General features: G+C 46.8%; 4 protein-coding genes and 1 non-coding gene across 7 annotated transcripts; 1 reads left to right on the top strand and 4 right to left on the bottom strand.

Moving 5' to 3' along the window:
• Positions 1-2,001: 2,001 nt before the first annotated feature.
• On the bottom strand, positions 2,002-23,603 carry LOC119442283 (protein bunched, class 2/F/G isoform-like). 2 transcript variants are annotated; one of them, XM_037707100.2, is made up of 4 exons: positions 20,951-23,603; positions 16,209-16,292; positions 7,157-7,208; positions 2,002-3,932 (listed from the first exon to the last, which is right to left on the bottom strand). In XM_037707100.2, the coding sequence occupies exons 1-4, from the start codon at positions 22,039-22,041 to the stop codon at positions 3,417-3,419; spliced, it is 1,743 nt and encodes a 580-aa protein (XP_037563028.1). In that variant the 5' UTR covers positions 22,042-23,603; the 3' UTR covers positions 2,002-3,416. The 2 variants fall into 2 exon arrangements, with proteins under 2 accessions (XP_037563028.1, XP_037563029.1); XM_037707101.2 differs by lacking the exon at positions 16,209-16,292 and having other exon boundaries at positions 20,951-23,602.
• A 2,830-nt stretch (positions 23,604-26,433) lies between these two features.
• On the top strand, positions 26,434-53,045 carry LOC125943243 (uncharacterized). The gene is made up of 3 exons (XM_049662021.1): positions 26,434-26,626; positions 46,205-46,434; positions 52,326-53,045. Exons 1-3 carry the CDS (start codon positions 26,543-26,545, stop codon positions 52,474-52,476), a joined length of 465 nt encoding a protein of 154 aa, XP_049517978.1. The 5' UTR covers positions 26,434-26,542; the 3' UTR covers positions 52,477-53,045.
• A 2,251-nt stretch (positions 53,046-55,296) lies between these two features.
• On the bottom strand, positions 55,297-70,244 carry LOC119442282 (ORM1-like protein 3). Of its 2 annotated transcripts, none has more exons than XM_049662020.1 (4): positions 69,819-70,244; positions 66,315-66,488; positions 61,720-61,871; positions 55,297-56,650 (listed from the first exon to the last, which is right to left on the bottom strand). In XM_049662020.1, exons 2-4 carry the CDS (start codon positions 66,480-66,482, stop codon positions 56,515-56,517), a joined length of 456 nt encoding a protein of 151 aa, XP_049517977.1. In that variant the 5' UTR covers positions 66,483-66,488; positions 69,819-70,244; the 3' UTR covers positions 55,297-56,514. The 2 variants fall into 2 exon arrangements, with proteins under 2 accessions (XP_049517977.1, XP_037563026.1); XM_037707098.2 differs by having other exon boundaries at positions 66,315-66,492; positions 69,819-70,243.
• Positions 70,245-75,090: 4,846 nt separating this feature from the next.
• On the bottom strand, positions 75,091-75,163 carry Trnas-cga (transfer RNA serine (anticodon CGA)). Its single transcript has one exon. It is a non-coding gene; the product is annotated as a tRNA-Ser (tRNA).
• Positions 75,164-88,498: 13,335 nt separating this feature from the next.
• Positions 88,499-171,450, bottom strand: LOC119442281 (growth/differentiation factor 8). Its single transcript, XM_037707097.2, has 4 exons — positions 169,895-171,450; positions 111,931-112,136; positions 109,925-110,110; positions 88,499-95,505 (listed from the first exon to the last, which is right to left on the bottom strand). Exons 1-4 carry the CDS (start codon positions 170,325-170,327, stop codon positions 95,122-95,124), a joined length of 1,209 nt encoding a protein of 402 aa, XP_037563025.1. The 5' UTR covers positions 170,328-171,450; the 3' UTR covers positions 88,499-95,121.
• Between the last annotated feature and the right edge of the window lie 72,343 nt (positions 171,451-243,793).

The raw sequence follows: 243,793 nt of genomic DNA, 5'->3' as shown, positions 1-243,793 counted from the left end.
CACCATTATTTCTTCATGCTAGAGCCATGCCTCAACCAGTTTCTGTCATGGTCTGACAGCTGGGCCAACACCTAACATACGATCCACACAATTTTACTTGTGACGTTAAGTGGGAAGGCTGAGAATTTGAAAACCATGCATTTTATGAGAGAACGGTGATTGCACGTTGCCCATACTTTTTGCGTGACAGCAGTGCTAAAATCAAGCAGACAAAGGAAGAAACACTGCATTTTTCTTTATTCCAGAGTTCCTTCTTTACCTGCTGTGCGGAGTACTCGGAACAAGCGAATAACATATAGATTCTGTCAAAAAAAGCATGGTGCCTGCAATATGCCATTATTTGCAAGGTTGCTTGAGTAGGATCTCTTTAACTGAACGGACCCCATTAGTAATAGTCAAAGCACTCATTATGAAAGAGAATGGCTCCTGGCATCGTAACAGCCTCACATTTACGTGGGCACCTTGAGGCTATGGTGAAGAACAAAGAATGCTGAGAAGGGTCAGGAAAACTGCAATAAGGGGTAGAAGAGAGTAGAGGATAAGCAAGGATAAGACTCCATTGCTATTTTTTTCACAGGCTTCAAATTGTTTTGTTGAACCTATCACAATTTGTCGACTGACTATACAAGGATGGTGAGCCATATTTCTGTCGCAGAACATGCAGAATTTTGTAGCAAACAAGAAAGAACTATTTATATACCACAGGTTAGTGCCCCTGCTCCAAATGCTTTTCAGAAGTGGGAGAAAGATAAAAGAAAACTCTTAGGGCTTCGTTGCATCTTGCTGCAAGAGGGAATTGCAGGCACCTGAATGAGCAACTCCGAAATCCTTTTTTTTTTTTTTTAATTTGCACCATTCACCACGTGCATGCCGGGAAGAAATCAGGAATGCCACCAGGCACAGTTGCACCTCCTTTCCCTAATTTAAAACTCCTTCGCTTTTGCTCGTTAATTCCTCTGCTGCTTTCATTTTTCCATCCCAAAAGCTACTATGCCACAGATCTCACAAATTCCACACATTTCGTTGATTGTCCTGTTGCAGTACTGCCAATTTTTAACAGCTCATGCAAACACATACACGTCCTCCGGTGCTTCCGCGTCTCGTGGCGAGTGTCACACGTCCATATTTTGAGTACATTATTTACAGCAACAGCTGTTAAGAGCTCACTCCCCTAGTTTTTATGTCAACCAGGGTTTGCCACAGGTATTCCAAAGTGCTTTGCAAGAACTTCACGAAGAAATAAAGTCGCAGTGCCTCATGAGGATTCCAATTTCAAGCTCGCAGATTGCCAGTTGATTCTAGCTCAGAACCACTTTGACAATGCTACAGCAAAGAAAAAAAAAAAAAATACTGCGTCCCAGGCCATTTGAGCACTCGCTAAAGTGATTGGCTGATGCCACACCCTGCAGAATGGAAAATAGAAGCCTTGGTGCACTTATTTTAAAGGGACACTAAGGAGAAAAATTATTTGAGCTGTGTTTGTAAATTACCTTTGTACAATACCAAAAAAGCCACTCTTATCGCAAAAAGACACTTGGCAAGCCAGAAAAGATGCAAGAATGAAAGATTGGACGCAATGACGCCTTGAAGTTCCCGTGCCAGCTCAAGGTGATGTAACGGATTTTGACATCATCTGCTCGAGCCTAGTTAAACTTTTATCGGTGAAAATGTAATACGTTGTGTTCTAAAAAGCCAAGACTTAACTTTGAAAGTTAGGAACCTTTAGTGAGCCACGACGACCAAAATGCGAAAAAATATTTTGAAACCTGCGACAAACTGACTCATCGGCCCTGGCGTTTTGGCACGAAATTTGAAATGTCGAACTTTGACCTTCATTTTCTCTTCTAATAACCAACCTATTACTGCAAAATCAACGAAAATATAATTCTTGAATACTTTACCAATCTGAGCCGATTTAGTGTTTCTCTTAAGTGTCCTTTTATGTACATCTAACAGAAGTTCTTGGTGTAGCAGCAGCACAAATGAGACTTGGACAGAGGGCATTATTCAAAGCACTTTAATTTTTTTTTGTTTTTTGTTGAAGAACTGCAGCAGCTAATTAAAACTAATAAATATGTAAAACAGCAGTACAAACAGATAACCCTATATGTTGATAGTAATCGGAGAGCCAAGTATACCAGCATAGCCAATTGTTTTTGTCTCATCCCTAACAAAAATATGCACTTTATTGACCCAGGCATAGAAAGTTGCCCAAATACAGCAGTAGAAATGCCATATAAATTATTCGCTTTTGCATCCTATATACAGGCATTACAAGAGCTACCATGTCAAAGACACATCAGTAGGAAAAAAAAAGTATCTAGGCTTTCCAAATGTAAAAAAAAAAAAAAAAAAAAAAGTGGGGAAGGGGATTTCAATGCTTCAACGAGTCTGCACATTAAACCAAAAACAGAGTAAAACTCACTAAAAGTGCATTCCCGTTAGTCTCTTACACTGAAGCGAAATTGCCGACTTGACTAAAGCTCGCAGAAAGCTCAACAAGGAATTCCATCTGTCAAAACTTGGTGGGAAAGGAATGGACACAACCCATGCTGAGTACACTATATGCAGTTGGGTCAGAAGATTCTAAAACGACAGGAGGATAGGAACTGCTCATTAACAGGATGCTTTTTTTTTTTCTTCGGTCCTTATATTACTGAGAAGCTACAACAAGCCTAACCTGCACGCACCTTTCCCAGAAAGGGTGCCGGTCTCAGTTTTTCCGTCACTCATCTAGAAACGTTAGTCCAATCAGTCGCACCACATGTAACTGACTGCTGTGAGCATTCCAAAACATGCTGACATCTCAATTGTCTCAAGCCAACTCGGCACACACACAAACATATATGTATGTATATATATATATACCACACACTTGGGACGCAAGCTGCATGTGACCAGACTTTGCTTTTCTTTACATAACAACAAAGGACAAAGTAAAAAAAAAAAAAAATGTAATAAAGCAATGACTCAGGGGTGCTGGCACCACCAAGATGAGCAAAAAGTACTTCGTGTCAAGAAAAACACGGAAAGGACAGTGACGACTATAGTTTTCCTTAACACATGAGAGACAGAGGCACGACAAAGCTGAGGGAAAAAAAAAATGCAGCGAGACAGGGGAAGGGAGCACAGAGAGGAACGCCACAGAACTTTTTTCATCACAGCGCCTCATACTTCTTCCCAGAGAGAAGGCAACAGAGACCGGCTAACCAGGTCGGTCGTCACTATTCCACCCCACCAGTTCACTTGTGGAAAAAAAAAAAAAAGAAAGAAACGGAAGAAAGCCACATTGTCTATGTACACCTAAGACACTTCATATACGAAGCACACTGGTCCTTCCTTGTCTTGCATCCCTTTTCGTCCCACCGAGCAGTGCTTTCCCGATTAAACTGTTCTATGTACAACTAACACGGAAGCTACGTGGGTGGTGGCTGTTGCAAAGGTTGTTTTTGTTGTTGCTGCTGCTGCGGTAATTGGGGCTGGTGCTGCAGCTGCACAGGTTGTGAAGGCTGTGGTTGTGGCTGCTGATGTGTCAGCTGCTGTGGCTGCTGGACAACAGTAACCAGCTGCGGAATTTGCGGCTGCACTGGTGCTGGCTGCATGGGTACAGGTTGCACTGAGGCAACAGGGGCCTGCTGCTGCTGCTGTGGTGGCACCACAACCGGCTGGGGAGGGATCACAACCGGCTGGGCCACCGCCGCCGCCACTGCTGCTATTGTCTGCTGCGGCTGAGGCAACTGTGGCTGGGACACGGGCACTGCTTGCTGTGCAGATTGAGCCAGCAGGCTCAAGGTCTCTGGCGAAGCACCGGCACGCAGGATACCATTTTCGTACTCCAGCTGCGCTATCCGGTCCAGCAGCTCCGTTATTTTTTCTTTGAGCACGTCCACTTCCTCACGCACAGCAAACATGAGGTGGCTCTTGACTAAGTCCTTCAAGAAAGGGACAATGCAAACAGCACGAGTCTCAGTAGTTACTCATGCATAAAATGGAAATGAAGCTCAAGTGCACAGTTTCAAAGTGTGATGCAATATGCCGTCTCCAGTGTGCAGCTAATAAGTTCTGTGGTACTTTACGGTAAGCAAGAAAAAACATGTGGTCATTCCAGTGAATCTACACCAGTATCATACATAGGTGCCCTCTATCCATGGAACAAGAACTGACTACAGACACGAAGGTATGCAGAGTTGTCAACATTTATGAGCCCAATGAACTTGTGAAGAACAACGCTATGGTCACATTGGTTATTGACATGCGGTCAGAAGCAGCTATGAGTAGTTTTCTGAAGCCACATAATACTATACTACAAAATTTGCTTCTTTTAAACACTTCACTGCTACTCACTTCACTCACTACTCACTGCTCACTACTACTCACTAACTACTCACTGCACTCCATTCGGTTCACTGCTAGGAGTAGCAGTGAACCGAATTTTTACTTAGAGCCCCATCAGTGGAAATAGCAAGCTTCTTCTTTCTGCCTATTAAGTATCTTCTAAGTATCTTCACAACCTGCTGATATATTCAAATCTTGCCAAAATGAATAAAGCGAATAAATTGATGAAGAAATTCTGATGTGGAGAATTCACATACACCAAAATTATAATTATTGACGAGGTTTATATCCCAACGCATCACATCAGAAATACAAAATGAAAATGAAATATGGGATTTTATGTCCCAAAGCTGTAATCAGGCTGCAATGCTATGTAGTGTAGAGATTCTGTAGTAGGGGCACCAAATTAATTTTGACATGGTAGAGTTCTTTAAAATGCATCCGAAGCTTAGTACACAAACATTTTTGCATTGCTTCTCATCGGAGTGTGGCCACCCCAACTGGGGGATCAAACCTGCAACCTTGTGCTCAGCAGCACTATACCGCAGCCAGAAAGTCACTGCAGCAGGTACAACAGAGATAATAAAGCTACGGTAACACTGTAAGCTAAGTAAAAGGAAATGAGGAAAATGAAAATGTGAAATTTCATTAAACAGCAATGGTACAGATATTAAGATTTAGAAAACACTCCCAGTTCCAGAAGGAAGGATGGGCTCATGACACAAACATCATGAGTTGTTCACTTTCTGGAGCCCATACTTGAAGGATATTTATGTATACAATGACTCTTTCATTACCGTGCCTATAGAAATCTATTAACTTGATCAAAAGTTTTTCTCGACGCTGCTAAACATTTCCGTTAGAATTCTTCTACTAGCAATGTCATCCTCCATCTGGAATGATGACTGAACTTTAAATATTTGTCAGAGTTGACCACTTTTGGCAGATTCGCGAGTATGGAAAAATAAAACTTCGACAGGAGGTATCGTTGAAGCTAGTGTCCAGTGCTACTAGCATTTCCTCAATAAGACAACGTAAAAATTCGCTTTGGTCGACTGGACAACATAATTTTTAAATGACAGCCGCAGTAAAGACAAAGAGCTTCTCTCATGTTATTTAATTTTCTGATCCGAAGTCCAGGCTGTTTTAATAATGTCTCAAACAACTCAGACGCTCATGAGTGCTTTTTTTTTATAGTTGTGTTCGACGAATATTAAGTGCAACTTTATTTTAGCCACTGCGGGTTGATCTCACCTATTAACTTTTAGACAGCACTTGTACATATCATTACGAACAATCCTTCCCGTTGTGTGGGCTATTCACTCACACAAGAGCATGCAGTCGATTTCAGAGTGACCTTCGACTAAAGCTTGACTAGCAGTCTAATCTATTACATTTTCAACACTGCTGGTGCAAGTACCCTTATTAATAACTGTACAGGCACTGAACAAAGCACGTGGAGGCTCGAGTGCCAGTTGAACGCGCACTAGACCACCTTACTTGCACGGAAAAGCTGATCGAACAAAATAATCACGTATAAGGAGGCTTCTGCATGCTCCCTGACCTGACAACCAATGCTTCGTGAGCCTAAAGAATGCAGTAAATAACAAACCAGGGGCCTGCTGCAATGAGTAAATACAAATACTCCCTGTACAATAGGAACTTGCCAATTTTCACATTTGCAAAGCTACTGCTTTCCCGCATAGCATGGGCATCACTATGGCTAGTACTGATGCCAACAAATCTTCAGGTTATTTTTATTTATTTTTTTCGTGATCTGACTAACAAAAGTTGGGAACTAGGAGTCAGGTGCACATTTTACATATTTCGTTTTTTTTTTTTCTCTCAGTACTTATACTAAAAATAACAAATAATCACTTTCATTAGTGTTCCTTGGGGTGCTGCTTTCATAAGAATTATGAAAGACTGTCTGAACAATTATTACTGCTATACAACCATTCAAACACCAGTGACCAGTGACCATGTATTGTGGTATATGTTGCGACTACACCTTGAAATAAAACGCTTAAATATAAAAGCACCAAAAATGAACATATTTCTAGCAGTAACGAAAGATTTAAAATTGTGTGCTGTACTTCTTGTGATGCCAATTAATTGATAAGTTTTACATCCTTAAGCCGCACCAGGGCTATGTCTGAGGAGACCAATGAGGATGATTCTGGACTAATTTTGACCACCCGAGGCAATGCCCCCACCCTTTTGCCTTTAAGTGTGCGAAATCAGTAACTGGGTATTGCTCCATTTTGCACTCAATGCAATACAACTGCCATGGCAAGAGCATGCTCAGCAGTGGAATGACACAGTAATCAGAGTCGATTTTTTAAGGATGATGCCATACATGATGTCTAAGATAGCCTAGCATCATCAGCAACTTTTATCATTTGTGGACGCCAGCTTAACTCATGACGATCACCATTCTCAGCATATCTGTACTGAAGCTATAATAATTGCAACACCTGTTTTGTGTAAAGACACTTCGAATGGTGGTTGACAGCAAAATGCTGTGCAACCGTAATATGAAGCGTCTTTTTTTTTTTCATGTGAAAAGCATTGCACGCCACAAAAGTGCTAAGAAATTACGATGCAAAGCAACATGTTTATAAAGTTCAAGGCATTCTACAGCGTGGGGATAATTACAAGCATTGCTTCTGAACTTGCTGTTCTCCCTCAAACCCAAGTGCAATGCAGTGAAGACAACTCTAAATAGAAAATCTTTGAAAGAAACAAAAGGGTATAAAATAAGTGGCACACAGATTGGCAATAGTTCTCCTGACACTTCTCTCCAGGCATTTCAGCTTACCATGGCCTGCTCAATTTTGTTGTCGATTGCCACCGTGCTCCCAGCCGACGTGCTGCGGGAAAAGACAAATGCATCAGCACAAAACTGCTTCTTTACCAAAGTGCAAAAAGTTTTTAAAATAAGTGAGAGCTAACATGCAAGCATGTGTCAACTTTCCCTGTGATTACGTTCCCATAAGCCGTATGAGCCATGCCCCCTGCTGAAATCCTTACTAATTGAGTGTCCCAATATAGCTAAGAAACGCCATACTTAAAATAGAACGAGCATCTTTCTGGTAAAGGTCCCACAAAATGAGACTGCATGACTGATGCTAAGAAATGCGGCGCAAAAGCAGTTCGGTATGACAAATTTTATCTGCACAAACATTGCGAAGCTTTACCTAAAGATACGACGGCGACTCACGCGTGACATACTAATTCGATTATCTTCAAACGTTGCAGAGCTCGAAACAAGGGTGGAGGTCTTGCTGAAATACTGAATTCAATGCACACATCACTGCTACAGATGAGGGCGTGGACAAACAGTGCGCGCTCCGTGAGTGGCACGCAGCTTGAATAAGAACAGCATGGGACAGTTGTAAAACGCCGCACGACACGGCCACATGTAATCGCAATAAGCTGAACGCCTAATTCGCCCTATTGACAACTCCCCAGCAGGCTTCGGGAGTACCGTAAGGCTGCGATCCTGGCCATTGCAGACGAACGAGGCGCAACTTCGAAACGAAACCGCTGCGCGGGTGTGCGGATACGAAAGAGTCGCTATCCACAGCTGCTCAGCCGCGGGCTGAGTGCAAAAACCGCACGCCCCGCAGCGAGAGGGGAAGGCGAGGAGGAGGAACCCGCGCGCGATAAGCAAGGTAAGAAACCTCGCCGGGCAGCAGCGCTTACCCAATGAATTGGCGAATGATGCTGTACACCGGATCAGCGGCCAGATACCCCGCTGCGAACGGGGCCGCCGCCGCCGAGACCACTTCGCCGTAGCTCATTCGAGGTTCGAGCGCCGTGTTCCTCCGAATGCAAGACCTGACCCACGTTAAACACGTTGGTGGCACGCGCAACCCCCAATCGACGACAAGCTATCAAAAGTTCGGGGTCACCGCTGTGTCAACCAGCAGACCGCCGTCCCAGCGGGTACGGGTATAAACGAAGAGAGCCGTCAGTAGTGCCACACGAGCGCCAGCAGGGACCATTGCCGCAGCGAACGGACTTGATGCACTGCTGCTTGCTGCCACCGGCGCTCCGGTTCGATCCGGTTCCCGGCCGGGGCGGAGGAGCCGCCGCCGAGAAGGAGAGACGAGCAGCTGCCGCCTGCCTCCTCCACCGCTACAGCAGTGGCGCGAAGGGCGAGAAAGAATCCAGGAGGGGAGGCGCACCCGCCCTCCCCCATCGGTAACCGTAAACAAACTGCTCGCTGCACGTGGAACGACAAAACAGCAGCGCACGAAGACAGCAGCACAAGACTTCACTCGACAAACATATGCAGCCCACTGTCACGTTTCACTGCGCACTTTTTCTTTTCTTTTTTATTTTTTATTTTTTTTTAACGCCGAGCACTCCTGACCGTCGCAGGAAGGCCTGACGCAAGGGAGACACGACCATCTACTGAAAAGTCAACGTGAAGGTGACCCAGCTACGGAGCATAAACTATGAATGCCACTACGGAGTGGTCTTAATTGGATGACAACAGGCTTTTGTGCGAGTGTTAGGTGAAGGTCAGCGCAGACTACGGCTTGAAAATCGCACTGACGGACCAACTTCGCTTGATGCATGTGAATGCCCCGAGGCACACTGACTGGTTCCGCCTTGTCGTTTGATACATCTGGCCAGGAAGCGACTACACAGTGCACATCTCAGCGAGATGATTGACTAAAGCCTACACACAAGGTTGTGAATATGACTACATCGTGCAATAACAATGGCCAAAAGAAAGTGAAAAACTTCTGTTTCATATTAAGGAGACAAAAGTATGAAAAGTATGATTAAAAGTCGAACTATAAGCAATGCAGACCTCAGTAACTAAAGGATGTGGCACTTGACGAAGTCTATTGAAAAATAACACTGACATTGAAAAACTAAGTTCCTTGGTCTATCATGCTTGCTCTTGTGCTTATTGGCTAATCTAGGGCAAAGACAAATTTAGTAAAACCTAGCAATTAATATTGCTTTAAGCAAGTTAAATGTGCTTTAAGCACATTTTGAGCACGGCTGGGCTTTTGTTAGCACCTTTTATGTAGGCAGACATTTCTAGAAAGAAAACTAAAAAATTCTTTTAAGCTAAAACAACATTTTGTTTCAGATTTAAGGTTCAAGTTCTGGAAAGAAAACATTAAAGCTTGCAATCATTTGACACAAGGAGTAGCAGCGTCAGCCCAGAAAGCAATGTCGCACATTCGCAAACATTATGGTCAATAAGGCAGCAAAATTAAATCAGTAAATAAACTTGAAGGTCACCTTGCCAACAATTTGTTTTCCTAGGCCTGGATTCTGTCTGAAAAGTGCTACAATTTGTGGAGTGCATCAGCTAATGCTTTATGCACACCAAAATACCAATTTCCTGCAACGACCCTGAAAAGCTTTCGTGTCTTGGAATTACACTGGAAAGTAAACATGCAGAGCTGAAGAGAGATGCTCATGTCCTTTTCAACTATTGTTCACCTTATTTTACGCTGTAATTAAACGCCATAAATTGGTTTCACCAATTTTTTTCTCTTTTCTACTGCTCGAGGAAGCATCAAAGAAACTTGTTACATTTCTTTATTAAGAGGTGATACTTATAAAACACCATCTCATGACGACCCAGAGCAGAGCTGATGGTGCTGTGTAATGCGTACCAATGCATTTTAAACTACCTTTCTTCTTTCAGGGGTTTTACGTGCCAAAACCAGTTCTTATTATGAGGCACGCCGTAATGGAGGGCTCCGGATTAATTGTGACCACCTGGGGTTCTTTAATGTGCACTACAACGCAAACACATGGGCGTTTTTGCATTTCACCTACACCGAAATGCGGCCGCCACAGCCGGGATTCGATCCCGCGACCTCATGCTCTGCCTTTGCATAAAATGCTGATAGCACCAATCAAATTGCAGAATGAGTTACTGCAAAACCATGGGTACCTCCTGCACAAGGTCTCACATCAAATTAGTCTGCCCGTGGGGATTAGAAAGGTAAGCACGGGAAATCAGCACTACAGAGCCAGAATCTAATCCGCAGCACCCAAATCTCAGACTGGAAATTAACTGAGTAAACTGCGAGCATGCGACAACCACAAGTGCTTGAACCAATACAGACATTACGCTGGTATCATCTGTTGGATTATAGTCACCTCTCCACTAGCCTGAAGTAACCAGATGAGGACAGCGGAGCTGCTTGATGTGGAACATGAAGCCAAAGTGAAAGGCACGATATGTGCGACGCCAACGTCATTAATATAAAAACTGAGGACAAACAAGGGTGAAAATGCTATCTAAAGGTGGAGATGACGTACATGAGTGCATGATCTATCAAGGAATCTATCATGTGGTAAGGTGGCCACAAGAAAGGAAAAGTTGTTGTTCAGTTTAATGACACATAAGCAGCAAAGGCTATCATGCGCCAAACACAAGGTACAATTTTTCCAAAAAGTTGGGTCACCTCAACGAGTCCTTGTCTGGGCAAGGGCCGCTCGGGTCCCAACAATTTAAACAAAGACAAACAAAGACCTCGGCCTTCTTCTCGGAGATGAGAAGGTGGGCGAGGTGTAGCACAATATGTAGCGAAGCACAGTGGGAATTCAGAGTTTTTCGAGAACACCTGCTTCCTTTAAAAAGCTAAAAACATACGACATATCCAGAAACGCATGTTCGTCTAAAAACAAAGCTGGGTGAAAAGGAATATGTTCCTTGTAAAATGGAGTAAAATATTTTTTTCTCAGTGTTTCAAGTTTTCTGCATGAAAATAAGACATGATTTACTGTTAGTTCATCTCCATATGTTTCACATTGGGGCTTGTCTTGCTTTGTTAGCATGAAGTTATGTGTGAGGTGTGTATGTCCTATGCAAAGGCGGCATAGAATCCCTTCTTAGAAACTTTCCTGGTGTGTGCAAGATTTCTATTTGCCTAACACAGGGTTTACCAAGTGTAGTTTGTTATTTACTTTATTGTTCCAAGCAGACTGCCATTTTCCCCTTAGTTTACAATGTATGAACTTCATGCAGTCTTTAGGAGGTATATTTATTTTCTTGAAATGTTTGCACCGAGCTTGTGCCGCGCATGCATCCTGCTCTCTCATTGCCGCTAATTCTGACGTGGCTCGGAACCCAGCATAATTTAATGTTCAGTCCTTGTGTGTTGGCTTTCAATACATTGTGTATAATGTCTCCCAATAGTGGTGTGACTGCATTTCTGGAGTGAAGAGCTTTGAGTAAATCTAGGGAGTCTGTGTACCTAATACTATTTGTGAAGTTCTCCTTTACTATTTTTCCTACAGCTATTGAAATGGCGTAACATTCAGTAGTGAAGATAGACGTACACTGCAGAAGTCTTACTGTTTCTTCGCAGTTCCCTTGGACTGCTGCACTTCCAACATGGCCAATCGTTTTCGAACCATCATTATAAAAGCTCGTGAAACTGCTGTATTTTTCCTCTAGTGCAAGGAATTCCTGAATAATGTGTTGGGGTGGAGTCTGTGCTTTACGGAATTGTGTTAGAGTGAGATCGCAAGCTGTGGGAAAATTGAACCACGGGGGTAGTGAATCATGTCTGTGGGCAATGCCAGGTAATGTGTCCACTAGGCCAACATTCTGACACATCTCTTCAAATCGCAAGAGCAGTGGTCTAGTAGTTTGTTATTGATTATTAGTCGGGAAGGACATTTTGTTACAAGTGGATAGCAAATGTGCTTTGGTAGAGATCGTACCTTCAGAATATATGCACAGGTCAGAGCGGCTCTTCTGCTTTCGAGCAAGGGTTGATTCTACATAAAGGCTGGCTATAGGAGATGTCCTGTATGTGCCGCATGAAAGACGCAAGCCTGAGTTATGTACTGGATCTAATTTCTTTAAGTATGATGGTCTTGCTGAACCATACACTATACAGCCATAAGAAAGGAAAAGATATTGGTGAGGAGGTTAATGGGTGAAAAGCATAAAAATGTGTACTGCAATGCAGTCAACAAATACTGTTAGTTTGCAAACTGTTTCTAAGCTTTGGTCGTTACACTATGTACAAGTTCTGTCGCATACACTTGTACATTTCACAATTTTTGCACCCCTAGCTGTCAATCAACATTCTTTTTTTATGTGCAGTAGACCCTTCATTAAATAGGCCGCCATTTCACTATGATTTCCACCCACATTTCTAAAACGAGAATTTATGAATATAAAAATTTTCACAGTGCCCTTCAGAAATCATTCTATTGCATCTGTTATATCATTATGATGCATTTTCTTGTAGCAGGGTTGTATTACAGTAACAACCCCTTTATACTTTGCCATTATGCATTTATAAGAAAAATTGCATAATGCTGATCTACATTACATTGTATAGGGCACTGACAGTTCAATCGCAAACTGACAAGAGGCCAGCATGTAGCCAAGAAAGAATTTGTTTGTCGACAAATGTACTAGCATTTGTGGAATACAGGGTTACTAAAGAGGTGTAAGGCAACAACACTGATAGTGACATCTGATGACACAGAGCTTACTCAGAGAGCACACAAAGCCAATACTGCCGCAACTCACATATTCTAGTCAACAGGTGGTGTAAAGTGTTGGTAGCGACATAATTGTTAAGGCGCAGTACATTTATGATTTTCCTTCGCCGATAATACTAACACACACATCCATTTTTCGGACACATTGCTGTTGGATACATCTTCACATGGTGTTGCTACCAGCTTTGCTACTGCCATCCATGGCTCCTGTAACCCGGCAATCCATAAATGGTATAAATTTTGCAAACAAGCTAGAACTCTCTAACAACAATACTTAAGCTAACTTTGTAAGAATATTAATTATTGTTACTAAACCAAATAAACAATGTGTCTTAACATGTATCAACATGAGTGTGCTTAGAGTAGGATGATGCTTAGTAAGTCTGTTCTAGTTTGCTCACAATTAAAAAAAAAAAAAAGTTTAGCATGAAAATTTTCACTAGTTCCAAACGAACAAATTTCATAGAGTGGTTGCTGATATCTCAAGGAAATACACATAACTATTAAAATATATGGTATAAAAATTCTGCTTAGTATGTACCCACTGAAGTGAAAAAAAATTAACCCTCTGCTGTCATCGAAATGACCTTACCATAAGTATTTGTGCAATGGGCCCACAAGTTATGTTTTTGCTCACCACATGTTTCCCTCTATTACTTTTGCTATGTTAACCCATTCCATGAATTAGTTGTCCTCGAAATTTTAGGAATGGTTATTTCAGATTACACTATATCCATATTGACTATGACTGCCTTTAGTAGTTCATAAGAATACAGCTTGCCCTATTAGTTTCATGCCGTGATCTAGGATGGCAGCCCCATACAGCATTGGCACAGTAATAGAGAACGTTTTTGGCAGGATAAGACTGGTTACCATTTTCACGTGCCAGTATGCATGTGGCAAATTAATCCTACACACAGATCCCAAGGTGGTAAAACAAAAGCTGTGGCCACGTTACACAGCAATTCTACAGATAACAATACGCACTTTTGCCTTAAAGTTAAAAAGTGCAATATTCTAGAAAGCAATGTAGTAACAGCACTGTTTACTGACAAAGCATAGCTTCTGTACATAAATAAATATATGCGCATAATGCCATAGGAGTGATAATTCTTTAGCAAATTTCATTTGTGTTGCTTTGTGGTGTTTTCAATTCATAGAAGTTTCAAAATGCAAATGAAACGAATTTTTTTTTTAAATAGAAGAAAGCCATTCTCTGCTAAACGGAAGTGATAAAAGCAAACAAAGTTTCAGATGTCAGCGCGTGAAGCCTCTGCAAAAGATATAAATCAATTTGCCAAGCATTCAATCTTTTCTGTTTTGTTCTGTCGTGTGCACTGTTCATGTTGATTAAAAGTAATCAGCCTACCTTCGAACCCCCTGGCATGTGCTTGAGAAACACGACCCCCACTTATGGATGATGTACAAGAGCCTAATGTGTATAAAAATATGTATGTCTAGGATAACTTCACAAGGGCTGACATGCAGACTTGTTTATATGGCATTTTAACGAGCAACAAGTCTGAGCGTCAACCCTTGTCAAGTTCATGTCTAGGATAAGGCCAGACTACTCTCTCTCCACAGCACCCCCCCCCCCCCTCAAAATGCCATGTCTCATTACAAAACCTTTATGCGTTACAATTCCCTATCACTTTATGCTTGTGAACCATACCAAATTCAGTCACAACATAGTGTGAAGCATTCACATGATAGGGTTGTCTACAAACGCTGGTGTTTTCTCATTCATTTTTTCCATGTTCTCTCTGACCAGCTTGGCAAAAAAAAAATTGCCTGGCTATCAAAAATACTGCAGCCTTTGGGGAAGGCAAAACAATGGTTCCCTAATTATAAGAAGCAAATTATAATTAAGACCAATAGAATGCACGAACTTAAACAAGTGTGAAATATCCCACACACTGTAACCACTTGAACAGATTCAGTGCTTTCAAACACCTTGGAGACCGGATCACTGTTTTCTTTGGCTCATCAAGGAATTATTTGAAATTTCTTTTATCTCATTAGCTTGGAAGGGCCAATTTTTCTAAGTGACTAATCTGAAAATACACTGACAGTTCCAGTTTTCTCTCCACAGTAGACACCCTGAAAAATTCCTAGTTGAAACAGCACATAACGTATTGTGCAATGAATTGAAACATTGGTGCTCACTGAAATTACATAAGGCATCTAAATTTGAAAAGCAGAATAAACACACTTTCAGGCCAAAGTAGTGGTTAGAATGAAAAACAAAATATGTTATGTTTGGATAAAAACAGAACAAAAAGGTTTCTCAAGTACGCAACAATGCCCAAGTGCACTAGGGGGACACTCAGTGCCCTGGATGTCCCCCGGACTACCCCCCCCCCCCCCCCCCTGTCCTCAATTCTTTCCTTTCTTCAATATATCACAATAGCCGGCCTATTTGCATTTGTTCTAGCGTTTGCCTCTTTGCAGACGGCTGCATCATTCACCATTCGATAGCTGACTCTATTAAAGGCCTAGGCATCACTATTTGTCACTATTTAAATTGGTATTCACAAGTATTAAATGTTACTGATAGTGCTAACTGCACCTTTAGATTTCTTAGGCATCAATTAATCTCATGCCCTCCGTCATTCAAGCTACTAGCCTACTCAACCCTTGTAAGACCGAAATTAGAATATGCATGCACAGTATGGGACTCATACCAATCTAGTCTGATGAACATCCTTGAATCTATGCAAAATTGTGCCGTCAATTTTACCTCCTCACAATACTCCCGACTAACAAGTGTCACGGATTTAAAAGCCAAACCTCGTCAACCTTGTCTTAAAACATGTAAAATATCTAGACTGCTTCTCTTTGAGAATTTTGATCATGCTCTGCCAGCTAACAGCAGTGTCATCAGGCCAACCTATTGGACGTCCGACCGCATCTCTCACCAGAAAGTATACCCGTGACATGCTCGCACAATGGCACATCTTCCTTCCTTTTTCACACGAACAGCCAAGGACTGGAACAATCTTCCTACACACATCATCCCCCCAGCACAGCAATTCCGCACACTTCAAGACCGACACTGAATCACTATTGTAAAAGCCTCATATTACCCACTCCTCATGTAAAACCCCATTCTATGGAGTCTTTGAGGCATTGTGAATAAATAACTAATTAACGCAGTTAGCTCCGTGCTGCTTGCTCTTCTGCAAAGTTGCATGAACGTAATGTTATTCAGCAAACTCCTCTCCATTCCAGCAACATTCATTTGTGGTGAAATCACCCATGCCTACTTTCACCTATGCCTTAAGATTCAAACGCGAAGTTGCTACCAATATCATGCATGCGCGCTAAACACCTTGGTAAGTCTAGTACCCGTGGATACTTACAGGAGCAAATCATGCACCTTTGCCTTGTGGCCACCTTTGCCAAAGGGCAACCGGGAGGGAACCCTCGCCACTCGGCCAGGAAACCTTGAGGAGCACACACAGACGCTCAGGTCGAAACGAAGGACTGTCACAGCAGCTCTTAAAAACTGCCCACACAAGAGCCGACAAATGGTGAAGCACGATGACACGAGAAAAAAAAAGAAAGGTTAGCTCGGCACGACAAGGCCTGCCCCTCATTGACATACCACCTCGCCAAGCTTGAGAGCCAGATGCAACCAATCGATCCCCAGGCAATGGAGTGGGGGACAGTTTGGTAGAGAATGAGGGAGTGAGGGGGGAACCTCCCTTGCACTGCACAACCCGCAACAGAGGAAGCCAGAAAGCCAAGCAAAAGCAGCACCAGAGCAGAGGTTGGACAAGAGCTGCTGAAAAGTGCAACCTCCAGGCAAGACAACAAGTCACTGTGCCCACTCTGCCGAAAACTACAGCCCAAGCAAGACAACGCCAAGCAGGCAGTAAATGAGTCCAGCCACAATTCCTCCATCCAAACAGTCATATCTGGACGACAAATGCAAGAAACAAGAAAACAGGCCCTGAGCAGTCTGGTCAACTAACAATGCTAATTAAATCTCTTGCAGCCATCAAACACTCACTTAGTTTTGTATGCCAAGTTAAAAATATTATATAAAAAATGACATGGTGCTAAAGGAAACAGGTTCCCACACATTATCTGATCAGCTAGAGAGAGCTTCAATGCCGCAAGTCGAACAGTTCCAATGTTAAAAGTCAAATGTGTGCTGTAGTAGCTAGAAATGCTGAGGAACAGTTTTTCCATACACAATACAACTGCCTATTTCACAGATGAGCCCATTTCATATTAAAAAGCTGGGTTTGAGGAGTACAAAGCTAAAGTTGAAGTGAAGGATTACAAGACATAAAAAATATGCATTTTTAATGGGTATGCAATTTCAATAGGAATGAAAGGTCGAACGAAAGCGTTTGCCACATCCTTGAAATATGTCTTGTTCTGCAGTGTTGTAAATGTAAATACATATGACTAAAGCATGCGTTTGAAATTGATTAAGATGGAGTGCATTGCTCAAGTGAAGTGGCATCCCCCTGTTGTCACTAGTGATAGATGGTCTATGACGTTTTCTGTGATGCCCACACATGGCAATAAGTGCAGATCTTGTTGGCAAAGATGTAGCCAGAATCAGTCACCGAAGACTACAGACTGCACACTCTAGTGTTAGATTGTAAGCTGTTCGTCACTGGAAATACTCCAAGTGTGGAGATTACACAGTGCTATCACCTATCATGGCCACACAAAGTGGTATTTCCTACTAGAGCTACTGCTTGCACTAAAGATTGACCACGAAGGTCGAAGTTTACTTCCCAACATGAAGGTTGAGCTGCAGAAAAGAATAAATTTTATGCAGCTTGCGATGGAATGGTGCTAAATTAATTTAGAGATATAGCCGACTTAAATACATCTACAGAAACTGAAGTATCATTAAAGTACCACTAAACTGGCACAAAAAAAAAAAGGGGGGGGGGGGGGGTTGCAGGTGCAGGCACATGCATTAGGGTAATGAACTTTTCCGGTCACCAACTTTGCACCAAATATTTTGTAGTCTGTTAAACATTACTGCAGGCACCTAGCTTAAATGCATGAAGTCGGGATGAAATGATGAACTTAAAATGAGTCCTCATCACTTTAGAATGAAGGTTTTTTCAGATGAAGTCAATAATGTGAGTCCCACGACATGCAAAATGTTTACTTTAATTGCAGCCAAAACTACTGAAGCTCACCTGCCTGATGTGTTCCCAAACTCATCAAGTACGCTCTAGTGGAAACAAACTAAAGAATACAAGAAAGCTGGCACGAGGAGTCTAAAGTCAATATGCAGTTTCCCATCCTAAACCAGACTGTTGCTTAACATGAAAAAGGAAGAAAGTTGAATAAGCCACCTAAGCCAAACATCATTAATGTTCCTTTGCATTCCGCTACGCAAAAAATAAAAAGGAATATGACAAAAAAGAAAAAAGGGTAGGTAATTTACAGCCTCTCATAACGAACACATATGACCATTTCTTGATGTAGTAAGACAATCCAAACATCTTGCAGTGTACAAAGTTTAACTATTTAATGAGGATTCAACATTACACAAACAGCACAGATGACCGTACGAAACAGAATGCAACACAGCTTGCTGTGTCATCCATCTCACTTTGTTCTGTTGCCTATGATGTTTGTATAACACCACGTCATATAGTTTGCACTAAGGCTTTAAGCTCTTTAGCCCTTTATGCATAACTTCAGATGTTAGGACAAACAGATGAATCACAGAAAATGTAAAGTACCATGCAGCATTCTTCCAAGCCCCCATGGCTAACCTAATGAGGTCTCTTGAGGCAACAAGGTGTACTAAAGAACTATCAGATGGCTATATTCAGTGCAACAGAGCATCAAAAGAGCATGCAGCACAGCATGCAAACCACAGAACCCATTGGCACCCTGTGTAAGGAACCCACAACGCCACCAGAGCTTAAATCACTGGTTGCAGAACCGCCACCAAAGTTCTCCGCCTCCGGATGGTGGACCAACCCCCAACCAAATAAGGCAATTCATGGCAGGACTATCAGTCTCTAAACTATTCTTAATTAGTGTAGTGGCTCTGCTAGAGGTCTTGCTTTGAAATATTGCCAGACAATGCAAAGGACCCATATGCATGCCCCCAACTCTGCATACTGGTTTGTACATCAGCTTTGTTGGGCATGGCTCCGTGCCAATCCTCGGACTGCTTCAGCTAATTGCTCAGAAAAAAAAAAAAAAATCTGTTACCCAAACCATTCTGCGATGGCACAGCAAGTTCCCTTTTGCTAGATTCTTAAGGAAAGGAGTAGTTATTACGATGAATGCAGAAGCCAATGTGGTGGTATGATCAAGGAAAACCCTTTATGAGATATTACAACCCTGGCGATAACAAAATTGCTTTTTTTTTCTAATATCCTTCCCTTTGTTCATGCTGGCTAAAAGGTCCATGATTAAATGGATCTTTGTTTTGTTTGAATTAGCTTTGAGAAGCTTTTGACACAAAAATGTTTTCTTCCCATCGCCATCATAAGTACAAACGTAGAAGGTACCCCCATTGAACCTTTACAATTTTTTTATATTTCTTGTGTATGCAGTAAAAGTTGTCTGTTATGCTTCACACTACAGTTAACGAGAAGCAGTGTGGTACACAGCCCACTGAATAAACATGTAAAATGAACATTGTTACCAGTAGGCCAACCGAGAGCACAAATGGCCACTATAAGCAGGATATCTGAATGTCATGAGTAAGCACAGAAACCTGTTGCAAAGCAGAACTCAATGCTGTCACATGCAAATATTTAGTGACTGCCACATTACAGCAAATGGCACCCCAAAATGACAGCTATGATATCTCGTAAATGAGGAGTACCAGCCAAGTGCAAAGCTTATGCAAATCTTTGTAAAGCTGCCTTTATGCTTTTGGTTAGCATATTTGTATCCATGTGAGAAGCAAGCACAAACAAATCATGCACAGTATACCAAGAAGCTTTGCAGCTATTCAACACATTAACTTCCTGCAATAAGACAAGCAAGACTTAAATTTTTATTATCTGCACTGGGAAAAAAAAAATGCTGCCTCTGGGAGTCAACATACCTAGGTGTACTACATAACAATCACCAGCATTACAGTATGCTATCCTTTAAAAACGCTTTTTCTACTGCCAGCTATTGTCCTTAGTATGCTGATGCTGGCACATTGCTAAAATCCATTCCCATTCTGAAAAGCTGTCTAGTGGGCTTATTTTGTTTACTCATTTCCTCTAGTGGTGGAAAATTTATAAGAAACCAATGTTAAGCCGAGATTAAGCTGCCATATCTCAATGCTGCTCTACTGCGGATGCTTCTCATAAGTAATCTAACAAGCAACACACACTGCCTCACATTTGAACTCCAAATGCAGACACCTAAGTGGCTTAACACACACATATGAATAGAAATGTCCAAATCCCTCAACTTTAGCCTCATTTCGATCCTTAATTTTTACTGCTCACATAATTGCAAACTTAATAATAGTGCACATCCCCCTGCTGTAGAAATTACCTCCACTCCCTCCCAACCCCTACACCAATTAGCATACTTTGGCCCCACGGTGGAGCTAATTCTGAATTTGAAACAATGGAAACCCCTAGCACTGTCATGACAAAATATTCCAAGCAGCCTTTGAAATTTCTTCAGGTCACCTGTTTGAATACATGCACTCTATTAAAAGAAAAGAAAGAAAAAGAAAGTGCAGTCACGCTAACACTGAGGACGGTTGTTTTCGAAACTCTAAACAATATGGAAATCGCCACCATGATGCACAACAGCACAAAATAATACAAGAGCACAAAAAAATGCAAGGACAGCTGATTATCACTGCGGTGTCTAGATCTACGCTTGATGAACTGATGTGGCGGCAAGGAATGATAGTATGGCTGGTATGTCTTGGTTGGGTGAACACGGCTCGGCGTACGTCCCTTCAGTAACTAGAGCCGCAGCAAGCCGTGCAGTTACCGAAACCGCGAGCACCCATGCGTTATCAGATGACCTCGCACACGTTAGCGCTACGCATCGCAGATGCGACGGCTGAAGATGGGATGAGTCACGCCGACGTGACCGGCGGCGCCTCGCGAGATTGTTGGGGGCAACAAACGTGTACACGAACCTCTCGGAGTCTTCCTCCGTGGCTGACTTGTTGGTGGCGTTCTCGGGAATGGGCTCGACGGCCTGGGCTGCAGCAGCGTCGGCTGCAACAGGCGGCGGCTGCTGTTGATGCTGCGGTTGTTGTTCAGGCACCGGTGCCACCACCGCCGCCGGCTGCGGCGGGCCAGCCGTTACGGGAGGCTGCTCGGCCACCGCTGCCGCCTGCGGCTGCTGTTGCTCGGCGATCGGCTGGAGCACACTTAAGGGAGAGGCCCCTTGACCGCCCGCAGACACTGGCAGAATGATGCCGTACAGAGGCCCGCTCTGTTGGCTGTTGGCCGGGTACGTCTGGCCGACGGGAATTTCGTACACGTGGGCCACTGCCTCGTTGGACACGGCCGGCGGCAGGTCCGCGGCGGCGGTGCCGCTGTCGCGCTCTTCGCCGGCCTTGGCATCGGCCTGCATCGCAGGCGGGTCGACAAAGTCCATGCATAGCCAGCGTCCTCGGCCGAACGGCTCAGAGCTGACGATCTTAACCACTTTGAAGCGCCGCTGCCAGTGGTCGGGATTGATGGGGCCCTCCGTCGTGCTGGGCGCCGCGGGCGTGCCGGTCACTATGGCTAACGTGCCCGCAGCGCCGGTAACCACCGCCGGAGACACAGTCACCGCGGCCAGGCCGCCCGACGGCACAGGATCGCTGGGCGCAGCACTGACCGCCGCCGTCACCGGCTCGGCAGCGGCCTCCGTGGGGGCGGGCGGCGCCGGCGCTATCGCCGGCGTGTTGTCTTCCGTTGGTGACAACTGCTCCGTGTCGGTCGTCTTGGAACAATCCAGGATGTCGGAGCTCAGGTCCTCTGTGTGGCTTTCGTCCAAGTCGTCGGCACTCTCGTCACCGCCGTCGTTGCTTAACCGGGACCCTTGCACGGTGACGCTGGTGATTTGAAACGACGTCGGCTTCTTTTTCGGACCCACGGCATCCACAGATTGCACCAACGTCCTCGGTTCGCCGGGGCTGCTGCCATACATTGTAGTTGGTGTTATTAAATCTACTTCGGCGTTATACAATCTTCCAGTACTGTTCCCAATGCCATCGCCACAGATTTTGTCGGCCATGATTACCTCCCGACAGAGGGAGTGTTTCTGTCTTTTTTTTTCACCACCGAGTGGATAGTTTACCAATCCTACCTCGGACCAAATACTCTAAACTTTACAGCCATTATAATTATTGACATTCACAAGAAACAAAGTGAAGTCGCCGTGCAAGGCGCTAAAAATTCGTGACAGCAACTAACACTCTGACTGTCCCGTCGTGTTACTTCGCCTAGCCCACTTCTTAACAAAAATGGCGACCATGTGTTGCAATGCATTCTGGGAATTTATATTTTATGTTGCCAGCATTAACAAAAAACTGGCGAAATAATGCGCGAGACGTCAAGTATACCAAAGTATAATTTTCAATCACTTCGTCAGTGCAAAAAAAACACATTTTTCATGCTTAACTTGAAGCTATTACGAGCTATTCTTTATACTAGTAGGCGTCTTATGCTAATAATTGTTTAAAACTTGTTTATAACGTTCAATAAAAAGTTTATTTAGAAAGCTAGTTAATAATCAATAATTACGTAAATATATGTTAAAATAAATACGTACACGTCATTTCTGTGAGCAATACACTTATTTTTGAAAGAGAACTTTTTTGTGGCGCCACCAGTATTTGCCACAGCGCCGCCATCTTTAAAAGGACTAGTCGGCACAAACGACGCCAGGTCAAGGCCAGGCTGCCGTGCGCGTGGAGTCAAGTTCAGCCGTTCACAAGCCCGTTGCCGAGTGCTGATACTAACTCACGTTTTCTAAGCAGCAGCTGCAGAAACGAAAACGCTAGAAAGGTTGATATTAGGCATTTTCCTGTGCATTCAAGTCATTCGTTAGGGAGCCTTAATTCATACACACGCCCCTTCATTGGTGCAAAGTATAGTGTAAATTAGACGTACGTTACACTCGTGACTCGTCCAATACAACGTCCTGCTTCATTCAACTGCGGCTGAGCAACACATTCTTTTTTTTTTTTTTCTCCCCAGCTTTGATAGTGGGCCAAGTATGACGTTTACTGGACCGCCATGCATGCATCCTTTAAGAGATTTCGGGGACGAATATTAACTAGACACGACTTAACTATACTCGCCTTATAATTCGTAATTTCAACATCTGCCCTAAAGAAAATATTCAAAATGGTAATTAGAGATTCTTTTTAATTAGCTACCTGGACATTGTGATTTCTCACGCAGTTTATTTCTACCTGCCTTCCCAAGAAGTATACATCTTTACTCGCCTAACAAATATACTTGCCTATAATTCATAATTTCTACATGTGCCCTAAAAAAAACACTCAAAATGGTAATTAGATATTATTTTTAATTAGCCACTTGGACATTGTCATTTCTCACGCAGTTTATTTCCACACGCCTTCTCCAGAAATATCTCACCCTACAACCATACTCGCCTTATAATTCGTAATTTCAACATGAGCCCCGGAGAAATTATTCATAATGGTAATTAGAGATTTTTTATAATTAGCTGCCTGTACATTGTGATTTCTCGCGCAGTTTATTTCCACCCGCCTCCTTCAGAAATATATACACCTGACAAAGCGGGATAACGCTGTAGTAACGGCAGGCGATTTTTTTTTTTTTCCTTCACTCAGGGTGATAGCGGGCCTCGCTCGAGACACTGTTTCACTAATAAACGTTTCTTTCTCTCTCTCTTGCACTCGTATGATATTTTGCGCGCTTAAGGCACTTGTGCGCGCACCTAATGACGACGTGAAGCAATATTAATCAGGTAGGTATTGATAATGTTGCTGGTCTAAAATGGTCAACATGATAATGTTGCTGGTCTAATAACATGGTCTTTTTTGTGTGTGTGTGGACATGAATCCTCATGCTTCTTCGGTGAGCACCGACTCTCATTTCTCACGGGAATGCAGATCTTCCTGGGTTTCGTGGGGTTAGGTTAAAAGTGCCAATAGCTCGGTACATATTGGTGCCCGCCGTGGTACCAAGATGAAAAGCACGAGTGAAACATAAAAGGCGTGATAAACATGAGAAGGACTTGAGGCTGCCGGTTGGCGTAGATGCGTTAAATTTTCAGATACGATATTTCCTGGTCTAATAACTGGATGGACGATGAAATGATGTATGAAGGACCACGTTGGATAATGGCAAATGCCTCGATAATTTCACGCGTGCGCAGGTCAGTATGCTTTTGGATGACGGTGACATGACTAAATTTGTGGGGGATGCATTCACACGACCTGCAATGCTGAGCAAGATTGCTGCTATATTTTTGTTTTATCGTGTTGGGTGTTCCCGCGGAGGCGATCACTGAGGCAGCGATCATTGAGGCAGCTATCCCGTTTGTCCTACGTAGGAGCGCCTGCAGCTCAAGGATGTATGTTATATAAACAGCTCCTATGATGCAGCTGCAGTTGAAGAGCGCCTGATGCTTCTTGTCACAACTTTCTTTCTTTCTTTCTTTTTTTTTTTTGGGGGGGGGGGGGAGGGGTCCAGCTCCTCCTCGGTCTATGAGGCGAAGTATTGTAAAGAAAATGAACAATAATGATGCAAAAGTTAACCAGTAAAGGAAATATAAAAACACACTCCCATGTTAGAAATGTCGTTCACCTTGCCCCATCCTCAACCGTGTGTGGGTTTTCTATTCCCCCTTTCCCTTCCCCCAGTGTAGGGTAGCCAACCAGACGCATTTCTGGTTTATATCTGCCTTCTCTCTTTCTTCCCGCCTCCCAACCGTGTGTGGGAAAATTTTCCGGGTGGATAGTTTCGACAACACCCGGAAACAGTTCAGTGGGGGGGGGGGGGGGGGGGGGGACAAGCGCGCCCGACCCACGTGTGCTCATCCACTTCCTCCCTCAGCTGCATCATTCAACCTCCAAACTTGCTCCCATTTCAGCAAGGGCCTCACATATGGTCCAGTGCAATGCACCTAACCTCAGTCTTTACTCAGTAATTGTACCACAGCTTCCAGGTGGCTCCTGAGTGCCCTCGTAGAATCCTCACTAGTACATTGCATTTTCTTTTCTTTTAACTTCGTTCTGTCGTCATCAACACCATTCAACGTACTTCTTTCTTTCCTTCCTCTCTTTTTGTAAAAATGTTTACTTTGGCTTCCGCACATATGAAGAAAATTTTCTTCATTAACTATACACCATGTATAATGATGCATGAATACGCTAGTTCTCGTTAATTTGCCGAAGCTATAAGCAGGATTCGGCTCAGTCATCCCAAGCTTGTGAGGGACGACACTACCTGTCCGCGATAACACAGCGACGGTGGCCCCACCTCCAGTGAACACCACAAATCTGCTCGTTCTCATGCCGCCTCTCAGAGATAGGGTGCGGCTTTCTGGCATAACGCCTCGTCGTGCTGTGAAGCCAGCTTTACAAACCTTCTTTCATGTATAATTTTGTAAAGTGTCAAAATCACACGAGCAGTGTGTTTTCCCAAAACCGAGTAAAGAGGTAAATGAAGAACTCCAAGAAAAGTGCGCGGGATAAAAAGCCACAAAGCCAGACGACGCAGGTAACAGATTTGCAGTGTATCGCTGTAGCGGGGTGGGCCAACGTTATGATTTATGCGCTTCCTTTGGCGTGCTATAGTTTTGCCTGGTAGATGAGTGATTTCAGAGGAGCTGGTCTTTCCAGTTGCCGCTACCATGAACAACGCGGACAACGTCACATTCCAAACCACTTTGTGGTGCTCGCATTCCCAAGGACAAGGCTTCCTCGACAAGGATAGGTCCAGCTCTCCCTCTAGATGAAGAATAAAATAAACGTATATCCTTCAGTTACCGAACGGCGCACCCTGCGGCTGTCCACCCTATAAAGAAGTTAGAATAACGGATAAAATACACAGAAGAAAGAGTCAGATGACGAGATGAAGGAGAAGGAACCCAGAGCAGCAGCGAAAACACTGACTTTGGCGATATCAGTATTCATCACCCAACAAGCTGGCAACCACTACAGAGGTCATGCTATCCCAGACGAAGCAACAATTAAACAGCGGGAAAACGCAGACACACCCTTTTTGTTTGTGAGCCGGCTGCTTCTTTCCAAAATTAGCTACATGTTCCTCCCCACGACGCGAGAAAACCGCGATGCTATAACGTACACACGTCGCGCAGGTATCCTGTATAGGACGTGCCTGGGTTGCCAGAATGTCATCACTGAGATCCATTTCTACTGCGTCTCGGTTCTAGCCTGCTTATATATTTTACTCAATCCGGGTGCACCGTTCAGCTTGGCTTTCAGGTCACGCCGCACGACCGGCGGCAACGGACGCGAGACGTGCCGATTCGCAAGGCGTTGCCATGGTGATGCACCAAACAGGAAGTGGAGCGAGTAGTCACGGTAGTGGACTGTAGCCTGTCCCGCCTCTGCTCAGAGCATTCCTGCGCCACTCTCCATTCCAGCACTGCCGGAGAGCGGTCGAAACCATCACCGCACGTCGTCACAAAACACTTTACGCGCGGCTCGAGTCGAGATCGCTTGATACGCCTCCTGATAACTCTCTGTGTTGTGCCGCCTGGTTCGGGCGTCGTCATGACCAGTCAGTTGCGCAGGATGAGCTATTGCAGGTCCTCCGAGGAGGTGATGAACTCGGCAAAGAGTTGGATGCAGAAAGAAGTAAGTGCAGCGGTGCGCTCTACAAAACGTCTTAGTTGCAATGTTCGGGTCGTTTTTTCCGCTGTATATGCAGCTCTTCGATGGGCGTTTTTTTTTTTTTTTTTTAATAGTTTGGGGCAACTTGGAAGAAGAAAAAATTGGAGGACGCTTAAGCTTCGCCTTTAAGAGTAGAACGCGATAGCGTTGCCGGGACCCGTTCGCATCGCACGCCGGTTGCCGACGCCGGATTTTCTGCGACACGGGACCCTAAACACTGTCGCGTTAAAAAGCATTTTTACACGAAGGTGAATTTTCCTACGTTGAAGAGAGAGAGAGAATAAAAAAAAAGAATTGAGTTTCGAGTAAATTACACCTTACCGCACAGTAAGTTGTCGAGGCAAAATGTGACATTTGCGAGGCATTTTTTGGCATTGACGCTCGACAAAAGTGTTCGGCAATTTACTGCCGCTGGCGCGTACTCACGGATAAAATGCTCCGAACGAGCGGCCACTGGAGTTGAGTGAGGCGCAAAACACCGAGCTGTACGTCCGACTATATATAGAACGAAAGTTCCTAAATTTGGCAATTTGTATCCATACTGATTGTAGCCTGTCGCAACAAAGGACATGCAATCTTCTTAAAAATACAGTCTTCGCAAACTTTCCCGTCAGCAAAAATTTTACTTTTTGAGGGAACCGTACGGGTGTTCATCAGAGCGCATACTGTCACAAGCAGATGAATTACAAAATTGTCTTTCTCGAAAGTACCTTCACGTAGCGGATTTCAGCAGAACTCGTTTAAATTAATTTGGTTACATATACAGTACGTATACAGACACTGGCGTTACGTTCACTTTTCAGTGCGCGCAGAAGGAGTTTGAGCATTTACAATTTTGCAGCATCACTATGACAAGTAGATCCTTATATATGAGTGGTCGCGGTATTGGGATTTGGAATGACCTTTGATAAATTCCTCCTTTGCCGAGGCGCGGCTAATCGCAATAAGCGGCCGTGATTTCACCACGAGCTTTAGGCACTGAGCCGTGCTCCCTAAAAGGTTGCAGAAAATAGCACCACTTCGTCTCCACCATGCATCACTCTCTCTCTCACCACCGGGCACTTTAATTTCTCGTGTCCTTATTAGTCGATAGATATATACGTAAGTTCCAAATCATGCCAGCGCGACTTGCAGTGAACAGTAACTTTAGGTTGCTAGCAGGTGAATATGGCACCAGAGATATCCCGATACCCGCCGCGGTGGCTCAGTTAGCAAGGCGTTTCGCTGCTGAGCACGAGGTCGTGGGATCGAATCCCGGCCGCGGCGGCCGCATTTCGACGAAGGCGAAATGAGAAAACGCCCGTGTGCTTGCGTTGTAGTGCACGTTAAAGAACCCCAGGTGGTCAAAATTAATCCGGAGCGCTCCACTACGGCGTTCCTCATCAGAACTGGTTTTGGCACGTAAAACCCCAGAAAGAAGAGATATCCCGATCAGTAAACCGTGGTACCATCGACATAGTCTACCTATATATTATGAAAAAAAAAAAAAAAAAAGCTGGGCAACAACACAGACATAAGCGCCCATGCTCACTTCTCACTGATCCTCTACATGACGTCATAGATCAGAGCGCGCATGCCCAGCTATAGGCTGGCTATAGAATGGATGTCAGCGTTGTCTAGATGGCGTGGGCGAAACCCATGGGTCAGAGACATATACGGCTATACCATACGACATATACCATATACGGCATATAGGACGAGGCGACTGCGGTGTCGTTTGAGAAATGCCAGCAGCTGTCATCACTTCTGCCACCCGACCGCAAAATATGCTAAACAGAGCAACGCCTCAATATTACAGCGCTGTTATCGATATTCCTTTTTTCGACGTGTTATCTAAATTGCACGCGTAATGCACTCTTTAAAAAGGGTCTGTCGATTGCCGTGATGCACTGCCAAAAACGAGTTAAACCTTATGAGGGATAATCGGAGAACAGCAAACGAAAATTTGCAAGGTAGAGCTTGACGTAGTGGTCGTGTATTAGATCTGGCGATTAGAGTCGATTAGAAATTCAACAATACTGATTGCGCCTTTATGTGAGGCCTCAAGAACGATCTTCATTTTCCTATTCGGGCTTGAATTGTCTATATAGCGCTTCATTTGAACACGACAGTATACATGCATCGCGGTGCGAAACGCTTGCTATAGGCATGGAGCTCACGCCGCTTACAACAGCGGCAAGCTAACGACTAAAGGGACATTTGTAGATGTAGATGTATAGCTCAGACTAACCTTTTTGCCTTCCTGTAAAGAAATTCCTCCCCCTCTCTTTTATATGTAAACAAATGCACTGCGCACCTTCCACTGCAAATGCGCGGGAAATTAGCATCAATGCAATTAAGGAAATCGTCGCTTACCTACGGGCAGAGCAGCCGGTATAACGTTGCCCGCCGAGTGTCGACTTCTCGTATAGAGCGGGGCAGCTTGAGTTAACGCACTAATTTTATTATACAACGCAGCGTGATGCCGGTTGGGTGGTCATAAAAGAAAGGTGCAACCCACTACGGATGATATGTAGGTCGTGAATTCGGCGGCATATGAGGGAGGGGACAAGGATGGAAAAAGAATTTAGAAGAGAAAAAAAAAGTGACCTATAATTAAGGTTATTCGTTTAAATGTTATAATTTGATGTTTAAGAGATAAATGAAAGATAAATGCTTATAGGCCATGGAACCAAAGGTGGTGGTTGTTGTTCCTCTGCTCAAATGGCACATACCCACCGTGGGGGATCGGCCAAGAACTGGGCCAAAGGTAGAGGTAGATAAAAATCTTCCTCTTCTTCCCAAGCAAGGCGGATATATACCCGGAGTTAAGGGGGAGCGCCGGGAACAGGAATTGTTGAGCGACATTCTTTTACAGCGAAGCTGTTAGCCTCTCGGTGGTCAGCATTTCCGTGTCCGCGCCCATTAGCAAAAATGTGGGCCGATCCCGGCGGCTGTGCAGGGCAGGAGCAGTGGCTATAGCATAGCCCCGTAAGGCAGAGGCTTCAAGCACTCAGCAAAGTGAAGCGAAAAGTGCATACATTCTTTGAAATCCCACATAGAACGTACAGAACAGCACTAGTTTCAATAAAGAACAAGCACAAAAGAAGAATCCGAGCCATATTACAATTGATGATAAGGAGCTCCTGATAACAACGCGAATCGCGTAGCGCTCCCCGTGTATACGTTTTCCGGTAAAGATTACTGTTGCGCCAGCCGCCGCGGCGACGGCAGCTTGCGACGTGGAGATCGAGTGACGTCTCGACCTTTCGTATATAAAAGAACCAGCCTAGTAACTGATTTCATTGTTGCTGTAGCACCACTATGGGTACACAATGCATACAGTCCGCGTGAATACAAGGAGCGGCAAAGGGAAAAAGAAACGGCAGTATATACGACCAGTGGCGGCGTGCTGCCAAAATTACCATTACTCTAAATTGTCATTACTACCATTACTCTAAAGCAATAAAGCATTGTATACCCGCTCCCTAAGCAATTGTAGTGGTGTTTTCAACAGATTCACTAGCCATCCACTTTCGGATGGCGAGTCAACTTTTTTAACCACGACAAAGAAAGAAAGAAAAAAAAAAGAAATAATTCCGCTCGTTAAACTATGATAAAGGGAGTAGCGCCGCTTCCTGTCATAGTAGGTTTCGCGCACAATATCTACAGACATCTACCTCAATTGGCACGGAAACTTACGCCCACTCTTTTGCCAACGTGTCAAGAATAAGTGAGTGGGAGCACATTGGAATATATTGCGCACTATATACGCACAATAACTGACGGTACTACACCGATAGCGCACGAATGGCCGAAGCTGAATGTTTCGTGACGGTCCACAAGAGCAAGCAAGTTACTAGCGATAATACGTCTTTGCTACAAGATATTACAATGTACAGAACAGCTACGTTTCAAGCCTTATTGTGCGCAGCTAGAACAAATCTAACGGAACTGAGCACACCTGCGAGCGGTTAGGCAGAAAATAATCAGGTAGTGACCGCACTGAGGAACTTTACTGAGTCAGAAACATGACAAGCCGCTGCTTCAGAATATTTGCCAAATAAAGAACGAAGAGCATAACACACTAATCCTGATGAGCGGAAAGTTTGGGTAGCTTGGAATACATATTTAACCTTGCTTTTAGAGCAAGCGCCATTATACGCTGCTCACGCCGTTTGGACGCAGCTTAATCAGCTCCGAAAGCGCTTTTGCGTCTTTTCTGAAGCTGTGGCCAAAGCTTCGTGTCGTGCACCCAGTCACCGTCTACGATATCGCCCGAAACATAGGTTTGCTAAGCCACATCGGCGTCATACACATCCATTTGTAAGCACGGAGGCAACGGAGACAGTTGCAGGCAAGCAATGGACGCGTCACCACGCGATCAAACATGGCAGCGCCCGCGGGATCGCCCCGAAAAGGGTCAATACGACTTCCCGAAACCGGGAATTCGTCGCTGAGAAGGCCGCGAAGACGTGGGTAGAGCTTGAACTCTAACATAACTTAAGCTGAGACTAAAGCACCTGCGATTCGCAACAAATGTTTCGTGCCTTTACCGCATTACCATGACGGCTCCTATATAAGCGCGTTCTATTCTCGCTGACCCCAATGCCACAGATTTAGGTCCTCAGCTGTGGCTACCGTCTTGTGATGGTGTCAGAATACAAAATAGTATGCTGTTAAATTATGGTACACGTTAAGGCTCTTAAATTACGATATACATGTTAAGGAGCGCCAGTTGGGTGATATTAATGAGGAGCCCGCCAGTAAAGCGCCCCTATTTGGACAGCAAAACCTCGATTACAAATTAACATATTTAAACAAGTTGGCAAAGACAAATTGATGAATCGCAGCGCCGATCATGCGCAAGGACAGAAATAAACGAGACGACAGACGAGCTCGTCTGACGTCTCGCTTCTTTTGTCCTTGTGTATGATCGGCGCTGCGATTCATCAATTTGTCTTCGCCAAACAGCCACATTACTGGCGAATACATGTCTATTCATATTTCGCTCACATTTATTGATATCGCCTGCTTTCGTTTCTTTTTTCTCCCTTACAGTATAATAGCAAAATGAGCGCATCGCGGAATACGAATACACAGAAAGAAAGACACATACGACTCTAGTACTTCCAACAAAGTCAGCACCACGTGTCTCTTTAATTATTCCTGTGTCCCCGCATCTTCCGCGCCGTGCTCGTTTTGGCATGAATTATCAAATTACACAAGCCCCAACTATTGCCAGATTTAAATTAACATTTGTTAGCCGAGATTCTGCTAGCCTTATACAGCTCAATTATATAGCGTTCAAGGTTCTGGCTTTTATTAGCCTTCGTTCATTATTTTCACGTTTAGTACTACTTGCATTGTAGGTTCTTAGTGCCACCCGACTCTTGGAATATATCCCTCTGTAGTCAGAACCATGCATGAGGCCCGACTGGCATATCGCTGAACTGATTTGTATTTGCAGGACCAAGCACGGCCATGCAAAGAGTCGCACTAATCATTTGGGACGGATATAAATAGTATCATATCACTCAGATTATTTGGTATATTTCCGTTGTAGACTTCAACCCCGAAGTTGCCTTTACTGAGAACTTGGTGAACAGCTCAGATTACTGGACAAGTGATATGAACGGGACAGATGTGTTGTGTCGGCGCATATTTGTGCTTTGCACGGTTGTAGAGTTTTGGTCTTGTTGATGAGACACGTTTGCTATAGTATTGAGCGCGAAAAAGTTCTTGAGACGGGTACTGTCCCTAAGAATTTAGCGCTATAGAATTTGTACTGTTCGTATCACGTGACACGTCGACCACTTCTTCGCTACGTTGAGCGTAAACCAGCTACAGCGCAGAGGCGCTATTCTGGACACAGTCCCATGCAAATCCACGCTCCAGCAGCGACTCTGTCTGGGCAACAGAAGCCGATCTTGAAAGCCGTGATATTGCTAATCACATGCGCCGGAAGCAATTATGGAGCCTGAAACTCGTCATACACACCAGGTTTTGGAGCCCACCAATTGTCAAATATTTGCCATCTCGTCAGCTATGATTAATTGGCCCACAGCGTTGCTATGGCCTTTCCGAATAGCGCAAAACGTCACCATTGCACAATTTGACAATATGGTGGAATTTGACTGTGTTCAGAAACGAATCCCAGTTTAGAACTCTCGTGCCTTTACTGAGGCCATTGTCCGATTACGCCTCAAGATATCTGACAATCAGGCCTGCTTCATTTCGTAAAAAAAAAAAAAAAAAAAAAGGTGGTTTAAGCCCTTGAGTGCCTGAGTGGAGGCGTGACGCAGACGAGCGATAAGACAACACCGTCCTATTGTTCCAGCTCCCATGTATAGCGGAACTGATATTTTTTTTTTATCACATTCTCAGCTGAAGGATAGACGGAACAGACTAAGTGATCGCGGAGTTGCAGTGTTTTGAAGAGATCGAGTGCAGCAACGAGCTCGCATTCGGTCCGCGACGCATGCCCAGTACGGTCTCTCTCTGTACCTCCTTTCCTTTACAGCGAAACTGATAATTTACAGTTCAGACAGTTTACCTTACAGTTATTTACCTTACAGTTACCTTACAGTTATTTACCTTGCAGTTCAGACGCTTTTCGCGTCTGAACTGTAAGGTAACAATAAGCCGGATCAGGACGGAAACTTGCGGGAATACTGGGCACGTAGAGCATATCAGATTATATTTCCTCTGCATATCATATGCAGAGCAAATTATAATTTTATGGGTTAATTTGAACGAAACCCTCAAACTGCACCTTTGAAAAACGATTGCTGTAAAATAAGTGAACGTCGCATAGGAATGAAACTTTCCTAGAGTAAAGTAGGTATTTTCTCAGCACATGATTAAGTTACACAAAGCTCGTTCCCAATCGCAATATTGTTGGGCACTTGGCCACCGAAAACAGCACAGCGTAAAGCATTACACTCACTCGAATATTTCTTCGAAGACACAGGTATCACTAACGAGCACTAGATGCCGCACTGAATAGTAACCACAATGTAACTACAACTTACCTCCATTATTTGTATTTATGTGCGCTTCTTTATTATTTATCATATACACTCTTTTGTATTATATGCTGAAGGTCGCTTTCGACTGCCATATCTCAGTGCGTATATATATATATATATATATATATATATATATATATATATATATATAATTAATGTTGCTACTGCTATATGCGCAAAGGAGTAGCCGTCGCCATCACAGGGTGACTACTTCTCTTTCCTTCATTTTCATTCTAACAACAAAAAAAGTCACAAGGATGTGGGATTATCAGGAGAGTTCCAAGAAGTTACCAATGTCGCGGTAAATTTGTAACGCGCTGCACGGCACACGGAAACACTAAAACTATGACCGTATATTAAAACTAAACGGGTCAGATAGCATGCAATGTAACCTTGCTGGTGCACGATGAACATTGTACAACGTACGTGTGCTTTTAAGATAGAGGCACAAGCAAATGACAAGGCAGAGCTCACTAAAATGCCATGCTATGGGGTGACATTAATAATTTTAAAAACTATCGCTATGGGCAGATTTACAAGCATTTTTTTTTAGCTGAAGCTCTTCACAGGTATAATTAAATTCCAGTGCAAGCCAATTTGAGCATTGAAATTTGCTTCGTGAATTCGAAAATATATGACTAAGTACGTTAATAAGTGAGGGGTGCACTAATTAAGCGGCGGCGGAGGAGGAGCAATCACGTGAGCAGCACGCGTCGCGGAATGTCCAGAGTGCTCGGTGCGTCTTTGCTACTTTCGATGGTGGCAAAAGCCCTTAGCATTCATTGTTTGTTACATTACAGGTTAAATTGCTAGGGTATTTAATAGCAACAAGTTCCATCAGTCGACATACTATATATATATATATATATATATATATATATATATATATATATAAACCCTTTCGGCAGAGACACATAAGACTGACCTCGGAACGTGATAAACGCGCTCATTTTATACACTCGTGAAGTGGCGCCACCTCCCCCCATTGCCTGCGCTGTCACGTGCCCAGTGACTCACGGACTAGGCCACGTCTTTAGTCAGCCAGGTGGCCTGCGACGTGACGTGTGCAATGACGCACGCACTAGGCACACCTTTAGTCAGCCAGAACCGCAGAACCACCGCGGCGCCGGGAAGTGTGCTCGTCGCGCACCCCGGAGGCCCGGGTTCGATTCCCACCCAGACCGAAATATACCAAATTTTCTTTTCAAAGCCATTAATTTACTTTGGTTATACAGGAACCACCCTGAGAATTGTGACATCAATCCGAGCACATTGACGTGTTTTTACTCTTTGCGTGGTACCATCTTTCGGTCACGCCGACGCCGACGGATTTTCGCGTAATGGGGCATATAGTATGCTTTCACATTAGCAACACTTGACCTGCAGAGCAAGAAAAACGCGGCTGTCAAGGTAAATACGGTTTAGTTTAGTTTACGCAACCACAGCATTCGAATATATATATCCGCGCACTAACTACTCTCTCTCTCTCTCTTTATATATATATATATATATATATATATATATATATATAGAGAGAGAGAGAGAGAGAGAGAGAGAGAGAGAGAGAGTAGTTAGTAAGTGGGTCGGCCACTGTTATGGGACACACCTCACTCATATTCACTATGATGCTACTTCAACGTTTCTTTTACTTTGTGAACAAGAAGGAAAACAAGTGGTCAATTTGGTACGTTTCGCAGATATATAGTAATGAAAGTTTAGTTTACAGGTCATCATGCCAGTTTTAAGCAGCTGCGAGTGCTTGAAAATACTAATGTTGTGTTCTTCTCTTGGACGATTCTTTACTCTTAGAAAGCCACGAAAAATGACATCACAGCTTACCTGAATGTTCTGGGTCGCCTTGAAGGAATCATTGTCGCTGCCCGCAGCTTATTCCACCCGAAAGTGAAGCTATCACAAGCACATGGAAAGCGAGACGACTGTCAAACCACCATCGGTCTATAGTCTACCATGCAAGCAATGTTTACCATCAATGGATAGTCGTCTGCTTCTGGCCTTTCTTAAACGAGCCGCCAGCAAAACCAGTCCGCGTACAGCTTTACTCGAGAGCTATATAGCGATCCCGTGATCTGCGACTGCGATCTAGGAAAAGCGCTGCTAGTCTCTCAACGGGACTCCCTGAATCGCCTTGCGAGCATCGGCTCTCATATGGCACTCAAGATAAAATAAGCAACCTCGTTTCCATAAAATACCGCAGGAAAGGAACTTCCTCGCCCAAATTTACGACGTTCCGCCACATTATCCCGACAAGTCTCTTAGTCATCGTTGTCCGATACTCGTGTCCGATTCGCTCACGAGGTATTGATTCACTCGTAGATTCACTGGAGTCTTGGTATTCATCAGCGGCATATCTGCGCAAATTCATGGTAGCCATGTCATGATATCTCCGGAATATCGTTACCATTGTCCCGGCCCATACAGCCAAAGCAAGTCCGGCCAAATTTATCAAACGGCACAAACCAAGAAGTCGTGTGACTCGTTTTCTGGCCTCGCGCCACGGTGATTACCATCATGCACTGCCCCCTCTCCCAACCCCGTTGATCGCAAGCAACCAGTACTCATCCCGATTGATTCTATACTTCAGCCACATTTTTTTCGCGCTGCCCGCTATGAGTCAGTACCACCAAGCCAATTTACTGTGCAGATTATCAAGTGATACACGTTTCCCGAATTATCTCCTCGTTGCAAGATAAATCGGCAATCGTCCCTAAGATGTGCAGGAAATACCACGGACGAAGAAAGAGAGCTTAATGGAAGATGAAGATGTCAACCCTATACTATATGCAGGGTTTGCTACTTCAGATGAGAGGTTTAAATTGGCCTGAAGTGGACACGAATATAAACAAAAGCAACTATAAAATCAAATAAACTAGGATATAAACAAATAAATTAAGTCCAGGTGACTGACAAAGGGGCAAATATTGTCTATAAGCCCTGACTGGCGTAAGTATAACAGCAGGCCCCTTGTAGCTCTGATTCCTAAGTTTGCAAGGTAACGAAGGTGACAAAGGCCACAATGTAGGGCAATTGCGACACTATAGCTCTGCGGCACGATAATGTTCCGGCTACAGTATAGCCGGCATCAAACGCCTTTCAAAGGTGTGACCAATATACAAGATTTACAACGAGCTTGCTCGAAGCAGCGGCGCTCCGGCAGTTTGAATGAACAAGCCACGCAAGTGACAGCCGACTCGGAGGGCTTGAACGCTTAGCATCACGACGATTTACGTATTTGCTGTCCGTGTGTTAGGGAGCCCCCAAACAAAAGCCGATACGTCGCACCATGCAGACACATCATTCGATTGCGCCACCAGCGCAGAGGCGACAACAGGAACAGCGAGAACCTCCTGCCACATCGACACAATAATACGAACAGCATTTTTCACTTTGCGGAACGCTCTTACTAGATTCCTTTGGCCGGTGAAAGCGCATAGAATAGAGGACAGTGTTCCCACCTGTTCCATAGCACTGCAAAAACCTGAAATTTCGTTCAAGAAGTCTAGTTTGTAGGTCAAAAACTGGTTGGACCATGTCAACTTTTGCTATAGTTTGCAAATTGTTAAGGTAAACCAGATACACAACTTTACACTAAGCAGTAAATTCAAGTTAGAAACACCGAGGAACATAGCAAGTTTGCACATATGAGCAAACTTACGAATTAGACACTTAAGTTATACTACGCGACATGGAGAAATTTCTGAGATACACAGGAAAAGAGCGCCAATCTTACACTCTTCCCTCGATTTTAAATTACTATGACCTTAACAATTTTGACTTAATTGCTCATACGAGGATATCCGCAAATTATATATATATATATATATATATATATATATATATATATATATGTGTGTGTGTGTGTGTGTGTGTGTGTGTGTGTGTGTGTGTGTGTGTGTGTGTGTGTGTGTGTGTGTGTGTGTGTGTGGAATTATGGCGTACAGCAGCCGCAAAATAACTCGAAAAAAATTAAATTAGGGGGTTTTACGTGCCAAAACCAGTTCTGATTATGAGGCACGCCGTAGTGGGGGACTCCGGAAATTTGGACCACCTGGGGTTCTTTAAAGGTGGATACACACGCGAGGGCAAAATCCCGCCTGCTCCGCGGACAAACAGTGACGTCAGCACTTGAATCCGGCGCAGCCGAGTCAGGTCGCATTCGCACAGCCGGACCGCCTTTTGCGGAATCCGCGTGCTTACTCTCGACTCCAACGTTTATTAGCAGCTGCGCGTTTGCATACTCGGCGTGCCCTATATGCCATAGCGCTATGAATCCCTCAACAAGAACCAAAAGAGTGACGGTTGCCTCGTCACTTAGCGTTTTTTTTTTTTTTTTTTTTGTGCACCTCACTCATGTTGAAGTCACGGAGGCTGCGCGGTTTGAGTAAAAAGAAGTGCGCGCGCAACCACGACTCGCCTTTCCCGCTGCATCACAACAAAAGACACGCGGTCACTGCTGCACAACGAAATCACACGTGGCTCCAAGCCGATAACACGCCATCGTAGCCACGCCAATGCGTCCGATGTTATCAGATTTGACGCTGACTACGCTAAATTGAGGTCAGACGACCGCCAAACGGACGGATGGAAATACCGGCGAGCATTTTCAATCCGGACAGCGAGCGGAGGAGCCCGGACTAGGCGAGGGCGGCACGTTTTGATGACGTGCGCGTCACGTGATACGCCATCCGCTGCAAAAATTCCTCCTCCGTCCAGTCGTGTGAATCCACCTTAACGTGCACCTAAATCTAAGTACACGGGTGTTTTCGCATTTCGCCCCCATCGAAATGCGGCCGCCGTGGCCGGGATTCGATCCCGCGGCCTCGTGCTCAGCAGCCCAACACCATAGCCACTGAGCAACCACGGCGGGTCGCAAAATAACTCGATTCCGTCGATATAATGCAGAAGGGCTTTTAATAGTACTGATACGGGCCGTCAAGACCCCGCTAACAGGCGAGAGTCCCCGTTTTCTCCTCTCGTGCTCGCCGACCCTTCTTCTCTTCTTGTTCCGCCGGCGCTTCCAGTGAAAACAGCATTCCCGGCCGCGCAGTGAAATTAATCACGTAGTTCAAACGGGTATAGCTTTTGGATAGGCCTTGTTATAATAAGACCTCCTTGTTGTTTCAACTTGCATGAACGGACATGACCGTCTGAACTTCTGATTACTTCAATCACCCTGGCGAGTTTCCATAGTTGACGGGGTGAAGTCTCAGAATGCACGATAACAACGTCGCCTTCCTTGAAGTCCGTAGCTGGTCGATCGGCCGCGAAATGGGCAGATCGTAGTTGCAGTAGATACTCTTTTCGCCATCGCTTCCAGAAGTTTTCGGTTAGAAGCTTTCTGTAGGCGTGTCGACGAACCGTATCGTAGGGTATAGCAGTTAGTCGTCGTCCAAACAACAGGTCGGCTGGAGTCAGTGTGAACGGTTCTCCTTCGTCTGTCTCGACAAAAGTTAGAGGCCTGGAGTTGATTACTGCTTCGAACTCTGTCGGACCAGCCGTTCCCACCATCCGCCCCACCAAGGAGCATTCGGCACTATAAACTTCCACGAGATACCGTTAGAGGTGAGGTGGTTCATCACGGCCTTTTCCGTGAACATGCCAAAGAGTCAATCTGCTGACGCCTTTTGAAATGTCCTTGCATTGTCCGAATAGATAACGCAGGGTAGCCCTCTTCGGCCGACAAACCGCCGCAAGCACAATATGAATGATTCGGACGTCATGCTTGAAACGGGATCGAGGTGGATTGCTCGCGACACGGCACACGTGAAAAGTGTAACGTAGCACTTGGCGTCACCGTCTTGCACGCGTGTTAGGAGAGGTCCGGCGAAGTCAACACCAACAACTGCGAAAGGGTTTGTCGGCACCATTCGGTGACTTGGTAAAGGAGCGGTCGGAGCACTTCCTGGTCTGGCAGTGGAACGTTTGCACACATTGCAGCTATGTATAACCTTCTTGACTAGAACACGCGCTCGACAAATCCAGTAGTACTCTCTGATCTGTGTAAGAGTTTCTCGTACACCTCCGTGCAAGACTTGTTGATGAGCTCTTATGACCACCAGAGTGGAGTAATGGTGATTTGCGGGGAGAAATTATTGGATGCTTCACTCCTAGCGGTAACTTCAGAAGTGACAGACGTCCACCGACTCTGAGGACTCCGTCGGTGTCCATAAACGGGCGGAGATCGGCAATGCGCGACGTGGGTTCTAGGAGTCGTCCTCATGCTATGCAGTTGAGGTCTTGTTTTTGACGCATTTCACCCAGTAGTGCTCGGCCCGAATTACTTCTGTCGCTTTCAGGTGGCCAATTTCTTCTGTCTTGTGTCGACAAGCGGTCTGTGAATCTGAACACCCAAGCTGTTATTCTCAATATGTGCTGAAACTTGCTGAAACGCTCAATGCGTATAACTGGACTGTGTACTTTGGCTTTCATTACTACTTGAACAGCTGCTATCTCACTTCTGACAGCGTCGTCAAAGTCCGACGAAATGGACGGTTGGAGAGGCCACTTGTCCATGGATCCATGTAGCCAGTCAGGACCATGCCACCATCTTGAGCACGAAGTCGCCTTGTCTAATGTCACTCCCCGCGTTAGCAAATCAGATGGATTCTCCAATCCTGGGCAATATCTCCACCGGGATGGTTCTGTTCTGCCCTTAATTTCCGTGATACGATTAGCCACAAACTGTTTCCACCTTGTGCAGTCTCCTCGTATCCATGACAATACAATAGTAGAGTCGGTCCACATAACGTACTCAATACGAATGTTATTTAGGGCACTATTGACGTATGTCAGCAGTCTTGTGCCAACCAATGCACCTAAAAGCTCCAAGCGGGGTAGCGTTGTTTTCTTTATAGGAGCAACACCTGCCTTGGAGATCAGCAAAGTGGATCGTTCATCTCTGGCCGCAACCGCGTAAATCGCCGCTCCTTACGCAGCTGGGCTGGCATCGCAAAAGACATGCAGGTGCATCTCACTTGGCAACTTCCTTCCACCGCCAAGGTAACGAGGAACTGCTATTTCCTGCAGTTGCGGGAGCTGCCGTACCCAACCTTGCCATTATTCTTGAAGTTCGTTGGGTAATTTCTCGTCCCAGCGTATTCCTCGTGTCCACAATCTCTGGAACAATAAGTTCCCAAAATGTCCGTAAGAACTCGTCCGACTCGTATACTTGAAGTTTTCAAAACGCAAACCATCATGCCCGTTGTTGCTGGCAGTGATGTCAAACAGGTGGTGCGTCCTTGAAAAGTCCAACCAAGCTTAGGAATTCATGGCAATCAGCGATTCATTGCCTTCACAACGTAGAACGTCGCCCGTCAAGACGCTCCACATTTGATCAGAGCCGATCAGCACGCTGATTCCGCTTTGCGTGATGACTGATGCATGTGTCGGTTCATCGGCAACGTCTCTTCCCAGTTTCTTAAATGAAGCGACAAAAGACACTTCCATTTTAGTTTCTTCGATGTGTTGGCATATATGCGGAATCTCAATGGCGCTTAGCACAACCTCGATGTCAGAAAACTGACTTCCTAAGCGCAGCTCCACTATTCGTCGGTTTTCTGCCGCCTGGTCTGAGGCGCTGGCGAATGTGTTGAGAGCTATCTTTATAGATCCAACACATATTGAAGTGTAAACTCCGCGGCTTTGAGTACATTTCACTTTAAAACATTTTTTTTTTAGAACGCAGCTCTTAGGCGCCAGTTCCTGGGTTGAGCGTCGGCATCCCTCGGCGTAACCGCGCGATCGCGCTCGTGCCACTGCTCGCACCTTCGTCCTCCTCCACAGCTGGCTCAGCGATACCGCTCATCATGCCTGCAGCGTTCCCACACTGCCCCTCCATCTGCGAAGCCGCTGACGGCACTGGCCCACTGCCAGTCGGTGCGGTGATTTGGGTCCAAAATTCTTTGCCTCAATATATCGCATACCTGTCTGTCTCAAATTATTTGCCTCAATATATCGCGAAATGAAAACGCGTATACAGCTGCGCTCAAATTTCGCATTAGGGAGTATCGTAATCGTCGGTGACATTTTTAATTACGCAGTGTGCTTCATTCACAAATCGGTGGTCTTGTATCAAGCTTTTTCATAGCTGTCTTGTATCTAGATATGTTTTGTATCTAGTTATTTCTTCATCTAGCTTCTACTATGCAGTGGTATAATTCAGAGATCTTGTATCTAGTTGTATTTGTACAGTATTCAGGTTATCTATTTGGCAACAAAAAGAAAACGTATTGTAATATATTGATTTATTCGTAGCTCTTTATTACCTGTTCGATTTCGTTTTCTAGTCTGCATAGACCTTATGCGAATATGGCTGTCTGTCAATTGTTGCTTTTCGTTTTTAACGAAGGGCCGTTACCACTTCGAAATTTATTACAGGGCTGTGAACTAGTCAAGCTGTCCTAAAAACAGCTTTTTTTTTTTTTCACAGTCGTTTCTGTGTCTCAACAGAATGAAAATAAACTTTGATTTGATTTGATTGGCAGTATCATGCATGACATATATATGCATAGTAACACATGTACAACAAATCAGAGACATAACTCTGCTCTGAGTTCTGACCAGTGGCGCACCGACGGGGGGAGGGGGGGGGGGAGGTTTCGGGTGTTGTAACCCCCCTTTTAATTTATACCGCCGCTTCCTCTTAAATTATACGCGGTATTTATTGCCTTTGTGTTATACCGTACTGCCTTGTAAGTATTTGCGAGTGACAAGACCTCATACATTATTTCTTCTGCTTTCTAACATTATTTTAATAGCGCAACCAGCAGTGATGTTTTTCTGTACCCACTGTCGTACTATATTCTTGACCATTGTTTTACTCTAATCAATTGAGAAAGGCCATCTTGATGTTTCTTTCCTCTTTCCTTTCCTTTTTTATCTCTTCCACCATTTCTGTTTCTGTTACCTCCTTTCTGAAGAGCAGGGAAGGCGTTGTGCCCCTTCCGGTGGTAATTGCCAGCCTACTCCTCGCTACCTTTTCCTATCTTTCAATTACATATAAGTTTTAATAATAATAATAATAATAATAATAATAATAATAATAATAATAATAATAATAATAATAATAATAATAATAATAATAATAATACACAAACGTTTATCATAGTGGCCAGGAACAGCTACGTAGCCTTCGTACTGGTGCACTTAAAAAGTAATACGCGAGACAAAATCTACAGAGAAGACAAATGTGGTAGACAAAACAATGTGAGATAGAGAGAAAAAGAGGGAAGCAATAAACGAGGAGAGGGGCGTAAAAGGGAATTAATCATACAACATGATTCTCAACATATACACAAAACACGGGAAATGAACTAGTTCTGAAATATGTGAATACAGGCAGAATACTTATTACACTTTTTTTTTTTTTTTTTTTTTTGAGTCGAGCCATAAGACAGTCTCCAACGCAACAAGACCTCACAGAAAACGCGGAATACTGCCCGGTAAACTTTCGTGGCGCGGTAAATTGCACTTGATCAAGAAGCTTTGGACAATGTATAATGCCATGGACTACCTCACCTTATAGAGGAACAGAAGGTCTGATTAAATACGTCTTGATTTTAGTGGTTTTAGTTGAGGTATACTTGAAAAGGAATGGACTATACATATGGTTGCCAGAACAGCAAAAACTGTACTTGAACATAGATATCGATTCATTCTGGAAGTGTTCAATGAGGTCAAAATTAGATTTGCACGTTCCACCCCAAACTATAGAGACATACTCTAGTAGTGGAAGGCACACAGTAGAATACAACTTCAGAAAGGTACCTGGGAAATGGAAGTCGTGCGATATACGACCAACAGTATCAAGAGCGCGAAGGGCACGTTGTTTCGCATATTTAGCGTGTAAACGAAGCTTAGCATTTTGTCGAAGTACACACCAAGGTCTTTCATTTAGTCCACCCTGGGCAGTGAAGCATCCGGAAGAGTAAGAAAATTGCGCATGGTATGTTTTCCGCGTTTAACTTAATACCATAGTGGTTGCTTGCTGGGCTAGTTGGTTCATTGCAACTTTGCAACTTACGTAACAGCGCGAAAAAATAAGGAACAGACGACGATATAGACAGAGTGAAAAACTCTTGTCTCAATCGTCGTCCCTTCCTTACTTCTCGCGCTCTCACGTAAGTTACTACCATAGTTTTGGAAACATTTAATAGTAGCTTATTGTCTCTGCACCAGTTTGAGAGTGAAAAAATGCCTTCAATAATAATAATAATAATAATAATAATAATAATAATAATAATAATAATAATAATAATAATAATAATAATAATAATAATAATAATAATAATAATAACGTTATGCAGATACGGCAACGAAACCATTGATCACTCCGCGTAGTACTGCGGTCGAGGAAGTTTTACGAACATCGTTTGAACTACGTGAAATAGTGACATCTCTAGATGAGTTGGGAGACACGATGACGGCGCAGTATCGCCAGCGAGTCTTTTGTTCGACCCGTTGAACAGTTTGTTGGGAGTACGCGCGGGGCGGTGATCGATGACAGGCTTTATGACGGCTCAGTGGCGGGAGCTATTGTAGTTGTAGCAAGCAGCCGGCCTCGGGAGCTTCGCGTATACCTTTGTGGTCTCGACTCGTGTCAGCAGCACAAACAGGTCGACACTCGCGCCGTCGCACCTGACCTTGCCGATATGGCGCCCTTCTTGCCACTGGCGTCACGCGCGAGCTGGAAGGAATATTTCCGGTCGAGTTGGTGCAGCAGCGAACTGCGAGCATGTAAAAGCTCTGTCAGGGAGCTTTATGCGAGGAGGTTGTGTCTCGGCTGTTGAACGGCTGAATTGGCAGAGACGCGCAACAAGCTCGAGTCGCGCAGCCTGCGAAGCTCTGTCGAAAATCTGACAGTTTTACGCAACTTTCCGAAACAGATTACCCTGGCCACAACTTATTACCCTGATCTTACTATGATAAAAAACAAAAGAAGCGAAAATAAACATGATGCACAAGACGTACCGTCCGGATCAAATACAGGGTGTTTCAGCGAACATTTTCCAAAATAATTTGAAGGTTGCCAGTGGCAGATAGCACAATTCTACTTCATGAGCTGGCCTATACTCGAAGAGGCAGGCATTGCATGCACAAAAAAAAAAAAAAAAAAAAAAGGAAATGCATAATCTACTAATTAACAAAAAATTAACGAATTAAGTTTTTAACTTATTACCTTATGGCCCAGATTGCAATTTACAAATTCTAGCCGTGGAATTCGCAAGGCGGATCCACTCGGAACGAATTCTCAGGATATTTCAGTTTCGAGATATTAATTCCCGAGCTTTGCGAAGAAATGCGCGTTCCAGTTACTTTCTTAACAAAACGTCGTTTTATGCATTGAAGCACGAAAGTAACTGGTACGCCAATGCATTTTTCCACGAAGTTTGGTAATTAATATATCAAAACTGGTGTTATCCTGAGAATTCGTTCCGCGTGGATCCGCCTTGCGAACACCACGGCTAGAATTTGTAAATTGCAATGTGGGCCATAAGGTATTAAGTTAAAAACTTCATTCGTGAATTTTTGTTAATTAGTAGATCATATTTTGTGCATGTAATGTCTGCCTCTTCGAGTAGGCCAGCTCATGAAGTAGAATTGTGCTATCTGCACCACGCACGCACGCATGCGCGCGCGCGCACACACACACACACACACACACACACACACACACACACACACACACACACACACACACACACACACACACACACACACACACACACACACACACACACCTTGCAATTAATGTATGGACTCCTTTTGTAATTCTTTCTTTACTCCAGTACGCGACCGGAGACAGCCCGTGCCTGGGCAACCTTTTCCACGGGATTCAAATGCGGTTCAAACCAAAAATGTCAAGAGAAATGTGGCTTTTCCCCGTCAAAGGACCCCCTTCCAGAAAATGGTGTCGCTGCGTGAATGTGACGTCGCGGCCGAACGCCTCACACCTACGAGTAGCGCTGTTATTTTACTTGAGTTATACCGTGTGTTACACTTGATCGTGAAGCACCTTGTATGAAGCTTCTGCTGTGTCATATGTGCCTCCGTGATGTCTAATTACGCGGATTTTTATTTTCAATATAGTAAGTTATAGCGTTTTCACTCGTTTGTCAGCCTCTTGTGCTTCTCGATCGTGTTTAATCACGCAAAAAGGAAACAGGAAAGTCGAAGACGCAAATGTTGGCCTTCAATCGCCCAGTGTATGCTAGATGGCGTCACAATATAGTGTCACATAAAGGTGTCACAGTAAACGTAGAGGCTTCATCCAGGGAGGTATCATCGGCGCCTTGCAAGCGCAAGTTCGTCAATGTGCACTTGAGAGCGCGGATGTCAGCGGCACTTTTTGCAACAAGGGCCTGAATTTGCTACTACGAGACCGTTCAGTTCTATGTGAACATTCTTTAGAGTTTATCTTTTATACATTGAGTTACACAAGCTGACATCAGCCCTGCTGCATCCGAGGCTTGCGTGTATGCACACGTGCGAGTGCTGGTGGCGTGGCTTCTTGCAGGTGAGCAGCAGCCATCAGCCTCTGTACTGCTGGGCCGAAGCCGGCGCGTGGCCTCCGCGCGGCTGCTACCGGGACTCTGTACGATCGTCGCTCCACGACGAGGAGATGGTGGGCCTGCGCTGTGAGTGGGAGCGCAAGACAGACAGGAAGTTCCACCAGAATCAGCTACGCCTCCAACAGGAGCGCCAGCGGGAGCAGGCTGACAGGCAGCTGCACGACAGAAGAGACAGGTATACGCCGAACGCTGCACAGGGGGACGCCACTCTTGGGCCGTGGACTGTGTTATGCTAAATAGACCGGTTTCGGTCAGTTTAGCGGAGTTGTACGGAGTACAGCGGATACTTGGAGCGAAGGCCACTTGTGAACAACAAATGCTGATGGATTTACTTCGGCCGCAAGGTGTATGCGCCAGGCATTGATCCCACCCTAAGCGAGCTATGACCCCTTCGCTTTCAACAGCATCTGTCAGAGTTCAAATACCCTCGCGTAACGGACATTATTAGTCAGGAAAAAAATATTACCGACCCTTCTACTCTGTGAAGATGGTCGAACAGCGAAGCTGTGAACGGCGCTACTTGCGGGGGTTGGGACGCGTCGGCGTCCACGGACTGCGGCGTTCATAGCGCGTTCCTCGCGCTTTTCTACGACGTTCCCAGACAAGAATCCTTGACCAAAGCTCCGTATATACAACAAACGCTAACGTGAACTCCTCTCACACCCCACACCTCCGTCGACCTAGTCTTTTTCGTACAATCGTCATTGGTTGGCGCGCCTCACGCTCTCCCCCTCCAACGCGAGTATTGGACGGCGTGACTTTCATCAACCCCCTCCCCGTTCTCCTTTTCATCTGCACCCTCTCACAGCTTTCTCACAGCGTTGAGCTCTTCTTTTCCTCTCCTGCAAGGTCACGTGGGTTTTCGCGAACGGACGACGGCACAGGGTCACAGAAACAGCTTCGCTGTAAAAAAAAAAGAAAAAAAAAACCCCTCTAGGCTACAGCGTTTAAATTTTAACGTACTTTGCTGTAAAAAAAAAAAAAAAAAAAAAGAAAAGAAGAAAACTAGGTGCAGCGTTTAAATTATAACGTACGACCGATTTTTCAAAGCTTTCCTTGCCTCTTCACCAGGGCAACTGGCGTCCGTCGGTCTCTGGCCGTAAACAGGCCGATCCTGATACTAGTGCACAAGATGTGTCACCACAAGGTTATTAATGCCGTTGGTAACGCGGGTAGATCCCGTAGGCAGTGCTATCAAAGGCGTTGGTGCAAACAGCCCATTGACCTCGAGCGTCGTTTCCGATAACCCAGGGATTTGTGGCGGCGGGAGAGCGAACAATGTGCGTCCATCATGTGGTGAATTTGGGGCGGTATCACATACGCCCCCATATTGTCCAATTCGCCATCTTGTCAGCTCTGATTGGTCCACACGGCTGCTAGGCCTCTTTGATTGACTCAAAACGCCATCATTACAGAATTTGACAATATGACACCGTGAGGGAAAAACTGGCCAGGTGGCAACTCTACCACCGATTCCTGCAGTACGTAGCTTATTTATATTTTTATGTGCATGGAAATTTAGTACTATTGTAGACTCGCTCCTAGAATACAAGTTCAACTACAAGTTCAAAGTTGTACCATGGCCTTGGGCAATGTAGGGGCGTATGTGCATTTCCTCGGCGGTACAAGAATGACGAAAGTGGTGCAGCAGATTGCATGTGTAATGTAGATAGGCACGTGACAGGAGGAGCGGTGGCGGTTCACGTGTGTGCCGGGGCAGCTAGGGAGGGCGGCCCACCCTTCAATTTCCTCCCTCCCTACCTCCATTGCCTCCTTCCTAGCACGGTGGTGTGCCAACTTCCAAGTGCTGAGTGTCCTCGAGCATCCCCTCCCCCCCCCCCTCAAAAAAAAAAAATATATATATATATAATTAAAGAGCCAGCAGATGCCACGCCCTGTGGGAATCGATGTTACGCGAAGCAGTAGGCAGGGAGCCTACCATATTAACCAAACGACCATGAGAGCACCAAGACGTAGACATCTCGTTCATGACCTACATGACACGCATGTCATGACATTCATGTCATAAGTCCTCAGGAGTCCCTTCAGCTACACCTAAGAGATCTTAAGGCACCTTAGTCATGCTCATGACTATGACTTCGACCATCAACCTTTAGCCTTTTCCTTCACTTAGTACCCCATCCAAACCCATTCCATTGGTTTTTAAATGTTAACCTTTTTTTTGCTGAGTCATTGTCATTTTTGCTCAGTCATGAGCATGACTATGACTTCTACCACCATCCTTTAGTGTTTCCTTCACTTATTACCCATGTCAGAACCCATCTCAGTGGATTTTGAGTGTTATTCTTTTTTCACTGATTCATCGACGTTTTTGCTGAGTCATGCTCATGACTATGACTTCTACCATCATCCTTTAGTGTTTCCTTCACTTAGTACCCAGGTATGAACCCATTTCAGTGGTTTTTTAGTGTTAATCTTTTTTTGCTAAGTCATTGTCATTTTTGCTCAGTCAGGGTCATGACTATGACTTCTACCATCATCCTTTAATGTTTCCTTCACTCAGTACCCACGTCCGAACCCATTCCAGTGGTTTTTGAGTGTTAAACTTTTTCACTGGGTCATTGTCATGACTTACATGACACGCATGTCATGACCTATCATTTATGTTCGTCATACACTGTTATCATACTATGCCAATTTTGGCACCTACCAAGTTAATGAGAGAGCACCAAGACGTAGGCAGCTGTTTCATGACCTACATGACACACATCTCATGACATTCATGCCATGACATATCATTTATGTTCGTCATACACTCTTGTCATATAGTATGCCAATTTTGGTACACACCAAGTTAACGAAATGACCATGAGAGCACAAAGACGCAGGCAGCTAGATAGATAACTAGATAGATAGATACTGCCAAAGTAGCAAATGTTTGCCAAGAAATTCTGCGCATTTAAAATTATGCAGATCCATGCACTGTGGGAATCGATGTAAGCGAAGCTTTCTGTGCTGTTTGCGTTCATTGACGATAATTGGGGGTGATCTTGACGGCCTACGACAGTCATGACGTGATAAATGTTACCTTGTGGGCACCACTTGTGTTTGTCTACGTAGTACAGTCCCGGCGGAAAAAAGATTAGCACAAGTGACTGGTGGCCGGAGCAGCCAAATCACGACACACGGCAGAAGTGTCTGGTGGCGGGAGCGGCACATTCCATTTTCCAAAGCACGGGTGTCCGTCAGAAAGCGTGTCACGATTTTGCCGCTCTGGACACCAGTCACTTGTGCCACGTGTCGTGATTTTGCTGCTGCGGCCGCTAGTTGCTTGTGCTAATCTTTTTCCACTGCGACTGTACACAGAACACACAGCGAGACGTGTTAGCTCGAGGCACTGTTGTGCGCCATTGTTCGTAGCCTGCGAGAAAGTTAATTAGTACTGTCATTCCTACATACGAGTGCATCGCATCGTGGCTGAAGTGTTGATTTGCTGGACAGCCGCTTGTGTGTGTTCTCTTGACGCTGCGGTGCTTGAGTGCGACCTTGCGTCGTCTGCATGTCCTCCATCAGTTGTCAGCATGTATAAACTGTTTTTCAGGAATAGCAGAAACGTGACATATCATACCTTGAATTAAAATTTTTAGTTTGTCCGCACCTAATGCCATGTCCAGTAGTAGCATGGAATGGTATCTGGTATAGCGCAGCAAAACACAGATATAAGAACAAACAACAGATGGACACAACGCGTTCTCTGTCTCTTCTTCACGTGTCCGTGCTTTTCCATGATGACTAACAGCCCATATCGCCACCCTAGTAGTAGCATTTCTTTTATTGAAGAGACCCCAAACGAAGCATGCTTTCTGACGGCGCATTTCCCTTCTCCCGCGATCATCCCATGTATGCAAGCTGCCACAAGCGAAGAGAGGCTATTATTCACCTCTGTTGTCAGGGCGTTGGCTTCAGGCATTCTGTCTCCTCTATCTACCATACTACCTCCCCACTGGGCTGTTGCACGTGAGCAAAAAAGTAAGCGCTGCAGCTTCTGCAATGCTTTGGCGGGGGGCTAACCAGTAATTACAGCCATCCAGAGGGCATTGTGTCAATGGCCAGGAAGTTCTAGAGGGATTGTGACTGAGACCAGAGAGCTCCAGATGGCATTATGGGGACGCCCACGAAGTTCTCTCTTGGAAGGGCTCACAGACGCGTCTCCCGCGTCCCTACCATGTGCATTACGCACGTTATCAACCACCCCCCGACGCTGCATGCAAGACAGCAGCAGCTTCGCTTTAAAAATACAGAATCATGCTCTGCCCCCCCCCCCCACCCCACAGAAAAATTCTGGCACCGTCCCTTGGTAGGTTTGGTGAGCACGCTGGATTGCACAATGCATCTCCGCCATACTGCGCTGCATGGAGATGGTTGTAAAACAATAAAGAGACAGCTGCAATAAATCGTTGCACAGTCTTCTGCCTGCTTGTGCGCCTCTGTGTCATGATATGTATCATAATGCTGAACCAACAAACCCAATCATACACAATTTGATAGGTGTGGTTCACATAGGTATTAGTGTTACTGTATATGCTACCAAAGGTAACATATATACAGTAACTCTAGGTATTGTGTGTGTGTGCATGCGTGTGGTTATGGACAGTGTGTAGCGATATAACAGTTCTTTTTTAAATGCGAAGCATTTCTTGGCGAACATTTGCCACTTTGACAGTATCTATTTCAAGCGCCATATGCAAGTCCCCATAGCCCTCATGCATCACTCACGCTCCTACCTGCCAACATGTGGGATCTGCCGGATTTTTGTTTTTCATCTGCACCAAAATTTAAAAAATTGCCTGTGGCAGATAGCACAATTCTAACCCTTGTTCTATATAACTCGATGAGGCGGCCATTCTACGAGAAATCCAAATGCTTACTTGAATAATTAACGTAACTATGTTAATTACCTTTTTAATTCATTATTTTACGGCACACATAGCAATCTACAAATTGTATCTAGTGAGTATGCAAGGCATATCCGACTTGGAATGAATTCTCAGGACTATGCCAGTTTCGAGATATTAATTTTCAGTGTCCGACAAACTGCATTGGCGTTTGTTACTTTTGTGCTTCAATGAATAAAACAGCGTTTTCTTCAAAAAGTGGAACAAGAGTGCACTTTTACTGCAAGTTTGATGGCGCATATCTCGAAACCGGTGCCATCCTCAGAATTCACTCCAAGTCAATATGCCTTGCAAACTCACTAGCTATAATTCGTAGATTGTATTGTGCCGCAATGCAATTAAAATTTCAAGTGTAGTTATGTTAATTACTCAATTAAGAATTTTGATTTCTCACAGATGTAACGGCCGCCTTATCGAGTAATTTAAGCTCGAGGGTTAAAATTGTGCTATCTGCCACAGGCAACTTATAAACATCTGGAACAGCTAAAAGAATACCCTATATATAGCAACAGCAATGGAATGTTCTACTGCTATAGTTGTGGCCAATAGCTATCATGTTAAAGAGCAATAAAGAGTAGTCTTGTTTGTGCTGTTGTGTGTTTGTTGGCCATAGGTGACGTCATAGATTTGTAGACAGCAGCAGCAGCCAGATCATAATGCCTTATTTATAACTCACATATGCAGTGGCGTAGCTGGCCCACCGGGCACGTAACCCCCCCCCCCCCCAAAAAAAAAAAAAAAAAAAAAAAACTCTGGCTGTGCCACTGTATAGATGAAGTCAGAATAACAAGCTCTGCCAAAGCCAACATGTTGGCAGGTAGGAGCTTGAGTGAAGCATGAGGGCTATGGGGACTTGCATATGGCGCTTGAAATAATTATTTCATGCAATGCTGATGTGGCCCCTCTTGATGCACTGAAGATCATATCTTATTCACTTTTTGTGCCAACTGTCATACAACCTGCCTTTAAAGCTGCTGACATACTAAGTCTCGTAAAGTATTTTAATTACCAGACTTTCATCACTTACAAACAGTTACTGGGAAATCAATGGCAATATTTTTACGCCAGTTCTTTAATAGGGTTTTAAGAAAATTAAAGCTGGAAGGTGTTGTTTAAAGGCAATCATGAGTTTTGTACTCTACTTTTACAGGCTGATGCAAGTGCTGGAGAGTGAGAAGAAAGTGCTTGAAGGAAAGCTGACTGCCTTAAACTTGGCTGAGAAATCAACTAGGCGTCAACGGTGTTGCAATCCTAAAGAAAAGGATTCACAGCTCTCTGAAACGATCAGAACAAATCAGTAAAGTGGGACAGCCCCTTTTTTTACCCTTTCCATCCACAGCGAGTTTCTTGGCCAAGTGGCAGCTCACTTCTGTGCAGTACTTCATGGCACATTTAAGAGTTCAAGCAACGTAAAGCTATTAACACACACTGCTGTAACATCTTGGAGCAAAAATAATACTACACAGGAACTGTGTTCAAAGGCCTACCAAGGATTTGGGATAATCAAAATGATAAATCCTTAGGTTTTAAGGAACAAAGGAAATGCACCAAATCATCTGAGAAGTTTCTGATTATATGTAACATTTCACACACACAAAAATAATTCCTTTCCCTCTTTTTGTGCTCAACACTGATGAAGCCATCAGCTGCCTTGGACCACAGACACTGAAAGGCAAAAATTTTTTTGTCAGGCGTGGCTAAACAACATGTTTAGATCCATCCCACACCATAGCTTGTAACAAGACATGGTTGTCACTGTCAGTTCAATCTTGCTTAGCCATGCCTGACCCCAAGAAAAAGTCTGCTATGGCTGCTTCTGTAATCTTTAGCCGCTGAACTGACAGTGACAACCATGTCTTGTTAGAAGCTATGGTGTGGGATGGATCTTGTACAGGGATTTTCTGGTGCTGGATTGTTAACTGCAAAGTGGGCACAAAAAAATGGGGGGGGGGGGGAGGGGAGGAAAACTAGGTCAACACAGTGGGTGCTCAACATACTAGCAACGAGGATGTCAGTAGGCACTCGTTGGGACCATTACACAGCAAAGCATGCATTATGACACTCGCATCTCCTTTTTGAACAGAGCAAGCAATAAAGAATCTGCTTGCGAGTTTGAGCAAACTGTACATGTACTTGAATGGCATGCAACACCGGAAGTGCATGCTTGACTCGTTACTGGCGAACGGGTCTTGGCATGCAGTTCTAACTAAACACACCTACACTTCACTTCCTCTTCCTTTCTGCACTGGATGGCAGCTGTCAAAGATGATTGTCTCATGTTAAACTGCCGACAAAAACATTTCTGGTACCGTTAAAAAAAACGCAAAAGCAGTTAGGCTTTGGCATACTAAAGAGACACTTAAACAGAGACCAACACTGCAAGCACAAAAAGGGCTCAATGACCAACTAATAATAAGCAGAGCGATGCATAGGGAGATTGACAGCAAGGATTATCCTGGCATGGTGTACAAGCTACTGTGTGCTAAGGCAACTGCAATTACACTGGCAAATTAACAAGAATCAAGACATATTTTTTGTGCTAATTGTAAGTAAAACAAATTGTAACAAATTAAAGTGGTGTTAAGTCGACTAGAAACTCTGCATGACTGAAATTTATTGAAAATCTTTGTATAAAATTTAGTACTACATGGTAAATCTTTTTTTATGACCATTGGGTAAAGCCATCAGCCCAGAGTCATTCCCGTAGCCAAGGGACGTGTGGGGGCAGGAGAACAATGTTCATCCATTTAGCTCATGTGGCCCAAACTGCTCATGCCAGCTGATTCGATAAGCACGAACAGTGAGCTGCCACCAAGACATATTGCAAGTTTCACTTCGACTCACACGAGAAAGCTCAGAAGAAAAAATAAAAGTGAGAAGATGGACCACTCAGTCTTGCACCTTCAGGTAACACAACATGTTCACAACAGTTAACAGTTTAGGAATTGGTAAAAGAAACTACTCGCAACAATTCAATTGTTTGCTATGTATGAACGTCTGACAGAATGTTCATAATGAAAATTATGCGCCAATTTAGGGGGAATCAGAAAACTGGCAAATAGTGTGCAGCTGTGGGGAGTTTTTTTATATGACCCATTCGCTAAGGGCGAATGGGTCACATAAGCCCCTTATGTGCTGCATGAAAATTTAAGACTATCGGTGATCCAGCGGACTTGCTGTGCTATCTAGTTTATTGTCCAACTAGTTTTGTTTCCTACGTAGCTTTTGTTTTTTCGAGCGGCAGCGAGTTCTAACGGCAGTACAAAGAGCGCAGTTCTTATCGTTTGATCTCGAAGATAGCAGATGCTTCAGTCGCTGGACCTTTACGCGAACGACATCGTTCTTGCAAACCTGTTGCGTCCTCAAGTGATTGTTTGGATGCATCTAGCAGCAGTGACTCTAAGAATGAATGGAGTTCATCAGATTGTAGTACTAACGACGGAGACCCTCAGAATCACTAGGCAGAAAACATTTTTTGTAACTCATGTTCCTCATGACCTATAACGGCTGAAACTTTCACCTGTTATAGACAATTGATGTGAAAACATTTTGAATATTTGACTTTTTCCTGTTTCTGCTTTCAGTGTTATCAACGCAACAATGCAAATGTTTTATCTATATTTCGATGACTCTTGCTTTTCACAAATATTGCATATTATGCCCCTAACATTTGTTTTTAAAATTAAAATCTTTAGAAAGTACAGTTATTCAGCTTTCCATTGATAGAAAGCATTAAATTGTAGCCATGATATTAATTTAAAAAATTATAACTAAAACTTTCAAAAAGTGGCAAATTTTCCCATGGTAAGGAAAGAGTTAAACCAACAGCCAGCAGCATGAAAGAAAAACTGACTGTACTGATGAAAAACCAGCCGGGCGGCAACCCTAGTTGCGCATTTATGCAGACAGTGCAATGGCATGAGATGCTCCCCTCCCCCCCTCTGCAACACCGACAAAAATCAAGTGAATGTGCCGCTATTCTCAGCACTGTCAAAAGAGTACGGACACATTTTTTCCAACTTTTCAAAACTATGTCAACAAAGAGCTGCCTACACCATGATCACAGTATCATGCCTTAATCTCACAAAAAGAAGAGACAACTGAGAACACTCAAACCCAACTTGAAAAGTAAAGGATCATTTGAAATTCAAATTTATTTGCACTGAAACGTCACAATACAGATAAGCAAAAATGTTTGGCAATACATACATGCAGAAACTGTGTGGCAGCATGTACAAAGCAGATTTGAAAGGCCAATTTGCTTGTGCTGGAGATGGCTAAGTGGCTTTTCACAAAACATGCTGTGCTTTCAGATAACTAAATTGGGCTGCTTAATTGGGACACGTGCAGTTGCTTCGTGCGTGGAGTAGCAGACCAGCGGCACTTAACTCAGGCAAACTCTACCATTTAAGTTCCTCTCTCTCTTTTTGTGCTGGTATCACCACTTTCAACTTCAGCAATGTCACCTGTGGTGCTAAGCTGTACAGCATCTGATTTGAATTTTAATATGGTTAATATAAAGGATGATATAGCTATAGTACTTTGCGTGGTGGATAAAATTAGGCATAATGCCGTGATCACTGGGTCGATTAAATAAATAAAAAAAAGATGAGTCAGAAAAATCTGGTGTCAGTACTTGTAAAAAAAAGTGTAATTACAAGCATATGTTTCTTGTCAACCTCATCATACATAGTTTTCTTTCAGGATGTGTCTGAACAGCACAGTGGGGCATCTCATTATAAAGTGTTATTGGCATCACTGAATTTGGCACACTGGCCTGCACTAAAAAGACACAGTGCAGGCAGCTGTGCTTTAATGCATTGTGAGACTGCCTAGTGTCATCCATACAAAGAGAGACTCCCACTATGGACTGTGTGATGACAAGAGTTTATTAAATAAGAAAGGCACTTTGTATCACATATACTAGAGCACTCCAACTATACAAAGGAGTTATGCATTATCAATCACAACATCTGCAATTGATTTATCATGAGCCACAACAACTGCACTAAACAGTGCTAAAATATCAATGACAAGAAAGAGCAAATTTCGCTACTGCAAAGAAACAGCAACTGCTCCCTATCTAAAAATAATATCTATGAATATGACTGATTTCGTTTCAATACAAAACACCGCAATGACAACATCCTAAGGATAATATGAACATAATTGCATTGATTGTGTGGCAGCTCAAAACACCGCCACAGCTTTCATTACGAAGGTAATACGCAGGCCAATGCTTCCTTGTAATGTTAACAGTTAAAAAAAATAGAAAAAATACCGGAAGCAAGATGTAGGAATATTCTATAACTGAAACATGACCTTCTTCCTGCTTGCTTTCAATACTTGTTGATTCCGAAAAGTCGAACCTTGTGGAACTGTGGCAACTTGGGAATTAGCACGAACATCAGGGAACAAAAGTTGATGGCAAAGTGGACGGAGTCGTACTTGGTGTAGAAGCTTGTGAGGAAAAATCTGAAACACGAAGGAAAGAAACATGCAGCACAACAGGCCCATCATGCATACCTGCCAACCTGTGAACATGAAAATTAGTAAAGATTGAGGACACGCCACTAGAAGGGGGGAGTGTAGGGAGGAAAAGCACGAGCATATACACTAAACTCTTCTTATAATGAAGTCATCTTGACTTCATTGACTCCATTATAAGTGCTGTTTTGTTGAAAGCGGAGCGGCTGTAATACAGTCGCAGTAACGCAGTATTCACACTCTAGCAGCGCGGGAGCTGGTAAAACATTTATCAGAATAATGCCATGCCCGACAGTTGCGAAATTCTGCGGATGCAAGTGAACTGCTGCTTCGTCGGTCGGTTCCCATCAGGTGATAGAGTTAGTCTCAAGAAACTACCACCACGTAAGTAACCATCGCAGCACTTTATGTCTGGGCTAGTTGGTATGATGAAACAGAAACAGTCATCGTGTATCTGGCACTGAGCAATCCCATACAGATTTCATCCTTTGCACATTGGACTAAGCTAAGTCTGGTGCTACTGGACATATAATAATCCGGTCTAAGATGCGTGCACTGCATCAGCACAATAATAAACTTTGAATAAAGCAATTTTGTGACATTGTAAGGGCTTACTGCATATTTTTTTTTTAAAGTCTGCATAAGCACATGTGTTTTGCGAGATAAGTAAACACTTTATTAACTATGGTTTACCATTATATGCACCTTACAAAACAACAAACTTGCAAGAGCACATACTGACAAGCAACACTCTGTTTTTTTAGACCACAGTGACTTTTTCAGCGACTTCACTATTGCCAATTTTGCCTGCTTTTGGAACTTGCCTGAATAAATTTGTTTAAAGCAAGTATTCTTCCAGTGTCCTATCATAATTGAAAGACTTCCAAGAGTATTCTTGGAGACTGACGAGATAAATTTTTTTGCAAGCAGAATTTATTTTTTGTCACGAAACATTCCTAAAATCGTAAAACAAGCCCGAAGTAGTGAAATTTACAGAAAATCCAGAAGAGTTTGCTGGTATGATGGTGGCTGCAAAAGGTACTGCATTTTAAGCTTTTAAGACCGCCATACTATGCAACAACTTCAGGTAGTAACAATGAAACAAGCTAGTCCTCCACCCTGTACAAAGCAATAATGTATTCGGAAATTTCCATGACATGGCTATGCATATACTATTTTAAAAGATTAAAGTACTTCAAGAATCAAATCTATTTTTTTAACCCGCTAAAAAGGTTACACTGAGAAACTTGCATAGCCAACATCAAGTGAATTCTGACTAGAATGCCTCATTTAAAAGGTCAAAGGCAAGCTATGGCACTGACGCTGGAATTCTAAGCTCGGGAAGTATCATCCAAAACCAAAAACAGTTCTGCATGTGTCTTTTGCAAGGATCTTATGAACAACCTATCTCAGATCAGGTAACATCGTCCGAGTTCTCTCACCGGAGGAAAGAAAGCAAAGGATGCGGCAAAAAAAAAATCTCGCATTACGATAATGGTACGAAAGCTGCTGTAACAAACCACTGCCATGTTTTTGTTCCTGCAGTCTAATACAGTCAAAGCTGAATAAACTCACCTGGATTAACTGAGTTATTCTCTAAGTTGAAAGCACGAAACTTTTTGAACAATCCTCATGAAATAACTCCCTCATAACGAACTGGGCATTGGATATATCAAACTCGGGGCATCTGCTCCAAGTGCCAAAAAGCTACATTCATGCCATGAACACAGCGTTCAGATGAGTAATTTTTCCTGTGACCTGTAGTTCCAACAGAATCAAGACTGCTATTCTTAGTGATGATGAGAAACAGCCCAAGGCACAAGGCAAAATTACTTCCTACTACCTGCAGTTTTGTATTCAATAAATGGATTCCTTCTTACTTCTTTTCTCCTCTGAAAATAATAAATCTGTACATAATGAACATAATGTTTGAAAAGTATGACAAAAGATTAAAGGGAGAAAAAAAATACATGCAATTATCATTATCCATCAAAAACATATTTCATGAAGTCATCGGTGTGTGCTGTTTTAAAGATTGTTAAAGGGCCCAGAAACCACCTCCGATATTTTTTTAAAGATTTCAAGTAAACACGTGCATCGCGTTCAGAATTCCGTCATAATTAACCATGCAAAACGCTGCAGCACTATGCACCGAGGGCGCGCGACAAAATCAAAAAACAATGCTGTGCTCCTCTCCGAGCCTTTCCGGTATCCCCAGCGGTCGTCGTAAAGTCACCAGGGTGCATCTGGTGATGTCAACAGGGGCGACGATGTCGATTGGTCGAGCAAGAACGTATGACTTCCGGTTAGTCTGCTAGCAGGTACCGACGCTCCGTGCTCTTCCTCGTCGTGTTGCTCGCTTGTGTGCACTTGCGAATCGGTAATTACAGCCTGCAACGCAAGTGCCAAATCGCTCGTGTTCCAACACAGGGTTCATAGCGGCCCGCTTTGCATGAGCACGGGCCGGCACGGCAGCAACAGCGGGTAGCCGAGAAGCGCTGAGTCGCGGCTAAGGCATGTCCACGTTACCGGCACGGTAACTCGCCACATGCCGTTCGCCATTTGCGGGCTACCGTTTGACGGTGGTTTTGCTCGAGAGTGGCGAGATTTCCTTGCCGTAGAGAGGATGAGACCGGGACCCATTTGTGCGGCAGCTTCACTGCCGTTGATCACTCAACGGTGCCGATATCGTCGCTAGGTCTTCTCTGGTTCACTTCAAAGCCAAAGCGGATGGCGCTTAGGAATGAATCGCTGACGCTCACAAGCTGAAATATTTTCTTACCGCTGTTGTCGCTCTGTCGTCGCCTGCGATGCGAGCACAGCAGAGCCGGTCGTCTTCCGTCGGTAGCAGCTGCCGTGCACTGCAGCTGAGCTCGACAAGTATCGGAACTCTCGTTCATGTTTAACGTTTGACAGTGGATTTCGTTTTTCATATAATGTCCAATTTATGCATCGCTTTATCTAGCGGAAATTATTTTGCCTGGAACAGAAGCTGCAGCCGATGTTTTCATCGCCGGTGGAGGAGGCGCGCGCAGCTTCGTGCTTGTCGACTTGCCAGTCAGTCTTGCGCCAGCCAAACTGCTGTCTACTTTGGACACTTCTCACGCGGCAGACGTTCTATGGCACTGGAGGCCGGTTCGCCATCGGTATATTTGCCGCTAGCGTGGACGTGCCTTAACCGGAAGTGGATAGTGTATTGAAAAGCGCGTTGGTCATGACGTATGTCACGTGACATTTGGAGGAGCACTTGGCGAGGAGGTGAGACCAGCCAACGAGTAGAGTAGCGAAGGAAAGAGCGAAACGAGCAAGGGCCGTGCTTCGATCATCAAAAGCATGTAACTCTGCTATTGTGGCCCCATTTCGAAAAATTATCGTGGCTATATGTTCGTTGTAGACTCGTGCACAACTGCAACACCACAACTAAATTTCAACTAAGAGAATGCCAGCAAACTAGAAAGTAGAAAAAAATTGAGAAGCAGACATAGACAAAGCGACAGGAAGACGAAGCGACAGGAAAGCGACCTTCCTGTCGCTTTGACTATGTCTGCTTCTCGATTTTTTTCTACTTTCAAGTTTGCTGGCATTCTCTTAGTATAACCATGTACCAACTCGCCCAACAAGCCACTCTCATAAATTTCAACCTCTGGGTGGTTTAAGCCATGGCTTTGCATAGAGTGATCTCGTTTGACAACACTGCTGATATATGCGGTACCCTGAATGACTGAAAAGATGAAGTGTGTGTACTGCGCAACATTCTATATCATGAGACAACTGCCCTAACGATAGTTTGTAATCAGCAACCATGAGCCTAATCATTGCTGCAAACTTTTCTGAATCCCTTGATCAGCTTGTGTGCTGCAAAGGTCATGGCAAGGAACATGTTTCTGCACCTAATAAATTTGAATTTGCCATCCCTGGTTCAGGATTGCAAAAGAAGACAACTAAACCAATTTTCATCCTCCTGGTGAATTTAAGTTCTTGCTTCAAATGGTAATGTTGGCTACGTCTTGGGCAGTCCAGTTAAACTTCAGGACACACACAACAAAACATGGCATTGCGATTGGCGCATCGCAGCTTTAGTTGCTTTTGTGCCATAAAACCTTATGTAACTAACTAAAACGTGATGTGACTCTGCTTCACTATAAATAAATGTTGACTGTCTCTCTAGCTCTTTATTAATTAAATAACACAGTAGAGTACAATACTGCTGTGTTTCTGAAAATTACTCACTTAATGAATTCCTAATAGTGCAGAGTTCAGCATGCAAATCAGTTTCCAATGATTAGGCTTTGATGGTTTTTATAGAGTGTCAGCCTCCAAATGGAGAGTGCTTTAGACCGATCTGACACAAAGAAAGAGTGCAGGTGATATTTGGCCAAGAGATGATCACATGACACTGGCAGTCATGCCTGGTGACTGGTGAGCCACTGCAACCACAGCAAGGCCTAACCAGTGGTTTGTTGTGACAGTGTATTGCCGGTTGTGTAATTTTCCCATGTGGCTCTTGTGAGCCATTTACTTTCTGCTAGGGCTGCAAGGTATCATATCATGCAGAAACAGAGGCAGCTGGCGATGGCACTAGAACCATCTGTGCTGCGGCTGCTACACCTCGGAGTTCACGCTGAGAGAAACGACTTCAATAACAGCCATCATGTTTATACTATTAAATTCGTCAAGGGGCTTTTAATGTATACAAGTGAGTCGAAGCCAGATGGTGTCATTTGTATAAGTAAGGTGTGAATGTTTATGCTGCTGGCTAAGCTGCGGCAATAAAGGTACACGCTGCGACAGTAGAAGTACACACACTAGAGGTACAGATTGGGTAAAGTGTTAGTTTGGGGAGCCATTTCTCCTGCTTGGATTTCGAACAGCCTATGATCTACTGATTTTGGCCCAGAGAATTAGAGAAGCCAACCGAACACAGCACTAGTTAAGTGCACTAGTTACGATGCTTCGTCAGATATCTGAATTCTGAATAGTTGGTTATCCTCCATCACTTAGCAGTGGAGCTGAATAAGTCTACAGCAGCTAGCCAGTAGCCATGAGCATGTACTCACAGGAAAACAGGAACCACAGTGAGGAACTTCCTTGTGGCTGTGAACTGCATTTCATCATCAATCTGCTCCCACTGCGTCAGGTATCGTGACTTGCCTTGGTCCGCGGACTCCCAAGGAACTCCCTTAAGTGTATGAAGGAAGAAGAACATCGCCTGCAAGAAGCAGCAAGACAACCACATTCTCGTAAAAATTTGCCTCCTTGCAGCACTCTGTCCCTGCCTCGACTAATGCGATTCCGAGATGGTCCTTCAAGGCCAAAACAGAGGTGCCATACAACTCAAAATATTAGTATTGTAAAGGGCTCTATTAGAGTTCAGAGCAGCGCAGCTCCGAACTTCATGAGCACTAAGATGAAGCATGGATACTTCACGAGCACTAAGAGACTCATTCAGAGGTCTCTTACATATTTCCACTATGAAACATCTTGGCACTATGACTGGACATGAGTGCCAAGATGTTTCATCTTTTAATGCAGGTCTTTAAAAATTATTGACATGATCAATTTTCATTACCTTTGCACAATACCTTTTTAATGCTTTCAGAAGAAGCACCTTGGGCACCCAGAAGAAGAAACATGTGACAGTGTCTGCTCAGATCTAGATAACTACTACTTATCCATAAAGCGCATGTCTGAGCGGAATGCCCGTCGGTTGTGAGGACCGACATATCTTTCGAGGAGTCGCTTGAACTACATCAGCAACTGCGACCGAAGGACACTGCTCTCGGTTGGGTGCCACGTCGGTGGAACAACCAATCGTGCTCTTAAGGACTACATCGCATTCTGAAGGAAACAAAGATTCAACCTAGCAAATTTTGAGAATGTGCTAAAATGGCTCCAACACGATAAGATATATTGAAATCCATGACGCCACACTGACGTGCTGGCGCTGAGTGTTAGGCACAAAATTCAATACCAGGGAAGTATAGCCTCTATCTTCTCCAGTATTAATAAACATTATTTTGCCAAATGAATGAAAATACAGTAAAACCCGGATATATCGAACCCACGTATAACAAATTATTGTGTATAACAAACCGCTGCAAAATCACCTTGAAAATTTTTGTATAAAACCTGTATTTTATATATCGAATTACCTATATATCGAACTTTTTTGAGATCCCTTCAGATTCGATATATCTGGGTTCGACTGTGGTATTTTGAACCAGTATAAGCTGAAGCAATGTTTCACTTCACTAAGCAAGTGTCTGTTAAAGGTGGATAAAGAAACGAAGTGCAAAGTTTCAGGGGTGAGAATTCAAGACCACTCAAGTGGCAAGGTCAGAATAACCTTCAACAGCATATGCCTATAAAATTTGTAGACTAATTCATGCCACTATGTTGGCAGTTTGCCAAATCTTGGAGGAATCATTTGCTGAGGCACCACATTAATCTGGAAAATTCTTTATATTAAATTCCAGCACAGTTTATGCAGCAGAAGCTTTCTGTGAGGTACGTGTACCTCACTCTGAGGAAATCAGGGTGGGGCACAGCAATAGAATTTGATGTTGTAGAACTTTTTTAATGGATGGACGTTATGTTGGAGCACTTATTGAGTGTCTTCAATAATAGCTGTTTACATGGCTATGATCGAAAATCAAAAAGCTGTTGTTATTGTAATCAAATTATCTGCAACCAAATACAGACCACACATCAAAAGACAGAAGAAATAATGAGGTTACAAATTTCCAAACATTTATTATTTAGCATGTCATATGTTGTGCAAGTAATGTGCTCATCAACTAAGGCATCACCTTTACGGCACATCCTTTAATCGAAGGAAAGAGTCTTCGGGCTGCTTATGTCCCGAAAATGGGCTGCCAGTGATGTAAGCTGCTCCTCCAAGTTTCCGTTACCACATCAGTGACAGAGCCCTGCCCCTTCACAAGCTGTCCTATCAGGAAACTCCTGCGCACTGTTGACTGTTCTTGAGAGCCCTGGCATCTCCCTCGTGCTCTCTTGAGCCACTGTACATGTTTATTGCCAGCTGTTGCGGCAGAACTCTGTTTCTCAAATTATAAATGCCAATTTTTAGAATGATTCACATACACAATTATTCATGTTGTAACAAGCAATCTTTGAAGTGTTTATTTGTGATGTGTGCTAAACAGCTGCACCAAACTGATTTGATTTCAGCCAACCAATGTTCAGTCGTTCAAGCCTGGAGCAACTCATGTAGCAGCTGGCTCCACTGCTGTCGTCGCCTGTTTGAACATTGCTCTATAATGTCTCCTGCATGCCTATGCTGTTGTTGTTTTCCATGATGATGGTGACGGGATGGATGATGATTGTGTGAATTGTAACTCATCTAAAGTGGTGGAATTATGCTGTCTGTCATTCAGTAGTAGAGCACTGCACGGGCCCGGGCCGGCCCGCGGGTCGGGCCGGGCCATCCGAAGCGTTTGTCAGCGGGCTCGGGCCGGGCCCGGGCTTAATGCCGCGGGCCTGGGTCGGGCTTGAGGCCGCGTGCCCGGGCCGGGCTCGTGCTTGAGGCCACAGGCCCGGGCCGGACTCGGGCTTGAAGCCACGGGCCCGGGCCGGACTCGGGCTTGAAGCCACGGGCCCGGGCCAGACTCGGGCCCGCTCATTGAAGGGCCTAAGTAGGCCTTTGAGCACACGCGACCGTTGTGCATTGCATGGTTCAATGCATTCTGTGCCAAGCTGAAGTGACACATGCAAGATGACTGTCATCATCATCATCAGCCTATATTTATGTCCACTGCAGGACGAAGGCCTCTCCCTGCAATCTCCAATTAACCCTGTCTTGCGCTAGCAGATTCCAATTTGCGCCTGCGAATTTCCTAACTTCATCACCCCACCTAGTTTTCTGCCGTCCTGGACTGCACTTCTCTTCTCTTGGTATCCATTCTGTAGCTCTAATGGTCCATCGGTTATCCATCCTACGCATTACATGGCCTGCCCAGCTCCATTTTTTCCGCTTAATATCAACTAGAATATCGGTTATCCCTATTTGTTCTCAGATCCACACCGCTCTCTTGACTGTATATCTTATCAGATGACTATATCTTATCAAAGAAAATAGTAAAACAGATGAAGTTCTCATTTTTAACAGTGGAGCTGTTTCAGCCGGGCCTAATGTGTCCGCTGAATCCAAAAATGTGAGCCGATCCTGGCAGCAGTGCAGAAAGGGTCCAAGCGCAATAGCACATACACCTGTGAACTAGCAAAGCTGAGCCTGGTTAATTCTACCTAAAAATGGTGGGAACTAATTGCCTATCGATAGGAAATTGATAGCCAATCAATAGCTAGTCGACAATTGATCAATAATCAATAAATTCCTGAAAATGCTGGGGATGACTTTAGCCTAGCCCAAATACGTGGCCAATACCTTACGATAGCCAATCAACAACCAATCAATAGCTAATCGATAATGGATCAATAATCAATAAATTCGGATAACTTGGTAGTGCTTAGCCAATCCCAAATACGTGGCCAATATCTTGCAATAGACAATCGATAGGCAATCAATAGCTAATCGATAATCAATCAATAATAAATAAATTCCGGGAAATGCTGGGGATGACTTTGTAGTGCTTAGCCTAGCCCAAAAGCGAGGACTAGCTAGGTGCCCATCATTTCCGCTGTCTCTTTAGCATTGCGCCGCCAGTGCAAGCTACGCTAAATTTTTTTTTCCCGCAAAAACAAACATTGTTTCCGCGTAAGGAAAAATAAATTATACAAAGAACCACTCCTGAAACCATTTCCATGTTACCGCTTTTGCGATCGCACTATTACCAGTTTCGATACTATGGCATTATTTTAGCACTAAGGCCAGTTACTTTTGTGCTTCAATGCATAAAACAGCGTTTTCCTCAAAAAGTTAACTGGAACGCCCACGCATTTCGTCGGACATTTTGAAAATGAATATATCGAAACTGGTTCAGTCCTGAGAATTCATTCCAAGTCTTGCAAGCTCAGTGGCTATAATTCATAGATTGAAAGATGTGCCGTAAAATAATTAATTAAAAAGGTAATTTGCATAATTATGTTAAATATTCAATTAGGTGTTTTGACCATCCATTAGGCCAGTAAAAAGAATTTTTTTCTTACAGGCCTGGCCTGGTCATGCACACGCGGGCCCTAGCTAAGCTTAGTAATGAACGCCCGGGCCCGGGCCGGGCTCGGGCTTTGTATTACGGGCCCGGGCTGGGCTCAGGCCCCGTAAAGCGGGCCCGGGTCGGGCTCAGGCCGAAAAATCAGGCCCGTGCAGTGCTCTATTCAGTAGCGCACCCAGGATCTCTGCTGAGGGGGGGGGGGGGGGGGGGGGTTTGACAGTTTGCCAATACCATCTAAACAGCACTAATTTCGATTTCTTCACGGGAAAGTGTCAACAAAATGCGCTTTTTGCGAGTGTGCAGACGATTGCGCGTCTTACATCTTAGTTGCAGCACTCAAATGCGTAAGGAAAAAAGGGGTTAAACAAAAGGGGGGGGGGGGTTAAGTCAGCCTCAGGGGGGGGGGGGTTACAACCCCCGAAATCCTTCCCCGTCGGTGCGCCACTACTGTCATAGCTCATGCACAAGTAGTCATCATTACGTAAAAGAAGAGACACATAAGGAGCGAGTGGAGGACAGACCACATTGTGCGCAAGATTCGTGAGACTCCAGGCCCAGGCAACGCTCAGGAAAGGGAAGCTGAGTATCAGCAAATGCAGCAACAGGATGCCCAGGCAGTAGGTAAGCCAGATGCCACGACTGTTGAGCCAGGAGCCATTGGGGTTGACTGCAGCGCTGCCGTCCAACATGGTGAACTGTCTGCGAACAGAATGAAACAATAAGTCACATGTGCATAGCCCATCACGGATATAGATGCGAGACCAAAGTTATCACACATAATTTTCAAGGTATTTTAAAATTCCATTTCAGCTAACTTCCAGTAGACCTATGTCGGACACATCCTGATCTTGAGAATTAATTGTAACCTAAATTATAAAATATGAGCTTAATAAGCAAGTTCACTCATACTTAGGAGATTGCTAACACTGAACACATCATCTAATGTTGGTTCTGCAGATGCTGGATTAACACACCACATTTAGCATTTAAGCAACATGTGGCTGCTGATATAACCATTCCACTAATTGGTGACAATATTGCCACTATCAGTGCCAAAACAAGTAAAATTAGACATCCTCATGTCTTAAAATCCATCATACTTGTCAGTATGGCATGCACTAAACGCATTAAAAACACCCTGCTTCAAGCACTGGTTTCCTGAAGCCCTCTCGGCAATGATACTTCCATATTATCATCATCATCATCAGCCTATATTTATGTCCACTGCAGGACGAAGACCTCTCCCTGCGATCTACGATTACCCCTGTCTTGCGCTAGCTGATTCCAACTTGTGCCTGCAGATACTTCCATATGAAGTTAACTAAATAACTTCAACGACATTTATCATTGGCCTTGTTTTCTACAGACAACACACAAGATGCCTTCTATTTCGAATATCTGGTTCTACCTCACTTGCTGGATTAGATCAGGAAGTTTATTTTGCAGAACCACATCCAAGCTTTGCCCAGCTGCACTGAGCTAATTGTATGAGAAAGCTCAGGTGTAGCATTTAGAGCTAGCCTGAACTTGTACAGAAAAGATGCAGCCTCCAGTCAATTAACAAGGAGAAGCAAAGCTGCTTCTCCTTCTTCAGTGGCAAAGTGTAACGGCATCAATAAAAAAATTGAACAATGCTGCCCATTCAGATATACTAACTGCCCTGCCCTACCACGCCAGTGAATAAGTGCGGCAAGCGATGAACAGATGGCAGTACTAAAATGTAGATGTACTGGTGGCACAGATATAGCATTCCGTTTCCATTCCACATGATGAGCATTTTATAGCTGTCATCCCCACACGCACACACCCCACCAACTGCTGAAGTGGTCAATGTACTAGATACATAAAACATTTTTTGTGGTGACACAATGACGAAAAACAAGCATGGACAGCATAGCCAGGGCAATGACATGAGAAGCAGATGACAAGGCCTGCCCTAGTCAGTCTGTATCTGCAAAACTGACATCTGTCGAACTCACTGTGTGTTGTTTGTGTCATCGTCACTGCTCTGCTGTCTGCTGTGTTGGCGTATAGCTCACATCTGTATTTTTTTTTTTCACCTGTCCCTTCAGAAAATTACTTTTTTTCTTTAGTGATTTGACTGCTTCTGTCTGTATTTAAGCATGTGCCTCAACTTTCTTTCCTTAATGCTGCCTAGAGGAGGGCAGTGCTGTCCCAAGGCTGAAGTAGAAACCACTCTTCAATAATGCCCCTCAGCCATTTTGACCCAGCGCTTTCACAGTCTGCTCCAAAGCAGTGGAGTGAAGAGGTGCCTTTTAAGCAACCATTTATAGTAGGAATTATCAAGGAATGTCACTGCAACTAGAGTGTCCCTGTGACATTGCAGCACTGAGTTTAAAGGAAGTAGCTGCCCTGCAAAAAAAGAAGAAAGATTGTAGTGAAGGCACGTGCACTTGCGAATTAACTTTTTGTTTTTGTTCACAGAGCACAACACATTCCAAGCCTAGTCACTAAGCTACAATGCATTTTAAGCCTAGTCACTAAGCTGCTTGCATGGCATGGTGAAACCATTGAGTTGGCACTAACAATAGCCCTGGGGGAACTTGCATACATGAACATGTGGCAGCAGAGATGTTCGTGAACAGCAATTCTATTAGCTGTCTTACCCTCCGCCTGTGGCAGGCCTCATTTCTACCCTGACATAGTGAAGTTCTATGCTCTGAGTATGTTGTAACAGTGTGTATCCTATTTTGGTTGAACCAGAAAGGTACCATCACCAGTTCTATGCTCTGAGTATGTTGTAACAGTGTGTATCCTATTTTGGTTGAACCAGAAAGGTACCATCACCACAAGTCGTGCCTGACATCTGAGCACAGAAGTAGGCATACTGGAAATGGGCTACTATATTTCTAAAGGGTAACCACTGAGGCAGCAGAGATGGGAATTTGGCAGCATCCGTTTAGCAAGTCCACATATCTTAGAATCAAATGACAAGTGGCAGCACAATTTTCTTTTATCTCCTTCATCATTTAGATAATTAAATAAGTTGCAGCACACATAAAGAATATGTACCCAGAGCTTTGTACTGTGCTTTCAATAATTTAAAGAAAACAACGTACGAAGGGCAAACATTATCACGAAGTGATGCTGCAGCACATCCTGTATAACTGATACTTGGGTGAATGGACTTTACCGACGCTGATTACCAACAATGAATTGTTGTTAGCAATGTTTACGGCCTATCCCAGTAATATTTGTTTGATACGTTGGTAAAGCTAGCTTATCTAGCAAAAATAATAGCACGCTGTTGACACTTACTACAGGCACAGCAATCCAGCAAATGTGATCATTGCTAATGACGCAATGTGATGATGAGTACACTTATGTTTCTAGTGCCAGTTGGCTTCTAGAGCGAATGTCAGTTGAATGCAAATTGCTGTAGCTAGATCAGGTTGCGTTAAAGATATAAAGTTTCATGTTCCCAGGGCATAGCACATTTCTGGGAACTAGCTGGCACAGAACGTAGCTGCCGCCTCCCGCCTAGGAACAAGCACAATCGTAATCAGGCCTCGACATCCGCCTTTGTACACTATCTAAATACGAAGAAAATTGAAGCACTGGTGCTATTTGTAACGCGCTGTGAATTCGCGCAGCTCGGCTGATAAGATACGCAGCAACAAACAAGTCAAGCGGCGTTCTTTCGAAAGCATTTGGAGCTGCCATAACCGGAACAATGCACAGCTGTCATCCAAATCATGTGTGCATATGATAAAAGGAAGCACAATAGTTCAGGCGAATTGGGGAGTTAGCCGCGAGGGACTGTCGCCATCTCAGAAGCAGTTAACGCGCGCATCGTCATCGGCTAGCTTTCCTCATCGAACGTAACACTACACCCTAGGTCATCGTGCGGCCAATAAATACAACAGCGACGAGAAACAACATTGATCTAATTTTCGCCAATCACAGCTACATAAGAAGCAACGCTTTCGGCAATAAATAAACCAGATACGTGATCTGTGCGCGAAGGCGGACCCGACGAATTACGCAACGAAAGTACTACGCACCAATGCGAAGCGTGAGTCACAGTATCGGCGATCGCTGGCGGCCTGTGCTTGTCCAGTCCCGGGTTAGAGTCTGGGATGAATACGTGGATAATACAGTATCGCCGTTTCGATAATCCCTGCGACGTAAATACACCTCGGGCTTCTTGGGACCTCAACCTCAGCGCCTCAGCAGGCGAACGATAGGAGGTGGCGCAGAATCACAGGAGGAAAGATGCCGAAGAGGAAATGCTTCGGCCCTTGCACGGCCTTGCGCACGCGTGCACTTCGAGACATTTAGCGCTTCGAGCGCCTCTTTAGTCTTCTTTGATTGGGCTGTACTCCTAGTACAAGAACAAGGTCTAAACCACGTGACCTCCGTTGTTTTTATGGACACCGCACTAGCTCTCCAACCGATCTGACTCCAACTACTCTACTCCAACGTACACATGTGATTCTAAAACACGGCAACGACGGTAAAACAGAAAATGCGGCCTAGGCGCCATCTTTCAATCTTTGTCAGAGTTATCAGAGTTTGAACCCAGCCTCCGAAATTGGAAGCTTGCACGCCCTGTATATGTCACAGGGCATGTTTTGAACATGACCTCCGAGATTAGACAGCGCGCGCTTTTTAATCTCAAAGGCTATGTGTTGGAGATTGCACTTTACAAAATGACCGTTAGATGGCGACACATGCCTGTACAGTTTTTTAAAGGTTTGCTCGATTCCGATTCAGAAAAGGTGCACGACACACACCACAAACGGAAAGGTAAAGGCAGTGTAGATAGTGGTGCGCCGGGCTGCACCCATCGCTGAAAGATTCAAGGATGCACTGCACCGCGGCAGCACTCAGCCTTGCGCTCCACGCAATAGAGAATGTGGGTGCAGGGTGCACCGCTGTACCTCGGCCAATCGAGGGTGTGCAGCGCACCATAAATAGGTGCAGAAGGTGCAAAGAAACTTCGTTGAATGAACAGACAGTACAGTTGAGGCACTTGGTTATGTCCCTTATTCAGTGGTTTGGTCAAGTTTGACATTCACATGGCGCAATGCACACATCATGACCTTCATCTGCTGTGAGTCTGTGTCACTGTGTCAGAAACGCTAGCACATGTATTTTGGGGGTGTCCAACTCAAACAGAGGTGCGGCGGACTTCAGCCTGTTCTCTGGCAAGTTGCAACCAACGCCTGATTATTCGCGAACTGTAATTATTTCTTACAATATTGTCAGTTTCTTACAATACTATCAGAGCCCTTTAATGCTTTATTAGATGACTCTGTTACTACAAATTATCTTAGAAACTTTAGGCCCAGTGCAGAGTAGCAGGTTAGCTTTGTCCTTCTTCCGTGAGGTCAGCAGCACTAAAGACCCTGGATCGACATCATGATCAAAATTTAGAGTGCACAAGCTCGGGCCAACCTCCCCGCCTTTCCCTAAATAAATTCTACTCTCTATCAGTGGCGCACCGACGGGGGGGGGGGGGGGGGGGGGATTCGGGGGTTGGAACCCCCCCCCCCCCCTGAGGCCGACTTAACCCCCCCTTTTGTTTAACCCCTTTTCTTTTCTTACGCATTTGAGTACTGCAACTAAGATGTAAGACGCGCAATCGTCTGCACACTCGCAAAAAGCGCATTTTATTGACAATTTCCCGTGAAGAAATCGAAATTAGTGCTGTTTAGATGGTATTGGCAAACTGTCAACCCCCCCCCCCCCCCCCCCCCCTGGCAGAGATCCTGGGTGCGCTACTGCTCTCTATTCGCCCTTTCTCTCTCTCTCTCTCTCTCTCTGGTCAGGTTTGGTTACTATCTCTAAAACCGTAGTTCAGAAAAATAAAAGGAAAACGTTGGGCGGTGAGCAATTTGGCCTCTTCAGGCGTACTTAGTGATGTGACGTTGATATCGCACAAAGAATGCGAATGCGAGCAACGAGGCGAACGGGCGAACAAAGTGTTTGCGAAACGGAAACTCACTTCAGCAAGAACATGCGTGCGATTCGCTTCCAAAGCAGCTGGATAGCGCAACATCATTTTTTTTTTTTTTCATAACAGTGTCGAATTTCCAGCGTGGCAGACAACGATAAAACCTTAGGATAGAAATGATAAACGCGTGTGCCATGTTTTTCTAGCTTTTATCATCTATACTTTCTCACCATTACAGATTGCGAGTATTAGATATAGGTCGTCGTAACAATTATTAATGCGCAAACCTAGGTACTTTCCCGGGAAACTGGGTCTTTTTGAGCGGTCATTACAGGGATACATCAACAGAGGAGGTTGGCATCATTGACTCGTTTTTAGGGGTGTATGAATTGTGATTTTTTGAGAACGAATCGAATAGTGCCAGGAGTGTGCACCCCCGAGGGCATAGTATAGACATAAAAAGTGAGCACTTGCGTAATGGAGCAAGCTATGGAGTCATACTTTACAAGCTATACAGCGATTATTCGCACTCTCTGAAGAGACATGCGAAGAAACTACTTGTTTACTCCTAATGCTCCATTTGTGCTATTAATAAACAACGCTTCATAGCGTACGTTCTATGTATAATGACAGAAACGTGATAACTTTAAAAATACTAGGATGTGAACATCGTTTTATATTCTGACAACGGCTGTTGATTATTCGAAAACTATTCGATATTCCATTCGATTTGTATTTGATTCGGTCTCAAAAATCACTATTCGCACACCCCTACACGGCGTTCATATAGCGAAATTTCCGAACCGAATATATAGAAGACAAATATTCCAGAAAAACGACATCAGAATATCTTATCAAGCGTCGAATATTTTCTCATCTCTAATCAAAGAAAAATATAAGTTCTGCGTGGAGTTCGCTTGGTTTAAAGAAGACAAAAGCATAGACCTATTTACATTAAATTTAGTGCAAATATCCGTTCGCAATTGGACATGCGGTACAGCTAAGGAGCCCGTAAATAAGAAGCAAATGTTTTCAGCTATCAGGCGCACCATGAGAATGACAGTAATGATCAACAAGCACGACGCCAGATGTATGTACAAAATGGTGTGTTCGTTGAAAAAAAAGAGAAGTGTGGTACTACAGCACCGCGGGTTGTTTTGAGGTATACGCAAACATGGTGCGACTAGTCAAAGAAAAAAATTACACCATCTTCCCGTAGGGGAACCCTGAGTAGTATGCGAAGCAGCCATGGCGTCGACTCAAGTTCCCATTAGTTTTCAGTTCGTCGTTTCCGTTAGGTTGAGGTACGTAGCTACCGGCTTCGCGAGCCCGAAGTTCGGGATCGGCCTGTCGCCGCTGCCGTTTCGTGGCAGCGGCTAGAGCCCTCTTCTCCGCGGCGCTGTCCACGACGCTGACACTGGCGTTGACTCTGTTCGTGGCACAGCGCGCGCGCGCGTCATTATACCGCGAGCTACAGTGGCGCCCACCAGCGGAGTATGCAGCGCCTACCGTCGCGCCTCTAACCTAAGCTGCTTCGCATTATCGCGCGCGGAGCCGCAGGTGTTGCCATTCGTTGCGCAATCCGGAGAGGAGAGGAGCGTCGGAGTGGAGAGGATGAATGCCGAGAGGAGAGGAGTTGAGACAAGGAGAGGAGGGGGAGGAGGATGCGCATGCGCAGTGCGGGTGTGGACGCCGCACGGCGGATAGATAGAGGGAGGGAGTGACATAGCCCCGACCATAAGCTGCTTCGCATCTAAAATTGCTTTGTCTAAGTCGAGACAAGAGAGAGAATAACATATTTAAATGATGGTTATAGGCTTATTTCAAACACAGGTAGGTCCTCGAAGGAAAGGAGTGGTGACATCGGAAGAGGTTTCCTTGCTGGAAGCAAAGCTGCCTGACGTATTTTCCCGTCCTCCATGGGGCTAACCAAGGATACGCTGATGCCAGACGCGTTCTCTGTTGTGGTGTTCTAACATTAATGCATGTAGTCGGGCTGAACACACACACACACACACACACACACACACACACACACACACACACACACACACACACACACACACATATATATATATATATATATATATATATATATATATATATATATATATTGTGAGACGTCGACCGATGCGATGCCTTTATTTCCGAGCAGTCGCCCGAGTCAGAGACGAGGCACCGCACGAGACAAAAGATGATGAGTCGTATGTACAGATGACGACGACGATATGCACAAATAGCGCTCACACAAGATGATGAGTCGTTTGTACAGATGACGACGACGATATGCGCAAAATGCGCTCACACTAACTTCCCCCCCTTCAGGAAAGCGGTCAGCAAGACCGCAAGCTAGAAAGGGTAGGTACGGCGGCGAATGTAGGGTTTCAGGCGAGATACGTGAACGATTTCCGTAGTGCGGCGGCGGCGGTCAGTAGCTGAGCTGACAGGAGTGACGCGGTAGTTAACGGCCGAAGTTCGTTGCAAAACGGTGTAGGGGCCGAGATATCTGTGGAGAAATTTTTCACAGAGCCCCGGTGCGCGAACAGGAGTCCACAAAAGAACTTCGTCACCTGGGCGGAACGAAGCAACGCGACGCGTCGCATCATAGCGAATTTTCCTTTTGTCCTGAATGGTAGCGGTGTTGGCGCGGGCAATTTCACGGCACCGGGAGATGCGAGCGGCAAATTCTTCAGGAAGAGACGCGGATGGAGCAGCAGGTGCTGAAAGGAGTGTAGTGTCCAAGACGAAAGACGGCGCACGACCGTACACAAGGAAGAAGGGACTGTAATTGGTTGTACGTTGGACGGCAGTATTATACGCAAACGTCACAAAAGGTAGGATGGTGTTCCAGTTGGTGTGATCGGGTCGAACATACATTGACATCATGTCAGACAAAGTTCGATGAAAACGCTCCGTAAGACCATTTGTTTGCGGATGGTACGATGATGTGGACTTATGGGTGGTGTCCGAGGCCTGGAGGACTTCACGTACGACATGCGATAGGAACGTCTTGCCACGGTCACTCAGGAGGACACGAGGTGCGCCGTGGCGCAAAACGATACTGTGCACGAAAAACTCTGCGACTGCGGAGGCAGTACCAGAGCGAAGAGCCGCTGTCTCAGCGTACCGCGTTAGATCATCCACTGCGGTAACGATCCAGCGGTGACCAGCGGGCGTGAGTGGGAGGGGCCCGCACAAGTCTATGCCCACAATTTGGAAGGGGGTGGACGGGCGCTCACAATATATATATAGTCATAACCACATAAAGCCAACAGACAACGAAGCAAAGGAAAGCACCGGGGAAATTAAGTGTAGTTGAAATTGGAATGTAGAAAATAATGAAGAAAAGGGAAATGAAAGTGGTCGAAAAGATAACCTGTCGCCGGCGGGAGCCGAACCCGCAACCTCCGCATTTCGCGTGCGTTGCACTACCAATTGTGCTACAGCGACGGCCATCAATTCGTCCACTAACTTGGGTATTTATGTTTACTATATCTAGCCCTAGGAGTGATATATATATATATATATATATATATATATATATATATATATATATATATATGCGGACGGGAAAATACGTCAGGCAGCTTTACACACACACACACACACACACACACACACACACACACACATATATATATATATATATATATATATATATATATATATATATATATATATATATATATATATATATATATATATATAGGTCACAGTAAAGTGTACTACAGCAATTTTTAGCAGCAGTGTGTGCCTTGTATAAATGCAGTCAGATAGTAAAAAGAAATTGAACTAGAGCTATGAGAAAATACGCGTATTATACGAGAGGTTCCTTTCCGAATACCTCGGCATAGTATGGAACGTCACCGGTGGTTGTCGCTGCCATGCCGACAAATCATATGGCAAAGCTAGCATACACACAACTTACCAATGAGCCTTACCAAATAATGAGATGAACACGACGAACGCATTTCGGCACAATTAGGCCGTCTCGACCCGGCTTTATCAGTGTCATGTAAAGCTATAATGTAAATGTTTGCCATGTTGTCGAATTCACAATTCTGTCAGCTCCGACGGGCTCACAGGACAGCTACGTACGGTCCACATACATATATAATTGCCTCAAAACGCCAACATGGCGGAGTTGGTCTGCGGGTGGGGCACGGTCGAACTGGCACCAGACCCCCCCCCCCCCCCCCCTCCTATTGCTTTATTGAAGCGAAAATAAAATATAGTCAACCTAATGGTGACTGCTATACTCCTTTCCATGTAATTTATAGCAATAATAAGACTAATATTGGAAAATAAGAAGTAACGTCACGGGTTCGTAAAATCTAGATAGGAGTTAGCCATGGAGAAGAAACAAAACAGGAGAGGCCCCGACGTCACGTTTTTGAAGCCGGAAGTGCAGCCATGTTGGTGTGCCATCTCCCTTTGCGCCTCCAATCAGGGGTTCTGCAGCACGCCGGAGCAGATGGGCGCGAAATTTGAACTTGCATTGTTACGAGCCGCCGGAAGTGTGTACTGCCGACGCGCGTCAAAATAAAGCCTACGAAACTTCTGTAGCAGTTTCAGTGAGGCAGACGCGCTCCTGTTTTTTTCCGTGGCACGTTGAAGAAGACGACGAAGTCCCGCTGTGATTGCTTCAGTGTATCTGTTGCTGGCTGACACTCACACTCACAGACCCGAAACACAACTTTCAAGCTTACACACCACACTCCAAAGTCAGCGTGAACAAAAGGTGCTGTGAGAAAAACACCGGTGGAAAAATCTTATCTCACTTTTCAGAGACCGAGAGCAGCAGCGAAACCTTCAGGAGCGTGGTTGCTATAGCAACGTTGACATTTGGGGTACCCGTCCCAGTGTTCCTTTGCGAAAAACAGCACGTGACTTCCGCCACACCTTCTCCAATACGTCCGTGCTGGCCGGGGCCTCTCCTGGGTTTCCTTCCTCCATGGAGTTAGCTAAAGGGAGTAAATGAGGTCCGAATGTAGTTCTATTATCTATAGAAACACTCGTACATACACGCGCACTGACATGAAGCGAGGACAAGTTGCACCACACACTAATGAGTGCCGACTACACATGCGCGTATACTGATTTCGGTCCAAGATGACCAGAACGCGAACAATACACCCACGGAAACGTGACAAATAAAAGCGGGCTTCATCACACAAGACCCACCGAGATAAGCGACTCACATATTAGACAGCAAGCGCTCAAAAATACAAATGGTAGAGGAAGGGTTGGCGCTTCCATAACCAGCTAGTGCAGCACCTATATAGTACACATTCAGTACGCTTGTGTTTTCAAAGAAATGTTCAGACGCGTTCAATTATTTTCGCTGCGCTGTTTTCGATGGCAAAGGGCCATCGTTTTCTCACTATACAAGTGAGAAAAGTCGGCGGGGATCGTTTGCCTGTACAGCTGTTCTATATACGTATAGCTGCCATCTGGCCGGGGAAATCTAGGAATATATGTCAGGCGTCCTCAGCGTCGTTGCCACATGTGAAGTCGGGGCTCACACGCGTTTTATGTGGTACATGATATGTTTTCTGTATTCTGTATCAAGCCGCAGTTGATGAATTATATAGTGTCTCCGTACTTTTTGAAACATCCATAGATCCAGGTGATATTTGAGGTGAGGGTCCACGTCGTCACTGATCGAGTCCTTAGTATTTTCTATAGACCAGGTGGACGTACACAATTTCTTTTCCAGTTTTTTTTTTAAATATTGCCCTCTTTATTTGTGGCATTCGCCAGCGTCAACCTGTACAGTTCACCTGACAAAAATAATCACATCTCAGCGGACGCCATAAACGCCAAAAAAAGATATCTGTGGAGTATACTCCACAGAATAATACAGGTAGGTAGCGCATGTTTCCCACAGTAAAGGCGGGGGACTGAGCGTTCACGAAAAGGGTCATTGTATTTGATAAAGGTGTGCCGTCCGACGTCCGTTGACGTCGAATTCTCAAGGGGCGGTGGCGGAATTTTTCTCTTGGGGGAGAGGGAAGGTGGGAGAGGTTAGGGCATCATTCTCGATTTTTCTTGGGGCTGCAGGAGGTTGATACGAGATATATCATTGTATTTTTCGTGCAGAATCTTGACACAATGTAGACGAAATTTGGATGTCTTGCACGGTGCAAACGAAGTTCTCCTCAAAATCGCAGCTCGCAGTTCAAAACACGGACGAAAAAAATTAACACCACAAACAAGTTCCCGTTGAAGGTTCATGTTCCTTGCACAGCGTAGGCGTCATGAGACTGATATTTCGTTGTAAGCGCTTCCACGAGTGATATAAAAAATACCCCAAACAGCTCAACTGCCCAGGTTTCATTTTTTACACTCACTGCTTCGCTTGCGCTGCTTAATCATATTTTCTTCAATTCTTGGCGTTAACGGCCAGCCTTCGTTAAAATAAAACGTGCAAATTATAATCGTCAGGCTTAATATAGCGCGTGAAAAGACAAAGACGAAGAAAGACGTGACACACAAGACGTGATACACACAGGCGCCTGTGTGTGCCACGTCTTTCTTCGTCTTTGTCTTTTCACGCGCTATAAGCCTCACGATGTCATACCAATAAGCCCAAATCACTGCATTGCAGCAAATTATAATACAAGCAGTGGTTTTGTATATTATGCGCCTTCTTTCTGTAAGCATGAATACTGAACTAATACGTCATATTAAGTTGGAGCAAGAACAGGCTATAGGTATATGTGTATTCTCCCCAACCAAAAAGGCGTCGAAGCCTCGTTGCACAAATATTGTAATTGGCGACGACGAATATGCCCTTCCAAGTTCATCGCTAGTTATACAAGGAGGCTCTGTATCCTGCTCATCATTACTTCCAATGAGGCTTTCTCAGGCTTTTTGCACCTCGGGAAGGTTACGATCTGGAGAAGCTATGGATACCATAGCCTCTAATTGGCATTCAGAGCGCCAACCGCTCAAATACTGTTCAATTACGCTACCGCTCGCTCTTCAGCCTACACGAACATCAGCTACCCCTGCCGCCTGCAGTCCCTGCGTGAAGTGAGCAGCCCCGATTGAGTGAGAAGGCGAGCTGCATACAAATGCGATTGCGAGGTACACTCTAAAATATTTTACACCCTTGAGGGTGTTGGCTTGTCCTATGGGTAACACCCCTACTGTTAGGGCTTTAAGACGTTTTATAGCGAAAGACAACGGGAGCTCTATAGAGCTCCCGTTGTTTAGCTAACTCCCGTATATAACTATAGACGAACATTGAGAAAAAAAAAAAAAAACGGGGTGGAAAACAGCGTGACAATTCTGACAGCCATGTACAATATTTGACAGCAATAGCGTTGGAAATTTATTTAATGCACTTTTCCTGTCGTCTGTCGCAGCTTTTATTATTATACTTCTTTCTGGGGTTTTACGTGCCAAAACCAGTTCTGATTATGAGGCACGCCGTAGTGGAGGTCTCCAGATTAATTTTGACCCCATGGGTTTCTTTAACGTGCACTACAACGCAAGCACACAGGCGTTTTCGCATTTCGCCTCCATCGAAATGCGGCCGCCGCGGCCGGGATTAGATCCCGCGACCTCGTGCTCAGCAGCGCAACGCCTTAGCTGACTGAGACACCCCGGCGGGTCAGCATTTATCATTATTACTCGCCAGGAAAAGTCGGCAAACAAGATACCTTTATTGGTCTCCACCAACTCCAACAACGAGCGATTGAATCTTATCCCTTAAACGTGAGGGTGTTAGCCACAGAGCAACCAAACACCCTTTATAAAGCTGTAAAAATGTTAGGGTGTACCATCAGGGCTTTAAAAAATTTAGAGCCCTTCCACTACTGTGAAGATGGAAGTCAGCGAAGTTGTGCCTATGGTGGGTCTGCTATAGGGAACATTGCTATAGTGAATTTATATATTATCATTATTGAATATATTGAGCGTCTTCGGTATGTTCCTAAAATAGAGCAAGAACACCGGCGTCTTGTTTTCGCCCGGCGCGATGGCCAAGTAATGTGTTTGCTGCTCCAAGTCCGGCCATCGTCATAGACTATAGTCCTATACAAGTCAAGAGAAATGCGGCGTCTCCCCGTCAAAGGACCCCCTTCCAGCCAATGGTGTCGCTGTGTCAACGGTTCTTTCGCGCCGCGGTCGCAAAAAAAAAAAAAAAAAAAAAAAGCGTGTTCTTTCGCGCTTACGGACTTTTATCAAAATGCCCACCCCCGCTGTACGTGTTCTCACGATCTCACTGACGACGCCGATGGGTACATCGGCGTCCCCCCCCCCCCTGAGGCCGACTTAACCCCCTCTTTTGTTTAACCACTTTTCTTTCCTTACGCATTTGAGTGCTGCAACTAAGATGTAAGACGCGCAATCGTCTGCACACTCGCAAAAAGCGCATTTTTTTGACAATTTCCCGTGAAGAAATCGAAATTAGTGCTGTTTAGATGGTATTGGCAAACTGTCAACCCCCCCCCCCCCTGGCAGAAATCCTGGGTGCGCTACTGCGACGATCGCTCTGGTGTTTCGTCTTCTGCATCACCGCTCGGCGCCGTCGGGACACAGCCGCCGCTGCAGTTTACTGGAATTCAACTCACTGCTTCAATGACAAATAAGCCCTTTCACCCTGTAGTAAAGGGCAAACAAAGAATTTTAGCTAAGATTTTATTTTCGCTCAAAATAATTGCGTCCTTCGGAACTACTTATGCGTGCGGTTGCACTCAGCGAGACCTGGCTCCAACAGCGCTAGTCGTAGGTGTAACAGGCGGTCGGCCGCGACGTCACGTTAACGCAGCGACTCCATTGGCTGGAAGGGGATCCTTTGACGGGGAAAAGCCGCATTTCTCTTCACTTGTATCGGACTATAGCGTATTAGCCACAGCGTTCATAGCCGCGACACACTTCATGGCATCGTCAGTATCCTGACGTCAGGATCCTGACGTCAGGATCCTGGAAGATGTGGTAAACGAGCGTCCGTCCCATAGCAAGTTCAAGGAGCAACTGCTGCTAAGCTGATAAGAGCGCTAGCGTGATCTCTACGTCACGAGACAAAGGGGCACAGCGATTGGTGGCATGCTGCCGTCGCCGAGTATCGCGACACTTGTGAAAGAGGCATCGGCGGTGGCGAGGGGTATAACAATTGGCCACTCATCATCCGTTTTGACACATGTGCTAAGGCGCAACTGGCGGGAAACCACCACGCACATGGAGCCAAAGCCAATGCTGACGATGATAGTTTTTTTCTACACGAGGACACGATCCAGGGCAACCTAGCCCTTAACAGCTTCGCTATAAAAATTTTATAGCGCACGACAACGAGCTTGAACAAGAGCTAAAGGCCATGAGGCCTAAAGGCCACATGGCCTTTAGCTCTTGTTCCTCTTTCTGTAACAAGGAAAGAAATAAACTTCAACTTCAACTAGACGTGCGATGAGAAACGGGGTTGAAAACTGTGTAATAATTCTGACAGCCTTAGGTTCAGAGAAATATCTGACAATAGAATTTGGCAGCAATAGCTTTGAACGTTTATTTAGTGCACTTTCCATGTCGCATGTCGCAGCTATCATAATTTTTTACTTTCCAGAAAACGTCGGCTAACACGATATTGGTCCCCACCAAGGATTCGATCTTACCCCTTAAACGATCTTATCATCAGACTATATTTATATCAACTGCAGGACGAAGGCCTCTCCCTGCGATCTCCAATTACCCCTGTCTTGTGCTAGATGATTCCAACTTGCACCTGCAAAATTTCTAACTTCATCACCCCACCTATAGGTGGGGTGATGAAGTTAGAAATATAGTTTTCTGCCGTCCTCGACTGCGCTTCCCTTCTCTTGGTACCCATTCTGTAACTATAATGGTCCACCGGTTATCCATCCTGCGCATTACATGCATGGCCTGCCAAGCTCCATTTTTTTCTGTTATTGTCAATTAGAATATCGGCTATCCCCGTTTGCTCTCTGATCCACACTGCTATCTTCCTGTCTCTTAACGTTAGGCCTAACATTTTTCGTTCCATTGCTCTTTGTGCGGTCCTTAACTTGTTCTCGAGGTTCCTTGTTAACCTCCAAGTTTCTGCCCCATGCGTTAGCACCGGTAGAATGCAATGATTGTACACTTTTCTTTTCAACGACAGTGGCAAGCTCCCAGTCAGGATTTGGCAATGCCTGCCGTATGCACTCCAACCCAATTTTATTCTGTAATTTTCTTTCTCATGATCAGGGTCCCCTGAAAGTAATTGACCTGGATGAACGTGCTCCTTCACGGACTCTAGAGGCTAGCTGACTGGCGATTCTGAATTCTTGTTCCCTTGCCAGGCTATTGACCATTATCTTTGTCTTCTGTATATTCATCTTCAACCCAATTCTTACACTTTCTCGGTTAAGGTCCTCAATCATTTCTAGTAATTCGTCCCCATTGTTGCTGAATAGGACAATGTCATCTGCAAACCGAAGGTTGCTGAGATATTCGCCGTTGATCCTCACTCCTAAGCCTTCCCAGTCTAAGAGCTTGAATACTTCTTCTAAGCATGCAGTGAATAGCATTGGAGAGATTGGGCCTCTTCGATTATCCGTCTCTGACAGTCCCGGACTGTCCGAAAGACTGCATACGCAACGCTCATTGGCTGAAAGCACCATCTCGGGCAGTCCGGGACTGTCAGGAACGGATAATCGAAGAGACCCATTGTGTCTCCTTGCCTGACCCCTTTCTTGATACGTAACTCTCTACTTTTCTTGTGGAGAACCATGGTAGCTGTGGAATCTTTGTAGATATTTGCCAAGATTTTCACGTAGCCTCCTGGACTCCTTGATTACGCAATGCCTCTATGACTGCTGCTCTACTGAATCAAATGCCTTTTTCATAATCTGTGAAAGCCATATAAGAGGTTGATTGTACTCCGCAGATTTCTCGATTACCTGATTGATGACATGGATGTGATCCATCGTAGAACATCCCTTCCTGAAGACAGCCTGTTCGCTTGGCTGACTGAAGTGCTGCCCTGATTCTACTGGAAATTATATTGGTGAATATTTTATGCAATACTGAAAGCAAGCTAATGGGTCTATAATTCAATTCTTTAACGTCTCCCTTCTTATGGATTAGTTTAATGTTGGCGTTCTTCCAGGGGCGGTATTCTGTAAGAGTCTACCTAGTGGATTGTCCATTTCGCCATTACGGCGACCGTTGATTCGCTGCAGCTTAACGTGCAGGAAGGTGCCAGCCAGTCTCCTTCCTGCACGTCAAGCAGCAGCAAATCAACGGCCGCCGAAATGGACAGTCCACTAGGTAGACTCGTACAGAATACCGCCCCAGGTCTCAGGTACACTTGAAGACGTGAGGCATTGCGTATAAAGGCCCGCAAGCTTTTCAAGCATGATATTTCCTCCGTCTTTGATTAAATCGACTGTTATTCCATCTTCTCCAGGAGCTTTTCCCCTGACCATGTCTTGCAAGGCCCTTCTAACTTCATCGCTTGTTATAGAAGGAGCCTCTGTATCCTGTTCATCACTACTTCGAATGAAAGTAGCTTGGCTGCTCTGGGTACTGTGCAGGTCAGTAGAGAATTATTCCGCTGCTTTTACTGTGTCATCGAAATTGCTGATTATATTACCCTGCTTATCTTTCGGTGCATACATCCTGCCTTGTCCTATGCCAAGTTTTCTCGCTGATTTCACGCTGCGTCCATTATAATTTACACCCTTTACACACCCATAAAGGTTTAAAAAAGTGTTTCTGTGTAGGACGATTCAGAACGCCTGCATGGACGTCTTTGCGAGGCCGGTCTCCAGAGGGTCCCGCTGTCCAGTGTTGAAGGCTAGCAAGAAGCTGGAGTGACAGTGTTATTGGTAAACTTAATCGAACGTTTATTTACGTATTAAGGGATAGAAAGAAAAAAAAGTTGTCGCAGTTTCACCCGAAAGGCGAAGCATCAGTTGCGATAGCAAATTTGTAGAGAGCTATACGGAGTAATGATAGTAGCTTTATCAGCTGTAGCAGCACCGGCAACACGCAGAAATGTTGTCGACGCCGTCGGCGTTTTGCCCGCGTTCGCACGAAACGCGTGCGGCGTTGGTGACTGTTGCCGGAGCCTCTGGGGGCGGCTTGGAGGTTTTCGACCACATCACAACGAGACACTCGTCGAGCAGCGTCGGAAGTCTTTGCCACCTTCTCGCCTCATAACGTTTTATTGCGATAGCAATTATATGGACACTCAAAAGCAGATTTCTGCCGTCGCCGTAGCCGTCGCCGTGAGGTTCCGTATGACGTCAATGGAGATGAAATCCTCCCCGCGCGCCGAACGCTGTATGTGCGAGTGAAAGGGTGTGAGGGGCGCGCGCTTTCACGGGGAGTGAACGCACGGCGGAGAACAAACGCGGGTTCTGCGCCGTACTCGCTTAAGGGCCGCAAAAGTAGGCGTCTCTTTCCTCCTTTACAATCACCATATATGTAGAGCAAACGCGCCTTCTTCCGACGCGCGAGAGGCCGTGGGGGAGGGGGGGGGGAGGGGAAGGAAGGGAGGCGACGTTTAGCTGCGGCACCAAGTGCCTATTTATATCAGACGCTCCGGCAACAGTCACCAACGCCGCACGCATTTTGAGCGAACGCGAGCAAAACGCCGACGGCGTCGACAACAGTTCTGCGTGTTGCCGGTGCTGCTGCATGTCCAAGTTTATACAGCTGATAAAGCTAATATCATTACTCCGTATAGCTCTCTACAAATTTGCTATCGCAATTGATGCTTCGCCTTTCAGGTGAAACTGCGACAACTTTTTATATAAATAGGCACTTGGTGCCGCAGCTAAACGTCGCCTCCCTTCCCCCCCCCCCCCCCCCCCCCCCCCACGGCTTTTCGCGCGTCGGAAGAAGGCGTATATTGTGATTGTAAAGGAAGAAAGAGACGCGTATACTTCTGCAGCCCTTAAGGGAGCACGGCGCAGAACGCACGTTTGTTCTCCGCCGTGGGTTCACTCTCCGTGAAAGCGCGCGGCCCTCGCGCCCTTTCACTCGCACATACAGCGTTCGGCGCGCGGCGACGATTTCATCTCCATTGACGTCATACGGAACCTCACGGCGACGGCGACGGCGGCAGAAATCTGCTTTGGAGTGTCCATATAATTGCTATTGCAATAAAAAGAAACGTATTAAGCGAGCAGAAGTTCCAGTCCGAAATATTAGCAGCGATCTTCGCGACTCGTCACGTCCTTTTCATAGCTGTCGTTTTATTGCGATAGCAATTATATGGACACTGCAAAGCGGATTTCTGCCGTCGCCGTCGTCGTCGCAGTGAGGTTCCGTATGACGTCACCGGCGATGAAATCGTCACCGCGCTCCGGACGCTGTATGTGCGAGTGAAAGGGCGCGAGGGACGCGCGCTTTCACAGGGAGCGAACGCACGTAGGAGAGAAAACGCGCGTTGTTCGCCGTGCTCCCTGAAGGGCTGCAGAATTAAGCGTCTCTTTCCTCCTTTCCATATCTAGAGAGCAAACGCGACATTTTCCGTCGCGCGAAAGGCTGTGGGGGGACGGGAGGGAGAGAGAGGGAGGGGAGGCGACGTTTAGCTGCGGCACCCAATGCGTATTTATATAAAAACGCCGCGCGCGTTCATTGCGAACGCGGGAAAAACGCCGACGGCGTCGACAACAGTTCTGCGCCTTGCCGGTGCTGCTGCATGTCTAAGTTTATTTAGAGCTGATAAAACTACTATCCTTACTCCGTATAGCTCTCTACTAATTTGCTATCGCAATTGATGCTTCGCCTTTCGGGTGAAACTGCGACATTTTCCTTCACACCGGCGAGGCCGTCACGTGACCAATGCTGTCATTTTAGCAATGTGGCTAGATTTCTTGTCTGTTTAGCGACAAATATTTCAATTTGGCGACCAGTGACTTTTTTGGCGACGTGACAGAACAATTGCTGACATTTCAGCGACTTCGAAGTTAGGTAAGTTGCTTCAAAAATAACCTTCTAGAACGTACTTTATTCTTCAAAAGCTACATGTTAGCGGCCGAAATTGGCTGTATGACTCGTAGGCTCTGTGGTCATGATGAAGCAATGGTTGCCTTCATAGGATTCGTAGTGTGCTCACAAAATGCATGTTCTTACATTAAAAAAAATGTACAAGACCGATTTGAATGGGTCCTAACGATTCGGCTTCTGCACTTTCACTAGGTACGTTCGATTGGTGGAGATTTAGAAATTTTATTGTGAGATTTAGAAAGCAGCAGGTGAATAATAAGATAGGTCGACTGTAGAAAGGCGTGTATACACATGGAAGTGGCTGGGTTCATTCACGCGAGACTGAACACAATGCTTCCATTTGTGTTTTGGACAAATCAGTACTGAGAAGAGCCTTCAAGAAGATTAGGAGCGGAAGCGTAGTATTTCACCTGCATGAAGATAACATAATTGTTATCGCCTTACTAACATGCGACCTTGTTCGTCTCGCAATATGTTGCTATCTTTTCAGGGGCGCTGAGAACTACGAAATTTTTAGGAATAACGTGTGGCAATTGCCTTTTGGTGCTAGGAAAATTAAATTTGTGTTCTTTTGAATCGTACTGATGGGGAACGATAAATTTCAGCTGACATGGCACATTGTTATGTACATAACAGTAAAGCAAAAGCCCACTACACACGGCTGGTAAATTCACTGTTTATTCCTCACTCACACGGACCCTAGACAAACGTGAGCGGTTGCGGTAAATGATTTACGCCAAGCTAGCGTATATTAAAGATTTTCAATATGCCTACATTACCTAACGTTTGCTCAGAAACATTAGCGACTTTGAAAGAAAATTTTGCGGAAATTTAGTGACTTTTTCGGTCTTACTTTAGCAACACGCTTCATAAAAATTACAGCAAACGCTACACGTGACCTCTCCGGCGCAACTGGTGACCTGTTCACGTTGATGATGATGGCTAATGACAATCCATTTGTAACAAAGTGGCGACAACTAGTCGCCTACTCTGCTTGAGCTAATCAGGATTTATTTTATATATAATTTTGCTTAAAATTTATTTTGTAAAGTTGCCTGCAACGACCACGGCCGCATCTGTCATCTGCTTTTTTCTCCCACGAATCCAACATCCATTCTCTGCATCCTTTTCTATCCAATTTACCGTCTCTCTTTATCTCACCGTCTTTTTGATGACTCGGGGTTGTCCACTTGCACTTCCAATTACCTTGTGCTTGTTCGAAAACTCTCTTGACATCTTCCTCTATTTGATGTCCACGCTATTGAGCTACAGATATTCGTGCACGTACTCTATAGCCGTTCATACGCGTTCATCCGTGTTCATGAGTCCTTGCTCAAGAATAATTTTGCCCTACGCTTCTATGACTTCAATAGAGGCATCCCACATGTCACCCTGTTCGTGCTTTTACCCCCAATCGGCTGCTATGGTAATTGACGCCACAACCCTTCCGTAACTTCCAACCCCGACAGGATATATGATTTTAAGCACAAAAAGGCGTTTGCAAACGTTATATATAGCGCTGGCCACCCTTTATATAGTCCTTTCCAAATGTCTCGCAACACTTCACATTTATTGTAGCCCACAAACGCTGCCTTTTGTCAAACCACTTTAACGTCAGATAAGGTATACAAAATACGCGTATTGCCTAAATGATACTGCAGGCGCAGCAATGAGAGATCACGTGGTCGCCGCACGACGACAAGCCATTGTGTGTCGGCAAGCGAGCGCTTCGCCCTATCGCATTGCCCCGGGCCAGAGTAACGGGTCGAAGAAAATGACCCCGGTAGTTCGCAGTGTTTTTTTGTTTGCTATATACCGTGAGCAACACGGTACAGCGGGGCAGACAGACAGACAAAGAACTTTTATTCAGGTCCTGAGGAACTGCGTTGGACTTCCAGATACCAATTGGCGGGAAAAGATAAGGAGATAGTATGTTGTCTTCTTTCTGGGGTTTTACGTGCCAAAACCAGTTCTGATTATGAGGCACGCCGTATAGTGGAGGGCTCCGGATTAATTTTGACCACCTGGGGTTCTTTAACGTGCACTACAACGCAAGCACACGGGCGTTTTTTTTTGCATTTCGCCTCCATCGAAGTGCGGCCGCCGCGGCCGGGATTCGATCCCGCGATCTCGTGCTCAGCAGCGCAACGCCTTAGCTGACTGAGACACCCCGGCGGGTTAGATGGTATGTTGCAGCACACAGGAGCATGTAACAGATGGTATGTTGTAGCACACAGGAGCATGTAACAGATGGTATGTTCTAGCACACAGGAGCATGTAACACGACCAGACAAGGAGGACGATGGTGAAGCCTTAGCAAAACACAGTTTGAAGCACACTTTGATCCTGCTCTGCCTTTGTACGCGCAAATGAAAAAAAAAAAGAAAGAAAAGGCGACGGTTCTCAGCTCAGCTAGACGGCTTACTACTTTCTCGGAATCTAGCAAATGTGCTACGTACTATAGGAAGCAATATTACGAGAAAAAAATAACAAACAAAAACTGCGAAGACTTTAAGAGGCGCCGCGCCTCGCAACTATTTCTCGAAATTACCACAGCCCGATGACACATACTTGTTTTATACCGTATAGGCAGAGAGATCGACTCAATTTCTTCATCAATATCATTCTATACGTACTGTCGTTTGACATACCCAGAAGAATGAAACGAAGGAAGTGAAAACATTTCTCCCAGCGTACATTTCTCCTAAATATGTACTTGGGTTCACTTTACTTACGTTTTCACTAAACTTGGATGATAACCTTCGGTCAGGCCACAGTGAGACAAAGGAAAAAAGAACAATCACGACTACAGGACACAGCGACGTTCCATATCTTTATTGTGAATATCACAGAACATTTGTCAACGAATGAATTTATGCTTCTTGTGCGTGAGAGGATGTTTTTCTAGCGTCAAGGTTCGACAGTGCATGCCCACGCATTTGTATCTACAAATATGTCATTACTATGCTCATCAAGCACGGATGAGTGATCGTCAAATGTACATTTGTTGATCACAATACAGCGAACGCGCGATACAAAAGGAGAGAGCTGAAGTAGGACAAAGAAGAAAAGCCTTCGCACAAAAAAACTCTGTTAATATGCACTCCACCCAGGGCCAACAAATTGAGCGTGCAGGGTTACGCAATATGTTCTGCATAGCTGGGCAATTGATCGACGAGGCGTGAAGAAAAAAAAAAAAAACAAGAAACAAGATGCCTGTATAGAAGTATGAACAAGCAAAGTACCTTATTACAAAAATATGTGCCAGATAATCTCTATATCTAACAATACCACATGAATATATGACATATGCAATATGCCCCATAACCTCCATATCTAATTATTTTCGTATATGATCGTAGGGGTTTTATGATATGGGTTTATTGGACACGGAGGTTATCGGCGGCCACGTTGGTTCTCACAAATAGTTCCGAATGATCGTATGACATTATTGGACATGGAGGTTATTCGGCATGTGGATATATTTCTTAATAAGGTATAAGGCAGGTCTTGAAGTCTTGAGAGGGGTCGGGACAGACCAAAGCGCGTAACTCAAATGCTGATATCACAGCCAGTATTAACCGCGTGCGTTTAAAGCGAACGTCATGTGGCAGTTTCAATGCTCTCAAGGGCGCGAGAAAAGCTAAATTGTCAAGTTTAGAAGTGAAGTGTTGTCACTGTTGTCACTTATCTTGAAAGAGCGTAAGATTGGGCGAGTTGGTATTCCATGTCTTATACTTAATAGCGCATGAAAAGGGACGAGGCACAGATGGACGACGCGGACACACTTATCATTTTATACGTAACCGTCGTTACCTTAAATATTCACCAAGCCGAGGATATACACTTCAAGATACATCTTTGTGGTACAATCGCTTTTCTGTTAATGGGCCGCGCTAGCCTTCTCTATGATCACCAGGCGTGCTCATTTAGATGTGGCTCAATGTTCAAGAATGCATAGGAAAGAGGGATAAAAAAGAGGTTCTCAAAACATCGAATTTACAATGACGCCAAATTTACGCACCGACTGCGCAAATATATTCACACCTGTGCGCACCAAACGCGCAGAGGTCGTCATAACCTGACACACACACTTTTACAGAGCTGTCAGAGTGGTTAGCATTGCGTAGCACGTCATTGTACATTTTATATATGCGAAAGTACAAGTCAGCAGCGCTATGTCTCGCGACCGGGAAGGTGGGCTATAGACCTGCCGGCCCCGACGTGGGACTAGCCGGGTGCGCGACGAGTTCGCGTCCTCGCCGGACCTCTAATAAAAGTTATTTCACTCACTCACTATGTCACGTGTTACTTCAGCTCACCAGTATACGTGAGCAAGAGTTTCTTAATTGCCTCGTATTTCTTCTTTTCTCCAGAAAGAAGGACAGAAAAAAAAAAAAGGGAGACAAGAACGCAGAGGAATTTCAGCTATATTATAGGACGCCAGAAGAGGCCAGCTTAAAATTAAGCACCTTTCCCCGTCCGTGTAGCACCTTTTGCTGTGCGCCGATAAAACACACTGACGTCTGGGCTATACAGTATTTTTCCTGCAAAGGAATGCGGCCCTGAAGATGTCAGATGCGTCACTCGAAGCCACAGCAGCCGTCGGAGCTAGAAACGTTGAAGCCCAAGCGAGGGAATAAACATTCAATATTGCGTTTATCTTACAGTTGTGCGTGAAAAATACAAAAAAAAAGGTGGGGGGTGGGGGAGGAAGTTGGACGCCAGTGAAGCTATACAGGGGCTTACATTAACCCCACAAAGCCCAAAAACGCCCTTCGACATCGAGGAAAATTAGAACAGCCTGTTCACCTTTATTTCTGGGCATGAAGAGTACATTCGTCGAAGAAAACAATGAAACGCTATTTGTGTAAAAAATAAATAGTGTCGTAATTAATCATTTAGTAATTGGTTTGCTGAGCTATTCACAACCGAAAACTCGCCGAATCGTATCAAAACGCTACATACTATGGGCCTTGCGTAAAGCTTCCGGCGCTTGTATCATGGTTTTGTGGTATCGAACGCAGCGTAGCAAAATGATACGTTGGGCTTTGTGGGGTTAAAGCATGCATCTGCAGCCGCAGTTGGGTACACCTGGATAAGTGAAGGCATAGATCCATGGCGATTATACTTCGCAGTTGACATCGACAAGATAAAAGTGCGAGATAAAAGTTGGATGAATGGAATTAAGATGCCTCGGACAGGCGGGCCGACCTTTCGATAGGTCCGTCTACCGCAACGTCGGCCAGCCTGTCTGAGGCCCCTTGCCTCTGTTCATCCAACGTTTATCTCACACAATGGTTTCTTGTTAGCCGACGTTAAACGTTTCGCTGTTGGTGGATGCACGGCTGAGCACTTCGAGAATACTTATGTGCGCATTTCAGAGCACTGTTATTACTTCAAGAAATCTGAGCACGTCGTCAGCGCGTCGCTGCTCCCCTATACGTGTCACCAGATAATTGTGATAACGCTTACACTCTCTACCTAACAAGGACAAGAGAGAAACGATAATAGAAAAAGGACAATAACAAGAATAGCATAGCTAGATCGACATCCAATGTTGGTACTAACGCGTAACCCCCCCCCCCCCCCCCCCCCCTTCTCCTAAAAAGAAAGAAACAACAGCGCCTACTTGCACCAGATATGACTTCGCAACAACGCTGCGTTATTCCGCGCTCGCGAAAATGAGCGATCATTCTTGTACACTTCAATCTTTGTTCAAGCTACGAAAAATTATTTGCTCGTTCGTTTTTTGACAGACATATTGTCTTTGTTAGGTGGGGAACATTTTAGAACACGTTTTGGACGGAGTGTGGACAGAAAGAAATAACGAAAGGAAGCCCTTGAAAGCAATTAAATTCCGCGGATGCCACAGACAAGACAGGTATATATGCGATTCACATCGCGCACACAGATGCCAACGAACGTGCGCATCACTTCAGCGACCAGTTTGTAGGGGAACCACACGACCCTGGTTCAAATCTTCACGATCCACCTGCGGGTGAGAATCTCAAAGCTCACGGTTTAAATCACACGCAAACAAAGAGCGCCGCGGCGCGCACGTGAAATGCACACAGCGCAACAGTATAGTAGTGCGCTTCGCACACTTTCTGCAATACGCGAGCAAAATAATAATAATAATAAAAAAGAGAACACATACGAGGACGCAACAATCGTATAACGACAAATGCAGCCGGCCTTCGTTACAGGAACAAATGGTGTATGGCACAATGAAAAGTTCCCACGAAAGCTGTGTTTCGTTAAAAGCGAAAGTGTTACCATTCCACTTGGCATTATGCCATCTAAACGCAAGACGGTCCGAAAGACTCGAATTCATTGTAAACAGTGAGTATACTGTAACATGATGCCGGTGTTACAGCATTTATGGGCACATATACAAAATGCAACGATTAGGCTCGCCGAGCACTCTCTCGCTCACGATCTACATACAGCGGCAGAGATCAAACATTTACAAAGATAGCACGCAATTATAGCGCACAATGCAACTTCATTTTCGAAGCAACGACGTTTCACAAACGATTTTCACAGTGCGAAAGCACTGTGCAAATTAGCAAAGTGCAACGTTTACAAATCTATCAATCGGCTTAACGCTATCTTTGACATGCTTACACAGCTAAATTTGTTCCTTTACAACGTGTCTTTTTATCAAAACCATGCACGGTATATAAATCGAAACTTAGCCGTGATGGGATAGGTCTGCGATTTCGGACGGCGAAGGTAATAATGGAGGGTCATAAAAGCCGCTCTATCGAATGTCATGTAACCCGCCGAGGTGGCGTAGTGGTTCTGGCGTTGCGCTGCTAAACCCGACGGCGCGGGATTGAATTCCGGCCCCGGCGGCCGCATTTCGATGGGGGCGAAATGCAAAAACCCCCGTGTGCCGGGCATTGGGTGCACGTTAAAGAACCTCAGGTGGTATAAATTAATCCGGAGTCCCCCACAACGGCGTGCCTCAAAATCATACCGTGGTTTTGGCACGTAAAAACCCCAGCATTCTAATAATTAATGTCATGTACGAATTTTCACACGTTGTCACAGTTTTTTTTTTAATTTAGATGATTCTTATCTCACTGGTATCAACAAAATTTTGGAGCAGTATGCTGATAACTTAACACCGAACCTGGCTAATTTCCTTCTCTTAAATTATTCTGCGAGAACAAAGTTCAACGTCAACATTTGTTGCGTAATTGCGGCTTCGCGATCGAATAAGGTCGCTGAAGTCTGCTTAAAAATGACGCTGTGGTGCTTACGTATATACTCTGACCAAGTAGCATGGACGGCCTTTCTTTATTTTCGAAGCTAATGGGCCTATTCTACAGACATTTCTTACGTATATATGCGGAAGGGTGACAAGGTGATTTTTTTTTCCGTTTCAGCAAAGCATAAATTCTCAACAGAAACAGTAACTCTCGCACTTTTAAAGCAGCCGAATCTGGAGCAGTACAAAACAAGTCATAACCTTTAAAGGCATGTCGATGTCGCGCGCAAGGGAAATACAGGAGTAAACGAAAGCGAAGTTGCAAAAAGCCTGTTTTCTGAGAAAACAAGAAAACGCTGTTGCATACAAGACAAGTGAAGAGTGACAATGGTTTGGTATGTGTACAATAAGATAAGGGACCAAGCATGATTTGGCTCCACAGCGAGTTCCATGTGAGCGACAAATGGAGACAAGCAATATAAGCAACATGCACTTCGAGAATGATATTTTGTTTTCACATCAATTTGCTGGCTATCGCTATATAACGTCAATCACCGGCTACGTATTTACAATACATGACACAGGCGTAAGCTGAAGCTTCACGATTTCGCCGAGCACAGGGATTGGAGGGCGCATAAAGTCAAGCCACATGAACTTTCTAAAGTGCGAATGGCCTTTGTCTGTCACAGGCGGTTCACAAAAGCTATATATGTACACAGCGTACAGCTCTGACAGGAACCAGGAGTTGGTCTCAGTCGCTGCGGCATCATCGTATGTGACCCAAAACCGAGCATACGGTGCCAATCACGAGCACACGTATAGAAACGCTTTTTTTTTTTTCTGCAAAGTCGTGTGCACGAAGAGAATTAAACTAACATTGAGCGGGGGCAGGCACTTCGTCAACGAGTCGTCACATATTTAGTTGCAAGGCTCTCACAGCAATCATCTTTAGTTCTTCCTTCTTCCTATATATATTGTAAGCGGGTGCAACACCCGGCACAGAAAAGAAAGCACCAAACACTCGCTAGAACGCGCGGATAATAACACACAAAGCGCGATCGTTGCGTATTCAGCTATCAAACAAGCAATGCAGCTTTTGCCGCATTTTTGTGCTGTGTCCAGCTCATGCTTTTTAAAGAGTATAGATGTCATATGGGGGTGAAATAGTTTCATAGACAATGCTCACAATTATGAAAACAATGACGCATATACGCTGTACGAGAAACATCTTTGGAGCAGCTCTCGAAAACCCACGTAGCACACACGTGTGTACACAAACGAAAACAGATCTTGTTCGCACACTCGGTCAAAGGCACGAGAATAAACCACTAACGCAAATTCATGTACAAGAGAAAAAAAAAGCAATGTCTAAAAATGTATGATCACACGTCGACGAGCACGAATCGCGACGTGTGTTTTCATTAAATAGATCACTTTGTGAAGAGACAGAAAAAAAAATAACGAATATGCGCCAAGGCTTAAACCACTCGGACACCACGCAAATGTCCTCATTCACCGCGCACGCACACGAAATGACGTCCTCAGCACTTCGGGAACCGCGATGAGAAGCGGCTCCATCGGCCTACATTGTCCTCTGTATACGACTGCATGAATCCATGCACGGTGCCTCCGGGTACACGAGTTACAGCTGGGAAAAGATGAAAAATCACGCAAGTGTGCGTCATCCAGACTTGACTTTCAGACCTTTCAACTGTCTCATCCCGCTTCCGTGTGAATCACTTGGTTGATGGCATGCTTCAATGCCTGCAGTCACCCTTGCCTGCCGACCCTTCTTTACTGGCATCACGAAGCCCCAAACTCGGGGCCATACAAGATGTCCCTCCCTCTCCATTTCTTTTTTTTTTTTCTATAGAAAGGACTCGGCTGCACCGGCACTGAAGAGAACCGTTCTGACGGCTGCTATCACTGGGCGACATGCTTGACGCACGTTCAGGGCAGGAGGGCTACAAGCGTAAGTCTTCAGGGTGAAATCGCTCGGTCTCTGGCCTTACTCTGGAACAGAGAACACTGGCAAGAGACACCATGCAGGCGACACAGCTCACCGAAACAACACGGTCCGGCATTGTCCACGGGACGGAACCATCGCGACGGTAAAGATAACGTCTCTTTGTACTACACAGCCTTCCGCGCACACTGCGGCGGAAGTTCGGGGCCCCATTCGAGCAGACCGGGGACGGAGATCTTGGTCACCTTGCGCGGCGCGTCAATAGCATCCGCAACGGTCGACGATCATGCCGGGCAGCACGCCGTAGACGATGTTGTGGTTGTCGTCGAAGTACAGCATGGAGATGGCGGAGATCTTGCGCGGCGCGCAGCAGGGTCCCGGCGAGCCGGACAGGTTGACCTGCTGCACCACGTGCGTGTGCGGGTACTTCTGCATGAACACGTAGGGGCACTCGCCGCTGCAGTAGTTGGCCTCGTACCGCTTGGGCGCGATGATCCAGTCCCAGCCGAACTCCTCGAAGTCCACGGTGAGCGGGTAGCGGCAGCAGCGCTCCTCGCTCGAGTTCTCCTGGCAGTTGAGGCCCACCATGCGCCGCGTCCGGCTGCGGCCGTTCTTGTCCACCATCACCACCAGGAAGGGCCTCTGCGAGCACGCCCGTCGTTAATTAAGTCAGCGCGCGCGCGCATCAGAGCACTCGCATATATAGAAAGCTGAGCAGTCAGAGCGAGCCTGACGCGTATATTCTATATATAGGCTGTTCCAAGGAAGCTTCCAGACGTTTTCAAGCTATTCACATGCTATATACGAGCGCATACTATCGAGCGAAACGCGAAATAGTGAAAGCAAGCTATAGATGACGTCTCTGCCATTTCAACCGGACACGCGGGGCGAGTCTATAGCCTCCAGCCGCCCATCGCCGCAACGCACGCGTGCGGTCGTGCGAAAAATTGCACATATTGAACACTTGTGCACACATTTCGGTTTACACTATAGATGTACGGTTTACATTGTCTACACAGTGTAAACCGAAATTTGTGCACCAGTTATCTGTATGTGGAGTTTTCCGCACACCCGCGCGAGTGCGGTGCGGTTTGCGGCGATGGGCGGCTCGAGCGTAAATCGGCCTTAAGCAGATCTAATGACAAATTTTAGCGGACACGTTGAAGCGGGTTTTCTTGCCTCGGCGTATAGAGAGGGCATATGCTCGTTCAATTTGATCCATAAGACGCTGCAACGGACTCTTTAACGATGCAGTCAAATTAGATTCGTATAATGTATACAGATAAGAGACGCACTCTTGTTGCATACCAAGCAAACATGCGTCTTCATTTGTGAAGAAAAAAAAGGTCTTAATCGATCATTGGTGGAATTCCCAAGAAATTGCGTCGCGAGGTAACGTCGCATTGCACTCAAGAAAAATGCGCGCTGAGGCTTTCCTATTTGTTTGTTTTCTCTCGCGCTTCGATCATTAAAGTGCAAGGTAAGACTTAGTCTACATAGTTTGATCCTCCTGATTCTTCGAAAACTGCATTCGCTATGTGTACACATCTCGTGAAGTTAAGGTCCCACTGCAAAAATAAGTTTGCTTTTCAGACTCAGTCACAATGAACTTTAACTGCTACGACAAAGCGCATAAATCTACAGCGTCGGAGAGAGGTGTGCAAGAAATCCTGTAATCCTGTAGTTCGGTGTAACACCTGCTCGGGAGTTCCCACACTTCATTTCAGTTGTTCTTGGTCTCACTGCGCAGACAGCGCCGTCGAGAGAGCAATTAATAATCTTCCGTAACAGCTGTGGTAAGAACATGTTCGAGACGACGTTTCCGGTTATACGAAAAGAAGCGACCTATACGTTAGCCTTGCAACTGGGGCATTAAAACTGTTCACGTCAAATATTAGGTTCGTGCAGTTTATATAACCCGCCAAATGAAATAAACAGTGCGATGGAAACAAGTGATAAGTCGGCGCACGCACACGGGCTGGTCCCGTAAGACTTCCCCTTCCGAAAAAGCCCGTTAATATTAGCGGGTAAATGACCCAGTAAGAGTTGCATCAGCCATGGTAAATATACATAAGACCATATATGCATATACAGCATGCACCGATCTTGCTACGCATGTTAAAACGTTGTTTGATAAATAAATTTTACTTCGCGACAGACAAGAAAGCTCAGATGCATGAGCTCAATGCATGATCGAAGCGTGTGTTTTTTTTTATATTTGAATACATTAACAACATGTAGCTGTAGTTGATTACGGGACAAAATGCTTTATAGTTCGTGGCAAACTTGGGCAGAAACATATTCGACCGGAAGTATTCTGGAGTCACAAGTATACTGCTTCAAACAAGGTGGATAAAATGTGTGTACATAAGCATACAGCTCGAGAGAACGGCGTATATTATATGCAAATATTACGCTCGTGGCCGAGCAGCGAGCACGCGTTTTGCGAGCCAACTGCGAGGCCGTGCACATGGTAGCAGCCGCGCGACTGCTTGCCGTCGGACTCGTTTGCTTACCAGGCACTTATCGCGATAAGCGGCCAGTGGAACGCGACAGGGGACCAAGGACGCGACGGCTCGAGTTTCGGCCACGTCGCATGCATATGGAGGCCGGGAGCTGCAGCGAGATGCACGGGCCGCGTCGAGCGACCGGCTCCCGTGTCGGTTCACGTGCCCCCGCGCGAGCGGGCAGAACGTGCGCCGGACCGCCATCATAAGAGTTTCCTTACAGACATGCCACTCTGTGCGCACGATATACAGGGTGTTTCAGCGAACACTTTCAAAAATTCGTAAAGGTTGCCTGGGGCAGATAGCACAATTCTAGCTCATGAGCTGGTCTCCTCGAAGAGGCGGACATTACTTGCACAAGAAATTGAAATGCATAATCGAATGATTAACAAAAATTCACTATTGAGCTTTTAACTAATTACCCGATGGCCCGTATTGCAATTTACAAATTCTAGCCGTGGAGTTCTCAAGGCGGATCCACTTGGAACGAATTCTCGGGATGACACCAGTGTAGAGATATTAATTCCCGAACTTTGCGGAGAAATGCATTGGCGTTCCAGTTAGGTTCTTAACAAAGCGTTGCTTTATGCATTGAAGCACAAAATTAACTGGATTGCGGTGCATGTATATAGCTCTGTACGAGTGCTGGCACGCGGTAACAATTTCGTCGCCCTATGTCCCTGCAAAGCCCGAACAGAGCGTGGCAGTATTCCACTTTCCACGTTGCAGTTCCCGCAAGCATTATTATAGTGTCAGAATTCTCTCTGACTGCATAAACTATATATATAGCTATATACATGCACCGCAATCCCAGCCTCGTGCTTTGGATGGGCCCCACCGCATCGGGCAAACGAACTCGCGCGATATCTCCTGAGCACGATAGTTCCGCGCATGTTCCTTGGCAACCTTTAAATGCAGGCCACGCATAACAGATGCCACTCTGTTCGTCGACCACCGCCCGGGCTCGCACATGTTGCCGCTACTGGCCCATTTGCTTTTGGTTATGCGGCCCACAAGTTCGCCACAGTAAACGTTTCGCACGCTCGTCTTGTGCTGTTATACCGGCGTCGAGCCGCGCAAGGTATTGTTCAGCTGGTGGTGAAGGAGATGGCTATGATGTGCGCATGTATATGCAAAGCCGCAGGCGCTCCAGAGTCAGCAGCGTTCTTGATGCACGCCTGTGGCAAAACAACAACACGATATGTGTTGAGGTATATACTATCGACTGCGGCTAATCAAGGCGAGGTCGGCTGTTCTGGCAGACCTGCATGCGGCCGACGCGTGAAGCATTATCTCCCAGACAGCCCTGAACATTATGCGGAGCAGAAGATTATTACACACTGAGAGTCTGAGAATGGAATGCTGTTTGGCAAGGACGGCCAGGCTCCTCGACTCCTCTTCGAGTTCCTCCATGACACATATATAGACTTATCGAAGTGTTGTGATGACTGACACTTGACGGCTGGAAAAAGTGTCTGCCAGTCGAAGCAATTTCCGGCCTGCCTTTGCTACGCTGCAATGGACGTCAACGACCTCCGATATGCTATTATTGAGGGCGCTGTGGAGGATTTAATTATCTGAGGAGGCTGCATGGCGAGCTTTTGTTAACAAGCTGTAGTTTCGGAGAACTCGTACAGATGGGCCGTGAAAAGCATACAGCTAACTAAATAGAACCTTGCTTGCTCTGTAGTTGCATGTGACGTAATTTAGTTTAAGTCACTGTTCGAGAGGCTCAAGTATTGCGCGGCTTTGCGGAAGTTTGAAGTGAAGCTATATTACATAGGTGCGGTGGCGAATGTGTCCGCACCAAATGTGAACGAAGATTCATAGAAAGAACTGTGCTATCAAAGATAGCGCCGTGAAATATACGGAGATGTTGGACACGTTATAGGACCGATATATAAGCAAAGTTAGAAGAGGGTGGCACAACTTTGAGGGTTGTGGGAAATTGCCAAAAATCTGTTGACTGCACGTTGGAGCTGTGTGGGGCATTCAACAAGTGCGTAGCTTCAGAACTGTAGCGCGTACCGATGTTATAAAGCATGTTATGAATTCAGTGTGTTTCAGGAGGAACGCGCTGTCGAAATTTCAATATGTTTCAAGAGCTTTGAGCGCGCCAGATAATATTATTGAAGGTGTGCTAATTTTGGCCCTTCCAGTAGTGCTTGATGGGTGACTGTATAATATGTCTGTCATTTACGAACTCTGGCATCGTACTGCGATGAAATTACGCTGAAATAAATGGTGCGTTACGTTAAACACGCTAAGAAATTTCATAGTTATATACATACATTAGGTGAGCTGCAGGAAAGTTTCAACGTGCGTCGGATCATTTAAAACGCTTCTTGGGCGAATAAAAATGTTGACTTGATGCTCTAAGCAACCCGTCAACAAGTCTTTAGTTATGTTGTTCTAAGCAAACGGCTCACCCTTTCTGCTTGTAACTATGCCTATCTACGCGGAAGATCATACATACACTTAGAACCAACTGCTTAGATTATCTCATGAACAGCGTGAATTTGAGAGTGTTAAAATATAGCGAGAGACAGAGCTACGCCACAGGGGCAACAGCCATGTGGCAGAACGTGGCGCGCATGCAAAAGTGTTGAAGAGGGTCTCAAACCATGTTCCGCTGGAGTTTGGGTTGCGATTCTGCAAGGTAACAGATGTGTACCGCAATTTTCTTTCATTCGCCCAAGTTTATTACTTAGCCAACGCCCGAGAGGCTTTTCATATACTTTCATTATGGGCGCGGCTTGCGCAATGGCCTTCTTTAAGTACGTTAAACACCACGACAAGAACGATCTAATGCGTTTACCAAAATGCTCCTCGTAAAGCTCAAACGCATCGACTGTCGGACATTTAACAGCAACCACTTCTATATAAGTATTTTGGAAAGGCATTTCAAGGCTTCTCAAGCACAAGAGACATGCCACTGAGTGCGTACAATGCGAACGGTCATACGTGACCAATCGGACTACTTCCTACCTTTCGTAACTGTACATAGACAAATGTGACTTATCTTTGCAGTGACCACGCCTTTTCCTTGGTCGCTAACCCATTTACATCTATAAATGTTAGATGTGGTTCGAACCCAACCTATAGTGACCCTAATTTCACACCACCTTTTTTTTTTTTCTTGAAGGGGTGAGTATATAAGAAATCTGCGCTTTAAGTTCTGGTATAACTCGCTTGCATATACATATGTCCCATATATATATGTCCCAGAGCACGCACATGACCATGGCACGATTGGTGGACGGCTGCATAATGTGACTGCAGAACGCTGCTACATGGCTTAGATACGGGACGCAACTGCGCACGTTCGCACCCCACGAAAAAGAACCGTCGAGAGGCAAGCCCTGATCGTACGGCAAACTTGACGCAGACGCATGGCGAGCAACTTTTACGGGTGCTCTGCATTCGCTGCCCCATTGTTCGCTATTTCCTTTGATGTGCTTCGCGCGCACTGCTAGCCAAGCATCCAATCCCTCGAGAAGTGAAAGCGATCGCCGCTTCTTTCGAGCGATTGTGCGCGGCTCCGACGATAAGCGCTATACGGACGGATGGCCGAGGCCTGCAGGATGGGGGTTCCGCAATCTCGTTGCACACAGGCAGAGAGGAGTGCGCGCGGTCGATTGCGCGACCGCAAGAAAGAAGAAACAAAAAAAGAAAGTGGTGCTGTGTGTGTGTCGGGCGGCGGCAAAGGGCGGCAAGAGCCGTGTGACGGAAGCAACGTGATACTGTTGCATATCTCAGCACACAACCGCCGACTCGGCATGCCGCGGGAGCGAAGATGGGGGCAAGGGTTCCGCGGACGCTCGAGTGCGCTCACATGGACGGCGCGATATATCTGAGTGGGGTGCGCGGGCACTGCGCCGGCCAATTTCGACGGGCGCCCTCGCCCTTGACAGCGCAGAAGGAGATAGCTTGCGCGGGAGAAAACACTTTCCCCGTGCCGGAGAGGCAATAGCGAGCAAAGCAGAGTCAAAAAAAAAAAAAAAAAAAAAAAAAAATCCGGGGCATTGCCCAAGGACGTTATTTTTTTTATTATTTTTTTTTTCACCAGAGTATATACAGATGCTATCGCGTGGGTGTAGCTCGAAACGTGCTCGCCAAGAATCTTCCCCGTGAGCTTGAGGTGAAGACAATGAAAAAGGCGTATATACTCTCACGTACTGCATGTTATCACTGTGCGCTCTTGCTCGTCACACTTAGAGCTTGGTGAGGTTGTCTGCAGTTTCCAAAGAACTTCTTGGACCGCGTGGTCTGCTTTAGTCCCAGCTCGGACATTCAAACGACGGCGCACGCGCATCGAATTTGTTAAATTCAACTCTTTCATTTGCGCCCCAACGCAGACACACATTTCCATTTATCTTAATTTATTCTTTAAACCTTGCATTACCATGACTCACGTTTCGCATTTAATATCACTCATATTTCTTTCCTATACTCTTCGATAATAAAAGGCATCCGATTACTTGCCATCATTCGGCCTGTTCTGCCAGTTAACCTAGCCTTCATTTTACCTTGTTCATAGGCGCAGGTTGATAAGTGGCAGCTGATGGGTGTTTCTGTTATTGGTATTCCGACGTCCACCTTAAATGATGATTGTGCTATCAACCGCAAGGATATTTCAGATCATGGGTGAGACAAAAAAAAAAAAATAAAGAATGTCCTCGACATTAACGAATCGAGCCTGGAACTGAGGTGCGTATAGTATGTGTAATGTCGCGTGAGGCGGCCGACCACTGCATGCGCCTGCATCTTGTTAGACAATCGCGCTAATATGATAGATATTTAGAATGTTGACAAGCATACTTATTTGTCTTTTCGAGGTGACCGTTTATCACCTGCTAAATGTTATCGCTCGGCGAAAGACGCGCCATGTATGTATCGAAAAATTCTCGACTGTTTTCGCCGATTGTATCTGCTGTCTATGTCGTTGCCGAACCTATAGTATCGGATTACATGCGCGACGCGAATAGCGTTGTAAATTCTGGAAGGTGCGAGCGCACCAGTGATTACACAGTCACGTATAAATAGACAACGCGTTTGACCCGCAGTTCAGGCTATCGAAGCCTGTACTCGATCACTATCATTCATGCCTGAGTGTAACTTGTTTTTGTGGGCACAGGTTCACCCAATAAATAGATAGTTGGCGGGTTTCGGTTAGGATCAGCCAACTGTCTGATCGACATTTTTTTTAATTAAGTGAAAAAAACATATAATGTAGTTCTTGAGGCAGAAAAAGTGAATCCAAGCTTACTGTTGTGACAAAAAATGTTTTACAAGAAAAAAAAAAAAACTACTTATGCGTCGGGCCGCCATCCGCGAACTGCGAATTATTGGCGCTTTCCCAAATTATTACAGGTATAGTTATCACACTCTAACCGAAATATTTTTCCTGAATGATATTAACCGAAAGTTCTCCTGGTCAGGATAAAAATAATCTTGTTGGGAGCTTCAGATGTAGGAAAAAAAAAAAGAAACAATTACAGACATAGCACAAACTTCAATTTGGCTCACATTTCCGTCCTTTCTTTTACATCAAATGACAAACCTGGGCTGGGCTGAAATTTTTGCACACTTCAAGCAAACTATTGTCTTAATTGATACCAAACTTTATCCTTCCAGTCGTTTTCTTTCCTGTACAAAATTGGCGCCCAATCAAGCATGTTTCTCACTAAATGGAAATTTTAAAAAAATGCACAAGAAAAAAAACAACTTTTTATTTCTTTCAAAATGCTCCCAGTGAATCTAATGCAAACGCCCTATCAATTCCTGAAATAGTTTTTTTTTCTGTAAATGTATGTGATATAACGGAACAAATATATATATATATATATATATATATATATATATATATCAAACTTTTTTGTGATCCCCTTCAGATTATAGACCTATCCGGGTTCGACTGTACGACCCATTTTGCGTAATTTCAGTGGTGGGTGGCAGTGTGCAATGTGGTTTCCTTAGATTTCCGAAATGAATGACCCTAGCGTAAAGTGAATATCGTGCCCTTTCCAGGGAAAAAGCCTGGTAAATAGCAACTTCAATAATTTAGCAGCGGTAATATGCAATATAAACACAAAAAAGCCAGTTTTGTTGACTTGCTGTTGTGTCACGGTCCGATTCTTAATCGTCACTACAACTTGACAACATTCGTTTGTACGGATGAACTATAGCAACCGCCCCAAGGAATATGATACTACATCGAAAAACAGGATTCGCCTTCGCAACGCTTCTAATACAATATTTTATATACCTTCGATACCCTGGCCATCTGCAAGACCTTTCGCAACATACATCTCCAAATTCAGAGTATAGCTATAGTGAGCGCAAGCAGCATTAATTTAGCGAAGCATATCAGGCATAGGGAACAAGAATTCAGCATCGCCTGTCAGCCTCTAGAGTCTGTAAAGCAGTACGTTTATCTAGGTCAATTACTCACAATTACTCACCCTGATCATGAGAAGGAAATTTACAGAAGAATAAAATTGGGTTGGAGTGCATACGGTAGGCATTACCAAATCCTGACTGGAAGCTTACCACTGTCGTTGAAAAGGAAAGTGTACAATCATTGCATTCTACCGGTGCTAACATATGGGGAAGAAACTTGGAGGTTAACAAAGAAGCTCGAGAACAAGTTAAGGACCGCACAAAGAGCGATGGAACGAAAAATGTTAAGCCTAACGTTAAGAGACAGGGAGAGGGCGGTGTGGATCAGAGAACGAACGGGGATAGCCGATATTCTAGTTGATATTAAGCGAAAGAAATGGAGCTGGCAGGCCATGTAATCCGTGGGATGGATAACCGGTGGACCATGAGAGTTACAGAATGGATACCAAGAGAACGGAAGCGCCGTCGAGGACGGCAGAAAACTAGGTGAGATGATGAAGTTAGGAAATGTGCAGGCACAAGTCGGAATCAGCTATAGCGCAAGAGATCGCAGGGAGAGGCCTTCGTCTTGCAGTGGACATAAATAAAGGCTGCTGCTGCTGATCAGTCACGGCGCGTCTCCGTGTAACTCGATCAATGTCCAGCACCGGCGCAGCGGCGACGCTGCCGAGCAACCACCGCTGCCGCCGTCGGCCCGCCACCTGTCGCGGCGGCGCGTGCCCTCCGCGTGCCTCCTGCTGGGCTGGCGGCAGAGCGCGCGCCAATCGCGACGGGGCAAACACTCGACGACGACGTGAAGCAGCAGCGGCGAGGGCCGCTGTCGTCGCGGCCAAGATAGACAACGGCCGGCCGTTTTTGGCGCAAGTTCATTAAACCTTCGCGTCTAAGGTCATCTTACCCGGCCCCGGGCGGAGAACCGCGGCGGGGCGCGGTTTTGCAAGCCGTTATCTCGGAAGAAGAAGAAGATCGCAGACGTCGGCGGCGGCTCGCGCCGCAGTGCAGTCGCGACCCACTCGACGCGACGGCGGCGGACCCCCCGTCGACTGTCTGCCACCGCCGCCGACGGCGGGGAACGCCGGCTATGCGCGCACCCCGTTGGCGTGGGAAGCGAGGTGTGCCGTGGCTCACGGGGGTGTGCGCGCCGACACGCGTGCATGGCGATGATGCGGGCGGTGACAAGGTGACTCGCTCTTCGAGTGGCGCGCACGTCGGCGCCAACGAGCGCCTCACGCTCGTTACGGACGCAACTCGCTCGGCTTCTGTTTCTCCGCGAGGAACAGTGCCAAGCACGGGACGTGGCTTTGTCTTGTTTGAAGTGGCGGGCCTAAACTTTATGGGCGTGCTCTGATGATCAGTGCAACAGCTAACACGTCCCTTCCCCTCTTTTTTGGGGGGCGCAGAGTGTAGATGGGAAGAACAAGATAACCGATGGTGCGTTAGAGTAAGTGAACGGCAACTGATTGGGTGTGGCAGATGAAGATTAAACGGAGGGATGGCATTAGGAAATATCTGGTCGCAGAGTGGGTTCGGCTAGGACAGGGATGCCTAGGGACATCGAGGAGGCACCTTAGCCCCGCGCTGGACTACATAATATACTGAAGGTGAAGATGACGAAATTAACTTTAAAAACAAATGCTAAACGTCATGCCATTACTCAGCTGTATACACCGCGTTACAAACGGAACAGACAATTAAGAGATATCACAGCAATATTAGAGTACAGCACTAACAGAGCACAGAGCTTTGTGGAGAAGCTTGCTTGCAGAGTTTTGAATAAATACCGTACTTACTCGGACCTAATTTCCATGCTTTCTTCTCTAAAATGTCGATTGCGAAACTCGGGAGTCAGCCTTTTCGCGGAATAGTTTGCTCTAGAGGAACGAGAGGGCGCTTTAGGCGGCGCGCCGCACGTTGCCTCAGGCGAAAGCGCGAATGCGAAATTCCATTACCGCTTCTACGCTGCTGTGCGATCAGCTGTCGGAAATGAAACTGGGTGATGACAAACGCACTGTGCTTCATTCATGCTACAAAATGTGGAACGGCACAAGGAACACGTGGAGCACTTCACATCACCTGTCATCCGCCCAAGCTTCCACGTGCGCGCCGGAGACGGGGTCAATGCATGTGATTCCCTCTTTCCCTGTTCGTGCACAGTGATGTGCGTGCGTTTTGGGCAAAACTTCCCTCGGAGGAAGAGCGCTAGCTATCAACCTCCGGATTGGCGCGACATGATGCCATTCGTGTCCTGGCGCCGGATTGGGGGAAGGCGACTGGACCAGGACGACAGAAGGTGCTAAAAAGAGGATACGGACGCTGGCTGAGAGAGATCGCCAGCTGCAACTTGATCATGAACTTCTTATCTTCTGTAATTCTTGCAAAACGCTTGTACATAATGTAACATAAACGTGTGTGTTTAAATATCCTGGACATCGGGCCCAGCCCCACGTTCCCTTACTCCTCCACGCTGAATTGATACCACACATCTTCGGACTCCCGGTCGCAAGAGCAGCAAGAACAAGTTTACCGCAACTGAGCACACCCACGAGCGATTACACAGAAAATAAACAATCAAATGGTGACCGCACTGAGAAAGGTTACTCAGTCAAAAACATGACAAGCCGCTGCTTCAAAGTGATTGGCAAATAAAGAACGAATAGCAATGGACACTGATCCTGATTTAATTCAGAAGCGGAAAGTTTGGACAGCTTGGAATGCATTTCTATAGCCCCGCTTCTATAGGATACAAGCACCGTTTACGCTGCTCGCACCGTTTGGAAGAGGCGTTATGAGCTCCGAAAGTACTTGCGTGTACTGTGAAGCTGTGGCCAAAGCTTCGTGTCACCCACTCAATCACCGTCTATAATATCCGCTTAAGAACAGAGGTTCGCTGAGCCGCACCGCGTTCTCACGCACATTCATTGTAAACATTGAGGCAACGGAGGCAGGCGAGGCAAGCAATGGACGCGTCAACACGTGATCAAAAATGGCGGTGCCCGCGGCATCGCCGTGAAAAAGGTCTATAGATTTGAGAAAGCGGTTGGAAATGTCATTGTTAAGGATGCGGTTCGAAGAGACATTAACGGAGAGACAGTATAATGGAGACAACAACGTTTAAGACACGAACAGCACTGAGAGCTGGATACCGAGCTGCATACTCGATTATGGCCACCAACGCCGTCGTCGGCAGACATACTGCATGCAATGCTCACCGCATGGCCGAAGTTACCTTTCCTCAAATTCCCTATACAACTGCCTCTGAGAGTCTGAGCCCTATCCGCGTGGTGCTTGTGAATGTAGATATACCTGTGACGGCGGTATGCCTATATTTACCCACTTCGTATACAACGTCATTCGGAAAAAGTATATATATATATATATATATATATATATATATATATATATATATATATATATATATATATATATACTCGTTTCAGGATCACAGAGGCTGAAGAAACTGTATATCTCGGCGCATTGCTCGTCTGCGAATCAGCGCCACTGAAGGTTTACACACTATATGTAGGACGGCAGCGCTGTTCGCATTTACTGAATAGCGGAGGCACGAAGCGGTGGAGCCGCCCTGACTGCGTCCTCGTGCATGCATGCCTGCTTTCATTCCGCGGGAACGCGTGCGCTGTTATCTCGCTAGCCGAGGACCCATGGCGTCGAGCTCAACCGCGCGCTGTTATTTAGAGAGCGTCTTGTAAGAAAGCAGCGCAATTAAGGACGGCGTCGGCGCGCCGTGGCGGCCGTGTAGACCCGGAGTGAGCCGCGTCAGCGTCCTCTCGGCGCGCCGCTGTCATGCAGATCGGCCATCAACAAGGTCTCCCGGAGGTCAGCGCACGTCGGTGGCCCGGGGGTGCTATTTTGGGCATCGTCAAATTCCTCCATAGCGTCGAATTCGCCATCTTGACAATTCTGATTGGCTTACACGGTTGCTAAGCCTCTGTGATTGGCTCAAGACGCCAACCTAGCGCGATTTGACAATGTCCAGAATAGCATCCCCGTTCACTCAACCTGCTTAAAGTAGGAACACGCGCCAGCGGCCTCAGTGTCCTGGCTTTCTCTCTGAACTTGCATGCATGTGTAATGAGATGCGGAAAAGAACAGCGCTATGTATTTGTCCACGTTTAGATTAAGCGTGTAAAAAAAGCCGCAAACGTACGCTTAGATAAGCGTGGATTTTTTTTAGAGTGTACCGAAATGGGACACACGTTGACGGTACGTGCACATAATTGGCTAACTTCATGGAGCAGTTACCCGAATCCTGCACGTGCATAATGCATACCGTGAAGCACAAGGCGAATCGGTATAAGGGGTTCACAAAATCATGGGTCGATCGAATCGTTACAGCGAATGGAAGGAAACTTCTTTCATTTCACTATCTACCGAAGACGAGCAGCTCTGAAAGGAAACCTATATATATATATATATATACCTGCGCGAATCGGGCCCAACGGTATCTTGTATTCACAGAACAATGGGCCCAGACTGTCACATACATCGCGCAGTCGTAGATATCTGAAATGCTGCGCGGGAAAGAATCGAACGAGCTAACATCCTGAAGGTTTTCTAACGCGTCATCAGCATCACCAGCAGCAAAATCAAGAACACACACTTCTCCTCATTCGGTTTAACTGTCCCTATTCCAAGAAGAAGAGAGAGAAAGCAATGATTACAAAGGTCAACCAGACAAAAGTCCGGATTCCTACCTCACACGGACGAAAGGTGTGATGGAAATAGAAATGAAAAAAAAAAATTGCAAAAACCATCAACGACGATTGTCAGTGTAAATATATTCAAACACTTCTATATAATAAGCTACTCGCTTTATTAAAGGGATGATGCACCTGAAGGCGTATATTTGTTGCAATTAGGACGTTTACACTTCATCTCACAAGTTGTTCACAGCATTGTGGAAGCTACAGGACTCCTCGACCAATAGGAAAGCCCGAATGCCCCTCGAGATGTGTTAATCAGCAGGCGCGTCGTCTGCTCACCGCCACAGTAATTCCCAGTATGCGAGGTGCATACGCAAAGGTGCTAACATGTCACGTATCGCTGCAACGCATAATGTACCAAGCAAAAATCAAACTATAATCCCCCCGCCAATAAACAGTCAGTTGCGTCCGGCAATATATTCCGCTGCTCAAGGATATTGCCTGTGTACGCCTCCTACCTCCGGTATAGTGCTGCAAAACACTTGTGAGATGGAGTATAGGTATACTATTTGTTGTTTCATTGCGATTCCGTAGAGTACAAAGCCGTTAACTATATAGCACATAAATCGCGGTGCCGAACGCCAACAGTATACGCACTCTTCGCATCGGCGCCTTTGTATCGGTGGTGAAAGTCCGACCACCGACCACCGGCCACAAATGTGGAAGAAAGAGCCAAAGAAAGATATTCGCTTTAAAAGGGAAAGGGGTGGACACGGTGCGCGCGCAAGATGATGTATATATACGGTCATTTGATGCAGCACGAAATGGGGTCACTCAGGCCAGAACGCGCACGAATAATCTTCTGCGCCAATGACGGATATATCATTACGAACCATGCAAATGTACTGAATGACTGATAGAAAGAAGTTTTGCGCATCTTTTGGGCCTCGGGAATTCGGCGCCACAGCGACTGGAAGTCGAGATTTCTTATCACTCCTTTCTTTCTGTCTTTCTTAATGTTTTTTCTTATTTGTTTATTTTTTTGCGTAACGACGATGCCCCAACCATATGTCACCATAACCATCCACTGGTCTTTACATTTCGTAAACACAAATATTCAGTTTTGTCTTTGCACCCACCGCGGTGGCTCAGTTAGCTAAGGCGTTGCGAGTTCGTGCCGCTGAGCACCTCGTGCTCAGCAGCACGAGGTCGCGGGATCGAATCCCGGCCGCGGCGGCCACATTTCGATGGAGGCGAAATGCAAAAACGCCTGTGTGCTTGCGTTGTTGTGCAGGTTAAAGAACCCCAGGTGGGCAAAATCAATCCGAAGCCCTCCCCTACGGCATTCTTCATAATCAGAATTGGTTCTGGCACGCAACCCCCCCCCCCCCCCCCCCCCCCCCCCCCAAAAAAAAAAAGAAGTTTCGTCTTTGCGGTTCCACTAAACGCGGCATGTGTGGTTACGCGCACGCATTGCATGTATACACTCACTAAGGCGTCCCTTCCAGGTGGCGGTTCCGTAATGACGTGCACTTTGCGGCCTTCGGAGTCGTAGGCGTGCACCACGATTCCCAAGTTATCCTTCGGATGGCGGAACCAGTGCGAAACCAGCTTTTTGGCGTCCATCTGCACCCAGAAACCGCGCCGCAAGTTGCCCTTCTCTTCTTTCGTCCGCACCTGCGACAGAATAGATCACGCCGCATGTAATATGCAAAACAGCATGCATGAACCACTCTATGCGCTCTGTAAGTAATGTCTAAAGCATGATTAACGCGGCATGACCTCCTCGGCATGCCAGCAAACAGCACAGTAGATAGGCGTATATAAACGCTGGCTCCAGTTAACGCTGGAAATGTTAAGCATGATATATATATATATATATATACACTCCTTATGACGGCAGGACGTACGGCGAGACATGTGTCACAAGTATAACTCTATGAGCTTTGCATATGTAAAGTGGGTATATATGTAAGGGTGGTTTCGTGAAAAAAATCTGACATGCACCCGTTGCTATATACTGCAACAGAACGCTATAAACACCAGTTATGCGGATTCTCTTATAGAAAGAAAGAAAGAAAGAAAGAAAGAAAGAAAGAAAGAAAGAAAGAAAGAAAGAAAGAAAGAAAGAAAGAAATCCCAGGTGTGAGACGCCGCTTGTCTAAAAGGATAAGATAAAGATGAGCGACGCACAATAAGCGAGTGCCTAGCTGGTGGATACGACCTACACAATTTTCGAGTTATAAGTTATACTTCTGGCATATTAACGGGTCTGGCTGTCAAGTAAGAGTAGAACCGTCACACATACTTGCGCAGTGGAAAGTAGTCACGTTATGAAGCGGCGGAGCTCCCTTAATAGGACGGGCGAGAGAGAAACGCAGTGGTGATAGACGGTGATGGACTATGCGTATACTGGCTTCATACATGTTCCAGATACGTCAGAAGAGTAAGGCGGCGCGATCTCACTGACTCGCCAAAAAGGAGGGAAAAAATAGTGAGAGAGAGAGAGAAAGATACAGGCCATTTAATATTAAGCCATGGCTGTACAAAAGTGCAAAGCAGCTACTTCATTCTTCAAACTGAACGCCATTGAGCGAGGCGACCAATAGAGCTCGAGCTGGGAATAATTAAAGGGGGCGAAAAAAGCAAAGAAAGACGGGGGGCGCTCGGTGGTAGCTCGAGAGGGGAGGAGGAGGGGAGGAGGAGGCGAACAAAAGCGTGGCTTCGAATGGGTGGGGAGTGGCCCCGCTGTCACCATTCGTCAGGCAAACGAGCCGCCGGAACCGGTTTACGAGGCACCGGGCAAGCTATAGGAAGCGTGCGGAGGGAAAATAATCATAATAAGAATTAAAAAAAAAAAAAAAAAAGGGTTGGGGTGCGGGGAAGCTTTAAAAGGCGCCACGAGAGCGACCCCTTCCTTGCTCCTGCCAGAGGTGCGCTCGCAATCGCCGCGAGCGACGTGTGAACTGAGAGAGGTGTCATGCACACTCCAACGGCCGCGGTAGTATTGGTGCTGCGATAGCGCGCCAAGTTGGTGCTACGATCACAAAAATAAAATCAGCGGAGGACACAATGTAACAGTGGCGAAGAAGACGCTGCGTGTGTGTGTGTGTGACTGCATGTACAACACCGTACGTGAATAACTATATTGTCACAGACACCACCTGTCCGCCGCCCACATCTGTGAACCATCCTCTATGATATCAGTGACGATGACAACAACAACAACAACAACAACAACAACAACAACAACAACAACAACAACAACAACAACAACAACAACAACAACAACAACAACAACAACAACAACAACAACAACAACAAAGACGGGACAGCTCCCTGCAGCGCTATAACAACGAGCTACTACTGGCCGAAAGACCACTGGGCAGTGAAGTGAACAGTGCACTCGAATGCTCGGGATCAGTACAGAGAAAACATCGACGTTATTTAGCACTGCGTCTCTTTTGCGAAGGTGCGCGCGCAGGAAGGAGGTCTACCTTGACGAGGTGCAGTTCAGGCGCGGAAGCGGCGTCCCTCGCCACTTGGTAGAGCGTGACCCAGACGGCCGCCGTTGAAGACAGCGACTGGTTGGAGCTGACGAACACCCAGAGATGCGCCTTGGACACGTGCAGGTTTAGTGCCGCCTCCGAGAAGCGGAAGTGGACCCCCTGCCACTCCGGCACCAGGCCCATCTCGGGAGGCGCTGCGTCCACGAGAACAAAGACACTTCAACACAGTGTTGCATGAAATGTGACGTGGAAAAAGAAAAATGAAAAGAGAGATTGCGCAGAAACCAACGACGACGATTGCCAATGTAAGCGAATATCCGAACGCTTATACACTGTAAGCTAATTTACACCCTCAAAGGGACAGACAACCGCTCAGAACGTGAATCGAGATAAGCCCGCTGATGAAGAGATTGCCTATCGTACCGGTTAAAACGAGCCATGGTTTTCTCATTAAACGTAAATTTACGTTTTTAATTCTTCACTAAAAGTCGCGAAAAATGACATTTGGCGCCCCACGCGGCAAAAACATGAAGATGCATAAGAGGTCTACCACGTGACCTTCTATTAGTGTACACCGTTACTAGATTACTTTGCGTTGATTAGTGTACAGGGTTCCTGGTCTCTTTATTAGTATTGAAATTCAGTACACGTTTTTCTGTTATAAGGTTTTTTTCTAGCTTACAATGTGTAGATAGGCCTTCGTTTATAGGGAGTAGAAAAGTGGCACTGCCTTCGCCTTCATTTTTCGTTGCGCCATAAAAAATTAGGTCCTTAAAAATCTGTTGTCAGTCCCTTTAAGGCACAAGGGTGTGAGTAACAGACCGATTTACACCCTTATGAGACTTTAAGGGTGTAAATCATTTTACAGTGTATCGTAGTAATGCTATTTGCTTTATTAAAGGAATGACGCACTTGAAGGCGTATATTTGTTGCCGTGAGGATATTTAGGTTTGGTGTTTTATTGCGCAATCCCGAACACAGCCGTTAATCAGCACATCTGTAGTGATAGTGTTGATGGCTATACATATAAGCCGATTCGTCAAATGTGTGTTGTCTCCAGCGGCGAGAGCGGCCGGCGTGGAAGGAGGCTGCCATCCTCCTCCCTCGCCGTCCGTCACAGGGGGAGATGGAGGCGGAAGAGGAGGAGGTCTGCTGTCCGTCCCGAGCAATCCACCACGGCAACTCAATCTTCAGACACCCCGAAGCTCACCCGCGGTGACGTCCATTGGAAGTAATGGCCACCTCATCGGGTAATTTAGAACAAGGGTTAGAATTGTGCTCTCACAGGCAATTTGTAAAAATTTGGTACAGCTAAGAAAAAAACATAGAACACCCTGTACCGTTTATTGCTGGAACAGCAAAACAATGTGTCAGCCGCCTCGGACAAAAAAATAAATAATAATAATAAGAAGAAATAAACCGTTTTCGACTCACGCAACGTGACACTATACATAGGTATATACATACCGTGTGTCCCAGCCAATGTTAGCGAAGCTGCTCAACGAACGAAAAAACATTAAAAAAAAAGCACGGTGCAAAATACAACTATAATACCTATGCGGCATTCGGTCGACAGCGTTCCGACAACTGATAACCGTAGGTCTTAAAATCGCATCTTGCACCGTGTTTTTCATAATCTGTTTCGTTGAACAGCTTGGCTAACGTTAGCTGGAACACCATTAAGACTGGCCAAAACGGACAGCGCGCGCGTTTCGCGCGCCGTCCTTGGTAGCTGTCGCACGAAGCCGCGTATGCAGGGAGCTGCGGCAGCAGCAGCAGCATTCGCGAGAGCAGTCAACTCGGCCCAACCGAGCTAGGCACGCACAAGGCAAGTATGCAGCTAGCGCGATTAAGACGAGATGGATGGTCAGATAGATAGACGTGCACGCCGAGAAACAGCACACGCGACCCCGTGCGGTGCGGCTGGCGCCAAACCAAGCGGAGCGCTAAATAACGCAACCTGACAAGCCTCCGCGGGAGGGGAGAAAGAGGGACGACGGAGCGAGCGGTTAGCATGCAAGCCGCGGCTTCGGACGCGCTTCGCGATCGTTGATCGAGGTGACGACCGAGCGCGTGCATACGTGCGTGGTCTCTTATCGCGCACCACGCGCGCGTGCTCTGGTGACTCTGGTTAGTGGGTGCGCGCGAGGGACCGACCGCGCGGGCGCAACCCGTTTCCATCCGCGCATGCAGAACCGCCGGGGCCGACACCTGACGACAGCTCAACTGCTGCTGCTCCTCCTCGCTATCGCTGATCCGGCGCGGATAACCCCGCGGGCGCTTCGGGGACAGCGAACTTGTGTCTCCCGAAACACCCTGAAGGAGAGATTTGTGTGCGTGCGCGTGTATTATATTGATGCGCCCGAAGGGAACACAGCACAAATCTGACCTCTGGCGCTTGCTTGGCCGTCAGGCGGCTTTCACGAACGAGCCTTGACAACAGAAACACTCCTTCCCGTGGCGCCCTCTCCCTGCGAGTGTGTGCTGTGCGAATGGCATTTATGTATACACACATACTTTCCTGGTCTATTTGTACACATGTATCTTCCTTTCGGGGGCTGCGAACGGATAGGTCTATATACACGCACATGCTATACAGCAGTGGGGATTAATTCGAATTCAGGTAGCGCACCAGCTGCGCACACGGCATGTGCGCTTATCTGGGTGAACAATCGCTCCGGTATCTGTGAGGGTTTGTATACATTTGTCCCACACGCACACATGTGTATGTATACGTACGTTCCTGGCAATTCCAGCTGACTGCTCGCCCCGCACCTTCGTTGCGCCTTTTTCGTTTGATTTCTTTTTCAAGACGCGGCCTTGCGACTCCCGTCACGGAGAAGCCGTTCGTTATATACGCGGGAAAACTAGTTGGCCAGGTTGTGTACACGCAGGCACGCGAGCGATTGGAATGAACGCGCGATTATAGAAACGGTCGCTGCAGTGTATACACACAGCATTGCTTCGCGGTGCAGAGCTCTAGGCATGCAGGAGTGACGGCGAAATCATTCCTCTGTCGTATAAAACACAAGGGTAAACCTTTCTGCTACACGGAAACGTGTACACACTGTGGCCTTGAAATCAGGGCCGGCAGAGGGATTAAAGAAATAACATAGGGGGCGCACCATGCATGCCTGCATGTTGTGTATATACGCGGATCCCGAAAAGGCGGCTTCGTCACTGATCCAGCTAGGTTGAAGGATAATAAAGACCGCATTCGATCGACGTCAGACGGCCTTTACGCAATCTTGCGCACAAAAGTGTTTCTTAAGCGACTTGGGCTGTTTAATTTCACGTTCGCAACTCATCAGCGACACAGGGCAGTGTAGTCGACCATCGCGTTCCGTCATCAGCGCTGCGCTTTATCGCATGCCAATGAGAGAGGCAACGGGTTCATCGTCCCCTCACAAGTGCGTCGTCTTCGCCTGCAAGATGCCGTTCGGCCGCGGTGTGAACGTCTTTTATCATTATTCAATACTATACATGACGTCGTGTTGGCACTCATGGGCTCCTTGACCTCCGTCCTTGCCTTCCGTGCCTCCAGATGATCAGTTACCCCTGCATGCGTAGGCAATTAATGGCTTTTACGAATTGGATGCCCCAATTTTTCCCCCTTTGTGGAGCGTCCTTAAAGGTCGCTGACATGGCTGCTTAACATCTCTCTCTCTTCTCTCTCTCTCGAAGAGACTGAAAACGCTACGTCGCTTGAGCGGCGGGTCAGCGGCACGAGTTTATAGAGCACACGTTGCGTATACCACGGTCGACTTCGATATCCTCGGACAAAATTAATAGGTCTAAAACAATTTCACTTTAGTGTTAGCATAACACATTAACTATACGGCTTATACCGACTCGAAGACGCTTGAGACCGATGTTTATATATAACAAACAATCGAATGCATTCAACGCATAACGTTGTATGCATGTGCCTGTTACCCGTTAGGGCCATTATTATATAGGTGCCATGAAATTGATTATATCACGCATTTGATGACATCAAAGGATCGACGCTGTGCAAGTGTATACATGTCCACAAGCGCCGGCGAAACGGAAACGGTCTACGTTGTCAAAGCACGAAATTCGTTAATTCAAGCATAAACGAAAACAGGACAAACGACAAACACGCGAGGTTTCATCGCATCACTGAGATATATTCAGAATATCGCCGTCATGATCCCCGGCGTTCACTGCAGTGTGGACGTTGATAAGCCAACACACTGTAAAATAATTTACACCCCGAAAATAAGAAAAAGGGCGTAATTGTGACACATTTACGCCCTTTTGTAACTTTTCGGGGTGTAAATTATTTTACAATGCAGATCACTTTATAGAATGCCTAATCGCTTCTTTCTCTCGGGGAATTCACTCACCCTCGGTGGAAGGTCTCCGCGTGCACGTATGTATATACGCTCGCAACGCGAGACATGCCGGGACGTGTAATGCGTCTATATAGTTTATGTAAGGGGAGTGGAAACAATGTCTCACAAGCAGATCTTTCTCCGCGTAATACATGCGCACGTGTCGTGAAGTCGCTCCTGCAGCTTAATCATATATACAGCAGGACCGGCAAACGCGAAACGCCATATTCCGCGCGCGCTGCGCTTTCACAAGCGCCGGCGTCCGGCGGCTCTTTCGCCGTTACGGCAGCGCCCTGTCACCCTTCGCTGGCGTATGCAAATTGGAGATGGGGTGCGCTGGCGAGGAGGAGGCAACGTTGCGCAGTCGACGGGCTGCTGCCGCCGCTGACGCCGCTGCGGCGGCGGCCGCGATATTGAGGTGGCGTCAAGGTCGCCTCCCGTCGAGTGCTCTGTGCGAACCCACCTTCTAATGAGACTCGATCGTCACGTGCCGATGAAGTTAAAAACAAAATAAAAGAAAGAAAGATATTACTTGAAAACCCTCTCTCATTTATATTTTACCCGCCGCGGTGGCTGGTGTTGCGCTAAAAAGCACGAGGTCGCGGGATCAAATCCCGGCCCCGGCGGCCGCATTTCGATGGGGGCGAAATGGAAAAAACGCCCGCGTCTCGTGCATTGAGGGCAGGTTAAAGAATCCCCTGGTGGTCAAAATTTATCCGGAGTCCTCCCCTACGGCCTGCCTCATAATCAAATCGTGGGTTTGGCACGTAAAAACCCAGCTTTACCTTAATTTATAGTTGATTGACTTTACGACTACCGTTACCTTTAAGCCGATGCGGCCTGTCCCTCTATTCATTTGCTTTTTTTAATTATTTGCACGGGACAAAGGGGGCATTATGGCCGAGTACGAAGCGCGGACAATATACGATTTAATTACGCGTGTGGAATATGTGAAGCAGCGCCGAATGTGGCCTGCAATGAACTGATTATGGAAAATAGCGCGCGCTGTTCGTGTCAGTATATACGCGTAACTGCGGTGGAACCACCGAAAAGACGTTACCGAAGAAACATTATAGCACGCGGGATGCACACGCTGGACTTGCATTACTGTACAGCACAGAAACATATATTTCCAAGGCAGAGTTCGTGGACGACTACGCGGAGACATCGGCTAACAGATGTTTCAACTACGCGCATTCCCCATATAAGCTGCAACCTTACCGCATACGCGCCGCGCTCGAAAGAACGCGTGGGAGGAGGAGGAGCATCAAGACGAAAGGGCGCGAAGGGTAAGCGGTACGCGTGAAGTGCGAAAACACTGTGGCGCTGACAAATGTAAAGAACAGGCAAGGGACAAGGCCGGTTTCGATTGCCTGCGAAGCACTAGCATGCGCCCATTACGTAAAACGCGTTCCAGTCTAAACAATAAACACGATGGTGCGCCACTTCGCTTTGTCCGCACACGATAGTTCCCCCCACCTTTTCTTCTTTTTTTTTCTTACTTCTTCGTTTCTTTCGTACTCGGGCAAACCATGCACAGTCGCGCGAGTGCATTTTTACACAACGCATCGGAGCACGGCGTCGCGATCGCGAGGATAGATGTGAGCCCGTTTATTTCCTCGCGCGCGGAGAAAGGAATGCGATAAGTGTTGAGCGCACGTGTACGCGCGGCGGCCGCACTCCACCACGCCTAGGAGTGTTTGGCCTCCGCCGGCATATCGGCGCCTCGCCGCGCTGTTGCCAGGAGGAACGACGGCACAGCCGCGGAACTGGTTTCCGCGACGCCGCACAATCGCGCGAGGGCTCACACGCACGCGATCGGGTGCGCGGCGACGAAGCGTGCGGGTTTCACAGTTGCGGCTGCAGTCGTGCGGCGGTGCCATCGACCGCATACGGACCCCGTCCACACGTTTATACGTTTCACATTTCTTCCGCCGCGGTGTTTTCAGAGTTTATTATGCAGAGGGACAATGTGGTTAAAGGAGGCGGAAAGAGCACGGGGACGACCGTGGAAGGGAGAAGTAACACCGACCCCGCCCGCCGTCAGCGTGAACGACTTGCGGTTGTCGGTCGGCTACTGTGTTGCGGCGTCGCGAGAGAATCGCAACTGTATACACGACAGGCTGCCAGCGCCGCGTTATGCCCGCTTCGCTGGTGATGCTCTATAATGCTCTTGGAGAGAATGCGGGTTGTATGTAATAAAATTTATGTAATAAACAGTTCACTGTTTTCCTCTACGACTTCTTAACGTTTGTCCATCCTTTTCCCTAGTGTACAGTTCAGTCAACCGCAATTTCACTGCGGTTACTCAATTCCTGTCTTTTATCTCCTCCTATATCTCGTTTGGAGCGGTGTTATTTCAGGGCGTGTGTGAGTGCTGCTTCACGTTCACCCGCGCGGACTCACTTTTCATTCCGTGACCGGCAAGCCTGAAGGGAGCGAGCTTTTCAGCATGTATCCTCTCTCTATAGGAGCTCAGGCGAGTTTCACTAGCAGCCAAATTAAGATTTCATTTCTCTGACATTTACCCTAATGCACTCCAAAATTTGAGACAGGTGTATATGCACTGGGATAGATAGGAACGATCCACTTCGAGGGCACACATGCGACGATAGTGTGCTTCGTCTTACATAGAAATGTAAGACAGTTGCCGGATTTAAGACGATTAGGTTCATCAGAGTGATTGAAAAAAACAACAACATTGCAGTACGCTTAAGCTTCGCCTTCAAGAGTGGAACGCGATAGCGTTATCGGGCCCCGTTCGCATCGCATTTTTCTTTATGAGTAGGCTTCACTGCAACAGCGAACGTGGGAAAGCCAGCTTACAAAGAGCAAGCTTACACCGATCCCCTTAAAGTCAGCTTCACTTTTACACACAAATGCATTGCTGGGCAGACATTTTTCCAAGGGCAACATCAGCCGTTTTATATCAAAATGTGAATGCTCTATGACCTTTTTTGTGATTCTATTAATTGTTTGCTGTTGCCCCGAGGCGCGCGCGTGTCCAAAACGCATTAGGCAGGCTAAGTCCCAGTTTGACCTGCCGTATAGGGACCCCGATCCCTAACCTGCCGAGGAGGCGAGCGCCTTCCGTATGGTGTTATTGCAAGTAAACTACCCAGGCAGGCTGCTGTTATATGGTAGAAATGCTGGAAAAGGGGTTTGTGTTTGAGTTTCCTCGTAATAGAATTATGTTTTCTCGTATACATTCGGATTACAATCCGACGCTATCATGTCTGTAGGTTGTAGTTAAGCCGTACTTTACGGGTTTTCTGACGGATTTTACTTTGATAAATTCAATTAGTGCGCGAACACCTCTGCGCCACGCGGAGAGCCTGCGTGGTCGGGGTGGTTCGGGATGATTTTCTCAGCCGCGGACGCCAGCGCCGACGCCGGATTTTCTGCGACACGGGGCCCTTAGTGCTGTCGCGTTAAAAAGCGTGACTTAACGAAGGCACGTTGACAATACACACGAATAGCATTGCGCCTGTATAAACACACACACACACACACACATGCGATATATATATATATATATATATATATATATATATATATATATATGCATTGGCAAAGAGACCATTGAAAACGTTATAGATGTTCGCTCGTTCCAGATGCGCCGCACCGATGAGCACTACTACATATGAATAATGTATGTGTTATTTGCGGCGGTGTAACTTGCATGAAGGATAAATGGCAAGCATGGAGCTGCATGGAGGCATACATTGTAAGGATTTTTTTCTTGGGATTCTGTTCATATACGTGCTGGTTAGCCGTCCCGCCTACATACATGTATGTGGCCGATAACGCCAATGTATACTGGGGGCGCAGCCGGGTCTGTGTCTGTGCGATCCAAACATTATCACAGCAAAAGAAATGGAGAATGAAAATAATATATATATATATATATATATATATATATATATATATATATATAATAGGGCTACAGGACTATCAAGGGTCAAACAAGCGCTGGTATATACTCTTCCTGTGCACTGTTCTTATTTTTGTCCCTTTTACGCTGCAAGCGTTTTACTTTCCTTTATCATATATTATCTCTTCTGATGTTTTTGCACTTTCAGTTTCTCATGACTATATACAATGTTGCAGAGACAAGTTGCTTCACTGCTAAGTCGCATTTTCTCCCAACTGCCGTGGCCACTGTTTTCACGAATGACTTTCGTAAATGCGCCCTCTAACATTCAGCGTGGTCGCTGTAACTTGTTGTGTGTGTATGTGTGTGTGTGTGTGCAAATGGGCTGCGGGAACACATGTGACGGTTCTTTTATTAGGAGAAAGGCGGTAGCAGATGTTCACAGAGGGGCGAAGCTCGCAAGGGCGGTTAAAGTGTGACAAGGAGAAGCGCTTTACTGCAACATCAACGACATGCACACCACGCATGCAGCGTTTATCTCCCGCTCAACACACACACACACACACACACACACACACACACACACACACACACACACACACACACACACACACACACACACACACACACACACACACACACACTCGCGAGGGGAGAGGAGCATAGATAGCGAAAAGGACAGCGTCCATCTTCTTAACACCTCCCACCTGGTTGTTTCTCAGGGCAGCGTAGAAGAGGGGGAAGAGAAAGGGGGGGTGGGGGGGTAGACGGAAGTTACAGCCGCGTATCGCGGGCGCGCACCATCACGTCGCCGGCCGCACGCGCGCCGCTGGCCCGCATATATATCGGAGGCGCCCTCGACCTTGACGCTCCCGATGGAGAGCGAGATTCGGGTCCCCCCCCTCTTGTGACGTAAGCGGCCATCAGCTGGCGCGCTCTCTTTCGTCCGGCCGCGCTGGCATGCTGCAGCGGCATGACGCGGATACCCCCCATCTCTGCAGATCCGCGCCAGCATCCGCCTCCATGCATCCCGCCGCCGCCGTGGAACGGCGCGAGCGATCGCACGCGGCGTGCCAGCCCATTTTGCTTTCCTCTATCCCTGCAGCAATATATATAAGGTCGGCTGTGTGCACGCAGCACGGCCGGCCACTATCGGCCATCTTCTCGAAGCGAAAAGGCCACTGCTCGGTTTTTGCAAGTGGATATGGAGGCGGGACGCGGTGAGAACGAGAACGCGGCGCTGCGCGGCAGTCGCGCCGGACTTTCCTCGCCGTCTATCGGGCGATGCCGGAGCAACAGCAGGGGTGAACGGGAGATGTAGGCTTCTCGTTCGCCTTTGCCAGAGTCCGGGTCTATGGGCCCTCTTCAAGAGAGATTCCAGCGCCACTTTGCGGGGTAAACAACGGTTGCGGACCTAGATGCTCGCACGCGTCGAGGATGTCCATGCCCGCTTCATCGCGAAGCGAATCTGCAGCTAGGACGTTATATTTGGCGTATAATGTCGCGTATAAATAGAACACCCGGAGCGGGGAAGTGCGCCTCTGCGAACTTCTTGTATAAGCATGCACCTGATGCCAAGATTCTTGAGCTGCGTGCCATGCATGCTTCACGCAACAAGCGAGCGCTCCGTTGTTGCTGTTGCGGTGCGCGATGATGTGCCGCGTGTGACTGAGACTCGTGAATACATTGCGAGATCATTGCTTCCGCATTTTTAACGAGACCGCCATGCGCGGTCACACACACAGCAATAAAATAACTTTATTTTTTCTTATACGGTATTTCTTTCTTTAAAAACTCACTTATGTGCCTCAAACACCGCCTGTACGTGCGTGCGTATGCCAATTTTCCCAGCGGATCTATATGTTGCAGAAGCGTATATACTGCATGACGGGTGCCGTCACTTCCATTTGCAAATTGCGCATGCAAGTTGATGACAGACAGTCCTGTATAGTATAACACTGCAGACCGGCGGCATACGAAGATCATTTATAACGCCCATATATATTGTTGCCCCATCCTGCCGACGACAGTCAGCCCGAGCACGCACAGCGCACACGTATATATTTTACCAAAGGTGCAGCCGCAAATATTCCGGGAATCGCGTCATGTCACCTGTGCCCATGCATGGACGCGATTCCGTGAGCTGTGCCCGAAAAGTCATCTACACTTGCGCGCGCGCACCGCGTGAGGAAAGCGCGCATCAAAGCGCAACGACAGTTGTAACCGCGATGCCATGGCGCCACGACGTCGCTGCCGAATCAGACGCGCGCGCCGCGTGCCTACGTGACACAATTAACCCGGGGCCAAGAGAAGAAGCACAAGCCGGAGGCGCGCGCGCAGTCCGGACTGCTGTGCCGGAATGCCGGCCACATCGGGACGCCGGGCACGCGCGCGCGCGCGGAGGGGGAAGGAACGGCGGCGCACGACTACGATAACCGGCGGCGACGCGATGACGGCCGCCGCGCCCCGGTGGCTCGTCCTCCCCGCAAACCAGGTCGGCCGCGGTCCGGCCGCTCACGCCGCGACGGCGCGACCCGGCGCCGCGGCTCCGGCCGCGATCGATATTGAGCGGCGTGCTCGGCCCATCACCCCCGCAGTGCTAAGCGCTCTTCGTATAGCGCGACACCTCGGAGGCCGCCACCACGCAGCCGCGGCTTTGGCGCCTCGACGGCAATCGTGCCGCCGTCGCGCCGCGTGTCGTGCACGACTGCGCGCATCGCCCGCCCCGGTCGTTGCTTTCGATCGCGCGCCGGCATGCACGGACGGCCACGCGGCGTGGGCGTGGAAGCGGAAAAGTAAACGGGATAAAACAGACGGCCGGATACAAAGCTCCGAGGAGGGTTTCGAAAACTGTTCCGACTACTCGGCTTTACGAAACGTCCTTATACATTAACCAAAGGAGACACCTGACATTATCTCATTTACTGCGACGACGATCAGCCGTAGAACCAAAATTATCGCGTATAAGAGACGCAAGTTGCGAAGTTGCTGAACTCAGCGGGCGCGCAGCCGTCGCGTTGCCCGAAGTGCCCGATATTCCATAGAGAGCAGGGCTATATCACGATGGGCTGAATGAAATCGTATTTTACGAGTGTGCACGGTGGTGTGCAGTTCGATGTATACACACCGAATGCAGTAGCGGATGGAGTTCACTATAGGTGAACAAACAAGCTAGTTAGAAAAGCTCCCCCCCCCCCCCCCCCCCCATTTTTTTGTTGATTTATTTCCCGTCACCTATACCATATCCCCAATGCAGACTCAAATCGAACACCACCAAGAAGGTTGTCTCGAACGTGAGACAATACATGTGACGTCCTGGGTAAATTACTGCCATGGTCATTTCCTTTTAGCCATGGAGTTCCTGTGCCGTACGTCGCTCGAATTCGATGGTTATATCATTGCTGCACCTGATGCCTCAGGTATCCCACCACGAATTATCCCCAGTTTCATCGACGGGAGTATTATGATACTTCGAAGGGCAACACATTCTCTCGACACATTCGAAGGGCAACACGCTCATCTCTCAAACGTACTAAGATATACAAGCAATCTCTCGGCTCTCTCTCTGCACGGTGATTGACTATGCATGAAGCGCTCTGCAGGGGTAATTACCTATATGAGCTCTGGCCATGAAGGTGGGAGCACTGACACTGTCACCAAAGGTGGGGGCGATGATTTCGAACGCCCTTTTGTCATACTTACGGCAAAGGACCTACAATGGCAAGCACATTTTCCATGACCTAGCTGCGCGGAGACGATGACAAGAATTCCTCAAAGGGAGAACAAACAGCCCAGTCGGTAAAAAGTCAGCCAGCGTATATGGCAGCGTAGAATTCGACAAAAACGCTCCTTTGACGGATTGCATTGGTTAAGGGAATGTTGAGGCGGCCCAGCAGTGGCCACGTCCCCTTTTTATTGTTTTCTGAAGTGTAATTAAGAATGTCTGGAAACCATTCGTTTCCGTCTATAGCTGTAATCACTAAGCTGATAGATCAGTAAGACTCTGTACGATGCAACGCTAGTCTGGGCCGTAACCACTTGGTGGTATAACAGTGAACGGTGAGACTCGGTTGTTAGTATGTAAGGACAGTTGTCCTAGGCTCTAACTTGGAAAAAGTAGAACAGTAACGTGCTGTTTACTTATGTGTTTTTCATCAGTGTTCTTTTGCAAACTCTGCATTTGACTATGCAGATATTTTCGCTGCAATATATCTTCCAAGTTTTGTTACCTGCCTCCCGCTTCATCAACGCCCATTACTACCTTGGAGAGATTTGATCATCTTCAAGGAGAAAGAACAAACTTTACTATACATTTTACATAATCTGGGTGTCACACAGTGCACATACCATCGCGATCGAGGCCGACTGGGAACGAATTTCTCGATCGTGATTGACTCCCTTGCGCAAGCTGCGGAAGGGTAAATACTCGATCGCGGTAAATACTCGATTCCGGTCGGGCTGGATCGCAATAGAAAGTGTCCGTGTGACGCGGGCACAAGATTCTGCCAAGAAAGGGACTGGACCTTGCATTATAACCGACGTTCGAATACGAAGACGGTTATACGGTCGCGCACAATTTTGTTGACTATGCGCATGAACTATATATATATATATATATATATATATATATATATATATATATATATGAGGTGTGCATATATGAGGAGACATGAAAGCTCTCGGTGATCAAGAAAAAGATCTCAGAGGGCACGTTCTACAGCACTGATGCAATATACCTCCATGGATGGCGGCATGCGTTTGGCTGCAGAAGTCGCAGAGGGCGGCGGTATGCTGTGAGTTTGCGCCACGCACGAGAAGTTACTGTGTCTTTATGTGATGAGAGCCCCACATGACTTGTGTAGCAGTTCACACAGCTCAGAAGCAGAATATTACGAGCCACTGGGCTCGTCACTTCTGCATTTTCTAAACCCTTGCAAGCGGCAACGCTGTGACATAGCAGAAACGCCTGCTCAGCCATCTTATTTCCGGTACAAACCTGAGATATCAGCCCAGTCCTTGGAGAACATGCATGTGTTACGTCTCAACCTGGACCAGCGCGTATACCTTGGACGTTTCCCACGAGGCAGCCCCTTTCATCAGCGTCGCCCAGACGGCGACAGCGCCCGACATCGACCATGACAAGCTGACCGTCACGGAGATGCCACGGATTGAGGCGAGAGGCCAACTTCGAGGAATTATACCGTGAGAACGGCGACGATCTCGGTTTCCCAGATGGCCACGGAGTTGCAGTAAATGCGAGGGCGAGGATGCAACATTAGAGACGGAGTTCTGTGAACAATAATACTCTGATTGGCCGCACCAAGGTCAGCAGATTCCCCAGTCGAGTTTGTTAGGGAAGACGAAGGGATTAAATTTAAAGCGGAGACGTGTGGTGCAGTGGGCGTGGTGCTGACGTGACCTGATGCGAACTCAGACGTTGAATATGCTCCTGATGGAGTGGGCTTCCGTACCAGGGGTCAGTGTACGTAATGTAAATTAAATCATTTCCCTTTTCCTACTAGTGGACCTACTCATCAATGGGCTTTGGTGGATTCTTGGCCCAAACGCCACCTCGAACCGCAACACATGTTGCACCCATACAAGCGCTTTTTATCAAAACGTGCCTCCAGTCAATTTCGAGCAAAAATATGCAATGCAGTTTGCATAATCACTGGCACACAAGTGATTCATCGAGCTCATTCAGCTCCGCACACTTGGATTGCCTATAAGGCGGCGTGTATATAGATGGCTTGCATGCATATGACGTCAATGTGGAGCACCATCGCAGCCTCCACAGCCGGACGTACGCGGATCTGCTCGTATTCGCGGAACTTCTATTACGTAAGAGCGTTGCCTCATAAGCCGGCGTTCCGACGCTCGAGACAACACATGCGGTGATGGTCAATCGCGGATAGCACTTGTACGTAAAACGGGACCAGATTAGGCGCACAGCTTCTCGCCGTGGTGACTGTGCCTTTCAACATGGCGGCCGCGGTGAGTCGGTGACGTTACCTAATCAGGGCTCTTATTAAAAAAGAAAGCGAAAAGAAAAAAAAAGCGAAGATTACGAAGAAAAAGAACAGACTTCATACGCAAGTGTCCCAGAGTGGTTGTACCTGCGGCCATTGTATTTGTTATCAAGCCGATCGCCATCATTACCGGCTAATGAGGAAAACGCTCAGACGGAAGAGAAGTTCTACGAATACAAGCATGCTCGAGGAGGCAGCGGCCCGTGGCATTAGTCGATGCCACTGGACACGCGACTGGCCTGCTGCTCTCTCGTGTTACCTGACCTGACCAAGAGCCATGGAGTTGCTGTCCAGTGGTTCGTGCATGCAGGCAAGCCGAGCGCGCAGCGAAAGAAACCTCGAAGACGACGGCGGGCGGCTGCGGGCCCGGAAGCCGTCAATCTGGGCCCAATCCCCGCCCACGGGGCCTGCCCATTTCCTGGCTTTCGCTTTCGCGCGAACGAGCGCGCGCGTGCCGCATAGCCCGCGCCGAAAGGAGGGGCCCTCACCGCGGCGGAGGGGGGGAGAATATTATGGCCACCCCGCTTATCGCCCTCCTCCCGTGCTGGTGGTGCCGCTCACTTGTTGCGCTCCCTATCGCCCTTGCTTCGCGAGTTGTTTGCCCGTGGCGAGCGATTTGCAAAGCGGCGCGACTCCTGCCACCGGATGCGTCGTTGGATGCCCGTTATTTGGCCGCCCAGCTGCGGTCGCACTTCTCGAAAGTGGGATAACCCGGCGATTGGACAACTCCATTTCGCAGCATGCAGCTCTCTCGCGCGCCCGCCGGCGGATAATAAGCACACTTCTCGAGACATACGATGCGCGCGTTAAAAATTCTGCGGCCACGCGCTTCGTGGTGTTGCGACTCGGGTCCGAGCGGTCATTACGGTTTACGTGGCTGGTGATGTGCCAGGTGCCGGGCGATTTTGAGGTCCGGGCGACGTCCAAGAGATGAGAAAATTTATTTATTTACAACATTTACATTTTGAGAGTTTCTATGTACGAGCACACCTTCACAACGCCGAAGGTCCGCTTTTTAGGCCCTTCATTTTCCCCCTTTCTCTCGTCGGGGGGAATTCACTGTTGTTCTTCTTGGCCAATGAGGATCATGGCAACATTTACATTTTGAGAGTTTCTATGTACGAGCACACCTTCACAACGCCGAAGGTCCGCTTTTTAGGCCCTTCATTTTCCCCCTTTCTCTCGTCGGGGGGAATTCACTGTTGTTCTTCTTGGCCAATGAGGATCATGGCAACATTTACATTTTGAGAGTTTCTATGTACGAGCACACCTTCACAACACTGAAGGTCCGCTTTTTAGGCAATTCATTTTCCCCCTTTCTCTCGTCGGGGGAATTCACTGTTGTTCTTCTTGGCCAATCAGGATCACGGAATCGTTCACAAAATACCGCCCATGACGTTGCGCCGTTTCGCCGGATTCTGCCTCCACGGTTGCGCGATCGCCCCCGCGCATACGGGCAACCGCGTGGCGATTTGGGAACCTCAACGTACCTCAACTCGACTCCGTTCCCACGGAAATTCTCGACGTTGGCCCCTTGCAAGAATTAGGTGGCTTTCCATGACGATCAGCTTGTCAGGGCCAGGAGGCGGGCTTTCGCGGTAAATATCGTTTACACGAAGGGCGGTGTTTTGGTCTCGAAGTGAGCTTTTATGTTTGACCGTCACAGTCTGTACCGTGACAGAAAAAGAGCGACGTTGCCGTTTAACGACGCACGAGACGGATGATACATTGCAGCCTGCAGGGTATCAGAATTCGTCTCGCCTAACAGCTCTTAGCGGTCGAACAGCCGAAGATACGAAACATAATTGTTCGACCATTAGTCTCGGATGACGCTGATATAGTCGCCAGCTCCCTGGCCTTGCAAATACGAAGGAGAATGAATGGCATTTCATACAGCTGCAGGCTTGCTGCAGGTTTACCGGTGAAGTATCCTTTGTCGAGAAGAGCCACCGGGCGCAACGCCAATCCTAACACGGGCGAATACACGCTGTGCGACTTCGTATAGCAAACGAACGGGGCCGGTCCAAGTGTCACATTTTTCTTCTGGTTTGCCGACAGCGTCATACGAGGAGAGAGTGAATAAACTATTTTGAGAAGAATACAGCGCACGTGCGAATGCATGTATCATACATTACAGCACAGAGGGGAGATAGAATTGCAGAAGTAAAGGCGGGGAGGTTAACCAGGGCCGGGATAATACGACGGCTCTATTCCAATGCTGTATACTCCTGTTCGCGCTTCGTCAGCTAGCATAGCGGCGCTATAGCTCCGCCCAAGTTATCACTGACATCGACGGGCCGTGAACGGTGGATGCTAAGAAAGGAATAGAATTGAGCGAAAGGAATCCTTGCATTATACATACTGTCCCAGGATTGCACCCCGTTTGCTACCCTATACACGCGTTCCAACAGGGCACGTGAAATACCCTGCGAAAACAGGAAAGACAATACAATTAAAATACAGAGGAAACGGGGGTGGGTAATGAGTAAGAAAGGCATATGGGAAATGGCGCAGCAGAGAAAATATGAAGAATGGGATAGGCAGCGGAATTTAGACTAAACTACAGTAGTCTTGTGCACGCGGTCTCCAATAAACGTTTAGACAGTGCACGCAATGCATGAGTGACAACATGTTCCAGATTCGTAAAAAAAGAAAAAAAAAAAAAAAAAAAAAAAAAAACCTTCGTCGACAGTTCTATAAACAACCTTCAACACATGAGAGTAATGTGTTCTTCAAGCATGATCAGCTCTATAAATATAATGAAGGGTCAATTGATCGATACGCTTTACAGAACACACAAGGTGACGCGCACGCACTTTTATGCCTTGTTCACGAACGCCTTCTTTCTCCCTTCCGCTGTTTCTTGGACTGCGCACCTGATGTTATTGGTCCGTGCGAATCTGTTGCCGCATAGTGAATTTTCACTAACTTGAATTTGGAGTGAAATACTGCATGTGTGGCTTGCCACACTTATTGCCTTAATTTAACTTTCGTGTCCCCGAGTTCACTGCATGATGTAAAACGACACGAATCGATGGAGCATATGCGCTTCGTATACAAACGGCTGCAGGATGAATATATTGTATGCCACTTATGTAGAATAATCATGAATACTATCAACGCACATGGGTGATTTGTCTCACCATGACGGAATTCTTTACAGCCGCCACCATGCTTTCTTCTCCAATTGTCTATAATGGTATATTCGGGACAGGAGTGCGTCTATCTAGGTCAATTACTCACTGGGGAACCTGATCATGAGAAGAAAATTTACAGAAGAATAAAAATGGGTTGGAGTGCATACGACAGGCATTAAATCCTTACTATATAGGACAGTATATACCGTGCACTGCACGTCGTTGAAAAGAATAGTGTACAATCATTGTATTCTACCGGTGCTAACATATGGGGCAGAAACTTGGAGGTTAACAATGGATCTCGACAACAAGTTAAGGACCGCACAAAGAGCGATGGAAAGAAACACGAGGGACACATATGAGTTGTGAATGCAAGACATTAATGTCCAATTGAACGCCGCTGAGTGGTCCTTCCAGTTATGAACTCCTCGCGGGCAATTAAGCGAGCGCGTTGAGACGCGTGGCACGTTTTGACTGGGCCTTACCGAGGCGCATTTGGAACGCAGGCGAGAGTGTAGTAGTGATTTTATTGAAGAAGAAAATGAAGTGAGCGTGCGCGGACATGGAACACGCCGATAACACAGGCGTCACCCTCGCTCTCGGAAGAGAGCGAGGGTGACGTAGCGTCGCGGCGATGCCATCTCCCCTGCAACACCTGGCGCGCTGGTGTTCGGTTTCGCCTAAAGCCCTATATAGTTTCGCCCGTTCTGCTCCGTCGATGCGCGCTCGTGACGCGACATTACAGCCAATGGGAATTTAGGCTGTTGCAGACGCCGGCTTTCTCGCTCAATGAGCCATTTGACGCTTTCACATCAAAAAAGTTAAGCGTAACGTTAGAGACAGGAAGAGAGTGCATGGTGTCGATCAGAGAGCAACGGGAATATAGACGATATATTCTATAGTTAGGAGAAAAAAAGTAGAACTGGGCAGCCCATGTAATGCGTAGGGTAGATAAGCGGTGGACTATTAGAGTTACAGAAGGGTGCGAAGGGAAAGGAAGCGCTGTCGAGGACGGCAAGAAATGAGGTGGGGTGATGAAACTATAGTAAATTTGCAGGCGCAAACTGGAATCGGCTAGCGAAAGTTGGGTAATTGGAGATCGCTGGGAGAGGTCTTCGTCATGCACTAGACATAAAAATAGGCTGATGGTGATGATGATGATGATGATATTCGGCTGCTTGTTATCAAGCGCTAGCGCTCTGACACACGAATCCGTATTCGGCTGGTTAATGAAACGAAGCGCTCGAAATGTGTTCGGCGTGGTTCCATCCGTGCGATCGGATCCGGTCGAGAGCGCTTTCGTCGGAGCGCGTGGCTCCGGGATCTGCATGGCCGAGCTCCGATCACGTGACGCCCGTCACTTCCCTTTGTTGAGCGGCGAAAGCGGAAGCCGCCATTTTTCTCGGGTCTACATGTGCTGCAGTCATGCTCTGCACTTGTGTAATTGCGGAACTTGGCCATCGATTCGTTTCCGTCGCTCTAAAGGCGTGTTCGGCTGAGGCGGTCTGCCTCTGGCTCGGGTGGAGAGCGGCTCCAGATCTGCAGCTGCTTCGATGGCAGAGCCTTGAAGCGACCAACCGAAGATACCGCAACAAAATACTATAAGTTAAGCATGTACACGCACAGATGTATATATACCCCCACAGTATACATGTATATACTCCCCTACTAAGTAATGTACTCTGCCTGCATCTTCCGTGTCGAGATCGACTGTATATATACGTATATAGGTGATCTGCTGTCGCTAACATGCGAAGAGCCTTCGAAACTAACTGTCTAAGACTTCAGGAGAGTTGTGACATGGGTTGGTTGGTATACATACGGAATCTTTAGAAACAGGTCGTGTATTCACAATAATCTCTTGGCTATAGAATTGTTCGTAAGAAAATGTTCCGCGGCCAATCTTGACGCAGGGCATATATTTAGCGAGGCGACCGCCCAATGGCAAATAGCACTCACGAAATAAAAGCTTTGTGAAGCCGAATTCGCAAAGCTTTTCTTTCGTAAGTGATCATTGGCCGGCCGCCTTAGATAATAATATGTCTTGCGTCAGGATTGGCCGGAACATTTTCTTACGAACAATTCTAGCCTAAGAACTTTTTGTGAATACGGGCCCAGAACTACATATACACAGCAGCGCGAAAATACAGGACGTCATAAGGGTATACGTGTCTCCTTATGTTGTGTCCTGTGTTTTCGCGCTGTGTAGTTCTCCAGAGAGAGAGAGAGAGAAACATTTATTTGAACCATCGAGGTCGTTGCTCTTGAGGTCGAGTCGGTGGTGTCCTCATTCCAAAGATGCCAGATTAAACACTATGCATATACGTATATTATGCGGCTGCTCCGCGCCATGCAGTAAATCACGTGCGACTAAGTTCAGTTACATATATCACATACAACTGCACCTACGTACGGAAGATGCATTGGCGCAACGGCGACGGCAATCGACACTCGAGCCACACAGAAGCCCGACAAGGCGCTCACCTGCTACGCAGCTCCCTATCTCTGTTTGCCTTTGTCCACAGCGGCGGCACAGCCAGAAATAGACGCGCTGCGCGGGACGCGAGTATGTAAACACGCATGTACGCGCAACAACACCCGTGTATATACCGCACAGAACAGAGCGCGCGGCGCAACACGGGAGCGCTCGGTCTACATGTATGTGTGTGTGCGCCTTTGAGATGCGCAGTATACAGAAAAGAGAGCTAGGCTGCAGCGATAAGGCCGCCGCGCACCGGGTCGACGGCGGCGGCCCTCGGCGACAGGACAGCACGCGCGCTTTGGACCACGGGGTGGAAGGGTGCCGACCACTCGGTTTTGTATCGCGGCCGGGTCTTTGCCGGCGCCGCGTGCCAAGGGGCACGTTGCATCGGCGCAACCGTGCCGGCTTGCGCGTGTGGGTCATTGGACTTTGCATGAAGCAGCACGAGCAGATAGCCCGCCGCGAGCTGTCACCCCTCCCAATACCGTGCATATATAGTTTCTGTATATATATATGCTAAAATAGCTAAAGGGAACCTTGACGTTGTGATAGGTCATCCATACAGATGGGTATATTATGCATGGATTTGTCATGTCCTTGTGCTCGGAAGCGGCTTCAGACGTTCTTGTGGCTTTATTAATTGCGCTTTATCTGCAGCCTGTAGCTTCGCAGCGGCCTAAATTTCCGAGTTAACGCGTTTTTGTAAACGCGTGAAAGCAATAGACTCTCTATACGCACATGCATAATCATTGCGAATTGTTGCATTTGTAACGCCCTAATTTATTGAACAAGACAAATTTGGCAAAGTCTTGGACGAAGTTTAGGCAAACCCATGTGTTCCCAAGCTGAAACGCCATAGCTGCATGCAGTATACTTGCAGCCCTCGTAGACAGATTTCCATCGTAAGGCTCTGTAGGAAACTCTTCTTCTTTCTGGGGTTTTACGTGCCAAAACCAGTTCTGATTATGAGGCACGCCGTAGTGGAGAGCTCCGGATTAATTTTGACCACCTGGGGTTCTCTACGCCCAATACACGGAAAATGAACTTCGAGACTTCTGAGCTCTATCGCGTGGGCATATTGTGGCGTTGACAGTTGTCCGGAGCTCTGCTGCATCCTTCGAAGGCGCGATTGTTCTTGGAAGATGTAAGATAGCTCATGGGAATTTTTATTATTCTTCCTGTGCTATAATTTATTTTCCTCGAAATGGGGGGGGGGGGCACTTGGTGCAGCCCTCCCACCTCCCTCCCCTTACACACGCCCTTGATACAATTCCTCCTTATGTCCGTTTCCCACTCACCCATACGAGGTTACGCTTAAGCTGAGATCGCAAGCTGCGTAAACATCGTCACCCTCACAACCTATGCAGTTTCTTATAAAGTGAACAGAACGAGATGGAAAATTGTAGGACGCTTAAGGGGGCTTCGCCTTTAAGAGTAGAACGCGATAGCGTTATCGGGACCCGTTCGCATCGCATCGTTCGCATACGGCAAGTAGGCTTCATTCACTGCAACACTGAACGTGGGAAAGCCAGCTTACAAAAACCAAGTTTACACCGATCCCCTTAAAGTAAACTTCATTTTTAAACAGAAATGCATTGCTGGAAAGGTGTTTTTCCCGGGGCAATGTAAGTGCATGACCTTACATTAAAATGTGAAGGCCCTAGCACCTTTTTATTATTTTACTAATAGTTTTCTATTTCCCCGACGCGCGCGTGTGTCCAAAACGAATTAGCAGGCGAAGTCCTAATGTGACCTGCCTAGGATGCGAGCGCCATCTGGATATCGTTTTCGCAAGTAAAGTACTCGAACGCGCGGCTGTAGGTCTGGTAGAAATGCTGCAAAAGGGGTTTGTGTTTGAGTTTCCTCGTAGCAGAATAGGGTTTTCTCGGACATTCAAATTACAACCCGACGCCGATTGGTAAACAATCCCACGGCGAATTCTACGCCGAATGGTAAAGTCGTACTTTACCATTTTTCTGACAGATTTCACTGTGAGAAATTCAATGTTTGTTCACCAAAAACTTGCACCACGTGGAGGGCCTGCGCGGTCGGAGTGCTTGTGGATGATTTTCTCCGCCATCCGCTGACATCGCACGCTGGATTTTCTGCGACACGGGGCCCTTAATTAACGCTACCGCGTTAAAATGTGGGGTGCGGATCATGGTGTTGCCTCGAACGAAGCAGCGAAATGCGTACTACTTGATCGGTCAAGCTAAGGCCTCATTCACACAGCCGTCAAACGCTCCGTCACGTCACCGTCACGGCTTCCGTTTTCGTCAGGGGAGAGGGTTTCCGAGTCGTTTTCCCCTCAAAAACGGCTCGCCGGCGACGCAGAGCGGTGCTCTACGTTTCCGTCGCCAGCACGGTGACGGAAACCCTCTCCCCTGACGAAAACGGATGCCATGACGGTGACGTGACGGAGCGTTTGACGGCTGTGTGAATGAGGCCTAAGTTTTATTTGAGCGTTGTTTCAACATTCTCGCTTCTAAAGTTCTGTTTGGATACAGGCTATCCAAACAGAACTCTCTGCAGTAATAGCATGCACGTTTGCCCGCTTGGTATTTGCAACAAACATGACTTGTGCTACGATTACATTATTGGTGCTATAACATAACGTCAATTCTGCTTGTGGAACCGAAGCTCTGCTTCGGTCACAAGCGGAATCGTTTCTCGGTCCAGGAGTCGTCCGCTATGGTGTTCTCGTGAAATAACTTTCACAGCAACTATACAGTGTCAATCATAGAAACCCTGCAGCTTTGCGGAAACGGTGACATGAGGCTCAAATAAGCACGCTATATAGCACAATAAGGATAGCACTATTATAGAATTCTTTATCGCTGTACATTTACAACCGTTACAACCAATTTCCATGTCACCTGTCGCAGCCATCATAATTTTTTACTTCCCCAGAAAACATCGGCTAACAAGATATGGTCCCCCCCAAGGATTCGATCTTACCCCTTAAACGTGAGGGTCTTAGTCATGGGACAATCAAACACCCTTTAATCATCATCATCATCAGCCTATATTTATGTCCAATGCAGGACGAAGGCCTCTCCATGCGATCTACAATTACCCCTCTCTTGCGCTAGCTGATTCTAACTTGCGCCCGGAAATTTCCCTAACCTTCATCACCCCACCTAGTTTTCTGCCGTCCTGGACTGCGCTTCCCTTCTCTTGGTATCCATTCTGTAACTCTAATGGTCCACCAGTTATCCATCCTACGCATTACATGGCCTGCCCAGCTCCATTTCCCAAATCGATACACGCCGTTAAAAAAAGCTGGGAGTTTGAAAAGAATCAAATTAACCACCCAATTAACCACCACCACCACCACCACCACCAATCAAATTAACCACCCAACTCTGCGACCGACGTCATTAAACTGTCCAAAAATTAAGACTGTCCGGTAGGCGCCGGCTCATCGCGCGAGAGTGGGACCCTCAGCCGGCACAGGCGGCGTATATTACCCTAAAGCTGGGAGCGCGGCTTCCCCTACCGATGCGGGCCGTCGCGCGCAACCTGGAGCCCGGACATTCTGTCGCGCGATGCCGATCGGCAACCCCCACGTTTTGTAGAGCACGCAAATAAACAGTTGTTTCGTTACGAAGATGTGTTCACATACGCGCAAGACGCAATTTGAAGTATATGACAGTTCGTTTCCATCATGCTGTATATAATCAGTGCTGCGTATATACGTATACTGACAGTGTCGTCATCCATCGGCGTTTGGCAGGACGCGCCTTCCTTCGCTTTATTCCAAGCAGGGTAAGTAAACGCCGGCGTGACAACTGATCTTGCGAACACGATCCTCCCCGAAGCCCGGTAACAACCTCTGCTGGCACGCCAGTGGAGGCTGCATGCGTCCAAGCGTCCACGTGGCGCGGTTTATGCAGCTGGTCATGGCACAATGCCACGTCCAATATAGTTGCACTAAAATAAGCAGCTTTTCCGCGCTTTCCTGCGAATACTCGGCCCTCTGCATGGCAACCGAATATTACGACAACGCACACTCCGTCTTACAGCGATGGTATAGAAGCGGCACCGATATTTCAAGTGTCACAGTCAATACGGAGCAAGTTATGAAATGTATGTATTGCAACAAGCGTATTCTTCACGTAGACTTGCTGGAGCACTTGACGAAGCGGTTAAACAAGTTGGCTCAGTTGAAAACCGACCTAGCGCAACTACACGATCGTCAACGTCGTCTTCCACATTGGCACAGAGCTGGTGCCGATGCGCCCCAGTACAGTAAATTAAAAAAACAAAAACAAAAAAACACTAGGCATTCTGCGCGGGTGGTATTAATTGTATGTTGTTAGCAAGCTCATCGAGAAGCGAACACTATCTTTCGTGTTCTTATTATTTAATAAATTAGTGGTAATCAATTCACCAGCATTTTAGTAATGCACTTTATGACTATATTAATGTTTATGCAAAGTTTGTAGGACACGTATGAAAACAGCACTTTCAACAGGTTGCGACGCAGTACCTTTTACGTAGCTTTTCTCCGCGAAAAGCAAGCAAACAACCAATATGTTGCTCTACAATTTTCTCATTGACACTTTTCATCTAATTATAATATTTGAGAAGTTGATTAATTAAGACCACGCAAGTAATTAGACAGAATGCAAAAAATCTGACTATTTCCAAGCGACGGCAAACAACATAACCTTGGTTCTGTGGAGCCACGTAGTATTTGCATATTTTTTAATAGTTTGGTTCAAGTTACCTGGAACACGCCTATATGTGAGGTAGAAATGTCGTTGCTTGTTCGTTTATGTGTCGAAGTAAAGTCCAGAACGCATGGTTGTATGTAGAAACAGCAATTTGGAGTGTGCATGCAAACGAATGGAAATCTGCCGCTGTCTTATTCGTTAGGAACATGAGTGGAGCGAACGGCCGGGTTAGTGTGCCAGCGACATGCGTGTATATCGACTCATGCATTGCTCTTGTCGTCACAGCTGCGTGATATAAACTTATACGCAGTCATTCGTACGCGCAGGAACAACTGTGTCGCTCAAAGATTGCAAGAGACCCGAACAAACAAACCTGAGACCCGAACACAAATATATGGGACATTATCACTCTTCAAGGTGTTTTTTCTTGTCTAGTGCTATATTATGAACTTGAAAAAGATTGTTTTAAGAGAGAGAGAGAGAGAGAGAGAGATAAAATTAAAAATGAAAGGCAGGGAGGTTAACCAGGACTGAGCCCAGTTGCCTACCCTACACTGGGGGAAGGGAAAAGGGGGGGGGGGGAGATTAGGAAAAATCACAGCATATCCACGGGGTGAATGATGATGAGTGGGCGAAGCTCCGGAGGGAATCATCGGATCTCCCGCTTAAGGGGACGCTAGCACAAACGCGTTAGAAACGTGCAGTACTCTCTAGTAAGGGGGAGCGGCCACAGCGTCTTACGCAGCCATTTACACATGCCGGAACGTGCACCGCGTTTGCCGACGCCATCACATGACTGCTGAGAGAGTATACCCCCCGTATTCATAAACGCTCCTCGACTTGACATTGACTTGCCACCGCTTTGGGCAGCGCGTTCGAAACGCGTTGAAGGTAAGGCGGAGAGGCCACAGCGTCTTACACCAGCTTCTTACACGGGCCGTAACGCGCTAGCACAAACGCGTTAGAAACGCGCTAGAAACGCGGCCTTTCGTTAATGTTGGGTATTTATTGCCATCGTGGTGCGTGTGTCCATGTCCGGTTCGTGGCGTAGTGGGCTAACGCCGCGCTGGTTTCGACGGGAATTGAGGGCGCAGGCTCCTTTCCCAAGCGTATCACCCCTGAAGGAAGCCGAACGCCAGGCCGGGGTAGGCGGTTCGATTCCGCGCTACGGACACAACTTTGCAATTTTTTTTCTCATTTTTTTCAGACTGGTTACACACTACTACTACGACGACGGGGACGAACGGGTGCCGCTATAAGGAGCTTCGCCCCTAAAACAAGAGAAAGTCCAATGTGGAGATCGCCGAACAGTTTTCTGCTCTATATCACTGACAGTGACTCAGTCCGGATCAGAGACGGTCACTCAATCCGGTAGTTTTCAAAAATCGCAGCAGCCCGTTTGTGGCCTTTTGTAGCTGCGATATTCGAAGCCATGGTCCCAAGACCTTGTTCAAGGTAAATGGTTTCTAAAGACGATAGTCTTTCTTGGGCTACCTAAACGCGAAAAACTTAGTCTGTCTGTCACTCGATTCAACCACCCGGCCAAAACCAACCAAGCTACTAGCACTGGTGGCACGGGGTCATACACGTCAACATTATGCACCGCAAATGAAACCTCAGGCCTAATTGAGGCAAAATATATGTACATAACCGTGATCCGCAGCGTTCATTTAATTAAGAATACACATTGGACTGGTTTTTACATTAGTAAATGAAAAGTCAACGCGTTAGAAATGGTGTCGAAGAGACGCCACGCGTTAAAAACAAGCCGACTGAAACCGCCGCTCTGTAGCCGGCATTAAGCCAACAGCAATAAAAGGTCCCAACAGATGGCGCGAGAGCAGGGCGAACGCGGGAAATTTGAATTGAACTCAGCAAAACCTCCATTGCAAATGCATCCATCATGGGAGTGAGAGCGGAGGGGAAGAGCGTGAGGGGTGGGAGGGGGGAGAAGAGAGGTTGTTATGCATCAGGGGCGGCAGAAGACTATCGTTTTTCGACGTCACTTCCAGCGAAGCAAGCAGATATGCAGCCAATTTTTATCCAGCTGATTTAGAGCTGTGCGCAGGTCACGTCTATCATTTTCAAATGATGGGCATTAGCACAGTAGGTGTTCTATGGTCTCTTCGACACCGCAGGCATTGCACTCGGCGCTATCAGCGATTCCAATCAAACACGTGTATACATTGGTGAATGCAACACCCTAGCGCGTAAGCGGCACAGCATTGTTTGCTCACTTCGCGGAAGTCCAGGTAACAGCCTCAGTTGCATAGATGGGTCGAGAGAATGCAACCGATGCTGGGTGAATTCAGATGTGTGCCACTTCTCCAATGTCATACGGTGCGCTAGCTTGCGTAGGTGTTGGGCTGCGTTAGTTCTCGATAAAAGCACAGAAACAAGGTTTGCTCCTTCGTGTGATTTCCTATAGCATCTTCGTCGGCGAGGTCGTTGAACAACTTTTGGCATCTAACAGTGGTGAAATTTTTTTTTAAAATCTGAATACCACGGTTAGATGCCAAAAGCTGCGTCTTCGTGCACCTCATCTTCTCCCCTTCCTTCGTACCAAGAGTAAATATTTTGCGTAATCACTTCCGAGTGACTTTAGGGAATATGTTGAAGGCAATGTACAATGTATTGTACAAGGGGTCTTAGGAGGATATGAAGAAATTGAAACGAATCGTAAGACAACCCGATATATACAGTCTCTCCCTCCCCCCCCCCCCCCCCACACACACACACACACACCTTTTTTACTACCCTCTCAGGTGTGCTGGCTGCTGGCCGTGTTTTCTAAGGAATTACGCTGTCATACAAGAAAGTATACTTCAATATTTTCATTGGAACTAATATACGTCATGAAGAGCGGAATTCCTTTATTAAAGAAAACACTTATATGTCTCGTTTCTCGGGGTTTCGCGCGTCAGCTTAGTATATAGGTCCTCCGCCGGGTAAAGTTAAATTTCACATTGCACTACGTATCCAGGATTAGGCCACTCTATAGTCGGCGCGACGACCAGACAGTGTCATAGCGAAGGCGGGTCGATCCACGAGAATGTATAATTCGCGGTCACGTGGTGGGGGTCTCCGGGTCTTGCCATGTTACTCGCTATATGGTGCAAAACGATGTGGTGAATGTGACCAGATGTACCGCGTTTAATTACGCGCTTCACGAAAGCTTCGCTTCTCAGATTCCAACATGTGATTTGGATCTCCATAGTTCTTCTAATTATATATATGCCAGGTTAACTGCTATAGTTCTCCCTTTCATTATATATATATTCTCCTTTCTCATTTCTCAGCACGGGATTATCGTTGATGACGATGTGATATCCAGCGCTGCAGTAGCCTATTTTTCCAGGGTGTTTCATCGCTTAGACGACAAGGGCAACACCGATTATAATGCTGCCGGCAGTGAGACACCACGGCGAGTCCTATAGACGGATCGCACAAAAAAAGAAGGCGTGCGCCGCGGATATCTCATCTCAAACGCACTTCAACGTATACGCTGGCGGTCGCGCGAACTGTTAATGCCTCCACGATCACGAATCAGAGTGCAAGTCGGCATTCGAAAGCTCCATCGAGGGCGCGCGCGCGCGCGCCCGAGCCTGCAGGAACAGTGAATCCCACACAGGCCGCGCAAGGTTGTTCGTTGTCTCCGTGGATCGCATCAACCTTGCGGACATCCGCCGCGGCTGGAGCATTTGGGGACATGGCCACGGTGCGCCCATATCGGCGCGGCGCTGGCGCAGCATATACCACGCCGAGCGGGGTCCTCGCGCGAGCGACGCCCAGGAATGCGCCAAATGGGTCGCCGCAAGCAAAGACGGCGCGGACAAGCGTCGAGCGCGCGAACGGCGGCGGCGACGCTCTATCAGTCTGTTGTGACTGCTGCGCGACTTCGTTACGACGGATAAGCCCGCCGCCGCCGCCACGGCGAGCGGTCCAGCACTGCCGAAGCTTGTCCCTCCTTTTCCTCGTGCTCTGTCTGCTCGAGGCGGGCAGTTGACGTGGCCTGCGTGAGCTGCAGGACTGCGATACACGAGCCGCGCTTGTTGCGCCGCGGAGCCCCCGTGTGTAAACACTGGCGATAAGGGAGGGAGGGCGCCCCCCCCCCCCCCTGCACAGCGCCACGCGCATACCTAACGGTATCCGCTTTTCAGTCACGCTGCAGGAATTTCGGCCAAGAACCGAGAGCAATTGTTTTCGCCGAGAAACGCAGAGAAAGAAGGCGAAAACTACTGAGGCCACCGCGTGCGGGGAGAAGGATCGCTTTGGCCTTCGATCTTTATATCTTCCCTCCTTTCTTTTTTTTTTTTCCGGGGGGGGGGGGGGTGCTACTTTATTTGTGGAATCCACATTAGCAGTCGCGTATCAAGCTTCTCACACACAATGCGACATCGCTGACAGCGGTGAATGGTGTTGGGGCGCGCCGAAACGAGGGACAGAAAGCACATAAAGAAAGAAAGAGAAAGAAAACAAGAGAAAGAGACCATAATTTTATGCGTTGGGCTTGCTTGGCTGTGAACTGTAATCGGGAATGTCTTATGCGTGCTGATAACCTTCTGCATGAGTATTGCTTTGAAGTAGCTAGTGTAACGTATCAGTTTTCACCGACCACTCGTAAATTCCAGCGCGTGCTGCGTTCCACTCCATTCTCGACAATGCCTCTGCTTTTCGACAGCTGTGAACCACAGGACACGTTACGTATACGTTTTCACAGTTATCTATTTAGTGTGCAACATTTCGCTGTACTATTGGTGGGCCCTCGACCGCTGGAGTGCTGATCGCGCGAGTTTGCTTGACATTCACTCTCAAGCGTCGCGCAAGCCACAATACATATATGTTCCTCAATACTCTTCAATATTTTTGTCCTATAGATTTCTACGACATTCTTCTTTTCCTGTCCGAGACCGGTATTGCGTACCAAAGAAAATCATAAGCTCACTTGAGCATTCCGTATTTACATAGCAAAAGCCTGTTCAGTGAGATTTACTGCAGTACACAGAAGTCACGCAAACAAGCCCACTTCACAGGATAAGAACGTTTGTTCTGGTGTTCGACCAGCAAAGAAAAAAAAAAATGGGAGGGGGGGGGGGGGGGACAAAGGTTGGTGTTCGGTGTGTGTTTGTGTGCCTGTGCATGCTCGCGCACGCGCGTGCCGGTGGGAGGATAAGGAGGAGGTAGGGACATTTAGAGGAGTGTGACTGTCTCGAGGCATCTTGGAGCGCGCGCACTTGCTCATTCGAACCGTCCATGTGGCCCCGATCCCGCAAACTTGGAACGTTTCACTGGAGCAACGGTAAATCACTACATACACAGCTTCGCTGGTCGTTCACGTTCACAGAGTGGAATAGCGTTGAATTTTCTTTGTTTTCTGTCTCGAAAGTTTGGCTTGTCAAGCACCAGGGGGGAAATTGGCGCTCGTAACGCAAGTTAAGTTTAGACTTGCACAAGTAAGCCTAGTTCATACAGAAAGCCCCCAAAAAATGATTGTGCGCAGCTTTGACAGCTCCGGTAACCACGACAGCAAGTGGAGCAGGACACGGAGGCAGTCAGCAGGTATTTTCACTTCCTATGAAGGAACCACCCGCTGATAGCTTAAACGCGTTGCGAGCAGTTGCTACACAGCTGTTGCAATGCGCTTCAGTGCAAGACGTCGGGACAAAAAACGTTGTTTCGCATCTGAGTATATGCACGCTTCAGAGGGGTCTTGAGCAACTAACAAAAGCACCACGTCGCAGATGACCTGACAACCGTACTTATACGCTATCCTATGGGGCCTAAATAGGATAAATAGCTATGAGGCTAGACCGTTTCCAACGGCCGCTTCGTCCAAGCAAAAAAAAAAAAAAATAAAAAATTATGGCTTTGTCGCGAAGGTACGCAGTAATCTTTCCACATTTATATTATTCAGAAGGAGTGCCGGTATTTATGAAATCATAAAACGACAGAAATGTTGTATATATACAGTGGGCGTTTTGTTCATGACTCGAAGCAATGCAGATTTCGCAAATTGACTGACGAAAAAGCACAGGGAATTTTAAAGGCGGTTTTAAAACATTTTCTGCAGCTATGTGTATAAAAAATCTAGTCACGGAAAAGCAAGAACGACAAAGGCTTAATTATACGGCCAGCGTATGCAGGACGATCCAGATGCGTATAGCTGAACGTTCAAAGTAAACAGCAACCGTACTAGGTATGATAACATTACATGAAATCAAATAAACAAGTTTGATTTTTTGAAAGTGTACTATACAAGAATCATACTAAAATCGATGCGCAGCGTTGCTCTCACATACCACAGATGGCACGTCTCCAATAGCCCGAATTGCTGCGTTGGTATACGTTGAACTCCATCAACCAGTCAAAACACACATGGGATGTAAAGTTAATTGTGTGCATGTAGCACCAACAAGTGACGGCACGTACGTTCAACTTACATGCCAAATAGGAAACAACTCTACAACAAAACTCTGGACGCTTCCCATTTGTTCTACACAACCTTTACTGATTGCTTTCTCCCTGTCTACTCAACACCGTTTCCGGAGGCGTAAATCCTTGGACTGTGGCTATGTGCATCGCTCGCGCAGATGGCAAGGAAAGCGTTAGTGGAGTCCCTCAAATCACTGCATGCGACCACTCAAAGGCTCGGCGTGCCCATTTACGTATGCGCGCAGCTATACTGCTTTTTGTAGCGTGAGATATACACTGGCCGAGGTTGAGCAGTTTCGCGTGGCTCCTGGAGATCCGTGCTGCGCATGCGCGAGGAGCAGTGACGTCACACGGCGCGCAGCTGGCGCGCCGGGCATTTGCCCGGCGTTTGGGCTGGGCGTATGCCAGTGTGGTATAGCCATGGAGAAGGAGAGCGAAATTGCTGCTCAGCGGCGCAGAAGAGCGGAGAAGCTTAACTCATCGGATCCCGAAGTAGTTGCCTGGCAATTTAGCGGTTGAGCGTAGGAAGAACGAACAGAAGAAGGCTAAACGTGCTGCAGAGACACCGGAGCAAAGGGAGGAATGTCTAGCAAAGCGGCCGGCGTCGCCAGGAGGCTGAGAGACGTGCCCGACCATCTCAGCAGCAGCAATTAACAAGACGCCGTCGATGACGTCAAGGCTCGCCGATTGACTGACTATACGGTGAAACTTAGCGAAAGCGCCAGTGCGACTCGGACCTTCGAGACGGACTTCGTAAACAATCCGTTTGGATATGTGTGCGACGTGTGTGAAAGACTGTGGCACATGAAAGACTTGACGCCGGTAAGTAGTGCCATGCGTGAAACGTTGAGTTTAGCGGCGCCGCCTGAGCCTGGGGTGAAACCGTGGCTTGGGTTTGTACAACGTGCAAGAACTTTCTCGTTAAGCAGAAGATTCCACTCTTTAGCGTTACCAATGGGTATCGTTACCCGTCTACCGGTTCTGAACGATGTGGCCGAACGCTACGTATATCTTGGCATAGCCGAGCTAAACCACTGCAATTTTTTTTCTCTCCGCTCTCTCTTCGTATATATATATATATATATATATATATATATATCCCCTTTCCGCTGGTGCAGGGTAGCAAACAGCACCATGCGTCTGGTTAAGCTCCCTGTCTTCCCTCTCTTCAATGTCTCTCCTTCCCATCTAAACGCTGGCGTTCGCTTTACCTGACTTCATCGGTCGGCACATCTTGCTTTGCTGTATAACACGTTGCGCTTTCTAAAACCTTACGTACATACCCGAGCAATCACTTGACCCTTTGACAAAGCTCTTGCAAGGTATGGAACCCTCCTCATTGAAAAAAAATTTTTTTTAAGAAAAGAAGAAGTATTGGTAGTAAGACGCTAGAAGGCCCACGAGGGAGAAAAAAGCGAACGAAAGGAAGAAAAAAAAAAGAGCGAATACGAAACAAACAAATAAAGAAAAAAAAAAGACACCTCCAGGACTGACCCCATTCACGCCGTCCCTGTGCTCAATACCGGTGAAAATGAGCGTGTCCTTTGTGACGCAGCAGGCGGGGTTCTGTCGCCAGGCATGTATACGGCATTGTATACGCGGCCGAAGACTAGTCATTCTATGGCCCTGCACGGAGACCGGGGGAGCACGCTCCCGACGCATGCGCGCGAGGTCAAGTGTGCAGGCATGTCTTCTCCCCTCCTCGCTCGCCATCAACAAGAGTGCCACGAGGACAGTACCCGCAGTCCGAGCTTCGAAATTATGCGATAGCGCCACTGGCATGCAGCAGCTGGGCGCAGAGGACCGATAGGCAGTAATCAAACAAAAAAATGAAAGAACGAACCACCAAGCAAACGACTACAAATTGTTGCGCTTCCGAGCGTGCACACAAAGCCTCCCTTTACCCTCACACCTGGTGCACAGCCTCCTTGGCCGACTACCCCCCGGCGCCCCTGGACAATGGCTTCTTCCTCCTGCACTGCTTTTCGGCCAGGAATCGTGCTCCTTTTCCTGAGCCCGCAGGGGACGCTGAACACGAGACCCGGAGGCACACGCTGGGGGTCCGAGAGGGGGCGGATGGTCAAGCCATAGCCTCCAAATATAAGAGGCGATGTTCAAGCGTTCTGCTACGCTTATACTGTGAGCTTGGTGCGATTTGCGTCAGCAAACTCTTACCGCGGAAGGGTTGTTCGCGGATATAAAGCGGGTCGACCACCGGCTGCCGATGGATAGGGGCCGAGTGCGCGCTATCCTTCGCGTGAAAGCAAAATGTGCCCAACGTTATAGACACTTCAACTATTGGGCTTGTTGTTATAGTCTAGCTGGTACGGGTTCATCTATAGGAAGAAATTACACAAAAGAACGCGACACGTCATACTAGATGGCAGGATTCCTGTCGTCTTGTCTTGCGCCATTTCTGCCTAGATGAATAGTCACCGGTGCTAGACGACTTTGAAGTGACCCTACAGAGAAACATTAACCGGTATTAGTAAATGACGCTTCTGAAATAGTCAAGCAGCCACGGCGCTCGGTAATACAGAAAATACGCAAGAACGACAGACGCAGTGGCGATGCCGGCCTGAAGTTGCTGCACTATACTTTGCAGTGACGTCATGTATTTTGACGGCATTTGTTCGGGTGTAGTTAATTGTTATTCGGTAAAGAAATACTACGTTGCGTAATTCAATAAAGGAACCGAGAACTCAACCTAGCAAGTTTGTAGATATTTTCCTGCTCCAAATCATCTAAATACAAGAAGTGATGAGCAATGATCGAACAATTAAGGATAGTCGCTGGAGCTAATGCTTCGGCAAGGTAAGTGCCGAAACATAGCTAAGTGTCATTAGCTTCGAAACATTGTCGAAGCTAATGTTTCGACAAAGGCACTTCCCTTGCCGAAACATTGGCTCCATACGAAATCCTTAATTGTTCGATCACTGTTCCTCGCTTCAAATATCCATCTTTCTTCGAACTTCGGTTTCAAATACAAGAATATATATGTAATACATATAAACGAGAAGGGAAATCAAGGGGATCGATATTTTTGTTAATCATGACCATATAAAGCCATCAGGCAATGAAGCCAAGAAAAGAATAGGGGCAATAGGCGTATTTGAAATTGAAATAGTAGAAAATCACTGCAATGAATAAAAGAGAACACTTAAGTGCACTAAAAGACGAAGATTGTCGCCGATGGGAGCCGAACCCGCAACCTCTGCATTACGCGTGCGTTGCACTACCAATTGTGCTACGGCGACGGCCATCAATTCGTCCACTAACTTGGGTATTTGTGTGTGCTATAGCTATAGCCCTGGGAGTGTTAGCCAGTGCTACTCAGCGCTATGGCGAGTGGATGTGGAACATCCTTTTTTTGCCCGATGGCGTCACGTAATACGTGAACTTAGGCACATACACACGGCTAATAAACTATCGTGTGCTACCTATGGCATCAAGTCTGTCGGATTCGAGACCGTTGCCATAAATGAACGAGAAGGGAACTGAAGGGGCTTTGAAATCCGTGATGTCACACCCACGTATTGGAGCCTATAGGTTCCTGCACCAAATTCAATAAAAGGAAAGCTTGATATTTATTTTCATCGCAAGTAAATATACCCCTATTCCGTCAAATAAGTAAATAAAGCGTTCTTAAGGAATATTTTAAACTCATTTATTGTTTCTACTTATTGTCAATTAAAACGGCAAATACACATTTGAAAGTTCTGTCTTTTTTATTATATGGTATTTAGGAGATGCTGTCGCCTTTAATTGGAACCGGCTACTCTTTGTCACATAGAGATATGAAAAAAAATTAACCTACACGCATTAAAATTAAAAGTCGACTCCAAATCACAATAACACAAAAGTCCCATCACATAAGTACACTAATTCCACACTAATACTGAAAGTCAACTCAGAAACACAGCAACACAAAGTCCAGCCACAAAGGCGCACTAAAGTAAACACAAAATCCAGTCACATAAGTACACTAATGCCACACTAAAACTGAAAGTCAACTCAGAAACACAGCAACACAAAGTTGCACTAAACACATAGGTGCACTAAAATGAACTAAGTCCGGTCACGTAACTGTACTAAAATCAGGGCACATAAGAAAGCACGCATTAGATTCAAATGAAGGTACATGAACCCAGGTGTTGAATTGACCAAAATCAGGTAAAAAAAAATATCGCATAGAGTGAACTTATCACAGATAAATACTCATTTCAATAGTTTCCGAGAATATTGCTCGCTTCTAGAAATCTTTGGAGGGCCATTAGCACTCGCCTTTGCAATGAATATGTTGACCAAGGACTTAAGCTCTTCCTGCGGCTGAAGGGCCTGCGGTCTAATGCCACTAAATCACGTGCTAAACGTCTGTGTGTCGTGTCGCGGACATTCTAACAGAAGATGCTGTACATCCTCATCCGAGTGGCCACAAGCATTCCGGACTATCAGCTCTGGAAATTTTTTGTAGAAAATGTTTTGTGTACACGGTACCAAGCCGCAGACGGTGAATGAGTGTTTAGAACGCTCTGGTTGTATCCAATGCGGACGGGATTTTGAATTGAAGCGCAGGGCCAATGTGAAATAAATTTGAAGATTTCGAGTTCTGATCAAACCATGTCGCTTTGCAACCACGGACTGAGATCTGTCTTAGTATGTGCCGCAATTTGCCTTGCGTTAGAGGGAGACCGTATGTAGCATTATTAATATGCGCTTGTCCAGCTGCCTTGTCTACTGCAACATTCTCAGGGATATTGCAGTGGTCAGGTATCCTTTGGAACATTATTGTGCGATTTTTTTTCACTTGCCTTTGTGAGTTCCTTTAGTGTCCCATAAAATAACGCCATGTTTTGAGAATTGCTGATGCCACCATGAAGTGACGACAAAGCTGCCTTCGAGTCACAAAGGATGACCCATTGGTTTCCTCTTTGCATTGAATTTATGTATCGTAGCAAAGACATTATTGCAAAAAGCTCTGCTGTAGTTGATGATGTCGTGTGAGACAGTTTAAACGTCTGTATTTGGTTCCATTCTGGAATGACAAAGGCAGCTGTAGAAGAATTTGTTTGACAAGAACTATCTGTATATGGTTGAATATAGCATATACCGAAAGTATATCTGGTATAACACTAGTAGTTGTGCTGCTAGCATAAACATGTCTCATTTGCGAATAATTCCGTCAACCGAAAGTTCAATTTTGGGGGCGATAAGTCGCCATGGAGGGTAGGAAATATCTGAGATCCAAAATTCGTGATGTGGTAGTAGATTTTTGTGCACCTGAATCACAGTATTGATGTTCGCCCTGTCTCTCTCAATCAGTGTAATTGCCAGTGGGTGCCTTTTGTGCTGCACTGAAACGCGAAAGTAGTGTCGAGAGGTTCTGCAGGTCTTCTTAGATAGTGCAGGTAGACATGCATGGAATTGGGCGGCTACACCTTCATATGGCCCAAAAATATATTTATTGGAAAAGGTACCGAAACGAGCTGCGTCACACCAGAAACATATCAGTAGCCACATGGAATGCACACGCAATGCGACTTCATTGTAGATACATCACTGAGAATGCGTTGCTGTATTCAATTTGCTGAAAAACTTATCGTTGCAAACAAACCTTATCCACTAAACAGAGGACGTGTACGATTTCATAAACTATTTGTCTAATATCGCACTGCATACGAGGTTTGTTAGAAAAGTATCCGACCTTGTTTTTTTTTTTTTGTGTGTGTGTGTGAATACCTGATGGATTTGAAACAAGCGCGCTTGCATCAGCCGACCTTGAACCTTCGTGCGCATGCGCGAATTTTTTTCCCGCCTGCCGATAGCGTCAGTCGCTGGGACGCAGCATTTGAGTGAGGTAGTGCGCAGTGCTCTCGTCGGTTTCTTTATTGCAAGGAAAATGACGGAGCGACTGGAGCAGCGCTACTGCATCAAATTTTGCCAGAAACTGGGCGACAGCCAAGTGGAAACCATTCGGAAGATTCAGACGGCTTTCGGTGATGATGCTATGAGCAGCACACAGATTAAGGACTGGTACAACCGGTTTAAAGACGGCCGCATATCGGTGGAGAGCGAGCCATGCTCCGGTCGGCCATCAACATGCCGAAATGACCAGGTCATTGCCGAAGTGAACGCTGTGGTGATGCGGGACCGTCGTGTGACTATCCGAGAAATTGCGGAAGAGGTGGGCATCAGCACTTTTTCTGCACATTCCATTATGCCCGAAGAAGAAGAAATAAACTTTATTTAAAGAGCCCGCACTTTGCTTTTAGTGGCCTCAGGTGTCGGCTCGGAGTCCTTGGACTCGGGCGGCATCTTCGGCTTGCCGGACGGCCCAGAGCTGGTCTTCCAGCTCCGAACTTTTCAGGGCCGCCTCCCAGCGGTGGCGACACCGACGGAGAAGGTCCCCGGCGGCGACAGCAGCCGGAGCAACAGCGGGAATGAGCGAGCTCGAGGCTTCCTTTAATCTATATTAACGCCTGCCGTTATGGGCGCGTCGCGAACGGCGGCGGTTTCAGGATACCGTTGTTGCCGGCACATTGAAAGAGCATGTGTCGCAGCGTTGCTCTCAGTCCGCACGATTTACGTGCATCAGTCGGATATAAGCTAGGGTAACAGTGGCGTAAGACTGCCGGACTTGGGTAACTGTGTGTTTGTAGTAAGCGTAAGTTTACGGCCTCTTTCCTGTTTAATTTAACGTGCGGTGGCGGGAATTTGCGTCTTTCGAGTCTGTAGTGTTGTGTGAGGTCTCTGAACGTGGTCAGGCGATCGCCCCACAACCATTGTGATTGTTGTTATTGCAGCGTGTCTGTCATTGTGTCTCGATCCGGCAGATCCGACGCCCCGCACTCGGGGGCGGAGGCGGCGGCCACGTAGTCTGCGACGGCTCGGCGAGTGAGACCTCGAGCCGCGGCGTGGGACGCCTCGTTACCCGCGAGCGGGTGTCAGTGCATGTGTGCCGGAGATTTGGCCATGAAGTAAGTTGCGGCGAAATTCGTGCCGAAGCTACTCAAGGTGGAGCAAAAGCAACTTCGTGTTGAAGTCTCGCAGGACATGCTGGAGTCCACAAACAGTGACCCCGACTTCATGAACACCATAATCACTGGTGACGAGTCTTAGGTGCACGGGTACGACCCGGAAATCAAATCCCAGTCGTCACAGTGGAAGCATTCCACGTCAACAAGACCAATAAAGGCCCGACAAGTGCGCAGCAACGTCAAAGTGATGCTGAATGCTTTCTTTGACTCCGGCGGTGTGGTACACTACGAGTAGGCACCACAGGGTCAAACAATCACCAAAGAGTACTACAGGGATGTCCTCTGTCGCCTACGTGATGCTGTGCGGCGCAAGAGACCGGAATTGTGGTCGACAGGAAATTGGCGCATCCATCATGACAATGCTCCTGCACATTCCTCGCACTTGATTCAGACTTTCTTGGCGAAAAACCAGACTCCCGTAGTTCAACAGGCTCCTTACTCTCCTGATATGGCCCCCTACGACTTCTGGCTGTTTCCCAAAATCAAGAGGCCATTGAAAGGAGCGCGATTTCAGACAAGAGAAGACATTATTGCTGCAACGACAGCTGAGCTAAACTCCATTCCGAAAGAGGCCTTCTCGGAATGCTTCACACAATAGCAGCACCGCTGGGAGAAGTGTGTGGAGTCTCAAGGAGACTACTCTGAGGGTGATTAGGTTTCCAACGCCCCAGTTATGCCAGTTTCTTTTTTTTTCTTCGGCCAAAGGTCGGATACTTTTCCAACAGACCTCGTATAGCAACAATCATGCTCTTTATTTAACACAACTGGCGGGCGACCGTTCTTGTCAATGATTACGAAAGGCTCCGCGAGTTCGCGTTTTGTATACTCGTTACAAGTGTACAGGCCCGTATGGTATAGCAAGCATACCACGCTTCCCTTGCTCACGCGTGTCACCGCTATAGCTCGAATTTAACCGTCTATATGACTGCCGCGGCTGTCGCGGTACACAAGTTTCTCCCGGCGCAAGCTCTAATAATCCAGTTTGAGGGGGCAGGTTACAGCGGTATATCGAACGAAGTGAAAAACTACAAGAGAATGATAATGTAATTACAGCGCGTAAAGGACCACGTGATCGTTTTCTACGGGGTAATAGAGGAGGAAAGCAAGGAAGGAGGTCAAGAAGACGCATGTCCGGTGAATACACGCCGTCGGTGCGGCTGGGCTAGTCGGCTTACGTCCAACATGGAGAACAGCACAGCTGTCCTTTTCGTATCACTGCTCGTACACAGAGTGCGTGACAAAGTGTCATCTCCATGCAATACCGTGCAAGGCGGCACAGGTGTGTGGCGAAAGCTCGCGTATACGCCGCCGCGACACACATGACCGACGGCATGGCTCGAAGGGTGGAGGCATTACGCCAGGGAGAGCGCGCAGCCCCTCCAAGGTCAAGAGGGACGGCCGTGACCTTGGTCGGCAGCGGCAGCCACTCTGCCGCACGCGACCCCGCCGGAACCACCCCGCCGCAGTTGCCGGAGGCCGCAGCCAGGATCCGCACAACGCCCAGTGTAGTACATGGAGTGCTGTGAGCAGCTACTCCCGAGTGTCGCCCTCCGTTGGCCGGACGGAAAGGGCGCCTCTTGTGGGCCGCTGTGGGTCCCCGCTGTTAAACTGCAGTGCATCAATTGCCGTAAGCCCCCGTACAGCTTATTCTAGCGACGCTGAAGTGCGCTACAAGTGCCGCACAAATGGTCTCAACGATGAAGTGAGTTCTTCCGTGGTCTATACATACAGGTTCAACGTTCGAGCAGTGGCTATCGCTTCCTCGAACAAATCTTCACGGCAAAGTGCGCTGCTTGTCGCACGGATGACACTGGAGTTACAAGGAATACACAGACGAAACGAACTCATTTTGTTTTTCTGTGTCTTCTCACGTCTAGTAGTTACGTGCATCCCACAAGCAGCGCGCTTTGGCATAAAGTACCGCCAACTATAGCCCCGTTTGTAGCCTTGGACTTGGGAAAAAGCTCAAGGCTTTTCCGTCGGTAGCGTTCTCCTTTATATGGCAAGCGGATGATAAATATTTCTTTTATTTCAGCCACAACTGTGACTACTCTGTGCAATCTTTTTTTATTTTAAGTTGTCCCGATACAAAATGATCTCGTATGCATACTGTAGCGGCTGGTCAATGCGCAAGGCTGCAGACTTCTTACTCCGCACCTTCTATATAGAACTGCCTTCTAGGGCAGCAATCGTAGACATCTGCCGAGAGAAGGAGACGGGATATAAGGTTACGACACCGGCCGCACTTTTTTTTTTGTGTGTGTATGTGTTTATCATCTGGCACATAACTAGAGTCGAAGTAAAAGTGTGAATATATATATATATACAGGGTGTTCAAAATTACGCTTTACGGAATTTTTAAAAATCGCCTGTGGCAGCTAGCATAATTATTATCGTTGAGCTGGGTTACTCGATGAGGCGGACAATAGTAGCCTAACATGCTGATCTGCAGAATAGTGTTTGCCTGAGCTCGTTGGTTGCACATAGCACAAATGGTTTCCAGCAGACCGTATGGACACGGTCAGACAGGGACAACGACACACGCTGGACTAGCAAATGAATGTTTATTCTTCGTTTTCCACACCTTTTATAGCACAAGATAGCCAATGCTTCTTCCTTTTGTCATGCCGGTTATCCGTCTTTCAGAGCGAAATGTCGTCTTTGCGCAAGTAGTTTTCTTCTTTTTCTGTTAGCAGTATCGATGGTGTACAGACGCATGATTTTCCGCTTCTGTCAATGGCCATGGCTTCTAAAATTTCGCGCGTCAGCTTGTCTTTACTTTTTTCTAAAACCTGTATGTCGTAAAGTTGTTCGGTGGAATGGTGCTGGCGATGATGAAAAGCGAGGTGCCCAGCGGAGATTCCTTCTAAAGATGCTGCATGCTCTCTTGTCCTGTCCTTGACACACCTGCCTGTTTGTCCCATATATCTTCGGCCACATGATAAAGGTATATCATATATCACCCCTGTCTTGCAGGTAGTGTACTTCTTCTGGTGGTTGATTGTGCACTGCTTATTTTTCTGGCCATTGTTGACTCGCGCACACATTGAATATGCCTTGTTTGGTGCTGAACATACAACCGTGACGCCTTCCTTTCCGGCTATCTTCTTTAGCTTATGGGTTAGGCCATGTATATAGGGCACAACAGCGACCTTCTTCCTTTTCTGTTGACTCTTTTCTTCTTCTTGAGGCTTGCTGTTCAGGAGTTTCACATTCTTTAGCAACCCTTCGGCGACAGTTGTAAGCAGGCCTTTCGGATAGCCAGCGTTGTTGAGCCTGGTTACCTGGTGCATGAAGCTTTCTTCCATGAGGTGATGACACGCCGTGCTTTAGGGCGGCTTGTAGCACTGTGGTCACGATGGCTCGTTTTACATTCTTAGAATGGTCGGAATCGTATGGCAGGAACCCGTTGCAAGAGCGGGTCTCGTAGTTCCAGCATGTGTGCTGCGTTTCGAAGGTGATGGCCAAATCAAGAAACCTAATTCTTTTTCTTTCTGGCATTTCAAAGCCAGAAAGAAACTTTGCGCAACTACTTGCGCAAAGTTTCTTTCGCAAGTAGTTGCGAAAGAAGCGCAAAGACGACATTTCGCTCTGATAGACGGATAACCGGCATGACAAAAAGAAAAAGCATTGGCTGTCTTGTGCTATAAAAGGCGTGGAAAACCAAGAATAAACATTCAGTTGCTAGTCCAGCGTATGTCGTTGTCCGTTTCTGTCCGTGTCCATACGTTCTGCTGGAAACCATTTGTGCTATGCTGATCTGCATCGCCATCGTCGCAAGAACAAATTGTAGATGCAGGTCTCTAGGCTATTCAATGCAAATTCCTGAGCACCCCCCCCCCCCCCCCCCCCCAAAAGAAAAAAAAAAAAGAAGAAAGAAAAGAAAAACTTGTCCGCGCACTGTTCACTAATTCAAGCCTGCGTCTGCCTGTGATCACGTAGTCTTGGACACTGAATCGCCTGGCCTACTGTCTGTTGCGGTAGTCATATACAGAAGTATGTCCACCGCAACCATGGAACTGATGAACTCCTATAAGAAGGTAAAATTCATTCCGTTTAGTGTTTGTGATTAAATAAATTGAGTATTTTGGTTGCCTTCAAAATTACAAACAACGTACCGATGAGCAGGAGAATTTACCTGAAAGTCAAGCTCCTCTGCCTTTCAATTTCACTGACTGTTCAGCTTTTGTCAAGCGCCAATTCTGCATATGCATTGAATCTGAATGTGCTTTAGACCTTTGTGCGTAAACATCAGTCAAGTATGGTCAACTTACAAGTCCTTAGCTACGTTATAGAGAGGGCTAAAGGATTCGTCTATCGCCTCACACGGTATATATAGAGAAGAGTCGATGAATGTTTTAAGGCCATAAGTCTATAGACCAGTGAATATAATCTGTAAATAGACATTCTATAGAGAATGCGCAAGGCCATAAATCCTTGGACTATCTATGGACTAGTCTATAGAATGTTTTCTATGGAAAGTCCAATAGACTTTATGGACAAATGCCTCTAGTAACGAAATAAATTTTTGTAAGGGACAATGACACAGACGTGAAGACAAAAGTCTGATCTCGCTGAAGCAATATGCGTGCAAGACCGAGCAACCGAGAACAGGCAACATACAGTGCTGAGCATGAATAAAGAAGCAGATCCTACACGATAGGTGCGCGACAGGGGGGTCAACAGGGGGACCAACTAAAGACGCTAATTTAACGCGTAAAACATTAGAAAATAGAATATGGAAAACTTGTATGATATTAACTCTCGTATTGGATAGCAGTAGTTGAGCGCTTAGTAAAGACGAGGACACAAATGGAGACACACGGGCGCCCGTGTGTGTCCTCGTCTTTACCACGGTGAACGATATATACATATCATACACCGTGGTCTTTACTAAGCGCTCAACTACGGCTATTCAAGGTGAATCAACAAGCCCATTTCGCCACACTTCTCGTATTGGTGATTCGGTGAAACCGCCGCGGAAATACGCGCATCCGAGCGCATGTTGGCACACGTTCAAAAGGACGATAATAATTTGCATGTCCGTGCTTAAAGTGACGCGACCAAACAGCACCGATCTACACCCCCCCCCCCCCTCGCCCCCCCCCCCCCTTTTTTTTTTTAGTATTGCATGAAATACTTTTGTCACATTCCCCATTCCCTTTTGCCGCTGGATGGGTTTCGCCATGTACAGAGCACTCTTTTTCGCCTGGCCGCAAGGCACATTTTGTCACACTTTGTCCGAGAATAGAAGCTGCAGAAACCGGGCGGCGATAAAGCCCATACACATGCGCGACGGTGCGAGCACTCTCCGTGAAAGTCTGCTTGCTCGAGAGTATGCAAAGGTGGGTACAGATTCGCCTCGCTGGGCGCGCGGTATGATGTATCGGCACGCACGGCTGGCAGCACGGCGTTCTCTCTCTCTCTCTCTTTTTCCTTTCTTTCTCGCCCCCGTCGCTAGAGCCCGTTAGGTTGGCCCCAGCGAGGTTGCCTGGACGGTGAACGGATGCGAGGTCGCATCGTGCATGCAAGCTGCGATGATGCGGGCGCTATCTGCACTGCCCATCGCGTGGACTCCGCCGGCCGAACACGACGAGACCGCAGGCGCGGCTCCGACAGCACGTGCGCGGCGGCGCCTGCGGTAAATGTGCGTGCCTGCCACCTGTCGCCCGGCAGGGCGTCAGGTGTGACTGCGGGCCGGTGCCTCATTCAAGAGCGCCGTGTGCAGCGGCGCCCGCCGGCATCTGGGTTGCCACGATCATTTTGTAGCGCACGTGTGGACTCCTCGCATTACTATTCTCAAAGGGCTCTCACTAGAAGTTCTTTCAAGACACAATAGATATAGTCCTTGACGACGACGACGACGACGACGATGATGATGATGATATACACGTAACGTCTCCAGACACCTCCAGTGCTTGCCCACTTTAATGAGACCGCTCCTACATTGCTCCACACTGATGCCAGCAGTGTTGGCTTGGGAGCTGTTTTTGTGCAGCGGCAGGAGGGACACGGAAAGAGTGATTGCCTACGCAAGCAGAACTCTCTCACGCACAGAGGCATATTATTCCACAACTGAGAAAGAATGCCTCGCCGTGGTATGGGCGGTTATGAAATTTCGCCCATATTTGTATGGTCGCGCTTTCAATGTTCTCAGCGACCACCATTCACTGTGTTGGTTGACGAACCTTGAAGATCCTTCTGGACGATGGGCGCGTTAATTGGAGCCTAAGGCTGCAGGAGTTTGACATGACAGTCATGTACAAGTCGGGGAAGCGACATACAGATGCTGACTGCCTGTCTCGATCACCGATAGAGTCGGCTTGTTCACTCGAAGAAGATGAAACAGCATTTCTTAGTGTTCTGGACACATCCGCCATCGCTCAACAACGGGACGAGCCTGAGTTACTTGGTCTAATCAATTACTTAGAGGGAAGATCTGCAAATTTTCGCAAGAGGATTGTCATCGTTTCGTTTACGAGCCAAAGTTTTTTACAAAAGAAACTTTTCTTCGACCGGGTCCCCCTATCTGCTCGTCATTCTTGCAGCTCTGCGTACGGAAGTACGTCAAGCCTGTCCCAACGAGGTGACTTCTGGTCACTTTGGCTACACGCGAACATTGGGCAGATTGCGGCAAAGCTACTACTGGCCGAGACTTGCCACCGCCGTGAAACATCACGTTCGCGCTTGTCTGCCAGAGGTGCAAGTCGCCTCCGATGAAACCAGCCGGCTTCCTACAACCTGTCCAGGTTCCTCGAACACCATTTTATTAAATTGGAATGGATATTTTGGGCCCACTTCCTACTTCTACTGCAGGAAATCGCTTTGTTCTCGTCGTAGCCGACTATCTGGCACGTTACGCTGAAACAAAGGCCATCCAGAGAGGCACAGCAGCCGAGGTGGCGCGCTTTTTCATTGAGAATGTTGTGTTGCGACACGGCGCACCGCGCGTCGTAATAACCGACCGATGAAACCGCATTCACGGCTGCACTTTTAGATCACGTCTTGCTGGTAAGTGGAACGGCTAATCGGAAGTCAACCGCCTACCATCCACAAACCACGGGATTGACGGAGCGCCTCAACAAAACAATTGAAGACATGCTTTCAATGTACAGGATGCTCACAAAATAACTCGGAACGCCGGACCGGTGACCTTACGTCGGCGTAGCGCGCTGCTGAAAAAATAGTGCCAGGGTCTGCGCATGCGCGGTCTCCCTAGCAAGCTCACCTCGCTCCCCAGTGCATCTAAATAGGTGTTGCCTTGCTCCAAAGGAATATCGTTGGGTGCCTTTTGGCGTTGTCACAGGGGGGCTGCGCAGGATGCGGTCTCTGAAACGCTGTGTGCGAGCGTGTTCAGGCGATGGAGCATAAGCTTTGCTGTGCGTGCGTGTTACTGGGCATCGGCGTCCTTTAAAGCGAAATGCTTAACTGGCTCATTAGTCGCGGAATGTGACCATCGTGGACAACACTTGCGGTAGCAAAAATCAGAAAGCGGCATACTACACCTCTACCGTTCAATAAAGCATGTAAAAGTGAATTAAGAACCCAGTAGCTAAATGTAATTCAGAGTAATTAAAGAGTCCCAAAGACTAATAGATATAATTAACTAATATATTCTAACCAGAACACGGACATCATACGAGACCTTTATTAAAGCGTGCTAAAGTGAATTACTAAGTAACCAAGGATAATTACAATAAATTAAATGTAATTAAGGGTTGCGAACAGTAATAGAGACTACTTAACATCAACTCGAGGCTCCCTGTTAAGACTGTTCACGCCAAATTAAGACTAATTAAGAGTGTCAAAGAGCAGTTACATACTAATTAGGATCAATTAAAAACTCGGTAACATGAAGTAAGAAAATAATAAACCGAATTACGACCAAATAGTAGTTATTCAATTAATTACCCTCATAAGCAAACAATCCCAAATGAAGTGACGTCAACACATTAAAGCTTTCGCCGTCAATGTCGACTTAGCAATCGATACAAGACCCCAATGAACTTTTTTTTTTGTTAGACATTCAACTCACACAGCTGAACATCCCCTTGATTAGCAACGTATCAACACACTGAACGAAAAATTGAATGTTCGCACCAACGAACGCAGACACGCGATCAAATATTAGAGTACTCCTTACTAAAATTGCAGCGAAGCGGCCAGATTTCGTAAATAAATAGCCCACAATATATGTGTATGCTATATTCATTGTGACTGCGAAGCATTGAAGATACCTTTATTATAGTGCCGCATGCATAAAATTAATACCTGTGCATGAAATTGGCGTGTTGGAAACGCCATTTTATGTCATTTTGAAAACATTTATTACTACACGCAGTCATACTTGTTGAAGGAGCCGTCGTGTTCTGTCAAAGTTCTGTTCTTATTATCAAGTAGTAAATGCGGCTCGGAATATAATTTCACAAGGACTAAAATACATCGCGCAACACGATAATCCGGTTGAAAAGTGCGCTGTACAGTGCTATTATATAGGCGAACCGTGGCACTCGCCCACATGAAAGATAAGCCATGAATTCATAGTTTCTTTAGGCGAAATAATAGACCCAGGTATGCAAGACATTAGGTATAATTAAAAGTTATAGACGCTCGTGAATTATTCCATCCATGCAATCTATCCAGAAAGCATGACTATCTCTTAGAATGAATGCAGATTCCGACGAGAATACGCCACAAGGATTACGCGTACGTTTAGAAATTACGCTGCATAGCCCGCGAGCACGCTGTAGTCTACAGCCCCCCCCCCCCCCCCCCTCCCCCCCAGTTGTGTTGTCGCAGCGCTAAGAGGGACAAACCGCAAGTTTTTTGGCGCAAGGCAACGCGTATAGATGCACTATATGGAGCGAGGCTTGCTTGCTATATAGGGATGCCGCGCACGCGCAGACCAAGGCTGTACTTTTCCGCAGGTGTGCTTCGCCGACGAGCGGCCACCGGTCTGGCGTTCCGAGTTATTTTTTGGGCACCTGTACGTGGATGTCGAACATAGAAATTGAGATGACATCCTCCCTTATATCTCGTTTGCGTACAACACGGCGAAACAAGAGACGACGCGCATGACTTCGTTCAGCCTTGTTCACGGCCGGGATGTACGAACGGTGTACGAACACTGGCGCCGATGTGTTTACGCAACGCGCCGAAGAGGCTCGGCAGCTCGCGCGCTTGCGGATCTGCCAGCAGCAAGACTACGACGCAGGCCGCTATAATGCTCACCGTAGAACCGTAACCTATGAAGTCGGCGACCGAGTGTGGGTTTGGACACCCATACGGAAACGATGGCCTCTCCGAGACGCTGTTAAGGCGACACTTCAGCCCATATCGAGTATTGCGGCGACTCAATGATGTTCTACGAGGTCGTCCCCGATAGTCCCAACTGTACGCGGCGCCACCCGCACCGTCCTGAACTTGTGCATGTTGTACGCATGAAGCCGTATGTGATCGATTGACTATTCCGCAAGTGACATTTCTGATCTAGCATCGGGGCGATGCTCTTTTAGGGAGGGACAAATGACGCGTGTGCTCTAGGCACACGACAACGACGATGGGGGCATCAACGCACTCCGTCTATATAGTGGGTCAGTGGGATCCCTAGAGGACGAAGAAGATGTGTCTCTGTTCTGTTTTGTTTGAACTGGTTGTCCTGCTGTGCTTGAAGAACGTCTCCCTATCTTCTGTTCGCGTTGTACCACGACAACACACACACACACACACACACACACACACACACACACACACACACACACACATAATATATATATATATATATATATATATATATATATATATATATATATATATATATATATATATATATATATATAATCATGACGATATAAATCCAACAGACAATTATGCCAAGGAAATCATCGGGGAAAATATAAACACACACAACACACACACACACACACACACACACACACACACACACACATATTGAGGTTGGCGAGACCACCCTCACTTGATATAACTGACGGAACCACAGATATCGTGGTAAGAGAGCACGAAAGTTACTGCAGAGCTCGGTTTGGTAATAAGGCCAGTCTCACCCACTTCACGTTATGTATACAAAAAGCACCTTCATGCTAGCATCGGCGTTGAATAATTCTTGCGCTGCGACAGTTTCCTGTCAAAGTAGAGCACGCCGCAAATGTTGCTTCACATCGAAGAAAGAAAGGGTACGTATACCTTCAGGTTTCTGAAGGCCCGAAGCAGTGAAAAGAAGTGATGGTGGACAGTTCATAGGATGTAAAGCGGCATTCGGCTTTAGTCGCTGACCAGACACTTTCCAGTGGGCGAACAAAAGTGACTCAAGAAGTGCTCCTATATAATCTACGTGCGATCGACAGTGCTGGTTGCACGGAGCGAAAACGGATGGACTATATGTATGCGGCGGACGGTGCAGGTGAACGTTAATGTCCTGTCTATATATATACTGCATATACAGCCGGTTCCCATTCCCATTTGGGCCCGTATACCATCTATAGCTGCATCTGCACGGAGCTGCCTTAATTTAATACTTGTGAACCAGTGACCGTTTCAGCTACTCGAGCAACGTGGAGTGTAACCTTGACGAAGGACGTCGCACCCTGGCTTGCACAACATATGTCAACGTATCCACCGCTTGAAATACTTCTTGCATAACCGCGTGACGCACGCCGCAGGCGTTATCCGTGGTCCTGCTTTCTCGCTCTGCTTCATGAATGACGCACGCGTTGCGAGTAGCAACATTTGCACTTGGCAAGAGGACACACCTGCAGGCATGGAGTAATGCATGCATACATGTATGAATGCTGCTACACCTATGTATTATGTAAGCGGTATACTCAGCCCTATACGGGTCGAGAGCGGCGTCAACGTGCCCCACAGATGTGACCATCGAAAAGGCGTTGAATTCGAAGTTGTCCCAAAGAAAGAGCGTTAACAGGACAGTGCCAAGCCGAACAACATGCTATCGTCTTTGTACACCAGCCAAATGAGTCGAGCGAGATCGATGCTGTCGAACACCCTCAGTGATGCACTTATGTATTACGTGCAATTAACGTCACGTGAGGCACGTGCGACAATTAAATGGTACGTGTATACTTCGACGAAAGACGTGCGTGCACCTTTCTTTCGCGCAGCAGTCTATTGCCGCACTCGATCGGCGCATAACGTATCCTCTAAAATATGACCGCGCCTCGAAGCTCCTTGCCCATGTGGAGGAGGCCTAAGCTACACTGTTGGCGAGTCTCCTTCACTGATTGCGCTTCTGTATGCTCAAGCTAAAGAAGACTGTGTGCAGCTCTCGCAGCGAGGTGGAAGAACACGATGAAGGTTATTATGTAATTGTGGGATGTGCACACTAAGATAATTAAATATCGGATGTATACAGCTGGCGTATAATGTATGCGCGGAAGGTAGAAAAAGAAGACCATTACATTGGAACTATTTATCAAGCGCTAAATATAATTGTATGTAGATGTTGCACCCATACCTAATTTGAACAGGTCATTTTAGCCAAGGATCTGGACCCCACCAGCGTATGCCGTTTTATTCCATTCTGGCATAGCAATAGCCGTTCAATCCCTCGGGTCTAGACAAATGGACTCAGCACCACGACCCGGACCCTGTTGGACTCCGACAGCGATGACTCGAAATGAGAGTCGTTCAGAAATGAGTTTCTCTCTCTCTCAACCCTTTCAGCCCAGCATATTGCACCAGGATAGTCCCTCTCCCAACTCTACGGTTTCTACTCTGGGACGCCCTTGTGAATAAGATCCAGTGACTATACGGACAAACTCAGATCGTACACGTGGTGAACCTTCGCGGACACACAGCGCCTGCGTGTCCGTGTCTCCCTTCTTGTGGTCGTCTGTTTGCGCTGTTACCCAAAGTTTCAAGATGTACCAACTCGCCCAAAAAGAAGTATTGGTGAACCTTCGACGACAGCAGAAACCTGGGATGACATGTGCTCCAACCAGCGCGCATGCAAAGGCCGCAACGAAAGGACCAGAGCTCGACATTCTGCGTAAATGTTACATTCCACCCATCCACCTACTCCCTCCCCGCGTTGAAAATTTCGACTCCATGCACATACCTGCACACACGCGCGCCTTATCTTGCGCGAAGTCGGATTCCGCGAATGCATCCGTTCTCGGCATATACGCGCATTCTCTAACACGGCATACCTCACGTTTCAGGTCAAGGATCGAGCGCGCATAAAAGCAGAGCGGGGCACAAAGCCGGGCATCTGGTCTCTTTACTTCTTCTCTTCGTGTGGGGGCAAGCAATGCACCTTTAGAGCGCGAAGATCGAGGCTGACACGAAGAAAACGGTATAGCGTTCCACGCGCAGTGTCCGGAGCGTACGCACAGCGAAAAAGAAAAATAACCAGTCAGAAGTGCAAGAAATCAGGGCTCCAGGCTAGCAAAGCAGCTCACCAGCGGACAAAAAGAATCAGGCCCGATTCTTCCGCTGCGGGAATGCATGTTCCTGTTGCGAAGGGGTCACGGGCCAAGGGAAACTCGCCGCGGGGTCATGACCCCCCGAAGGGGTCCGGCCCGTCCCGCGCAGGTGGCAGCGTTCTCTCCCCGACCTTGCAGCTGCTGACCAGCGCCACGGGTCGCGGTCCAGCGATCCCCACATGTGTGTAGCTATACGCCGCGATGCATGCTGAAAGGAGTTTCGGAAGGTGAGCGAAGCAGTCCGGAGCAGAGAAGGATTTCGTTGGTCGAAAAACGACGCCCCTTATATCCATACATATACACGGGCGACAAGTGTCATCAAAAAACACTGGATGATTGCGCGGGAACGCTTCGAAATGTGTGGACATAGAAAGCATCCGCAGGAAATTGAGAGAAATAAGAACTTTATTAAAAAGGGATGGCGACTTATAGCCTACGTGGAGAGGGAGGGGGTATATGTGTATATATATATATATATATATATATATATATATATATATATATGACGTAATAGTTCAGCGGAAATCCGCTAGGTGGATTTCCACCTAGCGGATTTCCGCTGAACTATTACGTCATACACTTGCCTTTGCTTCGAGTTGTCGACAAGTTCGACTTCGCCCTGCCATCTGCTAGCCGCCTGGTTAGCTCAGATGGTAGAGCGGCTGCCCCGGAAAGGCGGTGGTCCCGGGTTCGAGTCCCGGACCAGGACGAATTTGTCTTCAACTGCGAGGCTTTCTTTCGAGGAACCCGGTTGGGTTTCCATTGTAGCAAATTGCTACATTTGGGTGGATGTCTATATATATATATAACCTAAGTACGTCGCGCTACGGATGATGCGAAGCTCCACAGTGCGAGAATTATTCTCTTATTGTTCCTACTTAAACAAATGCAGCCTTTGTACGTGACCACTTCCGTGAGTGCAAGATGGATACCCGGAGCTACGTCATAAATACCTCCTTAAAGCAAACACTAGGTCCGTGACCACCTACAAGAAAGAGGATTCCCGTCAAAGCTTTTGCGAAATGAGATCTGTACAAAAGAAACATATTTTATCACTGACCACAACAACAACGAAACTGGACCTATACCGGTATCATTGGAAACCTTGTTCACAATGCAGGATTGTCAGCACTGATGCAGATATGAGTTGCTGAAGATTCGGCGTAGTGATCTTTCACATATGAGGTGAATGCACTGTCAAGGATGCTGTCAGTAATTTGAAAGATGAGAAATTTCAGATGCATCCTTGATGAGGCATTTCTGTCCGTCGCCCGGATCCTATAGAAAACCCTTACCCTGCATGCCCTCTCAGTTGTACGTGACCCTAAACGGTTAAACACGTGGTGACACAAGTTTTCTCTTACCGACAGGGGCCCATGCTTGCCAATTGCCGACAGGGACAGCAAGGCTAAAACACACACGAATCAAACAAATCGAACACACACAACATTGAGCAACACGAGAACAAGGTGAGAGCAGGAGCCAACGTTTCGACAAGTGGACTTGTCTTTTTCAAGGCCTTATCTGGCCTTGCCTTCCAAGGCCCTTGTCCACTTGTCGAAACGTTGACTCCTGCTCTCACCTTGGTCTCACGTTGCTCATCGTCTTAAATTATCCATTTCCCGCATTCCCCGTGTTTTCCAGAAACAAGTGTTTTTCCATCCCGTGACTACGTGGACACAAGGATCATTACAGCAGGGCCATAATGTTACGCATCTCATACGAGTACACAGGTATCAAGCTGTCGTTTGCTTTATTCACGTGCTTAAAGCAAACACGACCCGCGGGAAAAACGAGTGCAGCGACCACTCTGTATACACGTGAACGCGTCCGACGAATACCTCGGGCACAGTTGCCATTTCCCAAACAGAGTGGTTACATAACATCCCGGCGAACCTCATTCCAAAGGAGCTTAAGTCTGTTTACTCACGTTTCTTTCGCTGCTGTTGCTGTTGCCACAGCGGATACCACCGGTTTAACATGCCCCACTGCAGCAGGCTTCCGGATTCTGCAGCCGCTGCCACGGGCGCATTTTCGCCACCTCACGTACATGCATAACGTCCGGGGGTATGCGACTATGCGCGCCCGGGTATATGTATTGCGCTGGAGCCGATCGACGTGCAGGCAACCGATCAAGTTGCACAGAGAGGTGCGCTGGATGCGTGCAGCTTGGCCCGGTCGCGACGCACGCTTTCCATCAAAAAGGCCCAATCTATGCAAATGGCGTCTTCGGCCGGGCCGCGCAGCACGCAAGAGCGCTCTAAGCAGTGGCTCCGCGGCACGCGGTTCGATAATGTGTCGCGCGACCCTGCTGAGCGGAAACCGGTAAAGACACGCCGGGCCGCCGATATTCGCTGGCGCCGCGGAAGAAAACGCGCGACGCGTGCCGTCGCTGCTGCTGATGTCGGCGCAGCTGGCTACCGCGCACTGCTGCTGGATAGGCGCATTCCACGGTAGGGAAGAAGAAGACGCCGGGGCGTCGCTCAGTCGTGTCTTCTCCTCGGCGCGACGGCCGTCTGTCGCAGCAGCTGACCGGCGCCTCCGCTGATGGAAGAAATTTCTCTGCGACGCGGAGGCATCGGCGGGCCAGGTCGGTAGGTATGCGGCGCGCGGCTGGGCGACTATAGAAGAAACAGAAAACTGGCTCGTTCCTAATGAGACCACTTCTCGGCGCGGTGATTGATGTATACGCAAACCACTCGCGTATGTAGGAATGCCAGCATGGGGGCAAGGCTCTTGTTCACTCCAAACTTTAAAGGTCTCGTGTTTATGTATATAAACACACTGTGCGGTAGCGTCTGCTGTTGTGCCCACAGTCTCAGTATGCGTGCAGGAAGCGGGAACGTTTGTCTTTCTGCTCCATATAAAACGTTCCCGGCGTACTTGTTTCGTTTTTTTTTTTTATTCTTTTTTTTCTGGTGAATGCTGGGTAAGCCGTCGCATCAAAACGTGTTCTCACGCATATACGGCCCTTGTCAAGTGGCTCTGCGCAGTTGATTATACTGCTGTTGTCAAGCTGCGCGGCCGTGCTGTGCCTCTTCTGTTGATGTAGATTGAAACCGACTCCGCCCGCACCCTCGAGACAGAGATCGCGGACGGCGCCACACTCGTGAGCCCCGATGCATGCGGCGTCGGTGACAGCTGTGTAATCGCGACAAGTATGCCTGGCGTTTATATATTCGTGCGTGCATTTTAAACAGCGCAGGCGTCCACCCGGAGGAAGCTGGGTTGCGTGAAGTCACGTACGACGGCACCTCCCTGGACCAATACTTTCCCTAGAAAGGTCGATGACGCCCCAGGAGTGTCCATTTAATAACCTAAGTGGACAGGTTATAACTATGAAGGATGACGTACCCGCGGTTGGAACCAGAACGAAGCTTCAACGTGATTCTAGAGTTCCCGTAACCCCCCGCCCTTTTCCATCTTTCCGGCGTGGATAAAGCTGGCTTGTCCAGCGTAAAGCCGGACAAGGTCACATACTCCAATGGCGTGCCGTACAAACAAATGGCCTCAAGGACACTCTGTGTAGCGACGTAGATCGCAGACTTTGCAGCAGCGATTAGACAATATAAGAACAGAGACATGTCAGTGAGCGTTGATATGCGCCTCCGCTACATCAATGAATTTTTGTTCGCCATCGAAAGCGTTTACGAATGCTATAAATGGGGCATGATGGGTGTACTGTTCTCGTGAAAGGCCTTGCGCGACGTAATTATACAGCACGTAAGAAGTGTTGGGACATTTGAGTGCACTAATCATGTAAACATATAGAATACGTACGCATGCACAAGACAGCTGTGTCTTTTCAGGTCCTGCTTTTTCCAAAAAAAAAAAAAAAGAAAAGAAAGATATTTGGGGTCTTACGTGACAGAACCACTATCTGATTATGAGGTATGCCAATTTTGACCGCATGGTGTTCTTTAACTTGCACCCAACAGACGGCACAAGGGCATTTTTTTTGCATTCCACCCATAGGAATGCGGCCGCCGCGGCCGGGATTGCGATAATTCCTCGCGATCATATAAATAAGGGAGACATTAGTTTGCTAAAACGCAAGAGAGAAAGAGGAAGAGAAAGCAAGCAAGTTAGAAACGCAACACGAATTTAAATGCTTTCTGGATACTTTCCCGAGTATGGTCAATCGGGAACGAACGGCTGAATCAGAGGCGACAGCAATGTTCAATGTGACAAGGTCACGCGCTGCGTGCGTGCTCTCATTTCTTGACTTGTAAGATCGCGCGCAAGTGGTATACGCGCGCATCAGCTCTCTTCCATTATATATACTCGTCTATGTTTAGTGCTTATGTCCTCATCCGGTGCGCTTGAAGAACAAAGGAGCTCAACAATCCGAAGAATCATTAACCTTCTTTGATATCAAACACAAAATTCGTACGCAGTTCAAACGAAAAATTCCGGACACTATAGCTTTGGCGATCGAAGTCGGTACTGAAAAGTCCGCTTGGCGACATTTATATCAAATCTGTGGGGAGCTCTCGCGACGTGCTTCAAAATTCAGAGAACGCTTTAGTAGCGCTAGTTCATATCTGTCTAATAAGCTTTCCCGCGGGAGTTGCGAACTTGCGCCTTTGGTTTGAGAACCTTCACCGTTAACGTGCCGCCCATCTTTGTGTTGTTGTCACGCCATCACAGACCAGCGGCTCTTTTCGAAAGCTGCATCGACTTTCTAATGCGCTGCACTCATCCGGTCATCCCATATATCATGCCCTAAGCTATACGCATGTGGGGAGGGCGCTTTCACTGCTAGACGGCAAAGCATGCGGGCGAAGCAACATTCGTAGGCTTGTCCGGGTTGGCAGATGCACAACCCGAATTACGTCGCGTCCGAATGAAAAATTTCTTCTGGCCATATACTCTCTGAAATATCCATCTCCGCGCCTGACACTTCGATATGAAGAAAGAACAGCTGATTTTCGTTTCCGCGATAGCGAACTTTCTCTTTTCTCCTTCTATCCCCCCCCCCCCCCCCCCCCCCGTAAAAGATAGCGCATTGAACGCTTCGGATAGTTGGAGAGAGAGAGAGAAAGAGCGAGAGAGGCTTTATGTCAATTCAGCAGAAGTTAGGTCGACATAGTGGTTCAGCATAGTGCTGACAGGCGCTGCAAGAAAGCGCACAACAACGCACAAGGACAAACCAGGCGCTGATGCCGCTTCGTCCCAGTGTGCTGATAATACCTGTGCGTCGTACGGCGCCGCGCACGGTTCGACATCGTAATAACTGTCGACAGATTTCTAAAATTCGCCACGCAAGAAAGAAAACCGCGCTGATGCGCAGGAATACAGCAAGCGAATACCTATATATTGATGGCGTCGTGCAATAGCTATATATAAATGCCACATTGGCGAACGAAAGGAAGGTAGGGTATGACTGACGAAAAGGTAAGGGACACCTGTATAAGGGGAAACGGTATAGCACCTCTAAGAATGCGGGGGAAGAAACAAACAGCTATACAGGAAAAAAAAAAAAAAAAACTAGTTGCGTTGTCTGTCGCGTTATCTCGCGCACCAAAAATGGGAGAAAAAGTGGGCGCTGGCACGCGGACAACAGACGATAGAGACGAGGCGACCCCGTCGCGATATATATATATATATATATATATATATATATATATATACACACACACACACAGCTCGAGATGGCTTCCGCGTTCACACCGCTAGGGTCGCCATTTGCTGGAACAACGCTGCGACTCAACATATCACTTCGTGCACCCTTGCGCGTTCCTGCTTGCTTGTCTCGTTCTGTATATATATACGGGAGGCCCCCTGTGCGGGTTGGCGAGAGATATCCTATTGTGCGGCGCAGCCCGTATGGCATGCTCAAACATGGCGATATGGGCTTGGCGTGACACTAATGTCACCCACCACATAGCAACAGGAAAACCGGATCGAGTGTATGCTTATATACGAGGTACTTACACGAATAAAATGCACGAAGAGTAACAAGGCATGCAGGCCACCCCTTCAAGTTCGTTCTTGCATTAATACATTAAACACTCGCATGATCGTAAATGGATCACCCTTAAAAGTGAATCAGGCATATAAGTTAAAAAGTGATCGGTCTATAATTACCTATCACCCCTCACACCTAAAAAGGGTGTGAGTTACAGACCGATTTGCACTCTTACTCATTTTGAAGGGTGAAAATAATTTGCAGTGCACACGGAAGGAACACAAAGATGTCTGCTAAGAAGCGTTGTAGGAGGGAGCTATCAAAAAAGAGAAGGTACTTCAGGCCTTTGAGCTCGTGTATAAACGTGACCAGCTATATATGATCGCTGCAGATACACGACAACAGATGCCACAGAATGCTGCTTTAATTCATACACAACGCAGATCTTGCAGCATACACATAATGCAACACTATACATTACGCCTTAAGGCAAGTCTTGTTCACCCCAATTAAAAAATTATTAAAAAATAACACTTGCAGTTCCGAAGCCATGAGGCTCTATATAAGAGTTATAACCGTGTTCTACGCGCTAACTTATAGATATTCAGTAGCTTTATCCCCGACGATCAGACGTCTCTGCTTTCCGTGAATTTTGTTGCTAACAAGACACAACAGTACACGGAAACGCTAAAGGAGCCGTGACAACCAATGTAACACTTATCACACGCCCTCTTTTTCTTTCTTTTTTCAAAGAAGAAATTTAAACACGAAGTGTATTAGCGACAATTATTCTGGAAAGCCCCGTTACCGCTCCACATCGACCCTAAACCTCTGCCACGAAAAATACAAGCGCAACACAAGAAGACCTTTATATAGACATGGAATTAAAAGATAAATGCACCGTCGTTATTGCGTGAAAAGACAAGATTGCACAGACCGTTCAAATTACGTATGCACTAATTGCCAGGTCCCCAAATTTCAGAGAGAGCTCCACATTTCCGATACATAACATTGCGGCAGCGCGGACACACGTATACTTCTCTTCATCTCGTAAACAGGGCAAACACCGCTTATCCTTGCCACTTCTAAGCATCAGCGATAGAAAATGGAGGCACGTGGCCAAGGATCGTGTGCATGCCGGCAAGAAACCCACACGCAACTGATATATAGGGGCAAGGGTCCAGAGAAAGGCGACAAAGGAGAACTGCGGCGCAGGCGAGACGCAATTCCCACTTTAACACCGTTGCCAATGTTATGAAGTATCTGCACACATTGGTAGGTATATGTACAAAGTACGCGAGCAGCGGCGCATACTTGGCGCACAGTTGCGGGGCTTGTATATGCGTCAAATTCACGACCGGTCCGAAGCGAACGGCGCAATTTAAGAATGTAAAAAAAAAAAAAAAAATGTTTTCATTCCAAACGAAAGGATACAATTCGAAATCGCCGTCGCAGCATGAAATGCGGCCTGAAGGAAATTCGACACCCTCGATGGGGGAAAAACAACAACAAAATAAGACGAAAAGCAACCAAGCAGCGCACACAGGCTCACCGTGCTGCCCAAAGGTGATGATCTTCTCAGCGGCCATGTGGAAGTCGTCGTCGTCGTCGTACTGTTCGCCGGGCTCGAACGGCGCGTCCGCCTGCATCATGCCGGCGTCGTAGCGGTCCAGCAAGCGGTGCAGCGGAGGGATGCCCGGCAGAGCGCGGCGCGTCACGTTGGGCGCCCGCTTCATGCCCAGCTTGCTCAGGATCTGCGCCTTGATGGCCTGCAGCCGCACGGCGCGGGACTGCATGGTCGCACCGCCGCACCGCGTGCAGTTGGCAGTCGCGGCGCTGCCGCCCGCCGCCGCCGGCGACGAGACGGTCGCCGGCGTGGTCGTTGGCTCGGCGCCGGAGGATGCGGCTGCACAGGCCACCACCAACGCGGCCAGAGAGGACGCGAGCGCAAGCGCCGCCGCGGCACAGCACCGAGAGGAAAGCATGGCGCACCGAGAGAAGGAGGGCACGCGGCGCGCGCTTAAATAGGTCGGCGCCACGCCCACCGGCGAGGCGCCGGCCAATCGCGACGCGACCGGCGCGGGAGGGGACGGGATGCGCGGCGCCCGAGCGCGCGCGCTCCCGGTGCCAAAGCGCGGCGTGGTCTGCCGTGCGCGCACCGCGCTTGTCACTCGCCATTTGTCACGTGCAAGTGGTGATCTGCATGAGTGCAACGCGTGACAAGAACCAAGTTTTGCTGTCCGCCCCTGAGCTAATAACTAGACACCCCCCCCCCCCCCCCATTTCCTCTTTAAAGACATTTCTTGGTCTTCACTAACTCAGCCACGCTCTCGTTGATTATGCGGCGTCACGTGCTGCATTATTAAATAAAAAAATTGCATGCGAACAGCTGCTGTGGCCCGCCAACCGCTGTTGTCAGATCACTTCGTGCTTAAATTTGACGATGCACAGCCTTATTGTGTGAAAATAATCAAGCTCAGTTCAGCAGTGCCTCAGCTTTGTGGAGCATGCGCTAGATGGCTACGTATACCCGTGTTGTCGTTGGACGCGTCAGCAACAGTACACCCAGGGTTTGGGATATTGTTCTAGTGATGTGCGTCATGGCAAAGACACAACGAACTCTTAACATTACAGCGCCCGTTTCTACGACGACTGTTTCGGATCATTGAAAACAGGTGATTCGAAACAAAAATGACAGTTTTTACTGATAAAGCTTCATAACAACGGTGGACATAAATAGTTGGGCAGTAATCGTCACTTGCAATCAATCTCCAGGGAAATTCCACTCGCAATTATTTTAATTAATTACTTCGAACAGTATGTTTTAATTACAGAAATGAAGTCAGCCAGTACTTAAAGCAATGTATTTTGCTAGAAGCGATATGTGTGTGGCACCAGTTTCATGAATTAAGTACTCGAAATCTGCATCCAAATTCGATGCTGTTCGTTAACATGTTTACGCACTGTAACGATATGTTTCGAATACAGTACGGAAATTCTTAGCTGGAACAGTCATGCAACTCGAGGCTAATTCCGAGTTCGTATTTCTAGAAACTGCTGCTAGACACAAAGTTCCTAGAGAGGTTATGCTTTGAGCACTGCGTGACTTTAAATACAACGTGACCTTCCTAAAGTCGATGTATAAAATATTAATTAGCAAATGTAAATAAAAAATAATAATTTACTGAGGAGGTATTCGTGTGCGATTTGCCGTTGACCCCTATTTCCCTAAAGGCAACGCACTTGTTGGCACGTGGACGAACACAAAAGCAGACAAACACCAGTGCTCGTTTGTCTGCTTTTATGTTCGTTGATGTATCAACAAGTGCGCTGGCTTTGGAACAATTATTGGTAATTAACATTCATATTAGCCAATATCACGTGTATTTTGATGTCCGCAGATGCCATGAAGCCATGGTCTGAAAAAATCTTATTTCTTCTCGAAACCTTTATTTTCCATAATCTGAGACGTGCAGTCGTCGCTCAAACTCGCGGTAGAAAAGCCCTCTGCGCAGTAAAGTGCTATCAAATTGTGCCCTGTGCACAATGCAGATAACCAGAAGGGCTAGCTCGTCCGTCACCGTCAGCTAATTAACCTTCCTGCTCTGTGATTTGAAGAGGCTTTGGAGTTGCAACGGCCTTAAGCTGTTCCTGCGGCTTTGGTGATGATCACGATGACGATGAAGAACCGCGGTTGAGTGGAAGGATTGCGGATGGATTAGCAAGTCATAGAGGGCGATTTCTTCTTCTCCTAAGCCCATGCATGCACAGTCGGGTCTCGTTCGTGGTTCACTGAAAGGGCCCCTAGCTTTTGCTGCATTGCCTGCAGGATTTGGCGATACCGCCGTGTAATCAGCGGCTTACACGCTCCCGAAGGTTGGCCGTTATAAATTAATTCGTTCATCAGTCGTTCTTGGAGCGGTTGGTGACGTCACATTCTCTCCGCAATTTGGCGTGTTCACGCTGTCGCATTGTTACGTCTTCATTGCGCGCTGTCTGGACATAGACGTTGCTCAAAGAAACAACACTCTATCATGAGCGCTTTCGCGCGTCAGACGCGACATTTGACGCTGCTGACTGAAACCTGCATAGCGACACCGTGCAGAAAGGAACAGAGCGAAAACGACATTGCCTACACATGCTGCAAGCTCGGGTCAGTTCGCAGTCTTTGTTCGTGAGCTGCCGCCGTTAACTTGTCTGTATATATTAACTTGCCTATACTACAAACTGGCTTCTATAGTCAATGACAGATCAAAAATACAGGAGATGCACCTCCCATAAAAGCGTGCTGCGCCTGTTCTATATGCATCCGCGCTCACAAAAAATAGTTCTCTTAACAGGTCACACAAACACGAAGACGAGACGCCTGTGTGTTCAGCAACACTGAACCACGTCGTGGCCACGCGCATGCAGTGTCCTGAGGGGGGTGTATTCTCTAAGAGTCCACCTAGTGGACTGTCCATTTCGTCTGCAGCTGCACGAGTGAGGTGGAGACAGGTGCCTCAAGCCAGTGTCCTTCTCGCTCGTACAACTGCAGCCAATCAGCGACAGCCGAAATGAATAGTTCACTAGGTGGACTCTTACGGAACACCACCCCTGGAATCGCCGCAAAGGGATGAGGCTACGTGACCTGGGATTCCGGCCCATGCATACATATACTTGCAAAGAGACGAAATATCCAACGTGTACTCATCTTCGTTGGACATTCCGTCTCATTAGATGTATACAAACACTTGTATACAATATATACAATTCAGGCTTCTTGGACATTCCGACTCATTGGATATACAGGCCGGCTTCTATATAGATGATTTTCACCGACTATAGTTTACTCACTAGAAACGAGATGGCGTTGCCAGCGTGCCCAGCTATTTCTTGCCTCAAGACCCGTGGCGGTGGTTCGATTCCGGCCAGTCGCATTCCGATTGGGGCGGAATGCAAAATCACTCCTGCTGTTAGATTAACGTTTGAAGCGTATAGCGCTATAGAGTTATAACACGGAACGAAATGTTAATGAAATTTGTCAGTTGAAAGTCAGCGCTTTGTACGCGGTAGTCTTGTGTCTTTGTTTCGTCCCGTGTAAGCTCAAGCTCTATACCATTCCAATATGAATCGATAGCAACTCGTCCAGTTTACTGTTCTACTTAGATTAAAGTGCGTTAAAGAACCAGGTGGTCGAAATGAATCCGTGTACATGCACCATGCACTTACCATGTGTTTGTGTAGCGACGACTCGTGGGACAGCTCAGAGCACGTACAGCTGCAGGGCGAGCAGAATGCGAATACGAGAATTAATTCACGAGAATTCACGCTACAGGGCTAATGACGAAAATGACACCCCACTAGCGCCAATTAAAGGCTTATTGGCAAATCAAAACAAGTAACGTAAATATAGCTCAGCGTGAGCTTTTACCATCGGCATCATCACCAACATCACGTAAAAGTAAGCACGAGTGAAAAATACTGATCAGGCGTTCTTGTACGCACATGATTGATCAAGACTTCGTGATCATGCAGCTGAACGATAAGTCGGCCTATAGGCAAAGGCATTGCTTTTAAGCAATATGTGCTCTCTATATTTCCTTTCTCTCTCTTTTCATCCCTATAACCCCTTCCCACAGTGCAAGGTAGCAAACCGGACGTGCGTCTGGTTAACCTCCCTGCCTTTCCTCTTCTATTGCTCTCTCTCTCTCTCTCTCTCTTAAGCAAACTGAAACGACTTGCAGATCGTCAAACGCTTATCTTCAAAGTTGCCTGGTACGTACGCTCTAACTTCAGGGAGTTGAACGAAGAACTTAAGAATAAAAAAGCGCGCCAACATTTGGTGAAAGAGGCACTGTTCTCACAAGTACAGCGGTTGGTTTCCTTGCTGGAAATATCGTTCAAGCGTGTACCAAACGTTTCTATATTTGTTGCTACAAAAAAAGAAGAAGAAGAAGAAGAAGAAGAAGAAGAAGAAGAAGAAGAAGAAGAAGAAGAAGAAGAAGAAGAAGAAGAAGAAAAAGACTGGTTGTTTATAAATATAAAGAACTAGTCGTTTTCTTTCTTCTTCTGTGTCGTTGGATGTTTCTCCTCGCTGCATGTATATACATACATGATTGGATATTCAGGCCCGTTGTATACATTCCCTCTCGTTGGGTCTAAAGGTAGGGTTCGCTGGACATTACAGGCTCGCTGGACATTACGTCTCGCCTCTCACGAGAACAATTTGATATATAGTCGCCAATATCGTTAGAAAGTTACCACATTGCGCCAGGCCTATTGGTAGAAAAAGAAAGATAGACGTATCAACCCCCTGTCGACGCCATAGGTAGAGTACAATGTCTACGTACCTGCGTGTAAAAAAAAAAAAGGAATGACAAAGCTAGACATGAATAAAAAGAAATAGAGGGTTCCTAAAAAGGATGTATTACTACATGCAAGCACCATCTGCTAAGTATGCGCCAACTTTCATGCGCGCAGGTATAAAGACAGTAAAATAATTTACAATATCAAAAGTGAACCAGAGTGTAAATCGGTCTGTAGCTCGAACCCTCACACCCTTAAAAGTGAATAAAGAGTGTAAATGATATTACAGTCTATCCCGGATGCTCCCACACGCCTCACGCTTTCGTCGCGCGCGTCGAATTTGTGTGCTTTTGAAGACAAGGTATTCTGTTCTGACTTCACACGGGTCTGGCGTATCTGGAATCTGGCTATCTTGTAACTACTTCCAGAAAAAAAAAGGTAAACTAAGTGTCGACGCTAAACAAGACAAAGTAGACATGATTGCGTGTGAATTACGATACGAACAAGGCACGAAATTAGTGAATAATGAACATGAAAAACGAGACAGAGAGAGAGCTAGATACAATGAAAATTTAATCATCGAATTATTTCAACCACCATGTTTGTCGACCTCATATTTTTTTCGCGTCGACACTTGGTTGGCGCTTTCTTTTTTCGCTCAACACATGCAGTGTGTTTTAGCTATATCCCTTTCGATACATGCACGCCAGCATCGCGCGCTGAGATAGCTCAACGGTGTGTATACTCTGATGCATAGGTATTTTGCGCCTGTCCAAGAAAACAGGAGAGCTTCCATCTAATTATCTTTCTCGTGTACTGTCCGTTATTCTGTCCGCAAATACCCAATGCGAGATGCATGAGAAGAGATGTGAAGTGAAGGTTTTCGTGAAGTGGTTAATTAATGCCATTTAACTAAATGCGATGCGTACTACTAAGATCTTTATTGCCATTCTATATAGACTCACGCTATCTTTATGTTTGTGCACCGCACATTTCACAACTTTACTGTCATGCATATGTTAATGTTTACGCAGTACAACCATCCACAAGCTATGTAAATAGCATGCAGCCGATATTTGTACTGCAGTTATGCAACACCGTCATTGAATTAATCTAATGGGTTAATGCGTGGGAAACCTCCGGCTACGGACATTGACTAGCTCAAGGGAGACACCTCAACTGTATATATTACGCGACAGGTGGACATCCTCGATCCACCGGCATTCAACGTCAGCAGGCGTCACCAAACCAAGCCACCCTCCCAAGCATTTCCCGCGATATGTGTCATGCCAAATTTCTCGGTGTTTGTCATTATTATCTGCCATAAATTTCGAAACCTTACATATATCTTCTCGGCCAATCCCCAACTGCGGGCATGTGCAATGTATTTATAAGTATACGTACACTAAAACGGCAACTATACGATAAAGGTGCAGACTTTGTTTACATTGAACGGTTAAAGTGGCGCTGTTTATTTTAAATAAACGTAACGTCAGCACGTGTTTGGAGGTTCTCAATCTTTTCGTCAGACATTTCCGTAACTGCTCCCCCCCCCCCCCCCACCCCTCCCCATCCTCTATCTCATATTTCTATTGATACTCCTTCCCCGTACCCCAGAGTATAGCGTAGCCAACCAGACGCATTTCTGGTTAACATCCCTGCCTTCTCTCTTTCTTTCCTCCTCCTCCTCCTCCTCCCTCCTCCTCCATAAACGGTGGTCGAACAAGACTTCTCCGGAGCCAACGTTGAGCATTTAAAGTAAGCTCACTAGTGCACCTTTACCAAGGCTTATGGGCACTTCAAAAATAAACGAATTGAACTGAATTAACGTCTCCACATTCCTGCTAACTTCTACTATGTCGTCGAAATCGATGATAATATTACTCTGCTTATCTTCCAGTGTATACATTTTGCCTTGTCCTATGCCAAGTTTTCTTCTCACTGATTTCATGCTGCGTCCGTATTTTACTGCTTCCTCAATCTTTTCCACGTTATAATTTCGGATATTCCTTACTTTCTTCTTGTTCATCAGTTTCGAAAGTTCCGCAAATTCTATCTGAGCTCTCGAGTTTGACACTTTCATGTTTTGCCGTTTCTTTACTAGGTCCTTTGTTCCTTGGAAGAGCTTACCTACTGGTTGCCTTGATGCCTTACCTCCCACTTCAATTTCTGCTTCTGCGATCAGCCTAGCTATACTGTTTCATTCATTACCTCTATGTTGTCTTCATTTTCCTGTTCTAAAGCTGCATATTTTTTTGCGAGCACCAGCCTGAATTGGTCTGCTTTTACTCTTAATGCGTCTCGGTTGACCTGTTTCTTGTTGACTAATTTTATTCTTTCTCTCTTCAAATTGAGAGAAATCCTAGACCTCACTAACCTATGGTCACTGCACTTTGCCTTACCTAACACTTCTACATCCTGGACTATGTTCGGATCGGCAGAGAGTAAGAAATCTATTTCATTCCTCGTTTCTCCATTAGGACTTTTCCAGGTCCACTTCCTGTTGCTGCGCTTCCTGAAGAAGGTATTCATTACTCGGAGCCTATTCCTTTCCGCGAATTCTACCAACATCTCTCCTCTATTGTTCCTCGAATCGATGCCGTAGTTGCCAATTGCTTGCTCACCAGCCTGCTTTTTCCACACTTTTGCATTGAACTCGCCATGACTACAGTATACTGAGTTTGCACCTTTCTCATTGCTAATTCAACATCTTCATAAAACTGTTCTATTTATTCATCATCGTGACTGGAGGTTGGAGGGTTCGGTGGCATAGTAAAAGCAGCGGAAGAATTCTATACTGACCTGCAGTACAGAGCTCAGAGCAGCCAAGCTACTTTCATTCAAAGTAGTGTTTCACAGGATACACAGGCTCCTTCTATAACTAGCGATGAAGTTAGAAGGGCCTTGAAAGACATGACCAGGGGAAAAGCTGCTGGAGGAGATGGAATAGCAGTCGATTTAATCAAAGATGGAGGAGATATCATTCTTGAAAAGCTTGCGGCTCTTTATACGCAATGCCTCACGACCTCGAGTGTACCAGAAAGCTGGAAGAACGCCAACATTATACTCATCCATAAGAAGGTAGACGTTAAAGAATTGAATAATTATAGACCCATTAGCTTGCTTTCAGTATTGTATAAAATATTCACCAATATAATTTTCAATAGAATCAGGGCAATACTTGACTTCAGCCAACGAAGAGAACAGGCTGGCTTCAGGTAGGGATATTCTACGATGGATCATATCCCCGTCATCAATCAGGTAATAGAGAAATCTGCGGAGTATAATCAATCTCTCTATATGGCTTTCATAGATTATGAAAAAGCATTTGATTCAGTATAGATACCAGCAGTCATAGAGGCATTGCGTAATCAAGGAGTACAGGAGGCATATGTGAATATCTTGGCAAATGCCTACAACGATTGCACAGCAACCTTGGTTCTCCACAAGAGAAGTAGCACGCAGACCCGCTCGTGGTGCTGCCATCACGAAGTGGGACTCGTTCCGCACTTTCCGAGAAGCCCACACTCTACACAACATCTCAGACATAGCTACTTGGTCCGACCAGCTCTAATGCGACATCCACCTATCAAGAAAGGGGTCAGGCAAGGAGACACAATCTCTCCAATGCTATTCACGGCATGCTTAGAAGAAAAATTCAAGCTCTTAGACTGGGAAGGCTTAATTAGGAGTGAGGATCAACGGCGAATATCTCAGCAACCTTCGGTTTGCAGATGACATTGTCCTATTCAGCAACAATGGGGACGAATTACAACAAATGATTGAGGACCTTAACCGAGAAAGTGTAAGAGTGGGGTTGAATATTAACACGCAGAAGACAAAGATAATGGTAAATAGCCTGACAAGGAAACAAGAACAGGATCGTCAGCCAGCCTCTAGAGTCTCATGTTTATCTAGGTCAATTACTCACAGGGGACCCTGATCATGAGAAAGAAATTCATAGAAGAATGAAATTGGGCTGGAGTGCATACGGCAGGCATTGCCAAATCCTGACTGGGAGCTTACCACTATCGTTGAAAAGAAAAGTGTAAAATCATTGCATTCTACCGGTGCTAACATATGGAGCAGAAACTTGGAGGTTAACAAAGAAGCTCGAGAACAAGTTAAGGACCGCACAAAGAGCGATGGAACGAAAAATGTTAAGCCTAAGGTTAAGAGACAGGAAGAGAGCGGTGTGGATCAGAGAACGAACGGGGATAGCCGATATTCTAGTTGATATTAAGCGAAAAAAAAAATAGAGCTGGCAGGCCATGTAATGCGTAGGATGGATAACCGGTGGACCATGAGAGTTACAGAATGGATACCAAGAGAAGGGAAGCGCAGTCGAGGACGGCAGAAACTAGGTGAGGTGATGAAGTAAGGAAATTTGCAGGCGCAAGTTACAATCAGATAGCGCACATTGACATATGAAATACAGAAGACATATGCCACAGCGAAAGATCTGCAACATGACATAGCTTTCCAGTGGATTCCAAGTCACTGTGAAATCATAGGAAATGTAACGGCTGATCAAATGGCTCGTGAGGCTCATCAAAAGAATGAATTATCACTAGTTCCTCTAACAATGAGTGACGCGCGTTGTTTATTGAACAAACTATGCCGTAAATTGTCCAAGGAAACTTGGTTCATAAATGATGCGCAGAACTCTCGATTATGTAATATTGATCCCGGAATAGAATTCAATATTCCGTTTAAAATTAACCGATCGGTTGAAACAACAGTACATAGGCTTCGTGTTGGCACTGCCTATACTAAAAGCTTCCTGTATAGGATAAGAAAAACTAATAGTGCTACATGCTCATGTGGAGAGGCTGAAGAAGACATAGAACACCTTCTTCTACGCTGTAAAAAACATGACGCTTCCCGTAAGAAGCTTTCAGAAAAACTACGTGGCTTGGACAGACGACCACTATCCATAGGAAAAATTTTGGGTCCATGGCCTACAGAAAAACAACAAAACATCGCTGCGCGCGCCTTGGTACAATTTTTGCAGGAATCAAAAATATCACAAGAATACTGAGTCGGATATTAGTTATTGCTGGTATTGTTATTATTAGCAGGCACTCTTGATTACATGTTTACTGTGTCTTCGTGTTCATGTGGCATTTGTGTCTGCGCACAAGACTGTTGTAATTAGAGCACGGCATTCAAGAGGGACCTAATTCGCAAGTGCCCAACATCATCTTTGTGAACTTGGTTTTGAGAACATTTATGCTTTGTGAACTCATGTGTTGTGTGTGAACACTTCAGTTTTGTGAGTATTTATGTTATGTGAACTCTTTTGTAGTGCGAACATTTATTTATATTTCAGTTAGGATTTTCTACGTGAACGTTCGTACATGTGTTTTGTGAGTTTTGTGAGTTATATGAGTTTTGACAACATTCTGAGGACAACTATCATGCAAGAGAAGAGGAGTAGCCGGCGCCACATATAGGCACCAACCTCTCCTTAAATACATTTAATTTAAAAAAAAAGCGCGAGACAGGGGTAATTGGAGATCGCAGGGAGAGGCCTTTGTCCTGCAGTGGACATAAATATAAGCTGATGATGTTGATAATTCCTGCTAACCTCTGTCTGGCATGGAGTATACTGTGTTTAGTGCGATTATTTACATTGTACACATTCCACTTACGTTTAACATTTTCCATCCCCCCTATGTAATACCCTAACGGGCCCTTAGGGTACTCAATTAAATAAATAAATAAATAAATAAATAAATAAATAAATAAATAAATAAATAAATAAATAAATAAATAAATAAATAAATAAATAAATAAATAAATAAATAAATAAATAAATAAATAAATAAAGGAGTGGTACAACCCGACCGATTCCTGGCCTATCTCACCGTATTCCGGCAGACTGCGCACATCCAACAAACCAGCAATGGCAGCAGCCCAACGGCGTCGTCTAACCGATTGACGTGGTGACCACTTGAAGACGCACGCACGTGAGACAGGCGATGACGACAGGATCGACGAAACCATGCGCATTGCACAAACCGCGCTGGAAGTCCATTCATTCATGCGAAACAAGCCTCCACTGTCAACGGAGATGCCCCCACAACTTCACGAGTGCACGGAGTTCCGAGAACCGCGGGACGGGCTATCGCGTTCGCGTGCGTTGCGCCACGGTGCTTGTGTTTGCCAGACGTTGTCGCCATTTACTCACTCAAGAGTGTCCTCGTACACGTATGTTCTTTCCTCTTACATGCAGAAATGGTCCCCAGGCTGTATAGCGGTCTCCCGTGTCTACGTGTTCCCTGCTTGCGATACATTTTTTATTGTTTTCGTTTGCTTGTACATTACGTTTGCTTGTTGAATGTACATTACTGCACATTCATTATTGGTATATTATGCGCACGCGCGGTATCGGATTCTTATTACTTGATGGGTTCGACTTGGCTTCGTCGCAAAAGCGCCGAAACCAAGTGGGCGCACTGTCACCATTCGCTCAATCGGCTCAGCCGCAACTGCAGGCTTCCGCTCTTGGCATGAGCGTCGTGCAGCGGCCATGGTTGTGCGTGCACACATTATATTTCCTGTTGAGCAGATCTGTGCTTACCTCTCTATATATCGCTTCAATCACATTTATCTATCGTTAAATCTATCGTTTCAACCCTATACTCTAAATGAACAGTTTATAAGTCATAGCACGTACAGCATTCTGTTTCGATAAGAGCCTAAAAGTTGGCGTTCCGTGTAGCCGAAAACAAGTTGTACCACGGGATTATTATGCTCCAAGAACGAGGCTGGATTGTATAACCACCTGCCTGCTTCCATTGCCATTATTCCGCCAATGCAAGCAGTCGTGCGCAATTAACGCAATGTGGTAATCTTTATTGCTGTCATTTGCTAGCTCTATGAACCACTTAATTCTGTAATGCTTTGAGGCCTGAAAAGTATTTAAATAAATAAATAAATAAATAAATAAATAAATAAATAAATAAATAAATAAATAAATAAATAAATAAATAAATAAATAAATAAATAAATAAATAAATAGGCACCGCCTTCCATAGCAGTATATACGCCGACGTATATAAGCCTACACAACATTTCAGACGCTGATAACGTGTAGTGCATGGTGTTAGTGGTTATGCGGATGAAGTCATGTGTGATATGATTGCCTATAATATGATGCTCCTAGCGTAGTACAAAGTGTGCAGGCGGAAGCAGTGGTGCACCCGCATTCCTCCAGAACTGCGAAATGTGGCGGGGCACACAGCATGCAGACACTCTGGCTGAATAGTATACAGTAACGCGCAGATGACCATCGAACGACCCTTCCGATCTCCTACACCCTCTCCCATTTGCCCTGTAACTTTGGAACTATCCTGGATACATTACGGGGGCCTCGAGAGCGTCGTCGGACATTTGGAGAAAGTAGGCGTTAAAAGGTGCTCCCAATCCCTCTTAAGTGTGCGGAAAGGGTCCCCCCTTCCCTCCCCCGCCTTCTCCGAGGCTATAGAGGAGACCTGATGACTATACTACCTCCTTGTGTTCTTTCACTGATAGTATGCGAGACGTATTCTGACAGCACGGACATACATACCATGTGCTTGCACATATGCAAACTCGTAATTTTGCGAGGTTCTCTTTTCGGTCGCGTGCAGTTCTGATCAAGTTTCGCCGTTTGCCTATACTGACTGCGTACGCTATGTAAGGAAGGCTTGTCCAGAGCAGAGTATTCATCGGCAACTCGCGCTTTCCTCTTTGACGCAGGATAAGAAGTCAAGAGCGCCCATTCCTATATCTCTGAGGCAGAAACGATTCGAGCTCACTCGTCTGGCCTTTCTCAGGTAAAGAAGATAAGGATCATTCATGGCCCTCAACACGCATCGATACAATTATCAGTGCCATGAACCACGACGATTGATGATTTCCGCGCCTTACTTTGATATGCCGCGTTGCCCCGTCTAAAACGAAAGCGCGAAAGGACACTTACGAGATACACGGTTTGTCCCCGATAACGATTATGAGAGCAGCTTGAAGAGTGCGTTAGACGTTGAATATTCGATCGAGTTTAGCGTATGTCACTGGATACCTATCGAGCTTCCAGATACTCGCATTCAGTTATAACGGACTGTGGGTGCTGCAATGCTAGCGGAGCTGCAGAGTAGAGGGGGTCCCAGTTTGGATATCGTCCAGTTAAGGTGCAACGACGGCGCGCGGTTCCGGAAAAGAGGACTAACAGTCTGCTGTGAAGAATTCGATGTGGAAACCTGCAGCACCCGTATGTATATAGCTCAGCATAGTGCCATTCTCTCGATCAATAAGGAACCTCGGATAAAATGGGACACGTATGACTCGAAGTCGAATCACCATGTGTCTGCAGTCAGCTCTCCGGTACGAACCACAAGGTCACGTGGCGTTTGAAATCATCCAAATTCAGCACCATTGAAAAAGAAAATGGGACAAGAGAGATGGACGAAGAGGGAAAGGCAGGGAAGTTAACCAAGGACGTGCCCGGTTGGCTACCCTACAACTGGGGAGGAGGAAAGGGAAATGATAGATACGGAGAGAAAAGAAAAACAATAGAGTCAGTCATTCGCAGAGGAATATCCGCTGTCGCAAGCGTTTGTTCAATCCAGTATCCTTCACAAAATGCAGAAGGGCTTTTATGGCCTTTTGCATGCAAGAATACATAGGCTATTGTAAAAGTATCTTTTCTTCCAAGAGCGCTCTATTATCTATCACTTTTAGTTTAGCTTGTAGAGTACGTCGTTGAGTGTCACAGAAGGTGCTATAGAGTCTCATAGCATTCGCACGAATTGCACGCCGCACTGTTAGCCATCCCAACCACATGCGACACAGTAAAGTTGTTTCGCAACGGGAGAATCCAGGTGGCAGGCGAAGTCGCAAGTTAGGGTGCAAGCGTGACTTGGTGAAATTCGGTGAATTCCATCGTAGAAGTGTGATGTGGCGAGCAAGTGATTGAAGGTGCCGCGTAGCATCCGTTCTTGAGAGTGGTATAACCTGCTGATGTTTTACAGCGTAAGCTGTTATGGGCTCATTCCAATAGCCGTTTCGGTTGGCGATGATGCCGCCGCCGACGGTGTACGCCGCCGTAACCGCTATCGCCGGAAATGCGAAAAAAGCACCTGATTGCCACCGGGATCGAGCCCGCGCCCGCTGCGTGGGCGCCAGAGACTCTACCACTGAGCCACGCAAGCTCTTGCGATAGGGCAGCGGGAAAATGCCCTATAAGGCAAGCGCGCAGCAGCAGACAACCCAAGCATCCGCCAGTATGGTGGCGCCATCTAGGTAAGGCGCCTGGAAACGTAGTGTGCGCAGGCGCAGACGACGAGATGCGATTCAGACGAGGCGCGCAATCAACCGGTTATCCATCCTACGCATTACATGGCCTGCCAGCTCCAGTTACTCCCCCCCTCCCCCCTCCCCCCCCCCACGCGCTTAATATCAACTGGAATATCGGCTATCCCCGTTTCTTCTCTGATCAGAGAACTCACTCACTCACTTACACTTAAATCTCACGCTTAAGTCCCGCTCACACATTGAATCTGTTGTTACAGTTAGCTTCAACGTATATATGGTCGCCACGCCACTGTTTATTGCTCCTTGACCATGTGTGCCGCTGCCTCTTTCCTGGCCCATTTCAAGTTTGATAGAGCGAATTACAAACATTTTGTCTGTTTCCAGATCGTGTGTCAGCCGTGACGTTAACGGTGAATTGCAGCCCGGCCCAGTAACGGTGGCGCATGACGTCATATTCGATTATTTTCTTGCATTCCGCCTAATTACATGATTAGTCTTAATTAATTAATCAACTTCTCGAATATTATAATTAAATTAAAAGTGTCAATGAGAAAATTGTAGAGCAACACGAAAAACCTCCGATAAAACGAGGGTTCGGTAATTAGCTGCAAATCTTTTAAAAAGGCCACAAACTTTTAAGTTTCCCCATACATTAGACCTAAGATTCCTTAATTCTTACCGAATGTGAACTCGGTGTGACGTAAAGTTCTCACGAAACACTGGGAAACATAGCTAATAAAGGCCTTATGGTGCCTTAAAGAGCCCTTGATTCGGTATTTTTTTTTTTTTCAAAAGCTGTAATTTAACCACAAACTTTCAACTTAGCATGCTGATTTGTCATAACGATCGCGTTCCTAAAACTCTGTCTATATTTTGCCGTTTGTAAAACCACGGCCGCTGGATAAATTTTTTTTTTTTAGTCGAGCGGCCGTGGTAAAAACACTCCTATAACGCTCCGGAACGCTTGCATACGTAGTTTATTGCAAAGGCCTTATTTAACCCATAAACGTAGCTTATATACATATCTCCAAAATAAAGGTTTACTCCATCACTACTTATCTCCCACAGCCTAGCTGTCCCTCATTTTAACCAATTATAAACAACGTGTGCTGTTTGCATCACCGAAAACACCGCGGAAATTTAATGCGAACCCCGTGTAACACATGAAAAAAAAAAAGAAGTTACAAGGGTTCAGTAATTATTTGGAAAGCTCCCAATTAAGCTATATTGGAAAGTTTCGCCACTCATTACACTCTAGCATGGCCCACATTTCCACTGACCTTAGGATTCTGGAAAACATGATGAACAACGAGTATATATGGCACTTTGCAGGAACGCTTGAGTAGTTGATTTTCTACAAAGACTGTAATTTAGATGCACATATTAAACATTTATCGTACGTAACCCACACCCAACATGCTTCTTCCTTCTTCAACGAAAGATAAAGAACGTAACTTGCATAGTTCCCTCAGGATACCATGAAAACAAATACACGCACTGTATACAGGTGTGACAATTGGGAGATAACGAGCGTTCAGTAATTATGTTCAAAGCACATAATTAACTTACACATTCCTACTTTCTGTAAACGTCACCCATAGTATATGACCCCCATATTATTCAAATAATAAATTGCTGCTGTTTTTGGTCCTCCCAAAGCGTTTTCTCAAAATATAAATGTCGTGATCTAGCTGCTTCCAGATAACCGCGAAAACAGGCACATAACGGATTGGAGCGCTAATCGCACCAACGATATTAAGAGAGAAAGAGACGGCAAAGGCAGGGGGGTTAACCAGAAGGAAAATTCCGGTTTGCTACCCTACACTGGAGAATTGGGGAGATATATAGAAAGCTAAGAAAGCAGAGAGAAAGGGGGGGGGGGGATGGAGGGAGTACTAGCTGCTACGAGCCCTAATTCAGGCTACAGCCGCTTGTACAGGTCTGTTGTCCTTAAAAATTGTAACAGTGCCCACGTCGTCCACAGCTGCGTTGGCTTGTAAGGTGGGCATCCTAAAATGATTAGTCAGCAGATTTCGTCAACGTATCCGATTAGCATTATGAGCGACCACAACATAATGATTTAACTATATATATATATATATATATATATATATATATATATATATATATATATATATATACAGATTCGTTTAGCTTACTTCATATCATTTATATACTACCATCTTCGAACGCAAGGTAATTATATACCTGAAACGTTGCTGTTGAAATGTTTGCTACCGATGAATGCGTTCAGATAGACGGAGGTACGGACAGATTTCCGAGGGAAGTAGCCCTAGAATGCTTACGCAATAAAACCCCAAGCTGACTCAACTCCAGTTGACATTACAAGTAGATGTCCCTACGTAGGTCTTGTTTGTTGTTGTTGTGATACCCACTGACCCAAATGTGAGTCGAAGAGGTCCACTGAAGAGTGGCACACACCCAGTAGCACAAAGGCTGTGGCACAGAGCCTGTGGTACATATACACAGGAGCCACAGCATAGACGGTTTCAGTGTTTACAAACAAACCTCGCTTGCCGCTGATTGGTTGCCCCATCGGAACTTCCGGCAGGAGAGCTAGAACGGCTATCTTGTTTGAAGGCATGCGCGACGTGAGGCCGGCGTGTCGATGTTTGCACTGCTTGGTGGAATCTGTGATGAGCTGATTCTACATCGTGAATATTGTCGAGATGACGAGCGACTACTTTAAGGCGCTTAGCACCGAAGCAAAAGATCGGTGTCGCCAAAAGCTGATGTTTTGAGGCGGAGACCTGCCCGATCCGCTGGACGATGATGTCGTGCGATTTTCGTTTTCATCGGGCTCCAAACACCTTCCCTCGGTTACAACCCCGGAGCAACAAGCGGAACATATTAGTGAGGGCATGCAATGAACGCAGACTGTTGTCTTCAAGGCAGGTAATGGGACTGCCGAAAACTAGACATATTTTAATGCACTTTTTTCTTCTTTCTGGGGTTTTACGTGCCAAAACCAGTTCTGATTAGAGAGGCTCGCCGTAGTGGAGGGTTCCGGATTAATTTTGACCTCCCGGGGTTTCTTTAATGTGCCCTACAACACAAGCACATGGACGTTTTTGCATTTCGCAATGGCACTTTTATTGCTGCAAGATGGAGGATGAAGTGGTAAGCTGTGCATGTGTACGTGCACATGTTTTCTGCGTCATATACCTTGTTTCTGCTTTTCATTATGCATTCACAAATAACTGTACATTTTCAAAAGTCAATTAGTGCAAGAAGCCTAGGTCGACTGAAATGGGACTAACTTAAATGCTCACGAATTTACCACACTTCTAACAAAATAAAACCTGTAGTGTTGCCCACGAGATTGCAATCCATAATTGGCCTCCGTTAATTCGTAAATGCTTTTAGATTGTGGCCGAAACTTCCTACATGCATGCACGGAAATCGCAAGCTTTTCTGCGATTATGCTCTGCGATACCGATACGAATGCTCACATGCCGCCGCGATGGCTCGGCGTTTACGGTGCCCGGTTGCTGACCCGAAAGACGCCGTTTGGGCCCCGGCCGTCGCATTTCGATCGAGGCGAAATGCTAGAGGTCCGCGTACTGCGCGATGTCAGTGCACGTTAAAAAACCACAGGTGGTGTAAATTATCCGGAGCCCTCCACTGCGGCGTCCGTCATAGCCGGAGTCGCTTTGGGACGTTAAATATGATAAACCAATGCGCACATGTACCTAGGTAGTAAAGCTGCAGAAGCGCACTTGTGCCCCAGATACGAAAAACATTAAAATAAAACGGCGGCAGCATGGCACCCGCTAAACAATAATTTTAACTCATGTTCGTAGCATGGCGATCCACGCCGAGGCAAGAAACTGGACGAGCGGGCAAGCTCGGGGCGAGAGTCGAGCTGCTCTCGCGTGAGTTACACGACATACGGCCAGAACAATCGCGCAGTGGCACTTTTATTATTCAGCATTATAGCAATCCGGATACTCCACGTAGTAACGTACCTTGGATGAAGTGAGCAGAGCAAATCTGGGAGCTCTCGGTAGGCTCCCAGATTTGAAAAACACCGTTGATGAATAAACGTAATGAAAACAGTCGATGCTCCAAGAGCTACTCGCCGTCACGCAACACACTGAATGCCACAAGTCGCACTTATACCGATATATCCGAAAAATAACACGAACAAATACCAGCGAACAAATACCAGCAAAAACGAGCAAAACGAACGGCTACCGGAAGTTTCTTAAGGGCGCCGGATGCCGGCGCACAGCGTTGCCAGAGCGCGGTGGGCGCTGGAGGAAACCGTCTATAGCACATAGCCAGCGGCACATACTGAGGGCCACAACCTCAGGGGCCTCATGCAGTGGCACATGTCTTTAGACTGCACAATCTTCGGGATAGGTTCACGAGAACGCGGCGAGATACACAACAGAAATGGGGTTGACTCGAACAAGAATTATTCGCATTAAAAAAAAAAAAAAAAAAAAAAAAAAAAAAAAAAAAACACTCAGCTCGAACGGCCGAACACTTCGACAAACACCACTAGCATGCCGAGAACTTCGGCGCCAATGGGTTGGCGGAAGTCTCATATTCCGTGGGATGAAGTGCACAAAACAAAGTTAGCGGATTATTTCCCTATAATTCAAGTTAAATAAATATTTTCCTTCACTGAAGGTGCTTAGCCTGCTCTTTTGAGAGCGGTACGGTGTGCAATCTTTACGTCGAAGTGATCTGCATACGAAATCTTCCATTTCTCAAGCGCAATTCGAATGCGTTTGGTTTGACTGTATCTCAAAACCTGTAACAAGAATTCCGTGCCAGCGAACTTAACTTTCCTACTTGCGAAACTCAAGGAAAATATTTCAGTTTCGCCCATAATGCGAAGCAGTGACATGATATACCTGGTGCAGTATTATGCACATTAAGCCTTGCCATGTTTTGTGCCATATCAGTTGGTGTAAACATTCGCAGATGTAAGCGAGCAATCGCCTTTCAAAAAAAAAAAAAAATAATAATAATAATGGTAAGTCAGATTCGTCTTCGCTAAGTTGTTACGTCCTATCGGTTCCTCAGGGTAAGATTTTCATTTGAGTACTTCTCCAATGTAAAAGAAAACGTCGTATGAAGGATCTTATTGCGAGTGCGTTCCGTGTACCATTGTATCGGTTAATGTTTCAAGAAGGGCGTGGGCAAGATGTACTCAAAAGGGTTAAAATATGCGGATACTGGCCAACGTTCAGTTTTCTTCAAGCTTCACACGGGAACCTTGCCTGTTAAAACGTGATTAGAAGAAAGAGGGATTTATATGTCACGGTGAAGCAGATGCTTTCTGTGAAACAAAAGTGAAACTATTGAACATGTTTTCATTGACTGTAATAATTCCATATTCTTTCGGGATATATTACAAATAACTTTTAAGTTAGACCTACCCCTCAATCCACATGGCATTCGTTTTTGGCCACCTGAACGCGATTTTGAATAGATGGGCGTTATCTTTTTACTCGGGCTGCACGCAGTGTGGCGTAGTCTGTTAGCATATAGACACTGTGATGTTAAAGGCCGATCTATGCATGAATATTTTGTGGAAATGTTTGTGAAAGTACGTGATGTGTGCAAGACGATTGACTGCGATGAAGATGTGATGTCAATGTTGGATGGTTGAGCCCATATAAAACGAGTGTGGCATGCGATCACAAACTCCTAGTTATGCTTGTAGCCAAGCTGGAAATAAAGAAAAAAAAAAACTTGTCGGCCATTCCACCCCGTGAAGATGGATGATAAGCGAAGCTTAACACCACAACAAATGCATGGTATACGGACCCGTTCACAGTGCTGAACGCAGGCAGTTATCCCTTGATTAAAGATTCCTTACACGTACCGCAAACTCTAAATTCACCAAACCTACGCCGCCGCATTACGTCACGAATATGCGGTGGCGCTGTCGTCGGAATTTAGTTTCGCATGATAGGCACTCCGCCGCCGAGCAGCCGCCCGTGTCGCGCATATACCACAGCAACCGCAAGGTTTCGTGGGTGGTTGTGCGGTTCCATATATATGTGAGGTCTTTATTCCATGATTTTAGAACGAAGGAAACGCAGTATGTCTACGAGCTGAGCTGCGTCGAAATACGCAAAAGGCTAAAGTTTTTATAGGTTTCTTGTTGATGAAAACCGTCGCAAGCAATGGGCCGCCGCGGTAATAAGCGAAAGTTGGATCTCAGTTTCACAACCGAGAGACGTTGTTTGGACGTTGAGCAAGTGGTGCGGTCAAAAAAAGGTATGAATACGCACTTTTCGGTGTTACGTGGGCTGCTGCGGGTCATGCTCACAGGTAATAAATTGTTGTTACGCCACCATTCTTTCGCACGAAGTTAATTTTGCCATGAAGCACGCACACTTATATTTTTCTTGCTTACTGTAGCTAACGTACTACTTTTTGGCCGCAAACGCCGGCAGTGTGCGAAGTCGCTTCAGCACTTACAGAATGACATGCTAATTTTGAAAAATTATGCCGTTAACATTGCTTTCTCACTATTCTGAATTAACAGTTTTGTGTTGATTCAGGCCTCATGCTAATTTCAGAGAGGCAGATCTCATATGTGCGAGCATGTGAGTCGTCAATCTGAAAACAGACAGCTGCTCACTAGGCCGTGGAAAATGGCCCGTTGCAAGGAAAACCGTGGTAAATGGCCCGTGAAAAATAAGCCCGTTGCCAGGAAAAACGCCACTGGTTGAAGCGTAAAAAATAGAACTGCTGCATGACTAGAATTGTCAATGAAAGCGGATAGCCGAAAGCTTCAGGAAAGCTATTTGCTTTAGACTGCAAATATCAGTAAATGAAAGACTATTAACAATAATCACAGGTTATCATGTAGGCTTCCGCCGCGAAGCCCGAGTACATAGCTTGCACTATCCATTTTGTTTCGCATTGTTCGAAAACTTTTTTTTCGTTGACTCATTTCTTGTGCGGTTCACTTGTTGAAAGGGCAACGTTCCCACAGGATCGCGAAGCGGTCCCGAGGGCACGGTGTGAGTCGTGCAAGCATCATCGTCGGTCCGTGCGACTGGCACTAGTGTGGTGAATAGCGAGATCGACACAGCCGCTTTTGAATTACCATTATCTCCAATCGTTGTTCAAGTCCATCACATGAACGTACACCCATAGCGCGACCATGAAACCGTGCTTGTGTGCTTTTGTACGCGCAGTGTCTGATTAAAAAAAAAAAGCGCCACCAAAGTAATATAAAAACAATTATCAACCGAGCTTGATTTTAATTTGACGCCGCAACTTTTAGCAAAAGTTCAACTTCATTGCCGATGCAGTTGCATAGCCTTAGCCGGTAGAGTGCTAGGCGAGTTCGAGAAGCCCTGGCTTCAACACCCGCCTCTACCTAGGGTGCAAAATTTTGTTCGCATTGTGACGAATGGTGCTGGGCGAGATTTCTCGAGATGAGTGATGTTGAAGACACTCGCTGAAGACCGACGAGGCTATACATGTGGTGAGAGATTCTCCAAGATCTCTCCCTATATGTATACTAAACACTGACTTATAGTAGCTATTTCATGCATAGCGATGTGTGTGAATATGTTCTCACTACCCGGCACCATGTGAATGGTATACGCGTGACTATACCTACACTCAGGGATAAAAGAAGCAATCGTGGGCATGCTCTCTTGCGCTAGAGCGAACGACAAGGCTAGTTTCCTGGCAACTTTTTACCGCCATGGACGTTTTCGTACCAACCATACCAAAAGAGCATTCTTGCGAAATTGTGCAGTTGGCAAAGGTCACGCAGCCACAAGACCTACTCTGCGCAGCAAACCAGTGGGTCTCTCATAGGGCATCGCCTCGCATCTCACTTCCTTGTCGGCTGCGCGCCTGATGTCGTGAAAAGACGAGACCCAATGTATGGTTGCGATAAGGACGGAGGGATGCTTTCTTCGCAAAGCTTCACCGAATAAGCATGCTCCTAAAAGCTGACAAAGGCTTATGTTTACCCACTTCGGCGCTTCCATGACTTTATTTTTGGAATAGCGCCAACCATGGAAGCACAGCACAGCAGCTTCAAGAACGTGCGAAAATTCAGCAGGTGGATCAGGAACAAGTATGCCACACAAAAAAGTTCACATCAATTTGTTTCGTGGTTAACATACCTACCTTCTACGGCAATAAAAATAATTATAGTACGCGACAGCGAGCTATGCCTATGCCGACAGGGAACTATATAGGCCTGCCGTGCGAGAAGTCGTAGTTGGAAACTTTTATTAAGGGTGTGCGAATAATGAAAATTTCGAATCGAATCAAATACGAATATTCGAATAAGACGGGCTTTGAATATAGAATATTTTATCCCTCTTAAACAAAGTAAAATGTAAAAACACCCACGTAGTTTGCTGGCAACAAAAGGCTTATTTGTGTTATTTTATACAGTTAATGCCGTTATCAACTGGATTTTAGCTAATTTGAAAAGCTTGTTAATGAGAAAAAAAGAAAGTGTGACTGTATATGGCGCACTATGACAATAACTGGAATACAAGAAACAAAAAGCACGACGTGCGGCAGATGCACGTAGAACTGTTGTGCTCATTGAAGGATCGAAGCACATTAGAACTGTTGTGCTCATTGAAGGATCGAAGCGCATTATTATATACATACCATTGGCGTAGCGCATATATATATATATATATATATATCTATATATCTATATATATATATATATCTATATTGAGGTTCCGCATGCATATGCCATGGACAACCCCCCTCCCCCTTCCAGTTAAGCGAAACGGTCAAATTTTATTTTCAAGCGATCCTTCATTTGCAAGCGTTCAAACGAGCATTTGGATTATTTCTTGCTTCTGAATTTACTCTTTATCTAGAGCGTGGCCACTACGCTGTAAGTGACATTCTTCGAAATGGTATCGAGCACTCAGTCAAATCGACGGTCGCATAAGCGCCCCGGCCGAGAGAACGTCCTTCACGTTATGTCTCGTTAAAGGTGTGACCCGCCTCTACGCTGTTACATATGCATGAGGTTCGCGGCACGCGCACATTTAGCGCATTCGTTTGCGAGTTATTTGCCGATGGGGCAACCGCGTTATGGGTAGCGACGCAGAAGTGCTCTGACTGACGTATACATTCCATGTATAGATCCAAATTCCTCGAGAAGATGCCGGTAAGAAAGCATGCGTAGCAAGCCGATAGAAGGTCGTTAGACGAGGAGGTTACTATATGCACACGTATAGAGTTCTCGAAGAATGTGCGGCGAAGAAAAAAATCAATAGCCATTCCACTCTGTGAAGGCGGATGTAGGCGCGTTGCTCCTCGGGAGTCCGCACTATGCGCGGCCTCCCCACTACGACAAAAGAGAAGAGAAATTCAAAATGGAGAACGGAAACTTGTCTTTGTTTTATATACTTTCGCGTGGACGACGGGACCGCCGCCCTGAGGAACCGGAGGAAACTAGACAGGCGTGACGTTTAAATGGCACCGCCACCACGGGAGAGCTGAAGGAAAGGAAACTATACTCCATCGCACAAGTGCCTTGCCGCATTGCCGAAGGTACACGAGACGTACACAGGCAATATTCTTGCGCAGCGGTACATACAGCTCTGGGCGTAACTGGCTGATTATTGGCTTCACTAGAGAGTTTTATTTGTGCTCGTTATATGATACGGTACAGCGATAGGTGACATTTTGTGGCCCTTGCGCATGCACGCCGTATACCGAGAGTTACTGTGGGAGTTACCGCCGGTATACCGTCATCACCATGGCACATGAGCAACATGGCAGCGCCGACCACCCGATTCGATCCGAATTCGCGCTTATTACTGGCTCTCCGCCCTTTCAGCAAGAAACAAGAGGCAAAATCCGTCATCATTAAGTCACGCCTCAAGCTGAGGTCAAAGCATTAGGTACGTTTAGTCGTAATTATTCAGATCGTCTGTTTGTTTTCACGCTACTAGGACTACGGACATGGCGCCGAGCCTTAAAACTGGTTTGATTTCTAGTTAGCAGGTGGCTCCACAGCATTAGCACTGGTGATGCGTTGACGATGCGGAACGCTATAATGGCCTAATTGTTCCTTGCATAACTAATTCACTACCCCGCTCTAGCATGGTATACGGGATGACGGTAGCGAGCAAACGCCAAGTACAGACGCCGAGCAGACACTGTGCCGCATGTGAACATTTCGTCCCTACTACTTGCTAAAGGGGCTGCAAGCTAACTGCAGGGAAAGCGTACAGGTGAAGCGAAGCACCCTGTCGCATGCATGTAAACAAAGCGTATGGTTATGGCGTCAAAACATTTCTTGTGTCATTCCACTAACCATGGAGCCTCTACCGACAGGATGGTAAGCAGACGCTGAGCAGACGACGCGGCGCGGATGAGCACATCTCAAGGGGCATTCGGCCTTCCTAATGGTTAAGAATTTGTGTAGCTTCCAGAGTGCTGCAAGGAACTACTGAGATAGAGTATATATACGTATGCACTTGGAACGCCGACAAAGAGAGGGCGGAGCGAACGTATACATGACTGACGTGGGTCGCACAGCGGCCAATCTCTGAGAAACCTTTATTATCTACCTGGGAGACTACTGATCTTGAAAATGATGCCTATTGATAACTAATCTACTAAAAATACATATCCGAGGGACGCCGTCTAGCCAGCTGTGGAACGCGCGAGCAGTGGCACGAGCGCGTTCGCGCGGGGCCTGAGTTTTACAGCGGAGCTGTTAGGTTGGTCTCGTTGTCGTGCGCAGCATCGCCGAACTGGGAGAGTGAGAGTTGGGAGAGAGTGAACGCAGAGCATAGGCGGAGAGGAGGTGAAGAGAGAGAAATAGGGACAGACAGAGAGAGAGAGAGAGAGAGAGAGAGAAAGCGAAAGAAAAAAAAAACATTATAAACTTTCTTGGCGAGGCGGGATTTCAATCCGGGTACTCACGGTCCGAAGGCGAGCGTCATACCCGCTACGCTGTACACCCACGCTTGCAGAGCTCCGCTGTTTCATCAGATTTTACAAGCTTGGAACTGGCTTAATTTTTTTTTTGCTTACGCACATGAAAAATCCAAGGAACCCTAGCCATAGACAGCTTCGCTGTAAAAAAGATGTTGCAGCATCGCCCGTATTGCTATATTCCTTATATGGATATTGCAGTGTCATACAAGCTGCGACTAGAAAGCTGACCACACCGTCTGTCCCACGTCGACTCTTTGTACGCCGAAGTCGCGTTGAACGAAGCGCGATCTATACTCTCTGGCAAGTGAGCCTTTGTCCATCCTCTCAAAGCCTAAGGCACCCATTCGTGCTAACCACATCGATCGGTTCTGGCTGAGGTAAATGCGGCTTGTCGGATCACCTTCTGGAACATTCTCCAGTATAGAATTGGAAACTCCATCATTCCAAATGCGCATTCACAAAAGAGTTCTCTTACGAGAGGAGGAGGAGGAAAAACTTTATTTTCGCCAGCTGTTATAGTTTTTGAATTACTAGGTTCTTTCTTCTGTCAGGCGGCGTGAGGTAACCGTAAGTCCTTGACTTTCGGCGATCTCCAAAGCCCAGTGGACGGTCCGCAGCTGGACCGCAGGATCCGATCGAGCTAGAAACCACTACCTCCCAGTCCGATGTATCATTAAGTCGGAGTACCACCCTAGGCTTTAGCCCGGGGCAGTCGCTCAATATGGTATGTGTCAGGTCCGCTTTATGGGCGTCGCAGTTTTTGCATTTAGGTGAGAAGCAGCCCGGATATATTAGCGAATACTTGTAAGGGCTGGCAAATGAGCCAGTCTGCAACTGTCTCCAGGTAACCTGTTGCAGTTTATCCAGTGATTTATGTGGAGGGGGGTATTGTTTGTCTACCTTCGCGGTAGTGAATAGTAATTTCGTGGAACGTCACCATGCGATCCCTCGCTGAACCCAGGTGAAGGCCTCTCACTGCCCGGCTGACGAAACATCGGGCATAATTGTGGGCAGCCTCACTTCCTGGGCGCGAGGAGTGTGCCGGGACCCAGATGATTTGAATCTGGCGATAAGGCGGTGGATATTTGTTTAGAATTAGCAGGGTCAGTTTGTGGATTTTACGAAAGAATGTTTCTTCATTGGCCGTCTTTCTGAACAACACGTAGGATTTACCATTTGAGCTGCATTATGTCACAAAATGCGGTGCCCACTTTTATCCCTCCGTGTCATGACGTGCGTCCTCACTCTGAAAGTATGGTACACTGTAAACCAATTTACACGCTTAAGTGTGTGAGTCATAGAACAACCTGCATTCTTAAAGACTCTTAAGGGTAAGAGCAGGTTTACAGTGTGCCGCACCCATCTTTAGGGCCAGCTGCTGGGCCGGGACAGACTTTCTTGGGAGCCCAATCGTCGCTGAGCACCCACCTGCCGCCTCGCGTCCTATCATTTGTCTCTCGTGAGGCTGCTGCACCCTCACCGCCTTGTGCAGTTTCACCGTTCCTGTCGATAAACGACAATTTTTTTTTTAGAATGCCGTGACTTGGTGTACCGGAGTCACCTGACCGCTTAAAACCAATGGACTCGCCTTCTTTCTTCCTATTTTATTATTTCGATGAACTCAGACAATGCTTGAACCGACTTGATGGTCAAATAATAGCATTAACCTACACTGCGGGTTATTGACCATGACGTCGGCCGCTGGAAAGATATGACAAAATATAAAGAAAAGAAAGAAGAACAGAAAGTAAGAAGATGAAAGTGAAATAAAATGCTGATATAATTTATTTCATTCTCTCCTTCCTTTAACAAACCATGCAAGGGCAACGCCATACTGGAGAGAAAGGAAAACATGCCTCGTGATACGATGCAACTCGAGGTGCGCGACGCCTAAATTTCTCCTCTTCTGCTTGCTCAAAAAGGCGACCACCACGGAAGTTATCGTCGCAGAAAGGGCTTCCCGCAGAACACCGGACACGGCAACCGCGGCACGTGAAGACCGCACGGCGCGCACAATCCAGTCACCCGCGCGGCACACGCGAGGAGCGCAGAGGGGCAACGCTCAGAGGGCTGGGTCAGTCGGCGGGTCAAAGCCTGCGGGTAACAACAGTGATATACCCTGCATGCTTTTCCTTTTATTCTTCCGTCAGGACAAAAATAACGGGATAAGCCAGGAGCGGTGACGCTGTCTCGATCAATGACCAGCTGCCGGCAGCGCCGCCACGGTTGAGAAGTACGAAACCACCCGGCGGCAGGCAGCCGTGGTCGCCCAGAACGCGCCGTCGCAATCTCGAAGGCCACGCGTGCCGGGAAAAACGTGGTCCGCGGTGAACGTGCTGCTGGTCCAGGCCAGCGCTATCACCGGCGAAAGAGCGCGGAGTTCTTCTGCATGGACGACGAAGCGGTCATTGCTCAGGTCTCGCTGCGCGCTCGGGGGATAAGGGCCGCCGCCATGCGGACGGCGCCCGTTGCCACGGCTTTTTCTCCGGCGAGGTACAGTTGGTCTGCGAGCGCGCGGCGCGATAAACCGCGCGCAGGCGCGTCTTCTGTACACGGGCGGCGCGGTCGATTCTGCGGTGTTGGCGGCGCGCAGATTCTACAGACTCAGCGCGTAAGATGTCTGCCGTTCACCGGTTGCCTCCGGATGAGGCCGCCGGCTTTTATGAAACACGTGCTCGGCTACTGTGGAGCTAGTTCAACCAAGCAGAACTGGACCGGTGCTCACAAAACACGTCTTTCGCAAGTGCTGTTTCGCGATTGGCGGTGATCGGCGGGGCGGTGATATCCTTATCAACACGATCGCTATCGGTTGTAGCCGGCGCTCGAAAGCCGGCCAATGAAGAAACGTTCTTTCGTTAGAGAACTTTTCTGTGTGTGTGAATGAGCCATCAGGAAAGGAGGGGATGGGAATAGAGAAGTTGAACAGCTGGGTATCTCAGGCAGGCATATAATTAACGCTTGTCAAATCGGACCGGTCGAAGACAGACAAGTATACGCTAGTCGAAACGTCGATCATATCTCTTGCTTATATCCCTGCAGCGCAGCATTCCCGCGCAATTCCATCATTATGTGTGCCCTATCCGAGGCCCAAAATTTCCGTATTGAAGAATCAAGCCACCCTCAAAGAAAACAAGAAACTTAATATCTTTTTCCGCACGACTGTCGCGTGTTATTCTAGCTGCCACAACCACCACTACTTGTGCTACTAGTACTCCTACTATACTACTACTTAGGGATGGATCAAGTCTATAAAGATGTCACTTGGGGAAGTTGGGAGAAAACCAATATTTGTGTCATATAGCTTTAGCCACGATATGAAGCTTTCTTGCAGCGTCGGTTCTAGATAAGGGGATTGGAACTGGTCGAGCTTCCAGATGAGACCGGGCGCTTCCATCCCTAAAGCTACAAGTGCCATCAGAAGTTCCCCGTTGTTAGGCGACAGTATTGTGCCGCCTCTGGCTCGGGGTGGCATTTACAAAGGCCTACTAGTTCCGCATCGTAATGGGGGATACGCCCATGTGCGACTCTTGTGAAACTATAGAAACCACTGAACACACCCGCAGTACGACGTCGAGCGTGAAGCTCTCCGGGCAGCATTGAACTGGCTGGACTCTAGACCATTTACGGAAATGAAGATCCTTGGGCCATGGCCGTACAGGTCGATGGCACAGAAAGCCACGAAAGCGTTGTTGCAGTGCCTCAAGTCGACAGGTCTTGGCGACCATGTGTAGACTCGGTGCGAGCTTTCAAATGTGGGCGCAACTGTGCTCTATTTCCTCTCTCTCTTTTCATCCCTATACCCTCTTCCCCCAGTGCAGGGTAGCAAACCGGACGTGCCTCTGGTTAACCTCTCTGCCTTTCCTCTCATCTATTTATCTATATCTACTACTTGGTGGTGGTGGTAGTAGTAGTAGTAGTAGTAGTAGTAGTAGTAGTAGTAGTAGTAGTAGTAGTAGTAGTAGTAGTAGTAGTAGTAGTAGTAGTAGTAGTAATAGTAGTAGTAGTAGTAGTAGCTCGTCCTTTTCTCGTATGACGTCACGGTTCAAAGGCCTTGTTTTCTTGCTGCTACACTGTGGTTCGCGTAGGCAAAGATTTGAAGTCAGCTACGAAGAGGCTGCTGGCCTGCAGCTATGAAGTGTACACTGGCAATCAATGCAGTCACATTCACTCTTAATAATTTCCGTTCTAATTTACTTTATATATATATATATATATATATATATATATATATATATATATATATATATATCGGTCAGCGACGATTCCAGCTGTTATAAATAGCAAATCAAAAGGTTATCTTTCCTGGCCCTGAATCATAGCCGTGGCAGACGTCAGCAATTGTCTCATACTCGACCAGCAAGTTCTCCAAATAGACACTTCCCGTGAATAGCATTTATTCTTTCCTTAGCGCACATTTAGCATTTGCCGAATCGAACGCTCACGGCATGATGAGACTCTTTCTAAACATTCGTAGCCGAAACCTACATGCCGCGACACACAAGTGTTATTCTGCGCGTATTGGCCCGCCCATGTGCGCCCAAGGAAAGCGCTCTGTGAAAATATTGTCTCCCATTTTCAGTACTTATAGACAGTCGTCGCTGAAGCACAGTGCATATTTATTTTCTTGTAAATACGGCAGTCCGTCAGGGCTATCACAAAAGCGGGCTGGTAAAAAAAATGAATACGATGAAATACATGAAAAAATATGCACCTTATAAACAAACTACAATGTAAAAAAAACACACACACAAAAACCCGCTACACGGTAAGTAATAATTTGCTGTATGTTTGCATGCTCTGTCCATGCTTGTATTGTTCTTGCAGTCATAAAAGCTTTTTCTTGCTTTTTTTTTCATGGTGCACGGAACTGCTCTGTATTTTGCAATTAGTTATAAACTTTTGACAGTGCTCTGTATTTTCATTATCTTTATTTTTCTTTGTTGTGTTTCCTACGTAAGATTTGGGGATAGCCGGCCCTACCTGTGACCAACTTCTCATATTTTACATTATTTAATGAATAAAAATATACAACGCAGGCACAAATCATAACGGCATATAAACAAATGAGACATTACTCAATGGACTTTTGAAAACCCTCTACATTGAGCGATCGAGCTTCACCAGGCAAACACTTCCAGAATTCAATAGCTAGCGGGGGAAAATACTTGAATGAATCAGTGTGAGAGTGAAAGGGTGAAATATTAGGCTTGTGGCTGTTTCTGGTTGATAAAATCCTCGCAGGGGATTGATAGTGGTGCTGCGTTAGGCGATCTGCATTATTTCAAACAATTTTTACTGAGGTAAGCGGTCGTTGTATAATGCCAATAACATATACGCACTTCAAGAGGCCTTTGGGCTGGGGGACATCTACCTGAAAAGCGTTCACGCGTTGTGGCACACGACAAATGGGGAGTCTCCTTTTCGGTGAAGGTCCGTTGCGGAAGGGGAGAGACCCGAACTCCTTTATGCGCAGCTCTTCAACAACACAAAACTTTACGAAACACAATGGTACCGCATTAATAACTTTAGTGCTTAGAAAAAAAATTAGTTAGCAGTGGTGCGATTTGAGCAGACACACAAGTTCTTTTTTTCTTACATCTTGTCAGTTTCAGTTTAAAGCATCAGCACCGTTTGCTTTGCTGCGTTGCTTACTACAAGACATGTAAAGAACATCACGCCGTACCGTGCGTAAGCGGCGAAACTCCTTTTGATGAGTGGTTCTTTATCATAAGAGAAATAGTTCTATACTTCAAACGACTTTAGTTCGCCCGTGTGTCAGGGGTATCAGACAAACATAGAACGAACAGGACGACAGAGGCGCCTTTGTTCCGCGCTTGCTGTTTAGCGGTCATCACGCTATATATACAGTAGAAACTATAGCATACAGTCGAGCGCCTCTACAAGTAATACCTCTACAGCGAAATAACCTGTATAACGAATGAATAATTATGTCCCGGTTCTATTGTGAGCTGTACGGCACGCGACCTTTACAACGAAGTGACCTGTATAACGAATGATTTCGGTGGCCTCAAGCACTTAGTTATGAAGGTGTCCGACTGTATTGTGTAAAGTATTTTCGATGAGCGGTTTACTACGAAAACAGCGCATGCATTTCCAGTTGTCGCCAGCTAAACAGTGCAGAATCCTGCGTCACGGCATTCGCACTGGCGCGCATGCAGCTTCTCGAATCTTCTATATATTGCAGCTCAGTTCCTTGCCACTCTACTTGAGCGAGATAGCAAGGCGCTAAAGAACGGATGGCAAAAAGCTCGCTTCGAGAAAAACACATTTCCACGATAAGACGTCGCTCAACGTTGTTTTCGCTAAAGTTGAAGCATTCAGCGCTTTTCTAAAGCAGTAAACTGCACGTGCGTGCGAACCAAACGTCGTATCAGTAAATGTATAGAGCTGAGCTTAGCGAAATGGACGCAACCCCGGACGTATAGTCGGTGAAGATCTGTAAAGGGTCGTGTACACGCATGGACGCGCAAAATCAGTCAAGCGAAGAGCGTTGACCGCGGGATGAGCGCTAAGAAAATACGCCAACACTGACAGATAAGCAGCGTCTTTGTATCCCGACTCATATATGCTGACGTTGCCAGACCTCTACGAACGATGGATCCGCTTTCTGAGAGCAAGTACTGCAACAAATTCTAGCGCCGGCCTCTTTTATGTTGCTGACAGGCCCACGAAGGGCACTTGGAGGCGATGAAAACGAAAAGAAAAAGAAAATACAAGCAACAACGCGAATGCTGAGGAAAAGTGCAAGTTTGCGTGGCAAGCGCGTAGTTGTTATCAGAACTTTCGCCCACAAGTCAAACCGTTCATCCTCCCTTCACATATGTATAGTATATACGCACAGCTTCGCGTTAAGACGTACGCGTTCAGTATATATTCTCAGCTCAAATGTAAGATGTGGTTTCGTTCTATTTTGCCGTCAGATATACTATGACACAAGATCGGTGCGTCAGCGACAAGCGGTCCCCCGCGTGTCCGTTTACATCTGATGCCTTGCTATGGCTGACGATGCATTGCGGGACGCGGAAGCGTTGTATAAAGCAAGTCAAATGAAGTAGATATGCCCATTATGTATATATGATACACCAGTGCTCGATGAACAAACGATGTGTGTGTGTTTTGACGTGGGTACTAAGGGAAGGGAGCACTAAAGGATGATGATAGAAGTCATAATCATGACCATGACTGAGCAAAAATGACAATGACTCAGCTAAAAAAACATCAACGCTCAAGAAACATTGAAATGGGCTCGGACGTGGGTACTAAGTGAAGGAAACACTAAAGGATGGTGGTAGAAGTAATAGTCATGAGCATGACTCAGAAAAAATGACAATGACTCAGCGAAAAACGATTAATACTCAAAAAACACTGAAAAGGGTTGGGACGGGGGTACTAAGTGAAGGAAACACTAAATGATGGTGTGTATAAGTCATGAGCATGACTCAGCAAAAATGACAATGACTCAGCAAAAAAAGTAATCGCTCAAAAGCCACTGAAATGGGTTCGGACGTGGGTACTAAGTGAAAAAGGAAAAGGCTAAATGTTGATGGTCGTAGTCGCAGTCATAAGCATGACTAAGGGCCCATTCACACTTGCGACTAGACGAGGTCGCACGACCAATTGCGACTGGCGACCAGAAAACTACTCAAGACGAACGATGTTCACACTTACAAATGCGACCGACGAGTCGCTAAACCGAAATGTATCACGATATGCCGTTCACGTCTGCTTGAAATGTCATCGCCGCGTAAAATAAGCGTCAGCGTATACGGACGTCCTGTTCCTTCGCATCTGATTGGTTCAGCTGTTCTGCGACTCTGATCGCGCGACTGAAAAATCGAGCAGTGAGCGACTGGCCCGAAACGGTCGCATTTCGAGAAAAGCGACCATTTGCGACCACTTGCGACTGGTCGCTTTGCGACCAACTTGGTCGCGCGACCTCGCCTAGTCGCAAGTGTGAATGGGCCCTAAGGCTTTCGCCTTAAGGTCTCTTGGCTATCTCTAAAGGGACACCTGAGGACTCATGACATGAATGTCATGACATGCGTGTCATGTAGGTCATGAAAGAGCCGCCTGCGTCTTGGTGCTCTCATGGTCATTTTGTTAACTTAGTAGGCTCCCCGCACACTGCTTCGCATAACATCGATTCCCACAGGGCGTGCGATCTGCCGGCTTTTTGTACATACAAAGTTAACGAAACGATCATGAGAGCACAAAGACGTAGGCGGCTAGATAGATAGATAGATAGATAGATAGATAGATAGATAGATAGATAGATAGATAGATAGATAGATAGATAGATAGATAGATAGATAGATAGATAGATAGATAGATAGATAGATAGATAGATAGATAGATAGATAGATAGATAGATAGATAGATAGATAGATAGATAGATACTGTCAAAGTAGCAAATGTTCGCCAAGAAATGCTTCGCATTTAATAATAATATGCGGCGCATGCACGAGTGCCTATATAGCGCGAGCAGGCCGGCTTCCGGTGATCACCGGCGGCGTTCTGCGCAGTTGTCATTTTGCAGGACCTTCACTCCTCTTCGCGTGAAGCGCGTGGCACGCCCCAGCGATCCCGTCCGAGATTCACGCTCGTATACATACATGCACGCACATGCTTCACTGGAGGCGTCGGTCGGTCGCGGCGCGTCTTTGGACGGTCTCCAAGTATAGCGATCGAGGCTGAAGCCGAGCTCCGATTTCTTTGCTGCCTCCCGCTGCCGTCTAACTTTTCGACTTGTACTTTGTAGAGGTATGTATGGATATATATACATATATTGTGCAGCTCTTGTCAAGATCAACGCACGGATGCAAGCGTTCCTGTGACTTATCGAGCGCGTATCTGCGATGCTCGACTGTGGGAGAAATCCGAAAGGCAGAGGAAAGTGTGGGGTTATATATATATATATATATATATATATATATATATATATATATATATATATATAGTCTTGATAAAGGACGGTCCTCCCGCCGTAACGTCCAGGAAAGAAACGTCTCAATGAACCGAGCACTCTTTCTTTAAATAAATTGTGCAGCAAGCAAAGATCCGCTGACTTGATGACTGTATGTATATACACACATCTTTCGGCGCCACGGAGACGACGCCACTCAGCGACAGCGTCGTTCGGCGTAAACTTTCGCGAAGAAATGCCGAGGTCAAGGGTGGGGTCGCCGCATGCAGCGAGGTGTATACGCATATGCGCTATAAGCCTATCCGTGAAAGCGAAGCGCCGTATATACACGTCACGTGTGTAATATAGATCTATATCTACAGCTCTTGTGGTTCAAAGTAAACACTCTTCGTTTCCTCCCGGGAAGCCTCTTTGCGATCGTGGTTGAAGAGGTGGTGCGTTACGTGCCTATTCAAGCGGAAAGCCATCACCTTAGCGCAACGCCCGCTCGTCAAGGACTTCCAGGCTACTAATACACAACGTTGGCCATATCTATAAATGTCGCAAATGTCGCGGGGTCTCGCCCGAAAACGTCAGTTCTTGGTCAGTGACCAGGATCGGAAACATTTTTTTCTCGCATGATCGTTAGAGTCGTGGTGCGATGATATCATTAATCATAATGTATTAAAGGGAGCTCTGTAGTGGTGTGAAACTTGCGGCCTGTTCGGTTCAAAGCGCAGAAGTAAGTGAACCTTACTGAAGGAAAATAAACTTGAATTGACTGCTTACTTGCTTGAGCTTTACTCTTGTAATGTGACAAAGAGTAGCAAGCACTATCTCCTGCATAGTGCCAACATCTCCTTAGTTTTCAATGTCAGTAAAATGCCATATGGAGTGGCTGGTTATATTGTCGCGTATCTGTCCGTCTTTACTTTTCTTCGTCGCCTGTGTTGTGTAGGAGTGTTCTTTTCTTTCTTATCGTTTTCTTTCTCTCGAAGTGTCTTTTCGCCCCCGAGTAGGGAGGCCAGTTGGGGGAATCTCAGGCGGGGCACCAGCCGCTTCGTCTAAGGGTCCGGCCGGTCGACCGCGTTGTCGGGCGCCTTTGTATTATAGCGACAGAGTCTCCCGATTTCCCAAACTGTTTGGTGAACGCTTCGCGACTCTTATGTGCACTTTCTCTTTCTAGACGCCGATAGTTCTTCGCTCTAGTTCGTCAAAATCCCAACGGCTGTTTCTTTAGTTTTCTGTGTGTTGTTACTTTGGCTTTAGGAAATAATTCTTTAGGCAAACGGCTGTCACCGAGTTTAAATCCGGCGAAGCCCGCCCACGATTGGCTGTGCGTATTTGAATCTGTGTGGCCTGGGCCGGTATTTTGTAGCGACGCCTTTCCGGTGCCTTTTTGCGCTTATCGCGCTTTGTCAGTGATCAAAGCGACGGTCCGCTCGCGTTATCAACGAGATCAGCCGGTCGTGAGCGGTGGATGATAAGACCAGTATAGAATAAGTCATAAGGCATCGCTACAAAATACCGGCCCTGATTGGTTCCGGTCAACGAGAGGTCTGATTGGTATTTCGTTTGGACGCTTCCCGAGGCGTCAGACAGGAGTTCGCGCCGGAGACACCAAGAGAGCACGTCGCAGGGAGTGCTGATCAGATGCCATAGTTATCTAATGTGCAAGTGTCTAAAAGTGTAATTCGAGTAGCTAAAGGCCAAACAAACCAAATCAGTAAAACGTCTACGGATTCCCTGTGTGCTCGGCTCATATCTCCGGCGCGGAACAAGTAACCACGACATTCTACGCTACAATATTCCGCAGAGCCCTGAATCACGTCGTGGATGTGACCCATTGTTGAACATATTCTCCTAAAACCGGCATATTCGCTTGGTTAAGTAAAGTCAAGTGCTGATCCGATTATGTTCGGGATCAGGTTACTAAGTACTTTGTATAATATCGAAAGCAAGCTAACTTGCATATAATTCAATTCTTCCACCTCTCTGATACACGCGAAGTCATGAAGTATTGTGCAATTAGTGCTGGAAGCACTTCAAGTGCAGTACGTGACTTTTTAAATGCGTAAGCATTTCATGCCTACCCAACCAGGAAACCTGTCTGTCCGTCCATCCCGCAAGATGGTCGCTTTCAAGATAGGGCCCGCCGCAGCGAGCGAATTTACCTTCGTGCTGCCTCTCGCTTCAACGCGAACTAAGCGATGAGAACACAGCTCACACGAAGCTATCAGCACCCGCGGCGCTCTCTGTCCCCATGAAGTGAAAGCGGATTGCATCTTTATGGATCTGAAAAGTTTTTGGAGGTTTAATTTTGGGACACACGTGAGCGCTAGGCGTGCAATGGCCTCAGCTTTTAACAGCGAAGCTGTTCTAGCTAACCGTAAAAAGTGCCGCCTGCTGCCGCAAAACCTCGCTGAGCTATCACGTCACTGCGTTGCCTAGCAACCACCGCGCGGAGCGGCGTGTGCCTCGCCTCCTCTACGTGCCGTGCGCATGTTGCCTTGACACGGGACGTTAAGGAGAGGGAAGGAGAGCATGCGCACGCGCGCAATGCTCGGGAGAGGGAAAGAAAAAATGAGAGCGAGATAGAGAGAGAAAGAAATTGTAGCAACACCAACGAGGCCACGCGCAGAGCTGTTGCCGACGCCGCCCGCGTTGCCTAGCCGCGCATGCGCCGGAGCAGTAGCGATGACGTCACCTCGCGGTGCCTAGTGCGCGCTCGCTTCGCCCGACACAGACACTATAGTGCCTAGAAGTATATTCTAGGCACTATACAGACACGGCACCTCCGAGCACCCGCCATCTGCGCGCTACTGCGCATACGCCGTGACGTCATCCCAGCTTGTCTTCTGCTGCGCGCCGCCTGTACACTGTGCATAGCTTTCGCCCAGTGTGCATGCGCTTTGCCTCGGAGTTTGCCATAAAAGGGGCTGCGCCTAGTCGTGTCAACTTTCGCTAGATATCGAGCGGCGAGCCTCAGCGTTCGAGCGCAGATATCAAGCGCAGCAACAGCGTTCTTGGCACTGTGCCAACATTGGTTAGCCTGCCTGCGTTTGGGGCATGCCAGGAACGCTGACGCTCGTAGGCGCGGACGCGTCCAGCGCTAGTCACGCGAAATGTCGCGAATGGGAAGGTACCTCCGAAAATGATCGTTCGAGAATACCTTCCCTAGAAGCGTAGCTAAGTTAAACCAAGTTAAGGCCTAGCAGCAACCAAGTTAATACCTAGCAGTAGCAGCCAGTGAGACTTGAGGATCGACAGCTTCGCTGTACCTAATAAGCTTTGTACGACCGAGTGCAAACTTGCCCGTTTTTTTTTTATATCCATAAATTCCTACGTGGGATGGTATCCATGCACTGAACTCTTACGTTAAATGCTTTGCTTGTTAGGTCGTTAATCAGTGCCAGAGATTGCCTTGTAAATTTATTTAGAGGTAGATGTAATCTTTGTAACGCTGAGTTCGAGTCCGTCAGCACCACGACCTCTCGTGCAGAAAAGACCCGTATTTTCCGCAAAGCCGCGGTAATTGCGGCGCTTTCTACTGTTGTAAAGGACACTACACGATCCAGGCGGCCAGATAATGACACATCAAGGGAGGGTATGCAGAATGCCGCTGCACAGCTATCTGTTCGTGCACACATCGACCCGCCTGTGTACACTTCTAGGTGGCTTTGAAACGTTGTGCTCAAGTGGTCCAGCACAAGAAACTTCGCTTCGGCAGTTGAAATGGTGCGTTTCGCCGCTAGGTGGGGTACACTGAGGCTGCAGGTAACGTCCGGAAAAGATCATGGCAGGTCGAGGCGACTTCGTTTAGGCAATTCCAATCCTAAAATTCGGAAGGTGTTCAGCGCCGCATGGAAATGGCAGCGAGTTCTTGCTGTTAGCCGCCGGATAAGCGCCGTGCCTGCGCGCAGGGGTGGGACTGCCCAAAGTTATTTTGGAGTAATTTTGGAGCAAGTAAAATTGCGTTTTGGAGCAGCTTGGAGCAGACAAAATTGAATTTTGGAGCAACTTGAAGCAGGCCAATCTGAATGTTGGTGGAATAATGGAATATGGCAGCGCACTTCGAAATCATGATGAAAGATATTAACGCAGCACAAAGCGCGTAGTAGAAGCAGGCTTTGTAGCAATATATATAGTACTAGAATGTGGAAGAGTGGTTGAAGCGGCGGCACGGCGCATGTTTTCCTGTAAAGCCGAAAATATTGGTAGAACTACAATCGAACTATATATTCCCACGCCGACGCTCATGATGATCGCGGGAAATGTTCTCAAATTATGCGGCCCGATCGACGCGCTAAGATAATTTCTGGGTCAACATATGTCCCCGCAGAACCAGAGAGTCGCGATCAACCCATGGGCTGGTATAACGTCAAAGTATTCCAATCTGTCTTTACTACGATAGCAGTTATATGGACACTCCAGGCGCATTTCTGCCGTCGTCGTCGCCGTGATGTTCTGTAAAAAGTCCAGGGGCGATAACATTGTCGCCGCGCGCCGTATGCTGTATGTGTGAGTGAAAGCGTGCGACAGTGAGCCGACGATGGCGGCTCAATCTCGCGCGCGCAAGGTAGGAGGAAAGCGGGGAGGAAGCGCGCCGTTTTCGGTCGCGCGCAAGGCACCGTGGTTGGAGGAAAGGGAGGGGTGGGGGCGTTTTCCGGCGGCTGCTGCCTATGGCGCGGCAGCGTGGGCCCTATCTTGACAGCCACCTGCATGGGGACAGAGTGCGAGTGCTCCTAGGTTCGTGCACGCTGTGTTTTCGCGGCTTAGTTTGCGTTGAAGCGAGAGGCAGCACGAAGGTGGGAGGGGGGAGGGCGGCGTTGTACTCTGGCAGCAACTGCGGATTGCGCGGCCGCCCGTGGTCGCGCGGGGCTTATCTTGAAGGCAATCTGCGTTAGGGGCAGTCTCTAGGTGCGCGGACGGCTCATACCTTTGTACGTGCTGGGTTCTCGCCGCTCAGTTTGCGTTGAAGCAATAGACAGCACGAAGGTCACTTCGCTCGCTGCTGCTGCCGCGCTCTTTCTCACTCCAGCGGTTAGACAGCGAGTTCCCGCGGTCATCGAGTGAGATGTGTTCATGTTTGCTAGTGCGCGCGTGACATCATGGTTGTTAATTTAGTTAGTAAGCGAACGTTTACTAGTTTATATGGCCGATAAAACAACTATCCTTACTTCACATAGCTGTATGCTAATTTGCTATTGCAATCGATGCTTCAGCTTTCGGGCGAAACTGCGACTTTCTATTCAAAATCCGCCATTATGCCTTCGCGATATGTCAAAATGGCTCAGGCCTCGCCCTTGTGGGCATAAAAACAGATTGGAATATTTTTCCGGTATATACTGGCCCTGGACACAGAGGCGCCCACCCGCTGAACCCGCCGCAGCGCGCGCCTCCCTAATATCTAGTTCGCTCGCAGTGCCCTCAGCGTATACTTTTCGTTGTTTTGAGCCTCAGCTAAGGAGCGCCACGCCGCTCGGCCCACTCAACCGTATTCTATAGTACTCTAAATATAGCGGCCCTGGCCATCCCGACAGCAGTGACAACAGCCGGGAGTGGCCGTGCGCTCGCCGGCCACTTGCCGGAAGCGCCGGAAGGCACAGTGCTATAAGCGCGAAAATCACGAGGACTGTGAGGGAGGAGCCGTCGCGCAATCTGCGGAATGTGAACTCTTTTTCGGAGAACGAATCCGCTCGCTGTTCGCGGCCACCGCCGGAGTACACATGCCGAAGCCGTTTTGGCGCAGCGTGGCGCAATTTCGGTCAATTTCCTAACTTTGGCGCAGGAATCTGAGTCTGTATCAAAATGGCGCAATTGGCGCAGGAGTCCCACCCCTGTGCGCGGGACTCACCCAGCCCTAATAGCTGCGTCAGCAAGGCCCGAATTAGAGCACTGCACGGGCCGATTTTTTCAGCCCGGGCCCGGCCCGCCCGAGCCCGATCAAAACTTTTATGGCGAGACCCGGGCCCGGCCCGGGCGCGGAAATAATCTACGTTACCCGCCCGGCCCGGCCCGCCACCCCTTTACCTTAGGCCCGAGCCCGGCCCGAGACCGACTCGAAACCGGCCCGAACCCGGCCCGAGACCGAAAAATAATGTTTTTCAGAGTTGAGACACCCGAGAATAACTCGCTGCACATTACATGCACACCACCAGAAAGCCCGAGCCCGGCCCGGGCCCGAGTCAAAAAGCACACGCCGTGCCCGAGCCCGGCCCAAGCCCGTGAAAAAACTGTGCTACCCGGCCCTGCCCGGCCCACGGGCCGGGCCGGGCTCGGGCTTTCGGGTAAGCCCGAGCCCGTGCAGTGCTCTAGCTCGAATCCCAAAATACGGAGTGGAAGAGACTCAGCTTCAATGGTAACCTTCTTGTTTGAAGCCACCTGTGGAACTCCCATCGCCAAGCGAAATACCTTTCTGTGCACTGCCTCCGCTCGAATTGACTCAATGATGGTGATATCAGCGGAAGCTGATAGAGAATGCGGCTTGTTATCAGTGCAGCGTTCAGTTTAAGCATGGACATAGGATTGTTTCCCCAACGCACACCTGCCAAGCGACGAAGTGCGTTGCTCTTTGCACGGATGCAGCCACAGCACTTTTCGACCGCGCGTCGCCATAGTAGCTTGCTGTCGATGGTGACGCGCAAGAATCGAACATTAGTTGCACGAAGAATCGGATGGCCTCTGATATTCAGCGTCAGGCGTGTTGACTTGCTCCGCATTCCCGGGAAAAGCAGGAAGGCAGATTTTTAAGGCTGGTGAAGGCTGATAAAGATAGTCCAAGCGTCAATAAGTGGCGTTGGATGATGGAGGCTGCGCCTGGGCTATCTGGGCCAACCGTTTGTGTTGGTCCCCCGAGACTTTAGGGCGATCCACAAGACTCCACACGAAGCCTGTGTGGTCCATGGGCTTACTCGCGAAGAAGCGGGGCTGTATACCGCATCAGAACCGACTCCGCGTACACCCCGCCTTGGTTATTCAAGACTGGGCGTTGCGCTTCCCCGCTCTGTGCCTTCTGTGGTGACATTGGCGACATCGAACATTTCATTTGGCTATGCCCGCAGTTTGACACAGAAAGAAAAGGGATGGTCGACAGCCTGCAAAAGAGCGGTCTTACGCACAGCGCCTTTGAAGACGTCGTTTTTCCCGGAGGGCCCGCCGCAATAAGAAAGAGAACGCAACCACTGCTGATAGCCTTCCTGCGAGACACGGGGCTCATCGACACCTGGTGACACACCCCTTCTCTGAACTCAAAGGAGGATCAGGCGGAACAATTGCCGGCTATGTATGCCAGGCTAACCCGGCCTGCTTCAACATCATCACCACAACCACCACCACCACCACCTTTCCGCACCCATCACAGATCGCTTTCAAGATAGAGCCCGCGCGCGCGGCCGCACCATATACGCAGCTGCCGCCGGAGTACGGTTGATCACGGTTGGTAATGGTTAGACGCGAATGGATAACGCGCTAAAGAGCGATAACGGCGATAATGATCGGAACGTCATCAACGCACCTGGCGCCGCCACCTGCAGTATAGTTTGCTTGCGTCATCAATTCACCTTGCGCTGCCGCCCGCAGCAGTTCGTGTCGCCTCAGCGCTGTCGTTTGTACTGGTCCGATCAAAAAGTTTCATAACATTGATAATGACAACGGGCTGTGTGGAGATGAGCACGTGGCATGATGCTTGTGCATACTTAGACGACTCCCAGAGGAGTTTCTGCGTGAATTTTTTTATCATATCGACGGTTACTCTATTTCCTATTGCCGCGTTTACTTCGTCCATATCTTACAAAACTATTCGGGCATCATCCTTGGTTGCACATGATACAACTCTACAAGTACGCGATATCATGGCTACGTCGCTGTCCTGGGTATACTGAATAGTTAAGCGTAAAATTCTTCCTCCACCCTGAGTAGCTGGTGGCATTGCTCTGTTTATATTTGATTATCATACGTTTTGTTCCCACCAATTCCATATTAGGTCACCTGATTGATAATATCATGCTTCGCGCGTTTGTTACTGCTTCCTCCGTCTTCTAAGTGTTATCATTTCAAATGTCACATATGTACCACTTGCTTATCAGTTTCTACAGTTCAGCGAAATGAACTTGATCTCTATTACTCTACGGTTTCATGCTCTGTCGTTTATTAGGTCAATTGCGTACGGGATAGGGCGCAGTCTGCGCAAGGGAGACGCATCGTTCTCGGTGACTGGGATTTTATGCTCTGAATCCGAATGTGAAACGCTGAAAACCAGTCTCGTCCTGTAGCGCGTTGCACCCGGTGCCCTTCGTAACCAGGAAATGAAGCACGCATGTCGTTTGACTTGAACCTGACACGAACTCGTGCGGTGCCCAGGACGCGTAGCTCTTCCCCCGACCATGGATGTGCGCAAGTCGAGGGGTTTGCTTGAAAGCTGGGCACTGCCTTCTGGCAATGTTTCTTCACTTATCAGGGAAAAAAGCAGCGCCTGTGTAGAACTGAAGCTTCTTCCCTTTCTCTTCAATGTTGACGAGGGACTTGGGGTAGTGTTTTCGTCTCTGTAGATGCATGCTCGTCTCGGATACGACAGCAGAGACGAACCTGTCGCGAAGCATCGCAATTTGTGGCAGCATTGTAGCGATGGTTGCTGAAGCGGTGACGTGGCTGTCCTGTGACGCCCTCTCTCTCTCTCTCTCGCTATATATATATATATATATATATATATATATATATATATATATATGCGACGTAGCAATCGGTGGCAGCGCTCCAAGTTCGCCGTCTGCTGTCAAACTTCCGAGTGCTACGAGTTGCCGCTGATCGACTCGTCCGGCAGTTGGTCGCGTCTCTGAAAGACGTATACCAACTGTAAAGTTAGGTCGGGCCTGAGTAGGAGTGCGGCCGGAGAAGTGTGACCAAACCAGTGAAGCTGACTTCACCCGGGGTCTGCGGCGCAACCAGCGCGCACACAATCGCGAAGGTGTCGGCCCCACAAAGCGTAAGGAGAAGCGCCAAATTTTTCCTTTCGTCGCTGACGTTGTTCACTACGAAGTAAAAGTCGAGGTCCTGTATCCACATTGCCCACAATTTGCCGGAGAATTGCTCGATGGTGCCGCGCGTCCATACTGTAGCCATTGCCCTAACTTCGAAAACCTAACCTTAAACCTTATCTGCTAATCCACTTCGTTGCTCCTATCTATAGAGGAGAAATTTGGGCGAGTCGGTACAGATATATGATGGAAGTAAACAGCGTGTAATGAAGAAATGAAGAGAATGACATCCCGGGCTAAGCGATCATCATCATCACGAGGAGAAGGCACGAGATCGGCGTTCGAACACCACCATCTTGTTCTCCCTGCGTATACTGTTCCGAGCTATCGCCTGTTTGTTGGACTCGTCCAATAAACCTCTTTACATTTGGTGGAGGTGCTGGGTACGCACATCGCCGGCACCTTGGTACTCCGATCCCGCACGTTGCACTCGACCATGCCAGCTGACGCTACCCAACCAACACCACCTCTCCCGGCCGCCGTTTGCCCCGGCCCGGTTCGCCAGCAAGACCCCCCGGTATTTTCGGGTACGGAAGACCAAGACGTCGAGGACTGGCTGTCGTCCTACGAAAAAGTTAGTGGACCCAACGAGTGGGATGACGCTGCTAAGTTGAGTACTGCGAATTTTTATCTGGCTGGCGTGGCGAAGCTGTGGTATACGAACCACGAATCTGAATTTGAGAACTGGTCCGCTTTCAGGGAGGCAATATCTGCCGTTTTCGGTCGCCCTGCCGTGCGGAAGTTACGCGCCGAACAACGGCTGCGCACACGGGCACAGGAACCTAATTAAACTTTTACCGCCTATATTGAGGACATAATCGATCTCTGCAGGCGCGTCGATGCCTCAATGAGCGAAAGTGCCAAAATACAGCACATTATGAAGGGTGTCGACGACGATGTATTTCAAATGCTTCTTGCGAAGTCTCCTGGCACTGTGTCTGAAGTGGTAACCCTGTGCCACAGCACAGCTATGACGAATTGAGAAGGCAGCGAGCTCTCACCCGACCTTCATCTCAGACGTACAACCAACCAGTCGCTGCACTGGACGTCATGCCTGACCATTCATACCTTCTCGCACAAATGAAAGACTTTGTGCGTGAGGAGGTGGCCCGTCAGTTGTCTCTCCTGCCGTTTGCTCAGCGTCAGGAGCTCCCACAGGAGCAGCAACTGCAGCAACCAATCCCGTTGGCTCCCGTGCTTCGACACGTCATTCAGGAACAGATTTCCGAGGCCACGCCGGTGCCCATTCAGCAGCACCCTGTCGCCGCGCCTCTTAGTTACGCTGAGGCAGTAAAGCGGCAGCAGCTACAACAGCGCTCGCCGTTCTATGGTGTGTCGTATGCTGCAGCCCCGACTCAGCCGTCCGTGACATGGGCCGCTCCCATCACTGCAAATCCCTGGCGAACGCGCGACAACCGGCCGATCTGTTTTGCATGCGCGGCCCTGGTCATATATCGCCCGACACTGCCGTCGTCGCGCCCCAGGATACTCAGCCGCCCGTTCACCGAACTACATAGATCGTCCCCGCTCTCGTTATGAAAGTGCGGATCCCCAAACAAGCACGTCTTCACGTGACTATCCGCAACCCACGTGTCGTCGCTCACCTTCACCCCGTCGCCGCTCCTTGTCGCCCATGCGTCGTCGACCAGCCCCTGAAAATGAGAGAAACTAGCCCCCGCAGTTCAAGAGGCAAGAACTGCGCTGTCGAAATGCTCAAGTCCTCGAACTTTGCCATCGAATATTGTCGAAGTTTTTGTTGAAGGCACCCATGCGTATGCTCTTGTCACTACCGGTGATGCCGTTTCTGTTATAGATGCCAAACTTTGCCGCAAGCTTCGAAAAGTGACTACGCCTCTCGAGATGATGCCCTTACGTACAGCGAATGGAGACCCTGTTCGGCCTATAGCCGCCTGCACTGCTCGACTTATCATCGCTAAAGAACACTATATTGTTGAGTTTATCGTCCTTTCATCCTGCTCGCACGACATCATACTTGGCTGGGACTTTCTATCGTGTAATCACGCCGTTATTGATTGTGCCAGATCTGAACTTGAGCTCTTCCCGTTGTGTGACCCGCCGTACAACCACACTCATCAAGCCGCCCACAAACTAGTCGTAACACAGGACACAGAAATTCCACCGACATCAGCTGTTTTGCTGCCCGTGTTCTGCAACAGCATATGTGACGAACCTACATTCTTTGAACCACCACGCCTCCTTCTAAGTCGAAAGCCACTTCTTCTGCCTTATTCGACCCTGTCTCTTTCGAATGGAACAAGCGCTCTCTGCCTCACAAATCCTCTCCCGTATCCCATATCCAACTGCTTAAAGGTGAATCCCTTGGATGCGTGCAACCCATTGATAATGACCAAATTTTTTCCATGCAGCAAGATTCCGCTCGACGCGACCTCAACGCCGTCAGCGCTCTTAACCCTTCTGATGTACCAGCTGCCGACCTATTCAATTCGTCGATCGCAGACGGACTGTCGCCATTTGAACGCTCTGCTCTCCTCCAGCTGCTCTACCAGTTCCGCGAGTCTTTCGATGTTGCCCAACGTGCCCTTGGCCGAACTTCTACCATTGTTCACTACATCGACACCGGTTCCAACTCGCCAGTGCGACAACGTCCGTACCGCATCTCCACCGCGGAACGTCAAGCTATTACCGACCAGGTTGACGATATGCTTAAACGCGACGTTATTCGCCCTTCACAAAGTCCGTGGGCATCCCCTGTGGTTCTCGTTAAAAAAAAAGATGGCTCGATTCGCTTCTGCGTGGGCACACGTCTTTCCGAGTGACCTTGTTTAGGCGCCCTAAACAAGGTCACTCGGAAATACGTGTGCCCTTTACCCAGAATTGACGATGCCCTTGATTGCTTACAAGGTGCCGAGTGTTTTTTTTTCATCGTTAGATTTGCGTTCCGGGTATTGGCAGGTGCCTTTTGCAGAGGCCGACCTTTCAAAGACGCCTTCGTCACGCCTGACGGCCTATATGAATTTAATGTCATGCCCTTCGGCCTCTGCAATGCGCCTGCCACCTTCGAACACATGATGGACTCGGTTATGCGGGGTTTGAAGTGGCACATATGTCTCTGCTACCTCGACGACATTGTTGTCTTGGCGCCAGATTTCTCAACCCATCTCGAACGCCTCAACCAGGTCCTGACTTGTCTGAAGAACGCTCAGCTCCAACTCAATCTCAAGAAGTGCCGTTTTGCTGCGCGTAAACTTACAAATTCTCGGTCACGTCGTATTCCGGTCACTTCCGGACTACGTGCCGTCACCGACTTTCCCAAACCGACGACTCTAAAGCAGTTAAGAAGCTTCGTAGGGTTATGCTCCTCCTACTTTCGCCGGTTCGTGCGCAACTTCATCTCTATAATTGCGCCTTTGACCCAACTTTTAAGCGGCGCCACCAGTCTCTCGTCGTGGTCTTCTGAGTGTGACCAAGCCATCTCCACCATCCGCCATCTCCTGACGTCACCACCTATACTGTGCCACTACGATCCTAAGGCCGCAACTGAGGTTCACACAGACGCCAGCGGTGTCGGCCTGGGTGCTGTTCTCGCACAACGAAAGCCTGGGTGCGCAGAGTGTGTCGTCGCATACGCCAGCAGAACGCTCACCGAGGCTGAGTCAAACTATAGCGTCACCGAGAAAGAATGCTTGGCAATAGTCTGGGCGCTTGTAAAGTTCCGCCCATACTTATATGGCCGAACGTTTGATGTAGTTATTACGGACCATCATGCATTATGTTGGTTGTCTTCGTTGAAGGATGTCGCCTAGCCAGCTGGGCTCTTCGACTTCAAGAGTTTGACATCCGCGTTACATATCGTTCCGGACGCAAGCATGCCGATGCTGATGCACTGTCGCGGTCACCACTATCTTTTTTTTTATTGCGATAAAGACTTGCCGTTAAGGCATAATTCTTGATATTTATTATGTATGTGCTATGAGGCCTGTGTTGTGTATGAATTGAAGAAGTGTTTTGTGGAATCTGTTATCATGTATCCAGCGGTCATAGCTGGTTGTCACACTGTAGCGGAGGCCGGCTTGTAGTAGGAGAAGCGAACGTTCCGATTGTAAACCAGTACATGTCCATATTAGATTGTATGCATCTGCTTCCATCACAGGGACGGAGCAGTATGGACACGTAGCACCCAGTGGTAAATGCGACCAGTTCCACCTTGAGATCACAGCCGGTGTAAGGGCCACCCCGGCCCGAAGCCTCCTAAGCACAACTTCCTCCACCCTACTAAGGTGAAGGGGGAGGGAGCAGACACACGGGGGGATTAAAGCCCCTCCATACGCGTTTTCGCCGGCCAGGTTAAGTACCGCCAACCTACCCTCCTCCTCCACGCTCCTCCCTCGCTCACCCCCTCAGTTTTCGTCGTCAAGGGGAACTTACGTAGTCCCAGCTTCCGTTTTTAACGGAAGCGACGTCACTGCTGCGTAGAGGTGCGAGCGTGAAACAAGCGAAAATTCAGGAACCGGAAATCCCGGAAGTAGAAAAACCGGAAACGGAAACCCCGGAAGCGGAAACTGCGGAAGCGTAACTGGTTTGAGCGACGAATCAGGGTACAGCGGCACACATGGAAGGTTGGCGCTACTTAGCAGAAGCGGCGGTGGCGCGTGGATGGAGGGGCTTTAGGGGTGATAAGAGCACGTGTGTCCTGCTGGAGAAAATTTTTACGGGCTCGGAGCGAGTTAAGGGGTTGAGGTGGGAGGGAAATAGACGGAAGGTCTGGTTTAGGAGGGCAATGTGCCTGCTGGTCAGCAGCAATGCTGTGAGGGTTCACTGCATGGCCTTGAATCCAGTGTACCTTGACGCAAGTAGCTGTTTTTCTATTCATAGTGTGTATTGTCTCTCAGATTTCCATAGCCTTGTCAACCTTCTTCAGTTCCTGAATAGCCGCTAAAGAATCAGTGAAGATATCTAGTTGTTTGATGGTAGGCAGCTTAGATGTCGCATATTGCACAGCGTCGTGAATGGCTTGAAGTTCCATTACTAGAGCCCTGGCTTCCGTAGATAAATAGCGCTGGTGGCCGCTGATCAAATTATGCCCCTATCCACCGAAACTGCGTCCATATCCACTATAGACCACCCACTGTCAGCTCTTGACGTCGCCACCGTGTCCTTTGCGCAGCGCCACGATCCATGGATCGCTTCACTTGACGTTTTATCCGAGGCACCCACCCTTTCGCCCACTCGAATACTGCGACGCCAAGCTTCGCACTTCCGCATTCGTGATGGCCTCTTGTACCGGCGGAACTACTCGCCAGATGGTAGGAAGTGGCTCCTAGTGATCCCCTGAACGCTACGCTCTACAATCTGCGCGTCCTTTCACTCCGACCCGCAGTGTGCTCGAGGCGGTGTCTTCGAGACCTATGAACACTTACGCAAAAGGTACTACTGGCGCGAAATGTTTCGCTTTGTCCGCAAGTTCATTCGCGGCTGCCACGAGTGTCAGCGACGAAAAAAACCACCGCATCCTGCCGCAGGTTCATTACAGCGCCTTCCGTGCCCAGACGGCCCATTCGACCGCGTTGGAATTGGCCTTTATGGATATTTACCTTTGACCAAAGCGGGAAACCGATGGGCTATCGTTGCTGTCGACCACCTTACACGATACGCCGAAACCGCTGCTCTTCCCACGGCGACAGCACAGTACGTCGCCTCTTTTATCCTCAATCATTTTGTGCTGCGACACGGTCCTCCTCATGAACTCCTCATTTACCGTGGCCGCGGATTTCTCTCCGATGTAATTCAAGCACTTCTCCACCAGTGCAATATTGTACATCGGACGTGTACTGCCTACCCCCCTCAGACGAACGGTCTGACTAAGCGGTTTAATCGGACACTGGGCGACATGCTTGCGACACATGTTGCATCTGATCAAACAAACTGGGACCTGGTTCTTCCATTTGCGACATGCGCGTATAACACCGCTACGCAAGTGACAACCGGGTTTTCCCCCTTCTTCCTTCTGTACGGTAGCCAGCCGTCGCACACTATCGACACGTTGCTGCCATATGCACCAGATTCCTCAGAGTGCACGCCCGTGTCGGAAGCCGCCCGTTACGCTGAAGATTGCCGACAACTAGCCAAGCGCTTTACTATGGCCGACCAACAACGCCAGAAAAACGCCCGCGATGACGTTCACCCTCCTGCCGCAACTTTTACGCAGACCGTATAAGCAACGAAGATACGCACTATAGGACCCAGTCGATGCAAGGGCAACGCGCATCGTCTTTTGATTGGGAACAAACCGGTTTTATTCTCTGAACCTGAATGTGAAGCCGCAGTCTATTCTCACACACACTAGGGTGCCTCGATGCCAGCGCCGCCGTCCAGGGTGGTGCCATCCTTTGACCGCACCCGCGCCGCCGCTTTCTCGCTGCGACGCCATCTTGAGTCACAGCGAGCGGTTGCGAGTGCTTGGTGCCGGCGCTTAGTTCGAGACACAGTGCGCGTGGATGCTTCGCTGACGCTTCTACTTGCTGGACAGTGTTCAGCCGCATGAATGACAAGCTTGTCAAGTGCATCGAGTCGACATGACGGGCTGTTGTGTTCCCAAGTGCACCGGATCGACGCGTAAAGGGCTTCGTTGTTTACGCTTCCCCCGGGACCCAGAGCGAAGGAAGAGATGGGAAGCCCAAGTAAAGTGGTATCACTGGAAGGCAACGGATAGCTCCTACATTTGCGAGGTAAGTGTCAAGAAAGTTTAGACTATCGCATCGCGTTTTTCATTTAAATAAGAAAGTATTCTCTGATCCTCGCTCACGTACCTACGTTCGCTCACGAACTAAGCACTGCACCGACGCTGTCTGAGCAGCCCATGGTTTGCGAGCGCGCGTTGCATAGGCTTTTGCCGTTTTGATCGGCGCAGTCTATGCGAGTAGTACCCTTATTTTAAGGACTGACGAAAATGCTTCGCCGCGAAATAGCCTTACATTAGCTACAAATCGTCATGTAAACCACCTACTTTACTTTTTTACGGGAAGCACACATCGTGTGTCTCTTGTTTCTTGTTTTTTTTTTTTTAACACGAAAGTGTTTTATACCGGGGTCCACCAAGACTTCACTGACGTATTTCCGTCACGGAAATACGTCATAGAACATAATACAAAGAAAGAAACCAGAAGAAAAAGTTCCACAAACATGCAAAATTTGGAAATCGAACCCACGACCTCTCGGTCCGCGACGATAGATCGCCGAGCGTTTAACCCATTGCGCCACAAACGCATTTGCAGAAAGCTACACAGACGCGCCTTATATATCATATCTAACACTCCTCCGTGTACCCGCGCTCTTGCTCGGGGCGGTGCCGCCGCCTACGAGCAGAAAAGAGAAGTACTGCATTATGACACTAACGCGCACCGACAGTGAACGCTTCGGTGGTCTCAGCACTACGACGCCTCGATGCCAGCATTCGAAGGGACGCTGGCATCAAGAAGCACTACCAACGCCACCTAGGTGGCGTTCACCGTACTCAGCACAGCGGAGCGTGGCCTCCGCAATTAGCTCTGAAAATGTTTCTGAAGTTGATCACGGAGGCTGCAATTACGACGCGCTGTACGCGCTGATTTGACTCGGTGACGATTCAGTTACGTGCTTTGTCTTGCGCGTTGTATTAGTGTGTCAGTTACGTGCTTCGTCTTTCGCGTTGTGCTAGCGTGTGCAGCGTAGTGCAGCTTCCATATGCACGACGGTTGCTCATGGTCATCGACGTTGGTAGTCGTGATGGAGGAGACGTGCCACCAGGCGTCAGCGTGGGTGCATCAACGCCTAAGGGCGCTTTAGCCACAAAACACCAATAGACATTATATATCAATGTGCAATAAACATTACACTACTTCTGTGAAGACACGTTTGACTTTCGTGTTCTATACCGATTCCTATATAAGAGGGATCAACCACATTTTTCCTCAGTTTCTTTTTTCGCTACTGGTTATTTGGGACTAAAGAACGCAGTGCTTCTTCTGGGGAGAGCGGCTGTTGTGTACGTGGCAAGCGAAGCATTGTGATTTTCTCTATTCTCAGCAGATATCTTGCGGATCTCAGGTTGTTACGTTATATAGCTGATTTTATAGACGAATATATTTGTAGCGTGGGGCTCGTAAGCCGATGGTCATTCGTGCTCATTCCCCATCGTAGTGGGTACTGTGACGGTCTTTAAATGCCTGTGCACGGTATGCCCAGGTGTAGTAGAGTTAAGGGGCATCATGGGACCAAAATGTTTCGGCGCTTTCTGGCATGGTGTCTGTTGTAGCCTGTGCATTTCTTCGAAACGTGTGAAGCGAGGTAATGCAGCATTACTTCTGCGAAAATTTATTTTTAGGCACTGTAATGGGTTCTATGTATTTACAAGGCAACCTTTTATATCAATAATCACTTTTGTTGTTTTACTTGTACTTAGAAACACATTGAAGAGGACCAGTACGAGGGAAATCGACAGGATGGCGCCATCTGTTAAAGTCAACAGCCCTACATCATCATGGACTATATTTTCGAAGTGAAAAACATTGCTAATCTGTATTTGACTGTCTTAGTTTCATTTACGGTTTTTGTACGCGATATGTATGCAGTGTTGTTTATTTTTTCAATGTAGTTATCAGTGTTCTAATGGTTATTTATAAAATGTTCTGTACTCGCCATCGATGTGTTTGGCTGATGCGACGTATTCGATGGTAGCTGATGTATTCTGGCTGGATATCTTGATTAACATTACCGTTGCGTTTTCTTGTTTGCATTCTTGTTTTCGATTTATATTGTGTGTAATAAGGTTGATGTACTCACTTGAACCCCCCCCCCCCCCCATGTAATGAATAAATTAAAAAAAACTCTCCCTATCCCGAATTGTGTGTCGAGCCTACCTTGCGAATTTTTTTAAATCTCGTCTTTCAACATAACCTTCAGGCACCACACAGTACACATAATTTTTCATGTACATATCTCTTTCATGATTGATTGTACTAGACATTATAAGTAAATGTATTTTGTGCATCGTTTGGTTTCTTGTGTGTACTACGCAAGATTGACCCAGACAAGTTACGTTACATGTTTCTCTACAGCACTAACTAAACCTTATTTTCACATCGCAGTTATCTTTACACCAGCTTAATCCTGTCAGCACACAGTTTTGTGGGCAAAAAAAAGCAAAATTGCGCGTAGATATCGTCAAATAATTGCAACGAACGCGAAGAGCACGCGCAACGCAAGGGAAACTAACCGCCGTGCGCGAGTGGCTGGCTACGGTAAAGGAGGCGTGACGTGTAAACCAAAATACAACAGCGAAAAAGAAAAACTTCCACACACAGGGGGTCGCAAACCTTATATACCAAGCGTCGAAGCGCAAAAAAAATAGTGCGTATTTCAAACATGCACACGGCATATTAAATGTGATTCAATTAGACGACTTGGGGCATGTTCCCGGCGCCATACATTTACGTCTTGGACCTTCGACGAGTTAACGGCTATTGGCTATAAAGATGTGCAGATGCGATACCGATAAAAAAGATCCTCATCAAGGCAAAGCACTTGGAAGTGCGCCGCGAGTAACACTATTTATGAACGCAAGCGTAGCTGAGTCTCAGCTCGTGTGACTCAATATGGCGGCGCCAGCGGGGTTGTCTCCACCCTGAACGGCGGAGCGTGGCATCGAGGCACCCTAACACACACACACACACACACACACACACACACACACACACACACACACACACACACACACACACACACACACACACACACACACACACACACACACACACACATATATATATATATATATATATATATATATATATATATATATATATATATATATATATATATATATATATTGTAAGCACATTTCACGTACTTCATCGTTCTCATTTGTATATAGCCATCATCATCCCTGTTTCTATTCTTCTTCGTGTTTGAGCCTCGGCCGTGCCGGTGGAATAAACGGGTCTGCCAGTGCTGCCTGTCCTGGTCGTCTTCCGTCTTTCAAAGTGGTGGAGGCGCGTCAAGATCCCGACGTCCTCCTGCGTTCCTGCCCTACCTGGAGCTACGTTCCGGTCGCCGCCTGCGCCCGGCCACCCCCACAGCTATGACCACCCCTGCGTCGGCCGCCGGCACTATCGCTACCCCTGACGCTCCTGCTCCTACGACATCGGCTGCACTGACATCGAGCACCATTACCACCCCTCATCGTGATCCACCAGTCTTTGCGGGTCTCCGCGGGGAAGACGTCGACGACTGGCTCGACAACTACAACCGCGTGAGTTCGGCCAATGGGTGGACCGATCGACAGAAGTTGACTACCGTCGCGTTCTATCTGACCCACGTTGCGAAGACGTGGTATTTTAACCACGAAACTGACTTCACCGACTGGTCAGCGTTTACTACCAGCTTGCGGCAAATTTTCGCGTCTTCATCTGGCCGTTCAGAAGTCGCCAAACAGAAGCTCGCTGCGCGTGTTCAACTTCCGCAAGAGTCATATACATCGTACATCGAAGATGTCCTGGCTCTATGCCGCCGCGCCAACGTTGGAATGACGGAAGCCGAACGCATTCGCCACATTCTAAAAGGCATTGGTTCCATCGCATTCAACGCCTTAGCTGTCCAAAATCCTACCTCGGTTCAAAATATTACATCGACGTGCCAGCGCTTGGACGAGCTTCAGGCCCTCCGTCTTCACCGTGACAGCGACCTTCCCATGCCACCTCATTCTGATTTACGTACTCTTATCCGCTCTATTATTCGCGAAGAACTTCAGGAGCAGCAACAGCGGCGATCCACTGTTGTTCCCGCCCCATCGCCGACGTTCGACTTGCGCAACCTTGTGAAGGAGGAGTTGGCAGCCATGACGACACCGACAACGTCTGTTGCCCCAGCAGCGTTCCCGATGCCCACATACGCGGAAGTCGCTGCAATGCCACCTGCTACTGTCCCTCCTGGGCCTCCTGACCTCACCTGCGGCCATTTGGCCTCTATGGGCGCCCGAGCACCTGCTGCACCTTCGTATACTCCGTGGCGTCCACCTCGTCCGGTCTGCTTTTACTGCGGTATACGGGGCCACATATCGCGTTACTGCCGTCGCCGCCAGCTGGATGTAAGCCGAGGCTATGCCGATTTCGAGCGAGACGAGAACCGCCGACACGATGCTTACTACCCAGGCCCGTCCGCTTTTACGCAGCGTCGTTCTCCATCTCCTCCAGCGTCTCCACGTCTGCCTCAGGGCTCCCGTTCGGCTAGACGACGTTCTCCTTCTCCCTACCGCCGCTCTGCATCACCGCTTCGCCCCATCTCCCGCCTTGCTGACCAACACTCGGAAAACTAAGGATTGCAGTTTTTGGAGGGAAAACTGCGTCCTGTCGAACTTCGGAAAGACCTCCTTGTCGCCCGGCCAATATGCTATCTGTAACTCTCGAAGGTGTTCCTGTGCAAGCTCTCGTCGATACTGGTGCCGCTGTTTCCGTTCTGCGTAGTGATTTGTGCTCACGGCTCCGTAAAGTCAGAACGCCTTATCTTGGACCCGTTTTACGCGGCGCTAATAACGTACCCATTCACCCCGACGGACAATGTACGGCTCGTGTTTTGATCGACGGCATTCGTCACCACATTGAGATGATTGTGCTACCCGCGTGCATCCATGAACTTATTCTCGGTTGGGACTTTCTGCATTCTGCCTCCGCTGTCATATCATGTAGGGAGAAAGTCGTCCACATCACAGATACCACGGATGCACCTATTTTGGAGTCGTCACCCTCCATCTTGAACTTTGCTGTCGCTGCAGATTACGTCCTGCCACGACAGCCAAGGTCACGAACACATTGTAGCTGTCACATCCGGCCAGCTAACCGATGGAGACGCACTGGTTACCCCCTCTTCACGCTGCACTTCACGAGGAATTCTAGTCGCCCCTTGTCTCGTCCGGTTTTCATGTGGCCGAGCTCTCCTGTACGCCTGCAACACAACCCCAGATCCTGTGCTGTTGCCCAAAGGGATGACCGTGGCAACCTTCACCGACCCGCCACTGATCTCTGTCGCAGCGCTTTCCCCTTCTTCGTCACCAGTACCAACCTCAGGTTTGGATTCTTCTTCTCTCCGAGCCCTAATTGGTTCTGACCTAACCGCTGCCCAGTCGGATGCGTTACTCGCCCTTTTGGCTAAGCACAAATCCTGCTTTGATAGCTGTGCCACCGCATTGGGCCAGACTTCCGTAGCTGCACACCGCATCGAAACCGACGGTTCTGCAATTATACGCCGTCGCCCATATCGAGTTTCGCAGTCGGAACGGAAGATCATTGAAGACCAAGTTGATGACATGCTAGCACGAAATATTATACGACCTTCATCCAGTTCCTGGGCGTCTCCTGTCGTTCTGGTGAAGAAAAAGGATGGTTCCGTTCGCTTTTGCGTTGATTATCGAGCGCTCAATAAGATTACACGCAAGGATGTGTATCCCATGCCTCGAATTGACGACGCCTTAGATACACTACAAGGAGCGGAATATTTTTCCAGCCTTGATCTGCGGTCGGGATATTGGCAAATTCCCATGAACGAGGCTGACAAAGAGAAAACCGCTTTCGCCACGCCGGACGGACTTTATGAATTTAATGTAATGCCATTTGGCCTGTGCAACGCTCCAGCCACGTTTGAGCGTATGATCGACACTGTTCTTCGTGGCCTTAAGTGGAAGACCTGCCTCTGTTATCTGGATGACATCGTTGTTTTTTCTTCAAGCTTCAGCCAACACCTACAGAGATTAGACGAAGTCCTCCAATGCCTTTCAGATGCTGGTCTCCAGATTAATACTAAAAAGTGCACATTCGCCAGCAGAAGCATCAAAGTGCTGGGTCACGTCGTTTCAAAAGACGGCGTCCAACCTGACCCTGAGAAGATTGCTGCTGTGCTTCAATTCCCTTGCCCATCAAATCAAAAAACATTGCGCAGCTTTCTCGGCCTGGCGTCTTACTTTCGCCGTTTTATACGCAATTTTGCTACAATAGCAGCTCCTCTACATAAGCTCCTGGTCACCGGCGCCTCTTTCACATGGTCCGAAGACTGTGAGTCGGCATTTCAAGCCCTTAAGAAACATCTCACTTCCGGACCGGTGCTTCGCCATTTTGATGAGAGGGCACCCACTATACTCCACACTGACGCAAGTGCGCAAGGCATCGGAGCAGTGCTCCTACAACGGGGTCCCTCGTCTAAAGAGCAGGTTGTGGCGTATGCTAGCCGGACCCTCTCGCCATCTGAACGGAACTACACGATCACAGAGCAGGAATGCCTGGCTATTGTTTGGTCCATTCAGAAGTTTCGCCCGTATCTCTATGGTCGCCACTTCACCATCGTAACCGACCATCATGCTCTGTGTTGGCTGTCATCTATGAAGAACATGTCAGGACGCCTGGGACGCTGGATACTGCGCTTACAAGAATATGATTTCACGATAACGTACCGGTCTGGCAAATGTCATCATGATGCAGACGCACTGTCTCGATGCCCGCTTTCACCTTCTATCGATCGTGCGCACTCCCCGTCTCTACCACGTCACTCTGACGCTACGCCTGCCGCCCACCAGCTCACGCTAATGTCACTGGATCAAGCTCAGCTTTCTTCACGCTCCGATTTAGCTTCCCTTCAGCACGCAGACTCCTACTGTCGAACTCTCATTGATCGCCTTCGCGGCCTAACTAAACCACCCAACAGCCGCTTGCGACGCCAGCTTCAGCAATTTCGCCTTCAAGATGGGGTGCTTCATCGTTATATTTATCATCCTACGGGTAACAAGTGGGTCCCAGTCATACCTCGCTGCCTTCGTCTTCGAGTTTTAGAAGCATTTCATGATGACGTTGCCGCCGGCCACTTAGGCTTCCTCAAGACCTACGACCGCATCAAGACCCGCTGCTTCTGGCCTGGATTGTCCACAACGGTAGCCAAATACGTTGCCTCATGTGCGTTGTGTCAGCACCGCAAACGCTCCACATCCCCGCCTGCCGGTTTTCTTCAGCCTCTGCCATGTCCGACCGAACCTTTCGAGAGCGTTGGAATTGACTTATACGGTCCCTTGCCGTTGACGCCCTCCGGTCACCGCTGGATCGTCACAGCGGTAGACCACTTAACAAGATACGCCGAGACTGCGCCTCTTCGATCTGGTGCTGCTTCTGAGGTTGCTGACTTTTTCCTGCAATCCATAGTCTTGCGCCATGGTGCTCCTCGCGTTCTTTTGTCCGATCATGGCAAAGCCTTCATGTCCCACGTCCTCGAAGAAGTCTTGCGGCAGACTAATACGAAGCATAAAACCACTTCTACATATCACCCGCAAACCAACGGCCTTACTGAACGCTTCCACCGAACGCTCTCTGACATGATTTCTATGTACTTACGTCCTGACCACACAAACTGGGACAACATCCTTCCCTGTGTTACATTCGCTTATAATACTGCGACACAACGAACTACCGGTTACAGCCCTTTCTTCCTGGTGTATGGACGATCTGCCTCCTCCGTCTTCGACTCCGAATTCTTTTTCTCTCCTGCTTCGCCTAACACCTCCCTCCCAGAAGAGTTTGCAGCTCGACTCGCGCATTGCCGTGAAATTGCTCGTCGCAACACCGCCGCTACCCAAGAAGAAAGAAAACGTCGCTGCGACAGTAAACGCCGCGACATCGCCTTCCATCCTGGAGACCAAGTCCTCCTATGGATGCCGGTTCGAACCCCTGGACTTTGCGAGAAATTCCTTCACCGGTACATTGGGCCCTACACAGTCCTACAACAAACTTCCGCAGTGAACTATCTCGTCACTCCGCTTCAATCCGTCGAGGACCGCCGTCGTCGTAGTGCAGAAATTGTTCACGTCTCCCGCATGAAGCACTTTATTCCCCGTTCAGCCGATCTTTAGATTGCGGCCAGGTTGGCCGCTTCCACGAGGGGGGGAAATTAGTGTAAGCACATTTCACGTACTTCATCGTTCTCATTTGTATATAGCCATCATCATCCCTGTTTCTCTTCTTCTTCGTGTTTGAGCCTCGGCCGTGCCGGTGGAATAAACGGGTCTGCCAGTGCTGCCTGTCCTGGTCGTCTTCCGTCTTTCAATATAAAGCTTCGCTGTAAAACTACCGATACAGCTTTCTGTTGCTCAATACGTGCTACGCGAAGTGCCTCGCGAAGTGAAATACACGAAGTGCCTCGAGCGGCCAGTAACGCTGCAATCTTGCGTGTATTCGCGGGCTTCTTTGACGCTCGAAAAAACACTTATGTAGCACCAGGGTCCTTCGTAGCACGTATAGAGCAACAGAAAGCTGTATCGGTAGTTTTTCATGATGCTCTACAATGTTCTCATTGACACCTTTCGTCCAATTATAGTATTTGAGAAGTTGAATAACTATTTAAGAATATTTGTCTAATTAGGCGGAATGAAAAAAAAAGCCGGCAAATCCCACGCCCTGTGGGAATCGATGTTATGCGAAGCAGTCTTAATGACTGGGTTAATCCCGATGGTACATTAAGCTCTTTCTCAATTGTTGGTTACATCTTTGTGTTTATTAATGAGGTTAAACACACGTTAGGCTGCGACGGATAAATCAACGTCAATGACGGTATGTCCCCCGTCCGCCTTTTTCTCGTTGCCGCTTGCGATTCTTCAAAATTAAATGAGAGCAGCAAGACAAAGGCGGCTCATTCATGACCTATATGACACGCATGTCATGACATTCTTGTCATGAGGCATCAATAGTCCTTTTAGCTACACCTAGGAGAAATTAAGGCGAAAGTCTTAGCCATGCTCATGATTATGATTTCTACCCTCACCCTTTAGTGTTTCCTTCCCTTAGTACCCACGTCCGAACCATTTTCATTGGTTTTTGAGTGTTAATGTTTTTTCGCTGAGTCACTGTCATTTTTTCTCAGTCATGTTCATGACTATGGTTTCTACCTTCATCCTGTGGTGTATCCTTCATTAAGTTCCCACGTCCGAACCCATTCCAGTGGTTTTTGAGTGTTAATATTTTTTCGCTGAGTCATGCTCATGACTATGACTTCTACCAGTCCCGTTTAGTGTTTCCTTCATTTTGTACCCACGTCCGAACCCATTTCATTGGTTTTTGAGTGTTCATCTTATTTCGCTGAGTCATTGCCATTATTTCTTGGTCATGACTATGACTTCTACCATCATCCTTTAATGTTGACTTCACTTAGTAGCCACGTCAGAACCCATTTCAGTGGCTTTTGAGTGTTAATCTTTTTTCGCAGAGTCACTGTTATTTTTGCTCAGTCATGTTCATGACTATGATTTCTATCATCATCCTTTGGTGTTTCCTTCACATAGTAACCACGTCCGAACCGAGTTCAGTGGTTTTTGAGTGTTAATATTTTTCGCTGGGTCATTTTCATGACCTACATGACACACATGTCATGACATTCATATCATGACCTATCACTTATGTTCGTCATACACTCCTGTATGTCAATCTTGGTACCTACCAAGTTAACGAAACGACCACGAGAGCACAAAGACGTAGGCCGCTGTTTCATGACTTACATGACATGCATGTCATGATATTCATGTCATGACATATCATTTATATTCGTCATATACTCTTGTCATAGTATGCCAATTTTGGTACATACTAAGTTAACAAACCGACCATGAGAGCACAAAGAAGTAGGCGACTAGATAGATAGATAGATAGATAGATAGATAGATAGATAGATAGATAGATAGATAGATAGATAGATAGATAGATAGATAGATAGATACTGTCTAAGTAGCAAATCTTCGCCAAGAAATGCTTCGCATTTAAAGATAAGCAGATTATCTCCAAGCGACGGCAAGCAACATTACCTTGGCTCTGACCAGCTACGTACTATTTGCATATTTTGGCCCAATTTGCAAGTTTTTTTTACTATTTGCACGTACTATTTGCATATTTTGGTACTATTTGCAAGTTTGGCCCAATTTAACTGAAACACCCTGTATAGTTAGCACAGAAGCCACCTCAATATACTGGTGGCACGCATAGTGCGTCAATTATGGGAATGTCGCGTTTCACAATCCTAAAGCTATTTTTGTCCCGCCCACGTGCTCTCCTTTAGCGATTGCTCCTTTGTGGCGGTGACATGTTGAAGTGTTCTTTATGAAGGTGAGTGTACGCTTAAAATCCGCGTACTAGGGTTCTATGATTTATTGTGAAATATCCTTCAAGGCTGTGTTTGTAATAAAGTGACCCCACGGCGCTGGCAGGCTCAGTGAGATGCCGACTTTTTGGGATTCCCGGGAGAATAAGCCGACGTACAACATACTCATCTCAACCCTAAGCTTGATCGTGGATTTTTCTACACTGCCGAGTATGCACATAGGAGTTCAGTCGATGCTGTCGGCTTGTTCTTCTTTCCGCCTTTGACGATGCCGTCGGGGACGCAGATGAACAGCATGCTTATAGACAAGACGTCGTATTGCGAGAGCTGCGAAGCCTGCATGTCTGTTTGCTGAAGTGCTCCCAAGGTTGCACTAGCACTCTGGCCTAAAGAACGAATCGTTGTGTGACTCCTTGTGCTGACAACAAAGGTCTGTGCGAGAAAGCGGCCGCCGAGTAGCGTCTGCAACGTCAAGTATTGTTGTGAAATTCTCAGTCCCCTTCAACTTTGCCTTTTTCTTAGCTGCGTGTTTTGCCCTCCTTCTCTTTCTTTCTTCCTTCTCTTTCCTTTGTTTTTTTTTCTTTTTGTCTTATTTACAGAGTGGCAGGCTTTGCGAAGGTTTGAATTCCACAACAGCGTACGCAGCGTTTTACGCTTTGTTGCGCATTTTTCATACAAACCAGCCTGTTTCACTACACGGTTTGTTTGCAATACTGGCGCACCGATTTGAATGCCCGATTCTGGAGCGCATTTTTATTCCAGCAGCACGCAGCAGCTTCCATTTCGCGACACATTGCAAACAAAGCTGCATTGAAGTTCGACAACCACAAAGCCGCACCAGTTTGCATCTCTGATTTGCGTGTATGCTTATAGGCTTCTCATTTTTCTCGAATGTCACCATTGTGAAACTCGTCCAGACTTCAGTCGTCCATTCGTCTCTGTCGTTCTCACCCTCTCTATAACGATTTAGTATATTCATAGCTAGCCTTAATCCGTCCTGATTTTTATGCTGTGTTCGAGATTATGTCCGAAATGACCAATGCTGCCTACCTTCTGATGAATTATGGAAAGAAACGTCGTGAAAATCTTGCAAGTGTACGCTAGTACGCGAATGTGACCAACAAGTCACCGAAATACACTGGTCATTAAGCAAGCTATCGCAGTAAAATTATTCCGCACTTAAGGCTGCTGGTTTCTCCCATGGCTAACACACTAACCCGTAAGGTTTTAAAATATTATTGTACAACACAGCAAGCTCAAACTACACGTGCGATGATAAAAGCCGTAGTTGAAATATTTGCCTCAATTCTGACCACATGGTATTTCTTGGAAACTTTTTGAAGTTTTCAAGTTTATTTATTTATTTATTTTGCGCACACATGAAAAATACATTCCTGACGTTAAAGAAGGAAGTCTCAGAGCCCAGGGCTATATGGGGGCCTCCTGTCAGGTAAGTACATAAAACATAAGTGAAATAAAGCAGCAGTTCAACAGCAAGAAAAATAATACATTTCTAGTAACTGTCACGGAAAATAACAACCAAGGAACGCCAGAGCATACGCCAGAGCATTACGCCAGAGCATAAAATAAAATATAAAGCAAGTCGTCGAATGCCTGTTGAAGTGCGGATTATTAAATGTTGTTAAGATGTGGGTTAAGGGAAAGAAAGATAAATTAATGTGTGATGGTAGGGTGTTCCAAATTGACAGTACAGTCAAGGCAGCTGTTTGCCTTCCATAACTAGCGTTTATTTTTGCAACAAGAAATCTTTGTTACCAGAAGATCTAGTTGTGTTTGTGTTTACTGGAGAAACTGCACAACCCATCTGCACACGTATTGGACAGTGATAGCGATGAAAGTTTACTTCATGCAGTGTTCGTGCCGTCTGTTTAGTGTTTCATGCAATTTATAGGTCGTTATATTCAGTAGAGAACCAGCAGTCATAGAGGCATTGGGTAATAAAGGAGTACAGGAGGCATACGTGAATGTCTTAGCAAACATCTACAAGGATTCCACAGCTACCTTGGTTCTCCACAAGAAAAGTAGAAAGTTACCTATCCAGAAAGGGGTCAGGCAATGAAACACAATCTCTCCAATGCTATTCACTGCATGCTTAGAAGAAGTATTCAAGCTCTTAGACTGGGAAGGCTTTGGAGTGAGGATCAACGGCGAATATCTCAGCAGCCTTCGGTTTACAGATGACATTGTCCTATTCAGCAACAATGGAGACGAATTACAGCAAATGATTGAGGACCTTAATCAAGAAAGTGTAAGAATTGGGTTGAAGATGAATATGCAGAAGACATAGATAATGTTCATTAGCCTGGTAAAGGAACAAGAATTCAGGATCGCCAGTCAGCCTCTAGAGTCTGTAAAGGAGCACGTTTATCTAGGTCAGTTACTCACAGGGGACCCTGATCACGAGAAAGAAATTTACAGAATAAAATTGGGTTGGAGTGCATATGGCAGGCATTGCCATATCCTGACTCAGAGCTTACCACCGTCGTTGAAAAGAAAAGTGTACAATCATTGCATTCTACCGGTGCTAATATATGGGGCAGAAACTTGGAGGTTAACAAAGAAGCTCGAGAACAAGTTAAGGACCGCACAAAGAGCGATGGAACGAAAAATCTTAGGACTAACGTTAAGAGACAGGAAGAGAGCGGTGTGGATCAGAGAACAAACAGGGATAGCCGATATTCTAGTTGACATTAAGCGGAATAAATGGAACTGGGCAGGCCATTTAATGCGTAGGATGTAAGACCGGTGGACCATTAAGGCTAGAGAATGGATACCAAGAGAAGGGAAGTGCAGTCGAGGTCGGCAGAAAACCAGATGGGATGATGAAGTTAGGAAATTTGCAGGCGCAAGTTGGAATACGCTAGCGCAAGACAGGGGTAAAATGAGATCGCAGGGAGAGGCCTTCGTCCTGCAGTTGACATAAAATATAGGCTAATGATGATGACGATGATATTTACTTGCCAATAAAAGTCACCAGAAAACAAAAATTGTGCAGAGACCATCGGCGACGGTTGTCATTCTAAGCGAATAGGCCAAACAAATGAACGAACGAACGAATGAACGAGATAGAGCGAGCGAGAAAACAAACATTACCCATGCCAATTCCGACCATCGACTGTGGTCAACAACGAAAATGGCCGAACGAGCCAAAAAAGCTATTCGCTTTAAAAATTCATTTGTACCCACAAGCCATTCGACCTTGCCCCTGAAGGGTAAGCGTGCTTGCCTTGGGGTGAACCAGTGCCTCAAAGGGTAAAAAAAAAATTACTCTGTTTGTTAGAGGCACACTTCATTGAAACGCGCGTGGGATTCACGTACCAGCGCATTCTCAACGTACTGGAAAATTGTAATAGGATCGAAGTAAAACATTAAATTATAGGGTTTTACGTGCCAAAACCACGATTTGATTATGAGGCACGACGTATTGGGGGACTCCGGAAATTTGGACTACCTGGGGTTGTTTAACGTGCACCTAAATCTAAGTACACGGGTGTTTTCGCATTTCGCCCCCATCGAAATGCGGCCGCCGTGGCCTAGAATCCAGGTAAACACGAACACTAATCTTACCATGTATCCGTACCCTTTGTGACGCGCTCATTTGGAGACGCGAGCTTCTGGCGCTTTTGAGCTTTGCTCGGCGGGCAGAAAGATCAAACTAAAGGTCTCGCAAGAGCCCCGGCGACTTGGTATATATTGTCGCGTACTGGAGCGCGGATGTTCTTACTTTTGCGCGCTGAACGCGATCCCCAGCGGGTGTTCGTCTGTCCCCTATATATTGTTTCCCCTTTCAACCTCCTACTACAGGCCCTCTGAGGAACGCGAACACCCGCACGCCCCTTTCTTCATAATGGAGCTTTCCTTTGAAGCGCGTCCTTTTGTGTGCTTGCCTTCTATTCTTTCCCTCGGCACTCGTGTGAGCTTTGGTGAGCTTTTTCTTTTCTGTGACGCTTTTCGTGTTTTTTCGATTACGTCATGTTCCTACTGGCCACCTTTTGTTTCATTCGATAGGGGAATTGTGACAAAGCACACATTTTCAGGAAACGTGCTCGCCTGATTGCGTCTGGAGTATTGGTGTTGGCATTCGGGCGCTCATGAACGCATTAGGGGTGAAGGTGGTTCATTGTTGCGTGAAATGTCGCATTGTCACTCTCTGCTGCTGACACATGACAGAATATCTCGCTTGAAACCTTGAGCCTAAACGTATCAATTCTCAACGAAAGTCGGTATTGTGACGTTTGTCAGAGGTTCCAAAACAAAACGAAATTAATGTTAATCTAGGTCAATGCAAAATTTAAAAAAAGTACGCGACGTTTGCAGTTGAAAACATTGTGGCCCTTCCCCTACCGGAAAATGGGGGTAAGCGAAGCTTGTCCTGGGTGCACCTTGTGTTTGACGGTTACGTTTCTTGTGAGTAACTTCACCGTGACCAAGGGAAGGTCAGGTAATCTGCTCGGCGTTGGCGGAGTGGCGCAGCTTCAGCGGCTCGCACCGTAGTATCGGCCAGTTGACGACGCGCCCTTTCACGGGCGATCTCCCGTCGGAACTCAGAGAGAGCTGCCTCGCACAATGCGCACAATGCGCGGCCGTCCCATCGGTTTTGCGAGACTGAACTAAACGGAAACGCAGCGGGCGAAGCGCGCGCGAAACCCTTTCCTGCCCTTTCCCTCCCCGGCGGAAGCAAAATGACTCTGAATGGCTGCGCACGTGGCGTGAGCACACGCCTACGCAACTGGCACCGTATGCTCCGACGCCGGAGAGCCGCAGCTAGAACCGCAATTTTAACGTTACATCGCCGGCGCAGGCTAGCATATGCAAGCATCGCTTGAAAAAAAAAATCAGTAGCGATCCTCTCCTTAGACGAAATGGGGTTAGGCGAAGCTTGTCGTGTGTTTCTTCGGTGTTCCTCCCAACAAATTGCACTGACAATTACCTCGTTGTGCTCGAACCACAATCGGTCACACGCGCTGCAGCCGGCACCGAAGTTTCGGTTGAGAAAAAGGCGTTGAAACCTGGCCGTCGCACCGGGGAAGTAGGCGCTAGCGTTGCCGAGGCATGCACCACCGTTGTCGGGTTCCTGGAGGGCAAGACGACGCTGACGCTTGACCTCAACATCGCGCTCCCTCAACTCGGGGTCCGCGGCTCTTCACTGACGTTTCGCCTGGGCTTCGGAAGCACTCACGCTAGAATCGCCACGTCGACGACGAGCCCTTTCCCGAGCGTGTTCATTCTGGATGGATACTTCAAAATTAAATCCATCTGTTACGTAAGACAATGAATGGCTCATACCCGCTTAAGCAATGGCTCATACCCCCTAAACGCGGCCTACCCATTACGACGACAGAAGAGAAGTGAAATTCTACGCTGGAATGATTAGCGGCAACGCATCCAGGATGTGGAAGCAGACGACCACGACGAACGCGGGCACAGTGGCACAAGCAGGTGCCGAGCACGAGCGCAAACCGAGGGGCGCCAACGACCCAGCTGCGGAAGAAGACGATGACGCGCGAGCCAATTTTGACGATGATAATTTTGTAGGCATATGGACGCCACCGAAATCTCTGAGTTCTAACAAGCTTCGCTTGAAAAGCCCCCCTCGGAAGAGTTGTACTTGAAAGTGTGCTCTCTTCTAGATGAAAGTGGAGGATCGCATTGTCACTCCGGTCAAAGGAGTCTATTCATATCGCAATCACAACCAGCCTTCAGTATAGATAGGTTCTATTAAACGACGCGCAAAAGAACAAGGGTACAAGCAAAGAACGAGAAGGACGTCGTTGCTTCTGTCCTCGTACTTTAGCGCATAGTTTACAGTCGAGTGCCTCGACAACGAACACCTCTACAACAAAATGACGTGTATAACGAAGAAATAATTCTGCCAGGTGGTTCCACTGTGAGCTGTGCGATATGTAATCTCAGCACTCCTTTGAACAGGTTCCCGTTCTGTGCGCGCCGCAGGCGTAGAACGATCCTGTGATTGCCCAGGCGAACGTACGAGAGAGACTGCAAGCCCAGCGGCAAGGGCGTTGGAATCTACGAGGCCACCTGTAACCGATTCCTCCCCGCGCATGATGCCCGAATGCTGCGATACGTTTGTCGATGTGTATGCAGTGGTGGCCCTGTGCTGCCTCAACGTTTCTCCCAACGCGGCGAAGTACGACGTCACTCGCTTCCCTGCGAGACGTGCATTTATGTCCGCTTGTCGCCTATGATTGTCCTACTCCTCTTTGTGCTGTAAGACGCACTTGCGCAAAATGAATGCACACGGAAACGGCCGCATGAAAGAAAACAATCGCCACACCGAGAGTGGCAATATGAGTTTGTTAAAAAAAAATATGGGGTTTTACGTGCCAAAACCACCGTCCGATTATGAGGCACGCCGTAGTGGGCGACTCCTGAATAATTTGGACCGCCTGGGGTTCTTTAACGTGCTCCTAAATCAAAGTACACGCGTGTTTTCGCATTGGACTGAGATCGCAAATTTGAATACGCTTGTTCGTTTCTATTGTGCATACGAATGAAAGGAATCGCAGCGCAAAATAAGCAACGGACACCAAAGGAGCTACACTCACAGCAAAAGATAAATTACGACAGAACACCTACAACTTGCTGCAAGGATGCGGAAGTGTGCATTAGCCTTAAGAAACCAAAATTTCGCTGCTTCAAACAACTGCATACGTGTAGTCAGGCACTTGTATAACGCGAGCTCCAGGAAGCCTAAGAATAAATAGTTTGTGAATCACTGGTGCATCAGATTTTAAAAATCACTGGTGCATCAGGTGCTTGATTTCGAAGGGCTTAGGGATTCTATTACTTCTCGCGAGACAGCATTCCTGGATCAAAGGAAGTTCATCAAGTGTGGTGCTTGCCGCGGTCGGTATGCCCATGTTTTCCTCTCTAAAGTAATGCGCGCGAACTTGCTCACCTGTTTAGATGCTTATGACATCACGCGCCTAGGTTACAGTTTTACATAGTTATAAAATTAGCTTCATTCTAAGTCACCGCAATATTTCTGTATTCACGCTGTAACCGCTCCTTTGAGTTGGTATATAAAAATTCCATCGGACTCGTCTAACTATCAACGATTCTTCGCTTTGCGTTACGCAAAGCCACGCTACGGAAGTTTTCGACGCGTAGGAAGTTTTTATAGGAAGTTTTCGACGTGTAGGTTGCGCGTATGCGAGTGTAGCGAATGAGACAGCCTGAAAGTTGAACTTTGTCTTGTTCCTCTATGTCAATGTTTGAAGCTGTCGATGTGAACTCTTTCGAGCCACCACTAATATTCACGCATTGGCTGCGGAAACACCACCGCACTCGAGTGAAACACGAAGGTGGGAATTGAACATAATTTCAAGAAACAAATAAGAAAAAGCCGGTAGATCCCACGCCCTGTGGGGAACGATGTTATGCAAAGCAGTGTGCGGGGAGCCTACCAAGTTAACGAAACGACCATGCGAGCAGCAAGACGTAGGCGGCTGTTTCATGACCTACATGACACGCATGCCATGACATTCATGTCGCGACTCCTCAGGAGTCCCTTTAGCTACGCCCAAGAGACCTTTAGGCGAAAGCCTTAGTCATGCTCATGACTATGACTTCGACCACCAACCTATAGCCTTTTCCTTCACTTAGTACCGCATTCGAAGATATTTCATTGGTTTTTTGGTGTTAATTTTTTTCGCTGAGTTATTGTCATTTTTGCTAAGTCATGGTCATGACTATGACTTCTATTCTCATCACTTAGTGTTTCCTTCACTTAGTATCCATGTCCGAACCCATTTCAGTGATTTTTGAGTGTTAATTTTCTTTTCCTGAGTCATTGTCATTTTTGCTGAGGCATGCTCATGACTATGACTTCTACCATCAGCCTTTTGTGTTTCCTTCACTTATTACCCACGTCCTAACTCATTTCAGTAGTTTTTGAGTGCTAATCTTTTTTCGCTGGGTCATCTTCATGACCTACACTCCACGCATGCCATGACATTCATGTCATGACCTGTCATTTATGTTCATCGTGTGTTCTTGTCATACTATGCCAATTTTGGTACATACCAAGTTAACGAAACGACCATGACAGCACAAAGACGTAGACGACTAGATAGATAGATACTGTCTAAGTGGCAAATGTTTGCCAAGAAATGCTTCGCATTTAAAAAAGCATCATTGTGCATTGCTAGCGATGACGGGTGCTCTAAATACGGCACACGGCCACTGTGCTTCGTTTCTACGTAATTTCCAGTCGGGGCACAAGCGGACCACGCACGAGTAATAATCTTCAATGTTTGTGTTCTCTTGCACGTCGCGGCGCTCGTGGTTCACTTGAACGGGAGGCACGCGCTGACCTATATGACAAAGTTATTACGAAGCCCCACCGAAAGCCGTTCTTTACGGCGCTTTAATGGCGGGAGGAAAACGTGCTCGCCTTTCGTTAAACGACCTCGTTAGCTCCAAAGCACGCTGACTCAACACTGATAGAAGCTTCGGCAAGCCTGTGCAATTTGTGCGAGCTTAGTACGAACCTTATACTCAGAGCGTCGTTTAACACAGCTCGAGATAGCCGCTGACACGTGTATATCACATTTAGCGTTCACTTTCCGATGGAAAGCCTTCAAGCATGCATGTTGCATGTAGCTGTTATCTATAAACGAGGCTTTACCTGCAAAAAAACCTTGTGGCGAAATGTATGGCGCAGAAACAGGGAAGTAATAGATAAGAATGAAAAGCCAAGTGTTGCGCAGCAAACAACTTAGCCATGCCACCTTTTTTTTTCTAAAAATGAGGTGGCCAAGGGGGAGGGAATGAAGACGCTGCATGAGAGCATCACTGCACGTTATAACATTATATACAGTAACTACCGTAGCACAATTTACGAGCTCTTTTTTTCGTATACTTCCCGTGCGTATACTCATTTTGGTATTTCCAGGGCCCTGTCGTGTGACTTACTCGCTTGTTTAACAGGTTTGTACGCATGTCAGGAAGTAATTCAGTTTGACATACGCTATTGCACCATGAGTTAAAATGGATTGGTCGTCTGACGAACAATTCAGCCTTCCAGGACGCAGATGAATGACAAGCAACTACGCGAACGTTCAAGGGGGTTCATGTGTATATCGATGCTTTAGTCTTCTCCAGTGGCTTCTCCGTGTATATATATATATATATATATATATATATATATATATAATTTCCTGAGAGCCTGCGTCCCGTGACATGAAAAGGAAAGAACAGAGAAGGAAGCAATAAACAAAAGAAAAGGTATGAAATATTCTGCATGGCATGCACGGGCGCATGACACGATTAGTGTTAATCCCCACTCATTCTTTCTATATTTCCGTATCAGCCAGTGGTGGGGCTGGAAGAAGGAACATCGTAACTGGCGAATGCCACATCTTTCACCCTGGCTCAAACCACACGAACCGGTACACCTATTCCTTTTGCAAGCACAAAACAGCCGCACGCGGCCTTTTCAACATTGTCTCCTACACACACCGGAAGATAACGAGTTTCAAATGAATTACAATGAGCTTTCCTCAATAGGACGCGAATTCGTGTCCGGCGACGAGTCCTTCTATCAAGGAACAGGAGCTGAATCACAAAGCGTTTTGTTCATAAGTGCTGTTTGCTATTAGCCGGCCCCTATCGAACACAATATTAAATAGCAAAAATATTTCGATAACAATTTAATTGAATACATATGACGTCACAATTAGCTAGCGTGTCATACTACAAACAATGTGACATCTGATATTTGAAACAGTTCTCGCGTACGAACCTTTTTTGTTAATAACAGCCCAGATGAAGATGCCTGCAGGTTAGACTTCGCCAATAGAAGCGAGTAGTGTATTTATGTTTGGTGTCTTAATATGTACTTTTTGTGAATATTGCCTGCATTTTTGTGACCACATGAGAGAGGGCAAAAATATTTTGCGATAAATTTGGGCTAATTTATGGACCATTTGAAGTACGTTAAGTTGCGCCCGCTAAGTGCATGACGCTGATGCATTTCTTATTCTTGTGTGGTTCTTCACCCCTTTTTTTCTTTTATTCTCTCCTCTCCTTCATTCACCATGTTTACTCCATCTTATTCGATCGCCTGCTGTCCGCTCAGTATCCTTTCTCTGCGAACCTTTTCCCTTCTAGAGCCGGCAGGTGCTGTGGCACTTCTAGTGGCAGTAGCCAGCTGTAGCTCTTTCTTTCTCCTCTCAGGTTATCTTTATGTATACAAGTACGATAATAATATTCATAATAATAATCAAGTAATCAATAAATTATTTTAGGTTCCCAGGAGTAACACTGAGGTCTGGAAGCTGGTGCACAGAAAAAAGAAGAATAAAAAGGTAAAATGTAAGACAACTACAAGTTATGGGACAAAATGAATTCAACGAACTAACAGAAGACAAACAAAAACAACTGATAAACAGCTACATACTGAACAAAAATGCAGCATTAAAACACACTTGAGAGACCGAGAACGTGCACGGAAGGAGAGAGAAACTATGAAAAGTCAGGAGAGGAGCGCAGCTAGAAAGAAGCCTCAAGAGAAAGTGCTAAGCTCGGAACAAGAAGACAACACGCTTTGAAAGATATCAAGATGGAGAAAACGAAAGTTGTAAAGATTTCACATTCAGCGGCGAGACGAGTGTCGGCTGAAAGAGGCAAAAACGTGGAAGGGCCTATGTTCTGAACGTGTAATAATTCTATAAACGATTTTGTATAAAAAAGTTTAAGGAGATGTATGCAAGAATGCTAGAAGAAATTCTGCTCAAATCCTGCGCTTGTGTAGTTCAAATCCAGCGCTAACGCAGCTCCACTAACGTAAAATCCGGCGACGTGCGAAGCAGTGATGCGCCGGTGCTGGAGTAGCGCTGAAGGGAGGTGCAATCGAGCGCTTGTGGGGTGGTGGCGCCCTCTGTTGCGCTGCGCTGGTACCAGTCTGGCGTTCCGGAACTAATTTTAACGAGTTAATTAATGCGCTTAATGCTTGATTATTTCTCTCTTCTAAATTATTTTGAATCATGTTCGTTTATTTTGAACCGGTTTTGATCAATTCTGCACTTGTTTTGACCGTGTTTTGAGCACTTGTTTTTGAGCGTGATCAGGAGAGATCACGCGCGACGGACGCCGACGCCCACAGCCCGGGCCCGTAAAGTGCTTCGCACTTAAAGGAGGACGTCAGTATGGCTACGTCTGCAGTTTAGTGTTGGAAGTGTACTGTAGGATGATTATTCAGTCATGAAAAGTTGTTGGTGCTTGAGGTCAGAAAACGATGTTCATATGTACTCATGAACTTTTTCTGCACATGCTCTTTTAATATGGTATTTGAATGGATTGTGCCATTCCAAACCACTGAGGCACATTCAAGTAATGGAATACAGATGTATGTAAGGAACTTGAGGGAAGGAAGCAGAGTACGAAAATTTCTTGTAGGTCTGCAGAGGGAATCGAGCGCGCACAGGCCTCGTGATACTACGCGCTTAAAGTGGGGGCAGAAGTTTAACGTACTATATCAAAGCACACCGAGGTAATTTATTTCAGCAACTCTTTAAACACTACATAATCAGCAGTATAAGGGAAGACGACATTATGTGTTTTACGTGAATATGAAATAATTCTGGTTTTGAATGAATTTAGAGTTAACTGGTACCATTAAAAAATAAGGATAGGTCGGACTGCAGAGCGTGGCAGTCCTCAACTCTGTGCGTTATTATTATTATTATTATTTGTTATTGAAATAAGTAATAGGAGAGGTTGGCTCTTTAATGGCGGCACCGGCTACCCCTAGTCACTTAGTGAAGGAAACAATACGTGTATCTTTTAAAATGTTTTCATGTTGCCAGCGTAAAGAAAAAAATGACGACTTCTGGATTGCTGAGAAAACGTCATTGATGAAAATTAAGACGAGAAGGGCACTTAACGCGGAACCTTGGGATACCGTATCGACAAAAAAATGATTGATCATTGAGGCTCACGAAGCCGGACCCGTCGAGGCGATAGCTGCGTAGTCGAGCTACAATAGCCGCCTTAACGCCGTAGTGCGCAAGCTTCTCGAGCAGTAGGGGATGCTTGACTACGCCAAAGGCTTTGCTGGGGTCGCAGTACACAGCATCAACTCGCCACCTTTGAGTGACGGGTGTGGAAACCTGCATCATAAAGCTGACATAGTTGGTGGTCGGTGAGGGACCAGAAAGAAATCCACGCTGAATTGGAACGCAAAAATGTTGAGTAGATCACTCGAAAATGTTGGAAATTGCAGAGAGAAGATAAATTGGCCGATAGTTTGCGACATCCCTTGTGGGACCGAAGTTAAAGACAGGAATGACGTGAGTGGTTTTCCAAGCGTACGGGAAATTGGAATTACTACTCACAGAGTTAGTAAATGTTTAGGGCAGCACAGGTATAAATATGCTGCCGTAGGCTTTCATAGTGGTGGCCAGGATGCCATCTGGGCTGCATGGCAAAGACGGCCTCAAACGCCTCAGGCATTTACTGACAAGATTTTCGTCCGAGAATTGAGCAGAAAAGTGCTTTCACGTGACGGTTTACAATGGAGGAAAAACTAACTGCGAAAGAATCAGCGACTGCTTGCACTTCACCACAGGAGTCAAGCAGTCACATACGATCAACACGTTTATTGGAGCGCATACGAAAGTGTCTCTAAAGATCGACCTTCCGATTAGAGGCGCAGTGGTCGAATGACTCAATGTGAGACTTGTCATCCCGTTTATACAGGTGATTACAGAGGTACCACAAGAGGCAGAATTCCCCTATTCATTTGTTTGGCTCAGGACTTTTGGCGTTTCTGCGGGCACGCTGTTTACGCTTTGGAGCAGTTATAAATTCCACAGAGAACCAATAGGGAAATTTACATTGCTTGAGCTTGTACTTTGGTACGTAGTCATGCGTAACACCCACAAAGATTTTGGTAAACCGATGATCCTGTTCCCCGATGCCACATGTACTAGTCACGAGGGACCAGTGAGTTTGCAAGACGCATCCACTTAAATGAATTTCCAGGATGACACCAGTTTCGAGATATTATTTCCCAAAGAGTGGGACGAAATACATGGGCGTTCCAGTTACTTTTGTGCTTTAATGTATAAAACAGCGTTTGGTAAAAATTAAGTGGAACAACAGTGCATTTTTACGGCGAGTTTGATGGTACATATCTCCAAACTGGTGTCATTCAGAAATTCATTCCAAGTGGATACGCCTGACCAAGCTCACCGGCTACATTACGCAAATTTCAATATACGTCGTAAAGTAATTAACTAAGAAGTTAATTAGTGATTTGCTTGTTAATTAGTTCAATATGTGTTTCGAGTTCTCGTGCTACTAATGTCCGCCTCATCGAAGAACCAAGCTCAACGATAAGAATTATGCTACCTGCCGCAGGCGATTTTTAAAAATTCCGTAAAGCTTAATTTTGAACACCCGGTGCATATATATCTTATACCCTGTGCTCCATTGCTTCTTTCTCGGAGTAGCCTAGCGAACCGAAGAGTTCTGATTTGCCTCCCAATCTTCCTATAATTTTCTCGCCGTTTCCGTTTTGCGTTCCAGGCGTGTTTGAAGCGAGTGCGCTGAAGACTCTCCGTGTCTCATTGCCCCCTTGCGCTTCGTTTTGAACGCTCACGGGTTTGCGACGTCTAAACGCCTTTCGGAGCGAGGACTCTAGGAATAACCGAAACGTCATCGCGTCTAACCTCCCATAGAAAGGTGGAAATAATTCCATTCCGACAGACAAAGTGCCAACCTAAATTTCTGAATAATATTTTCGCGAATTCCAGGCTCTGGCCGGTATATGTGTGTTGTAGCTCTT

The sequence above is a fragment of the Dermacentor silvarum genome, chromosome 2, assembly GCF_013339745.2.
Source record: "Dermacentor silvarum isolate Dsil-2018 chromosome 2, BIME_Dsil_1.4, whole genome shotgun sequence".
NCBI classification, from domain to species: domain Eukaryota; kingdom Metazoa; phylum Arthropoda; class Arachnida; order Ixodida; family Ixodidae; genus Dermacentor; species Dermacentor silvarum.
This window is presented reverse-complemented; position numbering and strand designations above follow the sequence as displayed.

Excerpts from the sequence above, each read along its gene's own strand:
- LOC119442283 (XM_037707100.2), bottom strand. The coding sequence starts at position 22,041 with ATGGCCGACAAAATCTGTGGCGATGGCATTGGGAACAGTACTGGAAGA. Across the intron at positions 16,293-20,950 it reads ACGGAGGAAGACTCCGAGAG|GTTTCCTGGCCGAGTGGCGA; the intron begins GTTCGTGTACAC and ends GTGCTCCTCAAG. Across the intron at positions 3,933-7,156 it reads ACAAAATTGAGCAGGCCATG|GACTTAGTCAAGAGCCACCT; the intron begins GTAAGCTGAAAT and ends CCTTTCTTGAAG.
- LOC125943243 (XM_049662021.1), top strand. The coding sequence starts at position 26,543 with ATGACCAGTCAGTTGCGCAGGATGAGCTATTGCAGGTCCTCCGAGGAG. Across the intron at positions 26,627-46,204 it reads AGAGTTGGATGCAGAAAGAA|GTGAGCAGCAGCCATCAGCC; the intron begins GTAAGTGCAGCG and ends GGCTTCTTGCAG. Across the intron at positions 46,435-52,325 it reads CTGCACGACAGAAGAGACAG|GCTGATGCAAGTGCTGGAGA; the intron begins GTATACGCCGAA and ends CTACTTTTACAG.
- LOC119442282 (XM_049662020.1), bottom strand. The coding sequence starts at position 66,482 with ATGTTGGACGGCAGCGCTGCAGTCAACCCCAATGGCTCCTGGCTCAAC. Across the intron at positions 61,872-66,314 it reads CGAATCTTGCGCACAATGTG|GCGATGTTCTTCTTCCTTCA; the intron begins GTCTGTCCTCCA and ends TGCTTCTTGCAG. Across the intron at positions 56,651-61,719 it reads ACTGTGGTTCCTGTTTTCCT|ATTTTTCCTCACAAGCTTCT; the intron begins GTGAGTACATGC and ends TTCGTGTTTCAG.
- LOC119442281 (XM_037707097.2), bottom strand. The coding sequence starts at position 170,327 with ATGCTTTCCTCTCGGTGCTGTGCCGCGGCGGCGCTTGCGCTCGCGTCC. Across the intron at positions 110,111-111,930 it reads CTGAACTGCACCTCGTCAAG|GTGCGGACGAAAGAAGAGAA; the intron begins GTAGACCTCCTT and ends ATTCTGTCGCAG. Across the intron at positions 95,506-109,924 it reads CACCTGGAAGGGACGCCTTA|AGGCCCTTCCTGGTGGTGAT; the intron begins GTGAGTGTATAC and ends GCGTGCTCGCAG.